General features: G+C 38.7%; 2 protein-coding genes across 3 annotated transcripts in view; one reads left to right on the top strand and one right to left on the bottom strand.

Annotated features, from left to right (window-relative positions):
• Positions 1 to 48,331: 48,331 nt before the first annotated feature.
• On the top strand, positions 48,332 to 263,395 carry fstl4 (follistatin-like 4). Of its 2 annotated transcripts, XM_086309271.1 has the most exons (16): positions 48,332 to 48,584; positions 62,259 to 62,418; positions 69,766 to 69,799; positions 139,446 to 139,688; positions 189,656 to 189,846; positions 192,367 to 192,487; positions 222,670 to 222,836; positions 227,447 to 227,567; positions 230,559 to 230,720; positions 235,767 to 235,901; positions 239,356 to 239,382; positions 240,876 to 240,994; positions 248,506 to 248,655; positions 254,677 to 254,784; positions 260,097 to 260,206; positions 260,402 to 263,395. In XM_086309271.1, exons 2-16 carry the CDS (start codon positions 62,269 to 62,271, stop codon positions 261,099 to 261,101), a joined length of 2,538 nt encoding a protein of 845 aa, XP_086165397.1. In that variant the 5' UTR covers positions 48,332 to 48,584; positions 62,259 to 62,268; the 3' UTR covers positions 261,102 to 263,395. The 2 variants fall into 2 exon arrangements, with proteins under 2 accessions (XP_086165397.1, XP_086165398.1); XM_086309272.1 differs by lacking the exons at positions 48,332 to 48,584; positions 62,259 to 62,418 and adding an exon at positions 69,553 to 69,678.
• A 19,661-nt stretch (positions 263,396 to 283,056) lies between these two features.
• The window catches only part of LOC147320983 (uncharacterized), a 3,405-nt gene continuing 1,706 nt past the window's right edge, over positions 283,057 to 284,755 (bottom strand). The window contains exons 2-4 of the mRNA XM_086307375.1: positions 284,440 to 284,755; positions 283,383 to 284,407; positions 283,057 to 283,304 (exon numbers count right to left, since the gene is read on the bottom strand). The exon at positions 284,440 to 284,755 is cut by the window's right edge and continues 1,348 nt beyond it. Coding sequence (XP_086163501.1) covers positions 283,536 to 284,407; positions 284,440 to 284,755 — 1,188 coding nt within the window. The 3' untranslated portion in view covers positions 283,057 to 283,304; positions 283,383 to 283,535. The remainder of the gene's footprint in view (positions 283,305 to 283,382; positions 284,408 to 284,439) is intronic.

The raw sequence follows: 284,755 nt of genomic DNA, 5'->3' as shown, positions 1-284,755 counted from the left end.
CTCATGAACAACTATTAGACACTCCAGCAAGACTCAATATAACAAAAATTAGCCTGTTGTGCAAAGTTTACTGGTGTGTTACTTGATTTCTGGGTTTCAAAGTCTGAAATATTCACAGATTCTTTTCCTCCAAAACAAGAAGAAACAGACGGCGGCATTAATCAGACACCTGCTGCAGATAAATGCTCCTCCGGTGCCAGCCTCTTTTCTCTGGAAATGTGATTAGACAGCAGAGCCTGGGGCTGAGAGAGGAGAAACAGGTCTGTTTACATGTTGACGTTCCGGTGCTCACACCACGCATTTCTTTATAGATATACCATGAGATATATTGTATCCAGACTGTAAAAAGGATTAGATTAGCACAGCAGGATCCACAGCAATGCTTTTAGACCATGGAAAGATGAAGAACTAGCATGGCATGAGGTGTTGGACAAGCCGATTTGTGTGTCTGTTTGTCTCTGTGTTTGACAGGCTGCCGCTGCTACTTTAACCCCCAGCTGTATAATGCTTAGAATGAGTCAGAAACAACAACCACATGCAGTTAAGAGCTGCATTATTTTACCCACTGACAACAATAGTTCTGTTGTTTTGAACTGATTTTAAGGGAATCACTTGAATTAACTGCTACTATATGTTATAAAAGCATACAGCACACACTAGAATTCAGGTGTGAACTTCCATAGTCACAAATTAAGCTCCCCCGCAGAATAATCACAGGTGGTACAGTTTCTGTCTTTAATACTGGGAGCTGTGTTGTCCATGATTTGGTTTGTTGTGCTTTGGATGAGTTTTCATTTGTGTTTTGAAAGGTTTTTTTTTTCAGTATCCCCACTGGGTTCCTGGTGTCTCCCTCTTTCTTGTGTTCACTTCTTGTGTTTGTGTCAATATTTGCTGGCTTTTGTTTAATTCCTGTTTTACTTTGCTTTTCTCAAATGTCTTGTTTTAATTGTGCTTCCTGTTTGTTTCCCTCCTGTGTGACTGGCTGCCCTAATTGTTTTCACCTGTGGTTGATTGTCTGCACCTGTACTTTGCTTTCAGCTTTCTCTTATTTGCAAGTTTGTTAGCTCCTCTCCATATATAGTGCTCCCTTTGCAAAATCATCCTGTTCTAATTCTTAGTGACATTCTCCTGTCAGATCCATCTTTTTGGCCGTTTCTTTTGATTTGTGTATTTTATTTATTTTTATACTTCGACAAGTACCCTGCCTCGAATAGTGAGATAAGGGGCCCATCTGAAACGAAGCCTCGAGCAGCTAGGTTGGTATGGCCATAAGTATGATAACCATCCAACATTGCAGACTGGTTCTCTTCAACTCCTCATATGAGCAAAGGAAAGGTTGTGAAAACAAGTGCCCTCAGAGGCTGGATATCTGTGGTGTTTTCCCCACAGAAGTCACAGGGGTTAAGGCTCTGACCATTGGGTATGCATAAGCACCTAACCATATCACATGCCTTGGTTGAAGATCCTTCCAGGATCTCACCGACTTCACAGATCACCTTGAAGATTTCAGTGGTCATGTTGGCAATGGCAGGAAGCAGGGTTGCCAACCGTCCCTTGAAAAACAGACTTGTTCTGTATTTAGAAACAAAAGTATTGAACTGAAAAGGGACGCACTTTGTCAAATGGTTAAAATGTCACACACAAAAACAAGAGCTAAAAATTCCCCACACTGGGAAGGGTGAAGACAATCGGGTCGCCCAGCCCTGGCCATGAGGTGTTCCTTATTTATTTTTTAGGGAGTTGGCAACCCTAGTAGGAAGGGAAATATTTAAAATCTTTAACATGTGAATAATTGTTTAGTGGATATTGATGTTCTGATTAAGGGCTACTTTAATTAAAATTTTCTTTTCTCTCCCTACATGAAATAGAACCTTTTTTTCCCCCATTAGTTAACTTTTTTTAATATGCTGTGGAATATTTAGGTCTTACAAACACTTTAATACAAGCACGCCAGGTGTAGGATAAACTCCCAAATCAAATACTAATTAAATTTGAAAATTACCATGTGACTAACTGTACTGCTGGTTCTAATAAAGACTGCTATGATGCTAATATCAGCTGTGGGCTCTGTCTTTTTGAACCTCATACTGATTCTTGCAGTCGTGTTCTCATCAACTTTATTCCCACTGTGAAGTCAAAGGTCGGTCATCAACTTCAAGTCAGAAACTATCTAGGGAACATGATGGAGCGTTTAGTGGCCACAGTACCAGATATTTTCTAAAGGAGGTTTCAGTAGAGAACAAAGCAGGTCTGAAAGTAGACTTGGACCGCAGGTTGCCAGAAAGAACTTCAAATTAAGTTTGATCCGTGGTGTTCTGTCTGCCTGTTGATTTAACAGGCAGTGGTTTGTGACTTTTGGGCTATATGTGAGTCAGCTTGATTTGAAGTTTCAAAGCTCTTGGCATATACAAAAAACCCCAACGTATTAGTAAATACATGGCTCATTCTGCCTCTTCGATTAGCATATTTTTTTCTAGACAGCTATGTAGTCACGTTTTTTTTTTGTTTTTTTTTTAAATTTGTTTCTTTGATTTAAACTTGTTTTTCATTTTTGTACTTGTCTGAACCGAAAGTCCCCCCTCTCTCTCTGTCACACACACACTCACACAATCTTTTGTTACAAAAAGGGTCTAATTACAAACATCAGCTCTTAATGCACTGCGTGGTGTGCCTGTGTGTGTGTGTGTGTGTGTGTTAGAGAGAGCTTGAGATTGAGGAAGCTTGAGCACTACAGCAAAATATTTTTTATTCTACAGTCTGCACAGAATTCACCGACTATAACTTTCAAGTGTGAAGTTTACCTATTCAAAAGAACCATCTCTGTCCACTGGATGGTTGGTTATCAAAGATCTGGCTCCAGACTGCACCTCATTAACACAAACTCTTTTCAATCCCTTTTACACCACTCCTCCTCCTCAGATGAATCACTGAATTTTGCTCTTCCTTTCTAATTACCTGTCCACCATTTATTGGTCCGCTCTGCTCTTTTCCTTTTGTATTTCCTCCTTCTTGCTCTTTTTTCCCCCCTGTCCTTTCCAGCTAAATTGCTTCCCATTCTTATCCTAGTCCTTCGTTAGCCTCCCTCAGAGTATCTCTTTCCTCATTTCAGATCTTTGTCACTTTCTTTCCCATCTTCTGCACCCTCCCCCACCCTGGTTTCCACACTCCTGCAATCTACCACAGCTCCACCTAGCTACAAATTCACCACTGGCATCACCGTGTCACATCTCAAACTATTTTCTCCATAGCCATATTTAGTCATCCAAGATCCTTGTATGTTTTTATCCCGTAATTTGTTTTCTCTACCTGCCATTAGTTTCCTGGTCTTTTATATACCAGTTTTGTGTCTTGTGCAACTATTATGATTATTATTTGCAGTCCAAAGGGGAAAGACTACAAATGCCTACAATACGACAAAAGGATTAAATATGACTTCTCACTTTGAGAGCGCCACTAGATCAGACCTAGTTTACCTTTCAACAGGTGAAAACAGTGTCTGCATATTAGCAACTCCAAATGCTGGTGAGATTTAAAGCAGATTTACCTGAAATCTTGTAATTATGTGAAATAGTGTCAGTGCTGCAAATTTGTGAGATGCCTATTGCATTTGTAAAATGATGAAAAAGTGTTTTGAGTCAAAATAAAATTATTCAAATACAGATCAAATGTTAAAGCTTCCAACTTACATATATACTTGCGTGTAAGTATTGCTACATGAAACGTAGAAAATGTCATCATCAGGCCTCTTTACAGCGCGCCTTCAGCAGTAAGCTCATCTGTGGTTAACTAGCACCATCAGGTTGCGTTATCTTTCATTGTTTGCTAATTGGATTTAGGTGTTGTTAATTGTGTTCAGTGTTCTTTCCGCCCACAGCGGTGCTGGGTGAGGCAAAGAGCTGTGATTACTCACATGCCGTTAATTGTGCTGACGAGCACTGGCGAGCTTTGGTAATGATGGTAAACACATTTGTCAATTAGTATGTCAGGTAAGTATGTGAAAATTAAAGGGGGTAAGCTGTGCATTTTTGTGTGTGCACAAGCTTGTACATGTAGAAAACCCCTCAAAAACAGCCATTCTTTATTTGTCTTCTCCAATATAATGGTACTCACCCCCCCATGCACTTATATAAAGATAACAGTTATCATTGCATTTTGATTTGTATAATTGTGGCCAGTAGCCCTCATTTGGCTATATGTGCATGGAAACATTTTTATCCAGTGGAAAAAAAACAAAACAAGTGAATACACAAAATTTAATCAGATTTATGAAAAATGCGCTCTGGCTTGTTTTCTTTTATACCATTGTGCATATGTTAGTATGTTGGCCACTTCAGAATCATTCTGAATTGTTGTGCAAATTATCTGCATCATATCATCTGCAAACTGCAAACAATCAACATCCTCAAACAGGACAAAAAGCACATGATCTGTGTAAATAATGACCAAAAGGAAGAAGCAACAAAAAAATAAATAAATAAATAATTCACAGCAGTAGTATCCACCTTGAAGATTTATTGATTCATTAATTCATTTCTTTTCTCACTGTTTTGTGCATGAAATAGTCATATACGATTTACACACTGCTAGTAAATGAGGGCCAAAGAGTCACATGGATTAGCCCTCAACTGATGAGTCAGAGTCTAAAAGTGGAGCATATCTTGAGCTACTTTTTCCTGCTTCAAAAATTAGTGGTATAGTTTCCTTAGGGATTATTAAAGTATTCTGATTGTGTTGCGACATGCAATGTTTTTGAATTGTTTCTTTACCACTTGCAAATGAAAATGTGAAGCTTTTTGTTCCAGTATTTGTACGACATTGGTTCTCCATCCTTTAACCTTTTTCCTGCAAGACACTCCCACTCTCAACTAGTCATCAGCTGCCAATTGATAAGAACCCTTTTTTTTTTTTATCACAGTTGAACACAAGAAGTACAGGTAAAGCATAACTTTGGTTAAAATATACAATTTCAGTGCATTAATACATGTTAATGCAACCACCAATCCTTACTGTCTTTTGTCAGGGAACAGCAAAAATGTGTCTTTTTCTTACAGTATCAAGGCTTGGATGACTGGGTGAATTTACTGCCTGTTAGTGATTACTAGTTTTCTGTTTTTTTTTTAGTGGTCTGTATCCTCATGAATTTAACTGGGTAGAGGATTAGGTGTAAAGAGAGCTGTGAGGAATTATGTAAAACAAAGCTCAAGTGTGGAATTCACCATTCCTATGCCTACATAAGCTAGCCACATGTTGCTGTATAGTTCTTCCCTAACACTACCACACAGTTCAGACTGTAAAGTTTACGTGAATCATTAAATGCATGAATGAATGTTGAACTGATGATCTTTACCAAACCCTGGTGTCTACTGTGTTCTACAGGGTTTTCATATCATATCAAGAAACACACGTCCCTGACAGTTTGACTACGAGGTCAATTTTACTTCCACTAACATTCATATCTGCACTTTCACAAAAAATGGATCTTGTGATTGTAATGCGTATCATAGCAAGCATGGCTGGGCAGTCTAGAAAATGTTTTGACAGCTTAATTTAGTCAGTCTGTTCTGAGAATGGCACACTGTTTGCATAATATGACATAAACAATTATGATCTTCTATGCTTTGAGCTATGTCAAGCAGCCTCGGTTCATAGAACAGTGTGTGTTATGAGGTTCAGTTTATGCTGACAGTCAGCTAATAATAGCCTCGTCACATATTCAGCATTTGTCAACTCTGAATACTAAAATGAGACGTGGCGTAAAAATAAAAGGTCATTGAATTTAGTGTCAGTGTCAAGAGGTGTGTGTGTGTGTGTGTGTGTGTGTGTGTGTGACATAAGTCAAGCTTCTCAAGTCTCTGACAAAGTTTTCTTCAGCAAATCACTCAAAGGCACAATAAATAATCAGTTTCCTTATATATATCCATAATTTATATATATATATATATATATATATATATATATATATATATATATATTTATTTATTAAAAGAAAATTAAGAATATTTATAATATTTTTCTTGTGATTTATGGCTTTTTATCGTGTTATGACAAACCTATTAGCTCACAGTTATGGAGCAAACTTAGCATTCATTTATATTTGTTTTTCTGGCCAGCAGATTAACGTAAGTACATTATCCCCCCTCCTTCTGGTTCTGTTCTTGGTCTCTATCAGCTCACAAGGGATATAACTTGCTCTTTTGCTGTAAAAGGATGCATTATAATTCACCTACTTTTCTGCCTGCTGTGGATGAAGCAGGAGCTAAGACCAAACCAAAACTGTGAAGCTACAGATCAGAAACCCCAAAAAGTGAGCCACAAACATCTGTACCAGCTGAGACACAAAAACAACTAAGAAAGAAAAGAATGACTGCAGGTATTAAATATGTCAAATATCCAGATTAAAAGTAAAATTGTTCACTTACTGCTTAAATAAGCAGTAAGTAAATGCAAACCACATCCTTCTTCCCCCCCCCAGCCGCTTTCTCGAGTAGACTTTAGAGCAAAACAAATAAAACAAAATGCTACATTACAGCTGTCTAATTACTCATTTTAAAAAACACAGCTTCTCAGAATTTACAGGCCACATACAAATAAAATGCAAGTCAAAAATTATTCAGCCAAAAAGGTCAACATCATAGCTATTTTTTAGCCCTATAAAGCCTTTGTGTGTGTGTGTGTGTGTGTGTGTGTGTGTGTGTGTGTGTGTGTGTGTGTGTGTGTGTGTGTGTGTGTGAGAGAGAGAGTAGTATAACTAATGCCTGCTGGCACAGGGTAAATCTATGTGGCGGTGATGTTGGTGGTGAGATTGGGGTGTGAGGGATGTAAAGCCACATTTACATCACTTGTAAATGTGGCTGTAAAAATGCACACATTACTTCAGCTCTCTCTTTCTACCACACACACATACACAGTTGAATTTCTATTTTTGTGAGGTCCCTGATCCAAGCCTAATTACTATAGTAAAGGGGAAAAACATTACCGCACATGGAAAAACTTTGAGGCAGTGGTTCTCCAGGGAACACTGTACACAAAATGTCGGTTGGGGAAATTTATTATGAGTGAGTCTGAAAAGCCTGAAATAAGTTAATAAATTAATAAATATGGAGTTGAAAAGAAGTGAGATTATCCAATCTTTCTATCGTGTTCCTCATCCCTGCTTGACTCTAGTGTCTCGAGAGCATAAACACTTCTCAAAGACACCTAAACACATGTTTCTTATTTACCCATTCATGCGTACATACTAGTGGCAGTGAAACTGGTGTGCAACCACTGGGAGGTTCATGGTCTTGCCCAAAGACGCTTCACCACATGCGCTAGCTGAGTATCAGACTGTGATTAGTGGACAACTTTTTGTAACGCTTGAGCTAAGAATTAGAAAGTCATTCGCTGAACTTTGTTGAATTGTACTTTAATCCTTGAAATGGCTGTTACAAAAACCAAAATGATAAGTGGCTAAAAAAATGACTCTTGATAAGATCTTATGGTTGTCATGAAAATGGAAGAGCATAAGCACTCACAGGAAAATGCATAAAGTACACACGCGCACACACAGACACACACACCGTACAGATGGCATTCACTACAAAGGAGTCACATGTGAATCACACACACACACACACACACACACACACACACACACACACACACACACACACACACACACACTGTAGTCTATCCTGTTACTCATTCTAATAGCTTTTCTCTGTTCATTATTCATTATGCTGTCTGCTCAACTGTCTTCAGGCTGCTACCTCTTTCCAAACTCGATGTCACGGCTCCCCTGAGCCTGTTTAAGGATGGACTTTTTATCTAGTGTGCCCAATCAATGCTACTTTCAAGTGATTTGAAATAGGTTATGTAAGGCATTCCAAACTGGCTGATGTTTTGGATGTGGGTGGAATTAAAGCAGAACTGTGAAGAAGAGGCCTCAGTCTTTTTACTGGATGACCCGTGCATGATTTGTCATAAAGATAATGAGCACTGACACATATTTTTACATAATCGCATACTGTAATAACAGTTGTTGTCCTAATTTGTAAATTGATTCATTATTTTTTTTATTGCAACTTCGGAGGATTTCATTTTAAAAAACTTTGCACATTTTTAAATTATTTTTTAGAAATAGAGGAAAAAGATACAGGGATAGAAATTGGTGAAAAAGTTTAATTCAAAATCCTATGTAAATACAAAAATTGGGCAAAGGAATAAACAGGAAGCAGCTGCCTGTTATTAGAAAAGTGAGGACTAAGAGACTGGGGCACATGACAGGAAAGGAAAGAAACTCATCTTTGCCACTGGGTGGCTGCAGCTCAGGTGGTAGAGCCGGTCACCTACTGATTGGAAGGTTAGTGGTTCGATTTCTGGCTCCTCCAGTCTGCAAGAGTGTGGGTGTGAATGTGTATGAATGTAGTTAGGAAGAACTCAGTCTAGAGAAAGTGTGTAAATGTTGTATAGAGTACTTTGTGTAATCCAAGAGAGTAGAAAAGTGCTATATAAGAATCAGTCCATTCACTGTGAACAGAGTTTCGTCATGTTACTTTTGCACTGTTTGTTCCGGCACATGATGTTATTACATGGCTTGATTAAGGTACACATTAGGCTGACATCTGGGCCAGCAGTGTGTCTGCAGCTGCCCCATGGCTGCACACACTTTACATATGGCCCACATACCGCTAGGGATGGGTATCGTTTAGGTTTTATCCGATACCAGTACCAAACCGGTACTTTTGAAACGGTGCCGGTGCTTAAATGGTACTCAAACCGGTGCTTAAAGAATGGAGAACACAAAATTGGTCCAAAAACCTCTCATGTTCAGCTGTTTTTTTGTAAAAAGATAACAATGTTAGCCTTTTCTGCAGCTATAGGGCATATATGGTATCACTCTTGGCTGGAAGCAGTGCTTAAACAATGGAAAAAACACAAAAACCTCTCATGTTTAACTGTTTTCCACTTTTTCTTTGGTTATTTTAGCCTTTTTGGCCAGGGTGAAGGGAGTATCTGCCATCAAACAAGAAGACAGCCGCATGTAACTACAACGGTGTTTGCTAGTTCACCTTACATGCGTTAATTTAATAACGTGGTTAGCCTACTCAACGTAAATTACACACGAACAACATTAAGCTACTCACGCAGAGAAGAACGGGTGCTGCTGCCATCATCATCCGTCATCATTTCTGCTACACTGTGTAACAGCAGTCTGGCGAGGAAGGAGCGGCTAGCAGGTCCAGCGTGCATGTGGTGTGGAGGTTAGCCGGATAACTCGAAGCCAGTCAGTTAAATTAAACAACAGACCTTTATTCATTGTCAGCAACATAAGACCATACAAGCCAGGTCTCCACGGCTCCACTCTGTCCGTACATACATGTGTGGGGATCGGTAGTCGCCGGCGCCAGGCCGTTACAATGGTGAGGTCTGTCCTGAGAACAGAACACGAGCAGCATGTAATGGCTGCCACGCTATACTCACACACCCCCTAGGAGACTCCCCCAACTACTACAATAGTAGGGCAACCCCCCCTAGTGGTACATAACACAATAAGTGTTGTTACAACTGGCAGGGCAACGGGCCAGGACTCTCCTCTTCGGGTTTTTGGGGGATGTTGCAAACTCCGGGTCCGATAACAGGCACCACACCCGCTTGTAGATGTGCACGGTGTGAGGGCTCGCAGCAAGCTATCAAATACGGCGCATTTCTCAGCTTTTAAAAAAAACGCTATGCGTCGCCAGGTGTTTCATCGGATTCGAGGTGTTACCTCCTTTGACAGTATCACAGTATCAGCTTAAAGCACTTGTTGCAGGCTGCTGAGTTTGCATCTTTTGCTGTGAAGTACAGCCAGACTTTTGACCGCTTTGCCTTGGGCATTTTTAATCTGTAGCTCTGCCCTAAAAGATTGTACGTACCTGGACCCGCCTACTATCCTCAGAAACGTAAAATGATCGGCTAGAATCTAAAGTGTGTCACAGCTCAGGAAAAAAAGCACTGAAATAAAGCACCGAAATGTGCGCTGCTTGTCGGTCTGGTTACTGCCATCATGGCACCGGATACCAGTACCCATCCCTACATACCGCAAAGAATAACAGCCCTTTAGTGGCCTAGATCAGGTTTGCCAGAGGTGGCCCACACAGGACCACCAGTGTGTCTGCCATTTGCCCATGTGTGGGCCACCTCTGGCAAACCTAATTTGGCCACCAAAGGGTCGTCATTCCTTGCGGTATGTGGCCCAGACTGGGGCCATACCAATTTTGCTATGTGGGTGTGTGTTAACTTCCCCTGTGTATTCCCAGTGCTCTTTAGTTTCTTGCTTTGTTACTCTTTGGACTTTTGGATTTTTTTGTTACTATTTATCAGCCACAACAGATTATTTCTGTTTTTTTTTCAGTGAAAACTGAATAAAAGCTTGAATCTCTTTAATACATTCACAGAATATTGGTAATTTTGGAGAGCACTTACACTGGGTAATACGGATAATGTTGGCCATTACAGTGTGGGGGTTTTTGGATCATAAATGGGAAAAAAGCATTGTGTTTGTACTTTCTTCTTATCTTTTGTTGTAATGTCTTTTTCTCTGCTCTTTTCCTCATAAATGTAGACATGTTCTTAGGTGGAATAAATTAATAAACTGAAAATGAACAAACTTCTGCCCTTGTTTGAAATATTCAAAATGAACTGAGCTCACGTTCTCTCTCTTCCTTAACTTTTTCCTGAATATCTTCTTCTCAAACCTTTGCAGTCTTCTAATTTTCTTCTATTATCATTAAGAAATTAGAACATGCAAAGGAGCGTGGTGGCAGCAGAGTAACGATGTGCCACAACTGCACACAGTAGGAATGTTATTCCTCACTGGCATGCTCTGGCTAATTAGCCTGATTTGATTGTTAATGCACTGCCAATTAGAGGTGGCAGGCGTCACTATATGGCTCCGCTTGACAGCCCTCATTTAGAGGTGAACGAACAGCTCGGGCGAAATGAGCTCTGGCTGAGAGCAGGCAGCCTGTTACATAGACTGTCTGAATCAGTTATCACCTAGAGGGTGCCTGTGTATATGTGTGTTTGTGTAGTTTGATTAAATCTCTGACTGTCTTTCCTTTTCTGAACATATATACACTTGTGTCCTGTAATGTGTGTGTGAGATATGGTTTATCCTGCCTATCTGTCACCGTGATTATATTTTGTGTGTGTGTGTGTGTGTGTGTGTGCGCGCGCAGGAGTTAAAGACATTAGATGCATGTCATTCTCGACTATAATGCACTTACTGTATATGAGACATTCCTCTCCCTCCTCAAGAAACTTTTAGATGCATTTTTGTTTTGCTTGTCCGTCTCGCCCTAAACCAGTGGTACCAAAACTTTTTTCGCTGGGCCCCCCTTTGTTTTACAAGAAAAATATCCCCCCCCCCCCCCCCCACCCCCCCCCCCCCCTCGCGCGCACGCACACACACACAAATACATCCTCCAACCACACACACCCATATTTTGCTCCATTGCGGTTTATTTCACACCTCAAACATTTAGTAAACAATTAAGCAAATACAAGTAATCTGCAATAAATTACAGGTAATAAGGGAATAAACTACTAACTCTTTTACGCTACGTCCACACCTACATGGGTGATTTTGAAAACGCAGCTGTTTCGTCCACACGTAAACGGCGTTTCGAATCACCGAAAACAGAGATTTTTTTAAAACTCCTTTTTTGAGTTTATGTGTGGACGAGGAATACAGAGTTCCTCACGCAACATTAAAGGCATGTGCCTTTTTCCACGTCACGCTATGCGCCACGTTATTGTTTACCTGAGATGAATTGCAGAATGGCAGATAGAGACAAAATACTGTTAATCTGACTATCTTCCGGTTTTACATGCTTACATATACACACAGTTACTGTCCCTCCATTTAGAAAGGCAGAGGCGTCACAGTGTAATTATTTTACGTGTAGTTGTTTTTTTTTCCTGTGTAATAATATTCAACATTGCTATCAATACATTTTTCAAAAAATGCCTCTCTGTGCAAAATGGAATCAAAAACATAAACAGCTGTGGGAACTTTACTGTATAAAGAGCTAACATCTTCAAAATGTCAGGAGTAGTTAGTCATTATGAGAAGTGTTTGTGAACTAAAAATCAAGAATGTGGGATACTGTTTGTCGGTAATTTAAACAGCCCAGCGCTGCTCCCGACGAAGGGAAAACTAATCCTGCAGGGGAGACCTACCTCGGCACTTGTGCAGGTGAAACCAAAGGGAAGATATGCTTCACCATATTTTCTAGATCTTTGGCTTAGAATGAAGTTGGTTTGGAAACATATTCAGCGATGCTTCATCTCCTGCTTTGCGTTTGTGTGGGAGCCCCGTGCTAGCAGTGTCCAAGCGTTGTTTTTTTTTTTTTTTTCCTTTTCCATGCCGGCCCCCCCCCCCTGCAATGGCTCTGCGCCCCCCCCTAGGGGGCGAGCCCCACACTTTGGTAAGGTCTGCCCTAAACTATCATCATCTTCCAGTTTTGATCTTTGAGTTCTACCTGCAAATATAAAAAAGCAACTTGTGTGTGTGTGTGTGTGTGTGTGTGTGTGTGTGTGTGTGTGTGTGTGGTTTCATGTAATATGCATCAGTGGTATACTTTTAGATTGTGACATTTTAGGGCAGCTTCTCTAAAATATGAGCGCAGATGTGTTAAAGTTCCTCCCTGTGGTTCAATATTATATCATCAGTCTGTGAAACATGACTTCTGGGATTTGTCTGGCTACTCCCTGAAATATTGCACCCCACTTTGCATTGCAGGCATCTTCTGATTTGCATTGTGATTTGCTATACAAGTGATTTTCAGCAACCGTGATTAAAGATGTAGATGTCAATAAACATGCCAGCACACAGCTGAAAACTGGTTTCTGGTGAGTTACCTGCCACTGTGATAATTTTAAACTCCACTGTAGATATACTTCATACCGTACATTTTAAAATACTTTTAATAGAGCCCAACCTAAAAACAAAATCTATCTGCAGAGTAATAGAAAATGATCAAAGACTGAAACTTTTTTTCATGCACAGAAAAACATGCATCATAACTTTAAGTATATTACAGGTTTGCCACCCAGGAGACTGCAGTGTTTTCACTTGCAAATTAATTTCATTTGCTCTCACTTTCACTTGGTGGTTACGCCTAGAAACCCCAAATTACTTGATTAGAGTGATGTAAAAAATTTGTTGTGTGGTTAAAATTATGATCTATTTACAACATTAGGTAACAACTGTTACCCAAGGGGGTGTTTTACAAGCGAAGAGCTCGGAGTGGGAGATCCTGTCACTACTGGTTTACCCACTGCATTACAGCACTGACACTAAAGGACACCTTGTGCATATCTGTGAGATGCTAGCAGCTTTGTCAGAATTGAAGTGTTTGAAGCTCTGCGAGTAAGAACCAGCTGATGTTTCTACTGTGAGTGCATTGTGCATGCTAATGAGAACTTATTAGTGTGATGTTGGAAAATGTTTATATTTCCATTTGTCAATGACAAATACCAGTATCTAGATTAGGACACACACCCTACCAGGCACCCATAGCGTAACAAAGCATTTTCATAGTGTGAGCTTGGTATGTGTAAAATGTAACAGGTCGCCTCAATGTGTTTGCATATATGCATATTGGTTTTTTTTAGCACCAGCTGTTTCATAGAGGAAACAAGGGAAAAGATACACACCATTTCAACCTGTGATTCATGGTGCACAGAAGGCACCACATTTGCATTCTCTTGAGATGGCAGGAAATGGCTTATGGAAGCTTTCAGTGTATATGTTATAATGCTGCCTACATGAATTTGAAAGCTTATGTTGCATGATCTCTTTACAGTGGCTAGATGCCATAATGTAAATATCTCCTGGGAAAGAAGGAAGTCTGAAAAACCTTCAGGAAAAAATACTAACCCTCTCACAAAAGGTGAAAGCCATTTAATGCACTCCTCTCTGGATGTGATGGTTTTCTAGTGTCTAGAGTGTGATAAAGCAAACAAAGAGGCATTTCAGAACTTCATTTTTCACAGACCTTGCAAATTTTAAATGTGAACAGTTTTGGTATTTACATTTGTGTAAAATAAACATTGCGTTTGCACTCCGTGGTCGTTACAAAGAGAGACTTTCTGCACTATTATTACCCTTTGTTCTTTGTGTTAAAGAAAAAAAAGAAAGAAATCCACCTCCTTTTTTATAATATAGTAGTCTCCTTTTCGAGGAATGCTGGCTATAAAAATATTTGGCACATGCAGACATTTCATTTCCTTCTGATGAATATCTGAAACTCTTTCTTTTCATCTTTTTTTCCAGATAACATCACCAAATGCACCCTAATCACAAAATCCACATCTTTTTTTGTCCCTGGAAATATGTTCTATTGTAAAAAGCCATGTAGTGATAAATGATGGAAGTTAGAGAATGCCTGAAGATGCGGTTATATGCACTGCAGAAACCTCCATCTTCGCTAAATCGAATATAACCACTTTAAATATACCATTTATTCACGTGAATTATGGCAAAGGCCTCCATGGCTCGTATAACATGGCGGCAAAGCCTCTGTGAATTACAGGTGTCTGCCAAGCTGTCTGTATCTGAACAAAACACAGCTAATCAGAACAAACCTGACTCTGCTTGAAGCCTCACCTTCAGGAGGACACTCACGGAGGTTATATGAGCATGTCAGTTGTGTTCTCGGTCCTTCTTTCTCCTCATTACATGTATCACAAGCCCCATGTTATGCAGTATGGATCACAGCCTGTATTTATTGATATTAACTTGGGTAGAGAACTTAACAAAGATACTGAAGTCTTTTTATAATCAAGGATGACTCAAAAAGTGTGGAGCGAGGGACAGATCTAGGAATTTTTGAAGAACCTGCATCTCTTCCTGAAAAAAATTGTAAAAGTAATGTTAAAAAATAAAGTGATTCAAACTATAATAGACGAGGGGCATTGTGTAATAGTATATGGCTCAAAAGCTTTGAAATATGATCATCTTAGGATTAATTTTAGTGTAACACAATTTGATAAAACATACTTTAATTTACTTGAAACAGAGAATATTGTAGGTGCCGTCAAAAGATGTATAACACTAAATTTTCCAGCCCATTCAGTGCAAACAGTGAGAATTGATGGAGGTATTACACAGCAATTATTTATTACGCTAAGTGTATAATGTGTGCCTCAGTTATATTAAAATGTTAGCATTTTGGCAGACATTATAGCTGACGGGTGACATTTTTCCTCTTATCCCTCATTACTATCTCACCTTTACAATCACCTTGGAAACAGACAGATTGATGACAATTTCTGAATGTTTTCTCATTTTTGCAGCTTTCATTTTTCAATTAGAAGTTTCAAAAAGTTCAAACACTCTGCAGCTACAGCTGCTGTTGCTCTGAATAAACTCTGCCGTTCACTGTGTTTGTATTTTAAGCTAAGGGCTACTGAAAACTGATTTTTTTCCCCCACTTGCAATATGGAAATAAAATTCCATCAAAAAAATTGAGCATTTACAAAACTGTGTACTTTTCAAAGATAGTAATCGTCTTTATCAACTCATTAATATGCACAGAGGTGCAGTGTTGCAGTGTTTATACTACCTTACCATTAACTCATTCACTGCCAGCCATTGGCAGTGAATGAGTTAAACCCATTGACTCATTCACTGCAATTGATGGCTATAGACGTCAATGGCAGTGAATGAGTTAACACTGGAAAGAAGTTCCTAAATATGATATATATCCACACTGTGGGAATCTGTATTTCCGCACTGGTTGGTGTGGGAATACACCAAGTGGTTGCTGGAGGTTGGTGGCTGGTGGTGAATGAGTGTTTGTTAACTACAGGCGACTGTGGCAAACTGTTAGTGATGACAGCAGTTTTAAAGAGGGTTTCATTTTCACTGCATACAACTTTGTGACAAAATTTATCTAACAGCTGCTAGCAACTACTACCCAACCAATGACCAGAGGTTGCCAGGGGCTCATTTACACTGGTGTTACTGAGGTAACTTACTTTTTAAATTCATATGCACAGTAATGTAAAGAACATGAACTTTGACACTGACATTAACTGTCTTTTTTTTCTAATCAGTTCATTCTGTACTTTATTCAGAACCCCAAGCTATAGTGCATACTGGTTTGGTTTCTGTACAGGAACCAAGCTCACTGTGATGCTTTAAAGCTTCTGTGAACAATCTTCTGATGTTTACCAAGAGTTGTGTTTACCTCCTTCTCAGTCCTGAAATGATAAATAGTTTCTCTACATCTCATTTTTCTACAAGTTTTAAATTTATTCCTTTTAAGTATTAGAAAGTGTAGACCACAAATTAGTCTAAGAGTAAAAAAGATGATGCCTCTAACAATATAGACAGAACCCCAGGAACTCTGCCAAAGACAGTGATGTAATATATATAGTAAACTGTCTTTGATAAACCCACAGTGGGGAATATGATTGTAAAGTATGAGAATCGTTTATCCTGCATACCAACTTTTCCTCTGTGTGTGTGTGTGTGTGTGTGTGTGCGTGCTACTGGGTGGCCGTGTAAGCATTAGTCAGACTTGTGTGCACACCTCTGACTAAATTTTGGGTTTGTTCTGCTTGGAGTGGAATCTTTGTTTAACACTGTGTTTGGAGAGGCACTCTAAGAAAGATGAGAAAGAAACTAACAGAGAGAGATAAAAAGAGGCTGGGAGAGAGATAGAATTTAAGAAATATACAAGAGGGGTAGTGAAGCTGGCATCTAATGAGAGTGAGTCAGGGAAGATTCAGTTTGCGACGCAGTGGGGGTGGGGGGCAGCCATGGAGAGACGGAGCATGTTGAACAACAGGGGGGCAGAAATAATTAGCTGACACTGGTGGTTGAATGAAACAGTCTCCTCTGTTCCTCTCACCAAGAGACAAGCACAAGGGAAGTTATCATAACACATGTTTACCACTGTGGCTAGAGGCCCTGCATAAGAAGACTACACAGACAGCATCAGGACAACACTAATTGTCATTTAGGCTAACATTTACCAACATGAGTTCAAATCCCTGGTCGGCATCTTTACCAACGCAACAGCAGGAGGATGGCAGTGACAGTAGCAGAGAGACCTGAGGGAGCCGGAAGAGAAGAGCCAGCCAGGGGTTTCCAGCTAAATTAATAATGATCAGATTTGGTTGTAATCACAGGAAGTGATAAAAAGGATTTGACCTCAAGCAAGTGAAGCTGTGCATGTCAATTACCCCACGTGGAGAGATCAATGTAGGCGGGCGAAAAGAGTGAAGATTTTTGAAGCATGTGTGCATATTTATTTTATAAAACTCTAAATCTTTCTTCTCGGCACACCCAGAAAAGCAACAACAACAAAAAAGAAAGTGGCATAAAAAACACACATGGAAAAAAAAAGAGCTTTCTGAAAGAAGAACCTGTTTTGAGAGATTTATTTTATTGGCATGTGTATGACTGATTTTATGGAGCCATGCATCAAAAAGATGTTCCTAGTTTTTTTCCCTTTCCACTTGAAATCTATAAATTCAAAATACTGTCAGCTAAATGTTTCTGCTCCTTTGTCAAGGTAGGCACAGAATCCCTTTGTGCAAAGCACTGCAAGACATGTAAGAGTTTTCTGTGCATAAAAAAAAGAAAACACCACAGAAAAACAAGTCATTCTAATCATTACCCAACATGTCAGAGAGGATAGTGTGTATCCTCTGATAACTGAGAAACTGAGAGAGTCTGGTGTTGTAGGAGGCTCTTAATGATTTACAATGAGACTGTTGAGCTCCGGTTACACAACATAAAATAAGTTATTTTATTTTTAAATGATTATGTTACCTTTGTGGACATATTCACAGCTGCAAGTGTGAAAAGGTTTAACTATTTGTGGTCTGGACAGGCAACAGTATAGTTGTGTATTATAGACAGTATAGCAGGTGGGGCTACTCTCTCTTTTTCCTCTAATGCTCAATAATAAGCTGAGTGCTGTTGGGTGTGTGGGCTACTTGGGCCATTATGCAGCACATCAGCAGAGGATGAAAAGAGTTGGCATGTGGCTATGATGGCAGTCGGATGCATCTCAAAGAACGGGAAAAGTAGCAGTGAGGCTGCCATATGTTTTGATGGTGGAGGCGTGACCACCTGCAAATATCAACTATGCATAGTTGACACAGTACATTGCTTCTACTGTGTTAAGAGTAGTATTAAAACTGTGAATGAGAGATGTCCTGAATGGATGACATGTGTACGGTGAGATAATTAAGGCGGGATTAAATCAAAAGTCAAATTGAATACAAACTCCCAAAGCTGATTTTTTTTTTTTTTTACAAAAATAAGCAGATTTTTGAATATGGAACAGAAAAAAATCAAGACTGAACAGAAAAATTTGCCTCTCACTTCAAAAGAAGGCACAATATGTGTAAATAAGCCTCAGTCTATAATATAAAAATCTGTAGCAAGGTGTGTGTTTATCACAGCTGGAACCAATTCCTGTCATTTCAGCCTTGCTGTTATCTACAGAGGAATTTGAATGTGCTCTGCCAGACGAAATAATGATCAGCCTGTGATATTTTAAACATCCTTATGTCCTTGTGGACGAGCACAAGGATGCTGCGAAGATTTACAAGTGAGAGAGCTTTAAACTGAGCGTAAATAGCACTTTTCCGAAATAAAGTCATCTCTGTCAAATGAATAAGTGAGGGGATTTTCGATTTCGGCATTAATAGCATCAAAATACACAGCCTGAAATGCCAAGAGGGCTAAAGAAGCAAGTTCACACCAGTGACTGATACTCACAGAAGTGCACACACTTGACAGATAATCAAGCACACATATACTGAGATGCTGGTAGTGCAGGTCTTTTTAAGTTAAATTTGTGAGTAACGAATGTCCCACAATGTGTCAAGTATTTACATCCTGCTTATTCTGATGACATGATCTGATGTGAACAAAATAGACACCTCGGAGAAACATGAGATGATATATGTTAAAAAACACTCTATAAACCAGAGATCCACTGAAATTCTTTCCTTAATTTCCATCAACTTAACTGAAGAAGCCATATGATAACTTGTGGTAGGATAGTGCTATTCACCTGGATTGGTACTTATGGTTGCTTCCTTTGTGTGTGTGTGTCTGACGATGAAACAAACAAGATATTACATGTTAAATTTATAAAATCTTTGGTTAAACCAGCCAATCTAATAACCTAGTGGCTGTAGCCTCATATTTAGCATTCATGCAAACTCCAAATTCTGATTATTTTCAGAGACATTATGGAGGCGATTTTAATCTCAGTGTAACTCTTTTGGAGAATCTGCAACTTTTTTGACAACCCAAAATGTAGTCAATATTTTTGAAAGATGTTCCATAATTTTGTTTTTCACTGCTGCTTTTTTACTGCACTTAAGACTACACTGGGAGTCTCCCATCCTGCATGCCACAGCAGGTAATCATACTGGCTTGACCTCCGTTCATATTGTCTGTTCTCTTAAATAGCAGTAAGATAAAATGGACTAAGAGCTGATATCCATCAGGGAATGGGACCCACAGTGACTTTACTAGACACTGTGGGATCATTAGGGCCTTTAGACTTGATGGGATATTGTGTTTTTATGAGCTCTGTGCAGTAATCCATTAATAGGTCTGACACACCATTAGGCTTTATTGATGTCCAATGCGTGGGCTCACATGAAAACACCATTATTTGTCATGATCAAAGTTTAACGCTGACACACAGTGATTTAATGGCGCTACAGGCTGCTGAGACCCCTGTCTTTAACCTTCAAGGGCATCCAGGTTGATAAGACATGCAAGTTGCACCAGTATACTCATATCTACCAGCTGCTGCCATGGATTATTTAACTTTATATACAACACTTTTTTGGTTTCCTCAAGTGTGGCACTGAAAGTAAATTAGTAATTGTATTTAACAACAGCGAAAATGCATCTGTTGTAGTGAGCAGAGTTACAATGTAGTTCCTCCAGCTGAAGCATTGTCTCTACATTACAGGAGAAATAATTCTCTTCAGGTTTCTCATTGCAGAGGGCCTCATTTATTAAAATGAGCGTACATCTCTTATTTGTTTAGGGGTTTTTTTTTGTAATGCTGAGTTTTAACATTTTTTACAACTGTGCAGTATTCTTGCAGAACAACTTGCGTGTGCAGACTTTCTTCACTGCCCTCTAGGGAAATCTAATATGTATTTGCATTCTCTTAGGATTTTGAAAGGGTGTTGTAACATTAATAATTTCTTAAAACATAAAAGAAGAACTGTGGCTGTTTTTGATGTATCATAAGTACTTCTGCCAGATAAGCATTTGAGTGAGTTTAGAAGTGGGTTTGCTGGAAGAGGTTGAAGAAAGGTAATGTATTTGTAGTGATGACATCGTGATGGGTAACCCAGCCAAGTAAGAAACACAAAGGACATCAACTCTACATAAATTTGATTACTATTGAAATAAAACTCATCTGTTGATGATGAGGTGTGATACATTTTGGAAAGCAATTTCAAAATATCACCTGTTCCTAAAAAGCTTAAGGTGATTTTTGAGTTGAGTTTGAGAAAACTCAAAAATGCATCTTTCAATATTATATCAGGCAATATTATATTTTTTCTTCTAAGACAACTTATAAACTTCAACATGACTATTGATAAATGTCACCTAAGTGGTTAGGGTCCTTAGGTTATGTATAAAAAAAAATGTGGAACACAAAAGGTGGAAATTAGTTATCCTGGAAGGATAGCCTGGGGGTCCGGTACAGTCTTTATATCTCAGTCCTGTGACTGGCTTATCTAACTACTCAACAGATTCTACTCAGTTTACAAAGGCAAAGGAGATTCATTCATTTGCTTTTTGTTTCTCAAAGCCTTTCGTGTGTAGTCTATGAACAAATTTATAACAATACAAATCATGTATTTGAAGCGGATGTGGATCAAGGGACGGATTTCTTATGAATGTTTTAAACAAGTCTTTAAATGGAACTAATTAACTGCTGCTAATGATTATTATTGTTCTTATTGGATACAGAATATTGATTGAAAAGATTTTTGCGCTTTGCTTACTTTTGATAAACCCCTAACTCGAATTCAACGGCCAAACAGCACAGAGGACATAAAACACTGCAGACACAGAAGATAGATCTTTTTTTAGGGCCACACTTGCTGGTTGTTATCACTGTTTCTTGTCAAAATTACGATTATGATTTCTTATTTTTTAAAAAGTGCAGTGAGCTCATTTTCTTGGGTTGACAGATCAGGTGACTCTTGTCCTCCACCTGCTACATTTTATTTTATTTTGGTCTTTGTTCAAATACTTTTCTTTTGTTAAGTTTCTGCAATAAATATATTGCAGTCTTGTGTTTTTTATTTTTATTTTTTTTTATTAAACTGTTGTTCCTACCCAAGACGCTCCTTGGACATTATTGTCTCATTTTCTTCACTCAGAAACACTCTGCACTCACGAATTTTACTTTGATGCCAGCATGCACTATTTAATGCTTGCACAATTCAACAGTATTAGTCAATGAACTGGTATCTATTTAGAACACAAACATGACTCACCAATTAATTTTATCTAACCCTGTGCAATTTTACTCTACTCTATTCATGTCCTCCCAGGATTTTGTGAGGCACGGTTGAATGAAAGATGAGCCTGAAACTTTCAAAAATCTGTTGTCCTCTGCATTTGCAGGTATCTTATAAAGTGAGATACCCACTAACCACCCCTAATCTGTAGAGGAGAGATGTAGTTAGCAGCTTTTCCACATCCCTGTAGCACCTGGCAGCAACCCGTCGGTCTGCTCTCTCTGAGCAGCAGCCCGTGGACAAGAATCGATCAGCTTTCCATCTCCATAGGCTCAACCTCGTTTCCTCATTGTTGCTGTTTCCAGTTTTTTTCTGGAAGCAGCTTAAAAACGTCCCCATGCAGTTGGAATAAGCACACCCTTACTTATGTGTCAGCCCATACTTAAATTACCAAATTACCATTATCAGATCAAAAAAGTGTGACAGCTTATACCAAGCACATGATCACACATATAATTACCTTATAATAATGCAGCAATACTGCTCTGGTGTTGAAGTGGGCTGTTTGTCTTCTGTTAAATCTTTCATGGGTGGGCTTTCTTCTTTCCAAATGGTCTGGGGGAAGGGAAACTGATGGCAGAATCTTCGCAGTGTCTTTGACGTGCACAGTTGTGTCAGGTCGTATTACTGATTAATGCTTTTTTCAAATCAGTCCTGTTTCTTTCTGGGTGCTGAAATAACTTGTGCTCGTCCACAAGGACAAATAAAGGACAGATAAACTAGTTTTATGTAATTTCTTATGAATGACAGGTCATATTTTGCATACATCACCTGCTCGGTTTAATCAGTCACTTAAATTCAGGCAATATGTCTTTCCTATATGATTTTTTTTTCTCGTTATACTGCCCCTGATCTAATCTATTTTGTCACATAAAAAATATAATCATAGAGAAGAAGCTTGATATCAATCACCTGTCTGCAGTCCTGCCAGGTAGTTAAGGGCATCCAAATGACACTGAAGCATGCTGGGACTTGTATGCTCTGTGTGGTTAAGCCCTGTTGCTCAGGGTTAACTTCCAGACACCCCAATGATGAATGACAGTTATCTATTTTTAACGGCTTGATATAGATCCATCAGCTTCCTCTGGAGAGTCCTCCTCAGCATCACTCTCACCTTTGGAGGAGATTTTCCAGGTCGCCAAGCCAAGGTGAAAAACAAAACAATGCACATGAGTGCTCAAATGTAACAGAGAAAACACACTACCGCAGACATGCATGCCTGTGGACGAATTGTGTCATACACAGCTCTACCTCTTTTCTAGTGGACATATGGAAATGTCAGCGCCTCCCACGAGATGTTTGCTAATGTCAGGACATGTGGCTGGCATGGACCTGGGCCACGCATACACTCTGTCCAGCTGTGTTGGGGACCCTGCATCCCCCCCTGTGTACCCCCCTCTGCCTGCACCCCCAGGAGGGAAACTAATTGTGAGTGTTATTGATTGCCACAGCAGATCTGTGCTGTCCAGCGGGTAAATAAGATGGATGGAGTTGTCAGGTTGTCATCAGGCAAGGTTTTTTGACAGCATGCCTCAGGGCGTGTACAACACAGCCCAGGTTAACTGAGGCATACACAGAGCAGTGAGGCGGTGCAGTGCTGCAGCTTTGACTTTGGATAGAAATATGGGGAATGAAAGCTGTCCTCTTTTATTACACAGTGCAGAAATATTTCACAAATTGTGATTCAAAAACTTGCAATTGAGGACCACTGTGACTGAAGGAACCAGCTCAGATCGCAAAAGGGACAAATGCGAAATTTGCTCTGGTGGCATTTGTGCAGGGATTTCATTTCAAAGATTGAGAGATTCAAAGATTTTTCATTGTCAGTTCTTTACATGTATGGGGCATATAGGAGAATCGTAATACTGGTTTTCACTTGTCTTACTGTAAAAAGTAATGAAGAAAAATAAGAGACACTGGGGAAATATGTAAACGTCACACCTTGTATTAGTGCAAGATATAAATAAAATAAATTAATTAATAAATAGAGCAGTTTGTTAGTGGTAATTGGACAGTAGTGGAATGACCAACAACAGCATTTACGACAGTGGTACATTTTTTATAATGTATATATTGTTTTTAAAGTTTTAATGCAGCTATCTCTGATAGTCTACTTTTTAAACAGATTACATTTTTTTAATGTAGAGGAAAAACATTAATAAATCATTGGGCTTCGCTTATTCTAAAAACATATCCTTGCAGGAATAATGGATCTGTTATTTCAGAGTTCATTTCACAACATTTAACATTTGTTAAGTGTTGTGAAATGAACTTAAAAAAAAAGAAAAAAAAAGAAATGTACTGTTATTTGCATATTTTGAATACATTTGTGGGTTCTATAATACCCTCACAGATGGTTAATATGTTTTAAATTTTGTCAATAACACAGAAAAGCTGTGTCAAAATCATTCTACTGAAACTCACCGTGAGGCTTCATAGACACTTTCATAGTCTATGAAACCTTTATCCTGCGAACTTTCCCTCTTTCTCTCTTTCTTGTTTGCTTTCTTGATACTTGTCTTTAGAGGGAAAATGAATTCATAAACATCTGCACCTTCAGTGATTTGCTTACAGGTAAACATTCTGGGATTGAGTAACCAAGAGTAGAACCAAAGGCACGGATTTGACATTACTCGGTCTGTAATCACAGATTTAATGATAAAAGTTGGGTTCATAAACAGGTAAGCAAACAAAGTGATGAAGGTCCAATATCCAAAAACAGTCAAAAACTCCAAAAACGCGCAACCAGATATTTCTACTGTATTGCTAATGATTGAATTATAAGTATGATGACTATGCCTCACCATTTAACACGTTTTTGTGCGTCATTGCAGCAAAATTTAATCGCCTTAATTCTACACTTCAGACTGTAAACCATCAACAAATGTTTTACAGAGCTGTTAACACCATGTATACTTTATTAGCTCATGCACGAATCACCACCACATTACTGATTATACTCCAACAGAATAATGTTACGCACTTTGCATGTGCATCGAGCTTTTAGTGGTATATTAGGATTCATAAGACCTCTCCAAAAGCAAAGAGAACTGAATAAGAATCAGGGCCGTCAGTATTCTTGTGCTGCCTCTCCGCTCACCAGACTTTCCAGATTGTGTGCAAAGTAAACACCGCTCTCGGCGAGGATTGCCTCTAAATGCTGTTGAGGATTTGAGTGATTATAAAGGAAATGAATATAGAGGAAGCAGCGATGCCTTAGTTGACCCTCTCATAATGCAAGCATCCCTTTACCACAAGGCAGTTTTTCTGCTGCATTTAAGCCATTCAGTGGATAATTTTCATTTTTGAGTGATGAAGTAAAGTGGGGGGAGTGACAGAGTGGTGTAGTGGCTAGGAAGAAGGCTCTAGGGTCGAATCTACCCAACGGCCGGGGTTGTCCTACGTGGAGCTTGCATGCTTCCCCCATTCCCACCTGTTCTCCCTCCAGGCAATCCAAAGTCGTGCTTGTTAGGTTAACTGGTGATTCTAAATTGCCTGTAGGTGTGAATGTGAGTGTGAATGGTATTCTGTCTTTTTGTGTTTTCCCTGTAATGGACCAGCAAACTGTCCAGGATGTACCCTTTCACTCACTCCATGACAGCTGGGATAAGCTCCAGCCTGACTGTGACTCTGAACTGGGTAAGCAGTTAAAAAAGTGGATGGCTACATGGAGGTTAGATGGATTAAAGGTGTAGCATGACTTGATCAAGAGGCACAGCAATTAGTGTGTGGGTTTGTGTTGAGAGGCACGTCCAGAAGTTTATATTTTATGGCTCAAATACCAGTGGGAGCAAAGAATGAATGATAATTTTTTTCAAACTTGTCAGTGTACACCTGCCATTTCTCTCTGCATCAAGCTGTCGTCACAACATTTGTTCTGTGTATCAGTCACCTCACTCTTCAACTGCCTGTATACATTGCTCCTAACTACAGTGGTGCCAAAGAACTTCCCTTGCAGTGCAACCTTATTTTTCTGTCATATCATGTATTAAGTGGATGAGCAGAAAAGGATGGATGGATGGATGGATGGATGGATGGATTAAGCATTAAGCCTCATACACATGCTGTTGTGTGCGCCTTGGGGTGAATGTATTTGTTTTCTGGGACTTACTGACAAGGTAAACTCTGTTTTATCCTCCTGACCCTGTCTGTTCAGTCTGTTTCTTGGGGTTTTCCTTGATCTTCATGATGGTCACATAGCCTGGAAAATACCTGACAAAACCACATGACTAGCGGAACTCTGTGAGCTTCCAGCTGAATCTAATTCAACACAGAAAGCACCTGTTTTAGATTATTTTTGACTGGTATTAACATGCTATAATGATACAATAAAATTTTCTCCATTAGCTCTTTCGTTACATATTTGTCTAAATACCCTGATATTAGTGTTGTTGGACTTGTTTATGGGTGGTGGCATGGTGGTTCACACCGTTGCCTAACAGAAGAGTTTCGCCATGCATGCTCTCTGCATTCTCTCTGAGTACTCCACCTTCTTCCCAGTCCAACCACATGCTTGTTAGGCTAATTGGCAATGCTGGATTTGGTTAAAATAAACCCAAATCAGACTTCCTTAAGTAGGAAGGATGGCAGGAGTCTGTTGCTCTTTCAAACAGGACTTTTAGCTCTGAGCATTCAAAAAATGCTCTTACTAGTACATCAAGGCCCTGGGGCCAAAGGACGCTTCTTGTATATCTCTTTAATCCCAGCAACTTCTGACAAAACAAAGGTATTTGGCAGCCAGGGACGAGAACGTGTTGTGATAACACAAAAGGATATATCAGTTTCTGATATAAACTGACGTGTCCTCCAATAACTGCATTTTGGGACCTTCTTCATGAACAGTATAATGGGCTTTCTTGTTGTTTGGTACCTTTTCCAAACATGAAATTTCCGATGGCATCACAGTAATGCATCATTAATTCACAGGTGTCTGTAAATTCTAGTAAAAAAAATATCGCTGGGCCTGGCTGACGGCATTGTGAGTCACAGTAGCTCAGTGATCAGTGTTAATGGAAAGACTGTGAGACAGCAGGCATTTATGTCACACCAAATGAGAAGCAGCTGTAGACACTTGGGTGAGTTCTTCATCTCGGAAATGTTACACAAGTAAAGGTATTTACATGTTCTCGTCCACCTTCTCTTTTTTGCCTTCTAGAGGGTCTCACATTTCTTTGCTCTGCACGACAGCGGCCCATTTACAGCAGAATGCTTCATTCTGCCTCAACTATCATTGGTGGTGTGACAAAAGAATTGAAAGTCAACAGATTATGTTTACTTCCAGAACAGAGCTTATCAAAGCGTCGTTAGGCTGCTGTGATGCTCCCTTTTTATATTTGCGACTAATGATCCGTGTAATATCTGTCCTCCAACCTCCCCCCCACCCACCCGGATGTGCTGTTTTCCATCAAGGCAAGGCTATTTGGAATACTGTGTGGAGTATAAGTGTGTGTGTGATCTATTTTTCAAACTATATGAATGACCCTTTGAAAGAACTGCACAATTTGGGACACAAGGACGATATCTTTTAAAGCTCAGAAAAGAGCAAAATCCTTACAATGTTGCAGCGTTAAACATTTAGACCCCATTTATACCTACTCTTAACATATGATCTGTACCTAGATTGTCTGATCTATGACATGATAATGAAAAACCTGAAAATATACAAGTATTTACTAATTAAATTGCCTTTAATTTTAAGTTAACCTCTGCAGGTCTGTAACTTTCGACTAATGCTGGATCTGGAAAAGGAACTCTTTTAATCAGATACTCCCATAGCTAAAACATTTCGATGGTGATTTGGTTAAAGTTAAAGAAAATAAAATCACTTAGACTTAGCGCAGCCTAGGCATGCTATAGTATATTATAGCCTTGTATGTTTCTGCTAATAAAAGGGGCTCATGCATATAATAGCCTACAGAAAAATACATCTGACGCGTCTTCCCACACAAATGACACAAAGAAAGATATAAAAAGAGGTGCCAGTCAGTCATCATGAAGATAAAAGTCACATTTTTCCATCTTATACTTTGGATCTTCAGGAAGGTTTGACCTCCTGTCTAAATTCTCCTTGACACACTTCCATGCTCTGCATCAACACAGGCTGCTCCTCTGACAGGAGCAGCTGGCCCATGTGAGATGCCGCGTGCTGCGCTCATGCATGTGTGGAGAGGTGGATTAACATGATGGCAGGCTGTACATATGGCAGAGATCAAACAATTAACCTGCTAGTGATTGGCCTTGCCATTAGGGTGCAGTAATTAGAGCTAAGTGGCCCTGAGACCAGACTGGAGTAACAGGAGAGCTTGCTGCAGGGAAGAGTTAGACTCTCAACGTCTGTGCAAGTCTGTGCGACCTCTGGCCTCATGCTTCTTGACACATTTCAGGTTCTGCAGCACTGTTGTTAGGTGCTGGGAATTTCATGTTTTACTCGTGTTTTTCAACACCACTGCACAACTTTTCTTTCTGGACTCATATAAATCCACTATGTAGATATGTTGAGTAAAAATATGTAGATATTGTTTTGCCTGTGATGTATGCTTTGGATCTTTGCACTTAATATCCGAATATACCCTCATACTCTGTTTGTATGTAAGTATTTATCTTACCTTGTAAGTTGTCACTGTGTTCCCGCTCTGATGTTACAGAGACAAATACAACCTGCTTCCCTGCACCGAATAAAGCGATTCTTCATCTGATTCAGGTATCGATTTTGCAGGGCGCTACAAGTGTAGCTATTTTGTTCGAAGTTCTGCATTAGAAAGTCAGTCAATGGGTTGTTTAATCTTATCTAACCCCTGGGACTATAATTGATGGAAGTGTGCTCTTAAACTTAACAGCTTAAAAAGATTTAAGCCCATCCTGTGAAAGGAGCAGGATGTACATAAGTGCAGTGTGTTGCACTGTTTTACTGAATAGATATCGCCTATTTAAAGTGAAACAAGCAGCAAAGTAAGCCTACATCTTCTCAACACACACGATAAGACACTTTGGCATACATGGTCTGGTCGTAGGCATATAACTATTTATGTAAACTCAGGGTATATGCTGTTATCTTTTATCCTCATTTCATTGTTATATCCACATATTTTGATTCGAGTATACTGACAGCTTAAATTCTGTACCAGAGAAAACATGATGTACATTGTTACTTATAATCTACTGACATAAGACAGTCCAAACCACTCATCTCGTTATAAGCAAGATAAATAAGCTATATTATTGCTCAAACATTTTGATGTGATTGCTTCAGAGATAAGAAGCTTTAACTGCATCTCAAGGTTTTTACTCAGTGAAAGGAGCAGGTCCAGCTGTCGTGCTTACATCACAAAACATCAAGTGGTCACATTTGGAGATGAATTGTAACCCCCGGTCTACAGAAAAGGTTTCTGGACTTGAATCTAAATGGCCTTCTTGATATTTCTCCAGAGGTCCGCTCACTCCTGGTGGATGACCTTTGAGCTGTTCTCTGTCAATGGTATGATGGGCTTTAGCCTGGCATTCTCTGATAGCTGATTTTGAATGCTTTTAGCCTTCATTCATTCTCATTCCCACTCGCGCTGTCTTTTTTACAAACACCGTTCTCATTAGAAATGCTGATATCATTTTATATCATGTTACAGAAATTACATGCACGGGTTTCATGACGACAGGGAACATCTTTACAAAACTTTATCTCAGTTTTCACATGAAAAGATTTAGCTCCATTTGTACATGTGAAGTTAGTGCACAGAGGTCCCAAAGGTCAAGAACAAATTATCGTGATCAAATTTAGAAGACATGTTTGGATTAGCTCACTTCGAATCAGCCCATCAGCATGTTAGCTGAAAGTTTCAAACTTCTGATCAAAGCGTCTTTGATGTCTTTTTCCAGCAGCAGCATTCAAAAAGACTTTTGTTATTATGTAAAGTTGGCACAGTTATATAGTCTTTGAAAATGACCCTAAAATACCCCCCCCCCAAAGAAAAATGAGGCTGCACTAAACAAATGCAATGTTTAATAAGGTAGAATGATCAAATTAATATTGACCATACTCCAAAATGCTCACTAATTATAAACATATTAGCAATTGAGGAAAACACATTATACCAAACATCTGATCCACCTACTTCATCTACTAGTAGCAATGAGATTTTTATTTTCTTTTGAGAAACATAATCATGGCATGAAAAGGCTCCATAATTTTCCACTTTTGGTAAGCAGATTTCATCCAGCGTGGGTACAACTTGATGAAATATGATGGATTAATCCGAGGCTTCCTCTTGTTGATATTCATATAATTCATTCATATAAAAAGTTTCCCCTTATTGTCAGTTTCATGTTAAAAAGAGAGAAAGCCTGAGGAAATGGAGATAAAATAAATATTACAGGATACATTTTGAAGTATAGCTGTGCAAAGAAGATAAAGAAATCTGAAGTGCTTTATTGCTTTTCTGGCAGATTTGATCCAGTAAGAGGCAACAGAGTTATAATGTACAGATTTGACAGGCTCGGTGAAACTGACACTTTAAAGCCTGCATTAAAAAATATCCAGAAATCTGAGTTTTCATTCACTCGACCGTCATGCACGTTACATCCACATAATATTTACATCCTTTAAAATTGATAGTAAACAGCTCGTCTCGCTCCCCCATCTGCCAGCACCTTGATAATCCAAGCTGCCTGCTGCCTGTTTGAGGTGTGAGATCCCTGTTTAATCCACAAAGAAAACTCTGTTTACGTTGCTCCTGCGTGTTGAAAGGACACACATTGCCTCTCTCTTTGTTGTTCAATTTTCCAACTGTGTCACTGACCAGCTCTGGAGATTGGATCTCTGTTCTGGTTGTAATTAATTTTTTTTGTGCTTTTGTATGATGTACATCATCTTTGCTAATGCAAATGACAGTGTAGAGGAATAACACATGCAATCAGTCCTCAAGCCTCAAAGTGGAGAAGTTTTGCAGGACAGGAATTGCCAATTAACAAATGCTAAAATTAATATAGTTTAATGGTAAACCCCAGCTAACAGTAGTGGTTTTAAAATTGCGGGGGAGGTGTTGCATTGAGAGCATTAATCGTGGGGTTTTTTTTTTGTTTGTTTTTACAATTTTAATATTATTTTTCATCATAATAATAGCATTCTAGCTTTTACTAATAAGCCCAAGCTGTGGCTCATGGTAAGTAAACTTGGCTATGATGTCTGTTGGTTTAAATCAAAGCAGTGGATCTGCTGCTAGCATGGCTAAAAAGGTTAAATTACGCCCACACTTCCTGTAAACCCAAAATATTCTCCCTTTAACAGGAAGAGTTCTAAAAAAGGATCGATACACATGCAATACAGAGGAAATTGATTTATTGTGTTTGGCCATATTGATGAGATTTAAGAGAAACATCAGCCTGCAGTATGAGAGTTTATTTTTTAAAACTTTTAAATTAGGGAGACAAAATCAAAGAGGAAATGCAAGACTGGGGAGGGAGTGAAATAAATTAAGCCTCTATTGTGGAAAAAATAGCAAACCATACTTTGTGTATATAGACACTGAAAAGCAAGGGGTGAGGTCAGGTGGAAGTATTTCTACGATTGTGATGATTTTCCAGCATCCAAACATATTACCACAGATGATTCCTTCAGCCACAAAATGATGGAATTATATCCTGAGATGGCCGCTGCTCGGCTCTGAAATCACGCCGCACCCCGACTCTCCATGCGACAGAGCATTTCAGATACTGGAAACTGTTTGTGGGAATCACTGTAGCATGGGATGACCTTGGGATGGAAGGTATCGCATCATTTCCTCTACAACAATGAGATGGGATGGTTGCTCACCTAAGCTCAGCTGGTGTCCTTCAGCACTCCCTCCTCTACTAGAAACTCCCCCAACCACTGGATGTTTGGCACTCGGAAGTGACCTTTCATCCTGTTTGCCAGCACAATACGGCTGCGGCCCCCAACACAATCAGTGGGCTGCAGCTGCTACACTACAAACTCCCACACCTAAATGTTAATGGTTTGGTAGTTGGAGCACTTCCTGATGGAAGGTCACAGGGCTCAACTAAATATGACCTGCATTAGTGTAGCTTTTTAAAACTATGTTTTAGCATAGCATGCTATTGTTGATATGTAAGGTTAGTGTTTGTTTTGGCTAGTGACAACACTGACAATTAAACCCCAGTGCAGGCCAAAAAAATATACTTTATATACCCCTGTAGTCTGCCGACTTTTAGAACCACCTTTAATCATCGACATGACTTTATCAGTTTCTCAAACTGGACCTTGACTGGCCATTGAAACGTTATGATTCTTTGCATTTCAGCAAATCTACATTCTTTTGTAGATTGGCTGCTGTGCTTGGGATTAAGTAAGTGTTACATAACCCTATTTAATCCAAGCTTTAGCTGTCTGACAGATGGTCGGCCGTTTGACTCTATGAGTCAGCGTACAACTGTGATGGCCCAACCCGGTATCACAGGTATAAACGTGTAATAGACACACCAGTCCACAACGTTCATTTTATGCTTTGTTTCTCCAAAAACGTGCAATGGACACGCATGCAGAAGTTTCATTACTGCATGCAGAAATTGCATTACCAGCAGAGGAAGATAATATATTTAAAGCTACAAAGTTGTTAGTGAGCAAAAAAACATTAAGTACATTCAATTAAGCTAGGGTTCCAATATATATGTATATATATATATACGTGTGTGTGTGTGTGTGTGTGTGTGTGTGTTAATAATGTCTGCTGAACACTTGTGTATCAGAAAAAATCTCCCTCTGCTGTTACTGCAACTGCAATTTCTGCATGCGTGTACGTTTTAATCTGCATGCGTGTACGTTTCCTTCTTTTCATTTCTGAGAATAATTTGAAAGCCATTGCATTCAAACAGCTGATTGTAAATACAGTCAAAGTTACTTGTCAACTAATGATAGTGCAGTTACAGTGATAAACATATTAATATTTTAACTGGTTTTCTTTTTGCCAAACTTGATTTTGTCATTAAAAAAATAATGTCAGTACTTACAAAGAGTAGCAAGATTGTGTGTAAGAGCTGGGAAGTCATAGATTTTTGCAACTGACCATCTTACATCTGTATTTCTGGGAGTCCCTTTCTTAAGGTGCAAAATATAGGAAGGAGAATACACTGAAAAAGAACACATCTCAGATTGAACTGAACTGAATTAAACTTAAATATTTGTATGATTGGTTATTTGGTTGCAGTACTGCCCTCTTTCATGTGAGTACAGATAGATTTGGAAAACTTAGATAATCATTGTTGTGACACCACTTAGCTATATTTGAGCTTTCTTGTTTAATGAAGCAAGAATTCTGAGTTTGCTTTGTAGAACGGGCTTCTGTTCTCACAAGCTCTGCCTCTGTAACACTCTTCTAAAATAGAAATAGAAAAAACAAAACAACTTTTCACTTTCTTTTTTCCTCCTCTCGCTCGTTTTAACCCGCACTTCCCCTCTCACGCTTTGTCTCCCTTCTTTGCACCCACCCCTCCTCTTTTTCCCTCCTTGAGGTCATGAACAGTGGTTTTGTTATCTTTTCTCCTCTCATCCCCTGTGAGTCAGTGTTTACTGGCAGCTAAAAAAAAACTCCACGAGGATCAGTCTCTCACTGGTAATGTTTCACCTGTTGGACTCGTCTCAGGTTCCTATTACCTCAAGGAGTGGCCACAGAGATTTATGTCGACTCTGCAGCTGACACAGGTTTAGAGCTGTGTCGAGAGCCAGCTGGCTGCTTTACTCTGCAAATAAACCCAACCACTGCGGGGAATCGGCACGAGAGGCAGGAGAGCTGGCACGTGAAAGCCTTCCTGAGAGTTCTACTGTCTTGTCATTTATCACAACTAAATGGCTTTAGTTTTAATGTTATTGCTTTCTGGAGATGAGAGTTTCCTCTTTCACTCAAGTTATCCATCAGCAAAGTGACATTGATTGCTGTCATAATTTTGTTTAAAGCAATCATGATTCATGGCTGTCTAAAAGAGAGATTGGTATGAGTGATCTTTTCCCCCCTCTTTTTATATCTTTCAACAAATAGTGTCTAAATAGCAATTACACCAGCTCAGGCTCTCCTTTGAAAGCCCTTTATGTCCATGTGGTTATCTGTTTAAAGTTTTTTTGTTTTTGTTTTTTCAAGTAAAAAGTTCAGATGAATCCACTGTACACTATCTGCCCAGTACCCAATAATCAGTAGATCAAAGTTAGTCACTAGCTTTTAAAGAGTGTTCAGCATGTAAAAGCTTAAGAGCCAGATAATTCTCTCATGTTTAGAAGACCCCGACAAAGCTAAAATGAGGCTTCAATTTCGGACTCATTTGTTAGGTGGTAGAAACACTGACTCCAAACGAAAGCTAATTAGCAGTTTGACTGTGTTAGGCAACTTCTAACTACCGTGTTACATAGCTTTGCAAGTAAATAAGATGAAATTTTGCTTTGTTATGTAGATCCTTTGTCAACAGATGGTTTGAAAATTGAAGCAGATAAGCTTCAGTTCAGATTTAGTTGTGTATCATTCAATTTGCATTGTGTGCTCAAAATGTTCTTTTTAAGAGAAATCAGCAACACACATCATGTATGGGAGCCCACGTGTTGGAGCATCGTCAAGGAAATATAGCTTTATATTTAATAGCTTTTTCTCAGCAAATCAGGAAAAAACAAGACAGAGTACATGTGGTACCCTGTCTCCATTGGTACCAACCAAGTACCTTGGTTGGTTGGAAATAAAGTTTCACTGGCACATTATTTCTACTTTTTTTTTTTTTTAAAGAATGGTTTGCACACATTTTCTTCCTTCTCTGTCAGCAGGGAGTAATAAATAACTTTATCACAGTCTCCAAAAATTGCTAAAATTTTAGTTGCACTCAAAAAAGACCACATTTCCCTGCATTTCTCTCTCTCTCTCCAGCCTGCAACTTTATGGATGACAGTGCACAGCATTCTGCAGCATATGGTATAAACCTATAATACAGCACTGCACCGAGGGCAGGACAGGTGGTAGAAAAACCTTTCACACAGGCCTTTGTAAAATCTCCAATAAAACCCAAATAACCTGTGTTAGATTTAAGAGCCGTCTCGCTTCTGCCGCCCTTTGCTCTTCTTTACTCCCCAAAGGAGAGAACTGAGACATGTAGCTGAAAAACAGGCATTGCTGATTCTGTCTTATAAAGCTACACCCCCAAACTTGTCCTGCCCCCTACCTCTTGATAGGATTGTATCGTGTCTTTGATGGAGGAGGACACAATGAAGTGGTTGCATTCTCATCTGTCTCTGTACTATAAATGCACTGCAGTCTGTTCCTTCATGGAGTGTCCCTATGTAATGATTGGTTTCTTTATGTGACCACACATTCTTGACTATATTTAAACCTCACTGTTTTAGAGACCAATTTTATTATATAGATAAATAAAGGCAAATGAAAAAGAATTATTTAAATTCCCAAAACGAACAACATGCTCTTGATAATTGTCCTTCTAATGGAATGTGAATAAATGAGGTCCGTGTCATTTTTAAATCGAATCTCAAGTGGATTTTAATAGGTTTTTTTAATAGAAATCAAATATTATAATGCATATGAAAAAACACAAACAAGGCCACTTTGTTAGGGACACTGGTTGGCTTGCTTGTTAACGCAAACAGTAAGCCAGTAACATGGCAGCGACTTAGTGTAGTTAGGTCGTAGACATAGTATAGATGACCTGTTGCACTTCAAACTGAGCATTAGAACGGAGATTAAAGGTGATTTAAGCGACTTAGTACATGACATTGTTCTTGGTGTCAGATAGGCTGGTCTGAGTATTTCAGAAACTGCTGACTAATTGTGATTTTCCCACACGGCCATCTCTAGGGTTTACAATGAGTGCTCAGAAAAAGAAAAAATATCCAGTGAAGGGCAGTTCTCATGTTGATGCTGGAAGTCAAAGTAGAATGGCTAGTCTTTTTCAAGCTGACTAGAAGGCAACAGTTAGTCAAATTACCACTGATTACAACCGAGGTATGGAGCAGAGCATCTCTGAACTCGCAACACATCGAACCTCGATACAATTGGGCTACAACAGCAGAAAATCACATTCGATGCCACTTTTGTTGACAAAGAACAGGAAACTAAAGCTACAATTCACATGGGCTCACCAAATTTGGACAATAAAATACTAGGAAAACATTTGCTTTTGCTAATGAGTTTCAATTTTTGTTGAAACAATTACATGGCGGGGATATAATTTGGAGCAAAAGACTTGAAAGCATGGATCCATCCTGCTTTATATCAACGATACAGGCTGGTCGCAGTGGTGTATTGTGGGGGATATTTTCTTGATGCACTGCTTAATACCAATGTAAATGATGCATGATACATAATACACAGCCTACCTGAGTATTCTTAGTGCCATGTCCATTTCTTTATGGGGACAGTGTACCTGTGTAAACACTGTAATGCAGATGTCCCACGCCTGTTGGCACACATAGTAGAATACTCAATATGTGATTTGTACTCAAGGGATCTCTGCAACTACAAAGTCTGAAATCCTTCCAGGAACAAAGCCAGGCCTTCCACATAATCCATATAAGGGAATCGGTGCACCTGGTAGCATCATACTGAGCGACTTTTGTGAGTAAGAGATGAAGGTGTCATCTGCTTTTCAGTCCTTCAAAGTGACAGAAGTCTGCCCACCCAGCCATAGAGAGAGGACGGGTCATTTTTCAGGGACAAGCAATCACTGGTATTGTATGAACTCCTTCATTTATAGTATAGTGGACTGACTGCACACCTGCTCCTTCCTTGTAATGGACTGCCATTATAATCTGAGTGACACTGCTAATCCTTTATTAAATTAACCTATTAAAAGTGATTCATTCATGGAGGGAGGAGGGAGGGAGTGAAAGGTGATTAAGGATGTTTGTTGGGCTGAGTTGACTATGAAATGGCCTTTTTATTTTTTGAAAGATGCAGATCTTGTTCATATTTGCACAAACGTCCCTGTTTTCTGTTTGAAACTGTGAAGCTCAAGGACCTTTTGACAGGACGCCTGCTGCTGAGGGATTGGAGCAGACTGATTACAGCAGGGCCTGGACATGTGATCAGAAAGTTAATAAAAGTGTATCTTAAACTGCTCATCAGTCCTTGGAAAGTATATCTAAAATACTGCATCAGGAGATTATTGCTTATCAAACAGTGGAGGGAAAGGTTATCGTTGTATTGTGGTTTTTCGGTAGTTATCAGCAATGTATCCCAGCATGCTGCAAACATGCAAAGGAGATGGGACAGACATTGTGACATTATACCTAAACATGATGGGTGAAAGCAGCGGAGGCCTTTTCAAGGGGTTTGCAAGTGAGATGGCAGAACTGTGACTAACACGTAACCTTGTTCCAAAATTCAAGGCGAGAAAAGAAACAAACAGGAACATGCAAAAGTGGGGACACAAAGGCGTGTTTTATATAAGCATACACTCTCCCTCTCCTTTTTTTTTCTAGTTTTATGTCACTCCCTATTCTACCTCTTTCAAGGAGGTTTGTCTTTGTTCCTGAAATAGCGATAGAGAACAGTGTGGTGCGAAATCTGAGAAACTGACTTTAGACTTGTTTACCTGCATAAAATATGCAGATAAAAACACTTTTCTGTTAAGATGATATTCAAAATGATCTGTTTTTATGCTTTTTCACGTCCTAATCGCAAACAGCACGACTACTTAAGAAGATTATCCATTATTCAGAGTATTAAAAAGACCCCTGCGTCACAAATAAATGCTTGTAGACTTCGACCCAAATTTTACTGGCATTGTTTTACTTTTAAACAAAAAAGCTGTAAGAAATGAAGTAACTTACCTCCTGAAAACCACAAAATAAAATTAGTACTTAAGAAAGATTTGTTCTTTCATGTTCTGTCTCTGTTTCTATTTAGATACGGGCTACAACTGACACATTTCTGTGGTGTCTTTATTACTTGGCAAATATTTCATGTTTTGAAAGTTGCGATATAATAGCTTGACTTTTGGGATTAATAAAGTATTTTTTTTATCTTATTGCTTTTGGTGTGTAGCCAACTGCCTTATTCTGATTTAGACGATGTTTTGATGATCCTTAGCGATCCTTACCTTCACGATGCAGACGCTCCCTGTTAGCATCAACAACAATTATGAATGCAACGCTTTTTGACACTGGCATTACAGACAAGAAATTATATTTAATTTGGCTCTTTTGACCGTATCTTATAAATGATATTTAACCTCCTAAGACCAAAACTCTTCCACGGCATGCATTTTTAATTTCTCTTTGATATTTGGGCTGATTGGGACCTGATGAACGTAAAAACAAAGAATTACCAGATTTTTGTTTTAACCTAATTATTGTTTCTAAGAAAAATCAGAGCCACATATGAGGATATTTGTTTAAAATTTCGATAGAACAGTAGCAGTATAATGTCCTCGTAAGTGGATATCAGACCCTTGTAGAGCAAAATTGAGTATTTTGGTCTAAATAACCCAAAATACGATGTCCACATAAGTGGACGCCAGGTCCTAGGAGGTTAAAAGATAAGTTAAATCATAATGGCTGCTTCTCATTTTAGAATATGTACGGAGGAAGTGACAACAACTAATGAGGCCTATTGGAGAAACCTATTTCTCTGTGCCAAGCTGGCTCTCATTCAACCATAATGACTAAGATCACATCTACAATATTGATCCAGATCGAGGCTTTAGCAGGACCACCAGTCGTTTATAATCCCTCCCAGACACTGCTGCTGAACTCGCCCTCCTTTCGGTTGAGTCATTTGCCACTCTTGGGATTATATATCCATCAGTAGTATTATGTTGTGATTCTGGTAAAAGGAGTTTTGCGTTCATGTCTATTAAAAATGGTACAAAAAGTAGTGGAACTTCCCAAGTGGATTAAAAATAAAAACATTTAATTGTGTGTAGAACAAAGCATTCACTTCCCTTTTGTTATTTTCTGAGTTTGTAGTATAATGTGCAAATCAAAGCAAAATTGCAATTGGGAAAACACAGTGTACAGCCTTAGTTTTTCCTGCCTAGACAGAGAAAAACGTGTTCTACTATTATTTATCCTAAAAACACAATATTGCCAGACAATAATAACTTTTGTCCTATGACCTTTTGGGGATAACAGTAATTGAATTTTCACATAGTATATTATTTGTTTGAAGCTCTGTATTTTTCTCAGTGATTTCTCTATTGTCTTTAAACAGGATTTATATAATGTATCATTTATTATTATTCAACACCTTCATTTCTGTGCAAAGCAGAGTTCAACCTAAATAAATATTTACTTTTTTAATTAAAGATACAATATTTTGGTTTCTCAAGAGGAAAGATGAAGTGCTGCAGTTTTCTATCCTTTAAAAATACTATTGCATATTAAGTTATTGAACACAAGTTTCTGATTTATTACATTTCTTGCACATATCCACTACTGATCTGTAATTTGTTTTGCCCATTATTAGGTGGTTACTAGGCAACATGATGATGCCGTTATATGGCAAGGTGCTTAAATACTCCAAATATGTTATTTTAGCTTTATTATGTCATAATATGTCAGGTATAATTCAGGTTTAGTGACTATAAAGATGCTGCTGTCATGAAATGAAAATGTATGAGGCTTTTCTAAGCTATCATAAATATAAAAGCTACAACTGGGTCATTTTAGCTTGTTAATGTGTGAAACTGGTCCAAATCATCAAGGACCCGACCTGCCTATGTGCCAGTTTTGGTTGGTCAAATCTTGATCGTACAGAAGTTTTCAGGTAAACAGAGATTTTGTATATCACAGTAAGATATGAAGGCGCACTTTAGTTAAATAAATAAATCACTTGACTGTCACCAAACACATGGCATTAAACAATATTTGGTAACAATGTTCTGATTTTGAATGGACCTGACATTTGTAGCACAACACTGAATAAAGTGACTGGACTTCTCCTCATCCCTTAGTGGACTCGTTGACTATTGCCCTTAATTTTAAACTCTATTATTCCCTTTATCCTTTGCTTTAGCTTGTGGCAGAGATTATCCAAATCTTTTAACGAACTGATCATAACTTTTTTCTAATGCTATTATACTTACACTAGTCCTTAATTTTAAGCTACTTCCCTGTGTGTAATCCACAATTTAGTCATGTCACCACTTAAAAACTCTCCAGTGGCCTCTCTCCTCCCCTTCATTACATGCTGCTGTTATGAATAAAAGCGGATTTGACAAGTGAAATAATTAGGAGATCAGAAGTCACAGTCAGTTACATGGAAAAATCAGGTATTGTGAGTATTTTGTTCCTTTCAACACTGTTTTGTGTTATGGTCAGAGCTCATTAGGGCCAAGTCTTTCATCTCTAGAGCCTTTGTAGCTCTACTGTAAGTTTAGATTTTATGTTAACTCAAAAAAGATATATCTAGAGGAAATACTATTGAAACATCTTTATCTGTGTGGATTACTGCCAAACTGTATTAAATAAATAGATTGAATGAACTGCAAACATTGGTTTTATGTGGTTTAAACCTTTTCTCTGAGCGCTTTTCAACAGTAGAGCAGAAAAGGCATCTAAATGTATATATAATACTTCATAATAACAAGTTATTACTCATATACCAAAGAAATGTGAATTAGTGTCGAGTATAAGCAAGTAATGTCCTATATCAACAATGGCTCTAGTTACATAATGTTATATAGGTATGTAATGTTATACTGAAATTTATGAAATTTATGGTAATAAGTGATCATAAACTGAAAACAAATTTGTTCCTGTAATATCATAATCTCAATAGCAATAAAATTGTAATATCCATGTATTTGTATTTTTATATATATATTTTTTAAAGTGGTAGTAACCTTTTAATAATAAAGGAATATTGGTTGATGCATAGTATTACTTGACTCTAATGCTTGAATTCATTCTACAGTATTGCCAAGTATTCTTACAATGTAAATATGATATTTAATGCTGTGCCTAATTATCTGGAAACAACTGTGCAATAACCAAGAATCATGTATAAACTGTAAAATGCAAAAATGCCTGTTTCTGTCTAATTTCATGTTAATAACCTATTACAAATATTGTCAAGTAATGTGACAACTGCCTGTAAACATTGGTTTGGTACTTTCTTTGCAAATAACCATGAATCAGGCCTGAGAAATGCAAAACTACATGTTTCCACTAAATGTTATTATCCCACAACTGAAAACCAATGACCAGAAAAACATTTCTATTGCTAAATGTAAATAAGAATAAATAATAAATAACAAGACCCATAAAGGGAAACAACAAAATAACCACACGTTAACCATGTGACCATGCGACAGTTCAGCTTACTTACATACAAAGGCCCTATCATGTCTTAAATGTCATACCAAATTATTATTACCAAATCATTTAAATTTAAAATTTACTCAGATATAGCACTATGAAAACAAGATTGCTTGGATATTTATAATTACATTGTAATCACATTGGCTCTCATGATTAAGGGATAACAAATTGTTGTTTTCATTCCACTACTGAAACATTATTACTGAGCTTTAACAGTAAGTGCTACCCACTGAGATTTCCTATGCTTTCCAACCATCATCCTCTGCTTTTTATGCCTATTATTTGTGTTTTCATCATCTGTCATGCTCTGCCCTTGTTGTCTGGGATTACAATCTAACTTTTTTTCTGTGTGTGTACCAAATCCCATCAGGCAGATCGTCCCTATAAGGGAATTATCTTGGCAAATGACCGGAACAACAGATGCCACTTGGACTATAATCATTATAGTGACCCTGATGTGGCAGCTGCCTATAAGGACTGAAAATGGATTTGAGTGGGAAATTCATATTATTAACTAGAGTGGAGTGGTAGCTCCGCAATAAATTTGACTTTGCCCAATAATAACTGATGTAATATATTACAGGTTGTATTTCAGGGATAATATTTAAGTAAAGAGGCCTAAAATATCAGGGAATGATTTATAATTGAAAAAAAAGATTTTGGATTTTGGATGGTTGTTGATCATGTCATTGAAACACACAAAGTTGAATTTCGCAATAAGGCATCAAAAATGCAAATATATTTCATCTACAAGGATTTTGTGGTTTATTATAGGAGTTATTAGGCTCACATTAATTTTTATTAGTTAAGTAGATGAAAGTGAAAACAATCTGCTAGAGTTTAATTATGTTAATGATTTTATAAATAATACAATGTTCTTTATAATTTACAATTATATAGAAAATCATAATATCAGCTGAATGAATGTCTGATAAGTGTCAAAGGGCTGTATGCACCAAAACAGCTAAAAAGGATTATACATGTGAAATGTGATGCTAAAAAAGTTAAATTTGGTATATTTATAAATACATACCCAAACACATACCCAAGAGGGCATAACCCGAAAACGTACAACCCTCAAATTCATGTTTTCAGACAGTGCTGAGGTGGCCAATTACAAGCTAGAAACACTGCAAGCTAGAAGAAAAATCCTTAAAAGAACAAAGTGACTAATGTTGACTCACAGTCACAAAACCTAGAGATAATAATGCATTTTTCATAAGTACTATGTTTATCATTTGTTACTGCAGACTTGTCCTTAAATGGAAGCTCCCATTACTTTAACAGCACAAGCAAGCAGCTTTCTTTAGAAGAGAAACTTATTGAGGAGATGGGGAGGGTGGGGGGGGGGGATGCTTATATTTCACTTTTTTAGAAATAAAAAAATGAGGTTCATCTATAAATAACTTCCCATGAATAACTAAAAGTGTTTATGTTGTTCCTGTCAAAAGCTTAATATATTAATAGACAAAAAAAAAGTTTCACAAAGACACCAAATGGCACAGTCAAAGGGCCAAAAAATGCATGCATATTCAAGAAAATGTGTCCCATTTACTGAAATTACAGCCACTCGGTTTTTTAAACCAAGAGCTACTAAATTAGCAGCTTTTGTCACTGCAGCTGACTAAGCGCTGTCGGCACAACACCACCCCTGTGCCTGCTGAGGTGCTCAAGCCCTGCTGTTTTTGTTGTTCCAAGCAAATATAAACTAAACTTATTTTGGACCATAACATCAGATATTGTATCACGGCCCTTTATCTTTTTGACGCCTTTCACCCTTGCACTTTGAACAGAGTCTGATTAATATCATTATCAGGTGACTGAATATAATCAGTGAAGCTGAAGGTCACTTGAATCGTTTTAAATAATATCCCTGTTACTTGTTTGCAACTTACTATATGCTAAAATCTGTATATGCAATTGCTCGCTTACTGCATGACCATGCGTCATTGCATGAACTAAAAGTACAGCAAGTACTCCAAAGGGTATTGTGGTCACATAGAATAAAATATTGTAAGGAAACGAATGAGGGTATTTGTAAAATAAATTGCTTTGCAAGTGAAAAACTTGTGCATATCTCGGTAAGGATATGTGCAAATGTGTGCTTTAAGCTTGTGTTCCTGCTGCCCTTATACTAACAAGTCTTCCAAGTAGCTCACTCCTGCAGGTGTCAGAAGGAGGCAGGGCAGCACAGCCATCAGTGAGAAATATGGGCTGTAAGCCGGAGCTCTAGCACCATTACCGCCAGCGTCTTACTGCTGCTTTCATCTGTTAGCTCTATCTCAATGGTCATCTGGGGAACCTGGCGGCCGCGCTGCCATCAAATTGGAGCAGGGCAGGAGGAGGAAACAAAGACCATTATACAAGGTGTGTGAATGTGTATGTGTGGGCACAGGCGTGGGACCAAGAGTGAGAAATGTAGTTCTGTGCAAGCGCCGGCGCGTGTTTCTGCGTATGTGGGAGCACAATGCATCTCTGAGCGTGTGCATTAGCACGCACAAGTGCGTGGCAGCATAACAAATCAAAAGCCGTGGTTTGTCCATGAGATGCCTCGTGGCTGGAGGCTACAAAGAGAAGCTAAGGCAGCACTTTGTCTGCTCTGCTTCTCTCTGTCTCTCTCCAGTGGCAAGTTGTTTCATTGAACAATGGTAGTACAGCTGATACACTACAGGTTTGTCTGACCGCTCTATTCAGTAGAATACAGGATGAAGTAAAGTTATTTATGTTTCCGTGTGTTTTTTTCTCCTTCGGGTACATTAATGTCATTGTTGGTGGAACATGTTGAGTACACAGAGAGCCTCTTCTTGGCTACAAAATGACAACTTAGAAAACAAAATGTTGGAATTTCCTCCCAGTTTCATTTTTCAGAAACTGCAGGGTTCACTTGTTCAGTGTAATTTTTTGTTTGAAGTTGCGACTTGAGACAAGGGCATCATTCACAGTGTTAAAGCGATCTGCTTTTGACATAGTGTTTACACTGCAACGATTTTCTGTCAATGTTTTACCAAAATGTCAACTGAACTGACCAAATAAGCTGATCATATGACGTGATTCAGGCCTTAGTAGGAAATGGTAATTGTGCAGTGACTCAGACATGACAGAATAATGGCAGCCACTGATTTTAAATGGAATGTCTACCTCTCACCCTATGACAGCAGCCCTTAAGTCCAGCACTGAAGCTGTAGTCACAATGCTACTGCTTGATTTTGTTTGGCATCCACATTATCCCAACATCAAATCAAGCCACCGCATCTTTTCGGATTTTCCAGTTGTTAAAAACTGATAATACATGTATTTAGATAAGCAGGGATTACAGTTTAATGAGCAGTTGAATCTGATAGGCTGGTTGGTGCTATTAGTTAATTTTTACATTTTGAGTGATCGTGTGCTGCATGTAGCCTTATGTTGCTCCCAGTGATGGCATGGAAATGTTTCTTCATTAATACAAAAATAATGACATTTGAAGGTGTGAAGCGTTCATAGTGCAGATGTAAATAAAGTTGCGGTACTTTACTATCTATCTAGCACTATGGAAAGCAGTGAGCATTAACAGATTCTTTTTTGTTTTTGTTTTTTGGTTGATTTTTTAAAAAAAGTTGGAGACCACTTCAAAAGCAACTTTTTAAATAGCTCAACAAATATAAGCAAAAAGAAACTGTATCTTCACACAGTGCCACAATATGTGTGTTCTAACTAAATATACAGTTGCTGCTGAGAGAGTGAGAAAAGAAAATGTTAATATAGGACACAAGAAAAAGGTCAGGGGAGGCAGATGAGAGATTGTTTTCAAAGGTAAGGACTGTTCAGTATGTGATATTTGGCGAAGAGTAATTTTAAATCTTACTGTCCTAATTCATTTCAGAATTCTAAAATCAGATATGGGATCTGTACATGACGTGCTGTTTCATCAAATGTCTTTCAAAACAAACTGAAGCGTACTAATTTTGTAGCACTTTTATATAGTTTAGTGCAGACATCAGTTTATATTTAAGGTGATGATTCAGTGAGCTCAGAGATGATCCTGGATGGCCTGCATTTCTCTCCCATGTTTCCTCACTTTTCCACCCTTTGGTAGAATGTCCGTTTCCCCGGCTTTTTCCTCCACCCATGTTTTACTGTATCTCATCAGCTCATGGTATTTAAGGTGTGTTGTACTAATCTCCGCCAAATCCTTGTCACCATCATGGTGGTAATTAGGTCTCTGTTCTTGTGTTTTCCATTCTGTAACCCTGATTTTCCATTTGCTATCCAGTTAATTGCCTGAAACCTGTCGGTTTCTGCAGTGCTCCTAGATTCCTGTTGTCTTGAGAAGCTTGACGGATACTTCCATTTACCCTTAACTTGGCCCTCCAGCCAGTTGCTGAATCAACAAATAAAAGGACTTACCTGAAACACACCTGCCTGCCTCTATATCTTTATATTTAAAATCTAAATTTAAATGTATAAGTAGGTAAGTCTGTGTATTTTTACATTTAGAAATTGGAGGTCTCATCTACTCTAAATGATCTTGACATGTGCTCAGTGTATGTGTACGAATTGCATCAGTACTGGCAGTGGTGAGCCGGAGGAAAAGCACATAAAGAAGAGATATGGCTCTGTCTCCTGCTGTTTCTGTGTCTGTGGGAACACCTGGGTGAGAGAGACCTTTTAGTGCTGACACATGCCTCAGTGCCTCTAAGGTTGAGGGGAGAAGATATTATGTTTCTGATGTATGACTACTAGTACAAACACTCCTGTCCTGAACAAACGATGACAGAGATAATGATGACTGCTGTAGCTGCTCAGTACCCACATGTGCATCTGAAAGTTTGTCCAGACATGGGTGTAGCTGTGGGTAAAATGCAAATGATGTTCCATTTGCGATGCCACACACGGGTTCTATATGAGCCCCTCCAGGGTTAATTCATATTTGTACCATTTAGGTGTGATTGATTTGCTGCTCAGGGTACGCTTACAGCAGCCTGAGATCGTCTCTGCAGTGCCCAGAGAGCTGTTGGTTTTATGAATAGATCTGGTGTGCATTTGTCAATAATATAGATCAAAACATTTCCACTTCAGTGGCCCAGAGATGGGTTAAGGAATGTGTGTATGTGTGTACTATATGTGTCTGTCTGTGTCCTCGTGTTTATCATAGAAATGAAGAAGAGGTCCTATATAAAAATGTGTAAACACGTTTTAAATACTTGGAAGTTTATTGTAGGGTCGTTCTTCAGCATTAGAAAGTAGGTGTTTGTGTTTGTCGTGCAGTATTTGAAAAGCAAAATACTCAGAATAGTCTGCTCTACTCTTCATCACAGTGAAGGCAGTATAGAGAGAGCAAGTTATATTTCAAAAATATTGAGGTTAGAGTCAGGCTGCTTTAGTGCTCTTGGGATCTCAGCTAAAGTTTACTAATTAGTTTAAAGAAAGGAAAATATGAAAACCAAAACTTTTACAGGCTGAATGCAGTCAGGTAGTGTCTTATGAGTTGAGGCTGTTCCAAAAGATAGAAACTACCCTAAAAACTGAGATATTCAGAAGCTGCAAAGCAACAAACAAGACATCAACATGAATAATTGTTAATCTTTCTCTTTTAAGTCTATGCAGTATGTACATGATTGCTTTCACTGGATGGTGTTGTGTTGTGGATTGCGTGGATTTGAATCTGTATCCAGTTTATTTACATATGTAAGTTTTAAAATTTGAATTCATGTGGCCTGAGTAGGCTCTTTGGTGTGGCCTGACCAATAAATGTATAAAACTTGTGAATAATTATAATAACTGCATTTAAATGACTACATTGAACACCCTCACAATCTGTTAACCAGCATCATCCATCCAATAAGCAACCAGTATAACAACCAAGAAATGGCACTCTTAGTAAACAACCACATACTTAAAGTATATAGCAATGTCTTGTAGGGCAAATAGCTTTACCTTCTAAACCCAGAGCAACATCCTCCCAAAATATAATACAATATTAAGGCCTTTGCATTTGATTATATTGCTTTTCTGAGAATTTTTGTCTTGCATTTAAAAAGTTACTTCAGTGCTCTTTTTATTGCTACACATGCTAAATACTGCTTCAACTAAGACTGCATCTCCATCTCTACTTGGCCCACATAACAGACTTCCCTCTATGTGCCTCCTTGCCAGTCTTTTTCCCAAATGCCATATGAACATTAAAACACCCCTGAATAACACATGAATCCTTTTGTTTTCCACACATTTGTAAAACGTAATTGATGAGATATGTTACCAAAGAGACACCAAAAAAGACAAAAAATAAACACTTTTCAAATTATTTTGATTCATGACCATGAAAAAAGGCAGAAGGTACTTTAGGGTCATGCTGCCAATTGCAACACTGCCATTTTCCATCTTATCAGACATCATCTGTTACTGCAAGTTGGGCTGCTTTATGGACAATATCTGATAGAGTGAATTACAATTTTTCTTTCTTTCTTTCCTTCTTTGTGCACAGCAACTTGATGACTAAAGCGCCTTTCTTCACTTTCCCCCTATTCCCGCTCTCCCCCTTTTCATTTCTTTCTCTTTGATTCTTATTTTTTTCCAGCCTTCTTTTTTTTCGTTGTCTTGATAAATGTTACATTGAGCATTAATGTTTTAGTGCCACATGCAATTTTGATGGTGGTGCCACCATTCTCGTGTCTTTTTAGAATACAGTATATAGACCTAATTGTGCCACGCGCACTTTAATATTCTTCCATTTTTTTCCATCTCAACAAGTCCTCCACTTACATGAAAATGTGTAAAGGGGACCATAGAGATGATGATTACTTTACTTACAAGTGTTTGTTATACTGTCAGCTATGGCGCCATAAGGCAGCTTTGCAAAAGATGACATTGACACTTAAGACAACATTTGATTTTTATCATGTTCTTCTATCAAGCACCAGCATTCCTATCATGTGTCACTGTATTAAAAAAAAAAAAAAGTGCAAAGAAGTAGAAGAATGTTGGTTGCTTGCATTTTTTTCTTTGTCATTTTCAACGCCTGAGTTTACACCATAAATTTTAAACAAGATATATTTTAGGTAGTATCTACTTAAGGGTCACCACGGATCAAAAAAGGTAACCGATTCAAGTCCTGTACTTTCATACAAATACAAAAAATCACGGGTATTATTGTACCTGTACACTATGTGAACTTCATAACGTTACCGACATCTTGCATCTAAGGTTGTTTCCAACCCCTGGTTAAAAAAACAGTACGAATAAAAACTGAAAACAGTCTTTGAATATTTCACACGACGTTCTTTCTCCCCTGCAAGGTATGTGGTCCTCGCGAGTGTCTTAGCACGCACGCAAACACGCACACGCATGCACACAGACACACACAGGTGTCGCTTTCCAATGCGATGGATCTGCAGATGTAGCCTCACCGCATTTGGCGTGCAGCGGCTGACGTCAGGAGGAGAGCGGAGTGAGAGGAGTTGAAATAGGGGCAGAGCTGGAGCGTAGCGCTGAGAGGAAACCAGCCAGAGGAGCCGGAGGATGGCAAGCCGCTGCTGAGAGTTGGGACGCTCTACCCGTCGCTACTAACACAGCTGCTGCTACTATTACACTAGCCCATAATTAATTTGAACCCTTTAAACCCTGTCGAGAGGTGGAGAGGAGAGGAGTGGAACTAAGGAGCGCAGACTGGACGAGTCTCTGCGAGGAAATCTGTGGCATATTTGCACGAATTTCCTTTCTTTTATAATCCGTTTGCCTCGGAATACCACAGGTAAGGTGAAAGGTTTATGTACTAAGGCGGGGTGTGGGGTATCAACTCACTAAAAGGCGCATTTATCTGCCGTTTCTTTCTTCTTTTTTACAAGTTTGGCTGTTTTGGGTGCGTGACACCGCTTTATCCGCACTATTTGCATTAGGGTGAGTGTGAATGAACGGAAACTGTAAAGAGGATGGCAGTGGCGTGCTTTAATGTTGAATTAGTTACAGCTGAGGAGAAATGCATCAATAATACAGAGCTCTAGAATTTACAGCCGGGGAGATGTGTGAGAGGTGCAGCTTTATAGCGCAGGGCGATGTCAGTGACAATCTGTGACAGTTTTTAACTGCCTGCTATGTCGCCTTTTGTCTGGCGCAAAACGGCTTGTGATTAATCATTTCACATGACCACATGCCACCTTTGGTAACCCCACATAACCGTGCAGAGGCCCTACCTGCACGAAAATAACAGGGCAATGTTTGATAAATGGGTCCAGGAGGACTCCTTTGCCCGGATGCGCCAGGTTTGCTCAAGCAGCAGAGGGACTGAAATGATAACACTGTGAGACGCGCACACACACCTCACATCGCTGGGCTCTATGGTACTGATTCTTGGTCCCTGAACCCCCTCAACACACACACACACACACACACACACACACACACACACACGCACACACACACACACACACACACACACTCCCCCTTCTTTCGTCGGCCAATTGCTTTCTTCAGGACGCTGGCAAGACTTTATCTATTAACAACCAGGGTCTTATGGAGCACGCAAAAACTCTTATATGAGTGTAAAGGGCACAGCATCTGAAACACGGCGAGTCTGATTGCGTTAAATGAGCTGCTTCGGCGCACTCTCATGGGAAAATCCTATCAGTGTCACCAGAGAGTTGGCACGGTGGAAGCAAAGCCTCCGTGACGGCCAGCGGAGTGGGAAATGAGGATTGGTCGGCGCACACGCTGCCGTAGTATAGCGTATATTGCACCGGAGCTCTCCACGGTGCTGAAAATTCTCCCGCCACTTGCTTCCCTTCTCAGTTCCTTCCACTCGTTTTTTTGTTTCTTTTCTTTTCCTTTTTTTTGCAGTCTCTTTTCGGATTTGTTGGATTCGCTCTCTACTTGGAACCAGATATGCAGCCGACATCAAACGGGTGAATTATGCTCATTCATCACTGTGCTATGTGTACAAATAGGTTTAAAGTCCCAGCCTTTCATTCTTATGCCGGCAAACAACCCATAAAACTATAAACTGAGGCAGGTAGTCTCATACAGAAAGGCATGCAAATATATTGCTCAGAGCGACCGTCAGTCCCAACCCCCTGCTCCTAAATGAGAACATTAATAGCAATACTTCTTGCTAGATCTGTTTGCTCTAGAGGCTCCGATCTGTAATTTACTGTTACACATATCGTTTAGGCACAAACCTGTTCATTCTTTGCAGGGATACAAGCAAGCATGTCCCAATGCATACATGCTGACTCCGTGCAGACCTGCTAAAGCTGTAACATATACCACCAAGAAGGCATGAGGACCAGGACGTAACCAGTACTTATCACGGTTATATTAGAACAGCAAGAGTTGGGGGATTAAGGGAGTTAGCTCCGAACTCTGTCAGCGCAATTCTGCAGCTCACCTTGAGGTCAAGTTGAGAAATAATGATGTAGCCAGAATAGTGGCGCAGTCGGGCACATTGTAGTTTGCAATCTGCTATGAAACTTATTAGCTGTCAAACAGAGAGCCATTACAGCGTGGTGTCCAGCAGATTATGGCTGCTTGTTGTTGTTGTTCAGAGACAGCTTTAATAGTCGGATGACTCACGCAGTTACAGTACTGACACTGATGATACACTAGTATACATATGCACATGCACACACAGAATCTGCACTATAACGATTATGTCCTGTGCTCTCCTGCTAACTGCCAGAACCAGCTTAAAGCAGAATGTGTGCATATATACACGTGCTATTATGCAGTGCATGGCAATAGAGGTCAACAATGGCAACAGAGCTCCTACTATGGTTGTGTACCAAGAGCTTTCACACACTTCTACTGGTGTTTTGTATTATATGGTATACAAGGTTTATCCATCCTCTAAGAGTGCATCACAAGCATACAAAATGTAAACTGTAGTCAGCGTCCCGACTCGAAGTTCACACGGCAGGGCTGGATTTGTAGTAATTTTTGTTTTTTTTGCAGTTTCCAGCTTCCGAGCTTGATCGCGGAAAGAAAGAGTTCCAGCAGAGGGAATCCTTGTTGGCAGCAAATACTTTTAAATTGTGAAAATGACCAAAACCTCAGCTTTGTTACTCCAAATGACAATTTTAAGCTGTGCTTAAAAATTACTTTTCCAAATAGAAATCCAGCATATAAATGAGAGATTTGAGTGGTGTGTGATAGTATGCTGATTGGGGACTGTTAAACGGGAAAAAGTCAGTTGGCTTCTCAACAGATTTTGATTATTTAGGTGTGTACAACTGTCTCATAGCAGGCAGCAGCAGACCAAGTTAAAAAAAACCAGTTTTACTTTTTGTTTGATAAGTAACTGTGTTTTAAAATTGGACAGCATTTTGTAGATTTCATTGTTTAATTTGCTTTTTTGATTGTTTGACTGATTAACTGATTCTCTGATTTATTTGCACCTTTTTTGCAGTGAGTAGTCATTTTAATTAACACAGTCACTGCAGGCTCTAAACAATCCACAGTTAAAGAGGCCTGGATGACATTTTTGTGTAACATTTAATTAGGGCAAATTAAATTTTCTTATCACTTATAATTTCCCAGTCGTGAACAGTGATGCTTGGCATCACATCACCTGAAACCCATGCAGAGTTCATCTAATCAGGAGCAGGATTTATTATCGCTACAAAGCAGTCCCCTCAGGTAAACCATACCCACTTGACTCCCTCCATTTCTTTACACTTTGAAACTTTGGTCTGCAAATTTCCCAGAGAAATGTAATGAGCCATGCTTCAAAACAAAGGTAAAAATGCATTATATATGGCGAGTTGTACTCTCCTGGGTTGCTCCATCTGCAAAAACACTCACATTTGGATGCTTCTGACAAGATTCAACTTTTTAAACTCTTTCTTGTGGGTCTAACCAGGGCGCTCGAAGTCTCACAGAGAGCTTTAACTGATTAAAATGAGGTCTATGACAGTAAGAATTAATATGAATGACATTGAAACTGAGGTAGGGTTGTAACTTGGTCCATTAGATTCTCTACATTTTTATTTCACATTACTGTGGCCATTGACTCACCTGATAAGTCCACTGTACTCCCCGTAGAGTGCAGGAAATGTGGGCAGCATGGTTCACTTGAAATTTCGATCACTAATGTTGAACTTCTAGAAATGACCTTTACTGCTGCATCCCATATGAACACAGCAGCTGAGCTGAGAGTATCAGCAGCGCAGCTCTGAGCAAATAGTGATTGCCGCCTCCTCTGCTTGAATTGAACTGACCAAAAGAGTCAGAGGAGAGGAAGGAATGCATGGAGGGGTTACAAAAAGGTCACCTAGCATATGTTTTCTGCAGTGAATTTATTCAGCCATCTGCCTGTCCCTTTTATGAAGCCTCCCCACCACCGCCACTATTTAAAACTGTCATATTGAATTTATTTATTTATTTATTTTTACTGAAACTTGATTTGCCATATCACATTTCAACAATGATATGATTCAAGCTGTCTAGGAATTTTACTTCGCTTACTGTAGTAGAGAACTCATTTACTGAATCATTCTGCGTGTCCAGTGGAGTCTGCAGTTTAGCATCATCAACGTCATTAACGATTAGTTATAAATAATAAAACTGCAAAGGGTTCAACATATTGAATGAAGATGACTAGTACTACAACATGAGTTCTAGTTATTCTTCAATCAGCGATAATTACATACAGAAACCAAAGTGCCTCTAAAGTGCCATTCCTGCCACGGGATGTGCTTTTTTTCTGCTTCCACTGTTTTCTGTCACCTGTTTTTCTCCCTCTTTGCTACTGCTGTATAATTAACAGATGCAGTCCTGTTAGCCCAGCAGACCACCCAGTTATGGCACTGCAGAGCCTCCTGATATCCTTTTTGCCCTTACAGCCATGTCATACATCCTGCAAGGATTTATGGATTCAACAAGTCTCCCTCTGTTTGTGTCTTTCAGACACACATGACAAGCAGGATGTGGGCTTTAACACCCAAGGGCTGTAGATCTGTTCACGGAAACTTGTCTAATAAAAAAGCCAAAAGTCAATATTAGAAAAGCAAAGTGGGACAGGAAGAGAATAGTGTATGGCGCCAAAGAAGGAGCCACTATTCATTCTCTTTCTCTCTCCAGTGTCAAGATGGTCTTATTACTACCTAACAGCCTGAAGCTCTGTCTCTTCTATAGAGAAAGAAAGTAGCAAAGAGAGAGTGTCAGACAATAATTAATTTGGAGGCAATGCAAGAGAAGCTGAGTTGATAAGGATATCTCGCGCTAAAGCACGACAACCTGCGCCGTACTCTCTCAGTGGTCCCTGTGCCTTTTCCGGTTGGCTGAAGCATTATTTTTCTGTCTGAGTGTGCATTTTAACACAATCTGAAAAGGGACATGTGGTGCTGTTTCTCTGCAAAATGAATATATTAACTTTTCTATCACCGCTGCCATATGTTTTTGTTACGTGTTTTAATTGCTTTAATGGCGTCCTTATTGTTGCTCGTATTATTCGCTCTGCTGTTGGCTGTTTCCACGCTTGTGTTTGTGTCATCTTGTTTGTGCTTGGTGTTAGAGTTTTATTCATCTTTGTTTGCCTTCAACAAATTGCTAAGTTTTTAACTTTTACCAGTTTTTAGATTTCACCTTTTATCACACATTCAATGGTTTATACAATCTCCCAAATCGAACAAGCAGCGCTACCTGCTACAGCCTGCAGCTGAAACATAATCAGGCACTCTTGTAAGAACATTGTTTAATAACACCTTGCAATAATAATTGTTGCAATAATAAGTTATTAACTAACTAAACTTTAATCATTTTTCACTGTGTCACACTCCTCCTTCTTTTTCTAAGGTAGTCCTGGAAAACTGGATAACAAAGTAGGGTTTCCAAGTGACGCAGCTCAAACTATAAAAGCTTGCCCAGATAAACTGCTCAGTCTTTCTTGTTCTTTCCACCTGGCAGCAATTGTTTTCTTGACATTATTATTATTTTTGTTGCATTATGTCGAATAATGTCAAATTTTATTCCACTTGCACCCTTTGTTGCATACCTTGAGCTAGTCAATTTGTCACAAATGGGGGGCTTGTCTGCGATATTCAACCCCGTTGGTTAAGGTAGAGAGATGTCATGGTTGGTCAGAGAGGCTGCAATCAAATGATACTTCATCAGTTTCAACTGATTCTTAGAAAGCTTGGTTTGGATTTAGCTGTACAGGGTGGGCCATTTATATGGATACACCGTAATAACATGGGAATGGTTGGTGATATTAATGTCCTGTTTGTGGCACATTAGTATATGTGAGGGGGCAAACTCCTCAAGATGGGTGGTGACTGTGGTGGCCATTTAGAAGTCAGCCATCTTGGATACAGCTTTTGTTTTTTCAATAGGAAGAGGGACATGTGACACATCAAACGTATTTGTAATGTCACAAGAAAAACAATGGTGTGCTTGGTTTCAACGTAACTTTATTCTTTCATGAGTTATTTACAAGTTTCTCTTTGTTCACAGCCATTGACATGTCGAAGAGGTTAACACGTGAGGAGCGGATCGAAATTGTGTTGATATCTGGTGAACGCAGTAACCGGGTCATTGCAGCAGATTTCAATGCAAGACACCCTAGGTTCTCCAGAGGCCTGGTAATGAACTAATCATTTGATTCAAGTGTATTGACAAAGGGTGATATCTAAAACCTGAAAAATAATCCCTATTAGTGCCACCTACTCCAATCAGAGACATTATCAGATGATGATAAAAATCTATAAAGAACAAGAGCTTAATGCTGCGGAAAATCATTAATCTTGGGATTTAGCACACTGTGGCAAAATAAGCATTTGAATTTGAGTTAATTATTTTAGCTCTCAGTGCACTCTTGGTGCCTGTTTTTTTTCTAGCGTGACAGCCACACAAACTTTAAAATGGATACAAAGAACATTAAATGTTACAGTCTAATAGTCTTAAAAAACATGGAAATCACTTTAGTTTGTCAGCAGATCAAAGTCAAATTCATTTTATTGATTCAATGGGTTTTCTTGGTCTGTATTTTGTGTTCTAGTAGCTGCAATTTCATCAGTGTGAAAGTGACTTAGCAGCAGATTAGAATCAAGTACAAAGACATTTATAGATTTTATGCATCACCGGCTGAATACATGTAAATTCCAGTGAAATCGCAATGCACAGTTTGCGCTATTGCAACTTAATTAATTGGTAACTGGTATTATTGGTAAGTTATGGGTCAATAGTTTGCACATAAACCATGTATTTGCCCTGCAGATAATCTGTATTGCACTTAAACCATGCTGCAAATACAGATAATTAGTAAAAAAAAAAAAGAAGAAAAAAAATATGGTGCTTTCAGTCAATTTCAGTCAAATCCCTGAACATAACCTGCTCTTGTCCAGGTAATGTGTTCAGCGTATGTTGTGATTTATTCAGGTAAAATGGAAAACTAATTATAAAACAACAACAAAAAATTGTTTAAGTAATAACACTCAAAAATAGTACATGAAATCAAACAGACTGTTACAAAACTATTGAAAATCAACACTTTCAACACAAACCCAAACAGAAACCCCAACGGAAGAATTTATCACTAACAATCTTACACTCAGATACAGAAAAACCTGGGAGTACAACCATTTGAGCCAATGTAAGTGTAAATAAAAAATATTAATGCATTTTAAAGAGTAGAAGAGTTCAAAGCTGGCAGCATATTTTATAAAGATTTAAATGAGATCAAATTGAGGCAGTTTGATGCAGCTGTAAATTTAGCAGTATGGGCTTGTGACAGAGCCAAAACCTATGGGCCAGCTGTAAGCAGGGAACACCATCATTGCTAAAATAAGCTGAATATTATCAAACAAATAAAAGATTTAATGTTCAAATGTTCCCTTTAGGCCTCCAACTGCTACACTATTAATTAGACCCTTTCTTTCTTAATTAGTTTCACCTTGACTACTGGAGAAGAATTCGTTTTAATTGTGAATCATATGAGCGGATACGACCTGTCAGCTTTTATCTGGTGTGCTGACAACCTCCCATCTTCCTTCCAAAGGGTAGTGTTTCTAACATATTTACATCACAGTCAGTGACTGACCTTACTTTGCATGGCTAGGCTTCTGTATGAATCCATTTTGGGAAACACCACTCAGAGCACCCTGACAGTTATCATATTTCTCATCATCATAAAAAAAGGTGGGGGTGGGGGAGGCTGAAAGTAAGTGTCCCCTGTTCATCTGGAGCGTCTGAAAGATAACTAAGGTTAGAGCGTGTGTGATCCTGATGCATGGCTGCCTGACAGATTGACACGTCTGGTCTCTTCAGAATCTTTTCCAACCGCACAGGAACAAGAATGAAATCTTGACGAGTGAGTCATGTAAACACTTTGGGCAAAGGCGAGTCTCTTGGTAGCTCTATTTCATGCTACATAGACATCTTTCTGAAGAATGGGTTGTTTGAAACCTGAGTGCAGGCAGACAGGCCGGCAGACGCAGGATGATAGCAGAGATTTTACAGAAGAGGAGCTTCAGAGTGAGGCAGCACTCAGAGCATCAGCCTGTGGAGAGGTTTGTTCCAAAATGGGGCATGCATCATGTGGGGGAAAAAATGATTTGTGCTTTCATAACATGATTGACAGGCGATCTTTTTTTTAACATTCTACTTTTGGAGGATAGGCTAGTAGGTTAACCAATATAACTCTTTTCATTAATAATTTCTAAAACTGTATAAATAGAATATCTCAAAATTAAAGCTGTTTAGTGACATGAAACACAAAGAAAGCCAATCCGTCATATGCAAAACATTTTACACGAGGGTGGTGAACTACAGTTTCAGCATGTGCTGTTCAGCATTCGCAGATGTTAATTTTTGTGCCCCTCCCACCCTTTCTTTGTAATCTTTTTTAAATACTCAGCAACTTGCAGGGAGGACTCACGCTGAGTGGGGAATGATTGTCGTTCTGGAACTGCATGTGTCATTTGTAACTGTGACAGCAGACCTACCTGGAGTGGTGCAGAGCTGGGACTGAGAGCAGGAAGGAGAGCTCAGTCTGATCACTTGAATTTGTCTCAGAGCTCAGCTAGGGGCCTTTCCCTGCTGCCATTACAAAGAGCACCAGAGAGACTGCAGGGCTGCATACAATGCTCATTTACATGCCAGTTCTGAATTTGGCTGTGTCTTGGTCTCCTGACAAACATGCCACTTATGTCATGCTAATTTAGTCAGATTCTAGGGGCATAATAAACCTTTAGCATTGTAAATTTAACTGTACTGAGTACAAAAAAGAGTTTTAAGTTATATCTTTGAATCAGTTTAAATGTCACGGTGAGTTGCTTCTTTTTTCCCGTCATAATAACTAAAGTGGGGTTTGTTATTGCAGCTCATGGAGCAGATCTTTCTGGGAGGATGGTGCTATTGTAGAATATTATAGATTCAAAATCACAAACTCATTGATTGTGCTCAGCAAGTCAGGAGTGTTTGAATGTTCAAATGTGATCAGTTACAGCTGCTGTAGATGACCGAACAATAAAGCCAGCGTTATGAAGATGGTTTCATGTTAGCTACTCTCATTTTTGTCAATACACATATTTTTTTATAGTTTACAATGTCAAATGGATACGAGTGAATTTGATTTTACTGGCTAAGTGGGTAGGAACATACAGCCAATGTGACTGGTTGCCAATATTCGTGCTCAAAATTATTAGTGGGAGTAAAATTAAACATAGTAAAGCACATTGAAATATGAACTGCTGTTAAACAACAATTTTCAAAAATCTAGTAAGAATGAACCACATCTTATTCTTATAAACATTTCTTTTTCTGTCAACACATAACTATGATGAGTTTAACTGACTGAATTATTACTTTTTTCTTTGTCTGGCCAAATTCCAAATACATAAATAGGTTATGATGCATTTAGTCAATAGATAATTTGATCCACCGAAAAAAGCTATAAATGACACAAAAGAAACAAGATGCATGATTCAGAACCAGTCTGATAGAACATTATGCTCTCAAAGATTTATACACGATATTGCTGAAAATATCACCATTAGGCCCAGCCTGACAGTTTAGTTGTGCTCCTAGGAGCAAATGTTTTTGTATTTTCTTACACAGAGACAGAGAGAGAAGTGCTTTTCTGTTATATTTTTAGAAGACTAAAAAACAGTCATTTTGCAACAAAATTTGGACCCAGCTCAATTTCAAAGTTATAATCTTTTGATGTCTGTTCTTGACAAGGGAACAGCTTTAAGATTACTTAAGTGTTTATATTCAAATAAATAGACATCATCTCTCAATATCACTGAAAGAAAAACTGCTGGATGGAGATCCTTCTTGTCCGATATAAGTAGAGTGAGTTCAAAAATCAAAAGTTTGATATTTTTTATGTATGTTTTTTTATCATTTACATGAGATTTTTTCCGTATTTAAGTTGTTAAACAAGTGAGTTCTGAGCTTGAAGTGTTGTATTTAGTCACTTGCAAAATTGTAGTAAAACCTACCGAACAAGACCAAAATATTATTTTTTTTAAATTTTATGGCACGGCATTTCATCAATGATTCACTGTCTTCATGACCCCGGAGTACTGAGCCTTTCATACTGTAAGCTTGTGTTTGGGCGTCCACACATACATTAAAAAAAATCTTTGCTGCCTCTCAAACATTTTAAAGCTTTGGGTGAAAATGAATATTTGGCCTTAAAATTTGAGTTCCTGACTTGTTGAACTGGCTACACCTTAAAGGCACATAAGCTGGTGCTTTTCTCCTTGTGTCTCATTTCAAACTGTGGTAGCTGGCAGCTGGACCTTTACTACACAAAAGTCATATACTTACAAGTAATATACTTTGCTTATGTTTAAATGTGCATTCATTTTAGCTTCATAAACGTTATTAAACTAAACGCATTATAGCAGCATCACGAAGAAGGCATTAACTACCTGACCACAGGTGTTGTTGATGAAGACTGGAACCAAGATGCAATCAAATAATTATGTTTTCATGATTTCAAGAATAGGTCTTACTTTCTAAAGCAAGTAGTAAAGTAAAAGAGCCACTTGTTTGTAGACTTGATCTTGACTGTGATGAAAAAGATTATTATTAAATGTCCAGAAAGTAAAGCAGTTTTAATTGTAGAAACCACAGCAACAGGTAGGTCTGCGAGACTCTTTGTGCTATAAACAATATCCCTCTGTCACATAAGTTTAGGAAATCCACAAAAGGAAACAGGAACAATGAGATGGGGAAACACTACAGCTGAGATGTGAATAGATGCATTTAACTTTCAGCACCTTAGGTCTGTTTTTGTTGCAAGTCCCTCAGTAAACCAGTCTGATCTGTGCAAAGCTGCCAAAGGCTGCAGCGACTCTAAAGAATGTGTTCCTCTAAGCTTTTTAATATTCTGGTCAAATAATAGCTTCCGCACAGAGTTTCTCCCTCCTGATGAATTTCAAAATGGACCATTCAGTCCATGAGACCGGGGCTCTGTTTGCATTTGTGTGTATGTGCCCGTGTGTGCTCATGTATGAATGTGTGTAGCTGTGTGTGGGCCAATGCCAGGGGGAAAGGCAGCACATTAAGACAGTGACTGGCAGATCTCATTTGGTGTTTAATTTCACAAGGGTGAGCTCTCATCCATGTGGGCCCATTAGCCCCCGGCTAGCTAGCTGAATAATGTTGATGGTCCCTTCATGAGTTGTTTACACTGACAGGACTTGTGTGATTTTGTGTCTATGAGGCAGTGAAAAGTAACAGAGTATCTTTACTCAACTGTCACATAAGAAACTGCGGCAAAGTAATCACAAAACCCCAACATTTGCAACATATTTCACAATGTATAAATTCTTCAAGCTCCAGCCATTGAAAGCGATAATGAAATAAACAACATATTGTTGTTATGCGGCAAATTAAATATATCATGATGTGCTGGTGGTTTTAGTGTTTTATTGAAGTTATGCAGGTTTTCTTCTTGCTGTTATATATTGGTAGTTACATGTCTTGTGTGTCTTAGCCGGTTTTACTACCTGTCTATGTCTTGTTTCAGTGATTGTTTCCACCTGTTTCCCATTACCTCCTCATGTGTCTCCCATGTCAGTTACTGTGTTGTCAATTGACTCTCCTTCTTTGAGCTTATTTGAGTTCTCCCAGTTGTTCTGAGAGTATTTGGTGTCTTCATAATCTTCTTTTACATTCTTTTTATTTTGCCTCATCACTGTTGGACTCTTGCTTTGGTTCCTGCTTTCCTTTTGCTGTGCATTCTGTAATTCCCAGTAAATTCTCATTTTTACATTTTCTTACTGCATGTCTACAGTCTGTTTTTTAAAAAAATGATATCTATCTTTGCAATACATCAGAGTAAGTTATTTTTGAATAAACTATGCTGTTACTTAAAGTGCACTTTGCAAGTATATTTCCTTAAAGCTCTATTAATCAATTTTTATATTATCAAGGGATCAAATGAATGTGAAAAGCATAACCCATAGCGACAATGTCAAGCCCTGGAAGATTAATTATCTGATGTTACAGGTCCTGTAATTCTGCAGACCCATTTTATCAGTGTGTTATTTTTTTCCTCATAACCTTCCTTTCATTAACTTATTTAAAGACACAAGTCACTCTTATTGGTGCAAAGAAAGACCCATCAGTCTCGACTTATAGCACACCCCTCTTATCAGTTTCATTATATAATACATTAACCGTTTTGTGTACACTTTGTTTTGCTGCTTGCAAATAGTAAAAAAAAGAAAAAAAGAAAAGAAAGCAAAAATTAAATGGCCATAAAATTATTACTTTAAAAAGTAAAAGTTAGCTTGGATAAACTTTCAGCCACCATCTCCAGGGCATAACAGGTCAAGGTGAATCACGACTCTCTTCTAAAATTCTGCATTCAAGTCAAGCATCACTGCAGACATTTGACACCATAAACTATTGTACTGCTTGAGATGCATCATGGGTTTTTGTGCCCTTGTTACAGTACAACTGCAAACTTTATGGCCCCCTAAGGGAAATTTGTTTTCACGCTGGTTCAGCAGTAAAACATACAATAAAGCCATATTCTAAAGCATAAGTCCACAATAAAAACAATAAACCTATTACCTAAAAGCACAATTACACACGTAACAAACTGCCATGTCGCACAGTGGAACTATAAAGACACACATCAGCTGATAAGATCCGATGAGAAGTCAATATTTCCCCTCAGGGCAAACGCTACAGGAGGCTGGCACAATACTAAAAACATCAGTGCAGTGCAAGATAAACTCAGTACAATATCTTTGCAATAAATACGCATTGATGAGATAAAAAAGCAGACAGAAAGTCTTTATAAAGCCTGCATTATATTCTATTGTGACTGTGTTGACGATTAGTGTTGTTTATTGAGTCTGGGGTTCACTTTAAGCCAATTGCTATAATATTTTCCCCTCATCTGTAGAATACTGAGTGATTTAATTTGACCTGAAATGCTCTTTAGTTCACTTACTTTTGCAATCAGGGCTAAAGAAGAGGCATAATTTCAAACATAGTTAAATGTTTAAATTATTCAATTCAAATTTTTGTCATTTTTAGATGATTAACAAAAGGAACTACTCATTATTTGAAAGACATTTGAGGCCGTTATGTTTGAATTTGTCAGTACGTATGTGAGTGTGCGCATGTCACAGCAGTGAAACCGATCTTCTGAATTTTTATTTTAAGCTCCCACACCACTCCACCATTTCTTACTTCAGAGGGTTTTCTCTTTGTTGACATCAAAAGATTTTTTATGTACTTTGTAATACACATAATTATTCCCATCAGTGTGGTCTTTGATGTGTACATAGCAGCATTATGCTGTGTGATGTGTGTGCGTGCATGGCGAGTATAATACTTGTTCCACTTGGTCTGTGAGCATACATTAACATAATTTCAGGTATTTGTCTCTGCATGTACTAAATCTATTATCAGACATCTGTAAACATTTTGGAAGCACTGCAATATCAGATAAACACTCAATAAAGACAGAGTTATTCAAATAAAAAGTAAGAATTAGGGCTCACATATTTTTTTTCTGTCTTTGTGCTTTTTGCACAGAGAGGAAAGCTGCATAATTGGTACCGTGAGTTCAACTCATGTGTCTTTATCTCCTCTGGGGCAAACAAACTGATATATTATCAAGTAAATAAAGTAATCAAAAATTATTTGCATACAAATTGGATTATGACAGATTAAAATCACAGGTAAGGTGTGAAGATTTGCAGTCAAAGCTACGTAATAAACAGCACAGTTTTGACATTGTTTATTTATTCACGCTGATTAAAGAACATGTTAAAGAGGTTATGTCTCATTTTCACAGTTTTCAACTGCATACTAGACATGTCAACTGTCACGTTCCTGATAAATACAGACACTTGTTAAGAGAACTATTAAACTGTGCTGCACTTATTTCTTGTAACTGCAGTTTGCAGAACAACAGAAAGAGTCTAAGAACTATGTGTGCATTGTACTTTTGCTTTTCACACAGAGAAACACTCATGGGCAGCATGGGTGTTTGGGCTGTGGCTGTGGCCGCTCTGCTGGGAACCTCGGGGTGCTGGCTCGCTGAAGGGCACAAGAGCAGCAGGCGAAGCAGCGGGGATACAGTCAGCGTGTCACGTACCTCCTCCCAGGAACCTCGCGCCATGGTAAATATCCCGTGCATTCTGCACGCACATACACATCAATGCACTAATGTACTGTACTGCGTCCCACTGAGGCCATTACCTTCACTGTCTCTCAAGCTAGAAAAACACTTGCAGTGATGAACAGTAAATCAATCGTATCAACCTTAAATCAAATCAAGGTTGTAAAGAAAAATGAAGCGAGCCACACAGTCGAATGATAAAAAAAAAAGCATGTTTGTTGTAAATCTGAACAGATTTTAAATCCTGTAAAACATTTATTTTATTGTCACTTTCTATCTCCTGCACTATGACTTGCTGATGCGGTTAACTCATTATATACATATCACTCTGCAGATAAGTATAAGAGCATAAAGGACTGATGCATGTGCATAGGATGACCATGGATGACCTTATTTTATATGTACTTATCTACACTGCTGCTATACATTTATATAATCTAGATTTCAGGTTTTTATTGATTAAAATGAATGAGTATACTCAAAGGTAGAGGAAGCTATTGACAATATGTAGGCCTGATAACAACCGATAAAAGCCATTAATGGAATGTTGACGTCCAAACTGTGAGAATCTGTTCTTTGTTGTACAGTTACTATAACAGTTAGTGGTACACTAACCACCATCCTACACCTGCCTGCCATTTTCTGTCTACACTTTATATTTAAACCTAGCAATTGTTCATCTAGCCATTTACAACAAATTGGAGATGATTGCTTTAACACCCATGGGCAAGCACTTGAATGAGGTCACTTGGTTGTATCTATCAGGGCTGGTTGCAAAAGAATCATGAGTTAAAAAGGGAAATAGACACCCTTCAGAAAACTGTCTCCTGCCAGGAAGAATGATCCCTTCGATTGATTTGTTTTTTAGATAATAAACATGAAGCCCAAATAGGTTGTCAAAAAGACCTATGCACAGGCAGACAGATGGCCACCACACAGCCCTGTAGACATCCTGGTTCTTTTCAAAATGAATGATGAACACCCCCTGGTCTGTAAGTCTCACTCACTTCGGGCTATGCCAAGTTGGCACTCTGTTGTGGAATGCCATTTTGCCGTGAGGTTCTGTCTCCCAACATCACTTGATGCAAAAAACAAATTCCCAGGCACAGAATCCATCTATCTGGCCAGAACTGGAACTTAAAACGCTGTCAACTGGTGCCAGAATTGAGAGTTGACCGTGAGGTGAATCATGGAAATCCATGATTTCACAATATGCAAGTCTGCATTCTCAAAGCCTCTGGGAAAGAATAAACAGTGTCAGATTTTCACCATAACTCAAATGCCCCCAAAATAATGTAACACTTGCAATAAAGAAGGAGAAGTATGTTTGCTTTGCACCTGATCAACAAAATAATATAAACTAAAAACTTCAGATTAAGCCTTTTGATTTTTGACTCATTGTCAACTTCCTGGATCCTTACATAATAACCAAAAGACTATGCTGACATGTCCATGCCAGGGTCATAGCAGCTTTGGGACATTTACAGTATATTAGCTGTCACAAATGTGTAAGCATATGGAACTTGAGGCTTCTGCAGGTTTCCTTGGGGAACTTTTCCCTGCCATCAAAACATGCTTGGTTAACTCTCCTGTCATTATGCCCAGATGTAATCCAGTGATAGGCACTGACTGGAGTTGGTCTCCAGGTACTGAACAACAGCTGCCCACTGCTTCTTATATTTGCAATGGTTTAAATGAGGAGAATGAATTTGTCTGTCAGGATCTGACAGACAAACACTACAATGGTTAAAAAAAAAAACAAAGAACATGTTAGTCTAACTTGTCCATATTCGGGCTCAGATGTGAGGTACTATAGAACAGTCTGACTTTGCAAGCACATTATGTACTGTATATGTTATTTATTATTATAAACAGACTTAAATGTGCTGTTTGTGGGTGAATGTTGCCTTTATTTTGCCGTGTGGCTGAGGCTACATCAGTCTTGGTTCTGGATTCTTGTGTTACTACATACTGAAAGACAACACTCGCCAACATGCAATTTTGTAAGCGCAACACTTAACAGGACGGTTATGATTTGGTTTGGGACTGGCCTCTGTATAAAGACCATAGCTGTTAAGTGATTTTACAGCTACCGCAGAAAAAGAGAACCGTGCTCACTGGATTAAGGTTTAGGAGTAAGAAGGTTAGGCTTTGTATGAACAGGAGAAAGGCTGCAGGAAAAAGCAAAAAAAAAAAGAGAATAAAAATACTCTTCTGCTCACAATGTCAGATTCTCTTTTTGTGTTTTAATTTCCAGTTTTCATTTACATTTTGATGATGAATTGAACCCGTAGAGCTTTACTTTTTATTTTGTTGCGGTCCCCAGAGGGTTAGCTCACATTCTGCTCAGGCTGGTTCCTCATAATTTGTACTCAAAGCTGAAGAAAACCTTTCAGGCAGGCACAACATATGCAATGCTTGCCTTTATATGAAGCAATAATAGTATTCTCTACTACAATTACAGTGGTAGGGGATACTGAATGAGCTCGTGAAGCTCAGCACAACCATCTGGTAAAGAACATCAGTCAGTTTGAATGTGTCTGCCTTCTTTAAGACAGATGTCTAACTTGGAAGTCCATCAAAAAGCATAATTCCAGCTTCAGCTTTTTGAGGTTGTTTCCAGTTTCTTCAATTGAAGTGTGCAGCTGCAAATAATTGGATAAAAAAAAAAGCAAATGCTTGCAACTATTAAAATATTTTAGGTCTAAAACTGTGCAATCTAGGTATTGATTGTGTTGGAGCCTACCTGGCCTGCCGTAGCATAGCATGAGAAAAAGTGATTACTTGTTACATATGTACAGTAAAAATTAGTTTCAATATATATCAGCCTACATATACTACAGTCAAATAGGATAAACCACAAGAAATTTATGTTTCAGTCTCTAAATCAGCAGCTACATTTAAAGATCACTTGTGTTAGTTACATGCACTCAGCACCAGTTGCGTTTTCAGCATTGATTTATCGGTTTTAGTTTGGAGGTTATTTGTGAAAGAAATTGTGGTATATGGCAGTGGAAAATCAATTACTGCACCTATTCTCGTGCACCTTCTATAAGGACTTGATTAGCAACCCTTGATTAGCATATTGATTAATGAGTCCTCCCCATAGGGTTTTTCTTGATATATAAAGAAAATCCAACTTCTAGGAAAGCAGTTGTTTATAATTGCTACTTGAAGCTTGGGGAAATTGTAATAAATGGAAGGGTTGAGAGAGTTGTTCTTGCCAGTGAGTATTGCTGGAACATAAAGCTGCTCCATCTCCATCTGATACTGAGACATGTTGGAATTTGTCAGGCTTTTTTTTCCATTTGAAAATAATCAAAGTTATACCTGTGAACGTATCACCGCTTCATAACGTGTATTGCCAGAGTCTGATTCTTTTTTTCCTTTTTCCTTTGGCTGCACTTCATTAAGCCCGTTAAGTGGCTTGTTGCTGCACTGATGAATTGCTGTTAGATAAGACAAGTCTCTTCTTTCCAAGCAACAAACATCAGGGATCATCTATTGAATGTGGATAGATGAACTCTTGTAGGAGAACAGACAGCGATTCAGCTCTCCTTTCCTGCTCCTCTCCTGGTTCTCTTTGTGTCCTCAGGCAGTATCATCGAAATGTCTTCTCATCAAACTATCTCTGTCTCTGTATATTGAAACCACGATGCTGAGCTGGTCTTCAATAATCACATTCCAGCAAAAAGTTTTGTTGTTGTTTAAAATTAGGAGTTTGAGAGAGATGTATAGAATGAAAGTGGGCGCATTCGTGAAAGATGCCTGGATAGCAACACATTTAAGAGATTGAGGAGAAAGCATATTCAAGTAGACTTCATAACGGGCACTGCTTGGCTTGAATTGCCCTGTTGTTCAAATTGCATTCCCACAAAATGTCAGTTTCTGTGGCGGCAGTGTCAGGTTCTTGTTTCGTGTGGGTGTTTAAATGGCATCCAAGGTGGAAGCATGTTGCATTCGGAGATGTGTTTGCACAGGCAAAATCCTTCTTATTCAGTTTGTACATTTAAACTTTGCAACAAAAAGTACTGAGAAATGCAAATATGAAGCCAACTGTGATACCAATACCATAATATTAGAAGCACAGTTTTTATTTTCAGTCTGCTCACAGTGTCGTGACTGCTCATTTAGTACGAAAAGCTATTGCACAGATAAAAATCCAGCCAGGTGATGCTTTATTTATTCATGTTTGTCAGCGACTCAACACGCCCCCTATTTACTGTAATGTAAATTGAATTCAATTTTATTTATTCACGTCCAAATCACAACATCGGTTTCCTCTTGGTGAATTATACTGTAAAGAGAATAATACAGAGAAAGCAGAGAAACACCAATAATCAGATGACCCTATGAGTAAGCACTTTGGCGACAATAGGAAGGGAAAAATGCCTTTTAACAAGAAGAATGTCCTCCAAGTTTAAATGAGCTTATTTCTGTGTAGCAGAGAGCTGCTGTTAAAAGCATATTAAACGTTCTTTTACATCGCTGGAAAGCAGTTTGTGGAGAAAAGACTGTGTAATTGTGAAAGTGACCGGTGTTATTATTCTTTTTCTAAGTAAACTAGTGCTAGTTTTGTTTTGTTTTCTTAATGAAGAAATCTGTCTCACAGTAAAAGTTTCTGGCCTTTGTGAACAAAGGAGTTGTGTAACATAAAGAAATAAACTTAATCAGTCTTTCTGCACACATACAGCATTTGTTGTTAGAATAATACCCCCTGCTTTTTATTCCTATGGTAGGTTACAATATAAGCTAAGAAGTACTTGAGCTTATATTTTCTCTCACATCAATGCAGCTTGCGTGCTCTCTTTTCCATGGATATGACTTGCTGCTTGGAGGTAGAGATATTAAATCCTCCTCCACCCTCTTCAGATTGTAACAGTGGTGTTTATCATACAGCCATCATTACTGTAACTCTTTTCTCCAGAAAAATGATACTTAGAAAATAGTTTGTGTGGCAGTTGCATACTCTGACTCTTTTCTTTCGGGCACTTGGAATTGGTTGAAATTATTTTCTCCAATGGCTAGCATTTATTTAACTAACTGTTTGAGTTCATCACCTGTGAAAACTGCTTTTCTTGGTTATTTGGCTGAGTTTCTTCCCTGGTTTTTCTGCAGTAAACATTTTAGAGGATGCTGCGAACGTGTTACAGAATCCTTTCCTTCATAACAGCACAATGCGTCACTTTTATGAACTTTATCAAGTTACATGGGACTAGCCTAATGAAACATTTTTAGGGGAATGTTGTCTCAAAAGTATCTATAAACTGACCTGGAAGCATATGACAGCAAAGAACTGCTAATGCAAGACTCTACGTGGAATACTCTTAATAATCCCATACTCTAATATTGTCTTATATATGAAAATATTATTTATAGTACATCTTATATAATGCCAGAGACATCTGCGCTATAAGCCATAGGGAATGCAAGTCAAGCAAACAGCCTCAGGCTCGAGATGCTGAAATGTGTTGAATCCTCTGTCTCCCCTATTGTGTGTGTCTTGTGGCATTTTCATAGTCTTATCACATAATCTGCAGGAGTTTCCAGTAAAAATACAGCCATCTAATCAGCCTCTATAACCAAAGGAAAAATGGCAGAGAAAAGCATCAGATCCTCCCTAATTGAAACCCAGTGGGTTTGCCCTATTTGCTCAAATGAAATTCTGGTGGTAGTTATTTACATTTCTCCACCCACTAAAAGCATGCAGTACTCACTATTTATGGCTTTTACTTGGTTTTTACTTTGCACGATCAAATCACAGTAAACGTCATTATCACTAAATTAATTTCCCCCGAAGCTGAATGTATAAAATATGGTGGCAAGCAAGAAGAACCCCGGTGAGCCACTGTAACAAGCGGACAGTATTTTTAGAAAGAAAGACGTAGCCTTTCTTTCACCTCTATGCTTGGTTTGATTCTCTAATCAATTGATCAAACAGCAGCACTCGAGATGATGGAAGGCGGTGCTGATGAGCACACTCAATTTTATCCTGCCATGATGAGGAAGCACGTCTGCAATTAAGATGGACAGATGGCAGAGGGAGGGAAGAGAGAGGGATAGAGATGTAGAGACAGAGGCAGAGGCAATGACAGGAGCTACTAAAACTGCTGCGTTTCTCGTGAGGCTCTCGGTCTCCTGGGAAGCCAAGAAGGCCTCGCAGTTGCACGCAAGTTTTATCACTGAGCCTCATTACCAGTGACATCCACACTGAGGGACGAGAATGCAGAATGTCACAACAATTCAATTGCTGCCTCGTATTGGCTTCTTCAGAAGGGGTTTTTGCATTGGAAGACGTGTTTCCGTTCTATTTTTAAAGCAGCGTGTCGATCTTTTTTTGTTTTACCCACGTACGTGAAATTGCATCTCGAGCCGAGGTACAATTCATGCACCTTGCGCTGTAAACACCAGCGATCGGTTATTAAAAAGCACGAAGCGCACACTATAATGCTGACAACTAAAAGCACGCCCATAGTTTGCACGTACGGGTCAGCTCGATTGCATCTAAAAGCAAAATTTGAAAAAAAGTACGATGTTTTTGAGCTCGACCATTTCACACGCCAAATGGTTTCCATTTATGCCATCATTAATTCATGGTTACCCGCTTTTCTTTTTACTTTTACATATTTCTGTTCTCATTTGTGTTGCATGGCACCTAATGCTTTCATTGCTTTTGACATCCGTTTAAATATTAGGCCGTAATATTGTCACAGATGTTCTTATCTACCACTGCCATTGCTCAGTTATGCTACAGGATAATTTTCCTCTCCTCCAACATGTTCAGCACCTGGTTTGCTTAACTTTGAAATTTGAATTTTATGTACCTCAAAGCTGAACATAATTGCTCCTAATTTCATCATCCAAACGCTAGTTTAGCATATTTGGAATGCCATGAATGAAGGTGATGAGACTAACTTAAAAGTGCATCTAAATATCAGATTCACTGATAGAACTGGGAAATAAATCACAGTTTATCCTGCTGGTATCGACTGTTCAACATCCGGATAAACATTCCACTACAATATGGTGACACCTGCCTTCTAACAGCCTGCTGGCAAGTCTGTTTCCAATTAGGGTGATTAAATTGACTCTGGTACCCAGTTTAGTGAAAGTCCTCTCGTCTTTCTGTTGTCATCTTTCAAGCATTTTCTCTCATTCCCACTCTGACTCTCCTTTCATTCTCTTTCCATCTGTTCACCTTTGTTTTCTGCCCTCATCTTTCACTTAGCCTAGAAAAGAAAAGAAGGCATGGTAACGAATGGTCTGCAAAAAGCTGCAGAAAGGGCTGTTTTTGTCTCACTCCTCCAAGCCTGTAATAACCAGTTTTGTGTGTGTTCTCTGTTTGCAGGAGAAGGGGAAAGCAGACGGGAACATCTATCAATGTGAGTACACTTACTGTGTTCAAACCAAACAGCATTTTTCAAAATATGCCATGTTGTGCTCCATTACAAAATCTTTTTTTTCTTCTTCTTCTGTTATTCTGACATACACTTTAGTTTTCTGATTACTAGGAAATGCTGCTGGAAAGTAATTCAAATCTAAATGCCTCCCATAAAATGAACCATGCAGTCAGTTTTGGGCAAAGCTATGATAATGATGTAACTGTGACATATATTGCTCCACTGTACTATACTGAAGTGTTTGAAAGCATGGCAGATTTGCATTTTTGAAAGCGTTTCAGTTGTTGTGTTTATCAAGAGATTATTTAGCAACTAGCTGAGGGCCTGACAAGCATTAGCTTACAGAATTTGGGGAAAGAAAAGCATAGTTCAAATAAAGGAAGACTTTTAATAATCATAATAATAAACTTGACTGCACTGTGTATTGCCTTCCTTCGTGAACTCTAACAAATAGAAAGTAGAAGCACCTGAAGTCACTCATTCAAAATGACACCCTGTCAGTAAGCTAAAAAATATAGTTGTCAGGTTAATAATTATGGCTGCCAACCCACTTTATTCTCCTGTCAGAAATGAGTAAGTAATGTTTTGTGACTTGTGTGCTGCTTTACAATGAAGTAATTGCTCAGTTAGCCATACAAAGATCATTTACATTTTTGACCTTCCCTGTAAGCTTGGCTGTTGAGTTTTAGTAGAAGTACGGTTGAGATTTTTTCATGGGCATCAGGTCTGGCTAATCTGTTAATCTGCCAAAACCATTATTTTGATCCTAAATCAATATTTGATAGTACTAGTTATCAGCCTGTATGTTTGTGATTAGTGAAGCTTGTCTTTAAGTAACCCTTCGCGTTTACCCGGCAGCAGTTTTTGTTTTTTAACCAGTGGACTAGTTCTGCACAGCTGTTCTATCAAACTAATTAAACACAATCAATACATTTTTATGTTTGCAATGCTACTGATGATTAAAGAGTGCCACGAGATAGTTTCATCCCTCGGTACAGGTAGTGAACAAGTTGTTGCAGAGACCTCAGATTTATTTTCTGGCAGTCTGCAGTGTTTATTTTACATTGCCTTTTTTCAGTGCTTTACTCTCTGTTTACTCAGTCCATTTGAGTTGCTGGCTGAGTTGTTGTGAAAGGTGTTGTTTGACACGTAGCTGCAATGCTCATGAAGATGAAGTCTTTTTGTGTGTGTGCGTGCGTGCGTGCGTGCATGCGTGTGTGTGTGTTACAAATGGCCCAAGCATTCACACATGATATTCTGTGCTATTGGAGTCATGGCAGTGAGATTGAGCAGTTTGTATGGAAGTTACTGTAAAGGCAATATTTCCTGGCTGACTGCTTCCTATCTGACAAGCGACTTCATCTGTAAGCATTAGGCCCATTATGATATGCAGTCTGGTTGCTGTCTCAGTTATCTGTGCCTGCTTCTATTCAACCTAAACGTGACCCAGAGGATTTTCTTCGTATTTATCTTCCACCAAAGATGTTTATTAGCTGATTTCTTTTTTTCCCCCTTGAACACTATATTATGTGGCTAAAAATGACAGGCGATTCCATATGCTGTACCTCTCATCACAGATGTTCATGTTGACATATAGAAAGCACATATTGAAAAGCAGAGGCCCACGCTGATGGCTCATTAAAAAACAAACAGTAAGGTGGTTCTAGACAAAGTTAAACATATTTCAAGCTTTAGAAGTTTAGCGTTAATTGAATGAATGTGCAGAATAGTGTATAAACCCATCCATACGTCCATCCATTTCCTTAACTGCTTATCCAGTTCAGGGTCCAAGGGGCGGTGGAGCCTATCCCAGCAGTCATAGGGTAAACAGTGGGGTGTACCCTGGACAGTTGGTTGCAGGGCACATATAAACCCATATTGGCAGAAAACGTATTTGGTATGCAGTGGCAGGAAATTGATGGGAGCACCGGAGGATGAAAGTAATTGATTGAAGATTGTGATAATTTGTTACCAGTGCCCAGTGGTTGACTGCGGTCTCTCTCTCTCCTGAATCAAATAAATTAAATATTTACTCCTCAACAAGGTCACTTTTTAATGCTTCTAAATGAAAAACATACAAATAATTAGGATTGCATTGCATGTATTTGCTCTTGTACATTTGTACATTCAGTTATATTCACTTTTATGTGACTTATCAAAATAAAAATGGAGTTGGAGGGATTAGGGGCCTGTTTTTGACATATGTGATTGAATTAAATAGTGCCGAGAGTCAATTGGAACATTTGTAGTAGAGTGTTAGTTGTGCTCATTGATCTGATGAAGACATTATGCAAATGTATGCATTTTCTTTTCTGGATTGGCCACATCCTAGAACTGCTACTAGGTTTTGAATTAGTATGAGTGCAAGAGGCAAGCTTAAAGACATTCAGTCAGTCAGTCATGATGTACGAAACATCGGTGCCAGTTTTCTGAATGAAAGGGATGAACAGATGTTTTTGCTACAGGCAATATTGCATATGTATTTGTAGGAGTGTCCCTAACACAGTGTCAAATTTTGGGAGGAAAGTATTTAAAAAAATCATACAAGCATGATTTACTAAGGCTTGCAGTAGGTAATTTACTTGCATCATTCATTCAAAGCTGAAAAAAAAGATGTTTTATTTTGCACCTGATGATAGTTGCTGCTGCAAGTGTAAATTTAGTTAGAATGCAGGGAAAGGTGTTGTCACTGTTGGGGATGGATTGCTCAAATCTATGAGCATGATGTGAAAATTTTAGCTCAGTCCAAGCCCTGGGTATATTTCTGGTCCTCTGGAATACTGGTATTTTGATGAAACAGAGCAGAACTCACTTTAACTGAGCGGAGTCGGAATTAGCAAGAGAAAGACGTGCCTTGCGCTGGGTATTACATCCAGCCAAGTTATGTTTTCCTACAACAAGCTGGTGGCTTTGCTGTGTTTTAGTCACATTTCTACACAGAGCTCATTAAACAATGGTAAAAGTCTGCATATCTTCCACAGTCTTGCATGCGGAAAGAATACCATTCATGTTCATTTTCACTTCTCAGAGGTATTGGATCTGTTACATACCATATTGAAATGTCAAAATACAGCAACTAATGGTACTCATAAGAAGTGGGTTAGATTTTTATCTGAATGTTGCAATGTGCAATAAACTTTAATGAATCCCTTCAACATCACATGGAATGCAGGAAAAAAAATCAAGAATACTGAGTAGATTTACACACGAGGCACAGTAACAGTAACTTCACTAATATTCATATGGGTCAGCCTTTGAAGGTGAATAATGTGTATTTTCTTCTTCTGCACAGTTCAGATGTCACATAAAGACTTAGTTTGTAATATTTTGTTACCTACCTATCATACCTTCTCTGGATCCATAATGAGGTGTTATATTTATGCAGACACTGACTCTCAGACCCCCACACAGTCCTCAGCCTCTTCTTAGTTTGCCTCTTTATAAAAATTTCTCCTTTGGCTGCCTCAGGTTGTTCTAAAAGCACAAACAGAGGGTAATGTTTATTTTTTTTATTTTTTTTTGTAGTGCTCTTGTTAGATTGCATTGGTCGTTACTGAAATCAACTGCTGGGTTTTGTTTATAAATTAGTGCACTGTTAGTAGATTACCGGAAAACTTTAAATGCATTAGCAGATTTCTGCATTTATGGCCTCGTGTTAGTTTGCCCATCTTTGTAAATTAGGCCTATGTTGCTTAATTGGAGTTTTTGTGGGCAGGAGATTAGATTTTAGCTCTTTTCTGGTTGGTCAGTTTTTACTTTTTGGCTCATTGTAGTAGGAATACTCCCTTGTAGGACAAAATTGTTGTCTTCTGATACATTCTAATTCTTCTTCAGTTTGTTTGCAAGATAACCAGTTATTTAGCTGAATACATTAACATCCAGACACTTAATTTGTTATACCAACTTTTCACAATGACACAGGTTGTCAACCCTCTGTGTATAAACCTACCTGATACTGTAAATACTGTAAACTTTTATTATATCTGTTTTAAGCTGTTGTGGTAACCTTAACAAAACATTACTGGCTTGTCACTACTGGTCTGACTAAAGTGACCCTATCCATGACTCACACTAGCTAGGTAGTTAGCTCACAGTAGCTACAGTAGTTAGCAAAACCCTTTGCTTGATGATAAAGAATTGGTAAATTAATGTCCGCCAGAGCAGATTATACTTAGTGACTAGGGGCAGTGTTTACTTTAAATTGATTTATTGTCGAGGCCCAACACAGTCAGCACTGGCCACCACCATCAGATTGATTGTTTATTTGTTTTCAATGTAGCTCAGTAATTCCTGGTCTTTCCTTTCTGTATCTCACTCTGTTTCTCTCCCCCCCTGCAAAGAAAAAAAAAACATGCCAAATTCTTAAGAATCGCTCTAAAGTTCACTAATTGTTAGTAGGGATAAATTGGTCTTTGTACCTAACACAATGTTGTCAAGGTTAGAGATTCTTCAAATAAGCTGACAATAGGAGTAGGGATGGGTATCGTTTAGGTTTTATCCGATACCGGTGCCAAAACGGTACTTTTGAAATGGTGCCGGTGCTTAAACGGTGCTCGAGCCGGTGCTTAAAGAATAAAAAACACAAACTTCGTGGAAAAACCTCTTGTGTTTTTATTTTTCCCAGTAATTTATTTTAAGCAAAATTATAACAAAGTTAGCCTTTTCTGTCAATAAAACATAACATCTTTGGTTGGAACCAGTGCTTAAACAATTGAAAACACAAACTTTGTCATGAAACCTGTGATGTTTAGCAGTTTGTTTTGCAAGAAGATAATCATATTAGCCTTTTATGGAGCTATACGGCATCGCGCTTGGCTGATGGCATGCCCAGCACAAGAGAAAACTCTTTCAGAAGGCGTTGATGAGGCTGGGACACAAGTATTTTTCTGATAGGGCAGATAAATTGGGGAGTGTATCCCTCTTACCCCACTACCAGGCCACAGGGTCTTGTCCAGAGGTAATTCCTGGCAGTCTTTTGTATATTTAAAACTCCTTCTGTACCTGCTCTGTGACTGAGGGGACTCTACCCGCTTGAGAAGCAGCCTGTTGAAGCTCTGTCTTCATCCTCAAACAGCTTTTCTAAGGGTGACTTCTGGACTTTACTTAGCTGAAAAACAACAAAAAAAGATGTGTGAGGTTTGCAAAATAAATAAAGATCACTTTTAGAATGTAGTGGTTGTGTTAGAAAAAAATCTGAAATTACATATTTTTCTGGTTTGTCCATGTCAGCATCATCCACCTCGCTGTGTGCTTTGGGGTCCTCAGTGGGAGGCTATGGACACACAGATAGTAAAAGAGCATTCCTTCAACATAGAAACTACATCATGATGCAGAAGGACAAGATTGTACACACACAATGAAAATACCTGCGCAACTGCTGCTGTGGCATTTGCAACTGCTGCCTTCTCCAACCTGTCCCAGATGTCAGTAGCTGCCTCACCACCTAGCCTGCCTTTAAAACGTGGGTCCATCATCGTGGCCTCCTTCAGAAATTTCTGAAGGTTTTCATCCTTTAAGTAAAACAAGATATAACATAGGAGCTGATAATGAAAAAAGGTAACCCTATTTTTCATGCGCATTGACGTTGTCTGCAAATACAGTATATGATATCTTTTCTGCAGACTACCCCAGAATTTCTTTTATCGAAGAGGTGAAAACACTGTCTTCATCACATCGTCTGAAATGTGCCTCCAGCTTGGCCAGGATGGGGATGATTTGGCTGCATGTGGGTGACTTGTCACTTGAGACACACATGGTTGACGTGTACAGGACTTGCATGCACTTAATAAACTCCTCTGCCTTGATTAAATCAGTGTGCGTGAACCTTTCTAGCCTGTTGAAAAATATTCACAATGTTAAAGGTAACTGACGTAATTTAGCTCTTGCAAGTGATGCTCATGTCATTCACTTACTTGTCCTTCTCAATAGGCTTCCTCAGCTGTTGATCCAGAGCAGCTGCCTGGATTGCATCAAACTGCTCCATAAATCTCTCCACCATTAGGAAAAGAGAATTCCACCGCGTCTTAACGTCAAGAATTACATTATGTTCTGGCAAATCTAAAGCACAGATAGACACAAACATATTTTAAATTACTATAACAAAGGTAATATGAATAACAATACTTCTTAATATGTAACTTCATGTGCTACTTACTCAGGATTCGCTGCTTTTCTCTGAGCACAGTTTTGCTCAAGAATGAACGTTTGAGCCACACCACAACTGAACGGATTTTGGCACACCAGGTGGAAACTGCAGGAATGTCATACACCTTTTGTGCGGCCAGGTTGAGGGCATGAGCAAAGCATCTCACTTTTAAAAAGTCCAATTTTTTTCAAAGCAACATCCATGTTGCAGGCATTGTCTACAGTGGCAGCAATTATTTTCCCTCCCAAGTGAAATTGCTCCACAACGCTTGATATTTCTTTAGCGACAACTGGACCAGTTTGTGACTCATAAACTGCTTCAGTGCTAAGCACATTCTGCTTCATTTTGCCTTTGTAGATGTAGTGAACAGTCACTGTGAGGAAATGGTCCTGAGCAATACTGCTCCATCCATCACAGGTGATAGCGACCTTGTTAACCTGTGCCAAATTCTGGATGAGGTTGCTTTTCTCCACGCAATACCAAGCAGGTATAAGTGTGTTGGATTGATCATTCCTGGATGGGGGCTGATACCTTGGATTAAGGGGAGAGGACATCTCCCTGAATTAAAAAAACAAAAACAAATTTATAAAAAGAAAGTGTTTTTGACTTGAAATTTAATTCTTTTTTTCAGATAAAATAAATAAAACATATAAACCAGCTCCCAGAATAAACAGAAAATGCATTTGAATTTTCGTTAATTTTTTTTCTTCCAGATAAAAAATAAAAACATATAGCTCACCTTTTTATTCAAATATAGTTTACTTATAATATTTAGAGAAGACTTACAAAGCTAAGCAGCTATGAACATATTAACCTTTACAGTATTATAAAGTCTATTTTTTATGTCAGAGTAATACATCATTTTTCACCTGAATGATGGTGACTCCACCGTTGAAAATGGATGGAGATCTTTGACTATAAATTTTGTCACTGCCCTATGAATTTTGTCCACTTTTTCTTTCTTCATTTTAGCCTTTTTGGCCAGGGTGAAGGGAGTATCTGCCATCAAACAAGAAGACAGCCACATGTAACTATGAGGCTAAGATACTCACCCAGAGAAGAACAGGCGCTGCTGCCATCATCAGTTATCATTTCTGCTACACTGGCAGGGCTAGGGGCCAGACTCTCCTCTTCGGGTTCTTGGATGTTACTAACTCAGAGAACAGGCACAAAACCCGCAGCAGATGTGCTCGGTGTGATGTCTTGCTGCAAGTTATCAAATTCGGGGCATTTCTCGGCTTTTAAAAAAACGCTATGCGACGCCATGTGTTTCATTAGATTTGAGATGTTACCTCCTTTGCACATTATTACCTTTAAGCACTTGTTGCAGGCTGCTGAGTTTATATCTTTTGCTGTGAAGTACAGCCACACTCTCGAGCACTTCGCCTTCGCCATTTTAGCTCTGCTCTAAAAAAAACCCGTACGTACCTGGGCCCGCCTACTATCCTTGGAAAGGAAGTGATTGGCTAGATTTTTCAGGGGAAAAAAGCACCGAAATGAAGCACCGAATTGTGCGCTGCTTTTCGGTCTGGTTACTACCGCTTATGTCAGAACCGGTTCCACAATGGCACCGGACACCGGTACCAATCCCTAAATAGGAGGCATTCAAGGAACCTGCGCAGTAAGGACAATGATAAGTTAATGCTATGATATTGCTGGGTTAACAAAGCTGCAAGTTAATATTGAGTGTTTGGGTGATCCTCATTCATTTTAATTGTCACTGAAAGTTTGTTCAGTTAGTCCAGATTAGTACTGGAATACACTAAATTACACAAGTTATTAAGACTATGGATGTATGGACAGCAGAATTTCAAGCAAGGAATAAAAAGCCAAACAAATAAACTACATTATCAGCTTAGTTTTGGGGAAAATGCAATGCAATTTAACATTTAGTAAAATTGCATTTTTCAGTTTAGTTGTGCGGGAACATAATTTTCGAGGTGTAAAAAGTCATAAAATAGTCACCTGAGGAAGCAGTAAAAAACTCAAAGAAGTCAGCAGACATATTGTGGCTTTTTTCTGCACAGGGTGTGCTGATTTTCCTCTTGAGACTAATTATCTTCTGCACTTCTGTTTGCTAAACTAGATCAGCTGTCGAAATCAGGCAATTACATTTAATTTTCTTTTTTTGCTCTCCTTTTCTTTGGATGATGATCAACAGAGCTCCTTAGGATTGCCTTCTTTTCACTATTGACAGGTTGTTTCTTTCATTTTTGATTTTTCATTATATAAGTTTACCCCCACCCCCAACACTACTACCTGCCCCCCCTTGTCTACTTCACATCATTTGATGTAATCTTCGGCCCTCTTTTTCCATCCATATACCCCTACACTTGCAAACCTGTTTGTTTGGAGTCTACATACCTCATGTTCAGACAGTGGCATTAATCAAATTGGCCCAGTTGTACAGCTGAAACACAGATGTTACTAGCTTTTGTGCAAAGCTTTTGTATGTGAAGAATTTCACAAAGTTTAGACACAAATTCTCAGTAAATTCCATTTTTACTGGTTGGTGATGCAGAAACCATCCCTGGTCAAAATGTCACTGCCTGGGAAATATGTTATTCTGTGTTCTTTTCACCGAATGTTGTTTTTGCCAGTGGGATCCATATGGGGGAAAAATTGAATATTGCCCATTTATCTTCCCAGGGAATGGTGATTAATTTGGTCTTGAGTGCTTAATTTATGAACCTTTCCAAAGGCCTAATCAGAGTTTGTTACCGTCACAAATTAAACAATGGGAAGAGGCAAAGTAAGTTAAGCAGTCCTGTGGTTCATTTAGATTGTAATTGGGTGAGAATTAGATGGGACAAGGTTGACAGAGAGACTCCCTAATAAGCAGCAAATGACTGGGGAGGAAGTTGGGAGGAGAAAAAGTGAAAAGGGAGTGGAGGAAGCCCAGAGAAGGAGAAATGTGGGAGGGGTGGTAAAGCAAAATATGTGTTCAAAGTCATCTTCTACGTTAACAGAGTCAAGTAATCTGTAGCTTTTGGTTTAATACAACAAAACGACATGAGAGGATTTTAGCTTTGTGTTATAATTAAAACAACAGATGTGCCATTAATTCTTTGAATACCTTGAAACAATAAGATGATCAGATTTTGAGTCTGTGTTGGTGAGAGGAAAAAAAGAGTGGTTTAAAAAAAAAAGGCCTAGGAGATTTTTTTTTTTCTTACTGTTAAAAAAATTGTTGGAATGTCTGATTTAAAATTTAAGCAAATTCTTTCATCATTGTGGTCTCAAAAAGCTGTAATAGAAGTTTTTTTTTTCGTATACGTCATACACACATTGCTTGAGACTTGTTCACCAATCACCAGTCGTAGGGGAAAAATGTGTATTTCCTTATTCCCTGGCTGGTTGGTGCGGTTCCTAGAGGTTTCTGGCTGTCTCTTGTTAAAATGGGTTGCAAAGAAGGTGCTGTACCCAAAACCTCTTTATTATTGCTTTAGTTGCTAGCAGAGCAGTAGTAAGACATAAAAGACATAAAGGTGCCAGATATTCACCTTCAAAGTAAACACTGTACTTCAGCACTGCAGCCAACACTTTTCAAAAGGTGTAACTTTCATTTTGAACCCAAAGCGTCTCCATTTCAGGGCTGTTTTCACAGTCTTAATATACCGCTAAAAGAGTAGCTGCTTGCTTGCGGATAAGTCTGGTTGCTAATTAAATGCTCTTTAGTAGAGGTTCCCTAGTGCATTACTAAAGATGTATTTATGAGGACATGAGCTTAAGCACTTGTTAACAGACATGTTTGATATTTAATATATAGAGTCAGCAATCAATTAGTGCCTATGTCTTGTGAAGAAGGTAAATCTAACTGATGTAATTAAAGACTGCTGTTGATGAGGTTAGATATGACTGTTGTCCAGTTATTAACAGAATATCTAGTATATTTAAAAGCAGAATGGACGATATAAGCCTTATTGTCATGTGTTTTGCACTGTTGAACTAATTAATAGAAGTTACAGGTGGCAATACCCGGCAAAGTGAGTAGGAGTAGTGATAGAATTTGGTTAGCCATGAAGTATAATGCATGAGGAGGGCAGAATAAATGACAACGTTATATTCAAAGTTGACAAGAAAACCATTAAATCGCTGGAAAAACAAACCCTGCCCTCGCAGAGTCTATGTAAAACTCAGAGCATTATTTTCACACAAACCTTCACATGATAACTAATATGAAACAAATAGTAATTTAACCTGTGATTGTACTGGGAAATTGTATGTGTGATGAGTTGGGTATGCAGGTGGTCAGTGCTAACAAAGATAGGACACGCAAACCAATACCAGCATGTATACAGAAACCAGTTTGGTTTAAGCTTTAAAAAAAAAAAATTATATGTCTAATATTTAAAAGTTTTAAAAAATGTTGTGTCACACCAAAAATGGTTTTATATTTTTCAGGCCTTGTTGGACATTAAGAAAGTATTTACTTCTTTAATATTGTCTTTTCTATGAATTAACCCTAAGAAAAATATTGCCCTACCATATGTTGTTTGACACAAGAAATCATTTAAAATGCATTGAAATGCTATCCTCAGGTAGACTACACTCAGTGAGCGTTCCTACCTAATGAGAATATCCAAAAAGAATAATTTAATGTTGTAAGTTCACTGAGTTACATCGTAAATCTCTGTGAAATATGATTTCATTAAGCTGTAGAAGCAATAAAGATTACCGTGCGAAGAGTTCACTTTGTCATTGAAGGCTTAATCAAATCAATCAAACGAAACAGGCTTTGCTAAAATCACACCCACCTTTATAGACTTCGATACAAATTTAGAATATCTTCAAGTAACGTTATGAGTCATAAATCTCACAATTTTTGAATGGTCATGAGTTTAAATTTGATTGGTTAGGAATCTACTTTCCGATACGATTAGCAGCTGACCAAAGTTTCACACTGTGATAATTTTTACCAAAAAGATTTAAAGCCAAAGACAAAAGGTGGATTGTAGTGCCATGTTGAGCGCCTGCAGATACTGCTGAAGGGCTTATGGAGGGCACACAGCCTCTCCAGAGGCTAAGACGGACTGACAGTGGCACTCTGAATAACACTTACTATGACTAGGGCATGCAGGCTGCTTGGATACATGCATGCACACATACACAAGCCAGATTGCAGACAGAGCCTAAAAACTGTCATGTGGAAAAAGATGTACCAGGAGAATTGGCAGGCATAGGTTTTTGTTTAGGGGCTTTTCTCTGACTTCCTTTAATCTTAAATGAGCTTGAGTTGTATTATTGTAATGTTTTCCTATTTAGTAAAATACACATCCAGCTTGATACCTTTTTGCTTGCTCTAACGTTAGAATAAACAGCTATTTATTTATTATTTCAGCAGAAATTTGGTTTTACTCATTCAATTTTTGTGTAACACTAAAGTGTCCCAGCATAGTTACTGTTTTTTTTTTCTCCAGTTGCTTGTTTTATCCTATGCATTAATTATTAGTTGATCAATCACTAATTGTTTGTGGGCAACACATTTCACTTGCAAAAGTATCTGTTAAACAAATAGTTTATTTCTTCTGGTTAAGAGTTATCCTCACTGGGTCCACAATTAGTGCATTTAATATTATGTGTAATCGAATACTGTCTTTCTCATACTGTTTGTGCTCTACATTTTTCTCAGTGGAGGTCTACTCCTGGATGATACTTGCTGCTGCTGTGTGATTGTAAGCATCACTGCAAAAACTTCACATCTATTCTTTACCTTCATCCGTCTGATTTTTACTGCCTTACACATCAACCACGGACAGCTTTATGAGCTGAGAACAAAAATGATTGCTTTTGAATTCAGATTATATGCCTCTGTGAGTAGCTCTCTTTTCCTGTCTTTCTCCTTCTGTCTTCCTTACCTCCAAAGCACGCACACACACACACATTTGTGTTATAATACTGTTTTTTTTTTTTTATATTTTTAATGTAAAAACTATACACACATCTGCATATATTCTCTTAACTTGGATCTCAATGAGCAAGCTATTCAGAAAGACTTTGGTGAGGACAAGGTGTATTTGCATACCCCTAGGGAAGTAGAAATATTAATAAGACTCTGTCAGGTCACATTTCTCTGACTGAGTAAACACATTAATGCTTAAATAGTTTCATATCCCAACATCATTCCCAGATGTACACTGTGTGTCAATTAGAGATTATTCATTTGTGAGAGATACTATTGATTTGTTAGAATCTACCTTATGAAGTTGTTTCAGACTGGTAATTTTAGGGATAATTAGTCAAGTCAGTCTTATTTATATAGCAAATTTAAAGCAACAACCAAAAGTAGCTGAAATAAATACAGTAGAGACGAAAAGCAAAGCAAAAATTACAGTAATGATTAAAAAATGTGATAAATGAATAAAATAGTGTAAAACCCTGGGATAAAATTACAAAGAGAATCAAATAAAGTAAGTACATAAATAAAATGTAGCAATAGAAACAACACTCAAAATAAAAGAGTGGTAAGAAAATCTGTCCTTGACAAAACCACGAGGCATCACAGACTTCACTAAAAGTCAATGAAAAATATGCAGGTCTTTAAAATTGATTTGAAATTGTCAGTTGTTGGGCAGGTTTTTATGTGGCATGGCAGACTATTCCAGAGTCGAACATGGTAACAGCAAAGGCCCAGTCACCTTTCGTTTGTAGGTGAGAAGTTGGCTTTGAGAGAAGTTGTTGGGAGGATTAACTCGGTGACCTGGAGGCAAAAAATTGAGTTACATTTTGGAGTTTATTCACAGAGGGCTTTGAAAACAAATAATACATTTTTAAACTCAGTTCTGTATTGCACAGGTGGACTGTGCGCTTGATCTAAAACAGGAATGATGTGTTGCTTTTTCTTCTTTGTTAGACGTCTTGCTTCTGGGTTTTGAACCATCTGCAATCGAAAATCAAAGAAGTATAATTGGATTTAATGTCATTATTTTCTAGCACGAGTCCAATTCTCACTGCACCAAAACTGTAGAATCAAATCTCTACTAAGGTATCATAAAGACTTTAAGGAAATCTTTTCAAAACAATACTATGATTACTGCAGGACAATGTTATTACTGCCAGTAACCTTGGCATTTCAAAAGATACAAAGTTGTTCAAGTTGGACTTACATCTGGTGACAAAGAGGGTATTTACTCATTTTGTGTGTGGTTGTTTCTGACACAACAGAGTTTGCACGAATCCCTCAGTGGAAAAAGTAACACTGAGTTCATTACCCCACTGCTGCATTACTGTCAGATTGGTGAATATGAGTCAGGATGATAAATGAGTGCTATGATAGCTCCAGCAAAGACTGCATGTCATTGTGGTGACCATGTTGTTGACAGTAAAATGTGCAGTCAATGAGTCATGAGGACAGTTGCTACTAGGGAGAAAGTATCATTTGTTCAATCAACAGGCTCAGGGGAAGGCCAACACCACCTCGAAAACCTTCTGCTCTCTGTGAAGTCATAGATTTCAATAAGTTTTCTGTAAATAATCTGCAGATGCTTTTTTTTAATAAGTATTTGGTTCTGCAACTTGCTTGCATAAAGGCACTTTCCATGGTGAAGGGGGATGGAGTTGGGGAGGGTGCCACAAAAAACAAAATTAGGTGCCAGGTATCAACACCACTGGGATACAATAGTTTTCTAATGATGATGAGCATCTGATATGCACTATAGCGTTGTTACTACAACATAGCATAAGAAAGACAGTACACATTTTCAAAGCGCTGGTGAAATCCTTAGAAAAGTCTATGATCTGAGACTTTTGGCATTTTGGGTTGTCTATAGAAAGTCTCCACACAATTCAGGCCATTTGCTGCACCGATCGTTGTCGCCACTATTTGTCACGGCGGGGTGCGCCGATGTGTATGGAAACAGGACCCAAAAGCAGATGATGATGAGGAGTAGTAAGTTTAAACAGAAAAGTGATCCTTTATTGAGATGACGGCAGGGAAAACCAAGAAACCAAAGCAAACTGTCAAAACACTACGAAACAAAACACTAAGAGGTACTAAGACCAAAAACTATAACTATAACTGTGGAGAACATAAACAGGCAAAGACGAAAACTAAGGCTAAGGTCAAAATAACAGACGACCCGACAATAGCATGCAGAAAACAAAGGGCTTAAATACATACAAGAGGTGATCAGGGGAAGTGGAGACACATGGGGGAACAGCTGACTGACATAAACCTAAATGACAGGACCAGGAGAGGAAAGCTAAATACAATGAACAAAGAACACATGACACTGTCAGAATAAAACAGGAAACACTAAAACTAAACATGACAACACAAACTTAACAGACCTAATACGTGATGAATAATACAAAACCCCAAAACATCGAAAACCCAGGAACAATAACCAATAACTGCCCAAACTAAAGGCAAATAGGAAATAACACAAAACCTAATCACATATCAAAAATGAGAAAAATACAAAAAGAACTCAGAGCGCTGGGTCGGAGACCCAGCCTGTGACACTATTTCACATCTGAGAGATCATTATTTGAGAACTCTTATATATCCTTAAACGAACAACATATCTATTTTTTTCCCTCTGCTGTCTCGATTAATATACCTTCAAACTCACTGACTGTCTGGAAAACTGGCATAAGGCATGTGGTATGATTCACTTCACTGTGTTCATGCTTATGCAGTTAACTGCTCTCAAGTGTGCCAGCAGAGGACAACCTCATCTGATGAGTAAGGCCACAAGATGTGACTGAAAACTTTCAAACTGCTAAGTGGATCTTGTGACTATGTCAAACTGCTATTTCAAGGTCTAGAATGAATCTTCAAGCTCAGAGAAAATGACAGCGTGAAATGGCGACATTTTCTGGCCACCTTTCAAGCCTACGCTAAAGGACAGAAATGCCACTCCAACACTGGATGGTGTGTTACTACCCTCCTGGCAGATTTGTCTCTACAAGACTGCTTTAACACATATAGGCATATGTTGTACAGAGGCTACAGGAGCAGCCAAAAGAGCTAAATGTACCTGAAAAACCTGGGCTTGGCAGATTTATCTAATAACTTATTGTCGTACAGTATCATAGCACCCTTTATGCCTCATTTGCAAGCTTGAATCCCATCTGTGAGATGTATTTTCACACTCAGTTTTCAGAAGTCTCCTACCTTTGGTTTCATTGTTGTTGTTAAAAGATGATTTGTCACTTTGGAAGAAAGCTCTTCAAATTACAGAAAAACAAATTTCAGGCAAAGGTTGGAAAGCTCGGGGCACAGATGAAATAAATGAGACAACATTAAAATACTGAGTCTATAAGGAATCAAGGTGGCAATCACATCAGTGCACTTTGCCAGGGTACAATGAGATGAAAACGAATCAAATTGGCTTGAATCGAATTTAGAAAACGTTTTAATAAGGCATTTGTATTTCCTACATAATTTTCTAGATATGACAAGCAATTACCATTGTCCGGGTTTTGGCAGCGTGAGCGAGTGGGCTCTGCCAGGATTCTGCCTTTGAGGGTGTGCTTTTAGAATTCAATATGCAATTTGAGATTTCTCTGAAGCTCTTTGTCCACATCCACTCCTTTTTTGTTAGCGACAAGAAAGCACATAAAAGCGCTGCAGCTGCTGTGACAGACATTGTGATCTCAACAAACTGCTATATAGCCATGTCCCAGTGAGAAAAGTCTCCAGAAATAACCTCATAGACTCACCAAATCATTGTCATAGTGACTGTATATATACAGAAATCTATTTTTAAAACTTGTTGTGATCTCAGGAGCCTTTGGAAATGCATGAAGATTAATACGAATCCTGTCATCGATGTGATTTTAAAAAAACAAGTCAGTGAGGGGAATGGCACCCATGGCTCGGCAGGTGGGTTGTTCTCAGGAATATTTGCTCCTTACTTTGAAGTTAAGTCAGTGAATAATTTATTATTCAACAAATTTAAATGTAAAACGGTTTGGCAAGCCAGTTATCAAGAGAGAGCAGTACAACAGCTGCAATAATGGTAAACCTAACAATCGGTTTCCTTTTTTTCTATTTATAAGACCTGAAGGTTAAGGTGGGGTCAAAGGGGGACTAGAATCATGCATATGTAATGCAATAAGGTCATGGGTTCTGATAGAATGGCAGAGAGAGGTCATTTTTTGGTATATTGTTAGCATTGATTAATTACTTGAGATACTATCAAGGTTTCCTTCATAATTACAACTCTCGGCCTATCAGGTGGGTAGACTCGAATCATTAGTCTTCCAGGGAATCCTCATTTCAACTTTTATACCAAAGTTCAGATTTATCATTCACAGTCATGTTTTGAAGGCTGGACATTAATAACAGTCCGTGTACAGCTGCTTCTTCCTCCATCTCACATGCCCCATTAAAGTTATATAAATTTACATTTTCTGCCATCACAATAATTTCCTGCAGATTTTCCCTGTAGCTGCTGTGCAAGACAGCCAGTTTCTTTGTTGGTGAGTGCAGTCCAGGTATTGCGTGTAATTAACACATTTAGGTTTTGCTTCCCTTGCTCTGTATCCATAATCCTATAGCTGCAGATGCTGTACTCTTATCTATTTTTTCTGCCACCATTGTGACAGGGGCTTGCTGTAATACCTTGCAATACCATGAGTGATTGTTAATCTGGCTGAATTTCTTTTATGTTTTGTGTTGCAGTGCACTTTTTGATAGATTGAGGAGCCCCATCTTTTGCATATTATGTATTTTCCCCTACAAGTTTCAGTGCTATAACAACACCCTGGAAATATAAGCATGTCTACTGCGGCTCCAAAAGTAAGCTCAAAACATACTCAAAAATATAGGAATTTAATAGCTTTAATAAAAGGAAAAAAGGGGTTTATATTCTGAGGAAATGCAAACAAAATCAAACTTGGAAACAGTATATTTAAAAAAAAAAAAAAAAAACACATGAAGAAAGACTGTTTGGACACCCAGCAGTGGCTTCACTAAATATCACATTCACATGTTTATTATTTAGCTTGCTGAACTGGGAAATGTCTGGGCGTGAAATCAATCAGTTACTGTAATAGCTGTGGTGAAGGTTCCCTCCATGTTTCAGCCAGCAAAGCTTTTAATTCATCCACAGAACAGTCTGACATTTTTCTTTTTCCCCTCCATGGCATCCCATATGTGCACTTTGGGATTTAGGTCAGAGCTCTGGGACGACACTTTTGATTTTCTATGATAAAAATATTCTTTCAGTGGGCATCTGGCAATCTTTTTTTTTTTTTTTCGTTGATTACTTTAATTTCCTATGTCCACTTGACATTAACAAATTTTACCATTTTACCAAGTTTACCATCATTACTGTAAGAAAAATTCCAAACATTCCTATGTAGTGTAGGTCGTCCTGCTGTCTGGTTGAAATTCTCTCCCTTTTCTTTTTTTCTTTGACTTTCACAAACTTTCTATCATCAGAGTCATGTAGGTTTATTTTGGCCTCATCTGAAAAAAAGCTCTTCTCCTGTGCATGTTCTTTTGCAAATTTAATCGCATCTGCCTCTTTGAGCTTGTAAATGTTTTCTGCTGTATCATTCCCCCTCCCTGCCCATACGAGCTGTTCCTATTTCAAATGGTTTGAACTCATTTGTATATTTTAGTCTTTGCTGAACTTAGGAGGGAACTCTGCAGCTGTGTTTTGTTTTTTCCAGGAGTTTACTTATGGACTTCACTTTGATGGATGATCTTCCTGGTCTGTGTGCTGTTTCCATGTTTGAACGGCAGACATGTTTTTGAAAGTATGCTCAGCTGCAGTAGATGAAGAATTTATTTTCTAGTGAGAAAAAAGCTGATATATTGCATAGTTGCTTTGTGTCATTATCAGAGTTATATGGATGTCGCTTGAGATTAATATTGTCACATTGATGATCCAGCTAATATTATTGACTGACTAGTGGTACACAAATGTGCAAAGTGTTCATTAGTAAGAATAATGTCATTAGTGCTTGTATCCTGGGATTGAGCATTGACTGAGGCATTTTGTTTTTGTATGTACATACTATATTTCTGTGTGTGTGTGGGGGGGCAGACAAAGGTTTTAGTCTCATTGCCACAGTGTATAAAATCAAGCTGCTATGCAGTCTCTCCTGCTGTCATTTCAAACTTCATACTTTCCCACTGCTGTAGGACAGGTTTGTCAGCCCCTAGCATTCCCCCGCTGGCCTGGGGCCCCACTTGGCCTTTCTTGCCTGGTGGCAGGGGGCGCCTCTGGTTACTGATGCTATGCTATTTCTGATCTACTGTAAATACACATTATATTGTTAATATAACAAAAATCACATAACGACTGTAACTGGTGTTACAGTAAGTGCATGACCTGGGTTCCACATATAAAAGGCACGGAGTTTCACTTAACTCATTCATCGTTGCGAATTGATAACAAGCTAAGATCACATAATCGGTACATTTGTCTTCTAATCTGTAAACCTAAAATTACCCTGTCCCATATTTTAGCAATTCAGAGAACGTTTTTGTCTAATTTGGAATAAGGAAACATTATAAATAAATGTGAAAAGTTAAAATTAATGATCGTTTTCATCTGCTTTCTCAAGATTATAGACAAGAGCCATTTCTATTCAAGACAAAAAAATATAAAGAGGACTGATTCATCTGTTTTGTTTTCAAAAGGAGTTTAGGATTATTCCAGTAGCCAGTCACATATTGGTGTGCTGTTGCTCATGCATGGCATTTAGGGATTTTTTTTTTTTTTTTTTTTTTTTTTAAACTTGAGTAAGAACAAGGGAATTCAACTGAGAAATAACAATCTGGCACCACCGTGTGTGTGTGTGTGTGTGTGTGTGTGTGTGTGTGTGTGTGTGTGTGTGTGTGTGTATATGACCTGTAAAATTCTTACAATTTTCTTTACAGCTATCAACAAGAGGGAGAGAAAGAAGCAATCTCACTTAAGAATAAGATATCTCTCACATCTCAGATGTTCTCTCAGGGAATAGGTATGGTCTCCACTCATATTCAGGAAAGGCATTTCATATTCAAACACAAATGGAGCAATTTGTGCAAATAGCATGCGTAATACTGGGGCAGACTCCAAGGTATGTGAGCGATGGCTCGGCCCTGGAGAAGAGGCTCTTCACCCTAAATGCATCAGTGACGAAACCCCGGGCCCATGGAAATAGGGCAGAGAATGAATTAGGGTGTCATTGGTTAAGGACATCAGTGAGAAGAAAGAGATAAAGACAGAGCGAGAGCTTCGTAATGAAATTGCTACTTGCCATACTAAGTAGGAGCACCAAGTATACTGTGAAATCAGATCGAGCCGGCTGCGGCTAACATGGTTGTTTTGACGTGTTGGAATGAGCTGTCTCTCAGTGAGCGAAGTGATAATTCAGCTGTCATTCTGAGGGGGAAGCAATGATAAATTTCTCAGATGGTTGAAAGAGGGCAGGGATCAGAGTAATCGACTAACTATGCTTTCTTCTTACGCTAATTAAAGAGGAATTAATGACAGACTCACACCTTCCAGCCATCTACCCGCAGTTTATGTTAACTTTTTTTCTTTTTTAAAGGAGCAGTGGCTTATTAAAAATCTTTTGTTGGCTTGAAAGGTTTTGTTTAAAATAAAGATTTTTTTTTAAATTAATTAATTCAGTAAATGTTCAAACTGTGTCCAGGAAATTTCTTTAAAGTTACACTGTAAACTAGTGCAAATCGCACACTTACATTTTCCAAGTCTCTGAAGATATACCCAGTCAGATATTTCAGCCGCACTGTTTTCTGATTATTAATGGACAAAAGATTCTTCATTCGCATAATGTTTGAATAATTGACTTTCGCATGCATTTATGGTATTCAAATTAATGGTAATCAAAGTGGGGATTTTCTTCTGGCACTTAATGTTGTGAGAACCTCCGATTTATCAGATTCTAGCAGAACATTTTTAACGATGTTCCTTGATGATTGTGTAGTTCAGCTCTTGTGTGTTGCATCAGTAATGTAATGAAAACCGGCAAGGGTACAGAGGCATAGTGTAATTTGCACCTACAAGAAATGGACAGTGTAATGACGACTGTGGAAATCAAACTCATACAAGGTTTTGCCCACGCAAGAAAATCCTGATTATATAAACTTTCATTATTCAGAGTAGGTTTTGCAGAACTCTGACCTTAATCAAAGTTTATCATCATTTTCAATTACCTTCAATGATAAGATATGCATTCATGGTAGTGTCAGCAAATGTAGAAAATCAACTTCTCGCGTTGCTATTGCAGCCTTTTTTTTTTTCTACTTTCAGCTCTTTCCCTATGATTTGCCTTTCTCTCTCCATCTTTTGAACTGTCAGGGTTTTTAAAATGATTTTTTTAGGGACTTATTGTGAAGATCTGTGCTGATATCACTTCCAGATTGTCTGGTTGCTGATATTTCTTTTGTTGATTGTGCTGGTTTTATTTTGTGCCACTGGAAACAAAGAGGTCTTTTTTTATGAAACAAAATTAAAAATAGCAGTTTTAGCTTTCAGCTCTGTAGCAAACAGGACAGAAATTATGTGGCACAACAGAAAAACACTGGCTACTTCCATTAATTAGATTTTATTGGCTGGATATGCACTCACCAAACACTTTATTAGCTACACTTTGCTCATATCGGGTTGGACCTTCAGAACTGCTTTCGTTATTTGTAACACTGATTTAATGAGGTGCCAAAAACCTATCTCAGTGATTTTGGTCCATATTGACATGATGGTGTCACAAAGTTGCTGCAGATTTCCTCACTGCATATCTGTGACGTGAGTCTCCCATTCCATCACCCTCCAAAGGCGCTCTTTTGGACCGAGATTTGGTGACTATGGAGGCCATTTGAGTCATGTTCAAGGCAATTATCTGATGTTGTTTGATATGATTTGAGGTTTGTGACATGATAAATTATCCTGCAGCCATCAGAGGATTGTTACACTTTGGTTATAAAAGGATGGCTATGACAGCACCAATACTCAGATAAGCTATGGCTTTGAAATTATACTTACTCAGTACTAAGAGGTCCAAAGTGTCCCAAGAAAATATCCCTCACATCATTAAACCACAATCACTATTGTGAAACAGTGCTACAAGGTCAGAAATAGCCATGCTTTCATGTTGTTTACCCAAAATCAGGTTTTTTCCAATCCTCTGTTGGCCAATTTTGGTGAATCCTTGTAAATAGTAGCCTCAGTTTCCTGTTCTTTGCTGACAGGAGTGGAAAACTGTGATGCTGCTATTGTAACCCATCTACTACTTGTTTTAATGTGTTATGTGTTCAGAGATGTTCTTCTGCAGACCTTGACTTTTAATGAATTCTTATTTGAATTACTGTCACCTTTCTATAAGCTCGAAGCAGTTTGGCCATTCTTGACTGACCTCTGGCATCAACAAGGCATTTTCAGAGACCTGCTGCTCACTGGATTTTTCCCACCCCATTCTTTACAAACCGTAGAAATGGAAAATCCCGGTAGCAGCCCCACAGTCGCACATTCAGAGTCACTTGAATTACCTTTCCTCCTCCTTCCTTGACTTTTTGTTTCTTTTTCAGATGCTCAGTTTGACCTTTAACATTTCACCTTGACCATGTTTACATGCCTAAACATTAGGTTCCTGTTATCTGACTGGATGACTTGCGTTAACAAGTGATGAACAGCTGTACATAATAAAGTGACCATATCGAGGTATCCTGAGTGTGTACATACATTACAACTAGATGATCATTCTGAAGGTATTTAATTCAAAATGACTACCCCTGTTTTTTTCCTAACATCAACAGTAACAGCTCAGCTTTACACATAGTTTAGCATGAAATCCTTTATGTACTCAGCATGTGTCGGCCTTGTTATTTCACTCTTTATTTTATGGTATTTGATAATTGCGAATGCCCCCATTGAGAAATTGAAGTGATCTTTGGGGAAGCGCTGATGACACTTTTTGTCAATCAAAAGTACAAATTTTTAAATTTGGGTACCTGTCGATAATACTGATTAGTGAAGAAAATACATTCCCAGAAAACTCTGAAAATGTCATCTCATTTTTTGTCAAATGTAGTTCACTTGGGGACAGTGACAAAATAACAGTATAACAATATTTGTTGCTGCTCCTGATCTGTTATGCAGCTTAGGTGGATGAGGTTTCATTAGTTTTGGTGGCGTGGCTCTGGTATGCTGAGGAGATGCAGGCAAAAGCTTCCCTGCTTCTGTAATTTTACAATCCATGTTTTGTCTCTGGACATTTACTCTTGTTTCTTCAATGCTGGCTGCAAACTTGATCCATTATATTTCTTGTTGCCAGCATTAGTGAACTTCTTTTAAAAGTTTAGCAGACCATAGTTTTTATTATTAATTCTCTAATAAGAGAAGTATACTGCAGACATTGCTTGTTATTCACCTATCAGCTGAAACAGTAGGAGGTAGGCTTAAGGCAAATACTGGTGTTGGTAGTCATGCATCCCTAATAACCCTTTTTTTTTTAACATCTGGAATTGACACTTCCACAAATAAAATATAAAAATAAAACTATAATGGTGATGAAAACAACATGAAACATTAAAAATTGTTACCTAAAATCTATTGTCGAATACCTCCCACTCAAAGTCTGACACATTTGATGCAGTTGTTTGTTCCCCCTCAGTCATTTTCAAGCTTACAAAGGTTCATCTCAAAAGACTACTGTAACTGACTGTTTGCAATGATTTTTAAAATACGCTGATATGAAACACCGAGACTACAAATCCATGCTTTAAATGTGAGTATAACAGATATTCAAAACACTCAGCATTTATTCACAGATATCAAAGAATGAGAGAGAGGGTTTGCAGGGTCAGGTCACACACCTGGCATGCTTCCTCATCCTGATAACGTTCAGCCTTTTTAATCCTGATTAGCGCTCCCTTTGAGGATCACAATGGCTGTTTGGCTTCTATACGTGTCATGTCTCTGCCTTTAGGTGCTTGAAACACCTTTTATTTTTTTTATTTTTTTTACTTATCAAAATTTGAACAACAGCAGGAAAAAGACACACCAGGACTTTGTTACAGCTCTTATTAGATAAAAGCAAAAGATTATAAAATGTCCTGTATGCCTGAACTTTGCTTAGATGCTTTAGATGAAGACTTTCTCACACTCAAAAAACACTTTGTCTTAAACTGTTTACCCTCTTTTTGTCTCAGACTTTGACTAATGTTTTGTTTCATTATTTAGCCTGTTTTTAGAAATGTTAACCTGTATAAAGCTACGATGTTTAGCCTCATGACAATAAATTACTTTTAGGAAATATGAAATATTTAAACTCCTGACTGATTAGACTTTGGGTTGCAGTCTTTTTGCTCTTTGTAAAAGGTTTAAGGATCCTGGAAAATTTGATTTCTTTTTACCATCCGCATGTGTACGCGAGTGTGCATGCTTGTGTACGTGTCTGTGTGTGTCCTTTGCCCAGCTGTTTGAAAAATGATGTCAACAGACATTACTGATGAATGGAAAACCATGCTGGAGAACTGCAATGTGTCTCTTACTTAGTTTTATAGACTACTGGTTTCTGTTTTATTTGTCTTTAACAGGCTTGTGCAGTCATCACTAGTAGTCAAAGTAGAAACAAATATAATTTATCCTCTGCTGTACTGCAGTTAAGGAGGTAACCACACTCACTTAAGCCATAGATCATTGCTCTAATTTCTGATCCATGTGCACTATGGCGTCTTTCTTCAGGAAATGAAGATTTTATTGGCAGCCTTTCACTAAGTGTGGCAGCTAAGTGAAAAGCACATCAAATACAACAATTTATAAAAGATCTTAAATGCAAAAAGGCAAAAACAAAAAACTGGAATTATTTCAACCCTAGAATCTAAGTAATTTGTCAATGTGCTTTGGTCGCAGCAGATGGCCATGGTAGCCCATAGTTTGCATATAACTGCGGACTTGTCTAAAAACCCTCACTTACTCTATATCTTACTTACTCTGAATCAAATGATTAGTTCATTTCCAGGCCTCTGGAGAGCTTCAAGACAAGGTGAGGAGGTAATTTAGCCATTTAAATCAGCTGTGTTTAAGGATGCATCTAAAACCTTCAGGAAACTGGTCGTTGAGGCCTGGAGTTCCCCCACACCTGATTTACATCATCCGCACAAACTGGTGACACCGACCAAAGCAATCACAAAGAGTTTTATTGCAAAGAGTTTTTTTTTTCTTTTTCTTTTTTTTTTTTCTTCTTAGCTACTTCAGCAACCTCAAGCAACCAGTGGTCCACTGCAATTGTCCCTCATGATCAGTGGTTGCCAGACATATGCTGATAAATCTCCAAGCCTGTGTAACTTGGGCCTAATTATTTGGAATTTTGATATATTTTTTTTAACTCATGTAGATCTTATCAGGGCTGGTGATGAGATCAGATCATGAAAGCAGTCAGCAGTTTCAGCATCTTATGTTGGGACTCGGGGCACAAATGCACTGATTGTATATTGATAGACTATTTACACGTTCCTTTCAGAGCAAGTGTGCCTTTCTGGTTATTGTCCAGCCTTTGTAGAACAATCTCCACAACTTAACAGGATTAGTTTGTTTTTTGACATTCATTGATGATGGCTTTCTGTCACCACAGACTCACAAAAACCCTTCAGTTCAAAAGAAATACTGGTTTCTACAGGCTATGTTCCATCCAACGTGTGAGAGAGTCAAATTACTTAATAATCCCTCCTTTTTCCTGCACTGGGAAAACACATTAAATTTTGTCCTATTAAATCAGACAGCCAAAATGCATTTGAAGTAATTCATTTGGATCAATCTGAACTCGTATCAACTTGAAGCAATAACATTGCCGCTCTGCAAAATAGAAGCTCTTTTGCTCATGGATGAGACTAATTAATGCCTGCTGTGTTCTCATCATTCTCCTTCCCCATTCATTTGGCATATTAGGCAAAATGCTCTGAGAAATGTAATTACATTCATGTATCATTAATAGCGTATCTCAGTGTTATTTCGGAGAACAGAGAATTATGGAGTTGTGCCCCGCTGCATGTTTCACAAAAAGGATTGCAGAAAAGTAACATTATCTTTCAATAAAGTTATAAATACTTCAAATATTTGCCTATAGAAATACGATAGTAGTGTACTAAGCCCTGGAAGATTATGGAATAAAATTTGTCATCTTCTATTATTTGCATTTAGTAAAAAGAAAACCTTTTTTATTATAGGAAAGCCATTCTTATCAAGGATTACCGGATATGTCTACATTCAGATCTGTGCTGTCGTCATACTTGGTATTCATGAGGCTTTTTAGCCTCACTATACAAACAGTAACCTGTGGTCGCTAGTATGGAATTGCATGTCTTCCATCTGAGTCGTGGCAATTCATTATTTTTGAAAGGAATACCAATGTAGAAACACATTTGAATACAGTTCTTTCTTTCTCTTTGCAACAGCACACTTTTTAAGTGTGAGGTTTTCTCAAGGTGGATCTTGAAATTAAATAATTACCAAGTTTTGAATAAAGAACAGCATATCTAACCCTGAAAAATAAATAAATAAAGGATTATAAGGCTGCCAGAGAAAACTATATCAAGTTGACTTTTCTAACAGCTACTTAAATCACATAAGTCGCAAACTACAGCAAACAAATTCAACTTATTGTTTGAGTGCCTTCAAACAGCTTGGTTCTCCTTCTAGCATAAGTTAAGGGAGTTCCAGTGAAATGCTGATGCGTGATGTTATGTGATCTGTCCGGTGGATACATCAGAAATGTCAATACAAAACTTCAATATGTAAATATTGTGCCAGCTGAAAATCTCCAGTTTCACACACAATTGTAAAAATGCTATTGAAACAGAAGAACAGAGCAGTAATGGGGACATATAGTGATGCACGTTCCAAGTTATTCCAAAGGTGTTACACTGATGTTTAGAAATCAATGTGGTTTGCCTTCTTCTTTTGAAATGCATTAAACTAATCTATTTATATAAAGATCTGGGATTCCACTGTTAAACTCTCTTACTAAAGTTAAAGGCCTGCACTTGCTGTTGTTCAAAGGTGAACGTACACTCAAAATCTCCCTCAAGAACAATTAAGGCTATCAACACTTGGTTAAAAAAATCTGTTAATGACTCTTTTAATTTAGTTAAATTATGTAATTAAAAAACACAGAGGGTCAGCACATTTGAATCCATGACATGACTCCATTAGCTTAAGTGCACTTTTAAAAACCCGTTGCTTGGTTTAGTGTTGATTGTGGCGGCCTGGCTGCAGATGAGAAAAAAGAATAGCTCACTGCTTGCTTCAGCTCTATCGCTAAGCTGTATTGATCTCTATTGGATTTGGTCCATAACATACTCTCACCTAACTCTGAGGTTAACCCCCAAAGGCGCCTTAAAGACTCTCTGAAGTTTATAGTGACTCTTCCAGGCGAGGAGAATGAATGAAGTATAGTTCCTTCAGCGCCCAAAGGTAACTTCAGCCTAGCTCGATCACAGTGCACTACTTCCAAAGCACTGACTCCCATTTTTTTTCATTACTCTTCATAAGGCTTATGTGGGGGGTTTAGAGGTAATCAAACTGATAGAGGAGAGATAGGGGATAAGTGTAATTTTTAAAATTTTAATATATTTTTTTCCCCCCGTCAGCCGTACACACACTCACTGTCGCCATACACACTCTATACCCCCTGGCCCAGACAACAATAACCCCAGATGGGCAATCAGCCCCCAGACCCAACTAAATGAAGTTGTGGAGAGAAAATGGTAACAAACGGCCTAAAATCTTGGAAGAAAGTTTTGTGTGTGTGTGTGTGTGTGTGTGACTAATTCTGAATGAAGCTACGTCAGACTAGGAACAGGTCCTTGCATCACTCTACGATCTCTTTGGGGAACTGCTGCATGATTTTCTACTATGGGGCGACCGTGGCTCAGGGGGTTGGGAAGCGTATCTGTAACCGGAAGGTGGCCGGTTTGATCCCCGGGCTCTCTGTCCTGGTCGTTGTGTCCTTGGGCAAGACACTTTACCCTACCGCCTACTGGCATTGGCCAGAGGGGCCGATGGCGCGATATGGCAGCCTCGCTTCTGTCAGTCTGCCCCAGGGCAGCTGTGGCTACAACCGTAGCTTGCCTCCACCAGTGTGTGAATGCGAGAGTGAATGAATAGTGGCATTGTAAAGCGCTTTGGGTGCCTTGAAAAGCGCTATATAAATCCAATCCATTATTATTATTATTACTATATTTGAGCATTGAACGCATTTTCTTACTATAGGTCTTATTCTGTAGTGCCGTGTAGCCCTTGTGTGACAAGATTCACACAAGGGCTTTTTCTGTCACTAACATTCATGCACACTCAGTCAGAAAGGTGTCAGGGGCGATGTTGGTTTCAGCATCTTGCCCAAGGATACTTTGACATGCAGACCAGGAGAGCCAGGGATTAAACCTTCAAGCTTTGGATTCATAGACAATCCGATTAATACTACTAAAACCCACTCTATCTCCAACTTCAACAACTCCCTACCATAGTAGTGGAAGAAAGGTGGCACTCCTTGCGGTACTTACAGAAGTCTGTTTATTCAAACATATATACAAATGGGAGCCAGTCCAGACCAAGGCAAAAATCTGTTACAATGCCCTTTTATGAGGTTTGTGAACCATTACAGCTCCCAGACAGATATACCTGACACCCCACTGCTCTTAATTCATTCCTTCATCCCTTAAGAATTTAGTGTGTAGAGAATACAAGCATAATTTCCATTCCTTCAATTCCCTCCCAGTGTTTGTTTTTCCCTCTTCATGATCAGAATGGTAGTTCCTGATTAAGCCATAAAAACTGGCAACCACTTTGATAACCAGGTGGAAGTGGGGTCCTTGCTAAATTTCTGGTATCTATGCACCTTACTTGTGCTTCTTTATAGAAATGTTACTGTGGCTTTCACATGAACTTTGGTAGGTGACCTAAATTAAATTTATATGCATTCATACAAAGACAATCTCGTTTTTTGCCCATTTCCTTACTGGGATCAGTGCCCTGAGAGCTCAGTCATCACAGGGACCACTGTTGCTGTCACCCTCAACATCTTCACTCACCCTTCTCTTGAGCTTGTGTTCCTTCTTCCTGATGTTGCTATCACTCTATATAGTTAGATGTATCTATGCAGCCATTTTGCTCTGGTCGATCACCACTACTATAACCAGTTGATTGGCCAACACCAGTTTGTTTGTCTGTATCTGGATGTTGCACATATATGCCCATATAAAGACAGAGAGAAAGAGACAGCTACAAAAGGTCAACCATGGGCACCGATGATTTAGAGGCTGAAGCCAGACTTGCAGCTGGATTTCTCGCTGGATTCTTGCACAAGTATGCTTACCTTTGAGGCCCTGCAGTGTTGCTAAGTCCTGCTGTGCCATGCTGAGCTATGATGGGTAGAGCAGGGAGATACCTGTGCAGTCAGACTACTCACGCCTGGAGAGGAGCCAGAGACCAGTCACTGCTCTGCAGCTACAGTTAATGGAGTGGCACGCAGCACAGAAAGAGACGTATGCCGCAAAGTGTTTGTTTGCACGCTCATGCTGCCTCCATGTGCCTGTTGTAACACACATACCTATGCACACACACGCTATGCCTCAGGCTCTCACCACTGGCATTGATCAGCGCAGCAAGAGTTCTGTTAGACTGCGGAGTCATCAATGTTAATTTAACTTTTGAGTGTGTTAAAATCAAGAGCCTGCTAGTGTTTATATAATTCCACATCTGTCAGAGATATGCAAATGCTCCAATAAAGGTTCCAATAAAAATAACAGCTTCAGAACCAAATGAGCTTCATGAACAAAAAGACAAACTTCCACTGAATCTGCAACAATTATGAGTGATTGCGACAATAGAATCAGCACTGAATAATGTGCAAAATACAATGTTTTATATTATCACAGATGGTGGATGGAGGAGGACACATGACAACAAGCGCAGCTATCGTCTCCCTTTCCTCCTCTGTATATGCATGGCTGGAATCCAACTGTGAATGAACACTGAACTCAGCTAGAGTTGATAGATGCCATTTTTCTTGGCAAGCAATCGTACCTGTGCCAGTATTTCTTGTCCCTTTTATTCTTGCTCTCTCTCACTACCTCTCGAGAGAAATCAGTTAGCTTGATAAGTGATATATATTTAGCCTTGATAGCAGCTGGAGAGCGCATGCACAGCATAGAAATGCAGGTAAGTATCAGGAGAGTGGACAATTTAAGCGCATCAGGGAATTCAGGCATTGTTTTCATTAATTGCTTTTGTTGTCACTGTCACTGTCCCTCGCCCACTCTTTCAGAGTTACTCTTATTCTGTCTGCCACTAACTCACTCTCATCCAAGTTCCTCTCCTCAGTTCTGGCATGAAGGACATATATGAGGCTGACTGCTGTTACCACTTCTCTGAAACATCCCCTGTGTGGAAAATATGAGTGGAAACGTGTTTTCACTCCCAGTATGTTTCCCCCCCCCCCCATTCCTGCGTTAAGAGGGAGAATATGTTTGAGGTCAAGGAAGGCATCTCGGCTACCTTGATTTCTGAGTGGAGCTGATTGGCTAGCTTCACCTCTAATCAGCGGCAATCATAAGGTTTGATTAAAGATGTTGGATTGCCTGTAATGACGGTAAAATCTTGATGACAGAGGGTCTGATAATAATAATAATAACCAGGGTACTGGTGATGATGCACAACTGGTGGCTCACCTCTGATCATCTGAAATGCTTGGTGGTACCAAACTGTTGCAGAAGGTTTTTATTTGCTTCAGTGCAGCCAATTGAACTTGAAGCCACAGTGAATCACCATTTTCCAAAGACAGCGGTACTTTACAATAGCATCAAGTCCCTGAATCAAAAGTAAAAGAATGAGAGAAATTGAAGGGGTTTGTGTGAACTACTTGCAGTGTAATGCACTGGATTCACATTGAATGATTCAAATTCAATCTGTTGTCATATCATGTATTGATGTTTTCACAAAAATATGCATAAGAATGTTCTCACTTTGCAAAGAAAATAAGTTTGCAAGAAAAATTACTGTCAGATTTATGAAATGTGCAATTTGGGCAATTTTGCTCTTGCCATGTAGCTGGCAGTAAATCACACATTCTAAATTGATAGGTGTATACCAAGTATTTGCAATCAGCATATTGTAGCTCTCTTGCTTCCACTTGTACAGAATAATGTTTTCCTTCAGGAGTATCAAGAAAAAACACTGAAGTTGTCATAAGAGAAAGAGAGAGGGAGAAAAATGCTGAACATTAACAATAAAATGTCCAGTAAACTCTCAGAAAGTAAAAAGTAAAAAAGCAGCCAAACAATATCCTTTCCCTTGTTTGTATCAGTAAGGCCTAACAATTTTCAGTTTGATCAACAGTACAAGGACTGATATGTTGCATGCAGAACTGCCTATCAACACTGCTTATATATATATATATATATATATATATATATCTATCTCTGCTGGAGCGAGTGGCTCCAGCAGGTCCAGCGAGTGGCTCCAGCAGATCCCGGGAACAACATCTGAGATCTCTGTCCAGAAGAGCGCAGTCCTGGGAACAGCTAAGATACTGCGCAGGACCCTCAAGCTCCCAGGCCTCTGGTAGAGGACCCGAGCTTGAAGGATAAACCGCCCGCAGGGGCGTGCTGGGTGTTTTTTATTTATTTATTTATATATGTTCGTTGTCTCATCCTGGACTGTGGTGCATCCTGGACTCATCCTGGACTGTGGTGCTGACACTCACCAGTCCCCGGCCCCCTTCCTTCCGCTTAGCGTACAGCCTCAGGGTGCTGGACTTGGGGTGAAACCCTCCATGCATGGTAAGGAGCTTTCTTGTCTTTATGTCAGTGGCTTCTATCTCCTCCTTTGGCCAGCCTATTACCCCAGCAGGGTACCTGATCACGGGCAGGGCCCGGATCTTGTTCTTACCATTCAGCTGACTCCTCAGGACTTGCCTGACCCTCTGCAGGTACTTGGTGGTTGCAGCCTTTCTAGCGGCCTCTTCATGGTTCCCATTTGCCTGCAATGTTGCCTTCTGGTAGTTCAATCCCCTCAGTTCTGACTACCTTCCCTGTCTTTGTTACCATCCGGCTACACTTCTCCAGTCCGAACGACATTCCAATGTCATTGCTGTATAGCCTGGTAGTGTGGATCAGTGAATCGATGTCTCGTTCACTCTTGGCATACAGCTTGATGTCATCCATGTACAGGAGGTGGCTGACAACTGCTCCGTTCCGTAGTCGGTATCCGTAGCCAGTCTTGTTAATGATCTCACTGAGGGGGTTCAGGCCTATGCAGAACAGCAGTGGGGACAGAGCATCTCCTTGGTAGATCCCGCACTTGATGTTGACTTGTGCTATGGGCTTGGAGTTGGCCTCTAGTGTTGTACGCCACATCCCCATTGAGTTCCTGATGAAGGCTCTTAGGGTCCCATTGATCTTGTACAATTCTAGGCATTCCAGTATCCAGCTGTGGGGCATTGAGTCATAGGCCTTCTTGTAATCAATCCAGGCAGTGCACAGGTTGGTCAGTCTGGTCTTGCAGTCTCGGCTGATTGTTCTGTCTACCAGTAGCTGGTGTTTTGCGCCTCTGGTATTCTTGCCAATTCCTTTCTGTGTCCCACTCATGTATTGACCCATGTGCCTGTTCATCTTAGCCGATATGATGCCTGACAGGAGCTTCCATGTAGTACTGAGGCAGGTTATTGGTCGGTAGTTGGAGGGGACTGGTCCCTTCTTGGGGTCCTTGGGGATCAGGACCGTCCGACCTTCGGTTAGCTGTGTGCTTCCTGAAGTCCACAATAATCTCCACTGTCTTCTGGGCATTCAGCACCAGGTTGTTGTGGCTGCACCACACGCTTCTTGCGACCCTGTTGACTATTTTGAATGAAACGCTTGATTGTTCAATGATCACGCTTCAGAAGCTTTGCAATTTTGAGACTGCTGCATCCCTCTGTAAGATATCTCACTATTTTTGACTTTTCTGAGCCAGTCAAGTCCTTCTTTTGACCCATTTTGCCAAAGGAAAGGACGTTGCCTAATAATTCTGCACACCTGATATAGGGTGTTGATGTCATTAGACCACACCCCTTCTCATTACAGAGATGCACATCACCTAATATGCTTAATTGGTAGTAGGCTTTCGAGCCTATACAGCTTGGAGTAAGACAACATGCATGAAGAGGATGATGTGGACAAAATACTCATTTGCCTAATAATTCTGCACTCCGTGTGTGTGTGTGTGTGTGTGTGTGTGTGTGTGTGTGTGTGTGTGTGTGTGTGTGTGTGTGTGTGTGTGTGTGTGTGTGTACAGTGGGGCAAAAAAGTATTTAGTCAGCCACCGATTGTGCAAGTTCCCCCACCTAAAATGATGACAGAGGTCAGTAATTTGCACCAGAGGTACACTTCAATTGTGAGAGACAGAATGTGAAAAAAAAAATCCATGAATCCACATGGTAGGATTTGTAAAGAATTTATTCGTAAATCAGGGTGGAAAATAAGTATTTGGTCAATAACAAAAATACAACTCAATACTTTGTAACATAACCTTTGTTGGCAATAACAAAGGTCAAACGTTTACTATAGGTCTTTACCAGGTTTGCACACACAGTAGCTGGTATTTTGGCCCATTCCTCCATGCAGATCTTCTCGAGAGCAGTGATGTTTTGGGGCTGTCGCCGAGCAACACGGACTTTCAACTCCCGCCACAGATTTTCTATGGGGTTGAGGTCTGGAGACTGGCTAGGCCACTCCAGGACTTTCAAATGCTTCTTACGGAGCCACTCTTTTGTTGCCCGGGCGGTGTGTTTTGGATCATTGTCATGTTGGAAGACCCAGCCTCGTTTCATCTTCAAAGTTCTCACTGATGGAAGGAGGTTTTGGCTCAAAATCTCACGATACATGGCCCCATTCATTCTGTCCTTAACACGGATCAGTCGTCCTGTCCCCTTGGCAGAAAAACAGCCCCATAGCATGATGTTTCCACCCCCATGCTTCACAGTAGGTATGGTGTTCTTGGGATGCAACTCAGTATTCTTCTTCCTCCAAACACGACGAGTTGAGTTTATACCAAAAAGTTCTACTTTGGCTTCATCTGACCACATGACATTCTCCCAATCCTCTGCTGTATCATCCATGTGCTCTCTGGCAAACTTCAGACGGGCCTGGACATGCACTGGCTTCAGCAGCGGAACACGTCTGGCACTGCGGGATTTGATTCCCTGCCGTTGTAGTGTGTTACTGATGGTGACCTTTGTTACTTTGGTCCCAGCTCTCTGCAGGTCATTCACCAGGTCCCCCCGTGTGGTTCTGGGATCTTTGCTCACCGTTCTCATGATCATTTTGACCCCACGGGATGAGATCTTGCGTGGAGCCCCAGATCGAGGGAGATTATCAGTGGTCCTGTATGTCTTCCATTTTCTGATGATTGCTCCCACAGTTGATTTTTTCACACCAAGCTGCTTGCCTATTGTAGATTCACTCTTCCCAGTCTGATGCAGGTCTACAATACTTTTCCTGGTGTCCTTCGAAAGCTCTTTGGTCTTGGCCATGGCGGAGTTTGGAGTCTGACTGTTTGAGGCTGTGGACAGGTGTCTTTTATACAGATGATGAGTTCAAACAAGTGCCAATCATACAGGTAACGAGTGGGGGACAGAAAAGCTTCTTACAGAAGACGTTACAGGTCTGTGAGAGCCAGAGATTTTCCTTGTTTGAGGTGACCAAATACTTATTTTCCACCCTAATTTACGAATAAATTCTTTACAAATCCTACCATGTGAATTCATGGATTTTTTTTTCACATTCTGTCTCTCACAGTTGAAGTGTACCTCTGGTGCAAATTACTGACCTCTGTCATCATTTTAGGTGGGGGAACTTGCACAATCGGTGGCTGACTAAATACTTTTTTGCCCCACTGTATATATATATGTATGTGTGTGTGTGTGTGTGTGTGTGTGTGTGTGTGGTGTCACGGTTCGATATTTTTTCGATACAAAAAAAATGTTAATGCATTTTTAATTTGTCATTTATTAAAATTATAAATATATATTTTAACTCAAAAGTACAGTTTTTTAATTTAACCCTAACCCTTGTGCGTGTTTTTTATTTTGACAGCGAATAGGCACCTGCGGACCACTTATGTGCAGCCCTGGTTATTTAGCTCGTCATATTGCAGCCACAGAAATTCTTTTGTCCATGAAACCATAAAGCTGCACTTTCTTTTTGCCTTATAGTCTGATTTGTCATAACTTCTCCGTTTTGTGGTAAGCTTTTCTTTGGCTGTCACTTCTTCACCCTGACCTGTCTTATTTGGCTCAGCAGAACTAAAATATATATCTGTCTGTGAAGGTTCTCAGTCATCCAGGTCATCGTAGTCAAATATATATCCTGCTGCTTTTACACACGCACTCACATAAGCTCAGCGATTCTCTGCGCGATCAACCTCTCACATGTTTAAGCTGCGGGAGATTTCACTTGTCATGTTTGCATAGTAAGCTAACGATTAATAAGACGATGTCAGAGGAATTGGTGCACAAATTATCATCACTCACAGATCAGTGCTGTCGCTCTCTATACACAGTTCACACGATTGCAAAGTGAAAGCAAAAAAACAAGCGCAAATTCAAATGCGATTTCAATATGTCACATATTGACAGTGGCTCACCGATGCCAATGACATAATTACCCAGCTACATTTCTGAAAGAATGCAAAAGCATTGACATATATTTTTCCTACAATAGCCCGACGGGCAGGGAAGAGATAGATTTTGGTAGCCCGACTGAAAAAAATCGCTAGCCCCGGGACGTCGGGCTAGCGATATTGCGAGCCCTGTATCTTATTGAGGAATCACTCATCTTTGGAAAAGAGAGTTTATTACAGAGAAATGTCTCTTTCCAAAATAAAAGCTATACTATCCGCTTCTTCTGGGCTATATTCTCAGCAGCATAAGGAGAATCATGTGCTAACAGCTGTCTAAATGACTCGGCTAAAGTTAGTAGCATGCTTGTTGTTTTTGTCTTTGCACTAGGATGATGTCGGCGTAAATGTGCAGTCATATTCGTTGTGTTCCCACTAGTGCTTTCAGGTTAATCTCGTTGAAATGACCTTAACGCCACAACACGGCAAATCTCCGTTAACGAGCTACCGCCGATCGCCCCGTGCATGGGGCTAGACGGCCAACACGTTAACGAGCTAACTGCGCTAACACACTAGCTCCCACCCATGTAATTGAGCATTGCATGGCACATCCAACATACTGTTTTACTTTAGTCCATGACTCGCTTACCTTCAGGGTCATACGTCACATGAAAACCAAAATAATTCCAAACGCCAGATCTGAATGAGGGTGGGGGAGGGTGGGGGAGGTGCCCTGCGCTCTTCCTTCTGACGATGCTGTCTGTGTTGAGCGCTCAGTGGATCTGCGCTCGACTGCACTGTCGAGCGCAGATCCACTGAGCGCTCAACACAGACAGCATCGTCAGAAGGAAAGTTGATAAAATAAATTACAAATGTTGTATTGTTCGATACATATGCGTACCGAACCGAAAGCACTGTATCGAACGGTTCAATATCGATACGAATATCGTTGCACCCCTAATAAATAAATATATATATATATATATATATATATATATATATATATATATATATATATATATAAAATGAAAAGTTTACTGTAAGTCAATCAGTGTTTTCTTTGCCTCGGCTGCAGTATTTCTTGTGCTTTACACTACTAAACTTCTTTTTACACAGCCCCAGTGTGGTTCAGTCAGTAATTTAAATTGATAATGTTGACAATGTTTGGCTTCACTGGTGCTTCAGACTGGCCTGTTTCTTTGTCTATAATCAATTATACTGCTGATCATACTTGTATTTCCAGCTCTTCTGTATGTGTTTGCACAGCATTTTTTTACTATTGGGTTTCATATCAGGTGTGCAGCTAGCCATGGCGTGTAATGAAAAAAGAATTTGCTAAAACAAGCACTCGAAATGAACACTCCGAATACTGACTATACCCGACCATATAATGTATCAGTTGTTGAATAAAATGTCATTCCATATTGGTACATTAAAATATCAAGGAAAAGGGAGATGCGCTGTATTCATTTCCCTTGTATTGTGTTACAGTCGGCTACCTCATACCTAGTTATCAGTTGGATGCTCTTTCATATTTCACACAGTTTAGGAATGCCAAACATCCCATTTTTCAGAGATGTGGTTGTAATAACAGAGCACACTTCATTGTTTTAATATGTTGCTCACTATTAAATGCACTATATGTTAGGAGTAAAAGGGTTAAAACAGCTGAGCTCAAAGAGTCGAGGAAGCAAACATACTCCCTACTGTGTTGTGCTGTGCAGTTTAATTGGCTACATCAATAGATATGGAAAGATGTGCTTTCACTCTATGGGGCCAAACCTGGCCTTGGTTTTTGAAGTCAGTGCACAAGAGACATTGGCTGTAATGCCACCTCATAGGATAACACAAAGTGAATTTGTTTGTTTTCTAACAACAGTGAATTGCAAAGATCTAATGTACATATGACTGTATATTCAAGTACATATTGCAAGTACATATTGCAATATTTATGGATTGCAATTGTTTTATAAACACAAGAGGGTCTCATCTTTACATCCCTGCCACTCCTGGAACTAGCTTGCTAACAGAGGTGTCAATAGGAGATTTTAGAGAACAGACATGCAGCAAATGTAAACACGAGTACACAAGGGCGATTATATGAAGGAGACACATCATGAGAGCCGTGAAATCGAAGGATTGCATCATCACTTTATCTGAAAGCAGCGACACCACTGGTATGTGAGCCACAGTTACAAGTTCTGTGGTGAAATACAGTTTGACTCTGTAGGCATTGTGCAAACAGAGGCAGAGAGGGCATGAACAGAAACTAAGAATAACCTTTACTGGGAAAACTAGCAAAACAGACCTGAGACCTGAAGACAGGAAGGGAGAAACACAGGGCTTATATACACAGTGGAGTAATCGAATAGGAGACGGGAGGGAAACACAGCTGGGAGAAATCAGGGCTAACGAGACTAGGGAAGCAAAACTAGACACATTCACATAAGACATGGACCTTCAAAGTAAAACTGGAAATACACGACAGAGACTCGGACTAGACACTGAACTTAACAGACAGACACTATGACATCATGGACAGACAGAGGGAACACAGAGAAGTGAGACCAGGGCAGGCAGAGAACAGAAACCTAACAAATGGCAGATCTTAACGAAAGACATAACCAGAATAAACCAGAACATAGAATATTACAGGGAAATACAAAACACTGAGTCATCAGACTCAGGACCATGACAGTTTCAGTTGATAAGTTTATATTTAAAATGGGAACAAAAAAAAAAATACCCAGCAACAAAATATCATAATCAAATATAATCAAACTGTCTATAGTAGTTTGTCTTTAATCTGCCTCTAACTCTTTCTTGCAGGATGTGAAAATGGCTATTCAAAGCATGTCATCACTCACAGGTGTCCTTGAGCAACACATTGCAGTCTGCCGGCCTCAGGGTTACTGCTCCCAGATGCCCTTGCTATCTTTTACTCCTGCAGTAAGAAATGTGAATTTAACCTTCCCACAGGGGTAAAAATCACATATCCCTCTGAAAATCTGATTACATAGAGTTTAATATGGTAATTTATGTGCAACGCCAATACTCCAGCACCGACCTTATTCGTTAGTGTTTATCTCACATATGGCACCAAATGGACCACTCGTCTACAAAGTATAAGACTGATTTAAAAGAGAAATTGGACTTAAAGCAATCCAAGTGTAGTATGTTAAATAGGTGTGCGGTGATCAGACTGATTAGACACATCAAGACACACTCACTGATCTTTCCCCCTGGTGGTTTTAAAGAATAATCACAGCTAATCAGTACAAGTGATTATTCCTCCTAATTAAAAAGTAATCTCGATGTTCTTCTTAGGCTATTTGATCAAATTTTGTAAAGGGACTCTTTTACTGGGCCTATGAGCCATGTACACCATTTTTCATTACTACACAGTCACACCGAACGAACCATTTCCACAGTTTCAACTTTACTCCTTAAAAACTGTTTGCTGGTACTAGTAAATAAAATAGGTATACTTACCTAGAATTACAAAGCAGAATTGATATATAGAAGCAAACAATACTTAAATAGAATATACAAAAACTTAAAAATAACATTTGTAAATTCCAGAAAATATAGAAGGCAAAATATAATATGGAGCTATGGCTCTACTGTCTTGTTGTTATTCATAAGCCAGTCCTCACAATATTACAGGCAAGTGCAAATATTGCTTCAGGAAAGTGCAACTCTGTTTTTCAGATTCATGTGAATGCATGTTCATGCAAGACATGGTTACCTTTTTTGCACTTCACTGATAAATTCATTTGTCCATTAGTGTTTATGAAATCTTAATTACTAGATAAGCAAGCAATGCATTTCAAGACACTAAATTACCTGAACATTGCTATCATGTAAAATCCTGTGTTTACAGCATCAATGTATCTGAGCTGTGTTTTGAGGATTTAAAAGGTGTAAAAACCCAAATCAATGTGATGTATGTGTGTCAGTTTCTTCAGTGTGTGGTTCAACGGACTGCTTTACCTGGCATTTAGAAATTGACAAACACCCTTTGACATTTTGCCCCTGTCATCATCATCAAGACAAAGTTTATGGGTAGAGGGTTGTTTTTGTTTTTTACAGAGTATATGAGGTGCAAAAGCATATTGAGGTGGTCTTAGATGTGAAAAGGCAGCAGCACTGCAAAGCTTCACCCAGGGGAAAAAGCCCTGAGGGTGATAACATCGACTTTTATCACTAGTTGTATGGTTGACTGCATCCTATATTGTTCAGGGACAAGCAGACCCATCCATCTCCATTGGCTTTCATACAGTAGGCAGCTCTATGGATCAGGGAAAGAGTATCAGCGTGAAATGTCAGGGTGATTTGGTTGGCCATTTACCTTTTTTGAGAACTGCTGTTGTTATTGTAGGCTCTCTCTTGCTGCCCCCTTTCTCTATAATTATATTGTTAAAATACCTCGGGCGAGAATGTTGTATTCTACAGACAGAAAAACACATGGTGGAGAGGAAGAAAAACTGCATTGAAAAGATCATTTATGAGCTTCTTTGGTTGATATTTTTGGGTAATACTGTTCTTAAGGTGTACACTTATAAGCAACTTAAAGATTTCTGTGTTCCTCACCTTTGCTATTTTTCAGAAGTTTTTGAAGGTCCACTGTTAGTTTTGATAAGATGTAGTGTCAATCACTAATATTAGGTGTTAATGTTAATAATATTAATCAGTAATATTAATTAGTAATACTTCTGTCTTACTAATGTATAGATAAATATGCAAATTAATAAGTGGTAAATAAAACTTTCTTTAAGGAAGCACTGCCATTTCACTGCTGTCCTTATATATTTCCTACACATACCATCATTTTTAAATTAGTTCAACTTGACTTGGAGTCACACACTAGACAACACAAAACTGGTTATTTCCCTGGAACAAGACACTGTATAAATTAAATTTGTTTAGGCGATGCTCAACGCTAAATTGGCAGTGGGAAACGAGAGCACAAATATCTGTTATTTTTATGCTACTTAACATACCTCTTTTATTCAAATCAGCATTTGGCAGCTCCACATAATTCTCACAGAACAATGAAGTCTTAATAATCATAGCATGTGCTATAATGAGTAATGGAACAGTCATGTTTGTCACATAGCTACAACTGCAGAGAATAACAGTGTGATATTTGAAAGGCTTCCTATTCCTGCCAGTTACTTTGATACACTACACACAACACGAAAAAATCTTTGGCACATATTTCAGAAACATTTTAAATGTATTGTCAAAAAGTGGAACGGAATAGGTCGGTGAAGAAATTTAGTGATGGAAACGTGTAGCACAGAGGGCACAATTTAAACATTTTTAGGGGCGATTAATGTTTCCAAAAGGTAGCATGTTCAGCCAGCTGTAGGAACCTGCCCCCACCGTGGCAAAGAAAAGTTGTTTTTACCTTATTGCAACTGAAAGTCAATTTTGATGTTTCGTAATTAGCCGGTGACTTCAGCATTAAAGCAATTTCATCCGCGAGTAAGATCCTTGACTGGTGGAAATCGCACATGCATTAGTTAACAGCGAGCCTGCTTGGACACATGCATGCATGGAGGCCCTATTGCATCAATCACATTCTAGCCAAAGTTTTTAATAGGAAGCAGAATGGCTTAATAAATAACACAAGTCAAGCGTATACTGTTACTAATGATCTTTAGATTAGCCATTATGAGGTGCAGAAGTGCTGGCAGTCACATAATTATTCTCTGTGGATGTCTGCACCATTGTACCACAAAGAAGCAAGTCAGTCAGCAAAAGAAATGATACTGTTGGAGAGAGGAGTTATCAGCGTGTGTGTGTGTGTGTGTGTGTGTGTGTGTGTGTGTGTGTGTGTGTGTACACTCCATGTTCAGTAATCAAACATGTTCAGTTATATGTTCCTGCATGTGCATGGCGTTGTAGGTTAATATAAAGCTGCAGAGAAAGATTTATGTGTAGGTGTTTTGATGCAATTAGGTAATAGAATTTTGTGTATCTGCAAGGGGCTCCTTTAAATAAAACAGGCATAATTATGCATGTGTAGTTTATGAATTTTCTGCAGTGTTACAATAACATTGTGTAGCTTTGCTGAGGAGAATGACACAGGAGCAAACAGTAGCTATGGATCTGTTTATGGTCTGTTTCTTTTGTGTATAGCAAACTGCTCCCTGTGTGGTCCCACAGCACAGGCTTACAGCGGAGTGGGTGATATTTATTGAATTCATTAATTTAACAACATGAAATATGCTTAAATTACAAGTCAATACTTGCGCTTCCTTTATCGCTTTATGTCTAAAACAACACAAGCACTATCAGTATGAAACACTTCTTTCTGATGATGATGAAATAAGAGAGATAAAAGGTAGTCTGCAGTGATATGGAAATAGTTTGGGTTTTACAAAGTCTTGGATTAAAGAGACTGCTGGGCTGTGTATAATTCATGAAAAATTTGTTCCAACTAAAAACCAGAGACGCATGTGTTTAGTGCAGGGAGCTCAGATGCTACCTCCAAGCTCACTGAGCAAAGTCACAATAAATAAGCAGCTGTGTTATTTATTAGTGGTGTCACTGTTCATGTCCTTTTCAATAAGACAAGGTATTTTTAAGTAAGCCTACAAGCTCATACAGGTGAGCTTGAAGAAAATACTATAAATGTCTGTGAAGGTTCTCAGTCATTCAGGTCATCGTAGTCAAAGGAGCTTGCAAAGAAAAGCGTCTGGACTTCTTTAAGTTACTTGAAGACGTTTCACCTCTCATCCGAGAAGCTTCTTCAGTTCTAAGGTCAAATGGTGGAGAGTCCCAGATATAAACCTAGTGGGAGTATCCCACTAGGTTAAGAAGTGGGATACTAGCTGAAGAAGCTTCTCGGATGAGAGGTGAAACGTCTTCAAGTAACTTAAAGAAGTCCAGACGCTTTTCTTTGCAAGCTCCTTTAAAATACTATAAAGACATTTGCTTAAGTCTTCATTTTGGTCACTAATATGACTTCAGAAGATGCCATTTTTAACATTTGAATTGCCATTACTGTGCACTTAGCTTTACAAATGTAGAACAGTGAAAATGGTCCTGCACCTCTACCACAGATCCTGCTACCTTTAGAACTCCCAGGAAAAAATTCTCTAATACATAGTTTCCCAACCTTTTGGCGCCACAGCACATATTTCACATTAGAAAAATCAGCACACCACCAAACAAAAACGTTACAAAAAGCATATAGATAATTTTTTCCCTGCACATCAGGTATAGTGGAATTGGCTCAGTTTGTCCCCATTGTACCATTTTTGCTTTCTTCTGACCACTACTCATGCTAGGGCCTTCATCTGGGTCAGAATTTTCTCCAGGACCCAGGTGACATTGACTACTTTTTCTTTTTAAATATTTATCTATTGCTATTATGCATTGCGTTCTCGCAATGCACTGTGATGACTGTGTAATGACTCTGTGTTTTCTTCTTTGTCTTTTTCTGTTTTACTTGGAGTTGGCAACCGATTTAAATGGAGCAAGAAGTTGTACTTCCCTCTAGTGGAAGAGAATGTAAATATTCTGCCCGTTACTCACGCCGGTCGCTTAGAGTACTAATCAGGTTGAACCAAATAATCTTCCATGGCACACCTGATCATTTCTCATAGCACATACAGTGATTGGGAAACACTGCTCTAATATACCTAAAGTATATTTATGGCAAACACTGAAATGTTAAAAACAGGTACCGCTTTGGAGGTTTGAAACTGTAAATGAATTTTCATGTGAACTGTGCACACCATTAGCAGTTTCATTCTGATTAAACTGATCGGACAGAAGAATGACCGCTTCTAGTAGCAGCTAGCACAACATATTTGTTGATTGATTGAAAAATACATAGACTAAAGGGACATATCACAAAAATAATGATATAATTGGAAGTTGAACATGATTTCTGCTGCCATTGTGGGTAATCCCCCAAAAATCTATGCTCAGTTTAGCTCCACAGTAAGATGGATGATACTGAACAAACTGTTTTTATGTTTACATAGTTCAACACATTTTTCTTCTTCTTCTTCTTCTTCTTCCATCATAGAGGATATAATAACATTAACAATATTGCTCACCTTTCTGAAGTTCTTGTGGTCTGATAAGTTAAAACAAAATTACAGTAACTATTTTTCCTTTTAGTCTTGCTGCAGTAGATTGTTTTAATTGTCAGCTCCACCCGCTTTAAAATGAAAACTGTAACAATCAATTAACAGCTATAATTCTTTTAACTCTGCATTTCAATTGATTATCTTGTCGCTGATTTTATTTAAAGCACTGAGTCATTTCTCATCTCCAGGAGTGATCTCTCTATCATGCTGCTAGTGTTGTCAAGTGATGATGAAGAGAGAGAAAATAATTAAAGTCTTTTTGCATGCACATGTGCATTTCAGTGCATTTTTGTTGGAGTAGAGAAAGGTGGAAAATGAATGGGGGAAAACAGTGACAATTGTTTGTTTGTTTGTTGACAAGAAAGGAGACGTTGTGTAAAGATGCAGAAATAATAGCAAAGGGTCATATGAATTGCGAATGAGACTCTAGACAGTAAAGGGGAGGAATAGAGAAAAAGGACATTATTAAACATGAGATTGTTTTGTTTATTCCAGTTTTCCATTTTCTTTAACCCGTCTACTCTCCTCTGAGAGTCCTGTCCCAGAGACTCGTGCTATCTTTCTGTGTGTTTCTGCATTCCTTTTGTTTATCAGTACCTGTGTATCTGGCTACATCTATGTTTTTGGGCAGATTGTATACTGTCAGCAGGCTGCTAACAAAAACCGACGGTTACATATTACACTTATCCTTGTATCACTTCACTAGCTTCCAGTGAATTTTAGCATCCACTTTAAAATTCTGTTAACATATAAACCTGTACATAAACAGACCCCTACTTATACAGTAGAGCTTCCAAGGCCTTATCAATGGAGCCAGCTTCCCTGATCGGCCAACCAGGGTTTCCTAACACTCCCTCGCTCTGATTTTAAAACCATAGGTCATCGTGCTTTTGAAGTTTTTGCACCCAAACTGAGGAGCAGCATTCCTCTGTGAATTAATTGTTAATAATTTTTATATGTTAGGGTTTCCTTAATCTTTTCTTCTTCATTTTTGGCCATACAGTGGGGCAAAAAAGTATTTAGTCAGCCACCGATTGTGCAAGTTCCCCCACCTAAAATGATGACAGAGGTCAGTAATTTGCACCAGAGGTACACTTCAACTGTGAGAGACAGAATGTGAAAAAAAAATCCATGAATCCACATGGTAGGATTTGTAAAGAATTTATTCGTAAATCAGGGTGGAAAATAAGTATTTGGTCAATAACAAAAATACAACTCAATACTTTGTAACATAACCTTTGTTGGCAATAACAGAGGTCAAACGTTTACTATAGGTCTTTACCAGGTTTGCACACACAGTAGCTGGTATTTTGGCCCATTCCTCCATGCAGATCTTCTTGAGAGCAGTGATGTTTTGGGGCTGTCGCCGAGCAACACGGACTTTCAACTCCCGCCACAGATTTTCTATGGGGTTGAAGTCTGGAGACTGGCTAGGCCACTCCAGGACTTTCAAATGCTTCTTACGGAGCCACTCTTTTGTTGCCCGGGCGGTGTGTTTTGGATCATTGTCATGTTGGAAGACCCAGCCTCGTTTCATCTTCAAAGTTCTCACTGATGGAAGGAGGTTTTGGCTCAAAATCTCACGATACATGGCCCCATTCATTCTGTCCTTAACACGGATCAGTCGTCCTGTCCCCTTGGCAGAAAAACAGCCCCATAGCATGATGTTTCCACCCCCATGCTTCACAGTAGGTATGGTGTTCTTGGGATGCAACTCAGTATTCTTCTTCCTCCAAACACGACGAGTTGAGTTTATACCAAAAAGTTCTACTTTGGTTTCATCTGACCACATGACATTCTCCCAATCCTCTGCTGTATCATCCATGTGCTCTCTGGCAAACTTCAGACGGGCCTGGACATGCACTGGCTTCAGCAGCGGAACACGTCTGGCACTGCGGGATTTGATTCCCTGCCGTTGTAGTGTGTTACTGATGGTGACCTTTGTTACTTTGGTCCCAGCTCTCTGCAGGTCATTCACCAGGTCCCCCCGTGTGGTTCTGGGATCTTTGCTCACCGTTCTCATGATCATTTTGACCCCACGGGATGAGATCTTGCGTGGAGCCCCAGATGGAGGGAGATTATCAGTGGTCTTGTATGTCTTCCATTTTCTAATGATTGCTCCCACAGTTGATTTTTTCACACCAAGCTGCTTGCCTATTGTAGATTCACTCTTCCCAGTCTGGTGCAGGTCTACAATACTTTTCCTGGTGTCCTTCGAAAGCTCTTTGGTCTTGGCCATGGCGGAGTTTGGAGTCTGACTGTTTGAGGCTGTGGACAGGTGTCTTTTATACAGATGATGAGTTCAAACAGGTGCCATTCATACAGGTAACGAGTGGGGGACAGAAAAGCTTCTTACAGAAGACGTTACAGGTCTGTGAGAGCCAGAGATTTTCCTTGTTTGAGGTGACCAAATACTTATTTTCCACCCTAATTTACGAATAAATTCTTTACAAATCCTACCATGTGGATTCATGGATTTTTTTTTTCACATTCTGTCTCTCACAGTTGAAGTGTACCTCTGGTGCAAATTACTGACCTCTGTCATCATTTTAAGTGGGGGAACTTGCACAATCGGTGGCTGACTAAATACTTTTTTGCCCCACTGTAGTTTGTAACCATTTGCATGTACATGTGTATGTTGCAATGAATGTCTGAATGTATTAACATGTACTCTTAACTCTGTGTTTGAAAGAAGTGCTATACAAATAAAGTTAGTATTTGTAGCAGTATTACTATCATTATTATTATTATTTCTTTATATTTGATTTGTAAGAGAATTCCAAAATTCATATCATCTGACTTTCAGTTAAACTTCGTTTCCCAGATATCCTTTGATCACCAAAAAGAAGACCTCTTAAGCTGAAAGCATTGAAAGAAACACAAGTAGGGAAATTCATCTACTGCTTTCAGTTGTAAATGGTTTCTAAAAGTTCCATCAGTGTTGAGTTTTTGCAACATTATTTAATATGACTAAATAGTTAAAGTTAAGCTAATAGAATATTTTTTTGTTTGTTTATAATGTTGTTTTTAGAGCCACTTTCTAACATTGGACTGCATTTCGCTCATGATTTGAGATTGCATTATGATGCTAAGAAATACTGATAACCTTGAATACTGGAAACCCAATTGTATCCCGCTGAGAAACCAACTGCACATGAATCAGACTAGATTGCAGTGTTCTGAACAGAAAGTGGACTTTTCATTAATATAACTGATTGGGTAAATTAGATTTATTTTTTTCGTGTTCAGCATTCCCCTCCACTCCAGTTCCCACCATCATGTTCCATAATTCAATTAAAAACCTGTCTGGGATAACACAATAAAACCATTGAGATCATTCCCATTGTGGTCCTTGTGGTCCATAATTAACATCCCTATCTCCTGCCTGGTCTGTTCAAAGGGAGTTAAGGGCAAAAGAAGGCCACGGGAACTCCATAAAAATGCAAATCTCAGTCACCTGCTTAATGCAAATCACTACATGGGGAACTTAAATCTGCTTTGATTTAAACGTCCTCATGCAAAATCATATTCTTTATTACAAGTGATATAGTTTGGCTTATTAAGAGAAAAAAAAATGCCCTTTTTTGTTACAGAGATGACACGTCTTCTGTTATTGAAGGTGTATTTCATTTCCAGTACTGATGCTTTCTTTTTAATGCAGACAAGACCAAAGAAGGCTGGCTGTAATGAACAGATAAGCACTGTACCAAATACCATCACCACAACAAGAAGATTTGTTAGTTTTGTTTATTCAAATGATACCAGAAATAATGGAAACAATCTCAGTTTCCCTTAAAAGTTTGGATTTGGATTCAAGGATTGCATTTAACCCTTGTGTGGTGTTCATGTTCTTGTGATTCTGTCATTGTTTAATTTTAAATGTTTCAAGCGTTAAAAATTCATGCAAAAGGACTTAATATTTGTTTGCTTTCCTGATTCAAAACAATTCAGCCCACATGCATTGGTGGTATTTGGTATTTACCTTCATGTGTGTGTGTGTGTGTTTCTCATTGAATTGATGTTAAACTTCGCTAAACTTCATTAGAAACTGAACAGATTCATGTATTGTTCAGCCCTGTTGAAAAAATGCAGGGCAGCACAGCAAGAAGGTCCTAGGTTATTTGCATTAAATTTAATGGTATTTCTAAACTGACTTTAGGTCTGAATGACTGTCTGTATCGGTGTAGCACCCCTTGCACAAATATAGGCGGGTCTATATTTGTCCCCACACGTGAAGGGAGAGTTTTACTGTATGTGCTGCGTATACGTGTATACTGTATACTGTAACTTTGTGCCTGAATTTGAATCCGTCCCAGACTTTTTCCCGTGTCATTTCCCTGTACTCTCTTCCCACCTTCCCGTCTGCACTGTCCGATCAAATAAAGAAAGAAAGACTCATATTCTGAAAATTCTTCCTTTTCATCATCTTCCAAATCTTCTCTCTCATCTAAAGTCAGTATGTTTCTCTGAGCAGTGAATATTCTTGCCATCTTAATCGATAAGCAGCCACAAAGGCAAAGCTATTTATTTGCTGTGTCCCACCCTGTAATTGCAGCTGGGACAGAATGTGTGTAAAGTCGTTGAAAAGATATGTTATGTGTTCTTCACAAAAAATGAGACAAACTAAAAGAGTGAGGTTGCTGGGTTTTTTTTTTCTTTGTTTAAACTCATTTGGAAAACATGATTTAGCATTTCAATATTTGTCTGGTGACAGTTTTGTAGAGTCGAAGATGTCTTGGGTGTAAATAAAGTCCTTGTAGTGGATTGTGTTGGTCTGCGAACTCAAAGCACATACATATAGAGGATTTCCTTCTTTTTATTCTGCACCATAGTCTTTATCGGCCTCGTACACTTCTTACACACTTATTACTCTCAGACTCATCTGCCAAGTTTGGCTCTATACTATGATGGCTGACTGTATTCCCAGTAGGCTAGTCACCCAGCTGGGCTGCCAATATACACTATGGCAGCATCCAGCTGTCCAGCTTTTCTCCATGCCAGTTGGGTCTCAGTTGAGACCTAGAATGGTTGATGACTCACCACCACTTTCTTTCCGATTTTCCACCCGTCAATCCTTTTTTTCAGCGTAATGGAGCTAATGTCCAACCTCCCAGACAGCCAGCGGAGAGACTCGGGCCTTATGCAAACTTTATGATTGCGGAGACTGTTGTCTCCTCTGCACGTTGTAGAAATGATGCGTCGTTTGGCGCTGCACTTATTCTAACCCTGATTTCTACTGAATTATTGATAACCAACAAGGTCAGGGTTGGCTTTTAGTGCTCCCCTGTGGGGCAGCGTTGGGCTTAACACTGCATCTGCCCTCATAATATCATCACCAACCCAGACGGTCTGGAGCACACTCTCAAAAGCAGTTAGACCTCCACGTTACATAGTACTAGGATTCCAAATAAATTATTTCAGTAATTTTAACAAAAATTTAGTTCTTGAGATCTTTCGGTAGTGATGAGAAAGTCTTCAGCTCATGTGTTTCAGAAAATATAGAAAAAGGACACAATCGAGAGGATAAATAGAGGGACAGATTAGAACCCAACCAAATGCAAAGATGCAAGCATGAAGTCGAACTGATCAGATGATTCCCAACTGCATGAAACTTTTGTTTAAGCCATAAGACATCCTTACAAGCGCATCTTTGTTTTTCCTGTGCGATTGCTTATATTATTGCCACTTTAGCTGATACAAAGCATTAATTTAAATAGACTTTTTTTTTTAAACTGAATTTGACTTATAGCATCTTTACCACTTTGGATTTTACCTTGATGCTTCATTTGAGGTTTCCAGTAGGTGCGGTTTTTTTTTTTTTTTTACTTCACAGTTTAGAATCACTGTTTTGTCAAGTATGAAGGAATGATTTGTTGACTTGAGAGATTAACGAGAGTATTTGTGTGGGCGTACATTTGTGAATTCATCTATTTGCGCTAACATTCTGTTAAGTTCCAGCTTTATTGCAAAAATATTTTCTTTTTCTTGCCTTGTACTTTTTAATACTGAAGTATGAGCCGAGTAACATTTGTTATATGTGCATTTTTTAAGTGGAAATTCACATTCAGAAGCATACACAGGTCTTTTACAGCCCAATTTGTGTTATGCATGCACTCAGACAACAGCACAAACAAGAAAGCATTCGCACAAAAGATCCATTAAGATTGTGCATGAATTTTAAATAAACACACTCTATTACACTTTTTGCATGACTGTACAGGATGTCTTTGTGGTTCTTCTGTCTGAACTTGCGTTTTTCTGAGTGTGTGTGTGTGTGTGTGTGTGTGTGTGTGTGTTCCTGCATACGAGTCATTTTCTCCATTGCTCTCCTCATAAGATATTTACATGGCCATCTATTATGGATTGTGATCTGATTGAAGCTGAGTGTTCCCATCTTGGCCTCTCTGTGAACTCACCAGCAAGCGCCGGGTTTTATTTATTTTATTTTTTTAAACTGTGTTCATTCTAATTTTGGTCTCCAAAGAATAACAAAGCACGAGTTAAGGACATTTGGTTTTATAATTATTTCAGATGTAAACTTTCAGGGCTACTTTGTTCATCTTGTGGTGAACTTGACACACACTGTGCAGTGCTCTGGTGAGAAGACCTTGGGTCTTGGCAATCATGTAAGTGCTACTTCAGTACTAACCAATTTGAGGGCGGTTGAGGGATATCAAGCGCAGGACAATCACCCAGCTCCTTAATACTTCAGATCCCAATCCAGCTGAGCGACAAGCCACAACACGTCTGGTTCATGGAAGCTCCTTCCAGCAACCACCGGGACCCAAAGGATCTACTGCTAGTGTCCCACAACCAGTGCTCATGTTCATGTACCAACAAGTTAGATTTGCTTTGGCAGACAGAAGGGGACCTACATAATATTAGGCAACTGGTTTTAATTTTCTTGTCTGCACAATTTGGCACAAGCACAACTGAAAACAACTGCTATATTTTTAATTTTATAGTGCACAATGCATGAACTCAGTTCCACTCTTGAGAGCAGATGTTTAAATCGGCACAAACAATGCCTACAGCATTCTTACTAAGAACAAGTGACAGGGAGCGTTCTTCTTGTTTTAACGGTGTTCTCTGTTTCAAATTTAACATCTAAATCTAAATGCAACTTGGAACCGAATATCCACATCTCCAGGCTAGAGACACATTTGTGGCCTCGTGTAAACACGCTGGCAGCTCCAACAAGCACTAAATCACTAATCCTGTCCACACTGGCCTAGATCCACCTCTCTTCCTTTTCAAAATTTCTGTCTCTCTTACTCTTAATTCTGCTGTCCCCACTCGCTGTTTCTTTTTGTCACCGCATTGTGCCTCATAAATCTCACACAGAAACACACGCTGACCGCTCAGTGGTGGTCCCTCAGATGCTTGGACTCCATTCATTTTACCAGCTGCCCTCCAGCCACCCCTCCCCTATGCCGCTTTCTCCTTGTCCGATTTCCTCAGCTCTCGCTATGCTTTCTCCGTATTTACTTCGCCCTCTCCTCTGTTCCTCCCACCTTCACACCTCGCCTGCTCATGTCTGTCACCCTCTTGCATTATCTTTCGTTCCTCCTGCTCTCAACTTTTGGGTCTATTTAATGATTTGTAATTCACCTCAGCCTCACTCTTCTCCGGTTTTCTTCCACTTTTCATTATCTTTTATCTGCGCTGCAGATTGTTCCAAAAATATGTCTTCTCTCTCTGTCCTCATCATTTTGCTCCACCCAATTTACTTCTTCTCAGTTATATGTATATGCAGAATGCTGTTGTGTTTTTAATACATCAAATAAAGTTTACAGTAAAGTATCTGGAACGAGAGACCATTGTGATACTGCTGAACCAATTGTTCCTTATAAATATATATTAGTGCTGTCAGCGTTAATCTCGTTAAAATGACGTTAACGCCATAACCGCATTAACACGGCGCATCTCAGTTAGCGAGATCTGCCCATGTGTGGGGCTAATGCATTAACGAGCTACGCACGGTGCGATCCGCGCTAACTCGTAATGGAGATTTGCCGCACCATAATATTTTTTTTCTAGGGCTCATAATCCATGTAGGTACAGTTGTGCCAAAGATGTGTAGTTAAGAAGTAAAATTAATACATAATAATAACTTAAGCAATGAGCTGTCGAGCAGTTTGTGAAAGGTGAGTAAAAAATATTCTTCTTCTTTTAAATTCCAGTCCAGTAATGATGAGAAAATTAAGATTGCATGTAAAATACCATATCAGACAATGTTCTGATCTGATCTGCACCTCCAAAAGTAAATTTGATTAAATTCTGTCAAGTTTTGAGATAACCAAGTGAACTCATAATGGAACAAAGTATTAATTCCTAAATTAGGAACAGTAATAACCAAAGCATACATCACATATTTTAATTTAGAAAGAAGTAAAAAGGTCTGCTGAGAATATGAAGCTAACTTGATTCAAGTTGCAGGTAACTGGTCCAAATCAATGAGTCAAGGAGTCACTTTACATCTCTCGGTAATCAACCGTTTTCCCTTTTTTTTCCGTTCCATTTCTCAGCGTACTCTTTCTCTGGCCCTTGCTCTCCTCCCACCTCCCGGCTCACCTTCTTTGTTCATTGCTCCTTTTTTTTTTGTTCTCCTGTCCTGCTGTCTCCCTTCCATTTTGGAGTGATGACAGCCAGCTGTCACTACCACACCAGCTCTTCTGACCACAGAGCAAACCCGACAGCAGCACTGATGACATTGCCCACTGAACGTCTCTCTCTGGGCAGTGCTTGGACCTATTTTAGATGCCAATTTCTTTTTGTTTTCTTTTATTTATTCATTAGATTCCTGTTCTTGCTTTTTTTTTTTCTGTTTATTCATCTCAGTGCCAGACTTGTCCTTTGCTTCTTTTTTTTCTTACATATATTTTTTATTCCCTCTTGATTCAATCCCAAATATCAGACTGTTTTCTCCATGATGCCTCTTGGGTACCTTGAGGCAAACCATCATTTAAACATTAGACCTGTCAGTTGTATAAGAAGGAATAAGTGTTGATGTATTATTCAATACTTCTAATTCTGGTCTGTTCCGTTTGTGGTTCTGTTTTTACCTGCATGGCTCAGCAGTTATTTCAGCAGGTGTGTACTGAGGTTACTGGTGGTCATGAATGCGAATGCACTCCTCAAAAACATCACCTGTGAATATCACTGTAATCGCGCATTTTAATGTTTAGACTCTAATGGCATAATAGTTCTCAAAATTCTCTGAAAAAAATCAATTACATTATTTTTTTAACAAATGGAAAACATCCAAAAATGTCCAACTGGCTCTAATTACTGTATATTTATATAATATAAAACATTCACATGATACATTTATGCTTTGAAATCCACTTCATTGTTTATATATTCCAATGTTAAAAAATGTTCTAGTCTATCCTTACATGCTGAAGAAGAAGAAAAGAAGAAGAGTCCACACAAGCACAGAAAACATTACACATGGCACAAAGGAAGAAGATCGCAGCTCGTGTAGCTGTTGCGATAGCTCAGCCCCGATAAGAAAGGCAGTACATGTCAGGTGATAACCGATTCACAAAAGGCTGTACACAAAAGATGCTATCGTGCTTTTCAAACCACGGGAGGAAATGCTTCCAATTTAGCAAAGCACCTAAAAGACTGGCCTGATATCCACTTACGAGGACATTATACTGCTACTCTTCTATCGAAATTTTAAACAAATATCCTCATATGTGGCTCTCATTTTTCTTAAAAAAAAATCAGGTAAAAAAAAAAAATCAGGTGATTCTTTGTTTTTACATTCGTCGGGTCCCAATATGCCCAAATATCAAAGAGAAATTAAAAATGCATGTCGTGGAAGAGTGTTCGGAGGTTAAGACAGCTGGCCATCTTCATTTAGCTGCTCCTTATAGGGGTCACCACAGCCAATCACCCGCTTCCATCTCCCTATCCCCATTACTGTACGTCCTGCTTCACTACTATGAATCTACCCTGAGGTCTTCCTCTTTGTCTCCTGCCTGGCATTTCCATATTCAGCATCCTTTGTCCAGCATAAACACTGTCTATCCTGCATATGTCCAACTCTTTCAGCCTTGCCTCTCTAACTTTGGTTTCAAACCACTCAACCTGAGCTGTCTCTCTGATGTAGTCATTTCAGATGCTGTCCATCCTGGTCACCCCGATGAAAACGTATTTTCATTTCCGCCACCGCCGGCTTCACTGCCTGTCTTTTTGCTAGTGTCACCATCTCCACGCTATACATCAAAGCAGGTCTCGCTACCATCTTGTAAACCCTCCCTTTCACTCTTGCTGCTATACTTCAGTCACACATCACGCCTGACACTCCACCCACTCCAATCTGCCTGCACTCTCTTTTTCACGCACTTTCAGTTGCTTTGGATGTATTTGAGGTATTTCAACTTATCTACCTTCACTATCTCTACTCCTTGCATCTTTGTTTGAGGCAGTAGGTACCTTCACACCCACCTTCAATTTATAAAAGAATACAGATACATTTCTTTGTAGTTCTCTGTGTTCTTCACTTTCCACAATGCTCACATTATTATTGGACTTTTTTTTTTTTGTTACTTCGCAAATGCTGTTTCATAGTTTTACTTTAAGTGAATGGCTTTTTGACATACTCGGCTTTTTTTCTTCTGTTTTTTAGCTTTTGGTGGTAATTTACCTTGCCCAGCAAGAGCTGCTTTTATAAAGTGAGTTTTTTCCATAACAAACACCATGACTCAGTTGGCAGAAGCAAGTGCCCTCGCATGGCCCTTACTGTCGAAAGGCTTTGAGAGCTCTGCTTTTAAAACTTTAGCTTTCCACTCTGACGTTGCAGTGCACTTTTTAAACCATATTTTATGTTTCATAGTGAGACTTTAAAGCCTGTATACCGTTACAGATCCCCCGAGCATTTGGAAAGGCTTTTATCTTTATGTTGATTCCTCGATTTTAGTCTTGTAGGTTTGTCTTTAGCATCTTCCAACTTCTGTATCTCTCCCTCTCTTCTCGTTCTCATTCTTCTCCATTTGTGTATCAACTTCATTGTTGGAACTAGAAAAACACATCTCTGTGATTTTTGTTTTATTCACATTTGAAGAAACCTTCTCTGTGAGCTCTTTTATAATCTAACAACATTAAATTATATATATATATATATATATATATATATATATATATATATGACTAGTTGAATAAATTCTTGAAAAGCAAATGGATCGCTCTCTCTCTCTGACAGTTAAACATTCATACATACGTATCATATTAGTGTATACACAATGCAATCACAACACATTCTTGAAGAGTGTTTAAGAGTGTAAAGCTGCAGGTAATTGAATGTTCATTGTGTCAATTCAGTAAACATATTTTCAACGAATTACAATTGCAAGGTAACTGCAAACAAGCAAGCCCTGCTTGTTCATATGCTGTCAGGTATATTGTAACTACAGCCCAATACCATTAACATCAGATTAATGCTGCCTCTGTAAATGTGTGGGAAAGCCTGCCACGCTTCCCAGCCACTAGTTTCCTCTTGTCATTTTTATTATGTTGCCTTTACTCGTCAGTGCACTCTAGCTGCATCTGCACTATGGTAACTTTGATGTAAACTGCAATTTCTTCATTGCATTACAATCTTGTTGTCAGAAGTACAACTGTATCTCCAGCCTCAGTGATAAACACTTCAACTTTTTTGTGCGTTTGAGTGAGAAACACATTTGGAAATAAATGAAAAAGAAACACCGGAGCCAGTTGGTAGTGTTAGCTGAAAATAATTTTTTTATTCTATTTATGTAAATAAAAAGGCTTGAGAAAGTCAATAGAGAACATATTGGATCTGTACCTGCACATATGTTTTACACTGATTCTACATGCGTATATCCTGCACTCCATCTGTAGCCATATTTAAGTGCAGAGCTTGAGATAACGTGAAGAGAAAGCTCCTGTCAAGCAGGACTTTCATTACCTGGGGGACGCTCGGTGATTTGTAATAATATTGTAGCCCTTTTGAGTCTTTCTTGTATGCCAAGCCAAAAGTCCCCTTGATAAGATTAATTTTATTCAAATGCTGGTTGTGCATTGCACAGTTTCTGTAGCGTAGTGGTTATCGCATTTGAATCACATGTGAAAGGTCCCTGGTTTGAAACACATGGCTTTTGTCTGGGGAAAAAACACATGGTTTTATCTATATCCTTTGTATTCTTTTGTACATATTATATTTTGTATCATTTCTTAAGATGCTTTTTTAAAATATATACACAAATAAACAGCGTAATTTCCCAGCCCAATGTTCATGTGAAAAATATTTTAGTTGGCACTTCTAAAGTTGAGTTGCATTTGAAATGCTTCGAGCTTGTTAAGCGTCACATAAGTAAAGCTGCTGCGTACTACTTCAAATTCAAAGAATTTTGCATTATTAGTATTTCACTTATTTATGACTCAAATAACTTGAAATCTAGAAATGCTTTTGAATGCTGATACATTTCTACTGCTGTGCAGTAATGCTTGCAGGAATATCACTGACTTTTATTAAAAAAGTATAATTATTAATGACTTCGCTACAATTTCAACATAAGCAAAGCCACCCAGGGGCCAGACTGGAGCCTTTGGCGAAACAGTTCTGTCCCGTATGCTTAAAAACAATAATAGTTTTAATCTCCAAGCATCATCTATGTACCCACAATGTCACTCATTTTATTCCTCTGTGCTTTGAATTGTTTTCAGAAATTTTCTGTTAAAAATAGATCTGTCGCCCTGGCTCTTTTCTTCAGTATAATCAACACAAATATATTACTTTTATATTACTTCCATCCCACATAGACTGTAAATGCACAATAGGGCACAGGATTTGTATTATAAACTACAGGCTCTATATAAATGCTTTGGCAAATACTTTCTTTAAAGAGATATACAGTATGTGACTGTAAACATCAGATATTATTGTTGGTACATTGTTGGTTAGATTTGGAGTTTTTGTTTGATGTGGTCTTAAATGAAAGCCATGTTTAACATCCATCCATCCATCCATCCATCCTTCCTTCCTTCCTTCCTTCCTTCCTTCCTTCCTTCCTCTGTCACTTATTCAGGTCTGGGTCACAGGGATAGTAGTCTAAGCAGCAAGCTGAGACTCAGTCACACCCCCCCTAGCTACCTCTTTCAAGGGACACTGAGCCATATCCAGTGTGTCCTAGGGCTGCCCTGGGGTCTCCCTGCAGGACATACCTGAAACCCTTCACTAGGTTGAACAAAGTCGGCATCCTAGTAAGATGCCCTAACCACCTCACCTGGTTCTTTTTTCCCTTTTACACTTTAAAGAATTTTGCAATAAATTACTTCTTTGCAATGTGGTTTTATGCCTTTTTACCTGTGGAAAGCCAGGGTGAAATACCAAATTTAAAGACGGTAATTACAAACCTCATTAGTACATCTTTAATGCTCAACTGAATTATCTACTGAACTATGCTGCAGTGCTTTATAACACCGAATAAAAAGAATGAATTCTTTATAAGCCCAGCCCGCTGATATTTCATTGTTCTTCGTTAAGAATCTTGCTCTGGCCAGAAATGTTCTACCTTCAACACAGCGGATTTAATGACAACAGTGTAACTGTATAAAAAGAGCATTAAGCAGGGAAAGCCCAATACACAGTGCACCTTTGTGCCTCAATTTTGCAGCCTCTTGCCCCGCAGGGGTTATTAGTCATCTTGGCTATAGTAGCAAAGCCGTCGTGGGTGCTGGGTCTCTGTGCTCCCGGAGCCCTGCAGTGAGGGAGGTGCAGGTGTGGTGTCAGCAGAAAATACAGTATTTATTGTAGATAGATGTATAAATAGAGAGATAAATGCTGAGAGGTGAGAGTGAGATGAGGCTGAAGATGGATCAAAGGGATTAAGATGCTGATGATGATAAAAGGATGGAGTGTACATGGGAAAGCTATACAGCTATAACTAACTGTATTTTTAATAATGGACATATATTTAAATACAATGTGAGGGCACAGCAAATTTCACACATACGTGTACATGTACTGGCACACAAACTCTGCCTTTTTTTTACTAGAAGACTGAGATTATTCTCCCCACACTTACATGCCTGCTCAGACCAACTGCAGAAAAAAAACCTGCATTTGAGAGCTTATTTCATCCTTGGCCATGTTGGCATTAATGTGGAAATATAAGTGTGGCAGCTGAAGAGGACTGATGCGCAAGACCTATATTGCTGTAGTTGTAGGTGCAGCAGTGGGAGTGCTGCTGTAAATAATATAGCAGACTGTGTGAATCTGCTTCACTGAGTCTCAGATCAATCAATGAGAACTCTTTGGACCTTTTGGTGTACTTTTTTTTTTTAACAACAGACACATGCAGACATGTAAAACACTCACATATCCTTATATCAGCCCTCGGGATGTTGGAACAGATGGTGTGCAGGTAGTAGTTGTTGTCAGTTGTTTTCATGAACAAAGCGTGACACTCGGCTAGTTTGTATTCAATGTAGATTGCTGCTGTGTGAATTTTTAAAACTATATGAATATGGATGCAAAACCAGATTTTTACATACAACCTAACACATAATTTAATGAGGTTCTGAATTCAGTTAAGGCATTTCATTACAACAGGGCAATATTTGTCAGTAGAATTGGAAAAAGATATAGTCGCTCTCATTGTAAGTGTAATTAACGTTTATAACCCAGTATGTAGAATTGTAGTGATGCTGAATATATGAATTAAAATAAATTGATATCCCAAACAATCATTCTAATTGGTATTTTCTAGATATCTTTAGAATTAATTATTAAGGGATGGCCACTGGGTGCATCAGAAACTTATCCCTTCACAAAAAAGCCTTTCCTCACTCATAAAAGTTTTTTTTATATCCCATGGGAAGGCAGCCCACAGGGTGGGAAAGAGATACCTGCCATACCATAACGAATGTGACAATGAGATTGACGGCTACCTAGCGTGAATTCCTGCTCACTCTGGTCTCACAGTAGTTTTCCTGTGCTGTAAGACATTCTCTCACATGGCTCACTAGCTATTTATGTCCTTATGCATTTGTCAGTTACTTTGTGTTTATTTTTCTGCATTCATTTTCATGCACTGTGGGTAGTCACTATCCATTTCTCCCAGACAAAACATGTGCCGGCCTTAGTTGAAAACTGGCTATTTTATCATATATGCGCTGTTTGATGAATTTGTTTAAGAGTATGTGTGGAAACTGTGGCTTCAGCCCCCACTGTGATGCTGAAAATGGCTCAATGAATACAAAAAAACCCCCATGAATTATCCAGGAGTAAAAGAAAAAAAAGTTTCAGACAGAAGAGCAGAAAAGCTAATCAAGTTTTAACATCAGCTGCATAAGAATGCAAGCAAATTGTCACTCAAATGGGTAATTTTTTCACCTGCCCCCCAAACTACCCACAATTATCTAAAAAAGAAGAATATTTCTCAACTACCTGATATGTTGAGGATCATGTACGACCAAATGTACAAGCAGCAGCAGGCGCCTGGCTCTTGAAGGTGTCTCTTTCAAGAGATCTGAGGTCCTTAATGGAGCAGGTGCACGTACAAGGGAATTACAAGATCAATAAAGACCTATCAGCTGAACTAGCCACACAAGTCTTGTGACATTTCCTCCCAGGATCATATTGAATATACTTGTCTGTGGAGGGCAAGTCAGCCTGCTCCCTGTGCTGTTATTGTCTGTCATAAAAACATATCACTCAATTATAATATCACTTTGCTTTATTTCCCTGAAACATACCTATGCAGTCTACTAATATGAGAGACAGACAATTATTGGAGCTTATTTCCATCACTGAAAAAAAATGTTGTTGTTGTTTTTGTTTTGTTTTTTTTAAATTCAATTAATATCAACAGTTGCCTCAAAGTGCTCTCTATTGCAGCGGTCCCCAACCTTTTTTGTGCCACGGACTGGTTTATTCCCGACAATATTTTCACGGACCGGCCTTTAAGGTGTCGCGGATAAATATAACAAAATAAAACTATTACCGGTACCGAGAAAAATAAAATTTATTCATAACACACATGAAAAGACCAAGGAAAACAGAGTTAACGATAAAAACGATAACAAAATAACGCTGAAAACCGATAAAAACCCTGAAAACCATACATTTCACACCTGAGCCTCAACTCTCGCGGCCCGGTACCAAACGACTCACGGGCCGGTACCGGTCCGAGGCCCGGGGGTTGGGGACCGCTGCTCTATTGTAAAGTAAAGACCCTAAAATAATATAGAGAGTGGGAAGGAAAAACTCCCTTTTAACAGGAAGAAAATCTCCAAATTCCGAGAAAATAACTTGAAATTTAAAGTTAGCACTGCCAATCATTAAACTCTGTGAAGGTATGTAATTTCTGGTAGCATCAGCATCAGCTGCTGGTTTTAGAAATGATGAAATCCTTGTGTCACTAGCTGAAAATAACTCAAAATTGTGACATAATAACTTTTTTCTCCCAGTGGTATAAATAAGCTCAAATACAAGAAATGTAGTCCTGTACTGCTGAAGTAATAGCCCACTAGCAGTTTCTCATCTATGTTGTCACTGTAGAAATGTCTTCTATATGCTTAGCCACCTTATACATGTAGTATATTTCAATTTTCCAAAAAGAAATGTCATTCGGCAGAGGAGGATGTCCACACTCTCCACAAGATAGCAACTTGTCAATCACACGGTAGCCACGTCCTAAAGTATACCATGCATTATTCAGTGTTACTCTAATTAGGACCATCATTTTTTTTAACTGTAATAACTGGCTAATTAGAAAAGTGATTAATTAGGTATTAAATTAAGTGAGAGTCAGTCCCATTTTCTGCAGTCAATGGAACTGCCCCCTGCTGGAAAACAAAACAAAACACAGGTTTAAGACATATCTAGGCTCGTTTCAGTTTTCTACCCCTCCGGTTATGGTCATCTTTTATATACTGTCTATGACTAAAGAAGCTACTTACATGTCTCCCAGCATATCATAAGCGACCTCAGAAGAATTGACCAGAACATCTTTTTGCGTAATTAGTTTTAAATCTTGCAGCAATCTCTAAAAATAAACTAAAAATAGGGGACGAACAAGAGAAACACTGAGTCGGGGTGTGATAAGTAAGCACCCTTAATCACGGCGTCCTTTAGTTTCATCATCAGCCATGCCTCTTCAGAAATCACAGGAAGTTTCTCCTCCATTAGTTTTTTGGGATGCCACAGATGTATTCAGGGTTCATTTTTTAATCTTGGATGACCTTGTCTAAGGAGCTTGGAAAGAAAAGCGTCTGGACTTCTTTGAGTTGCTTGAAGACGTTTCACCTCTCATCCAAGAAGCTTCTTCAGTTCTAAGGTCAAAAGGTGGAGAGTCTTTTGAGAGTTTTAGACTACGATGACGTGGATGACTGAGAACCTTCACAGACATCTTGGATGACCTTGTAAAAAAATATGCTATCAAAGTTTCCTGATACAAGTTTATGAACACGGAAAAGCCTATAACTCTTAGCCTCTACTTTTATGTAACTGCAGTTTAAAGCAGGCTGCTGTGCGCTGCATCATGGATAGCAGATTTGATTTATGCTGAGGGTTGTTAACTCCTCTTAAAAGTTTGTTGGAAAAGGTCTTTATGCTTACGTTTGTTGGAACCGGTCTTTAAAGAAGCCTTTTAATGAACGTCCACTTCTAGCTTCATAGATTTAGATTTATAGTTTTAGCACTCAAATAGCAACCACATGATATTGTTTAACTGGCACATTAGTCATAATTGTAGCCTCTAGTTTTCTTTGTGTTCATATGGTGATGCTGTCTTTGCGTTTGGGAGGTGGCTACATGCATTTAAGCCTCATTTTGTTGCTGTGTAACATTTAAGTTCAAGTGCCATACCTCTCTTTCAAATGTGGAGATCGCCAAGGTAATGACTAACCTGCCATTTAGAAAGAGGTCATGGAGGTAATGGAAGATTTGTACCATTTAATAGAGAACAATGGCTTTGACAGTGAGTGTAAATTAACTGTAATTATTATCGAAAGTTACTTCGATTAGAGGTTTTTACTGCAGTTGTTTCATTGTCAGTCTCAGACACGAGGGTTTTTCAGTCTGTGTCAGTCTTTGGTCCTTTCTGAATTATCTCAACAGCTATTAGAAGGATTACCATGAAAATGATCCATGTTTGCCTAACATGAAATGGAATTACAACATTAATAACAACATAGATTTAAACGATTCCCATCACTAGGGCAAATTTGTCCTTTGTCTATTCTTCTTCTCTGTGAGAAAGATAGAGAAGCAAAAGCTGATATTCAGCCTAGACAGGAAGGCTTGATCCTTTAATTAGCTTGTCGCATGTGAATTGAAACTGGGTTATTTGAACTTTTAGTTATATGAAACGAGACAATATGAAATAAAATGTCAAAAGATTAATCAATACTGAAGTCAGTCGCTTGTTGCAACCATGTAATGTCATTCTTGTAGTAAAACAAACCAAAAAAAAAAAGCTTTTATCTAAAAATATGTCTCAAGATTTAGACATTTGCAGTTAGATAAAAAATATCTGCCATATTGTTTACAAACTACAGCAATAATTATTGGTAATAATCTGTCTTTGAATTTACATAGTTGTTACTGTTTAATGTCAGCATTTGTTAGAGTTTTATCGAGATTTAGTCCTGATTGTCTGAAGAGATGATTAACATGTTATATCATTACCTGAGAGCAAGTCTGCCAATTTCTGTGCTATTAAAGGCTGTTTCCTCAAAACATGTTTGGGAAAATGGGGCTTAGTCTAATTTTGGATGCTCTCTTGCTGCTGAGTTTTGGGGGCAATATTTAAATCCAGCCTGAATATTGAGGCATCAAAGTGCTGTTGCTGACATTTGGTGTCATGAACAGTTTTGTTCCTGGATGACTTTATGCTTATTATAAATAAATAAGACATAATAATACAATATGGATTACTTAAAGCAGACAGTGGTCATTTAGATTAATTATTCTTTTTAGACATTTGTCCTTGTTATTCTGTTTATTTATTTGATTTTCAGTGTATTTATTTATATATATTTTTTCTTGACCTCATTGTTTGTTGATGTCTCCTTTTGATATGAAACAGTTTTTGTTCTGATAAAAACACCACGAGGTTTAAATGAAACTGTCGATCAACCTCATCTACACTGTGTTGCTGCCACAGGCTAAAGACGGACGAGTCGCTAACATATCTAAGGGGACAAATTTCCCTGGCTGATCGACCAGATCTCAACCCCAGGCTTGTGTGGCTGTGCAGAGTGGAGGCGAAATTTATTTTCAGTTAATGCGCAAGAACCTGTTCAAAAACTACACTTTTCAGACACAGTTCTGGGAGATGCTTCACCTGAGATTCTCAGTCTGTGTCTGTGGTTGGTTTTTCATGTGCTGTGTCTAATATTTAAAATTATCAATACTGAAGGTGGGACAGTAAAGACAACACCCAATCGCAGGAAACACTTCATATCTTAAAAATAGGTTGTTTTTAACCTTTTGACAGTCTATTTTTTTTTTTATTTCATTTCTGTTTTACCATAAGATTTGTGATCTTGTAGAATTTTATGGAGTCTGATGTGGAAGCTGGATGAATCAGTCCTCTTGTCAAGTGTAGTATTACCCCTAGGCCAAAGGACAAATTTAGAGCTTAATGGGGGAGGAAGGCAACAAAAGATGCGCCTTGAATATCCATGTAATCTAAACAAAATTTCCCTCTGCTTGTTTGCATTCTACTTTCTGTACTAAAACAAGAAACATCATTTTTGGTACAGTGCAGTTAAACTGACAGGTTTGTGCTTATCTGTGAGTATCTCACCTAATACCGAGGGCCGCTGCTGTCCATTGATATTCCAGCTTGGTGTGCATGTCAGAATAGCTTTGTCCAACTGTGCAGAACAGGGGAGACAGTGTTTGACGGCGCGTCTCAATATTTAATTATCTACAGCTGCTTCAGAGCAAACAGATTGATCTGTAGGATCAGCAGATGTGACTGTACATTTCCTGGACGGCACAACTCAAATAAACAAGTGCTCCATCCACATGCCCTTTACATGCACATGTATGCTACACTCATGTAACACTTGAATTAAAAAGACGGCGGCACTTTAGTGGCTTGATCACAAAACGGAAGCTGTCTGCTGGCAGGGAAAAAAGAGAAAACTCTTTGTGTCTGTATGGGTTTGTGACTGCAGCATATTTCCATGGATCAAGGTGGTTTATGACATTGTAGTGCTGCAGGCAGTGAGTCCCACATCAGCAGGGCAAATATTCTTCTAGTCTAATTACTAAGAAGCTCTTACAGTGTCCCTCTGTCTCTCCAAGGAGAAAGTATCAAAAAACAACAAACTAGCCTCTGTGGAGCTGGATTAAATACAAAATAAAGTTTATTGTGATTGCCTTTAAATGTTAAAGGAATTTAAAGAGCTTGAGAGTCTAGCCTCAGGTATAAATAAATTGAGGCATATTTAGTTGCTAAATAGAGCGAGGGCTTAGACAGAAGTACTTTGCTTCCAGAGTGAAGTGACATATTCTGACTTTCTGTGTGTGTGTGTGTGTGTGTGTGTGTGTGTGTGTGTGTGTGTGTGTGTGTGTGCGCGCACTCGCTGTGTTCTTTATGCTAGTGCGCTCTGCACACACATTATATACCTCACTGTGGATTCAAATTACCAATAGCTTTTTCAAAATGATTCAGTAAGGGCTGAGACTGACAAGATTGTAGCTTTTCCCGACAAATGAAAAGGCAGTCAGTCATGCTGTGCTTCCAGTTATGCTCTCATCCACTTAGGCTTGCATAAAAGGGGAATAAAGGAGGAAACTTATGTTGGATTATCATAAAATGTCAGGGAGATAAGCCAAAATAGTCTTACCACCGCATCCCAGTCGCTTATGTTCCTATGTAATTATCAGCAGTGCTTCTCGTAAAACATGCACAGGAAATCTGTAATTATAGTGGACAATGTCTGGTTTCAGTTTCTCTGAGGCCCAGTTTAGAAAGATATTGACAAAGAGAAAGTGAGGAAACAAAGACAGACACATACACATGCAGTGAAATAGAGGGGGGGAGGGAAAGGAGGATGAAGAATAATCAACAAAAAACTGCAGTGACAGGATAGAAAGGCTTGAAGCAGTATGGTCAGCATGGTATTGTCTTGGCACCATAAAAAAGCTTCGTCTTGTAAGAGCCATTTATATGTACTGTGCCAGCGGCTTAAACAGGAAGGATTATCAAATGACATTTTTAGCCTCTTAAGCAAGCCACAATTGCAACCAGCGTGGTCCAAAAGAGAGTGAGACAAAAGAACTTATGGTGAGGATGAATGCGAGTGCTACGAATTAGCTAAATGTCAGACAGCTTGCGTATTGTAAATGTAACTTTTGGGCACTATTGTTTCTGTTGTTTGAACGGCAGCTGTTCATGTACTCTGTTCTCTGAACAAAATGGGAAAAGAAGAAAGAGGACGGAAGGGGAGAGAGCTAGGGGAAGATGAAGAAGGAAGAACCAGCGCCAGTGGATAACAGCCACTGGATGTTTGTTGCTAAGCATTTAATCTCTCATGCTTGGAGAATACAAACGATCTTGTAATCGTCCCCGACCTTGACATGAACAGCAAGGTCGCAGGGGAGCTGGGATATTTTGCATTTCCCACAGATGCTTTGCCGAGACACGCAGAACAATTAGTAAACTGGATATTGAGTCTCTCTTCACTCTCTCCATCCCCCTCACACTCCCATCGGGGTAGTTACCTGGCACGCCCCCAAGCCGCGACTTAGTTTGATTCCCAATACTTAATTATGATAAAGAAGTAGTCAAAGTAATGTCAGGTCAGGCTGGACCTACCTGTGGGCTGTGCTTAACTGCCAATATCGAATATGCTTATTACTGATTACTCCACCAGTTATTTTCTATTAATTGATTCCAGGTTTAGACAAGAATATGTCAAATGGACAGAAAAAGGTGGTCACACATTTCAAAATCCTAAACTGCTACTATCACAGTAGTTACTGTGATTTATTTGTTCTGTTAATCATTATTTTTGTTCACATAAGGTTTAGTAATTTCAGCAGCATTTGTGTGTGTTCGTATTTGACCATGTTCCAGTGTTTGCAAGCACAGAAGCTGGATATTAGACAGTGACTATAGAGTGTATGTTTGTTTACATACTAACACCTAAAAGTGAGTAGGAGGGTGCCGGTGTGTTAATGTATGTGTTTGTGTGTGTGTGTGAGCTTGTGTTCCTCTGTGCATTGGCCCCCAAATCTCCTTAATGCAATTAAGGGACTTTTGTCCTCCGACGACAGCGTATTACCTCTATTATTGAATATGCTGAGAGTTGAGATATGATTATACTGGAGGCAAATTCAATTTCTCTTTTCAGCAGTTTGAATATAAGAGCGTGGACTGGGTTCTTTTAAGTTAAGCCAGTATGGTTTTTAGCCTTATTCAAGAGAGGGATAATAAAGTTGACCCCTTCTCAGCATCCCTGACTCAACCTCAAAACTGCATGAACACATGTCGTTTATTGTTTGCCCTGGTTTCCATGGCAAATAAGAGAGCTTGTTGACTTCAAAGGTAAACAAGAGGCACAAAATGCTTGCAATTTTAATAGGAGAAACAGCAGGATCAATTAGGGCTTTTAAAGCTTTGCTTTAACGCCAAAACTTCATTTTTGTGAGCGCTTAGAACAGTGATTTAACTGATAAAAACGCCCGCCGTAGGCCTGTAATGGCTGCGGGACTCCTAATCTCCTACCACTTCTTGACATTTTTATATTTTAACAGAAACCAAAAGGATGGTTCAGAAGTTCTTATCTTATGCTGATCTCCATAAACTGTGCTTTTGGATATGCAAAATCTGTTAGTACCAGTAGACAAAATGGAATTTCAGATTCATCTGCATTCACAGGCACTGACTAGCTGTCAGAACAAGTTTTGGCTTGAATGTCTCCTGCCTACACTGGAAGTCCTATAATGTTCTTAGAGGCTAATTCTGCCATGTAGTTTCCCTCTGTGGTTTTCCAAATTGTTCTAATGGTGAATGAAGCGGTCTCCATATACTGAGAACCTTCACAAATAATAACTCAACAGCTGGGGCAAATTAGACCTGACGAGACAAGGAAACGTAAACTGAACACACTAAGATAACAACAGACCTTCAAAGTAAAACAGGAAACACATGACAGTCACGCAAAAACAAAACACTGACAACACCGAAACGTAACATTTCCCCCCACCCAAAAATCAAACATGTAACCCCAAGTGAAATGTTTGATCAAAAGCGGATGAAGGCTGGTGGAGGCTGGAGCGGTCCCACGGACCCTCCAGCAGACGACGAAGGCTGGAGCGGTCCCCCGGACCCTCCAGCGAAGACGGATGAAGTCTGGAGCGGTCCCACGGACCCTCCAGCGAAGGCAGACGAAGGCTGGAGCGGTGCCTCGGACCCTCCAGCGAAGACAAACGAAGACTGAAGCGGTGCCTCGGACCCTCCAGCGAAGGCGGACGAAGGCTGAAGCGGTCCCTCCAACGGACCCTCCAGCGAAGACGGACGAAGGCTGATGAAGGCTGGAGCGGTCCCACTGACCCTCCAGCAGACGACGAAGGCTGGAGCGGTCCCTCGGACCCTCCAGCGAAGGCGGATGAAGGCTGGAGCGGTCCCACGGGTCCTCCAGCGAAGACAGACGAGCAGCTCACTAGCTGCAAAAACAGACACGCAGCCCACCAGCTGCAAACACGGACACGCAGCCCACCAGCTGCAAACACGGACACGCAGCCCACCAGCTGCAAACACGGACACGCAGCCCACCAGCTGCAGAAGGCAGCATCGCCTCAGAGTCGCCCGTCAGTGGAACACAGGTTTCAGATTCAGACTCCGGCCCACCACCAGCACAGAGAAAAGAATCAGATAAATCCACGTCACCGTACTTGCGCCTATGCGCACGAGTTACTGCGCAAGCAGGAAAAACAGAGGAGGAACGCTCCTCAGCGACAGGGTTAGATAATGATGAATCCCGGACGAGCCCCCATATGTTACACCCCAGCCTAGGCAACCGGCGTGCAACGTATGAAAATAAAAATAAGAAAAAAAAACACACGAGAAAAAAAACTACAGCTCTCCACCAAAATCCCAAAACTAAAGTATCGACAAATCTATTTACAACACGGGGGAGATCGCAACCATGACCAACTGACACACAGGGCTTAAATACATAGAAGGAGCAATCAGGGAATGGACCACAGGAGGGAAACACAGCTGGGGCAAATTAGACCTGACGAGACAAGGAAACGTAAACTGAACACACTAAGATAACAACAGACCTTCAAAGTAAAACAGGAAACACATGACAGTCACGCAAAAACAAAACACTGACAACACCGAAACGTAACATCAACTCATATGGTAGGGATATTTGGATCTGTCCTAAAGTGGTTCACCTAATTTCTGGTTGATAGAACACTTTTAGTTTCAGTGGGAAACGTCTGGTCAGATGTAGTAAAAAATTTCATGCGGAGTCCCACAAGGATTGGTTTTAAGCCCCTTGTTATTTTCATTATATATCCTTCCTTTAGGCCGTATCATTAGCGGTTTCATAATTATTTCCTAACATCTGTATGCAGATGTACATCTCCTTTAAACCTTGGGAATTCGACAAATTATCCACTCTAATGGACTGTCTTAAGGAAATTGAACAATTTTTTGCAGCTGAACGCAGACAAGGCTGAGTGTTTAATTCTTGCTCCAGAGAGTATCAAGCCCCAAATTTGTCAATTGGTCCTTTCTCAGCCTCGACAAAAGCTACTGCTCAGAATCTTGGAATAATTTTTGATCAATCTCTGTCTTTTGATGCTCATATCAAGTCTCTGACCCGCTCCTGCTTTTTTCATTTAAGAAATATTGCTAAACTTAGGACTATTGTCACCAAAGGTGAAATGGAGATGCTTGTCCATACCTTCATCTCCTCCTAGTTATTGTAACACACTCTTTTCCTGTCTGTCTAAGGCTTCCTTAAATTGCTTTCAAGCGGTCCAAGTAATAAATTCTCCCATATCACTCCCATGTTAAAATCCTTGCAGTGGCTTCCGGTTGGGTACAGATATCAGTTTAAAATCCTCACTTTTACATTTATGTCTTTACGAGGAGAGGCCCCCACCTATATCACTGAGCTTCTTCAGCCCTACTCTCCAAACCGAATCCTTAGATCCACTGATAGTGGTCTTCTGACTATTCCACGGACCCATTTGAAAATGAAAGGGGATCACGCTTTTCAAACCCTAGCTCCAATACGGTGGAACAGTTTACTTCCCCCGCTACACACCATTGACTCTGTGGCTTCTTTTAAAACATGGCTTAAAACACATCTGTTTAGAAAGGCATTTGGGTAATGTTCATGTGTAATATGTTGTTTTGTTTGTTTTATATTCCCATGTGAAGCACTTTTTAATAGCTTCTTGTTTTAAAAAGTGGTTTATAAATAAATTTTATTTATTTACTTAATTACTCAAAAAATCAAGTCTCATCTATATCAAATGTTTTACTCATTTTTGTTGTAAAATGCTTTTATTTTCAAATAAAACTACAGAATGAATTTTTATCATCTTGCAGATAAACCCTAAAGTTAAGCCTCTGCCAATGAATTCAACACTGTGGGTGCTTGCGTAGGAGAGTTTCATGTTTGCCTATAATTAATTGGGCGCTCTCACGACCGCATGAAAAAACATGTAAACTCTAGGAGGGATCTGGCATTTTTATGTTTAATATATTCCCCTGGCATTTGCCAGATGAGGTTGTGAGGCAGCAAATTCCTTGCTTGTACCTTTTAGAGAATCTCGTTTTCACTGTAATAACCCCACGGAGCATGGGCCAGAGGTCAGGCTCACAGAGTCAGGAAACATCAATCCAAGGTGGAGCATCTGGCTGAATCAGCAGCTTTTTGACTTCCTTTAAGTGCAGATAGATTAAATCAGTGAGAAGAAGAAGAAGCAAGGTGCCCTAGGCAGTGAGTGGTTACAGTGGTGATGGCTGTGTGCATTTGTCCCTGCACATGTGTGTAGGTCAGGAGATGACACAAGGAGTTGTTATAATGAAGAGGGTGAGTAGTGAGTGCATTTGTGTTAATAGGCAACAAAATAGCTAAGGCAGAATGTGGAAACTCTACTTACATTTTCAGTGCCCTTATATGCTCAAACACACCTTGGTATGTTTGTATGCACATGTGCTCGTGTATGTGCAAATGATTACTGAGAGGTGTTAATAAGGGCAGCCTGCAGTTTGAGCTGTAGAGAGTTAGACTGGGTTTAAAAAAAGGTTTATCCTCGTTAGCACCGTGTGATAATTGCCATCACGTTTGGAGGTGTTTGTCATTGGTTTACGGTTTTTCTAATTTTGGTGCCTACTGTATGATCCATGCAAATGTGTTTTCCTTAATACATATTTGATTAGTTTTATTCTGCACCACATATGTAATAATTTTTTTTAAATGAGAATTAATGTCTTTTTTTTTTATTTTGTTTTGATTCATTTATTTGAAAACATATTTGATTATCTAAGTTCCTCAGAATCTCACACTACATGAGAACTGTCCTTGAATTTTGGCCATGTTATTTTTAAGCAGCAAAAATCTATGAGAAAGCAATACTCATGTCTTTGTCTGTCTGTGCTGGAGAGACAAATCTATTTCATTTTTGCTTTTTGTAAATTCAGCTGATCTCTATCTCTGCCCTTGTAACTCTTTCCGATTTATATACGCAAGTAAAAATTGCCTAAGTTTCCCCCTCTCATACGATTTTATGAAGGCATACACTCTGGCTTTCTTTCTTGATATAAAAGCCCTTTTCTCTCTTGCTCTTCCAGCCCTATCTGATCCGGATGGAGACCCCTGTCGGAGGACCTACTGTGGACGGGGTCGACAATGTGTGCTAATGGCAGAAACTGGCCGCGCAGAGTGCGTTTGCCAGGAAAAATGCCGGCCCTCCTTTGTGCCGGTGTGCGGCTCAGACGGCAGATTCTATGAGAACCACTGTGAGGTTTACCGCACTGCCTGCCTGGAAAGAAGACGGATCTACGTGGTACACAGCAAGGACTGTTTCTTTAAAGGTACAGATTTAGTGCTACACTGCTACACTGACACTGCAGAGGGCTGCCACACACTGTTAAAAAAAATGACTGAAGTTATATATTTGAAGTTATATTTATAAAAAAAAAAAGTCTATTTAACTTGGATATTCTATTATAATTAATCAAAATAAATTACAAAGGCATTTAGGATGAAGAAGATATAGAGGACATATGTGTGCCCATGCTGTGATACTGCAGCTGTTTGTCAAAATTATTTTCCCCCCAAAGTTTGATAACAAACAAACTAACAGCTTGCTGCATGTATTTGTTTTTCAGGGATATTTCAATTTTACGTCAGTCTTTTTCACATATTTCACCATCTGTTGTTGCTTAAAAAGTCTTAAAGTATTAGGTTTTGTGTGTACCTTTGGAACAGTGGGTTCTTTGTTTTTTGCAATAATTTGCCTTATCCAAAGTAACAAATAAGAAGGTCACAAAAAGTGTATTTGATATAAAAATTAATGTGGGTGTTTAATGAGTCAAAATGTTATGTGATACTCTGTAACACCTTGTGTTAAATACACTTTGATTAAGTAGTTACAAAAACATTTCTATATAAAGTCATTCATAGTTTTCATATTAATTGAAGATGTGTGATGCGTGTGAGTTTGGAAACTTAACAGTCCCATGTTATAGAATGTGTGAACAAGTTAATGAGCCTCCCATGTCGCAGCGCTGTGCCTTCCAGGTTTCAGCTCAAAGAACCGCACATCTTTGTTTCCAACTCGCCTCAGCACAAAGCTAGTTTTTTAGCTTTGGTAACTCTCTGAAGCTTTCAATCCAGCTGTGCTGCTACTTCCTACAACTCTCTCAGCCTGCGCTCACTCAGTTAAAGGAAGTGCAGCTGATCAGGCATCTCTCTCTTCACACTGAGTGATCATTTCTCATGTCAATATAGCCGAAACGCCCACCTGCTGTTTTTAACTTATGTCAGGATTTTAGCAGTGCATAGATAAAAGAAAAAAAATAGTTTAAATTAACAGGTTACTATGTATTATTGCATATGAAAATATTGTGAAAAACTTTTTTTTATTTCAAGTTCATTGCACATTAAGTGAAATATGTTGTCGCTTTTTTTATTTTATTTTAGTTTTAAAGATCATTATTAGAACACATCAAAAACAAAAATCTGGTATCTCAAATTATTAGAATATTTTATTTTCAGTTTCAGTAAATGAGTTAAATGTAATCTATAGGGTTAAATACCATGGTATTGTCGACTTGTTCAGTACACGCAACAACAATGACAACTGATTTGGGTCCAGATGACGATACCCTCCACAAGCCACAGAAGGTCACTGCTGAAAAGGCTGGCTCTTTGCAGAGCGCTGGATCGAAGCATATTAAATGAAAGTTGAGAGCAAGGATAAATTGTGATAGGAAAAGGTGCCCAAGCAGCAGAGATGGCTTTCCAAGAAGATTCAAATTAAGAACATGTGGCGCTTCACAAGGACTGGACCGAGGTGCACTAACATCATCAGGAAAGTGGCCTCAACTGTCCCTAATATTACGACACTAATCCATAGAGAAGGAGGAAAAGGGAGGAAAAGAACTTTTGATCAATGGTCCAAAGTCCTCTTATCACATGAAAGTAAATTCTGTCTTTCTAGGTCCTAGAGTCAGCAGAGGCACAGAATCGAAGTCCAGGCTGAATTTCCCACAGTCTGTGGTGATTTGGTTTGCCATGTCATCAGCTAGTGTTGGTCCGCTGTGTTTTATCAAGTCCAAAGTCAACGCGGAAATCTACCAGGATATTTTAGACTACTTCATGCTTCCATCTGCTGCAGATTTCCCTTTTCCAGGATGACTTAAGGCCTGCTCACAGTGCTGAAACTGCTACCAAGTTATCTGACCAGAGCCTCTTTTGATTAATTTTAGGAAATACCCTAATGATGAGAGATACTAGATTTCTGATTTTCATTAGCTGCCATAAACATCAAAATTAAATATTACACCTTACGCAATGAATAGAGAATATAAGTTGTTGGTTTTTTTTTTAATTTTAATTAACTCTCTCCAGGCACACCCACTTCCCCATATTCAGTGGTTATTTTGCTCAAAGTCCTTTCTGTGGTCTCTGGTTGCCACAACACTTCCAGTGTGAAAACTCTGGTCTACGTTATCATCATCAACAAAGTCTCACAATAATACAGACTCAGAGACTTGGACTGGAATATACATTTATAACTGAAAGCCTCTGTTTTAGATATATATATATAGAGAGAGAGATATACATGTATGAATAATACATTTTCCTGCTGACCCCATCCTCACCAGTGCATTGCTTAGCTTTCACGGCAATTCATTAAATGACGGTCGGCACTTCAGCTGCCATTTATTGAAGGTAATACGCCGATAAGGAATAAGTACTTTGGACGACCCCACTTTAAAAGCTGAATTAACCCTTAAAGACGCTTGTGTTCATTATTGCTGCCAACAACTGAACATTTGTCGTACTTTGCTTTCTTGTCCCTTCACACTTAAATTGGAAGAAGCAAGCAATTATGATGATTTTAGCTCCACTGCTGTTGGCTTTTAAAGTCTGTTGAGATTAAGTGAAATCAAGTGAAATTATTACATGGGCATATTATTTTTTTCTTTTCATCTCTTCTGTCTGGTCGACTTGGTTAATCATGCTCCTTTCACTACAAGTCAGCTTACTTATTAGGCAGTTGGCCCTAATCACAAAGACTGGCCTCTAAATCATTTATAATTGCACCCTAAAAACTAATTTGATGATCAATCTAATTGTGGAACTTTACCTGAGTTTTGAGTCAGAAGGAAACCAGTGTTGAGCAGTGCAAACATATCATTAACAGGTTTATTTTGCAGCAAATCCTTTCATAATTCTAAATTTTATATGCATTCAATTAGATTATGAAAATGGCCATCCAAACATTTTTCCATAGACGTTTATGCATTATGTGCACATGCACTGACTCAGTCTGTTCCTTCTTTCTCCTCACTACATATCCATGCACTCACAAATCACCACAAGGTTACCTGGGATCACTGGTTCCCTATTGTAAATCGTTTAAATCTTCACTCTTGACTATCTCTCATTAGCAAAATCGCACTCTCAGCATGAACAGTCTGTATTATTATCCAAAGGCAGCCCACTCACTTTATTATGACTTCGATTTAAAGGTAACGGGGCTGCAAACCTGGTGGCATAGCCTCTTTTTTCCCAGTTTTCCAGGTCAGACTAGTATTAAGCATGTTTTATACTCCCTCGGGGCGCTAATGTTAAAATAGAAAGCAAAGCTATAGTTATTTTTGAGCGCATGATTTCATGTCAACGCAGCACAGAAACACAGACGCACAATAACTCACACAAACATGGCAGCACTTTCAGGAATATCACATTAGGGAGGCAAGGATTCCTTCCAGACATTACCATGCATAGCTAATCCACATTAGGGGTGTTCAGTTGGCACATTAAGCTTAAACTTGATGTCTGAATGCAATGTGTGTCTGTACATGTGAAGTCAATATTGCACATGACATACAAAGAAAACATTAGAAGGCACGTCTCTCAGTGGTGTGCTACAGCCATTATTCATAATCACTATTTGTACAGAGCACTGGAAAGAAGCATCCCTGGCGTTGATCAATAACGCTTGAAAACAGCAACACATCCTGTTCTGGTTTGAAGCTCTGCGTCGCATCTCCAGCTGCAGAATGAGACACAATTGACCATTTTCCTCCATTTCTGTCAGGATTTCACTCGGCAACTACCCCAGTCCTCAACGGTTAATGACAATAGGATAAGACAACAATATTATACAGAAGTACGATAATAGTAATATGTGTCTTTCAAATAAAAATGAATAGAGAAAAAAAAAAGATGAAGCTGCAAATGTGCTCATACGCCCCCCCCCCCCTACTCAGAGAGTGAGTAAGACACAAATGGATCTCTGGGGACCCCAGAGCAATGTTTTAAGCCACTGACTTTTTTTTTTTCACAGAATAGGGTGGGGGTATGGGGGGTGGGGGGGGGGGGGGTGAATTTGCTTTCAAATATGATAAACCTAAAAGCTCAGCTGTGAAAGCCTATTTCTTTCAGCCCAGGGCTAGGGTCAAAGTCACAGTGTCAAATATAGCAAGTAGTTATGCCAGCTTTCGTCTCGTCATATTTGCATGACTGTGATTTTCTCCGCAGAGCCGGTCCAAAGCTCTTCACTTTGGAAAGGGAAAAAATAACTCTGACCTTTCCTTACTGCCTTCCACTTACAGAGCTCATTTTGTTTATGCATTAAGCTTTTAATAGGTCTGCATGCATAACCAATGGCATCCGCTGCTACAATTACACATGTTACTTTAAGCTAAAGTGGAGAAAAACACACGCAAACACACACTGACACACACACACACACACACACACAAAAGAAACCAAATAATTAAACAGATTTTTTTTTTTTCATTTTATTTATGAGACTTTTACTAGAGTTTCCCAGTTCATCTGCAGTTGCCTGTTTCAGTCACTTACCTGAAATTTGTCATGACTTTAATGAGATTTTACCTTTGTACTCTTTAAAAGGTTTTGTTGTTTTATGTTTGGGGGTACAATTGTATCTTGTAACATCAGAAGTTTCTATGAGCTTCAGAGAAAAAGTTGACTTTTTTCAAGGAGAGAGGTCAACTCTCAACTCTCCTTTGGTTTTATGTTTTTAATTAAATTTTTATCTTGTTTTTTCCTCGGGCAGTGGGGAAAATCAAGGGAGAATGTTTAATGGCTCAAACTACTGTATACCTGTTGTGGCAAACAGAGTTGCACAGGTGAAGGAGTTTACCACTCGGCTATCTGAGGGTACCCAGATATTCTCTTTGATGCAGCTTGAAGGAGGCTGCAGCTTGCTTCTGGCTTGATACTCAAAAGTGTGTGGTAAAGGATTTGACTTTTTTGACAGACGGCAAAGGTGATTTCAGGGCAGGAAAAAAAAGGATAATAAATGTCTGGATGGGGTTTTTTGTTCTCCCCACTTCTTTCTTTCTTCTCAGCTGATGATTTAATACATATTGGCTAAAAAAAATGTGTATTTGTATAATAACATTAGAATAACAATGGGATTATAAAATGCCACACTCTGAAGTGAATTGATAACTGTTACATACCAGTAAAAGGGACACAACAATGTTTAAACCAAAACCCTATAAAGAGATTTTCATTCTTTCACCTTTTTTATGATAACTTTAATTCTGTTTTCACTTCAGCTATCCATTTCACAAAGACCCCGCTATAAAATTACCACGGAAACCACAAATGTCTAACGTACACAAGGGAAAGTCAGTTTGTCTGCTCAAGTACGGCAAATAGATAATCGGCTTCAAAGTCAAAACTTGCTTGACGCCAAATGGCTTTAGAAAGGGCAAACTGTCAATTAAAAAGATTGATGTACCTGAAGCACTCAAACTTAATAACCTATTTAGATTCAAATTACTAAAAGTACCAGAAGTCATAAAACAGGTTTTCAGTCTGTCATCTGTTTTTTTTTACTTTTTTTTTTAACTTTTTCTTTTTATAACCATGTGATAAATTACACTCTTGTCAAGTGATTGATCTAATAAAAATGATAACACCTTTTAATAGAGTGGCAGTGCCACTCTTTCGCTGATTTTATTTTCAGAATGAACTACATATAGTAGTGCATCAGAGACAGCTCACCTTAGTTTTCCCTGTGTTTTAGATATCTGTTTATTTATTTTTGGCTAATTTGGAAAAAGGAGATTACTTTGAGACAGAAATGTTGAAATCTGGAAGTGATTATTAAAATAAAATTACACTTGGCATTCACTTAATTCTTTTATTAAGTGCATGATGTATAAATTCAATTACATTTAAAGATTTTTAAAATCTCATTAGCTTTAGAAATCCCTGAATTTCTGAAACAGGCACCAGAAGCACAACATGTTTTCTCTTTCTTCTCCTGTGATGAGTGCTGGACAGAGAGTCGGCTCTTTTCTGACCTTGCCTTTGATTATGGCCCTTTCCCTCTGAAACGATCCGAAAAAGAACTAACACACTTGATTCATCGCTTTCATCTTCCTGATGAGTAGGAAGCTTCTAGAAAAGGCAGTCCAAAGAGACATCTGTTTTCACCAGGTTGTGTATGCCACTCCACAGGGAGGTCTTTAATGTACCTGGTTTGACCACTCTATTATGGACAAGTGTCATTCTGGTGATTCTAAGTTGTGATCCCGCTGACTCTTAGATCAGACGAGCAATGTGGTAGCTTTCAGACTGAAATTAGTGTTGAGTCTCCACTGGGTCTTAGTCTCCACTGGGTCCACTAAGCCAGGCGGTTCATAACATTAGTTGCCAGCCCTCACTTGAAATTCCTTGTGGGGAGCCCTGACCCCCCCCCACCCCCACCCCATCCTCTCCAGACTGGACACCAGCCAGGTTAAAGTTGATTGCAGAGCTGCAATGATTAATTGATTGGCTGACTGGTCAAAAATTAATTTGCAGCCATTGTGATAATAAACTGCTAGTTTGAGTCACTTATCAAGCAGAGGGGAAAAAAAGGCAGACATCCTCATTTCACCTTTTGAAGACATCAGTACTGAAAATAGTTCTTCAGTTGCTTTAACTAGCCACTTAAATAAAGATTCTCATAAGGGTGCTGATTGATTGATATTTTAGCAATCATCAGTCTTCTTGAGATTCACAAGCTGTTGCCAAATTTCACAAAAAAATGACAGCTACAGTGTTCTTGATATAATGAATTGCTTTGTCTTTTCCTCTCTCCAACCTCCCTTTTAGCCATCTATCAACTACCCGTGTTTGCGGTGTCTCTAACTTTTAGAGCTGCCTCAACCACTCTGATTACTCTTCATCATTCGGGCTCATTCAGTGGCAGCTGTGGTTATTGCATTAGCCATCAAAAGCTTCCCCCGTTTGTCTTTGTACTCCCTCTCTCTCCCTGCAGCCCATGGCAGCACCCTGCCTCCACCGTCCATCTTATTGCTTGCTAACCCTCTACCCCTTCCTGTGACTGCTGCTATCAACTTAGTCACGCAAACACACAGTAGTTTGATCATTCTCACAAGAAGGATCAACTTAACTTGAGCTCCAGGGCTGCGTCTTTAGTTTTATACATTAATCAAGATTATATAGGGTTAAAATTTAATGCCATTAAAGATGAAAAACCAAGTGTAATTGCGGGATGTTCATGACATCTTGTTTTTGTCTTGCTTTCTTTCTGCAAACTCTTTGTTGGATTTAAATTAATATAATTTTCTTTGGTTTATTAAAAAATGGCCAAACAATTGCTGTATAGTAATATCCCATAATGAAATGTACTTATGAGCAATTTATTGCTATGTCACTAAAGCAGGCTGGAATCTAGAAATTATGTATTGCTGATTCTGATACTAACTCTCCAAGGTTTGTTTTTCTTTGTACATCCATACACTTTGTTTAAACTGCTTATCCAATTCAGTCCCTGTGTGGGTGTGGAGCTGGCCTTCCTTATCGTCACAGGTAGAGCGCACTCCACGCAGAACACCAGCAGGTTCGAGCAATGAACCTTTGTGCTGGGAGGCAACAGTACTGACCACTGTCCCACTTTTCCTCCAACAGTATGTTTGTACTGTCATTAATGACTGACCTACTTGGGTGGTGTGAGCTAATCAGTTCATTGAATACATTTTATATTCATTCCACTGAACCCTATCAACCTACATCGATCAATTCTACATTACAAGGGCACATTTTAGAAACCCAAACTCTTTAACTGAACTGCTCCAGCAGGGATGTAAAATTGTCCATGTCACATAACAAAAGCTAGTCTGGGCTATGTGTAAAACATCCATTCACATACACAAAAACACAAACTATCACCAGCAGGGGTTGCTTTGGCAGGACTTTATTTTAGTTATGGTTTGCTTTTACATGTATATCAGCCAAATTATATCAGCCTTATGTCATCTTGTGCAAACACTTTTTCGTCATTTTGTCTTTTCGCTGCTGCATTCATTCACCTCATTTAGTTGGTCAACAGTCTCCCCTGCGAACAAAGGAGGTGTCTTTTGACCACTGGTTTACCCCAATGTACTGGTGTAGGGGTAATACCATCGACACTCAACCAATGCTGTCTGATATTCCATAAAACCTTCATGGTGAATCAGGCTACACCTGCTGTGGTTAATTGGGTATCTTCCTGTAATTCAAGAGATTTCTGTCTGTCTGTGCTTTTGTTGCTTTGTCCGCCAACACCTGTGACATGATCAAGAGTTTAGCAACCAAATTTGGCACACAGATCTTAGGCACCTGAAGGTTCTTATCTATATCAGGATATCAACAGGTTGCCAAGCAACCACCTGTTAAGCATCTTTTTTTGTTAAGCAACTTTTAAGCATCTGTGACATCATATCCTGCATCCTGTCTTTTTCATTTCACAGCTCCAACATCCGCTTTATAGCCACAAAAGTGTAATTTTGAGTGATATTACATATAGGGGATATTATATTGTCTTCACGATGTCTAGCAACAGACTAAAAAACATGAATGGTACCATTTTCATTTCATGGCTATTAGCTCCAATAGGCCAAATAATACTGTAGTGTAGGTATGTATTAGTACTAGTAAATAATTGTAGTAAATAATGGCTTTTCATATTATATATGCCAATTTAAAAACTAAACCCAAAACTATCATTGTTTTGTTTCATTAGTTAACAAACATAATGACAAACTCAAAGAAAATTCTTTATCTGATATTCCAATAATTTTCTGTTGCAAGTTACAATTATTTTTGCCTAAACAGTCGTTTGGATGAATATATGTCTTGTTTTTGTTCCTGTATTTTGTGTTAATTTTGCATTTGTTTTAATGGCAAAATCAGCTAAATTAGTACTAAATGTTCATTATAACATTATAACATTCTTTCATTAGTTTTAATCATTATTGATTTTTTTTATTATTTTTGCTTTATTACAAGCTTCATCTTTAATGTTTAGTAGATGCTCAGGTTTTTTTTGTTTGTTTGTTTGCTTGGTGGATTGTTTTTTGGTTTTGGCTTTTTATTTTTCACCTCTCTTATGTAGATGCCTACTCATCCTTTTACGTGGACTCTCTCTCTCTCTGAAACACACACACACACACACACACACACACACACACACACACGAAAATGACGGTACACGCTTCTGTCATGACAAAAAAAAAAAGCAAAAAGCAAAATAATCTCTTATGAAAGAGAATGTTTATTCATGCCTAAGAGATTTTGACATGCTTGTCACAACACTGCCATTGCCTCTCACTTTGCCTTTTCTGTGGTGCGCTATACTCCACAGCACCACAATGGACCTCTTAAATCACTTGCCTGGCTTTAGCTGCAGACGTGTGCTGCTCAGCCTGGCACATGCAGTATGGATATATTGATAATTTAAATCCGAGTTGGGAGTAAACAAATTGTGATGGGCATCACAATTTGAAATTCTTTTTTTTTTTTCTTTTTTACTGCTTCTCACCATAGATGTATAACACACACACACACACACACGCACACAGCTTTTCCCTCATTTTGCCTTGTTGAAGTAATTAAAAAATCCCTAATGTGGGTTTTGTTCAGGGAAAGCCATTTTGGCATTCTGTCTACATCTTGTAGCATTAACAGGTGGCACTGCATCATTTTTGGAGCTCATCATCGACATGGTCTGTTTTTATTACTGTTCCTAACACAACTTTTTAAGAGCTGTTGGCAAATGGCTCTGAACAACTGAGAAATTAGAAAGTGACAAATGAATTCATTTGGCCCATCCCCTTCAATTCAGCAATCCTTTCATCAGTTTAATGGCTGTATAAATGGAAAACACATATGGCTGCCAGTGTTTCTAGCCCCAAACTTTGAAACTTGTCTGATCTGTTTTTGATGAAGTCTCGTTTCATTTATTAACAAGTGAGATGAATATCTTTTGCTCCAGTTTAGACATCATTTTAATGTCTGTATGATAATTAAATATCAGTTTAATTCAAATAACTCTTCCTAGCAATATAGTGCCATTCATAGTACACACACACTGCTCTCTTTCTGTGTCCATGCAGATCTATTTCATTCCCCCTTAAACAGCCTGCCCTCCCCACTCTTCCTCATAGACCACTTTCCTCTTCTCTATCGTTCACCCTCGTTTTTTTTTTCTTGTCATGCCCCCAATATAGTGCAGATGGGGATTTGAGTGACTCTGTCAAGCTTTTAACTGCGTTCCCGGTCTGTGTTAAATTGGTTCAGAGCTTAAGTAGAGTGTGAGCCTGGAAAATAAAAAAATAAAAATACAAGAATCACCTCGAGGCAAAGTGACCCTGGGAAGAAAAAAAAATCATATACACTCTTCATTCTTGACAAACACAAACACTCGCACACACAAACACAAACACATACAGAGACATAAACTAGGAGTGTAAAATGGATGTGTGGCTTGGTTCACTCCTAATCCATTGCAGTGAGTGCAAAGATCTTTACCTTCACGTGGAAGTATTTGTAGCTGCTTCACACAATAGGACAAGGTCGTCGGCGTGCCATAAAATTAATCTGGTGGGCGCAATGCTATCACGTGATGGATAATCTGATTAGACTTAAAGTATTTGATCACTTCTGTGGACAAGTTAGCTCAGATAACTGTCTGGGGACTGAACTATAATGGTTCTTAACTCGATTAAGATATATTGTTACATGAATTTATATAAATTTCAGTATTATTGGTGGTTAACACATTCACTTTACACGCACAAGAGCTCTAATTTGAAACCATGAGGACACAAACATAAACACAGAGAGTCACAAGTGTACTTCGATTGCCGGTCCCAAGCCCAGATAAACGTGAGGATTGCATGAGGAAGAGCATTCAGTGTCAAATCAAACATGCGGCTCTATCGCTGTGGTGATCCACTGGGAAATAAGGGCGCAGACAAAAGTGCGCCAATTATCACCAGACTACTTACGTTTGTGCACAAGAAAATTGCAAGCTTTTGTTTTTTTACAGAACCACTTCAGGCAAAGAGACCCTAGAAAATTTATAATGTTAAAAATAAGAGTATCATGTAATGAGAGCAGCAGTTTCATAATCAATGCAATCCCAAAGATAAAACTTCATCCAGTCTCACAATTTTTTTATGCACTTTGTAATCATTTCCTGATTTGGACTGTAATAATGACAACTTACAATCAGCATTTTTAGTGCAGCGTGTGACTCATTTTCCTACTTGCTCCTGTGCTCAGATGTAGGTTATCACATATTTACGGTTACGTTTTCTCAAGTTCACATCAGTTCTTTCTACTTGAATGATGCACACAAATGCACAAAAAGTGTTAATGAATTATTTTTTGTTTACTACTTTCTAAATCTAAAAGAATACAGGTGCACATTTCATCCTTTTTTGGAGGATGCACTCGCTTTTAACAGAGTTTTTACAGGAGGTCCTGTTACAGATTTTTAAGCATCTGGACAGCGATCTTGCTGGAAAGAGATGACTGAACAGTGCCTCCACTGCCTTGTAACACGAGTTGTCAGATTATATACTTCCACCCTGCCAGTTGAACAGTTTGACCAGAGGGCAAAGAACGAGCTCAGATTGACAACTAGCGCAGCTCAGTGTGCTGCACCAACTGATTTGCCAGCTCTCGAGATGACTGAATGATCAACTGAATGACTGCCCAGCTTCTAGCACAGCCCTCTATTTCACCAAGACACTCAAGCTACTTGCCCTTTGAGTACTATTCTCAATGCAAAGACTGAAAATGTGCTCCCTTAAAAAAAGGAAGAAGTTATATCTCAGAATCGTTCCTTTAAAAACAAAAAAAGAGTTCTGCAACGCATGTAATCCCAAAATATTTGAATAGTTAAGATTTCATTGATTTGTTCATTTAGTTTGAAATAAAAGTAAATGAAATATTTCAAGTGGACTTAACCTGGTACATGTAATATATAATATTACTGGTATTTTCAGTGTTTGAGCCAGTTGTTAATTTAAATATAATGTGTAATATAGGTGACGCTTAATAGTAAACAACTGCATTTAATTTGTAGTGATCCATCTACATGCAAGCCTTCCACCGAAACAACCTAAGAGATTATATTTAACAAAAGCCTCTTTTTTTGGATTTTGCTGCATTGAATAAACATCTGTTCTGTTTTGCTGACACCCAAATTTGTGATAAAAATAAATAAATAAACATACTGTTTTGAAAGCAAGGTGGCCTCGCATGCCGTTCTCCTTTGGGAGCAGCAAGCTTTCCACCCGTACATTTTTCATGGTCATTTCATCCGATCAACAAAAGTAGCTTGTGTTACCCTGATTTATTGAGTGACACTGTGCCCTTGGTGCTCATTATTAGCATCTCAGTACCACGGGGCCTATTTGCATCATTGACTCACCATTCTACCATAAGTCGCTGACTATGGAGAGTGCTCTAATTCTAAGATCCAAAGGGAGTAACAACCCCAGCAGCTGCCTCGGGAAAGTTATCAGTCCGTGTTATTGTTTTCAAGCTCATCCCACAAGATTTCCTCAGAGAACCGGAGCAGTATGGATGGATGCTGCTGACCTTTTTGTTTTAGTGCCTATGTTACAGGTGTCACTGCTGCTGGCAGGGAATAATAGTATTCTTTTGAGGTGATACTCCATCTGGTTACAGTCCCACTGCTGTGTCAATACCTGATGGGATGATGAATAGCCCTTCTGCTGATAAAGAGGTTGTTAATTCATATCCGATGTAGGCTTGGTTAGCACGGGGGGTCTAGCCTAGGGACCCTTACTGGATACAGAAGCTCTGATCAGCCGTCGAACCCCCAACCTGAAGTTCCAAAGGTGTGTGATTGCATCCCATTTTAAATCATCTTTCACATCTCTTTAATTCCTTTTAGATATATAATTTGTTTTGTGAATCGCCCAGCATGTCTTGCAGCAGATATACTGGGTAATTGTGTTTCCCTTTAAGTTATAAATCTGACTTTTATCAATCAAGAATGTTGCAAAAATTTTAAATTTGTTTGTTTTTTAGTGTGTTAATTGAGATAAAAGACAAAACATGCAGGTCTGGCAGCGAGGGCCGGAATATTTCAGTTGCATATTACTTGAGCACAATGCTGGTGGCTTTGTGGATGCAGCATTTGTGAAAAATGTCTGTGCAGAGTGAAAGAAAACTCTGATGAGCTTCAAGATGCTTCTACTATTTGCTGCAAGCTCTTGAATCCTGATGCGCAGCAGATTATATACCAGATAATGAATGTAAGAACAAAAATACATAATTGGAGTATAAATACTGTATATTTTGTAGTTATTTGTAAGTTCAGTGTTTCTTTCTTGGTTTAGCAAGCTTTTAAACCTTAACTTGGAACGAATAAATACATAAACAAATAAATAAATACATAGTTTTGCTTTTATAAAAATCCTAAAAGGATAAAATTCAAGCTCCTAGAACTAATGATTATACTGACCTTTATGTTCAAATGTCTTTGCGCGTTTCCAGTATGTTGTCCAGGTGCAACCTAATTTGGAAGAAAAAAAACTGCAAACCTCATCTCCTACTCAGGTTTTCCATTTTGTTTAGTAGGAACACATCATGCCTAAAACCTGTGCTGTGGTTTAAATAGAGAGTATTCCACTGGTATAAATAAAATACACAACCCCTGAAATTCTCGATGCACTCCCAAATCCACAGATTTCCTCACAGCTTTCTCTTATTATTTCAAGTCAGCACAGTTCACAGTTGATTATCTATTTTGCTGAGTGTCAACAACAGCAGCACTTCATTTAAAGTCTAAGGGATAGAGAGAATTTATCTTCCAAATCAAATCAATTATGCAAACTGAAAGAATACATTCTTGAATAAAATAGTGTTACTACAAAAAGTGGGGGAGGATTAAAAACATGTATTTTTGCTGAGAAGGCCTGCTTCAGACATGACTCTGCTGCTTCTTCATTCACCGTGAAGAATCTAGATCTTTCATATTCTTTATATGACATTAGATATTTAGTCTGTGGGTGATTGAATTGTCAGAGCCTCATTCATTATCATGCAAAACAGTTGCATTATTCAATTGTACTGCGTGGTAATGTGAGATCTTCTCAGTGATGGCTATCAGTTCATATCAATTAGTCACTGCACTTCAATGGAATTACTTACAGCTGGGTGGAAGAGGAGGACTGCTTATTACTCATGACACTAATTCTGCAGTTTGTTTGTTTCCCTCCTTTCACCGCTCACTCACTCGCAGTCATTTTCTACATTTTAAACATTTGTCTGAGCTCCTGATTAGAAGGTCCATGTCACGCTAAAGGCCACTTCATAAAACATTTGTCTGCTCAAGTGGTCCACACGTGACGCTAGTGTGACAAATGACTGTCTAATCACTGAACTCCTATTCCACATAGTTCACTGCTAAATAATTTGTTTGCGCAGACCCTTGTTTAGGATTTAACACAGCTCCACTTGCTTATCCCTTCAGAGTGTGCGTGTATGTGTGGAATTAATAGCTAAATTAACATTATTTCCCTTCCTCGAAGACAGGGCCTACTTCTAGTGCTGCAAGCTAGTTGCGATCCTCAGTTTTAATGAAGAACACCTCTAGTGTTCCATTTCAATTCAATTCAAAACAAGGAGGTCCTGTTACAGATTAAACAGAAATGCAATGTATTGACTAGAACATAATATAGAGTTAAGTTCATGAGTTATGAATGTATGAGTTACAAATATTTGCAGTGCTTCCCCTTATGCCATATTTTGTTTCCCATCATGCTGTTTAATTTTTTCCATTGTTTGTTGTTACCTCATGCAATGATGGCAGTTCCCCTGGCAGACGATAACAGCGACTCTACGGGAACACTTCAGATGTTTTAATGGTCCTGTTATCTTGTTAGATGTAGTTATTTGGATTGTGGCCGAACCTGGCGCCTGCTACCTTATCTGTGCAAAAACGCAGGGTGTTATTGTTCTGTGTGTAAGCTTAGGTTCACAGGCAGAGAGGCTGATAATTGAAATCCTGAGTGGCAGGTCACTTTCATGGTAAACAAACACTTCATACTTGAGCTTCAGTAATTGCTTTTGAAGAGTGGCTCCCGTGTTATGCTGGAGAAAAATATATATATTCACGACTTGCAAAATTACACACACGCTGAACACACATAGAAAACAAATCCACACGCAGCTCTTTCCTGCAGGATCATTTGCCATGGAACAATGCACTAGTGGTTGGCCTGGGAGCTTCAATGACAGGGCAAATACACTCTTCCTTCCCTAACTAACATGCACACTGGATTCTGGGCCCCAGAGCTCAAAAAGTGACTTCCATCTCTGCCCTCTTTTCTAGCGCAACCTGCGCAATGGAGCAACCACCCCTGCAGCTACACCCGTGTCTCTCTCAGCTTCTTCATTCACGTGTCCCCAGAGCTGCAACCTAGCTCTCCAAGCCCTCCACTCATTCCTCTTCTTTTCCCCCTGCTCTTCTCCTTTATACTCCTCTCTTTCCACTCTTTCCTCCTTCTGTCCTCACCAGTTATTCGCTCATCCACTTCACTCTCCATCCCCAAGGCTCCATTCTGCTCATCCATGTCCTTCTCTTTGCTTTTCTATAAATTTGCTCAACTCTTCTTCTCTCTTTTATACCCATCCATCCAATCTCCCTGTTTTCTCTCTGTGCTTTTGGTTTTATTTTAATAGACCAAACCTCAGTGGATAGTGTTCTGAATCACATTTTCAGCCTGTCTTCAACCTGTGCCTTTTTAATCAGGCCTTGATCTAACATTACTGATTCTGAGCTTTTCCTTCAAGAAATGTTTGTATTACTAAAATTTAATTCTGCCTCAAGTGATGTCTATTCCTCTGACTTTTCCTCTTGTGTAGGTCTCTAGTCTACTGATGATATTCTTTTATACTTTTTATATGATTTCTGCTCTGTACTTTCATGCACAGTCCTTCTCCTTTCCTCATCCTTCCTATTTCCTTTCTTCATTTTGTATTCTTAAACCTCTTAAACCTTAAATTCTTAAACATCCTGTTTGGTATTTTTAAGCTAAACAGTGATACATAATGTGTTCTATGATATAAGTTACATGTTACATTGGACATCTTTTATTTGTGACTTAAAGTGAGCAGAATGAGAGCAAAATCTAGTATTGTACTTTCTCAGTGTTTTTCACAAATCCATCCCTAAAATATCGCTCTTTCTATCACTGCTTTCACAAGAACCTGTGTGTGTGTGTGTGTGTGTGTGTGTGTGTGTGTGTGTGTATTTAATTCAACATTCAAATAAAGAAACACATTATTTATCCCCAAGGGGGCAATTAAAAGGACGGAGAGCATCAAACATGCACAAAAATAAAAATAAAGTCAATATACTGTAAATATATGCTGTAAATGTAAACCAATTTAACCATTTTATATTGACATATCAAAATATATTGATATAAACAGGAAACTATTCAATTCAGCTTTTAAAAAAGGCTGATTTACTACCCAGCACTAACCTCAGCTTGCATTTACTTATGTATTTATTTTTTGTTACTGACACCTTGAAGGGAAGCCCACTTAATGGCTGTCCTCTGTTAAATCCCAATCCGTCCTCCAACCAGCCTGCAATAATCTGTCTAACACAAAGAGACACTCCATCCTTTGGGGTAGTGTTTCAGGCCACTGCGCTGCTTCTCCAAATAGTCACAGCTGCAGAGAAGTATAGTATTGACATTAACCTGAAATATCATTGTTTGAGTAGTGAATTGAGTTAATATACTGTGAATGAGTACGGCTAAGATGTCTTATTGAACATGAGCAGATTTGGACTAGCGCGCACTGACTAGAACTAAGCATTTGCTGCAGGGCCTCGAGAGACTACATAATGCATGGATAATAATATACGTTACAAAACCATTTTTATGGGTTTAAACGGAATCATTTTTTATATGGATTAAAGTGCACTAGGTTTTAAAAAGTACATAAACCACCATATCTGCAGAAGTGAACATATGCTGTGATGCAGTAGATAACATTTCAGCCACTCCTCAAAAAGTATAATTTTACTGAGCTGCTGCCAGATAGTGGATAGGGTATCATTAGCCCTAGTTATGGATTCAGTGTCACACATTTGAACCTGCCAATGTCAACAATGCCAAATGGGTGCAAGATGACCTAAATAAGATAGCTATATCGTTAATTAGCTGTTTTTACCCAGCGTGGTTTCTTTTTTCCTCTTTCTTTTTTGCGTACACACTACTTATTTAATCTTACTGGACTTATTTTAAGGTGTAGTAATTAAACCTTTAAGACCTACCATAGAACCAAGTCCGCCAGAGCTTATATTTTTACATGCTGTAGTGCCATTTTTGGGAGCATTTCAACTTGCTATACATCAATACAACCATTATAGCCGAAATTTTAATAATATGTATGCATTAAGTGCATAGTAATTACATTAATTGCAAAAAGAGTGCAATAAACTACAAGAAAATTTAAAATCGTTTTTGTTTTTTTAACATATATTTCTTGTCAGAGAAATTAAAGAGGCTTATCCCTCAAAACTGTAAATACAAAAAAGTTGCACAAAATAGTTTCCCACCACAGGAAATTTATTTTGAATGTCTTCATAGTTTTATTTTTGAAATACATCAATTTTTATATACTGCAGGAAAAACAAAAATAAATATTATAGTGCAAATTTGCAAATAAACAGCATGCGCATCAAAATAAACTATTTCCAGCAGTGCAATTTGACTTCTAAGCATCCCAGAAACGACACAGAAAGTCATAAAGTCAAACATAACTTTTAAAAACATTAGTATAGGCTTACAAAGCCCTGATGGTAAAAAAAACTACATTTCCGCGAATATGACGTCACTTCCGGTTTCAGGCAGGCAATGGCGGATGTGCGATAATTGATCTATTCCAGCATAGGAAGTGTTACGAACAGCTGATCGGATCGGCAAAGCATGTTTCTGGAATATTATGTTTTTGTTGCTGCAAGTGCTTTTTATGCAATTTTTGCAAAGCTATATGTGGAAGGAAACCGTGACCGAGGACAAGCTGATGGCATCAGATGTAAGTACAACTCCTCCGGTTTCATATGCAAAAGAAATTATTGCGCTAGCTTATGTGGTTGCAGTGCTACCGGGATTTAAAAATAGTTATGCAAAACAGAGCATGCCGGCTCTGACCGGCTTTAAAGGGTTAATACCCCTAAATAAGTTCAGTAATTATTACACCCCAAGTAGCATAATGTGTTTTTTTTTTTTTTTTAAAGTTTCTTTGACAGTGCTGGGGCTTCATACTCTCAGTATGATCTTTTAAGGCAATAATCCGGCCTGCACGCCCCACAGTAGTTCTTTGAAGCAGTCAGCAGGGAAGATGTGCCCCTGACTGAATGCACAAGGTGCTTAATTACTCAAACAGGTGCTTGCTACTCAGGCAGGATTGATGCTTCAGGAGCACTCAATTAATTGAAGCCCATTATCAATAACAGGTTGTGAATCATCCCTTAGATCTTCTGATTTAATTTTTGCAACACACTGGGATCAACAGTGTTAATTAGAGATTTACAGGAAAGTAGGGACATCAGAAATAAATGTGAGCATCTGGTGTGATTAATTTATCACATATTCTCAAAACAACGACTCGGTGCACTTTTCCTTGTCCCTGGTTGAAGCTTAAATGAGCAATTCATATCATATTAAGAGGTACTAAACTCCATGGCTCTCTTGAGATGGTATACACATGACAGACAATAGCAGATATTAGCAGGTATGAAAAAAATGAGGTGATAATGTCCTTTGTTTTAAAGCTAATTACGTGTTTACACTGACCTTCTGTGGGATAGGTTAATATAAAATGATGTGCACACTGTCATGATTCGAGTTTTGAGGAGAAGACAAACGACTGCATGGTCTCAGTAGATGTCAGAATAGTGATCTTTATTACACACTTCTAAGACAGAAGCATGGGAAGACAAGCGTACAGCCACAGATCTCCGCCGGGCGGCGGCTCTCCATATCTTTTATATTATTCATGATGACGTCACACAGACCTTACTGGAAATGATATCAAGTCCCCACAATCCCAAAAGTTCCTTATATAGACATCAGATGATACCTTTAGAGAAAACAAGTGTGTGATCTGTTGTGCATTTTGTGAAACTGTGAGTCCAACTAGAGGAGATGTACACTTCTGTGTCTTCCACGCAGCACAATAGGCAGAAAAACACCGATTACTCACAGTCTATTGAATTTATACTTAACATCACAACAAAAGAAAAACCTGCTCTTTTCACAACTCTCACAGCTAAAGTCACCAACTCCAAAACCACAGAATTAAATCAATATAGTCAAAACTCTTACCCAGAGCCTCTGAAATAATAAAAAAATCACCAAACACTCGGTTACTCTTTTCACTCGCTCCTTCTCACTCCCTTCTTCCTCATTCTCCTCTATACAGCATACACGCTCGCTCCCGCGGACCCACTCGGTCAATCCAACAGATCTAATGATTTTCACACTCTTCTAAGTCAGAGGTCTAATGCAAACTAAAACTACATACCATATTATAATGCAACTACTTTGATCTCATATATAAGGTAACATATGATAACAAATTAATCTCCACAACACACAGGAACTTGGAGCCAGCATAGACAGCCTTGTATTTGCATTCACAAATTTGCACAAAAACACACAACTACACACATTTTTCTAATGCGATTACCTCAGCAGACGTTTATAGACTCAGTTAATCTAACAGCAGGAGCGGTTCACCTTTCCATATATTTGTGTTTAATTCCAATTAAACCTGGGCTGTGGACAAACTAATTTTCTAAACCAATTACTCTGGAAGAAGATAAAATACATGCGCAACCTTTGGACATTTTCACCGAGAAATTCTTTAACAAAAATAAAACCCAGATATAAAAATCTCCTGGTAAACCAAACCTCCTGGTAACATGTCTGCAATAAACAACTGCTGACAGTTGTCAGATTTATATGTGTAGGAGGTGCAGCTCTGCCTGACAGCCTGCAAGTCAGTCTTTCTTAGGCTAAACAGATAACAGAGGTAAAACGAAATGCCCTCCGGGCCCCATATCAGTAACTATTCAATATGGCTTAGTAGATACAGCTGTTGCAGGAGAGCCTTTGCAGCTGTTCTAACAGGTTCTGTTGGGTTCCTCCAGTTTGAATCTGGTGAAATCTACACAAGAGTGCTTCTAGACATAGTGTGTATAGTTGTGTGAAAAAGTCTTGAGTCAGCCCTCATTTCTTTCTATTTTGCTTGTAAAATGGGGAAATAGGTGCAGCATTTTATTGAAAAGTGCAAACATACATGGAAATACAGCATAGTGTGGAGGATGTCATAAGGCCTTGAGGCAATCAGATGTAAAACACAATATTTATGAGTGTTTTAATTTGTAAATTGGTCATATTTGACCCGAACACGACAGAAAGGTTAAGACAAAAAATGAGCTTTTACAAAGTGAATATTCCATATGTCCATCTGTATTCTGCATCACAGACTGGACTTTCTTAGACACGCGTTCTTGCAGTTTTTCTATCCAGGTGTGCTTTTACTGCAATGGGAGTGTGTTTGTTGTCAGTATTGTAATACTGAAACATGCCATTCGGACACTTTCCAGATGGTAACACTTTATGGGTCAGTATCTCGTGCTACTTTTCCGAGTTCATAATTCCATCAGATTGGAAATGATCCCCAACATCACTGACTAAAATACAGCCCCGGCCCACGACCTCTCCCCTACATACAGTATAGGTGACAATTTGAATGAAAGAAATCAAATTTGGATTCGTCACTCATGAGACAAGTTGCCACTGATTTGCAGACCAGTTTTAATGTATTTTTGGCATACTGTACCTCAGCCTTTTTCCCCCTTTCCTTTCCTTAAGAATGGCTTCTCGACACCACGCTTCCACTAAGAAGATTTCTGATGAGATTTCAGCGAACAGTAGATGGATCCATTGAAGCGTCAGATACATCTCTCAGGTCTTGTGTCAGGATGAATTCATACTGTAGATTCAGTGACAAGTAGATTAACAAGCTAAACAAAATTTCTCTTAAAAAATACAAGGACTGAATTGGAAATTAGTGGAAAAGTAGCCAATGGCCAAAGAAAAAACTTTGAAATGCCTTCAGAAATCGGTGAGGTGACTCAAGACGTTTGCACTTTACTGCATTTAAATTTAAATTTCTTTTGATTTACATAGATTTCTCACTATTTTGTCATATAATCAACTTAAAATACGGACAAAAGCTTTAATATAAAGATGGTTTTGTATATAAGATTCTCACTTTGCTTTACTTTTGGAATGCATTCAGTGTTAAGATTTAGTTCTGCAGTCACTTCAGTCAACAATGTTTAATCCTCTACACACAACCACTCTGAAACATGGCTAACATGAGAAAATATTGTAGCATAAATGACTTTTAATGCCATTCTAAAACCTGGCAGTATCACATGAAAACAATTTTACCTCATATGCTGATTGTACCGGAGCCCTGGATCAACTCACATTTGTTATCAAGACTTGTTTAAAATTTCAATGAATTCACTGAACATACTATTTGTACACAATTCAGTATTTTGGGGTCTTTACAGTTTTATTAACCAATTTATTTGGGGAAAGGCTATGACTTTTTTCAGATTTCAAGACACTGATTTTTTTTTTTTAAGTGATTAAGACACACCTTCAGAATCCTAACTCCTAACCTATCACCACCCCTGGAGAGGACCCGCAGAGCCCCTTTAGCTACAATCCTTTGATCTACAAAGCCAAGAGCATCCTGAAGCAGTGCCTTTCCCTGCCATTGGACTCCTTCTGGAGAAGCCTAACCTCATGGTGCAGCTCCCCTGCTGGTGTGAACCATAGATCTGCTGGATGGTAGATCCAGGGCTTTCACCTCAAGGGATAAAGGCGGATATTAATGTGGACACAAGTCCTCACATGTGGGTTTTTATGTTTTTCAGTGTTCTAATATTTTGTGTTAAGGAAAGGACTATTGCAAAATGTATGTGGCCTTTTTGAAAAAAAAAATGCTGTATTTAACCTTTAAGCGAAGTGCAGTTTAACAGAAATGTGTGCCAGAGAGTAAGCTCGCTCACAGTGTCTGACAAATTTATAACAATAGATCCTTCAAATAAACACAGACTCTATCAAGCTCATATCCTAGCTGAGTCAAAATAATAACTCTCTGTAATTACTACATCTGGTTTTGTAGATACCTTTTAATAGAAGCAATAAAATTGACCTCTCCTTGTGAATATATAACAAAGTGGTAATGTTCTTTTTTTACTATGTTTTTTTTTTTTTTTTTTTTTTTGCTGTGGGAACAGCTGTAAATGAGAAGAAAGAAACACTTTCTGGAGTGCATAAGAGAAAAAACTATCTGGTGTAGAGTTGAAAGAATGACAGCAAACCCCATTTATCCTATAAACACATAAAAATATGTATTCCTATATCTGTGTTGTGAGATATATTTATTTGTCTTTTCTAATGGAGCCATTGCTATGTTCAGAGACTGGTGCACTGCAGTCACAAAAAACCTTTGTGTTTACATGGTTGCTTACAGTATCAGGGGCAATGACTCTTCCATGACTATCCATTTAAAAACAACAACAAAAGAAACAAACAAATAAACAAAAACTACATGAAGAATAAAGGTTTTGTCCTTTTCCACCTTCAGGCTACAAGACTGGTATTGGGTGTCTGAGTCTTGAAGTACGGAAAGATCGACATGAGAATTTAATCCCTTCAACAGAGAAAATTTCACGGCCTTTGCTGGTGCAGTGCTATGTTTCTTCCATGTAGATCAATACAATTATAAATAATCTCTGACAGGAATGTGAAATATGAAATAATGTTCAAGATAGGCCAAATGTTCCTGAATTATTGTATTCTGGCTTTTACTTTTGAAACGAAACCATCTGCCTGAAGTTGTATTTATATTATTAATCTAAAAGAATACATTATTGTCCATTCATGTGTGCTTAAAGTCACACTAGCCAGTAGATAACAGAATCCTAGCAGGCACTACACTTATTTTGTAGTCATGTGAAAAAGTTTTAACATATTTGTATTCAGTCGTGTAAAAAGCAGTAAATACATTCTTACTGCTTCAACAGAATTATCATTCTGTTATGTCACTGTCACAGCTAAACAAATGCACTTGATTAAATGATCGTCAGCAGGAGCAGAAGTTTTGCCCATTTGCTAGTCTGGAGCATTTAGTGCCAAAATCGTCCCAGGAGTGGACGTCCACCTTATAGCATTCAGCTGAAAAAGAAAAGAATCAGGTGTTGAAATGGCCCAGTCATAGCCCAGACCTCTACCTGATTGAAATGCTGTGGTAGGGCCTTAAGGGAGCTATGCATAAATGAAATCCTGCAATTCTCAGATATGTTAATATCATTTTATGTGAAGTTAATAACCTTACAAAAATATGGTCACAAAACAACAAACAAGTTGTAATGACAATATATATATATTTTTTTTTACAATTCATAAAAAAAAAACAAGCACGAATGCTCTTATGTCAGTGGGGACGTCCTCGCATTTCTTTACTCCATTACCCTCCCCAAAGCCTCAATTACCGCAAAAGGTCAAACTTGTCATTATGTAAAGAATGTTAATTTCCCCTCTGAAATGGCAAATTATTGTATGAAACAACGTCTTTAAAATACCAGTTTACTAAGGTCACAAGAGGAAGGGAAAGAAAGATAACATAGCAAGAGAGTAACTGTGCAGAGCATTTATGACACGTCAGAGAAATCTACCCCATTTCTGCAGTATAGATCAAATAGACTATATTCAGACTCTGGAACTTAAAGAATTTTGTGGTACGCCAAATACAAAATGGAAAAGAAAAAATGGGTGATGGGTGAAAGAAAAATAAAGAACGGGTCACATTACATCGACAACGGTGCACTTTGCAGCGCTCTGTTTTCCCACGACTTTGTGGTTCTCAAATTAGGGCAACACTTTTTCGTATGTGGAATCAGCAATCCTATCTCTCCAGGAGTCCAGTGATTTGAGTTTTATCTGTCAGTCAGCCACTTTGTAGCCTGTCATTAAAAACTGCTTTGGAGGATTTGTGAGTGATCAGTGAGTGTTAAATATAGAAAAGAAAAAAAGGTAACCATTTGCAAGTCTTTGTCATGTAGTGTCTTTGGATCACTTTAAAATATTTGGTACATTTTTTAAAATTAAGTTCAAACGCTCATGAATAACCACTCATCAGCCATTCTTTACTACTGTATCTGTCTGTTCTTCACTCTGGAAAGGGCACTGTGAACCCACATTGCAATGGTCCACTTCATAAATACTCTCAGGGCCACCAATGAAATGCTTCTTGTCACACAAAACCTGTGAGAGAATAGTAAGCTCACCACAGAGGTAGCCTTACAATAATGTTGAGACCAAATAATGTGTAGTCTCTGGGTGTCTCTTATCTTCTTGGATATATGTTTTATTATCTTAACCTAAGTTAACCTTTAACCCAGGCCTCTGTTTTAATGACAGCTCTACCAACCAATCAGATGGCATTTTATTTCAGCTAGTTTCATTCAGGCATTGGGAGAAACCAGCTCTGCTAGACCGTCACCACATGAACACACCATGTTTGTGGCTCTAGCCATGTCCTGCATGAAATTGTACCCTTAACTACCTACACCCATGTGGTTGTGTGTGTGTGTGTGTGTGTGTGTGTGTGTGCATGTGCATGCATGTATGTGTGCATGCAACAATTTACATGTACAGCCTCATTATAGCAGTTGATGAATAGATTTCCGCTTGGTCGGAGGAGGAGGCTGTGGAGGTTCCCGCCTGAGGATTTTAGACACAGTCTCTCAGAGCTCCAGATACTTCCTAAGGTATCTGGTGATGGTCTCTGACTATGCAAACACTGTTCATCATGATATGCCTGCTGGCAAGCTGATAGAGCACTGGGGTAATATTTGGAAAGAGGTATTCTGGACAGTCTTTGCTTTGTATAAGTGTGTGTGTGTGTGTGTGCGTGCGTGCGTGCGTGCGTGCGTGTGTCCTAGAGGGCTGCTGTATTGGTTGCATTGCTGTGTTGTTTAGCCAATACTTACCCTCAAGATGCATCATATATAAACTCATACTTACAGTGTAACAAAGTACCTTGAAGCAACTGTCGGTGTAATTTTGTGCTTTATAGGTAAAACTGAATTCAATTATTTTAGTATGTTGATTAGCACCAATGCAATCGTTGTAATTTAAATTATAAAAGTTTCCTTCCTCTATATTTATGACAAGAAACCAAACAGTAAGCTGTCAGGTAAACATGAGTGACATCAAATTACAAATCGCAATGTGGATCCTGCAAGTAATAATGAAGGTTTATATAGCAAAGTCATTATGGAATAAGAATGCAGCTTAATTAATAAATTGTAACAAAGACATAATGAGGTATAATAAAAATCTCAACATTTTTTATTTTAATTTTAGGCTTTAGAAACAAACACCCATCTGAGTTGGCTATCCTGTTTTTCATGCTAATTCTCCACATTCACAATCTGAATTTTAAATATTTGAAACTGGGGCTCACAGAATAACCAATTCTCCACATAATGTTATTTCTTCAGGTCATAGTTCTGATATTCAGGACAACTAAATTATTTAGTTTCTTATAAATTAATGCTGAAAATCTGCCAAACATGTTAATTTTTTTCACAGTTTTTAAGGCCTATTATTATTTGAATTTTAAGGATATTCTTATTCAGACACTGAGACCATTGAAACAAAGATGTTAGAGGGTTTTTTCCTCTTTTTTTTCTCCAGAGGAGGGCTCTCAACCTCTCAATTCTCTCTGGACATTGCATCAAAAACACCTTGTTCAGGTGGATACTTTTTGAAGGTTGCTGTATCTTAATATTCCCCCCATTATTCCCCTATCTAAAGTCTGTGCTTTCAATGAACAGCACAACAGTGGTTGTGTTATAGGATAGCAGCTGGCTCTCCACATGATGAAAACACTGAGACATGGCTTTGATGTGCTAAACCTCTGTTTCTTTGTGTTTCAGGTGGGTCGTGAGTTGGTGTGTGTTTGTGTGTTCACTAGCTACTGAAATCCCAGTGCTCCATTTTGTTGGTATTGTTATGTCTGGGATTGAATCATATTATTTCTTATTAATGCAAATGACTTTCTTTTGTATGAGAGACATGTCTCTTCCTTCCAGTCTCACTTTCTGCAGTTTTGATTTCCACATTATAGCCAATGTGATATTTAAAAGACTTATAATTAGTGCCTGAGGAAAATTCATTATGTAGTTACAGGGTACAGTAATCAGTTTGCTTTTAGAGTCATATTTCTTCTCGTGAGTGATGTTTTGAAATATAACATACTTTTATACATCAAATAATAATTTTAAGGAATGTCAGCTCTGAATAATCCAGTTGTCCTCCTTAAACTACATGTATTTGTCCTGACTGTAAGAAGTTAGTCATAAGCAAAAATGTTTCTGCTGTAATAGTTAAACTCTAGAATTCTCTATATGTTAATATTGTCCTCAGTTTTTGGTGTTTTGCAAGCCTTGTCAGCTAGTTGTGCTCGAGATTTATTGCCTGTATTTGGTTTAGATTGAAACAAGAAAAAAGCCTGCAGTTCACAGTGATTCACTACCATCATTGGGTGTCAACCCAATTTCAAATGGCAATGACTTTACCTCTCTAAACTTACCAAAATAAAGAAAATCACCCAATTAAATATGCTCTTAAGTTAGTCTGAAAAGCAAATAATGCTGCTTGTTGATGGTTATGGTTATTGTGTTGAACCAATTCCAGGACTCGGGAGAAAAAAGTTGAACAAAAGACAAGCATTTTTTAGTGCTAAGTTCAAAGAAAACAATGTTCCAAGATCCAGGAATAAGCAGAGAACAAAGCCAGGGAATGAAACAATCTAGGAAACACTTACAAAGAACTTGGAAACATGCAATTCAGAAAGTACAGGGAAGCCAGAGCTAGGGAACACACAGCTATGTAAACCTGACATGCAAAATAAAGAGGAAGAGGAAACCGATGAGAACCAAAATACAGCTAAAGACAATCAGGAAATTAGTGAGAGCAAGGGCAGGAAGAAAAGCTGCACCATGATATAAAGGGAATCTAAACCTATTAAAAGAAAGAAAGTGGACAGAGAAGAAGGTAGACGAAGATGAGAGATGTGGAGACAAAAATGAGGAAATACTAAAAAGACACGCGGAGATGACACAGAAGGAGGAAGCAAAAGTCATCATTAACTAAAGCTGAAGGCATAAATAACAAGGATAATGAATTAACTTAAAGAACCTTTTCAAAGCATCAAAGAATAAACAAGACTTGTTAGAACTTGTTGAAGAATTAACCAGAAACTGAATCCAAAGTTTATCTGAAATTCAAAAGTAGAAAGAGTCCTGAACACAAAACCTCAAAACCAAAAAGTCCTGGCTGTCACATCACTCACGTCTGAAAAGATCTTTAAACTCCATTAAAAGTGTAGACTCATGTTCACCTTCTCCACTGCACACTCAAAAAGCAGCTCACCTCTCCATCACATCCTTGAGCTACATTGTATCTTTTGGTCCCTTTGAACTCAAGTCATTCTTTTACATTACCATTTTTTTTCTTTTATTAGTTGATCATTATGTGGTCAGATAAATTAAGTCAGGTTAAGTTTTTCAGTTAAAGGTTGTCTGCACTTTCAGTGAACTAAATAAAAAAGCTTGATGTACTGAATGCTTCACTCGGTATAAAGTCTGTAGGTAAATGCGAATAGCAGAGAGACATAGCAAACTCCAATCTAAAAGAAGACTGACACAGAACTCACAAAGTAATGTGTAATTAAACGAAAATAATGAAATGAAAAACCTACTTTCAGCTGCTTCTTTGTCTCAAGGGGTCACCACTGCGGGTGGGGTTGCATGTTTGATTTATCAGAGTTTTATGCTCAATGTCCTTCCTGAACAAGCCCAAAGGGAATTTGTGCAAAACAAAACTGTAATAATATAATATGTAAAGTGGTACTTTTTAATCTTTCACTCAATATGGTTCATAGTCTATTGGTTTAATAGAGGTTACTTTCCCAGAATCACTTATGAACGGACAGTTACTGTGTTCTGCAGATGCCAATTGCACAATAGTGTTAACTGTCAAAAAGGTGTCTATTTGTCTCCTTTATTCGTAGAATTATTGCTACCTGAAAGTTTTTCCTTGGCTAACAGATTCCCTTTTTTTTCTTTAATAGCTGACAGTCTTGAATTTGAAATGTGAAAGGAAAATAAGCTTGAAAGCACTATCTTAGATCTGTGATTCCTAGACAGATCAATCTGCATATATTCATTGCAATTATATGGTAATTTCAGAGGGAAGCCTTGCATTCATAAATACCGCTCATCAATCATACAGAGACATTTAAATTTTAGATACTAGCACTGTTGAAGAACATGCGGCTTAGTTATAAAGTGCATTTCTTTCTACACATGCATGGATTAAACTGAGAAGTCACAAGCAGTAGGCTATAGAGACTTTTGTTGAAAAAACATATTTACTAGTCTAGATTGTTTTATCTGACACATTCAATTTTCAGTCCAAAGACTGACCCAAGAAAAAAGCTATTTCCCTGTACTTTGTTTAGACTGATACAATCGCTACAGTCATTTGGTGTCACCAACTTCAAATGGCATGCTTTTACTTTCCTTAAAGTTACCAAAATGAATGAAATTTGAATTGTCCAAGAAAGTGTGCTCTTTAGGTCAGTCTGAAAAGCAAATCATTTTATTTTAGTTGTTAATGATTTATGGTTGTTGTGTTGGCACCATCTAATTTTAGTTCTGGCAATGCTAGCATCAGTACAAAGGCCTGCTGTCACACCACCCAGTCCCCAGTTGTGAAATGAACTTGAAACTCAGGCAAAACTGCAGAGTCACACTCAATCCTCCAATATAAGCAAAAAAAAACTTTTGCAAATTCTATTTCAGAAGAAGTATCTGCACCTAAACACACAATTATTAATTTCCTGTCAGTGACTTTCCTTCTCATTATTTTCTTAACTCTTTTCATTGGCTAGGTGAGGGGAAAGGGTTCTTAAATAACGAAACATTAACTGAAGAAATAGAAACGGTGGTCAATAGAGGTTCAAGGAAGATATTTTTTCTTAGCATGAGGTTAAGTACCAGTTTTTCCTGAAGTTGACTTTATTTTTGAAGTTGTGTTGGTTGACCTTTTTATCACTCAGCATAATTTACTTTAAAATATTTGGGTATTTAATTAGGTATAGATATGTTCTCAGAACCAGAAGTACAAGCAATGCCTGAATAGAGTCATCAATCAATCAGAAAGAAACAAAGTGAAATCACTTTCAGAACAACACTCTGTTGTTTAATAACATGACAAAGACTTTGAAAGACAGCTTTGAAAAACCAGGCAAGTTCAACAAGTGCAGCTTCCCTCAGACATTTTCAGATTAGGATATATGAGAAATTAGCAGGCTGTGCTAAGCTAAAAGAATAATTGGATCACTTTTTTTATATATATGAATTTATATGTGGATATTGGCAGTGAATACACAACATTACTTATAATGATACCGCAAATAAATTTGTTAATACCACAAAGTTTTATTTTTCGTAGTGGGCTTTTATTAGCTAAATTAGCTAAGCTAAGCTCAACAAACACTTTGCCGATATCTCTCTAGAGTTTTTTGTTTGTTTGTTTTTTATTAATGAAGTCTGAGTATTGTATTTTAGTGGTTTGTACTTCAACTGTGGTTCTTAAGCTCAAGACACAATAAGCCTCTAAACATGTAGCTGGACTTCTTGAGGAAAGAGCAAACAATTAACCCAAGATTGATGTCAGTTTCCCTAACAAAGTGGCATTGAAACTGTTTACCTGGGCTGCAAATTAAATCTTGTGCATGCAAACTTGAAGCATTTAGAATGGATCACCAGGTGCCCAGACATCTGTGAGATTCCCTTAAGGGTTAGAGTTAGTGTGCATGAGACTCCATTTGTGTGTTGGTTTATTTGCATGAAAGCTGAACACACATATAAATTTGAATGTGTGACTCTGTGTAGAGTGATTTGTGTGTGAGTGAGTAACTTGCATTATTTACAAGGAGCCGCAGAGAACGGTTCTGTCATCAGCCTCCCAGCACTAAAGCACACGTGGAATGTCGACAAAGAGCAACAGGATGAAGAAATAGGGCTGGAGGCAGGGAGGTGTTGTTTGAGATGCAGGAAGTAAGTGAGGACTGAACAGAAAAAAGACATATTCAGAGTGTCTCTCCTCCTGATTAAATCATGAAGTGGCAGCTCAGCAGTTGCAGGCAAATGCCCAATCACAGACAAGCACTGCAGCACTCGAAGGAGAAAGAAATCACATGCGCTTTAGCAGGGGAAATTACAAGTGGGTGGGAGACAGATAAATAGAAAGATGCTGTGAAAGGAATGTGTGTGTTTTTATTGGTCTGATTTCCAACAGTCTCTCATCTAGTAAAGTGCCACTCTATCAAAAGCAAACAAACAAAAGCTAATTTATTTTCTCTCGTCTCGCACACATCCCAAAAACTGTAAACACTGTCGTACATTTGCATTTTGACTACACATTTATTAAAAGTCAATTTATTCTGGTTTTTATTGTCTTGCACTGAAGTCATTGGAGGCGATCTTTACTTTTTCTTGTGATAATTAAACTGTGGCGAAGTGGGGAAAAAAAGATTGTGTATCTATTTTATTATTGGGAGACATCCAAAATAATGTTTATCAAGCACACATGAACCAAACAAGTTTATCCTCCCTTTGTAACTTTTGTTTGGAGCTAAAAAATTACAGCAGGTGCTTATAGGTTCAGTGCTTGATCCCCCTAAAAGCAAACTGCCCTTGTTGATGCCTTCAAGGACACTATAGAATCAGAGAGTTGTATTTCTGCTGCAGAACAGCAAACTGTGTTGCAGTTTGTCATTGTATTTGATTCTTCAGCTTTTAGTTTGTCAAGTGTCCTTGAACGTTTCAACAGTGATTTCAAAAAGATGAAGCTGAAAAAAAGAGTAAAGGCAATATGCTGTCATTAGAGTTGTCTGTATGAATGTGCTGTTTACACCAGTCTGCACTGCAATGAACTAAAATGGAGTGGTTGTGTGGAAGATAAGGCACTAAAAACTTTATTGAAACTAAGATTTTTGATGGGAGCTACATAAAAAACACATGAATTGTAGCCTGTTGTGTTTTTACAGATGTTTTCATAAGGCCACATTGTATCACACATCAGAGTCATTTAGGCTGTTTCAGATTGTTGCCTCGGGCCTTGGTCTGGAAACTCATTAAGTGTCGTCACAGACTAGCCAATCGCTGGCATTCAGTCTGGTGTTGCATTTTCGATACCTCAGATTGCTTGGAACCCTGGCCAAGTAGGCACTAAAAAAGTACCTGGTACCAGCTGCTACCACCTACAGCACTGCTCGACTGCTAAAAATCTAGTCGAGCCATGCCAAGTCGACCCAAGTAGACACTAGTCGAAAAGGGCTATAAAATTCTCCACTCCTCATGGTGTCCGCAGCTAAGATGAGATAAAGACCGTACCCTAGTATAGGCTAATAAGAATCCACCAGTCTTCTAAGAGGAGTTTGTACATCAGTCAGCACAGTTTCCTCAGTCCTGTTTCCAACTCTCTCAGCTTTACATGTTCCACCGTGTTCACTTTTGTTCATATTTATTGAATGTTGGTGTGGAGGATACAGCACTATTTAACCCTGAACTGGCAGAATATTGCTTAAAATTCTGGACATGCTATGTTTCAACAATGTTTTGTTTTTTTCTTTCTTCTGTTCATAAAGCTTGTCCCTCTTAATCATAATCTTTTTAGCCATGATAGCTGTCTCTACTTGTACTGTCCACCAGTCTATCATGGATTCTTCCAAATAAAATGTAGTCTAATAAGCCACTTGTGGTAGTTCTCATGCAAGTATTCAGAAATGAGAGATTATCACCTGAATCAGAGAGAAAATGCCATTTATTGATCTGAAAATGTTAAAGAGTAAGGCCTTGTTTTTACACAAGTCCTGTGTATTTATGCATCAGTAAACCTATTATAAGATAGTGCTAACCCTGATTGTTCTACATGCTACACGACTTAACTGAAGCAGCGCAGACTCTAATAAGTTTGTGATAGTGGGTGTTTTTACAGTGCTTTCCTTTATGTACAACTGTTAACACGTGCACTTATCAGAGAGGCTTCTCAGCAGGAACCAAAATTGATATGCAACAAAATTACACATCTGACTTCCCATCTCCAGTGAAACGTGGTTCACAAGGCAGAGTACTGCCAATTAAGTTTTAACTGGTGTCAGCAAGATTTCCAGTGATCTTGGGCAATAAGATTTTCTTACTTTGTTGAACTCAGAAACTTTTTTTTCCACTTTCATTGCCACATATTACAAGTTCTTACTCTTATTTCTTTAAGTATTAAGTCCTTCCAACTGTGAACTCCACTGCTTTGATTTATCTAGCATACTAAAATATCTTTCCTCTTTCTAAAGCACCTTAAATCTGTTTGAAGAGGCAGGAATAATTTCCTAAATCTGACACAACATTAATATCATTAACCAAAGATTAGATACACAGCAGAAAAAAATATCCTGTGTTATCGTGCCATTTGGTTCAACCTAATTAAGTGAAGGAATGAACATTTATTTTTGAGCAAATGCCAAGATAATTTGATTAGAGCTGCAGAGAACACTGTGAGTACTGAGTGTAAGATAATCTATAAATGTCTGTCTGTGCAGGATATGAAATTAGATCAAATTGGCAGCATTATTTTTAGGTATCTAATTAAAGCGTATCAAGATAGCTGTTGATTAATTATAAGGGAAACAAAATGCACCGACATTTTTCTTTCTAATAACTTTAGATAACAATGCCATGAGAGGTAGAAGTGTATTCACATGATAAAATGTGAGAAAAATGCCTTTATGTAAGAGTTGTGCGCAAAAGATCCAAGTATACATCCTACACAGATATAATATATTAGTCAAAAAACAAATACAAATAAGGCACAAAGCGTTTCATGCCTTAAAATGCAGCTAATATGTGACTCGTTAAAGCTTTTGGTTAGATAATTATTAATATGCACTTCTGTCTCCCACCCCTAAAGACAATGGCAGTTAATCCATTGTTTGGTCTTGTAATTGCTTGGATTTTCTTGCTTCATTATTCTTTAATTGTTCCCTGTCAGTTGATTATTCTACATGATGAGAAAGCTCCAGATACCAAAGAGTTTGCCGTAACCGCCCATCATGCCTTGGTACACTGGCACCAAAGCAACTCCTTAGAGCAATGCAATGGCAGATCTAGAAAATTTTTACATGAGGGTAGGGCTGTTCGATATCGGATGACGATATAAAAACGTCTATCGTTTCATTTTATGCTATCGTTTGTTTCGTGGTGTCGCAAAATAAACTGTTTACGGCAATATTTTTTTATCCTTTTGATGGTCACTATATTAATTTCTTCTTTCTCTCTTTCTCTTATATTTTATATAACCACACTACCCCTGTTTTATGCGTTGTTGTTAGCAACAACGATGGTAACACCATCGCGTGTCCGCTTGTTTATGTTCCACATAAACCTTTCACAATAAAGCTCAAGATCCTGTTGAGACTTTTCAAAATAAACTTAATCACGTGAAAGAGCAGGTTATTTACAGATGAGAAGTAAAAAAGAGCTGCCCGAGATTCACATAATTTCCAGAAAATGTGACATTTTCATCGGGATGATAGAATTCTTATATCGGGATATGAGATTTTGTTCATATCGCACAGCCCTACATGAGGGGGCAAAGGAGGGGGACGAAGTCTAGGCAGGGTGAAACATAACTCCTCAGTATGTGAAAATCCCCTATATGTAAATGGAGTCAACGAAATATCCACCATAACACTGTAACCTGGGTTGCATTCAGCGGTTGAGAGGAGGCGGCAGAAACACTCAGCAGGACAGTCAAAAACTCACGACCACACTTGTACTGGGAATTCCACAGTGCTTGTCCTTTAATAAACACGCTCTTCACCAACCTTACAAGGCTCGATTGAACGGCTGCTGTCTTATCATACATGAAGCGAGCAGTGTTCATACAATCTGCAACATTACTTTGAGTTAGGGAGGTAAAGATATGAGGTCCATCGCAGTCCATCTGTCCATGTGCAAGCACGTTTCTCTCACACTCAGAGAACAGTGGCACATACATTAACTTAGGTTGTCTTAAAGAGACACCACATAACCGTGACTTTTACAACACTTTAAAACTAACGATTATATCATTATCTCTTCTAAGAAAACAAAGGCAAGGTGATTTTTTACAAGCTTTCAAGTAAAAATCTTTGCTCACACATTTAAAGTACAATATACCTGAAATTAACATGAACTTAAGGCAACTAATGTATATCACATTAATAAATCAGAAATAAATCACACTGTGCACTTATTATTTATAATTAAATTATAACAAATTTTAGTTGTAGTATTAAATCAATGTAGCTGATTCATGTGCAATGATTATTTTTATAATCATTTTCAGTTAAACTAGCAATCTAAATTAATTGAATCTCCGTGGATTAATTGCTTCATCAGCATTACACGTTTTAAAAAAACTGTGAACCTGAGTTCAAGGATACATCCTTGGTTAATTCCGCTTTAGTAACATACCATCCACCTATCCTTTCTCGTCCGCCTATCCTTATCAGGGTCATGGGGAGACTGGAGCCTATCCCAGCTACCACCAAGTGAGAGGCAGGGTGCACCCTGGACAGGTCGCTAGTCTGACACAGGGCTATATTATCTTAAAACTCATACTCATATTCTAATTAATTATGTGAGTTATTTATTACTTAAGTATCACGGTACATGAATCTCAATAAAATAGATTTTTGACATTTTGCATTTTTTGTATGGATTAAACAAACAAGTTGTAACAAGGGAATTGGTAAGTTTTAGTGGCACTGGCAAACAAATGTTGAGACACAAGCTGATTCCTTATTTTTCAGGTCTCTGTGTAAAGTTAGTCAGTTGCTGCTAGAAGCTACACATCCTGTATACAGATATTATCTATTTATTATTTTATTATCAGTTTTCTCATCCGTTGATGGCCAGACAATGTAAATATTTATGTACTTAAGACATAGCTTAACAAATCAAGAAAATTTGAACATTTGGAACATGTACTCATCTAATGTCAGAATATAAAAATTATTTACACCTTTTAAATCGCAGCAGTCTTGATATGACTGAATTTAATTACTTTCTTTTTGCTGGTGTTTTTTAAAGAGACTGAGCTTAACCACCATAAATCATTGTGCACTGGGGCTTTGGTGATTAAAGAAAGCACAGTGATGAACTGTGTTTCTCTTATGCTCTCAAATTCGTCATTGCTACACATGGGAGTAGTCCAGGGTACACTGAGACACAGAGTACTGTACTATGCAGTACTGTACATGTGACCAACTGGCCTAAATGTGCTTCATATTCATATATGAATAGGTTCTCCCAGTTAATACTCCCATGCTTTTTTGTGTGTTTCTTGTCAGTAGCTCAAAATGACTCAAGTCTCTTTTATACAAGAAACACATTCTTAACATAATTCCTTCACATATACATTTATTAATTCAGTCACTCCCACACTGAAAGTTTAGGTGGCTCTTATACTGTTTGGAGCTCGTTTCTAACTTTCACTTGCTGGTTTACTTACTTACTTGTCTTCCTCAAACCCATTTGCCTTTTTTATATTCAGTGTGAAAGCAAACTATTGAGTTTTTATGGTTACTTTATTTAAATAGTCAGTCTTATCCCACTAAACATTGAATGTCGAATAGACACAAAGGTCATGTATATATTGGGTCTGTCGGTCCATGGCCAATGGACAAAGTAGGTCCACAATTTGGACGTCCAACTATGACCCAGCCTGGACGTCAATATGACGTGACTTTACACAGTGGGATATGACTAATAACTTCCAGTATGACTGCCTACAAAGGCCAATTTCGTAAACAGATCTTAACCACGTAGCTCTTTGCCTCTCATTCACTCCTTAAATATATTATAATGTATTCTGTGAAGGGGAGGAAAAAAAATCACATGACTTGAGTAGAGCAGAAATGTATTTGAGAGCTGCAAGACGTGACATAAAGTAAATCAACACATGGGAGCTCAGAGGCAGCTCATTCTGTTGTGGATATGGCGCCTTGGCCCAGCATCTAGAGGGCCAAAAAGCCAATGGGTATTTAAATAGCTGTGGATCACAGGCTTTGAAACACATCATTCCAGCTGACAATCTGCCGGCTGAAAGACCAGCTGCCCACCGTTTTCATGTCATGTCACAAAGCCGTTCATCTCCGTTCATCTCTTTTATACTCCATGGATCCATGAGGAGCACAGTTAAGAAATTTAAGAAAACTAAAAGTCACCATTTTAGCTGCTATTCTCTAAGGAGACAGAGTTGAAACAGGCTACATGTTTCTAACTGCCCTGTCCAGTAATAAATTTACTCTTTGGTCATTTCCATAAATAGTTTGGTGTCCAAAAGGTCTGAATAACTCTCAGTCCATCCAGGTCACCTCATTGTTATTGGTTAACTACATAAAACATGTTTCTTTTTTCCCCTGTTTGGTTTTGAAAGCTTCTCCCCAATGGTAGCAGATGAGTGTAACCCAGATATCCTTACATAATGAACCAAGGAGGCAGTGTGCAAACAGGAAACCCAAATCAACAGACCCATAGAGGGAAATACAGTATATGTGTTATTTGTTTGTGTTTTGTTAATTTCCTCCTTCATTAGTTCTGTTTTGTGCTTAATGGCCTACTGTGCCACTATTTCAACCTGCTAGCAGAGAAGAGAACACCAGTTGTAAACCTCTAATGAGTCCGTATCGGTCCACTTCCACTGCCAGTGTACCTTGGGGCAAACAGCTTTGTCAAATGCATCGACCTCTTGTTCTGTTTGATGTATTTCATCGCCTTCTAAAACATAGAATATTACGGTCAAAACAATATGTCATTACCCAGAAATTTCCCAGAATATGATTAAAATGATTTGAAGAAACTCAATTTCCTAATGTTCCAGTAGGCATGGTTACTAAATTCATAAATACAAGGCATCTTAACAAGCAAAACCTTACCCAAATGATAGGCAGTATGCTCTGTTGCTAAACATTTCCTAGTGTTCAGCTCTTTGTACTGTTTTTGTACAAATGTACAATCCAAACCGTTTCTACTCTTGGTGCTTCAGATTAAAAACTTAAATATACCTACAAGTTCCTCTATTGTAACGGACTTGTAGGTAATCCAATACACTACTCACGTCTTTGTTAGCGATTCTGTTTTTCAATAAAACAAATCAATTTAACAGGATTTGGGAATTTTTGGTTAAATATGACATGCAAGGACTGTCCCACAGTGAGCTGAAAGAACTGAAGGTGACAAACTCTCGACTGTGTATAGTAACACCTCCAAATAGCATATCTGTGAAGTGCAGCATGGCTCAGCAACTTGCAGCCTTTTGTCCCATGATCATCACTTTTATATGTTCAAGTGCATAGTGTGAAGGATGTCATAAGGCCTTGATGCAATCAGATGTAAAACACAATATTTATGAGTATTTTAAGTTCTGAATCAGTCAGATTTGACCCGACAAGACAGGAAGGTTGTTGCCAGTTCTTAATTGTTGCCATTTATTTTGAGTTCTTAAAACATCATCAAACATTAATTTCCAAAAGTGGATATTTTAGGGAGAAAGATGAAATGTGAAATGATGAACATTTTGTTGGTATAAACTATAAATCATGATTTTATTAAATGATTGGACAGGATTGGAGTCAGGATTGGATTCAGGGCAAATATCACACCGAATTGTTTTATTATAGTACTTATTAGTACTATGGCAAGGTAAAGGTATATTTGCTGGGATTAGCCAAAAAAACAAAAGTCTTCTGAAGTTAAAAAAAAAGTGGCTACAGTCTTTTTTTCTGTGACTTTTATTGTGGAAGCCAGTCACTGAAATGCTGAACAATATCTAACCTACAGCATTTGTTTTTCAGTGGAGTATGCAATCAGCTGTGCCCAATGACCCAGCAACGAACTTAAAGACTGAAAAGAGGGGACAAAATATCTTTATGTACCAAATTACTGTATAGTAATTATTTAGAGGAAAATAAATGCCCATGTTATGAACTGATTGCACTGTCTCTCATTAGCTCAGGGGAAAACATACTCATTATAATTGAGGGCTGTCATAAAAGTTGAAATGAGCTCTCCATGTTTGCTTCATTTGATGGTAATGAAAATGCTATAGCTATTGCATGACTGTAGAGGCTCAAATATTGCTAACCAATTCATCTAGCCTCTTGGGAAAACAATGCTTATACAATGACTTTTTATTAAAATTAAAGGCACATATTTCCTTTTTTTGTTCGAAATGTCTAAAGCAATTAATTCAAAATAATAACCTTAAATAGTCCGTATTTTAAACAAAGAGCTAGGTTTAAAAAGAAAAAGTCTGATAAAGTACAACTATACACTGTTTTATAGTTCGTTGTCATGATTGCACTTTTAGCAGCAGTTGATGTCTAGCGCTGAAGCTGCTACGTTTACACGGAAAAAGAAAAGACAGAATCTCCTGTCAAGAGACTCCCACACGAAATACTTCAGCCTTTACCACTGCAGGAAAGTTATGACCTAAAGAGGAAAAAAAGAAGAACGAAAGATGAAGTCTTCTCAAGGCATATACATGCACAGACAGAAATTAGATGAAAGGAAAACTTAGATAAAAGGGATGAACCTTTTTTCTCGTTCACTGAAGCAAAAGAATAAAAGAAGTGTTCTCACTGTACATCCGTGTCTCACTCTTGTTCTTTCCTGTTGTTTTTTAAATGTCAGTATAATCCGGCATTGATCTACACATGCATGTGGAAAATTACTCACACCTGCCAACTACATAGTTGATGAAACTTAGAAGGCACGATACATCCTCATTGCCATTAGACATTTGAAGTCTTTTTTCATACTCAGTGCTACTTCTGAGTGTTGAGTTGGCCTTGAAAGTTGTAAGTTTCCTATAGTTTTATCTGCATGCACCACTCACTTTGCTTTATGTAGTGCGTTTCTTTCTTACCTGCTAACTAAGTATTCTTAACTGTGCAAGAAATGCTTTGCAATCTTTAATTTTAATGACTTGGTAAAGACATCCAGTGATGTTATGGTGCTTGGTAGCATTAATAAAATCAGACCTGCTTGCTTTGTCTGTAAAGATCGAAAAAGACGGCCCAGTGTTATTACTGCCACAAAACTTAGGCCATGTCCACACTAATACGTTTTTGTTTTGTAACTTTGTAATTTTGCGTTATTCGCAGCAACAACTCCACCTCATTGTTAGTCCATCCACTCAGTGCTTTTCCTCAACCTTTCGCCGCGATATTTCAACGAGCCGGAAAGTTAGAAAACAGCTGACAGAAATGAGGCAGGTCAAATCGTCTTGCCTTTCACGCATGCACAGTACTGGATCGTAAGCGTTTTCGGTTGTGGACGCACAACTCTGTGAAAACGACTGAAAGCGATAGTGTGGACGTGGAGCGTTTTCAGACGAAAACGCAGTTTTCAAATTTGTGTGGACGTAGCCTTAGAGAGCCTTAAGATTAAAAATCAAGATTCTAATCATTAGCATGTATAGAGGACATACACACAGGAACTACTTTCACTTTCTTCTCTACAACTTAAATGTAGTCATAAAACAGTAATGGAGATCTTGAGAACCAAGAGTTTGTTTACTTAGCAGCTTTCAACTTTCTACCTCCCACTTTTTCTTTCATTCAGTCTCATAAAAACTCTCGCCTCAAGGTCACTGCAGTATTTGGGGAGGGTAATGTTAGTTCAGGGTTGTCTGTTGTCAGTGGGGTTCACTTCGGCCACATATACCCACAGGCAGCCATTTCCTCCGGTCCCCCCCTCATTCAGGCAATTTAAAATCTGTATACTCATGGGATCATCAGGCAGCAGCTTGCAGGCCTCAGCAAGGGCTATGAAAGGGCTTGAGATTACTGTAACTTACACTGCAGGTGTGGGTGATAGAGGAGGATGGATGGTAAAAATGTAATCAACGCCTAAGCTTGTTCCTAGTCGCAGTCTATTAGCATGAGCAAGGGCTTAGTAATTATTTTCGTGGACTAAATCCGCCCCGCTAGGACTGAGGGTGTAAGTGCAACTGTATTTATAGTCTCTTTGTGCCATTGAGGATGTGAATATTCTTTGTGCTGTTGCTGTTCTCTATGTGTTACATGATAATTATGTATAGAAATATTCTTGTCAGATAAGTTATAGGCAGCTTATAGCCAATCTCCAAAGCAGGAAAACATACAGTAAAGTACTTATTGAGCACGCCAACATGTCTAATTGTTACCTGTTATTAATTCTGAAAAGTTACCATTACAAATGCAATTTTGCAAATCCAAAGGTATCCAGCTGCCTCACACCTATCTGAGTGTTTCCGTAGAGAAACCTGTGACTATAATGACTTGTTTTTATTAGTAGATTACAGACTTGCTCATTAAATCTCTTTACTTGTGATCAGATAATTAACACTGCTCTTGATAAATTGTGGTCATCATTATTGACTGGCTTCACCTGTAGTTACTGTATATTGTTAGTAGAGTGCCAAAATAAATCTTCCACTCACTTTGCTGCCTTTTTGCAAAAGAGGCATTTGCATTTTCAACATTGTCCCTGCTTAGTAAATCTGACCCCAAATTGGGTCTAAGTTGATCAGGAAATCACAGTGGAAACTGTGATGACAGTTTTGGTGTTTATCCAACTATTTGCTCAGGTGGCACCTAAAAAACAAAACACATATCGTTACAGCGACATTATCTCACACACACACACACACACACACAAATAATAAAAGGAAAACTGTTAACTGAGTCTGCTTGGGATGGAAAATCATCACTAACGTTGTTGCTTATTCAAATACATCCATGTCAAGCAACTTCCTGCAAGGAGTGACTCATTTAAAAGAAAATGAAATCCTACCACTTGTAGACTATGAAGACACTAAATGATCTCTGAGTTTCCAGTCTTACCCAAGGCACAGAATGGATGAAAGTCATGAAAGAAGAGTCAGAGTTATCATAATAAGAGTTGTTCTATTATTTCACTCATGATGATTCAGCTGTTAGCTCTCTGCTGCTTTAAAACGAACTCTCCCAGCAGCTGCTGCCATTGTGAACAATATGCAGCATTCAGTATGAAGCCTTATGAATTCCACACTATCTAACAAAACAACCAAAGTCATTAGTAAAGAATTTGTGTATCCACATTAATATTTCCATCGACACAATAACTGAAAAATCATCAAAACAAACAACCTGCATATCTGAATAAAAAAAGCACCTCTATGCATTTCACTTTGTTAATTGACTAATTAGTACAGATCAAGAATTGTCTCACAACCTTGATTTCAGAAAGAAAATAACAATAAAGCCGTACCTGCTGCTGCACTTTAACGGGGACTCAGCGGGCTTTTTCTAAACACTAATTATTAAAATAAAAGCAGCAAGAAAAGCAATAATGAGAACAATTACTTTCCTACGCTTTTACGTGTTTCGCAACAAAAACAAAGCCAACGGGGAGACGGTTGTTGGACCCGTATACTGAACTTTGCATGTGCCTGTTAGTCATACCGTGGTGGAGGGGGCTGGGTGGTGTTTGGTAAGTGATATAGAGCTGGTGTGCATAATGCTGATGTGCAGTTTGAGAAGCCAGTTCCTGATGACAGGCTTGCAGACAGGCAGGCAGGGACTGAATGCTACTGTACTATTTCTCCTTTACCGCTTCGCCAATAACTTTGGTGTTGCAATGGGTTTCTCATTTAGTAGGTGCCAAGCTGCACAGGCTCTGATAAGACTTCCTGAGCACACACTGATCCACTCTGCTAAATGTATGGTGAGGCAAACTGACAGCTTCCCCGTACTCAGGAAATCTAGAAGCATCATTTTAAATCACTGCAAGTTATGTATTAGCTAAGAAATGTAGGAAGGACTTTAAATGTTAAATCATCGCTTTTTACTGATTTGATACTGGATTATTGCTCACGCTGTCAATAACTTCTCAAGAACAGTCCCATATGGGTTATTAATTCTCAAATCAACAAGATCCGTGGTATGTGATTCATGGTGAGCTGTGACAGCCTACAGCTGATGCTATCAGCTCACTCCTCCAGTCCCTAATCGTATTCAAACAGACAGTGAGGTCTTCATAACTTGACAGCTCACACTCTTACTCTGCTGATCATTCATGCTGCTGTGTTGCTATTGACCCAGGTTGCTGCAAATTCCCTGCACCTCCTGTAACTCCTCCTGCTGCTGTGTCTAGATAGATGCAGAGGGAGCTGCTGCCGAATAATTACTGGTGTTGTGCCATGATTTCATACTGAAGGAGTTTTATTTTAAAATGGGATCCATGGGAGGGTTTCAGGGTGACCAAAAAGAACACAAAGGCTTGTCTCAGATTTGCCAAAAAAACATCTTGATGATTCCCAAACTTTTGGGAAAATAATTTGTGGACTAAAGAGATAAACCTTTTTAGAACGTTTGAGTCCCATTGCATCTTGGATGACACTAACAAAGCATTTCATAAAAAGAGCATCATACAAGTTAAATATGGTGTTGGTAGTGATGGCCTGTGTCCGCCATCAGTTCATATCCTGAAGCTCAAGCACCTCTGAATGTGTCAAAAAAATACACATATGAATAAATAATCCAGACATAAATCGAAATGAGATGCTTTGACATGACCTTAAATAGGCTGTTCGTTCTCGAAAACCCTCCAATTTGGCTTAATTAAAACAGTTCTGCAAAAAAGACTGGGCCAAAATTCCTCCACAGTGATGTGAAAGCCAGTTTTCACAAATGCCTGATTGAAATTCTTGCTGCCAAGAGTGTCACAACGAGTTATTAGGTTTTGGAGTACTTTTTTGAATATGGCCAAGTAGGTTTTGTACTTACACAAGTTATCTTCATCTAATATTGAGTTTGTTTTAATGATCTGAATCAGCGGTCCCCAACCCCTGGGTCATGGACTGATACCGGTCCTTGAGCTGTTTGGTACCAGGCTGCAAGAGTTGAGGCTCGAGTGACATTTATGGTTTTCAGGGTTTTTAGCGTTATTTTTTAAATCGTTTTTAGCGTTAACTCTGGTTTTACTGGGTCTTTTTCCGTGTGTTATGAATAAATCTTCTTTTTTGGCACCGGTACTGGTTTTATTTTGGTATATTTATCCACGACACCGTAAAGTCCAGTCCATGAAAATGTTGTCAGACATAAAACAGTCTGTAGGTTGGGGACCACTGATCTGAAGCATCTAAGTATGATAGATATGGAAAAAAAAAAAAAAAAAAAAAACTAAGAAAGCAAGAAGGAAGAAAATATTTTTTCACAGTATTGGTGACCACAGTGTTGGTCATAAAAAAGAGGAAAAATAGAGTACGTTTAAATTAAAAAATAAATAAATATTAAAAATACTGTTTGATGCTCATTAAAATGGAGAATGTTAAAGGTTTAAGAGTTTAAGTGTAGAACTGCCACAGAAGAAATTCTAGACAGACTACCGGAGCTCACACTAAGCCGATTTAAACAGCTGCCAACAGCGATTATGCAATATGAGACTCTCCTATGACTTGTGTCACCCCCTCTGAGATTGGCTCTGCTCTTGTAGACCTTTCTGCCCTCAGGAGCAAAGAGTGTCCATCATACCCGTAATTATCTGGGAGGGAGGTCCATCACTATTGCATATTAGCAGCACACAGACGGCATGGCAGTAAATAATCCCATCATTTCACCCAGAGGAGGTCAGGCAGACATAAATTTAACACAGAGCAGTTTTACAGGAGTAATTTTTTGGTTTCTTTGATTAATGTACATCTGAATTGCACTCAGTTTTAGGACTGCTTTGGACCATTTTAATTTCTCAACTGGAATTCTACACAAAATGTTTTGTCAAGCAACTCTTGACAGCAGACCAGCAATGACTCAGTTCTTATGCCTGAGATGCTCAGCACTTAAGAATTGTATAAGCTTTCATGACATTTATGGGCTCAATTTGTATTTCAAGAGTTTTCTTCTTTTTATAAAATGAAGACAGCAAGAAAGCTTGATTCTTCTAATTGTAATTCCTTCAAACGTGATATACTGTTGTATTGTGTTTGTGTAATTACAAGCAAAGTGCTTCTACAAAGCTTTTGAAATACTTAAGTAATTGAAAATTAAGAGAAAAATGCAGAAGACCAACAAATGCAGTTGCAAAATATATAGTGACTTTTCTGAGAAAGTCATTGAGTTTCCTTAGGAAACCTATACAATGAAAAGCATTGTACTGAAACGTTGTACTGAAATGCAGTACTGTACAAAAGTCTTGAAATGAGCCACACCTTATTTCTTTATTTTGCATTTAAGGTGCCAGATTGGGTTTTGTTTGTTTGTTTTAAGTGCTTTTGAGCAATAGTTCTCCAGGCTCTCTCAAGTTTTTCTTTGGACTCTGGCTGCCTTTTCACAAATTTTCAGTCCAGTCCTTGTACATGATCATTTTCAGAACAATGTTTAGTTTATTTTAGTTTCCTTGTTCTTAGCAAAGGACCAGTTTTAAACTGTATCTTTAGTCACTTTGTTACTAGCAGCTTCTCTTAAAAAACTGAACAAAAAAAACCCCAACATTTTTATCCTAATTTCTTTAATTGAATCGATGAAAAATGCCAACGTTTGACAGGGATAAAATAGTTGAAAAACACATTTTTCCACCACTGTCCACAAGGTGTATAGAGTGTCATTTAAAAAATGAGGAAGCTGGAAGTGGGCAACGAAACAGGAAGAGATGCAGCTGGCCATATGACTTGGTCTGTCTGGTGGAACCTCATCAGAAATGGTCTAAGTTGAAGCGTGACTGCCACCAAGCCATTTTTAAGAAAGGAAAACAACAATACAACAACTGGACCGGAAATCAGTGACAACAAGTTTTATGGAGGGATTAATCCAAATTTGAGGTTTTTTGGTTCAAATATTCAATATGTACGGCGGAGGTCAGAAAAGAGGTACAACAGTATCTACAGTATCATCATATCAGTATCTACTGTAAAACACAGTGGAGGCCATGTCATGGATTGGTGCTGAATTTCAGCCTTTGGCGTTGGGATCTTGTCAAAACTAATGGAAATATAAATCCTGAAAACTATTCAGATTTTGATCCATCTACAACACTGGAAAATATATGATTGGGAACAGCTTCATATTTCACTATGTCGAGGATTTCAAACACACTGCCAGAGCAGTAATAGCATGCTTGGATAGAAAGAGACACTGTGGGACACTGTCATTCATGGATTGGCCTCCCCAGAGCCCAGACCTGAACGTTCATCTTACGAATCATCTTAAGAGAGCAGAACTAAAGGCAGCTAACATCCAACAAGGAGCTCTGAATGTCCTTCATGAAGTCTGAAGAACTATTCCTGAAGACTATTTAATGAAACTAAAGGACAGCTTGCCTATGAGAATTTAGGCTGTGTTAAAGAATAAAGGTGATGATGGCTGTGGTCATATTGACGTTCCAGTTTCTTCTTACTGTATTTCCATGTTTCCATATTTCAGTAAATCATTGAACCTATTTCCAATTTTCCTTACAAAAGGAAATAAGTGGTGACTCAAGATTTCTTTTAACAATACTGTATTTTGTTACACTCTCTTGCTGCCCCCTTTCATCACATTTTTTTTGTGCCTTTTAGAGTTATCACATCTTTAAATATCCATGACATTTTGTCCTCTAATGCAGCGCTTTCAAATTCCCTTTTGAAAGAGAATTTCTTCCTTGGCTCTTTGTCTCTCTGTTTGTTTTCCCCTGCTTGACATTTATAAAGTAAGCGCTTGGAGGATGCTGTGAACAGTAGAGAGTAGCTCCGTCTCCGGGACATTGAGCGTCCATGGTGCGAGCAGCTTCGGATCACTCACTTAAGCAGCTAACATTTCAAATGGACAATAAAGAGAGTCCTGGTCCCTCTAGAACAATAAAACAGTGTTAGAGTCAGGGGTGGATGCACTGTAATACAGACAGATATTTCTCTGCCACAGCTGCAGCTGCTGTGCTCAGCAGAAGGGGAAAGGCTGAATCAAAGGACGCTCACTACACCAAAGAAAGGGAGCACGATTCACTCCAGCATTCAAGTTTACTTCAGGTGTAACATTAATTTTCTCTCCATGTATCAAAGGTGTATTTATACAGGGAGTGCAGAATTATTAGGCAAATGAGTATTTTGTCCACATCATCCTCTTCATGCATGTTGTCTTACTCCAAGCTGTATAGGCTCGAAAGCCTACTACCAATTAAGCATATTAGGTGATGTGCATCTCTGTAATGAGAAGGGGTGTGGTCTAATGACATCAACACCCTATATCAGGTGTGCAGAATTATTAGGCAACGTCCTTTCCTTTGGCAAAATGGGTCAAAAGAAGGACTTGACAGGCTCAGAAAAGTCAAAAATAGTGAGATATCTTGCAGAGGGATGCAGCAGTCTCAAAATTGCAAAGCTTCTGAAGCGTGATCATCGAACAATCAAGCGTTTCATTCAAAATAGTCAACAGGGTCGCAAGAAGCGTGTGGAAAAACCAAGGCACAAAATAACTGCCCATGAACTGAGAAAAGTCAAGTGTGCAGCTGCCAAGATGCCACTTGCCACCAGTTTGGCCATATTTCAGAGCTGCAACATCACTGGAGTGCCCAAAAGCACAAGGTGTGCAATACTCAGAGACATGGCCAAGGTAAGAAAGGCTGAAAGACGACCACCACTGAACAAGACACACAAGCTGAAACGTCAAGACTGGGCCAAGAAATATCTCAAGACTGGTTTTTCTAAGGTTTTATGGACTGATGAAATGAGAGTGAGTCTTGATGGGCCAGATGGATGGGCCCGTGGCTGGATTGGTAAAGGGCAGAGAGCTCCAGTCCGACTCAGACGCCAGCAAGGTGGAGGTGGAGTACTGGTTTGGGCTGGTATCATCAAAGATGAGCTTGTGGGGTCTTTTCGGGTTGAGGATGGAGTCAAGCTCAACTCCCAGTCCTACTGCCAGTTTCTGGAAGACACCTTCTTCAAGCAGTGGTACAGGAAGAAGTCCGCATCCTTCAAGAAAAACATGATTTTCATGCAGGACAATGCTCCATCACACGCGTCCAAGTACTCCACAGCGTGGCTGGCAAGAAAGGGTATAAAAGAAGAAAAACTAATGACATGGCCTCCTTGTTCACCTGATCTGAACCCCATTGAGAACCTGTGGTCCATCATCAAATGTGAGATTTACAAGGAGGGAAAACAGTACACCTCTCTGAACAGTGTCTGGGAGGCTGTGGTTGCTGCTGCACGCAATGTTGATGGTGAACAGATCAAAACACTGACAGAATCCATGGATGGCAGGCTTTTGAGTGTCCTTGCAAAGAAAGGTGGCTATATTGGTCGCTGATTTGTTTTTGTTTTGTTTTTGAATGTCAGAAATGTATATTTGTGAATGTGGAGATGTTATATTGGTTTCACTGGTAAAAATAAATAATTGAAATGGGTATATATTTGTTTTTTGTTAAGTTGCCTAATAATTGTGCACAGTAATAGTCACCTGCACATACAGATATCCCCCTAAAATAGCTAAAACTAAAAACAAACAAAAAACTACTTCCAAAAACATTCAGCTTTGATATTAATGAGTTTTTTGAGTTCATTGAGAACATGGTTGTTGTTCAATAATAAAATTATTCCTCAAAAATACAACTTGCCTAATAATTCTGCACTCCCTGTAGTGGGAAAGAGCTCATTAGTTCTTTAAAATAATCAGAATTTAATTATCATCTTTCAGTTAAGAAGCACTGGCACAAAATCTAATATAACACTCAATCTTTTTAACATGTGCAGCAGCAGAAATAACATTGTTTAATACTTTTGTTTCTCCCTGTATATGTACTCAGGGGACCACAGTAAGTCTGAGCAAAGATAGGATTGTTCTTACTGTATATGACAAGATGTAAATCAGCTTGGTGGGGGATGTGTGTGTTAATTTATTTCTGTCCTTCCAGCACAGGGATAAGAATGACAGTTAGGTGATGATCCCTCATGTCTGAGCCATCTCACGCCTCATTCCCCTTGAAGGAATAACATTGAACAGGGATTTACCCAAGACCTTGACTTGACTGCCTGCATGCAGAGAAGAGTGTGCATTGTCTTTCTTTTTTTGTACAGCTGTGCGAGTCTTTGGTTTGTAATAAGTAGGAGGGTCACCAGCCTTAAGGGTGTGCGTGTGTTTCTCTGGCTTCATCTTTGCCAGTTTTATGTGCGACGCATGACGCGGTCCTTCCAGAAATAAACAGGAGATAACTGAGATTTATTGGTTTGATTATTTTCTATAACTTACTGTTTTTCAAACTGACCTCTTCCACCAAGCGTGACTGCTTGATAGATGTGCTTGATTAACAGAATTGAGTACTACAAATTAGAGGCCACAGTAACCTCAAGTTCCAGTTTCATAACGTCATATGTTATCACTAGCTCCGGTACGCAATTCATCAAAGCAGGAATGACCCCCAAACTGTTGTTCCAACAAGCTCCAAATTATCTTTTAAATTTTTTTTTTATGATGCACTGGACATCAAGAGCCACAAGAGCAAACATTCCCAAATGTATACTCAAGCTTGACTGAGGTTTATTTACTACCATGTTTAGTCATGTGTTGCGGTCATTCATCCTTAATCAGTTTTCAGGTTCAGGTATTATATTATGTTATGTTAAGCTTTTTTCTGTTTTTCTTCACTAAACAAAAAAGAAAGCCTTTCTCTTTCTCTTGCGGAAGAGACTTCATTGACAACAGAAACCTTCATTTTGTATTCATACAAATAGAAATATGCTCTTCTTTAATATGCACCTTAACACTGCAGAACACTGTGCTTTTCCTGCAGCCCAGTCGAACCTGTGTTAACTTTGCTGCAGTGACTGCTGGGCTAACAAATGTAGACATGCTTTGGCAGTGCTATGCCCTGCTGTGGGTTTGACATCAAAAGGAGACGCTGGGAATAAACTTCTGAGTCTATTAAGCCCATCATGTCCCTTAATTTTGCATTTGTTAGCATTCGTGGCTGTTGAGTTGTCGGAGGACATTAGGCGGTGAGATCCATCTCTATATACTCTTAGAGGGGGATCTCCTGCTCTGCAATAACTGGGGATGGATGTCATATTCAGATTTAGTTATATAAAAATTTTAAAACATTTTTTACTGTGCTTCTGACTTGCAAGTAGCCCTTACTTGACCTTACCTTCTCATAGCATACTGCCAACAGATAAAGTCACGTGATACACAACCAAAGGAGGGTCACAAAAATAGCAAAATAACAACATGATCTTATTTTTTGTCTGTTCTTTACTCCAAACGTTTCTCACAGCAGACGAATAAACACAGGTTGCATGATTTCTTTGTGGTTTCTAAGTTTTTGTTGCACATCATCATTAAACAGAACCTTGCTGAGAATTAAAAAAGGCCTGGTTTAAAGCATGAGCTTTAATCCCTTAGAAAAGCAGTACAAGAAGCTTGAGAGGGTCTAAATGGGAATGTGTACCTATTGTTTTCACTTGGATTCAAGGATTACTTGTAATTAGTTGGACCCCTGCACAGAAAAGCTGTCAGACAAATTATGCAAACAAAAAACGAATATTTTTTTAAATGAGTGAACACTCAAGGACACATGTACGGATGTACGAACAGACACATTATCTGTCCCATTTGCCTTCCTTTCCTCTCCTCCCACTCGGAAACACGCAAACACATTAAATCCAATTTGAAGCTACAATCCAAAGGCTTCGGCTTGTGCAATTGAGGTTAATCAAATGTCTTTTTTTCCCCCCCATATTTGTGTTCGTTCTTCTAGGCAATGCATGCACCATGTCAGAGTACAACAAGCTGAAGAGCATGCTGCTGGATATGCAACCAAAAGCGCTTAAGGCTGGGGAGCAAAATCAGAAGAGAGACATGGAGGAGAAGAGAGCGCTGGTGGACACCATGTTTAAATACCTGGATGCGAACCAGGATGGCCGACTGATCAGTGATGAACTGGAAAAGGTGAGTGTCAAATGAATCAACACAGCTGTGTGAAAGAAGAGATAAATGGCTGGGAGTGTTTTGTTTGCCATAAGTGTTTGTAACAGTTTTTGTTTGTGGACTTGTCTCCAACAAGTATTTCCAGTTTAAATGTATCACTGTGCAAATTTACAAAAAGAAAAAGAAAATGCTGGCAGATTTTTTTAAATAACGTTTGTTTTTTTTAAAAATTCTATTAAATTATATATAATGTGATCCTTTAAATAGAAGCCTGTATTGCTTACAGTGGGTAATTAGTCAACCACATTTTTATCTTCATCTACACCAATGATCAAGACAGTGTGATCAAGTTATAAGTGAGAGTGGCTGGAACATTTAGTCATCTTGCTTAACAATAAGAAAAGCTGTCTTCCCACCCGGGGCTGATGGGAAAAATTTGGCATTGATATTTGACTCAATTAAATTACCGTGAGTGTCATCTGGTATCTTGAATTGGGCATCAGAGATGTGTGTTAATTAGACTCCACCTAGCCAGTTCTATGATATCAGTGACTGCCATTGTGCCAATATGCAGTAAACCATGTTAGCCATAGTTGACATCAGACTGGAGCAGGAACAGATGTTTATATGTGCATTTTAAATTTGCTGTTGCTCTTTATTATTATGTGGGCATCCAAAGACAAAGGTTGCATGATGCCAAAGGAATATAAACTCAGTACGGGTTAAAATGAATTCTCAAAAGTGCTTCAGCTCTTTCCAAGCTCTTTAGACTTCAGTAATTATTCTCATGTTATCTCACTGTGGCTTTATATTGCAACCAGAGTGTTGTCCAAGTTTAGAATTTCAGTGACTTCTGCCTTTTGTGACAGATCTGTATTGAGGGAATTATTAATGCTGATATATGTCCACATGAAATCTTTAGATTGGACACTCACATCCTGAGGAATTCATAAATTCAGTTTCGCAGAGATAATGCTTTTAAGAATCAAAGATGAATCCCAGTCATCCCTCCAGACTGTCTCCAGTTTTGGATCTGTCTATTGTCACAGATGGTCTTGGAGGGTAAAATCCTGTCCTTAGGTTTGAAATATTTAATTCAAATGCCTAAGGACAGATTTATCTGTCACAGGAAAAACATGGCTGCAGTCAGCTGCAGGCTGGCTCATGAAAAAAAAAAAGTTTGGTATATCCATTATTATGCCATGTGACATGTCCAGAACCATATAAAATCAGCTGGAGATAAATGCTAAGCTGGAATAGCTTGGAATGGCAGTTTACTTTTTTCCATTAGATCTTGACCTAAAAACATATTTTACAGGAAATTTATTATTATTATTATTATTATTATTATTATTATTATTGTTGTTGTATCGAACTGTACCTTGATATATTAAAGCAAATATTGACTTGCTCTTCTCTTACAAGGGTCTCAGCTCACAGATTTTAGAAAAATAAAGCCAAAATAACTAAATAAATAAATAGAATAACCACATAAGGATTCAATTTCCAGAATTTACTGTCCAGGCATTTTTGTTGTTGCTGTTATAATAAATTCTAAGCACATAAATATTGGCACTAACTAAAAATATTAGGTGAGGTGTCCTACATAAATGCTACATAAGCAGTCTAGCTTTCTAGCATGGGCCAGCATCTGATAAATATAGAGTTACACTGAGAAGCATTTTTATTCTCTTATTTCTAGAGAAGAAACAACTTTTACAGAATAAGCGAGGCTGAGTTTTTTGTTTAACTTCCTAAAAACTGCTAAACATCACCCACTCAAAGATGGTTCCCCTGAGAGTGAAGTACTGCTACTACTGCAAAAGAGGACTCATAAATGACAGCGAATGGATGTGAGAGTGGTGAGTCTTCCCAGGGGAACATCTTTGAATTAACTCAGGTGCAGCATGCAAGAGTAGCAGGACCAGATACTCTTAAAAAGGAAAGGCAATCAGTATAGCACTAACATGACGGATTACATATTTAATCCACTACCTTTAATGAGAATGGAAGTACACTCAGGAGTTGTGAGTCTGATTCTCTTGTATATAGTACATTTGGTATTTAATTATGATGAGAGACAGCTGAACAGTGCTGTTTTGTTTTGTTTTTTAATATGGAAAAAGTGGCAATTTCTCTCCTCATAGCACAGCAAAGTCAAAATAAAATCTTCATTAAAAAAGGCTCTATTAGAGGTTTAATCACTAATATATCACTTTTATAAAAGTAATAACCAGTGAATGTAAAAAGTATTGTTTTAATTAAATAGAGGATTCTGTGATTTTCCCCTTCAGTATTTGAAACTAGGCTATTAAAGTGATACAGAAAAGTTCAATTTGTACAGTATCTTTCCTTCTGAGTATGAATAATGTGGTTCTTTCTTACTACACATAGCTTAGGATCATAAAAAGATGGAGGCAAGAGAGAAACAATAAATAAAGCCTATAATAAGATATAGGACTATGGCACCTGTGTATAGATGTTTCCTTTTGATGACTGAATGGATGTATTCTGTGTTGTGTGTGTGTGTATATGTGTTAGATCTCCATGAAAGAGCACCTGGAGGACAGCCTGCTGGAGTGCACCATGCAAGACCTGATACGCTATGACGACTACAACAACGATGGCCATCTCAGCCTCCACGAGTTCTACACAGCTTTCCGTAAATATTTTTCTATCCTTTTTTTTCCCCTTACAAAAAATGCACAGTTAATCTGTTAAAATATGTACGTATAATACTAACATATAGCGACATAAGCCATTTATTTGTTAAAAAAGATGGCACAAAAAATATGTGTAAGGTACGGGTGACGTACTTACTGTTAGTACATTTTAGAATTTCACAACATCACAATTCAATCAGCCTCTCCACAGCAGTTCTGAGGATAAAAGATTTCCTGGAACAGATAAATTGATAATTGCATCTGGAATCATCTGGAAGAGCTATAATAGCCTTTGGGGTTTAGGCTGAGTGGCAGCTGAGAGCATGCAGGTTCCACTTTATTAGGACCAAAAATCACAACTCCGTCACTAATGTTGCTATAGCACCGGCATGAAAATTGCTAGACACAGAGGCAACCTACTGCAAATCTTGTTCTCAAACTCGCTATCTAATTTGATCATTGTCTTATCTTGCGTGTAAGTTCAAACTGTATTGAACTATGCTGCAAAATGGTAATAAAGTTGATGAATCCAGCAGCTAGTTATGGCAGGTGGCCATTTCCAAAGCTTTACCTTTGGCTTGTGCGGGTCCATTAAGCTCCACCATTAATTTAGCCCCTTAATGACTGGTTTAAGTGGAAGTCATCCTGCTATTATTTGGTTACAGTCCTTTCACCTTCCAGATGGGCAGTGAAAAGCCATTGCATGGTATTTATCTACCTACAGGTTTGCCTGCAGCATTTTAGGCCAGGTTAGTCAATGCATTTTATGTTTGACAAGCGGCTGAAGAAGTGGGCAGGGACCAATAACACAAGCTATTGATCAGATGACACTCAAGGTTAAGTGTTGGGCTGCAGAAAGGCAACACCGAGGGGGAGCAATTATGTTTGAGTGGCACATCTGGTGTTCTGGATAATGTTGATGGTGTTAAATTGTGTGTGTTTGCATGTTTGTGTATGCGTGTGTTTCTGCGATGCAGTCCGAGGTCTCATTAGTGTGGGTAGTGTGGGAAACCAAAAAGCCAGGAATCACAGGTGTGTTTAACAGGGTGGGCATTTACAATATGGACGCAAGTTTGGAAAAATGAAAAATTAACCTAAATGATGTGAGAAGGATTTTTTCCCCGCATTGATTTTCATCCATGCAGCCAAATGCTTGATCTCAGGGTGAACATTTTAAATACAAGCCTTAGTCATGTTTTGGGGATCATATACCTCAAAGCACTAGGTTAGAAGGCATATTCAGGAGTCTTTCTTTGGTTTTCATGGTTCTCTCTGTTGGTGCTTTTCTTCTATTCTGTAGCTTTGATGTAAAAATCACAACCCTTTGGCCATTTTCCAAGAAGCCAACTCGAGCTTCACTATTATTCCTACAGTCTCTGAACTTGTTCTGTTATGAAACACAGTGTGTTTTTCTATTATTTTTATTATTTTGCCCCTCCATGTTGCCTTTGCCTTATTTAATGTATAAACCAAGCAAGTAAACCACCATTCAAAGCTCTGTCCTGCTGTCAGATATTTTTTTTTTCCACCACAAATTGAATAGAGGGCAATATGTGCTTTGCTAATACTCCTTAGATGATTACATTCTTATTGATTTTACCCTTGTACTCGACCTTTTTACAATCCCAGCAAGGTTCTTTGTGACCTATTTTTTACTTTTCTTAACTGTCATTGCGTCCTGTGTTAAGTGGCTCCCACTTAAACACCTATTTTTGTCTCCAAGGGCATAGATTTAGAATTAAAATCAAAGAATAACACTGATTAGATTTACTGATGCGTTGTCAGAAATGAGAAGCAGCAATCACATCTATATTTGTATCATAGATAGTGCTCTTATCCAAACAGCACAAACATGGTGCAAAACCTACTGAGGTGCATCATATGAAAAGGCAGCAAAAGATACAAACTAAGAACTCAGGTAGGCAGAAAACGCAATTAGGGACAACCGCACTTTCCAGTATTTCCAGTATTTCCAGTGGTTGTCACCTGCACAGATTTAACATAGGTCATTTAACAGTTTTGAATACAAAAATGATGAATAGCTTATATTTTGCCCCAAATAAGCAGTCAGCCTGCGACATTTGTGGATTTTTGGTCTTTGGTCTGTTGAGATAGACACTGCGACTGATCAGCAGTTTCTTGTAAACCAGGTGTTTAATCATTCACGAACATACTACAGTTGACTATTTATTAATTTTACATTAATGCTGAACCACAATAACTCAGTTTGATTCGTAAAGTTAACAAAGATAGATAAACGAAAAATGTTTTTTGTATCTGCAAGTTGTGAAATTTTAAGAGCAAGCAGTGAAATCCAAAACTAGATATATATTAAAACATACCGAAGTGAAAGTGGTCTGTCTCATAAGCACTTCATCTTTGAATCTATCCTGTAATTTACTGCATTGTGTGGAAGCTAGCTTTACTCTGTGTCACTAGAATCTGCAGTTTTTGTCTTCTTGATTATTGTGTCCATGTCCTGTTAATTTCAGTTGCCTGTGCATGGACATTTGACAGAACAATGACCAGCGCTGGTCAAGATACCCATTGCTTTTCTCTGAAATCACTTACAATTTGCATATTATTACTCATGGTACCTTCAAACACATTTTGAAGGTACCAAAAAAAAAAGTTAAGTAACCAAATAGCTAGAGGTATATCGTTATAGAAGGAACCTCTAATGTGTTTAATAAAAAGAAATGCTTTAAAAAATATAAGATTGATGTTTTTGCCATTTTATGGTAAAAAGCTACTCAAGTTGGTATTTCAGTGCAAAGTTGTTGTTGTTTTTTTCTCTTTTATTGCTTATTTTGCAGTTCACACCATTAATTCAGAGGTTTTGCTCAGAAGAGCCAGAAAAAGAATGACCTCTTGTTCTGCTTTACTGAATAATCAACATTCTCTTTCCCATAGAGCATATTGCGGGACAGAGATAACAGCATAATGGCTTTAAATTAGCTCTGTAGCCTCCTAATGGTTTAGGGTTTCAACAGGGTTCTGTTTCCCAACATTTATTACAGTGTCAACATTCTGTAGGAGTCGGTTGCTTGTACACGTGACCTTTGTGTCCAAATTAAAACCACTGTAATTACACAATAATAAATGTGCAGGAACGTGCCTCGTGGACTGTGTCAGTGATGCGCGTGCCAAGGTGATTCACATTACCTAAATGTTCGGTAAAAGACAACACAGTGCATTAGAATTGAAACTGCTAAGTGAGCAGGCTTATTGAGAGATATCTGTAGCCTGCAGATGTAATATATGTGGACGCACAAGGTCAGAGCTCCTGTGAGGATACATGTGTAGTATATAGAGCTGCCCTGGGGTGAGACGTGGACTGCATGCGCATTATGGCGAGTAACCTTTTGCAAATGTGGAGACTGGGATATCTATGCTGCAATTTTAATTGTGCCATTTCAAGCTATTGTGGTTTTCAGTATAGGTTATGTCGTACATGGAGTCAGTAAACTGCATGCTTTTTAACTGAAAGGTAGAACACACTAGTGTGATATGATAACGTGTGGATTCTCTACGTTCCTATTCATTTTAGAAATTTACAATATAGTGCAACCTTTGTGAATTGCGTAATAATAATTATTAATAATAAATATATCTAGTATTTTTTCATCAAAGGCTGTGTTATTTAAAGCTGAAACTCTCAGAATATCATGACAATCCTCCAATTTGAATTTGCGTTAATAGATGAAAACTTAAAAAGCAGGAATTTTGGAGGTCCTTCAGTCTGTGCACAGAAGAGCATTCAAACAGCAGAGAAAGATAAACAGTAATGGACAGGAACATGCCTCTGCTCCTTTTTCAGCTGTTTGTTTATTTTAAGTCTTCATGACTGACTCTCAGTCATCAAAACAACAGGAGTGGACCAGAGGACTGATAGGAAAGTGATGCAATGTGTGAAGGAAACAGCAATGCAGCAGCTGAAAGACAGCAAGATGTTTTAAAAGAAAAGATGAGAAGTGCTGACACTGATATCTCAGAGGTTTGTGACTATATTGTACCTGATCAGAGGAGTAGCCTAAACTTCATCTTGCTTTTTCTGTTTGTTTGGTTGGGGGGTTTTTTTTGGTTTTCTTTACAATAGAAAATGCTGGAGGCATGTTGGTATGTAGTGCATGCCAAGGTTGCCGAAGCTGAAGGTCATGTAACTGTATATTTACAGAGCCATTAGTCATTGAGGGACAGTGCAACGAACCACTGGTTCCTTTTTTTTTTCTTTTTTTTTTTTTTTGCGAAAGTACACAGCTGGAAAGCTTCTAATTAGGTCCAGGTTGGTTTTCTGTGGTTCATATTGCTTCACCATGTTTCTCCCACATGCAGTTCTTTCCCTTTAAGCATTTACTCAACTGTGAGTATTTGTTTTCCGTGACGCCAACTAAGAGTGGAATTATGCTGTGATGCTGGGCTGCACTGGCAGGGCCACTCAGCGGCTCTGACTAATTAATCAAAGGAGAGAAGTTGAGACAGAGAGGTAAAAAGAGAGTGAGAAAGAGGAGGATGGCATAAAAAAGAAGGGAGGGGAGAGAGCATCATATGGGGAATTGGCTATTCTGAGAAGGCTAGTGGAGGAACGATAGTGGAAAGTGGTACTGGTGAAAAAAGAGAGACAAAGGGGGAGAAAGCTCCTCTTTGTCGCCGCTGGGACAAATAAGAGAAAGTGAAAACAGAGGTAAGAAAATGATTTGGTTGCAATTGAATATGTAAGAGACTTAGAACAGCCTTGCTAAATAAATGCAGGTTAATAGGTTGAAGAAGGAACTTTGTACAACCTTAGCAGGTGTATTTTGGTGAATTGCACATATGAAATATGTGTGACCCCATTAAGGGTGATGTATGAATTTATCTGTATTCATTTATAAAATGGCAAAGCCCTGAAAAATGACCCATGGAATTGTGTTTGTATCCCACTTTGTGTGAAGCTTGCATTAGATAGATAACGAAAAAAAATGATTTAATGTTAGCGCAGCAAATGTGAAAGGGAGGTTAACCCCAAGAGTTTAATTAAACCTAACACATCTCAACGCGGCTGAATAAGAACAGAGTTTCATGTATCTCAAGGTTATCAGATTCTTTATTTAATCTGTTCATTTTCAGCTGAATCAATACATTTTGCAGTCAGTAAAATGTTATAATAATGACATATGATAATTATCAAGGAGCAAAGGTGGTCATCGAGACAGTGGCCAAAGCACCAAGGAAAACCAGACTGTAAACACATGATTTTCATTCACACATATGTAGGTATTCAAAGACCAAAATTAACATAGACTATAATTTGCATTTCATCATCCCTGAGTAGGGAGTTTGTTTCTATATCATGTGTATTATCCACGCCTCTGGGTAGATGCTTTCAAATGTTTCCTGCTGAGCTTGGGTTCCATGCTATCACGCTTACAGATTACATGGACAAAAAAGCTTTAAGGGATGTCCGTGTTGCAAGATAAAATCTTTGTGTAGCTCCTGTCAAGGTTTGATCTTTTGTGCTACTCGAGTTTGCTCTTAATCTGCACAAATGATCTCGCTGAGATCGGATGTCAGTTTTACACGTTGAGCCTGTTGTTCTCTGACAGCCGTGTGAGTGACTTTGAAGTGAAGGTCTTGGAATAGTCTTCAGCACCCACACACTCAAAATTACATCAGTCTTTCCTCTGCTTTTTATTGTGTTTTTGGCCATTTTGTTTGCACCATGTCCTTCTCCACTTCAGTTCTACTTACAAATTCCTCTTACCTAGTTCACATTGCAGCCTTGTAGCAGTTAGTGAAATAATCGTGAAATGTAATCTATTGATTCGTGTTCCTGGACATGATTTTCCCCTTTTTTGTGCACAACATCTGTCATGGAGTCTGAGGGAAGTTCGATTCGTGTCCATGGACACAAGGTTAAGTGTTTCCAATTTTAAAAAGCTAAAACATTCACATTAGGACTTTAGGGGCCTGGTGGAGGCGTAAGTCAGTCACCACTTGCACAAGAGACTGCAGATCAAATCCCACACAGGATTTTTTTTTTTACACTTTCTTTTGGTGCATTTACACTTTAACTGCATTTTCCATCCCCGTTTTCTGTTCACTTATTTTTTGGATAGATTTTGGCAACAGACGTGTGCAGTTAGGCTTAGTGAAAGATCAAGGTTCAAATGCAATGTTAAGTTTTACTTTTTTACTTGCCTGGGTTACACATTCTCTCAAAGGGGTCTTAAAGGATACCTACACTTTTGTTATTTCCTTTCCTTTCATTTCCTTTCATTTCTCCTGGCCAGTGTCTGATACCTCGTTACTGCTCAGTGAACCTTTAAAGCTAATTGCCAGTGTGTATAAGGGCCTTTTTGGTGACTTCCAAGTGCCGTTTCTATTTCTGGGTAATTACCCAGTGTCAGGTAGCTGCAGTAACAGGTAAGAGACAGTTGAGATCTTGGTTCTACTTTTTATGTGTTGCACTGAGAGAGATCTGTTTTGAAGATTGCTGTGGCTTAACTTTGCATCAGTAGCAGCTTGCATCTTAATTAGATCCAAGATAGTCCAAAAGTGAAATGCTAAAAGACACACAAAGTATGACTAGACGGGGTGGAGGTGTGTGCATGTGTTTGGGTGTGGGTGGCTGGCTGAGTGGGTGTTTGTGGGGGATAGCATCTTGTGGGCCTTAGTTGTAGCATGTTACTTGGATCTTTCAAATCACTGTTGCTGCACATGTTAAAATACATTTATCCTAGTTATATTTAATAGTATATTTATATAAAACTATATTACTATAATAACACTATATTTAATACTGCTAACCCATAACCATAGGCATTCACATAACCACATGTAAATATGCATTTCATATACACCGAAAGACCCACAGTCTTTACAGCCAGTGGTCATCCAGCAGTGTTCCGAATACAATAGCGAGAGATGCCCAGTTAGTTGCCATGGCAACTGTGGTTGTCTGTTTAATCTCCAAGTCATTTATTTAGTGCAACACTTACCCACTGCAGCTAATTCCCAGGAGGAGAGGAGGAGAGAGGAGGGGAAACATAAAGTCAAAGAGGAAACAAGCAGAGAGAAACATAAAGCCAGAGGAAGGTAGAGTAAAGTAAGCAATTTGAACCCTGCGCACGATCAACAATTAAGGATTAAACGTGTGCGGTGTGAGATACAGGACTGCATTATCCCCAGGTGCAAACGCTGCACACAGGTGGACATCTTAAGCACATACCAGAGACGAATAGATGAGCCGAGGAAAAGGCAACAGTGAAACATAAAAGAATATTCTGATGGAGTCTGTTGAGGCTCCTTTATACAAAAACAGCACACTGTGTGCATCTAAACACAAAAATAATAATACGTGAGTGATGTCCCCCATGGATAACTAGAGGCAGTGGGCCATCAGTTTATTTTATGGTATTATAAATACACTTAATGTGCACAGCATCTGAGGCACTGTGAAGCACTCTTCAGTGAAATTCTCAACTGAGACATTCATGCTTTGTAAACATCTGCCAGACTTGACATAAATACTGTCTGTGCAGTGCTTTGATAGAAACACTGATTGTTGTACCTGTAAGTAAAATGTAACTTTGACTTTGATGGAGTGGTTTTAGAGTTACTGGAGGGTTGTTTACCTGCAGCTGATGAAGTGTGATGGACTTGTCTTTTACTCCTGGTGATATTCACGTTCTCTTGTTTTCCTATCCCAATCGCCAAATAATGAAATAAATTAGCAAGCAAGCGGTATATTACACATCATCCAGGTAGGATCTGTTATTTGCCATCATCTCTCTACTCTTTAAATACAGCTTTATTGGAGAAGGTCAATACTATTGTTGTGTCACAGTGTTCAATATGGAGTTGGAGCCACGAGTTTACCATAAGGAATAGCAGCACTAAAATGGATTATCTGGATCATTTTAGTTTACAAAATATATAGAAAAGCTATGCAGGAATTATTGTCATTATTGACTGAGAACCTTCACAGACATGCAGGAATTATATAAAACAAGTACATAAAGCAACAGGAATACTGAAAAAATAAGTAAATAAAACTTCACAGCACTCACACTTTTTAAATTAACTTTTATTGCTGCACTACTAACTAGCTGACTGGAATGATTAGGCTTGAGTTGAATAACAAGAATGAAGGAAATCCAGTACTCTGCAGGGGCTTGGAATGGAAATGTTTCATACACTGATATTTACATTTGTACAATTTGGCTGATCTTATTTTAATATGCTTGGTTATTTTGTAGGTTGATTTTTAAATCTTGATCAGCAAATGGGAGCTGTGACCAAAGGCTGCTGACCTTTAGCCCCATCCCATGTCAAGTCAGGAGTGGCACCAGGATTACACTTGTCAATTCTTTCTAGATTCATGAGGTTGTACACCAAAGCTTTGTCCCCTAAAGTGTGGGGTAGAGTTCTGCTGAAAGAAACTGATAGTATTTGTCATCATTCTTGACGTATGTACCAAAACAACATTTACTCGCTGTTTGCTCCATTCACCAGATTTGCTTCATCCATTTTCACAAAACAAAATCCATGTTGAAGGATCATCTTTGTGGTGCACTGGAGATCCAGCACACATCACAGAACTGCAAGGAAACAGAATGAGATATAACATTCTATATAAAACCTGTTGTGCATGAAGAGATGATCCTGAAAGGGCAGAACAGATACATTTAAATAAGGTGTGTTTTTATAGCAACTGTTATTATTATAATTATTTTCTTTCTTATTGACCAGATTCCAGAATCTTATGAATCGAGATGTGGCAGCATCTCCAACCAAATTTAATTAGTTGGTTTCAGCCAATTAAAAGTGAATATAAGAAGTGTTTATAGCTTAATAGTTGCTAAACTGGAATAACCTGCAGTAGCGCTCTTACATCTACATTGCATTTGTCTGTTCCACATAGATTATAAAAACTGGATGTTCTCTGAGAGATATTGACATTTACAGATATGTAGCGAATTAATAACTTAAAAAGATGAAGCAAGTTGAAAGAAAGTCAGTGTGCCCAACAGTGATTGCAGTAAAAATTAAGTTACCATGACACATGGATGATGTATAAATTTGTAATATTAGCAGATACGTTTTCCCATTTTAAAAACACTAACCGAAAATCAAAAGCTGAGGTTAGTGCCTCGTCTACTCATTAAGATGACGCAAAAATTCATCCACAAGCAGCTGAATTTTAATCTTCATATGAACTATTATATGCTATAACTGTATAGTTCAGGTATATGTTTTTTTTACTAATTGTACATGTCAATTTTAATCCAAGCTACTAAACTTACCAAACAGGATGTCTTTGATGAGAGAGCGAAACCAAATGTTTGCTTTGAGTCTGTTAAACATGCTGCAGTTGTCACGGTGAAGAACAAATTGCACGTCTACTTGTCAATCGCTTGTTTCTTTGACTCTGAGTAGTTGAGTAATCTGGGTCTTCTAAGTGTAGCTAATGTTTTTACTCAAGGCTAAATTTGCAAGCAAAAATCCCACAGTACATGTAGAACATCATATAAGAATTATTAAGATGTGACTTCCTATTGGTGACACACTCGCTGTTCTACCAGACATCTAATATCTCTCATAATTACACATGCTGAATAATCCCATCCGACACTGCCTATGTCCCTGCTTCTCAATTTCCCTCATCCGTCTATCCTTCTTTCATTTCCACCACTTTAATTTCATCGTTATGACTCTAATTAGCCATAGAGATGTAAATCCACGCTTCGCAGGGCCTTGAGGGGTTTCGGTTTGACCTATTACCCTTCCCGACATTTCTTTTCTGCCCCATCCCCATTTCTTATTCCTATTTTTTTCTCCTTTCTCTTTCTTTTTGCAACCAATGGGTCCCGAGGGCAGCAAGTGTGTTTCAGCGCACCGTAATTCACAGGCAGCCGCCCCCTAGGCTGTTAGTGGCACAGCATGTGGTCTGCTTTTATCTCTCTCCTCTAACTCCCACTCGGGCGAGGAAATAATTCATTATCATGCCTCCATTGATTTGGTATTTCTCTAGTTTCTTTAGTGGAACAATCCCCCTTTTCTTCCTCTTCTTTTTTTCTTATTTTAACACCCTTCTTCAATTTCAAACAAGTGTGCATCTTCACCAGTGTTTGTTTAACTCTCTGTAAGTGTGGGTCTGCATGGAAGTGATGATTTTTCTGTTTTTTCTCATCTCTTCAACAATATCCCCTCAAGCATCCACCTTCATCAGCTTTGAAAATCTTCTCTCAGAACAAAGGAGGTAAACACGGCAGAAAAGGGCAAAAACTAGGGGGAATTTTTTTTTTTTGCATAAAAAAAGAATATGGTAGCAGAAAACAAGACAACCCAACAAGGTAAGAATAGGACCATATAATCCGTCGTGGTTGGATAACTTTAGCTTATGGCTACACTGCTTCTGTGTAAGAAAGCAAGGAATATTTCCCGTAGAGAGAGCATTCTTCTCTTTGGGTTAACATCTGCTCCGTGTAAATCATCAGCAAGTTGGTCCAGATGGTGTGGTCATAATGTTAAGGTTATGTTTTGATAAAAGAGTTTTCTCCTCTTTATGTATATGATGGGGATGAACACAGGCCAGCGCTGAGTGACGTCACTAAGCTGAACCCAACAAACAAGACAACAAACACATGATCTTATAAGGGGATGAAAGAAAGTGGAACGGAATAAAGTGGGAAAAGAATTAAAGTACAAGTGACTAGATGTGGTTGCCTCAAGCTGAAAGCTTATTTCCAAACAACTGAATCACATTCACACACACATCCGAAGCCCAAACAAACACCTAAGGGGTTATTGGTTATAGTACCCCCATATTCAGAAGGATGAAATTGTGTTTGGATCAACCTAAGGACTACAGCTTTAGATAAGTTACAAAAACAAGATGCAAATGTTAACCTGGTGATTCTGCCTGCCTACATGTGTTTACCTGGGAGGAAGGAGAAAATAGGATTTGGGAAGAGGCCAGGAGTGTCAAGAAAAGAGAAGGACAGCTAAGATTGGGAGGATTTAGAAGAGCAGGTGATGTATAATTGCATGTTTGCACATGTTTATCAAGGCTTAGAGGAGCACAGAGGTGGGCTGAGAGAGGTGCATCGTGAGGAGCAATCAGGGAGTTGAATGGGGGTGCAGACAAAACAAGTAGGTAATACATAATTTTGTGTTTATAAGAGTTTGGGCCAGACTGGAGGAAAGATTAGGAGGGTATAAGAGTTTCGAGATTGAAATATAAAGTAAAAGAGCAGCAGAAGTGAAAGGCTAAAGCAGAAGCACAACGGACTACCTGGGTGTAAATCTATGTTAACTTTTGAGACCATGTGCTCTTTATACACATTCCTACTATATCACTGACATTTGAGAGACACCCGCCAGAGAGGACAGATGCTTCTCAGTGCTGGAAGCTGAACTATGACAAGCACACAAGTACAGTAAATACACTTACAGGGACAACAACCGTCAAAAAATTTTTAAAAGCTTCCGTTATACACATCATCTTTCTTATCAAGACAAATGAGTTGCAAAGTGCTGTGTGTACAATTCTGTGCTTGTATAGAAGGCGATTTGATAGAAACACCAACTAAACCTGGCAGATCAGTTTCTTGTTTTACAGAGAAGTTTCGATTAGTTTTCTTGCAGTTTTCATAAAGCCACACTGAGGTTTCCTGAGCCGTTAAAAAGAATTACAGTTCTCCTGCATGGCACTCAAGCCAGCAGCCAATATCATTTAGTAGCCTTCAAAGTATTTCTAAAGCCAGAGTTTTCATTCAGTAGCTTTGGCAGCTTCAGAAAGGTTATATAGTCAAACTTTTTAAAGTGCAAGAGCGAGGTTGATAATAGGGGAGCAGGTATTCCCAAATCTCCAGAGTCTTTATTCTCAAGAGTGCGGTCTGATTCTCCGGTTTAGTTCAATGCTGCACACTCCCAGCTGAGTGTTAGTACACAGTATCTCCTGTGGCAACAAGCTCCTGTTCAACCCAGTCTTCTAAAACAACATGCGCTGAGCTACCTTGAGGGTTAAAGCTCGGAGGCTTTTTCATACCGAGATGATGCAGTGGTTTTTTTTCTCTTTTTTTTGGTGTGCCAGGCTTAATCCAAGTTACAAGCAACACGCAGATGGAACACCTTGAAGTGTAGATAAACTACACATCAGGCATCCAGAAAGAAATTCTGAAGCTTTTGAGTTTGATGCCTTGATGTCATGGAACGGAGCCGTGACATTCAGGATTGCAGGAGGCTGCAGAAAAGTATCTGAGGATTTGGAAGGCCCACACCAGCTGGGAGGTAGAAACATAAAGAGATCAGAATGTAATCTATAATTCACAAAACATTGGGCAAATTAGACCCCACTTCAGCCATGACATAATTGTTTGTTTACACGAATTCTCTCCAGTCGAAAGCTTTTATCTTAAGACGGGTATGTACGAGAAAGTTATCTAATGATAGTGGACTGCCTGAGATAATGATCTCAATTGTTTATCTCTTTTACATGAGAGCTTTTTGAGGTTTGACACCTTTTGTGGCTCATTTTTGTACCCTGCATCGGAACCTTTTAAAAAATATGCTGACTGCATTGTTTATTGCCAGATGAAGGTCTGGGACAGATTTGCCTCATTGTCTGCAACTCATAATGGACTGCAAATGCAAAATTGCCATTGTGACAAAGATCTGAGTCTGCTGGCAAAGCCTTTGTGCTGACACCCATTCTGTATGATGTGCATTTGGTTACCTGTATTCTTAATGTGACAAGCAGTGGAAACATTAATATACTATCTCTTGAAGCAGAAAGGTCAGCTGATATCACATTTTTACAGGAGATGGATGGAAATGGTACCCATGTCACTTTAATCAGGCAATTCCAACCCCCAGCCTTTGTGCTGCCCACATACAATCTAACCATTAAAGATGCAAAAATTTAGCCTGAAACTTTCGTAGTGATTTCCAAAGCTCCTGTCATGCTTGGAGGATCCATAATAATTTTGAAGTTCAGCATACGCATGCTGTAGACAAAATTTATTCGCCCATAATTCATTACACGGTAGAAGGAGAGAGAAAGACGGAGGGGGAGTTCTCCAGGGGAAAATATGGAGCAATTAATCAACTTCATCAGCTCATCAGCAGCTTTTTAAAAACACCGTTAGTGGTTATAATGGAGCCATGTTGCGCTACCTATTTAGTTCAATTTTCTGCTAATTAATCAGCCTATATTACTAAGGTATAAAGGAGGAAAATATAGTCAGGTACAAACCACCTGCAATCTCCTTCTTGGTTCATATATCAAAGGATCAGCACATGAATGAAGACATTTCCATAAAGTAAGTGTGTGTGTGTGTGTGTGTGTGTGTGTGTGTGTGTGTGTGTGTGTGTGTGTGTGTGTGTGTGGTTAATTTGCAAAAATGCATTAAATTCTAGTGAATCCCTTTTTCTTTTTTCTTTTTTTTTTTACAATCAGCTGGTCTGTTGAGTGGTCCCCAAGTTGCAAAGACAAGGGACCATTAAGTTTTAATGAATGTTTATGTAATGAGAGCATTATTTTTATTGAATCATCAACACTAGTTCAGAGACTTATAATAAATGTACTGATATATGTATATACAGCCTTTAGCATAGGCTGTAATCATTTAGCCCAAACAAATCTAATCGTGTTATGTTACTACCATAAAATAAAATGAGCGTGGTTTCCTGGAACTGGAAGAAATGTGAAAGGAGTGTCCTGACGGTAAATGTGATACTTAAGCCAATGCTGAGCTACATTAATCTACAAATATGGAGTCATAATTCTGAAAAGTCATGCTCTTGTCTGTAGATAATAAAGAAACCTTAAACCAAAGCCAAAACTGTTTCCATTAGTATTCATAACAGAGGCAACTCTGAAGGCTATTGCTAATGTGTAGTTTTATTCTTCAGAGGCTCTTGATTCTGTGTATGGAGTTGCTAAATTGGAGGAGAACTATGATAAAATATTTAAAGTGACAAGACTTGTACCCTGCTTCTATGGAAGGAATGGGATAGGCTCCAGCCCTTTCATGACCCTGATATGGATATTTGGAAGAGGATGCATGGATGGATGGATGGATGGATGTTTTACTGAAGATGCAAATGAGATTGTATTGGGAAATTCAATACTGGTGTATTACCCTTAAATGCCACATATAACGAAATTACAGTATGCAGTATGGGAGTGATATTTCAGACTCTACAGGCCTCAGTTTGCATGTAAAATGTTAAAGTTGATGACAGTGCAATTAGAAAAAGACTGGACAAGTATGGCTTGTTTGGAAGGGTTGCCAGGAGAAAGCCTTTCCTTTCTTAAAAGAACATGGGCAGCACACTTTCAGTTTGCAAACTTACAAACCACAAAATCTCTGGAACAAGTCCTTTGGACAGATAAAACCAAAGTGGACATGTCAGGCCATAAAGCACAGTACCAGTGGGTGAAAACCAAACACAGCATATCAGCACAAACACCTCATACCAGCTGTAAAGCATTTCTCTGTAAACAAAAGGTTTGTAGAGACATGTGTAAGGTAATCTGTCCAACAGCTAAAGCCTGGCCTAAATTGGGTCATTCAACAGGATAATGATTCGAAGCACAGCAGCAAATCTACAACAGAATGGCTGAAAAAGAAACGAATCAAAGTGTTACAAAGTACTGAGTTCTGACTGCAACCTGAGTCAAATTGTGGATGTTGTTTTTGAGAACACCTAACTTACACCAATCATTCTTGTGATAGTTTTACTCACGAAGTGTTACCGTTAATCACAAAGACCACTATGTGACTTGAATATGTGATGAAGTAATATAAAGTATGGATTTTGTATGTGAAGTGAGTGTTGCTGCAATTCTAAGTAAATTTGTGGAAGCAATTATGCTTTTTTGTGATGTGAGAAATGATACAAAGGTTGGTTGATGTCCTAAAGTGGATATTTTACCATGATGCAGGATGCACCCATATTTTAGACTAATTGGTAACCTCAGGGGTGTCAGTTAAGCAATTCAGCTACAATTAAAACAGTACGCCATTTCAAATCATTATACCGTATCGGTTTTTAAAATGCATTCAACTATATGAATAATTCCAATACTATAATACTATTTGAATATTTCCAAGTAAAAATAGAATTACTGGAATTCACAGAAATGCATATAGACTTCATGTACATAGCCGACTTTCTGTATTTGATATGCTCAGTGATTTATATTAAAAAATGTAGTAAGTGCAGCAGCATAATGCCAGATAAGTGTTTCCAATTTGTCACACCATTAATTTAAAATGAACAATGAGGAGAATATAAATGAGCTCTACCTCTTCATTTGACAAAGGGTAGTGACAAATAAAAGAGATACAGTGTTTTTTCCTGATTATTTTCTTTGTCTTGTTAGATGCAAATTCTGTTTTTTTGTTTCACTTTTTTTAAAAGAACAAAAAGACTACATATAAGAAAAAAAATGCATCTTTTTTTTAGAATGTAAAAAAAAAATTAAAATATAGTGTTCAGTATGCTCTCTTTACTTCAGTCTTAATCAAAGAGTCCATTGACCTATGTGGAGTGGTTTGTATGAAAAGATGCCTTCATGGGAGCTTTATGAAAACTGATGATTGGGCTTTCTTTCCTCCAGCCTGCAGCTCTAATCACAAATAATACTGGTTAATGTTTGCATTTGTATAAAATGCATAGACTCTGTAATTCCGTGCATGCACATTTAAAAACATACTTTTCAGTGTTCTTGTGTATACCCAGATTCACACAGTGTATCTCATTCTGCATTCTGTAACTGTTGAGGTGGACCTCCAGGTCAGGTCAAGCTGTGGCTCCTGCAGTGCAGAGTTCTGCTGCAGGCCACTAATCTCGCTCACCCTCCTCCTTCACAAGGCTGAAAAGGCTTTAAAACGAGAAAGACCACTTAGCCAGCTCTGTCAGAAAACTGCCAGTGGTTTACAGTAAGAGGCATAGCTGGGGAGGGGAGAGAGAGTGGGTTGAGAGGACTTTCCTTCTTCCATAAAGATGAAAGATTATCCAGATTGTCAGAGATTGTATGCCACTATCAGATGAGGGTATAGCTTTAATGAATGGGGTCTCATCCGACCAAATGAAGTATGGGAGATTAGCTCAAGACTGTCAGCTTGTTTCCATTAAGCCTTTCCGAGCAGGATGGATTTTTTTGGACTTTGAAAGTTAAAATGCCCTCGGTTTTATTAAACGAACGTAAAATTTCTTTCCGAGTTGTGTCTTAAGACTTTTAATTCTTCGTACATTTTCTTCTTGAAGTAATGCAAGCCACTTCATGCTGTTTGCCTAAAAGCAAAAATAACAGATGTAAATATGTAATAAAAATGTGATGGATAAATAAAACCTGCACATACAACAGTTGTATTAGTATTAGTTTGGCTTATAGAAAGCTTTGACTCCTCAAGCTCATAGTTATAGTTGAAATTCAATTACAACATACAATACAGTATTTTTGAAATATGAACTTTTTTCTCTCTGTTTAGACTGGAAAGCAATGTCCTCAGTTTTATTAAATTTTATTATGCAAATGTTTTTCAACACAATTTAGTGATGTCAAAAAGTGATGATATCCTCGACCTTCAGGGGTGATATCATAGAAAATATCTGATTCACTGTGGCGACGACCTTTACCTGCCCTAACAAGGACAACCTTGTGTGGATGTGGTTCTGGTAGTGGAATGAGCTTTCCAGATATTACGTGATTGGTTATTTAAATCCCAGCCCGTCCATGAGCTCAAGTGCCCACAAACCAGACACTGAAACCTAAGTTTCTTTCACTGGCAGGCGAGCACGTTGCATGGTGTGCCAGTGTGAAAATGCAAAGTGTTTCACAGAATGTCTCTTGGGTTAAAAGCTGCTACGTCATGGCAGATCATAAGCACTTACATTACCTCACTGGTGTAACCTTAGCATCCCGAATGAAGAATCCCCCCACAAGCAACAGAATGTATAGTATATATTAAAAAGTAGGGATTTGTGGTGTGGGCAGGCCAAGCCTTAGTAAAAAAAAAATGTCCATGAAGCCTCCAGACAGGCAATTAATCTGTTTATATTCCTGACAGGTTACTCCTGTCCTTAGGGGTTGAACAACACAGTAAAGAGAGTTCTGTCCTTCATTAGCAAACTGATGGCAGTTCATTATTGAGTTTTGTCCTTTGAATATCACCACCACCTTGCAATGCACACAGGTCCTCTATAGCTATGCTCACCTTATGTATGGACTCTGTAGTTGGCAGCCTGTTCCTGCAAAGCTGTCCATTAAAGAATGTGGGGGAGACAATGGTTTCCCTTTAAATGGTCTTGGAAACATGCTGTTCCAGAAGGATTTTGGAATTTCTCTTATATAACACTAAAAAATTTGACTTTTTTGTTAATATAAGTATGCAGACACATTTCTAAAGTATTCTAAAAGTATTTCATTATGCACTCCACACTGTATATAAATGCCACTTGTTTTGCACATGTCCAACTACTAACCTCTGTGTATTTTATATATTTTATTTTATTATTTATTTAATTTGTAAAATAGGTATATATATACACACACACACACACACATGTAGAAAAACATATTTAGTATACACATCCAGTAATGCATACACTCTTATATTGTACATATATTTATTACTCTCATATTTAGCCATTCTTATATTTTGCTTGTTTTATGTTATTGTATTTTTGCACACCTCTGTTGCTTGTGAAGCTCGCACACAAGAATTTCACTCGCATGTACTGTACTAGTGTACCTGCACATGTGATGTGACAATAAAAGTGATTTGATTTGATTTGATTTTTGTTCAACCCACCGTTCCTTTTTATTTATTTTTAAAGAGATTTGACTGACCCGTTTCTGTTCTTGAAACCTCAGAGGTTTTTTTTTTCTTCAATAAACTTAGAGGTAGTAATTTTGACAAACAGCACAGCTTCCAAGCAGCACATACCTCCCATTACTAAGAGTCCTGCTGCTGTGAAGTATCCTCAGCTCTATTTTTTAAATGGTTATGCAGATGCAGAAGGAAAATTGGCACAGCCAGATCTCCTACCCAACTAGCTCTAAACATATTGTTTTTAAATGTTAATTCCAACTTAGATTTCTACTATGCTTTTTTTGTTCTGTTTTTTCTTTCTTTCTTTGATCCTAACAAGGCTAGTTTTTTGCATAGTTAATGGGTCCTGTTGGAAAAGAAGCACTACTGTTGCTTTGCTAGTAAGTTGAGAGACAAGGAAGCACTTTAACTGGAAAGACAGGGAAGACAAAAAGACAAATTAAAACCTCTGAGAAGAGGAAGAAGTGATACGGAAAGGAAGAATGACAGGCAGCCGTAGAGTCACAAAGACATCAGGTAGGTGAGGCGCTCTGAAAAAGACAAAGACGGATAGAAATAGCCAAAGATACAAAGACAGCATCACAGAGAAAATGAGGCGGTGGGTGGAAGAGAGAGAGCGAGAGAGATGGGAGAATTTAGAGAAGCAATGAGGAGTGGCTGCGGAGGATTCCTCTATACCTGTGGAGGAGATTAAGGGTCTACATCCAGCGTGATTAATGAGCTGGCCACTGATTGCTCATCCCCAGTCTCCCTCCCATGAATAATCACCACGCCAGCACTCCCAAAGAGAAAGCATGAATTTCTGCATGTGTATATGAGAGAGAGGAAGACAAAGTGCTTGTGTGTACATTAGATATGCAGCACATCAAGAGTATGCATATATGAGAGACATTAAATGAGCAGTATGCATGTACAATATGTGGAAGAGATGTGATATACACAGAATTAACTGAGCGTGCATAGTTATGTCTATATATACACAACATAACTCAGTGTGTCATTGTGCTTTATATGATGTATTTACTAATAGCTGCAGCCCACCTGCAGAGAGCAGCCCTCATATTGAATGCACAGTAAAGCACCAAGATCATTTGTACGCACCGTGGGCTCCCAGTGGGAGATCTGGCTCCCTACTTGCACTGTATAAACCCACTGGTGTCATTACGTTTGGAAGACATTATTACAGTTGATATTGAGGTAGCTCCCCTTATTATTTGTGGTGTATTGTGTGGGGGATGCTGCAAATGAGTGAGGACTGATTAATTGTAATATATATATATATATATATATATGTGTGTGTGTGTGTGTGTGTGTGTGTGTGTGTGTGTGTGTGTGTGTGTGTGTGTGTGTGTGTGTGTGTGTGTGAGTGAATTTAATTTACAATAATGCGCATTTAACTGCTATTCTTGTCACTGAACCTTATTACCTACCTGTGTTTTATAAGTGGAGCTTAAAAGTTTTCATTGTTATAAAGATTTACTTAACAGCTCTACTTACCTGTATTTGTCTTAGTTTGTGTAGTTTAATTATACAGTGTATTTTTAATGCTTACATTTAAAATAGATAAATAATTTTTTCCCATATTTGGGAAATTATTTTGTTATAGTGGTATATGATACTACTAGCACTACTAACAATAATAATTATTTCAGAGTCAACTAAGCAAAATAGAATTTAAGTTGATCATTTTCTGCTAGACTGATATTGTATTACAGAGTTATTGCAAAAAGTATGAATTTATTTATTGCTAAAGGTGTCAAGGCCTTTTTCTCAATCATGCTGCAGAAGATAACAGGTGGCAGCATGTGTCACTCTGATTGGAAGTGCACTTTGCGGGAGGAAACCTGTGTTTATAAACAGTTTGACACACAAAAAAACGATTGTGCTTTCTTGCCCGATGGTCTAAGATTGCCTGTTGTCATGATTTATGATTGTTGCCTGGCAACAATCACTAAGAAAATCCATGTTGTTGTCTCTAAAAAAAAAAGAAAGAAAGAAAAAAATAATAACCTTAGTGCTTAGTTGCTTTGAATCCTTCAAGTTTCTGTGCCTAGTTTGGCAACTTTGCAAGAACATGTAGGAAGTGTGAAGGCTGGCAAATCAAGCCCACTTACTGTAGCAGCTGCTTTTCACTAAGCGATGAGCCTAATGATTAATGCCTGAATCTTAATTTACCAAATGAGTTCGAATGAGGATATTTTTTTTCAAGAGGGTCAAATATGAATAATCAAGTGTGTCGTGCATGTATTTGCATATATAACTCACGACAAGAGCACGATATAGTTGTCATGAGTGACACGTTACCCTGCTCCAAGGCAAGTAAACAATGACTGACACAGAGAGAGAGAGAGAGAGAGAGAGAGAGAGAGCACTTTGCTTTTTAAGGTATGAAGAGGCTCTGTGAGTGAAAATAAATACATTTATGTTTCTACGATGTGAACAATGCAAAACTGTTTGATTAACACACATTCTTAAAATAAAGTGAGTGTAAAAAAACATATATCATCACATTTGTTGCTAAGTTGGTTGTGGTAGTGTGATGGTCTGGGACGGCTTTACTGCTTCAGGATCTAGGGAACTTGCTTTAATTCTTGGAGCCATCAGTTCTTCTCTGTACCACAAAATAATGAATGAGAATGTCCGGTCATCAGTTCATGCAATGAAAGTCAAGCACACTTCCACTGCAGGACGGTGATCCAAAACACCACCAACACCAGCAAGTCCACCTTTGAACGGCTGAAAACAAGAATAATTAAATAAAACAACAAAGGTTATGGAGTTTCCTAGTCAAAGTCCAGACTTGAATCCAGTTGAAATACTTTAACATGAGCTTAAACAGGCCGCTCATGCCCTAAAACCCTCCAGTCTGGCTGACAAATGCAAAAAACGAAGGAATCAAGAAGGGGGTAGATAATTTTTTACGGTATTCTCTGCACTCATCGGTGGCCACTTCAGTCGTTTGCCTTCAAGTGGAGAAAAATTTAACTTGTGGGACCCTTGTGTTTAGTGTCATCAGCTGTTCTTATGGCCGTTGAAGTTGCCAGATGTAATGGACTTTATGTGGCCTTTGGTCGTTATGTCAGTTTGAACTGCTTCCTTTGTGGACTGATATTGTAAATTCCTCTCCTCTTCTTTTGGTGCAGCCTTTTAGATGTTGAGCTATTTTTAATTCCAAGCTCTTTTGGTGCAGCAGTGTGCTGTGGCCATTTATGTACCAAATGTTCTGCTGATTTTCAAGGGATTTGTTTAGAAAATAGATGCTACCAGTTCACATAGATAAATAAATAAATAAATGGACAGACACGAACGCTTACTCAAGGAATACACCTGGTGCAAATCGATCAGGTCACTCCTGTGATGTCTTTTGCACAGCACCATGTATTATATATGGACTCTTTTATTTCAAAAGCTCACACTACTGGATACTCACTGCTGCTCTGGTTTCTGACTTCGTACCCTCTTTACATGTTCCGTGCAACTTAACATGGCTTCCATAAAAATATCAAATGCTATTTTAAGCAATGCAATGTTTCAGAAAAGCACTGTGGTGCATCTGGTATACACTGAGTTGAGCTAGTTGTGGAATTGGATCCAGTGTCCGGATCAGAGTTGGAAGATGACGTAACCACAAAGATTATAAAGTTAATTTCATAGAGATTTTTTATGAAACTGTTTGCCTTCCTTCCCATCCATCCATCCGTCCGTCTATCCATCCATCCAATTTCTGTTTTCCTCCAGTGAGCCGCTCTGTGCACTTCTTTTCAACAGTAGCCTTTCGATCACCAGCCCACAATAATTTCTACCTCCCACTTCTGTAGATATCATCGTTCTCAAGCTTGTGAAATACTGACTCTTTTGCCTTCTGTCATTTGATGAGGTATTGTTGAAGTCTGTATTAAAATTTCACTCGGATTGTGCTTTGGGCAAAGTCTAAAACTGGGTGCACTCTTTTTAAAGTCAGTGAAGAGACTAAATTTTAGAATGGTGCATCAAATTAAGGAGATTCAGTTAAGATAATCGCATTACAGAATATTCTGTTTTCTAATAAAACACTGTTGAGAATTTCATGTCACAATAATTCAAAACGTTTCATCATTTGATTCTACTCTAATTTTAATAGTGCTCCCTTTTACTTGTGTGAATGGTGTCTAGGTCAAAACAATGAGGAAATAAAACTGAAATGTAAAAGGACTTTCTGATGTTTGGTGGGCTATCTTGTTAGCAAGTCATTTCAAACTAGAATGCGTCATAACATGATTACAGTTTGTGGGACACTGAAATTTTGAGGCTGTTCAAACAGTGGTTTGGTACAGACGGGTGGTGGAAAAAAAATCAAACCCTTGACCTCTAAAGTGATGGCGTTATGCTCTCTGTGTACCATTGGCCCACTCACTCGCAGAGACTCATGGAATCATGGCACACAGACACGTGGTATGTCATGGTTCAGCGTCTCATTTCACACTTTAAATTAGCTGGAGGAATGTGGAATATTTTCTCTTCTTACCTACACTTAGCTATGTAGACATTGTTTGAAACACAAATTAAGTAATCTAAACAAAACTTTGCATAATGTGTGTCTGTCAGCTTATTTTGTGTTTCCTGGCCTACTCGCATGGCTTCTCATGTCCCACTCCTTCCCCTATAACCCTGATTCGATATGTCTTTATCTTCTTGCTGTGCACCTCACCACCTCCACTGTTCCATCTTCGGACTTATCCTCTAAGAAAGACATTCGACTTCTCTGCTTTGTGGCCTGATATCTTAGTGGTCTCATAGAAGTAGGAAGGGACAACTCTCTGAGTTGCATTGTTGAGCTTGCCCTAGGAGCTCTTCTACGTGCTCAGCATCAAATTGTTCTCACACACACGCACAATGTACAGTTTTACATCTTTAAATTCATTGCCGTCTTTCATCGTAGTTTCATCAAGTTCCCTTGTTTCTTTTCACATTTGTTTTATTTTCTGGTTTAAACCCTTGTTTCTGTATTTGTTTCTTGCAGTATTTGGCCTCACTCCTTCTCTGTTCTCTCACTCCTTTTATTTTTTTTATTCATGTATATCCCTCCTGAGCTTGATACAGGAAACTTCCCTGTCAGCTGATCCATAGCTCGGTTAGCAGGGATGATCGATCAGAGGAGCTCCTGAATTCCCCAGAGTGTCAATTACTAACTTACATATACGTTAGGAGCTATTTTGGTAAAAAGGAAGGGAGTGTAGGAATCATTAACTAGCTAATGTCATGACAACCTTTCCCAGTCAGCCGGGGCAGGGTGGGCACTGCCTGTGGATATGCAATTTGTCTGGGTCATTTGAGAACAGGACAGAGCATGGGAGGCGTTTTTTAAAACTGATTTTTATAGGGTCCCACAAAAGGCAGAAATAATGTTCATAGTTAAAATAAACATGTGTGTAATTCATTATCCTGGGACTGGATGTTTTTAAAGTGCACTTTGAAGTGGCAACTGAGGCTTAATCGTTGGCTAGATTTTTAGCTCTTTTTACTTCAAGCACAAATAAATAGTTATATATTTTCCTCCCCAAGGTCAAAATTGACATTGTTCTGAAATTACAAAATAAATGAAAAAACAAAGAAAAAAAAGCTTATACATTGTCAAACTCACCAAAATTTAAACTATAAAAATAGTAGAAACACAAAGTTTTCTCGCTTTGTTCCACATTTTTCCATTAAATTCAGGGATTGATTGCCTGTTTGAGTTTTATGCAGGTAAAGATGAACATGTGATGACATAGTTAAGGTTTTTAAACGAAATATAGATGTTGCATTAAGCAACAGTAAGCAACCAACAGCAAACTGTGCTAATATGTATTTTTTCTAAGGCACAGCCCATATTATTTCTGTATTTTTGTTGGAAAAGTTTAAAAACTATTTACAATCTCAGTGCATGCAAGCAAAATGATTCACTTCTGGCTACCTTACCCAGAATAAGGGCATGTCCCAGATATCTGCGCTGGAGTAAAACTATTAGTTTTATACATGTATACTGATGATAGTACAGAGATGTACTGGGCCATATTTCACAAAGCAGGTGTAATGTAAACTCTGAGTTTGTTAACCTTGAAATTAGGGAACCTCTGGGTTTCTGGATTAATCAGTCGCCAGTGTAAGAACAGAGACTGTGATTACATCACAGATTTATTATCAGCTCAGAATCAAATCAATAGGCTGCATCTTTCTAACTCTGTAACTCTGTGGACAGAGCAGCTAAGTTGTAAGCCAATTCCCTAGCACTGAAACATGTAGTGTCAATCACTGTTTAAATAAAGCTTATATATATGAAGCTTTAGACATATAACATACTAATCAACTACCAACCACTCGTCATGTTGGAATGATTGACACTGATGGAAAAATGTCTGTCACAGTTGGCGATTGGAGATTATGTGAACATTTGAGGGAATATTTGTCTGAAATGACTAAAACTGGACTAAATGTAGTTTAAAGTGGTTTTTAAAAGCAGGCTGCAGACAGTTTGATTGTATTCTGACTGGATTTCATGTTGAAATATGCTGGCATGTTGTAATACACTTATTAAATCAAGCAACATTTTAAAAGGTCCGATGTCTGAAAATTCAAAGTGAAAACCTCAGCATATTTTCCACTGAAAATCCCCGAAATGAGTCTTGCTGGGTTTAAATAATATGGCAGGGCCAACAGAAAACACATCTTTTCTGTTCGATCGATATTTCTCTTTGGTTTCTATTGATACACATTCATGTTCATTAGTCAACTGTATTAAAATGGAGGCTCTTCTCTCTTTTGTTGTCATGGTGAGTCGTGTTATCGGAGCTCCATTAATAATGGCTTTCTTTCTCTACTCACGGATGAGTTTAAGTCAGGGTCAACATACTTAGAATTGATTGAAACAACTCTGTTGAGTCTTTCTGTTTATAGCTAGGCTCTGAGTTTGTTCAGAGTGTGTTCTGTAATAGGTCCATGGTCTGATTCAACTCCATAAACAGGCTTAGGTCTTGGAACAATACACCTCACCTAATATGATCTAAGATGTATTCTACATGCAGGTCAAAAAAGAAAACAGAAATCATAAAACACAAAATGTAAAACACTGACCCTTTCAGCTATCAGAACTTAGTGACTCTGATATTCAGATTTATCTTTCTTAATCCTTTCTTAATTTAGCAACTGGTGAAAGAAAAAATGTTTTCTTTTTTTAAATTTATATGCATGCATGTTTGCAGTACCTATCCATCCTAAATTATGAATTTTGTCACGGAAACTCAACACAAACTCCATTTGCCTTACTCACACGTGCACATTGGATGCCTGTGTTGAATGTAGTGCGTTGTCCTCCTGTAGACTAGTCCACAAATTTAAGAAGGCTCACTAAGGGTATTGTCTTCACTTCACTTCACTTCATTTTAAGCATATGTTGTATTGGAGAAAATGATGTTTAAATATACTGCTTTATCCGTATCATTACCTGCTCAGTCTTAGGGAGTTTGGGGGCCTTGATACATGAATTTGGGTCCAGTTTAAATCAGATTTTCCAGCAGATGTTGTGCCTGAGTATCACATTTCAGTTCTAATGTTGCTTTAGTTTTTACCTCTCAGGAAGAAAAGGCTGATGGGATATTGTCGTCACCCCAGCATGCAGGCTTGGCATAGACACCCAAGTTTGTTCAGGCCATAACTTGAGAAAGAAGCACCCTAGGATTTTCAAACTGATATCATGGGTGCAAGTTCAGGTGTTAATGGCCTCCAACTCAAGGTCAGAGGTCAGGTTTTCTAAAAATCTTGTGAATGCAATAAATCAAGAACAAGGTGACGTAGGGTTTTGAAATTGATACCTTAGGTGCATCTAGTATTTTATTATTATTATTATTATGTTTTGGTACTTCATTACCTTTTTTTATGTACAGTGGTCCATCGCTATAACGTGGTTCTCTCGGCCCCGCTGTTTCGCAGATCTATTGCAATCTATGCAATTTTGCTCTTCCTCTTACAGCGCACATTGTGTTGTGCGTCCTGATTGGCTGTAGACCACTGTCAATCAATCTCATGCCGTGTCTCCTGCACGAATGCATTCAGCTTGTCAAATTTACATAAATCTTCTATCGCTAGCAGTGTGACTCTGAAGTGCTGTACGGTATGTTTGTAAGTTTTTTCCCCAACAAACACAATAATGTCGACGAAACAGGTGCCTTTGGTTTCTATAATACTGGACTTATTTTTCTACAAAGGTTTGAACTTTGAGAGTGTTTAAACAAGAGAACAGTGTGAAAATGTTCTAGCCTGTCTGAGAAAAGTGTATGAAGTGTGTAGCGAGGGGTTTTACAGCCTTAAAGCATCTATAATAATTGTAAAAATTAAAGCTGGCTACTTCGCAGATTTCACCTATCGCGGGTTATTTTTAGAACGTAACTACCGCAATAAACAATAGAACAATGTATAGACTTATTTTGTGTGCATCACTGTATGTATCGTTTGTACTGAGTGATCTTGGGCAAAAGAGATTTAAAGTCTCTAGAGTGCTGTGTGGGTTTTTTTCTGGTTAAATTACAGTCAAATTAAAAAACAAAAGTAATTCTGGGGTCTTATAATGTGAAACCGTGGCTCTGATCCTGATCTGATAAATTAATTCAGCTCTGCCTTTTAACAAGTCCCTGTTAGTCGATGTGCAAAAGTGACCATAGTAACACCTCATGCCAAATGGTCTGTCAACACAGGGGGGACCTGTCTGATCAAGCAGCTTCACAAGTTGCTGAAGGTGTTGTGAATGAGGAACAGCATTGCTTTTCAAAGCAAGAGTGCTGAAAAGTGGGGTCTGCCTGTGAACATAAAACCAAAGTTGCAATGTGTGACTGTCATCTAAAGCTCATTAAAGGTGTCTATTTCCTTTAACTCTTCAGAAGCCAACTTTCAAGTATCTAAAGACTTTAATTACAGCTTAAAACATTTTTAAAAAATTCATTAATGACTCATTTCCATTGGAAAATGACATTAAAGCAATCATTATGATTTGTAATTATTATTATACACCAATTTTTCCCCTTGCACACAAAGGCAGAGGTTTTTCTGTCTCTTCTTGGTCTCTTGACTGTAATCTCAGCAGGTTGAGTAAGGATGGGCTCAGAATTAATTTCACGGTGTCACGATTAATTTCACAACTAGTCCGTCTTTCATAGGTCTTTTTTTTTACCATGGTGTTTCTGACAGACATTAAAAGTGATGACTAATATATCAGCCGCAATGTTAAAAGTTTAGATTGACCTCATATGATGATGTTTGGCAGAAACATCTAAACACAGCCGCCGATGGATTGACGGTGCATTTTCTATTTGATTTGGTTTGCAAACAGCAAGGTAACTGCCTTGCTTTAGGGCTTCGAAGGTTATCTTTTCACCGCTGCCATATTGCTTTCTGACAGGATGGATTGAAGGTATTCATTCCAAAACGAGATAAAAACAGTGCTATCTAAAATTCACCAACCTATACCTGATGTAGTCCTCAAACAGAGATTTAAGTACACAAACACAGCATACTAGTGCAACCAGTTTTTTTATTTTCCCCTTTTCCTCAGTACGCAGTTAGTTCTTATAGCAAGAATTTGTCTGTGGAATTAAACTGATTACAAACTTGGAGTTAACAGCCTCAATATGCAGTTATGCTGAAAAGAAAGAACATCCTAATCCATTTTCTGGTTTTATCTATTAGGACATATCACGTCATCTGGTCTTTATTAAATTTCAAATTATTTAAAACCAAACTCTAGTGGACAACAACTCGTGACAAATAACAAAAACTGCCAAAATGAAGAAATAGAGTCTGAAAAACTAATACACACCGTGATTTAGGAGCTTGTGGAGACGCCTTTGGCAGCAACAAGTTGCAGCAATTGTTTTTCGTATGATTTTATCAGTATCTCGCATTGATTTGGAGGAAAATTTGCACACTTTTGTTGTGCACAGCTCTCTTAAGGCTACAGGACGTCAGCCAGGTTAAGGTTTGGACTTTGGCTCGGCACTTGCATCACCTTGATCATTTTTTGTTTTTAGCTGCTCTATTTTAGATTTGCTGCTGTGTTTGAGGACCAGATCTTTGATATTATATCTTGATAAGGAAATCTACGAGTGTGTGTTAAGTCAGTTACTACAGACTACAGTTTATTGCTTGTATAAACTGTAGCTGTTCTGCACATAATTCATATTAATTACATTTCATAAATGAACATGGAGACTTTTTAACTCTACCCTTAAATAATGTATTGATGGTTGCGTCTGTCTTAAGAGTGAGCATTCATTGCATAAACACACAGCAAGCTACACAGGTCTTGCTTCCAATGCACTGTATTAAATTCAGTGTGAGCAGTGGTCTACTTGAAATTCACTGTACCACCTGAAATCACCCCTCCAAGCCATGTCAGATCAATGCATTTCATCCCTCATCTGTCCACATGGCACTCAAAGCCTGTTCTGCCACCCAAATTACTGATCTGCTGAATTATAACTTTGTTGGACCTGGCAGTGTACTGTACCCAAGGCATTCTGAAATATCACTGACAGACCGAGCTGTCAGCATGGATATATCTATCATCTGGAGAGCTATGTGAAACAGACAGCTAATATCCCGGGGTCTTTTACAACAGGGTTTGTCACAGTCGGATTCCAGACAAGCAAGTTCCCCAAGAAACATTTCAAAGTCTCTTAGCCATCTCGTTGAAGTCTGTTTGGACAATGAAATATTGTTCCTGGTGGATGTCAAAATGGCGATTTGTTGTGATGCTGGCCTCACCACTGTTATTCAGTCAGGAATTTAGGAGTGTTCTAGTCTTTTTCTTCATGTAGGTCTATGTGTTATGATGCTGCATGTTATGATAGATTGAATACATGGAGAGGAAGCTGAAGTTAGGAAACTTTAATCATTTTTTTTCTCTACAAGCATTCGGATAGCTGTGATAGCAAAATGTCAGGTGTGTAAAAATATGTCATCACACTAAGTTTAGTTTATTCTTAATCAGTTCCTCAACATTTTTTTGGATCTAAAAGAAGCTCCATGGCAGGCAGATACTTTCAAGTTTGTAATGCTTCACTAATTTTAGCAGCTGCAATAAATAAATGACACTACTGTCAAAGTCGGGCAGTAACGCGCTGAATAACAATTACACTAGAAACCACTGTTAGATGCCACAGAACATGAAAGAGAATATCCATAAATCTATTGTTCACTAATATTGGTAGAAAAAGTAAATGAATTGCAATGGTGTCTAAATAAATGTTGCTTTTACATAGGTCAGGAAGTCTAATGGACTCAAATTATTCCTTATATTTAACTATATTAACTACCTTATATTTAGCAATGTTTAACAATTAAAATATGCTAATTAGTCTGTAATATTATGTGATTGCATTTGGTCTTTAGCGTCATCAGGGATTCCAGTAATAGTATTTTTTGTGTGTTTTCGCATCAGTGTATCCTCAGTGTGATACCCTTTCTATAACTATTTCAGTGCTGCAAAGTCATGTAACAGGATCAGTTGATAAAATCGTGTGTGTGTATGTTACACATGAGGTGATTAGCTGATTGTTGCTCTCAGTTGGCTCCACTGAGATTTTTGTCAGGTATCTGTGTTACTTACATTTATTGAATTGTTTCCTGAGCCAGTATTGACGTGGGATCACGTATCATGTCAGTTGTGACTCAAATGAATTGCAGATACACATAATATCTTTTGGCAGCAGGCATACATGCATCAACTTTAAACCGATACAAAAACTGGAAAGCAAATGATGAGGTGGTGTGGTGCAATACAGGCCACACAATATATTTAATAGTTTAAAATACATGTTTCGTGTTATAACATATCCCATGACCCAGACTACATTTAAGACAGTACAAAGTATATGATGAAGCTTTTGGATTCAAAGTCTTACTGGGACCATGTAGATTTGGTGCCTGGCCACACATCTTGGCGACAGATACTATTTATAGCGCCAGCGGGAACAGAGAAGAATAATTCTTAATTTGCCGTAAAGGTGAATTGAATTGGACGGCCATTTCAATGAACATAAATTTCCCTTAATGAGAAGAATGATATTTGGCTGGCTGCGTGTCCTCTGATATGTGGCCTTTCTTCATACTGCATATCCTTCACAGCCGGACAGCTGTTTATCCTCCTCGGTCCACTTGTAATGAGATGAATGCTTAGAAATGTGTTCAGCTTGGCTATAGTTCCAATTCATCAGCACTCATTCAGATTTGTGATTTTTCTCGTTATTTCTCCATCTTCCCCTTTTTCTCAATCCTTTCTTCTTACTGTTGTCTCTTTCTCTGCCAACCGCAAATTATTTTCCTTCATGCTCTCATTTGAACAGAGGTTGTCCAGCTGAGCCTGGCCGAGGACCAGCGAATCAGCGTCTCCACAGTAACAGTGGGCCTAAGTGCAGTCCTCACCTGCGCCATCCAGGGGACGCTGCGCCCACCAGTCATCTGGAAGAGGAATGGCATCATCTTAAACTTCTTGGACCTGGAGGACATCAATGTGAGTTCATGTCTTTTTCCTTGGCTGATGTAATTATTTGTGGTTGTTGGTGCGCAACTGCAAACTACACAACTACAAAGTCAAGTTGCTGGTTCTTTATGGCTATAAGCAGTTAAAAACTGAGGTTGTTTGATTTTTATTGGCGGATAAGGTTTTGTACATAAACTGCTTGTGTAAGTCAGGTATTATATATGGAAGCCGTTTCCACCACTAAAAAAAAAAGAATCCATAAGTCAAAATTTTGAGTTGTTTTCTTGAAATTTTGATTTATTAACTCGAAATTTCGAGTTAGCGCTGCCAATCAGTAATCTATGTGAATGACGTCATTTCCTTGTTACCCGGAAGCTGCAGCCCTCAGCTACAAATGCTACAGCTAAGCTACCAGTATTATAGCCAATCATGAATGCACAGATTGCTGAGTATTTTCAGCGTTGCTTCACAAATGATGAAATCCTTGTGTCATTAGCTGAATCACATGGAGTTGCTATCAGCAAACGTACTCTCAAAAGTGCCAATTTGTTACAATCTGGTTTTGAGTGCGCATTCCTTTGTGCCATATCCTTCCGGGTAACAAGAAAATGACGTTATTCACGTAGATTACTGATTGGCAGAGCTAACTCAAAATTTTGAGAAAATAACTCAAAATTTTGAGAAAATAACTTGAAATTTTGAGTTATGGATACTTTTTTGTTTCTTTTTTAGTGGTGGAAACGGGCTTCCATAATTATAAGCTGTTGTAGTAGAAGCAAGCAAAAATTTACCACCTACTTTTCATCTGCTTTGTTTCTTCTGACCATAGATACAAATATTTGATTCTTCAACTGCCAGTTAATTAAATGTCTTTACCATCTATAGTTGCCAACTTTCTGTTTGCTGTGTATCTACTGTTGAAAATGAGGTTGAGAGTTCTATGAGCGATCTTTGTAAATATAAAAACATATTAGTAAAACTGTGCTGGTTAAAATTCCCAGGCACTCATGAGGAAACTCTCTACAATTACATAAGTCCTGTAGTTACTTTATAAAACATATTTATCAGTCTTGACATCGACTTAAATAGAATGCACACGCACAACCTTAAAGCATGTGAGCGTGTTTGTCTGCCAAAGGTTCTTCTGAGTGGACCGCCTAATTAATATTTGGTAAACTTCAGCAGCATGGGGGCACAGTCGGGGGGCTCTTCACATGGATTGAAACCAGAAAGTCTATTAACACTTTTTAAAATTAGAAAATCACATCGCTGCTGTAAAAGCGTTAAGAGTTCTGGGAGTTTTTCAGTTAGTCTCTAATCACTAGCATATTGTTTTCTTTTTGTATTCACACACTGCTTGTGATACTTATAAAATGCTCATCGGGGATCTGAAATGATGGAAGGTGTGCAGAGAATCCCGTGCTCTTCATTTAACGGAACCTCTTATCACGTGACCCCACCTAATAATCCACCAGCATCTGAGAAACCAAAACAGGGCAGGACGGGGACAAAAATCAAGGAGAGGAATTAAATAAAGAAAACAACGATTCCCTCGCACCCTCCATGAAATGGTGCAATTATACCTCGCTCAGTGCTTAATGAACTATGTCGCCATGCTCCTGTTTAGACACATCTGCACAGGTGACAGCGTAGTGCCGGCCTTGCTTTATCCACAACCGGATCACAATTCACTAATTGCATGTTAATGAGCAGCCTTGTTGGTCCGCTGTGATGATGAGCGGATAAACAATGTCAAGTGTTGAGGTGGAGACTGGAGGAGAGGTGATGGCAACAGAGGTCCCTTGGGGTTTTTGACCGGGCATAATGAATTTTCACAGAGCACAGTGATCTAAATGGTGGGAGAGGAAGCTTGAGTTTGTTTGGCTTCCTTTTTAGTCACTCAAATCAAACTTGAAGCTTAAAAACTAAATCCCAGAATTAATGAAAGGGATAACCTCTGCGTGTGGAGCTTCTTAATATTTTGTGTTATTCTGCACACACTGGATGTCGGTGCCAGAAAGAACAAGAGAAATTGCATACTTAATGCAACGTGCCAAGTTTTTGTGGCCAACTGGTCAATTAAGCTAGTTTGGACAGCCATCTCTGGAGATTAAGTGACTTCCTGGCTAAACGAAAGATAAAGAAGCCATTAAGTAATGAAAATGTAGGCATCCAAATAAATTAGTTCATAAAGGGCTAAAGGTAAATATTCAAGTTTATGCTAGGATTTTGTATCTCATTGATGCAGGGTATATTTCATCTCAACATGTGCACATGTTCTTGCAATTTATACAGGACTATAATAGAAATCTATGCATTTAATATCCATATGCAGGGCAGCTTTGAATAGATTTTCCAAGGCAAACTTCCCTTTAAACCTCATATGTAAGAACAGTTAAATTGCATCAAAAAAGGGCAGGGTGTTAGAAACAAACACAGATCTATTGTCTTTTTGAGACTTTTTATTTTTATTGTGTAGCATTTTGTACAAGTTGATTTGGACCACAGTGGTTCTGTGAGGTGACCAGTGACAGGAGGGACGGGACATTACTCTCCTGTCGAAGTCCTTTCAGCACACCTTTCTCTCCTGTTGAGCTGCGCAGAATGGATTGTTTTCAGAAGTTTTATTTGATAGTTTTTGAAGTAGTCCTGCTCTCTGGCATATATAACCTCATTGAAACCAGAAAGCTGAGCCTCTATCACAGTCAGTCTATTCTTCTTCTCTTTTTTTTAGCTTTGCCCATATTTTTCTCTTTCCGTTGAGCTTCTTTCTCAGTGCTTTCACCAGCGATCACAAAAAAGGCATTTCACATTTTGTGCCCCCAAAAAGTAACGCACTGTGTATATGGGTGGATTCAGTTTTCAGTTCATATGAAGTGCTGCGATAGGAAACTGATTATTGGGAAATGAAATTAGCTATATTTCATCAAAAAAAAGTTAATAGAGAGCTTCCATATGCATATGCATTGCTAACATGTATTAAACAGATATAGAAGCAGATACTTACTTCTACTACTACTATAGTACTACTCGGCTCTATTCTGTATATCAAGGTAAATTAATGATGATTATCATTAGAGAACAAACCAAAGGAGACTCTGATTTAGTTTTGCATGTGAAAGGAATAATTTCCGCGAGTGATTTAAGATCTATTAATTTGAATGTGGCCACTGACCATCTTTCTGTGTAACTCTGGGACTGCTCTTATTATTCAAGTGTGTAATTTTCCTTGAATAGTAATAAAACCCTGTAATTTTTCTCCAACACCTTTTTTTAATTCTGTGTCCATGTGTCATCAGCACATTTCACAAACTCAAAGATTAACGGCTAATACAATTACGTTATGATGAGGTTTGCAGGCCAGGTCTCTCCCATTTATTCTTAGGCAGTAATAGCACCAGCTACCCAGAGACAATGCAGGCTTGGTCATCACCATGTAAATGTATTAGTCAAAGATGAAAAACGGGGTTTTAATTTATTTTACCTTGGACTTGAATTGTTTCCTCTAAAAGAAAATCTTATATTTAACCATTACGATGTCTGCCCAGTTGCACTACAATCAAGTGGACCTGCAGAGCATTGCATCAACACATGTTAAGCCTTATGGTTTACATTTTAGTGCCTAAGATCACTCATCTGTGATATGACCCGTATCACAGATAAATGTGACTTACTTTGAAGTTTACAGCCAACCAAAACATAATTTCAGCTGACAAACTGAAGATAAAATCCAAGGTACCTCAACTGAGTCAGTTTTAGGAGACCGCCATCCTCAGTCCCTTGTTTTTTTTTTACTGTACTACAGTCCTACTTTGCAGTCCGAGTGGCCCATTCAGTTTTAATTGTCCTTGCCAGTGTAGCGCTGTCTCTTCTCTTAATTGTAAATCCTGAACTTGAAAGGCTGCCTAAGTTCCTCCATCTATCTTACGGGAAAATCATTTCACATTTTTCCTGTCACAACGCCGCCCCCTTGTCAGGTCACATTAATTTCTAGAGCCCTCAAAAAAGGAAAAGAGAAAAGGAAGAGCTGCCATTTGTGGTTTCCATGTCATGACAGAGCTGCATCAGGACATCTGCTCTGCCACTTGGTGGGACAGCAAACTATTTAATGCCTTAATCCACCCTAAGCTGTGGCTGGAAACCCCCTGGTGACTGTCGCATGCTGCACCAACAACAACCCGCTCCATTCATCAACCTAATGGGCTTTATATTTTTAACCCTTGCCATTTATCAGGCTGAGGCAGTGTGATGAGGGAGAGAGGAGGATCAAATTCCCTGTTGCCTGCTTCAGCTCAACAGGGAAACCGTTGATTCATGGTCTCTCGTCCTTTTCGCATCACTCTTTTTCTCTGCTGTCTTTTCCCATCACTCCCTGCTGTTGTGTGCCTGCTTTCTCTGTTCCCTTCAAGCATCCCTATTTATTCTATCAAGATACCTTCATTTTTCCACCTCACTCCCCGTGGATGTTTTCTGCACCCCATTCTTCACCGGTATTCCCTCTCCAACACCTCCCACTCTTCTTTTTCCATCTTTAATTTTCCTCCCGCTTCTTCCTTACTTTTCACGCCCTCTCACCGCATTTGCCTTTTTGCCTCTTTTCTCACTTAATTTTACTCATCCATCTCTTCCCTCTATCTCAGGACTTTGGGGACGATGGCTCCCTGTACATCACTAAGGTGACAACCATCCACATGGGAAACTACAGTTGCCATGCCTACGGCTATGAAGACCTCTATCAGACACATGTGCTCCAGGTGAATGGTCAGTAGTAGTTCATTTCTTACTTACAGTGGTGATGTGGACAAAATTCTGGGAAAAAAATTGATGGCATTTAGTGTTTGGATATCATCAGGAAGTTGTCTTGCTGGTCTCACATCAATTTAGTAGCATAACAATGATTCCAAAAGTACAGCAAAGGTTGTAATGAACTGAAAAAACTTTGTGTGTTGCATCATTTTTTGTCTGTCTTGTTAGTCTGTTTATCTGGAGCTAGGGCTCACCATCGAATAATGTTCCCAATAACTAATCATTCTGTTCAGGAAGCTATTTAATGAAAGATTTATCTATTCCAGTGTTTGTCTAGCAAACGTCAAACAAATAAAAGTGTTTGCCTGACGAAGAACAAAAAGCAAAAGATATCAAATTTAATTTCATATATGACAAAAAAAGGCAAAACGCAAAGATGAAGTGTCTTTTAAGTAGCATGGTTCATACAAGAGCTTCGGGAGACAAGGGCACACGGAGCATTGCATCAAAGTAACTCTTGCCAAAGAGCAAAACATAATTTCATATTAGGCTGCAAATGAAATGTGAGTGCATGCAGCCTATTCAGCTGATTCTGTGCAGTGGATAAAAGCTACTTACGTTGGTATTCATTTAGAAACCAGCAGAAACACAGAACACCAGTGAAGTTATCAAAGCGCTGCCTCACTCATTATAATTACCGAAATTAGAGTATTCGTCTCTGCTACTGTTATACTTTACTCAACATCTCTCGAAAGAAAAACCTGCGAGAAAGTTTAAAGCTCCACACCTGTAGCACAACAAAGGTGACCCCCTTAAACTGTGCTTTTGTTTTTGAATCTGAATGTATTCAGCCTCAAACGCGGAATACAAATGATTAAACTAAGCCTCTTCCGATGGAGGGATCACAATGGGTCCTTTTTTTGTCTTGTTTTTGTTTTGGTATTTTTTGTGGAATCGTCGGAAAAAAGGAGGGAGGGGGAGTGATGTGAAGGGAGTCATGGAGACAGACAGGGGGACTGAAGGGCAAGTGATCAGGAAAGAGCAATTACCAAATGTTTGTGTTAGGGATTCAAGGTATTTCAAATAAGATATGACAAGGTGAGATAAGGTGCATTGGAAATGAGCCAAGTGCCACATTATACTAAGTGGGCGGTTTGTATCCTGTTGTGCTTTCTTTTCTTTGGTGAGAGGAATGATGATATTGCAGCTTTAGTATTGGTGAAGTAGCCGTGGCCGTACCCTGTAGTATGACAGTATAAGAGAAGTATATATGAAATCTTTGACATTAATAATGTCAAAAAGTTAAAAACATTAGTAATGTTGAAAGAAGAGAAAGGGTTGGTTTAGTTAAGTGCTGTTTTGGTAATGAAACAGAACAGTTAACGTCACATACAGACTATATTATAGATACTTTTGGCAAGAAGGAGTTCATCATATGTTTGTTTTGTAGGATGATAAGGCAGGTCATTACAATGTTGGATTTGAGGTAGACAAACAATACTGTGCAAAAGTCTCAAGAAACTCTTTTTAACCTTTATACTTTGTGAGGAAAACAACACAGAGATTCGGTGATTTATTCAAACGTCTGCAAACATACATGGAAACACAGTATATAAGGCAAAAAACAGAGTTTGGACAATTGTAAAGAGCGTGGAAGTCAATACCAAAACTTGGAGGTCTTTAGGAATTGTTCTCCAGGCTTCTTAAAAGACATTCAAAGCTCCTCTTTGGAAATTGGTTCTTTTGTGTCAATCTATGACTTGTATTGTTCCACTGTGTGTTTCCCTATCCAGGTATGCTTTTACTGCATTGCCAGTGTGTTTGGAATCACTGTCATGCTTAAAAACAGAAGCTATTGCTAATCAGATGCTTTCCAGATGCCATTGTATGGTGGATCAAAATCTGATGCAGATTTTCTATATTCGTAACTCCATTAACCTTGACAAGGTCACCAACACCACTGCCTGAAACACAGCACTGAGACCATTTCTAGGTTCTAGAGGCATGGGCGACCAGTAAAGAGATCAAGTGAAGGGCCAGATGCATCTGTCGGGTCCTTTGTGAGGTCTTTGCTAAAAAATTTTCATGTTTCTTAAGAACATGACTTTCAGATACTGATCATCTACTGAAGATGATTCTTCAATGCGTTGTGAGGACACACTACACGCCATGCCAAAATATGCCAAATATTTAGATATTTGAATTACCTTATTGGCCAAAAACACTATTTTTTTCCTGTCAGACTGCTTTGTCATTTTTCATAGATTCAACAAAAGAAATTATGTTCTTTTACAACAGGCTGCAAAATAACAAGAGTGCCTAAAGATATCATTTAAAACTGGTTCTTGGCTACATTTTCTGGATGCGTAGACACAACACTGATTCATCCCTCGAGTTACTTGCCTTTTTTGAAAGATTACAAGAACGTCTGGCTCTTTGAAAATGAAAAGAACCAAAGGGTGGCTCAAGACTTTTGCACAGCACTTTAAACACAGGAACAGGAGAGAAAAAGAGCTATAAGGGGTAACATTTAAAAAATGAGGAAAGCTGAATGGGAGAGGTGAGTAAGCTCCTGGAGGAAGGGTCTGTCAGAATTTGACAGCTGGCCCACGGTGCAAAATGTGCAAAGCACAATAATCCGAAAACAGCATCTTACCTGTTCATGTAAACTGTTACTTCATATTTCATTTTTCCTCCTCAATTTCTCCACATCTATTTACGGCTCTTTCTCCAAAGGAGGTGGTAAGTGACACATACGTCCGACATCTATTTCTTGCAGGATTCAAGCTGTAATAAAGCAGCCCCAGAGCTCTTGGATTCTTGTTATTTGTGAATATATTCCATGCTGTGGTGAGACAAATTCCTCTCTGCCCACTGTGTGTGTGGGTGTTTGTGTTATATTCCCCCAGGAGTTACGGTCTACCAATGAAACAGTGTGTAATTATGTTTTCACTTGCCGCTTTACTATTTCCATTTGTATTTTTGGTTTTGTGTATATGCGTCCAGTCCCTCCAGTGATCCTGGTCTATCCAGAGACACAGGCTCAGGAGCCCGGCGTATCTGCCAGCCTCCACTGCCACGCCGACGGCATCCCAAATCCCAAACTCCTTTGGCTGAAGAATGGCATGGATCTGCAGCCGAGATCCTCCAAACAGCTCTCTCTCATAGGTGAGTTTTGCAGTGTTTTGCTATCAGCATATTTTTTGCTTTAGCGGACTCTGTGTGTCACAGCTCGGTGGTAAAGTGATTTCTTCCAAGTGCACAATACGCAGCAACAACAGTGTACAATGGAAAAAGCATAAATCTTTATAAACCACCACAATGTATAAGACTAATGAAAACAAATCTTGAAACTCAAGCTGCTATTTTATTTAAGCAACTTTTTTTTATTGAAAAGCCAGTGGTTCCACTTGTCCACAGTAATAATTTCTCATACACTTTCAGTTTATTTGCATTCTGTACCACTGTGATGAAACCATGATTGAAAAGAAATTCAGCTGCCCTCTTTCACTACATCCTTTTGCTCCTCTGACAATGTAAACATACTTATTATTAGATGGTGAATGAGATGGGAGATTGAAGATAAAAAGAAATACACTGTGTGACAGAAGACGGCAACAACTTATTTGGGCAAGAAGGCTTTTTTGTTTTATGATACACTCTCAATATCAGAGAGAGGAAGCACAACTTCCCTTTTTACGGCCTAGTTCTCATTAAAGGAAAGTTTATTGGCTGTGTGTGGGTCATTACCTATGGTAATAGCCTGTTATCAACCCTTAGACACTCAAACAAGGAGGTTCTGCAAGGTTCACCACCGTATAAACACTGCAGTAGCTGCTGTTTCAGATTTACCAACTAATATGTGATCATTTGTACTTATTCAATAAACAACATCTAGGTAAGTGAAAAGAATAGCATGGAAAAGCAAATTATGTAGCGCAGAGTTCCTTTTTTTTAATCTGGCCGTGGTTGGGGAGAAAGTGATCAAAGCACAGGAAGAGTAATTCACCATTTTATTTCCACAACGCACTTGTATTGATGGGAGTTTAATAAAGATAATATAAAGTGTTGCCCCTATCCTCATTTTTTTCATAGGTTTCTGTAAAATTTGAACAACGCACTGACAGCTGATAGTAAGAAGTATTGATTGCGAGCCACAGTTGAACTGTAAAGGAAGTACTGCAGTGCTGAAAACACTGTTAGAACACTGCCTCATATTTTCTGTCATTTAGTTTGTTGTCAAACAGGAAACGCAGGGAAATCTCAACATGTGAGATTACAGATAATTCCTCTGACCCAGAAGAGTCAGTGGATTGTTTTTTCTCTTTTTTTGGAGTGTGTGTGTGTGTGCGTGTGTGTGTGTTGGGGGGGGGCAATATATTTCTGTACCACCTACCTTGTTGGTCAAGGGTAGCTTACTTAAGCTGCATTAATTGAAGAATATATCTGAATTGTTTAGCAGCATTTATAAGGCTACAGAGCATCACGATGGAAGCCGATAACACATTAAGTGAGACCACTGATGAATTACTATCACTGTGTGTGTGTGTGTCTGTGCAGCCTCTCTCGTGTCATGTAACCTTTTTTAACCCTTTAAAGTCGGTCGGAGCGGGCACGCTCTGTTTTGCGTAACTATTTTTAAATCCCGGTAGCTCTGCAACCATGTAAGCTAGCGCAATAAATTTTTTGCATATGAAACCGGAGGAGTTGTACTTACATCTTATGCCATCAGCTTGTCCTAAGTCACGGTTTCCTTCCACATATACTTTTGCAAAAACTGCATAAAAAGCACTTGCAGCAACAAAAATATAATATTCCAGAAACACGCTTTGCCGATCCGATCAGCTGTTCATAACACTTCCTACGTTGGAATAGACGTCAGCGCGAACTTTTGCATGTCCGCCATTACCTGCCCGAAACCGGAAGTGACGTCATTTTCGCGGAAATGTAGTTTGTTTGTTTTTTTACCATCAGGGCCTCATGAGCTTTTACTGGTGTTTTTAAAAGTTATCTTTGACTTTATGACTTTCTGTGTCGTTTCTGGGATGCTTAGGACTCATATTGCACTGCTGGAAATAGTTTATTTTGATGCAAATGCTGCTTTTTTGCAAATTTGCACTATAATATTTATTTTAGTTTTTCCTGCAGTATATAAAAATTGGTGTATTTCAAAAATATAACTATGAAGACACTCAAAATAAATTTCCTGTGGTGGGAAACTATTTTGTGCAACTTTTTTGTATTTACAGTTTTGAGGGATAAGCCTCTTAAATTTCTCTAACTAGAAATATATGTTAAAAAAGCAAAAAACGATTTTCAATTTTTTTGTAGTTTATTGCACTTTTTTGCAATTTATGTAATTACTATGCACTTAATGCCGACATATTATTAAAATTTAGGCTGTAATGGTTGTATTGATGTATAGCAACTTGAAATGCTCCCAAAAATGGCTCTACAGCATGTAAAAATATAATATAAGCTCTGGCGGACTTGGTTCTATGGTAGGTCTTAAAGGGTTAATTTACTCTTTCTTACTTGAGGTCAAGCAGTTCACTTGTGGTGTGCAAAAATGTAATACAACAGTGAGTTAAAAGGTGCTTTAAAGCCCAATAAAGCTAACAGGAGCTGCTGAATCAGGTGACATGTCCTGTTCACCTATGCAGTAATCCTGCGGGGAGCAGTTTAAGAAAATGAGATCGCTTCAGCTTAAGACAAAACCAGTCACATCATCACAGGCGCTGCAAACATGCAGAGGATATAAACACTCATTTAAGTGCTTGATTCAGTGGTTTTTAATAAGAATTGATCAGAACATCAGTATGAATTAGAAGTAATTAAAGTGCTGTCTCATTCCATGAGACGTTAGAAGTGCTTTAAGGCACTGTCACTTCAAAGCATTGCACGCATTTCCTCCGATAAAAGAGAATTATTATCAGAATCCAAAAGACATTTCACTAATGTGAAAAGCTTTGCATCAATGTCTGTGTTGTTTTTTTTCCCTAACCCACTGGCCATGAATTAGAAGGTTAAGATGAAGAACAGTTGTTGTTTTTTTCTCTTTTTTTTAACAAGCTGTGTGCGGCATTGTTGTTTATGGATTCTATAGAAAGACCTCCATTAAAAATGCTTTAAGTTTTAGCAGGTGGAACACATGGTATCCTGTATATGTGAGGGAAAAGGATGGTACCTATGTTTGATGTTATCTAAATGTTATGTCAGGTGATGTATAGAAAGGGGTGAAAATGAAAGCTTGCTTTAATGTTTTTATACATCCTGGATTGTAAGAGCTCCACTGTGACAAATCCCCCTTGTGTGATCAACGAAGTACTACAGGAAGGATCAGAGTGCAGCTCTAGATCACAAAGCTACAGCATGCCGCAGGAAACATCAGAGAGCTCACCTCTGATGTTGACTTTTGTCTCTAAACGTCACCAGCATCACCTGTTGCTATCGATTCAGAATATGATTCTGAAACTTGAGAGCAACAGTGTTGTGCTGCACGTATGTACGGGAAAAAACTGTAACTCATGTATGTGCAGCAGCATACAACCAGTAAAACTATTATAGTAAATAAGTAATTAGGTATCTTAATTAAAATAAATAGCAATGTGCTTTACTTTTTTAAAACTTTTTTTAAACAATAAATTTGAAAATTTAACAATAATTATATATTAGCAATATAAAATATAGTGCATACTGGTTAATTTACCACTACAGAAATGTAAAAAAAATTTTTTTGGTTGTTACTAGTACTAGAGCTGGGCCATATCATACCGTTCACGGTAATACCGGTATAATGTTGGGCAACGATTAGAAAATGAAATATTGCGATAGAATATGGGTAAAACCCGCATGCGCAGTGCCTTTGTTTTCATACGCACATGGCGGAAAAAGCATGGCGGCGACGGAGAATGAGAAGAGCGAAAGCAGATCGTTGAATGAAACGGATGAACCAGAACTGGTTTGTAAAAATGCTGCAACTTCAGTGGTGTGGAACTGGTTTGGCTTTCATCCGTCAGATACACAACAAAGCACTATTTTTGGTAGAGCATGCTAGCGGGCCGTCGTTATTACCGTGTTTTTTTGAAAATATGGCACACTTAAAATCAATCCTTTGATTTTTCTGAAAATCGACAGATTATAATCCCGTGTGTATGTATGAATTCTGGCTGTGTTTACTGACCTCAAAACGATTTTATGTGGTACATGGCGCTCGAAAATCTGTCAAATGTTTTAGTACGACTTTGCTAAGCTACGAACCCGCAGCACTTTGATGGATTGTCGGAGCATTACGGCTATCGTAGGCAGGAGCCTCGCGGAGTGATACGTACTGCGCTTCAACATAATATTACTGTATTGTGTGTGTATAACCTCTTTTTAAGTTTTGTGGATATTAAACATGGTTATGCTGAGGATATGCCGGCCAGTTTCCACTGGAAATGCCTTTTGGTTAAACTGTCAGCAAGGAATTTGCATTTGCACTGTTAAACTTTTATATAACTTTAATGCACATAAAAAACAGCTGCTTGGTTAAGTAAAATACATTGATGTTTGTTTGTTTTTTGCACTAATAAAGTTGAGGAGTTGTAAAGTATTTTGTCTAGTGTCAATTATATCGTCAGTTATATCGTTATCGCAAATTTTCAAATGTATATCGTGATAAATATTTTTGGTCATATCATATTTTTGGTCAAATTAACCAGTACTGTTAATTTAGGACACCTGTTGTTGGATAGTGGGATAATAAATGTATATTATTTTGATTGAATACTATTAAATGTATTCATCAACCACAGCGACCAGATATAGACCAGAAGAGAGTCTGACCAAGTTGTACATGCTGCTACAATGTAGCTACAATGTCTCTGATTTCATTGAGATAAAAAATGCCTGTGGACACAAGAATATTGATCAAACTCTGTGGGGGGGGTTTATAGCTCCCAGGTGTCTTTAGTCTCTTTTCCCCTGCACCTTTGATGACACATTACTTGCATTATTATTGTATTTGGTTCATTGTGCTTCTGTTAGATGCACGACCACACATATATTCATGATTCGATCACAGAATTTTAACACAGTGAAGATGTCGAATTTGTTGAATAAATTTAAAAGTTTGTTTTTAAAAAATAAACACTCTGAATATGGTTGTAGTGTATAGTAGCTTTGCATCAGTAATGTGTATACCTGTTTGATTTTGTTTCCTCTCCTCTTTAGCGAACGGTAGTGAACTCTTTATTGGCAGCGTCCGCTACGAGGACACAGGAGCTTACACGTGCATTGCCAAGAATGAAGTGGGAGTGGATGAGGACATCTCGTCTCTGTTTGTTGAAGATTCGGCTAAGAAGACTCGTAAGTCCTACAGAGTCACAGTTCACTGTTTATGTAAGAAGTCAATATTTGAATTGATAAGAGTTACTCTAAAAGAAAAGCTTAGAAAATAATATTTTGGAAAAAATCACTCCCGACATGAAAGTATTGTGAAGGGTGAACTGAGGTACTGATGACACTGAGATCAGAAACAACACTGGTCAATTTGCCTGTTCGCCTCCCACTGCTGCTCATGTGGATCCACTACCTGCAAGGTTACTGTAAAAGAAAAGGACTCTGCTGTTTAAGCCAGCAGCCAAGTATATTTTGATTTTAAGCTTTTCTACTTGTTTAAGCCTTGGACAGGTGGTGTGATAAGAACTCTTATTGTCTTTGTGCTCACAAAGCGTTTTGATTGTGCTTACAGTTACAAGCCTGCCTTCACCTGGATGCACTGTCTATACTGCTGCCTCTTTGAATGTTCAATAGAAAGGAAAGGCAGGAGCTTGATTTTGACGAGAGCAAAATGCTAATTTTGAACAGTTTTGGTTTTTTTTTTTGATGGTGCACTTACTAATTGTTGAGAAATCTAAGCAAAGTTAGCACAGCGATACCTATTTATACAGACTAGGCTAGAACAAGACTAACATCATCCACAATAAACGATTGTCAGATCATCATGTATAATGAAATAAAATTCAGACATGTAATAAAGACATAGCACAAACAAATTACAGTCATTTACCAACATGTGGACAGCTCTATTATTTTAAAAAAAAATAAGCTTGCTCAAATTTGTCCTGTGCAGACAAGCGTCAGCAAATGCTCCATGCATCTCCTAAATTTTTAATGCAGTAAGTGGTGAACCTAATAAGCACCAAAACTGCTTTATGTCAGCTGACAGTGAGCCAATTCCCTATGCCTTCAGATGGTAGAAAAATAAAGAAGGAATCACCATAATCATATTAGACCAACAGTGAAGCAGCATTTCAGCAGCTGCACTTTAAAGCCACATTTCTTTTGCAGTAGTATTAAGATCAAACCACAACACTATATAGCTATCGTATCGTATCCACACCAAAGCCACACATGGCTGAAACCCCAACATCACCTCCATGGTCAAAACTGATTGTGAACAACAGTAAAAACTGAATCATAGACAAACAGGTGTTGACTTTGTTTCCACATAGAGAAGAGGTTGCATCAGAGCATCATTAAAGTGAGAAGTACAGTAAAGACTAGATTACTGCAAACCATATGTAATTATTCAGTGACATATGGATTGTCGATGGCCCTGAACAGATGTCCACAGAACACCTGTCCAAATACAAGAGACAGACTAGTATTACTAAGCCCTGTTTTTAATAAACACCACTTTTAAGCTTAAGTTTATGGTTTTGTGCATCTAATTTTAATTGGTGGCATCATATCCTTACAATTATCCCTTCCCTGTCCATGATTTCAATATCATAGACTTATGAATGCTCTTGTTTTTTTAACAAGAAGTTGATTACCTCAGTGGGGTAACTAGACGAATGAAACTCAAAAGGCTGTGGTTTTGAGTCATATTCAAGGTGAGATGTTTCATCTCTTCTAACTGTTCATATAACGTGATTTTGTTTTCTCATTTTATTCTAATCAATAAAAAAGATAAGAAGGTAGAAAATAATAAGTAAACTCAAACCTTCTCTAACTCGAAAAGCTAACAACAATGTCTAAGCTTAAAATTGAAGACATAACTCAAACTGACGTTGTGGTAACGTTTTTGCAAACTTTTATTTTGAAACTATTTTTCAGCAATGACTAGACACTGTGAAAACATCGCCAACGATGTTTGCTGAGACAGGGTGGCACGGATAAAAGATGAATGTCAGGCACAATAATCTTCTATTTGACCCCATTCTTTTTTATAGTAGGAAACAACAGATTTTATGGGCGACATCAAAAACTCCACGCCAGAAGAATACAGTAGCATGTAGGTTTGTGTCTGTCTGTAATGTGTTTTCCTGAGGTTGATTCACTGAAGTAAAGAGCTGCTCGTGGGGAATAGTTCAGTCAGCCTATCCGGGAACAGGAACAATATACCAGAAGTATTAGCAAAATAATCATGTCTGCAGTTAAGAGATCCCCCTCTGTGAACACACACAGCAAAGCAGTCACTGTGAGATTTTCAGACCACTTTTGCTTTTCAAGCACTTTAAAGAGTTTTATTTTTGTTCCTAATAAACAAAATTGCTGTTTTCTCCTATTAATCTGTACTTGAAATACCATCATGACAAACTGAGAACATTTTGCAAATGTATTAAAAATTAAAAACTAAATTCTACAGAATAAAGTATTCAGACTCTTAAATATAAGAGTTGTGGGAGGCTGCTTCAGTAGCCGTTACCGCTTTGTGCCTTCTTGGCTAAGTCTATGGACGTTTGCAGTTCGCTTAGTCCTTCCTTCCTTATCACAACCTCTCAATCTCTATCAAGTTAGATGGGTGGCGTCTGTGAACTGCCACCTTTAGGTCTTCCCTCAAATATCTTATGGTGTCTTTGAGTTTTGACCAGGGCACTTAAGGAATGTCAGGTGTTTCACTCAGACTGGTAAAAAAAACTCAGACTCTATCAATCTCTATCAATCTTGCCTTTACAGCAGAGCTGCAACATGAAGTGCTTGTGAGACTGCCATCCCTTAGGCAAGATCATTTATCTCTGTGAACACTTCTGAAACACTTAAGACTGACCTTTTTGTTAGTCCATAAAATTGAGTTTAAATCAATTTAAACATTTCAGTTGGTACTGTCAAGGGAAATAGTGAGGTCAGTGACAAATGAAAGGCAGCAGATTAACTGTTAGGGTCCAAATATACTTTATCTAGGACAATTAACTTGTCCAAAATTAGCTCTTTGTAATATGAACTCAGTGGGGGTTTTATGGCTTTGAATGGGTCTTGAGAGACTGACAATATCATAAGTCCTTTGACAGAAATCTGTGCATTTTCTTGTTATTTATGACAATTTCATGCATAAATATGCAAGCTGATCATATTTCTTTGCCTAAAATCTCTTTGGGGTCATCTAAAATGTTTCAATAAAGGGAAAAGCAGGTTTTATGAGGTACTACATTTTTTTATGAAGTAATCTCAGTTTTAAGCAGGTTTAACCTATCAAATTAAATACTTTAGCTCTCTGTAAAATTTTAGTCTTTCATTATGTTGCATCATTTGACATGTTAGCAATACCTAAAAAGAGCTCCTGGGTCAGAGAAAATTAAACAGAATAATTGATACCACGTCTTCTCTGAAGACAAGAGTTATGTCTTGATCTAAGAGGAAGCATGACCTGTCAACAGTAGTGAGGAACATTTTGTATCTGTCAAACATAGTATTTTGGATCGACATGGCATGACAGAACTTATCTCCTGTTTCTGAAGGCATTTTGCTGGGTTGGAATAATATTTTTCTCTCCTTTTTTTCTCCATTTCCTTTTGCTCAATGGCTGATTGTGCAGTTGCAAACATTCTGTGGAGAGAAGAAGGTAATACATAACACTTCTCAAAACACTTTTGCATTCTTGTGAATAGGAAAATGTGATGTGCATGTTTGTAGCTCTGCAGGGCCTGCAGCTGGCTAGCTATGACTTACCAAGATGTTTGCCCTCCTGTCCAGAAGATTCAGAGTTGTTTTGTTTCCAGCAAAACTTTTCTTTAAGTTTTCCTCCCTTGCATGCTCAAAGTGTTTCATCCTTTTCTTAGTGTGCTTTCTAACATTTTTTTTCAGGACACCTAAGGGGAACATTTGCACAGAAGCAGGGATTTTATGTATTTTACAAATAATACCACAGACCCAGCATGGTCGCTGCAAGAAAAACAGCCTTGTGATTTTCAGCAGTATATAAATCCATCCTGTATTTATGGAATAAATATTATTACCACATCAGCATTACTACAAGTACGTGCATTCTAGTAGCAGCGCATTGAAAAACTTACTGTGGTTTAGAATAGAATACGAATCAAATCTGGGTTTTTTGTATACATTGCTACAAAGTATGTTCACCACAGGACTTAAAGAGTCAGAGTGGTTTAGAATACAGTGTAAGCTCTTGAACTGAAGTATTTGTATCTTGTTAACAGTGGGGGTTGTAAGTGAGCAGATATTTTTTTCCGCTTTAATGACTCATGTTGCATGTTTATGCTTCATTTTTTAAATTGCTTGGCAATAAAAATGGTGTGATACCTCACAGTACTTTTGTGCAAAAAGCAATATCCTAATAGTCTAACAAATCAATATCAACCACTAGTTTTTGTCTTTGCATACAGCTTGCATTTATATATGAATGCAATGTGTTTAACACATTTATTAGACCACCACCCACTGAAACGTTTATGCCACAGTTTCTTTCTTTATCTTTAAGTTTATGTAATGGTTAAAAAAGTGATCAAATTGACAGATTTATTGCTAAACTATAATTATTTTGGGGCTCTATAATTTTTCATAATTGCTGTTTTTACAAAAAGCAGACAGAATAGTAAAGCACATTATTTTTTGATTAAGATGCGACTTTAATATTTTAGTGATTTCTTTATGCTTGATTAATTTCTTCTAATTTATTAGGTGGTCTAATAAATTTGTTAAGCACTGTATATATGTGTGAATAATGATATGTGAAGGACTAATAATTTGTTAGGGTTAGGGAACATAGGATTGCTGAGTCCTTGCTATGTTTTTAGCTGCTGTTTAGACTTAGCAGAATACATGTGAAAAATTGTGTTTTTAATTTATGTCTCTTGCTGTATTAGACTGTGAACAAATTGCCTTTGTAAGCGCTGTCAAACAGCTGGCAGTCACATACTGCCCATCCATGCTAACATGCTAACTGGCGTCTTGCTGTGTCTCCTCTGGCAGGAAAATTTAAATGCCAATCACAAATGACAGAAAAGATGGGAGCTGGATTTTTTAAATTTGTATTTCTTCCCTTTTTTTTATAAAAATTGACAATATGTTTTCCTGTCCGCTTGTTTTGACTTTTAGGGCTAAGTGTGGGAAACATGTTCTACGTGTTTTCTGATGAGGGCATCACTCTTCTTCAGCCTAGTGAATGTGAAATACGGAGACATTTGAAGTGGACAGAGAGGATTGTCGCTACCTATGTAAGTGCATGTGAATTTAATAATGAAATAAATTAAATAAGAAGAAAATACACAAAAAGTGCCCATTAGCTAATGAGTGACCTATAGGTGAGTTTCAGGCTTCCTCTATATTTTACTAAATAGATTTCAGGATGGTGGTGTTTGTCACTGCTGAGCAGATGTGTTTTAAAATCAAATTACGTGTGAGGTAGAAGAATGCCACTCAGTGTATTCTCCATCACTTTTTTATAGTAGGTGTGGCATGCATTCATCATGCCATGGTAGAACATAAAAGTATCTCGCAGTCAGTAAAAAGGTATTAGTTTCTTACACCATAATACAAAGAATGACTATGAGGTACCAGGTGTTTATATAAGGGAAACATGCAATTATCTTTTAAAATCTCGGGCATTTTGTCCTTTAACTTCAAGATCTTTGAGTATAGGGAGTAAATCAGGACACCCTTTCATTGTTCTGAAACCAGAAAAAACATCAAACAGAACAAACAAACTAAACATCTCTGTAACTGCCGTCAAAATAAAAACATAATGCAGCAGTGACTTTTTTTTTTTTTTTTTACTTGACCACTGAAGAGAGAGGACCCCACACACTGTAAAAGGGTCCCGCCGTCTCCACATGTCTAACCCTTTGCAAATTTGGTGAGAAAGAACATTAATTCTGTGGATTTGTTAGCTTAAAGGCCAGTATGCAGGTCTTAGTAACCCATCTGTACTCGATAGCACTCCACTAGAAACTCAGGGCAGGGTTAGGTTTGGATTAACAGCCTTGCCTTTTTTTTATTACAGACTTTCATGTGTGATACTTCAATAAGATATTTAATATTATATTTTTCTAAAAATGTGTTGGATTTACATGTAGCTAATAAGCATTTACTTATTTACTTACACAACAGCATTGTGCAGTTGCTGCAGATGTATCCTCTAGAGGTGGGTTTTGATTATCGATTTATCGCTTGGATAATGTGATATTGATTCATTAAAATCCTGAATCAATTTTTAAATATAAATGTATTTTGCCCGAAACGCCAGAATGTCAGGTTAAACCTCCCAAAATTTCAACAACTGTGTTTACGTCTTTTTTTTGCGCTGGATTCTGAAGCTGCAGGTTTTATCTCTCTCCAAACGATATTGACTGAACCAGCAGCAAAAGAAGATCCAAACTATGCTTCACATTTCACTTCACATAAGCATCGTCATGAATTCCGTCTTACTTTTGCTGTTTTATTCCACAATAAAATCACACTTCCTGCAGAGCTCTCCGTCTCTCTCTCTCAGGAATAGTTTCCCATCTAAAAATCTCTGTTTTCTGCATTATTCACTTGCTTATTATTACACACCAGTCTACCGTTGTGTGCAGCGCTGTCGGCCACTGTTTTTCTTTTTTTTAACTTTTTAAAATTACGCAAAATTGCAAAATGCTTAGCTGTGTCTTTAATAAAACCTCTGTAACTTTGCTCTGCTTCACTTCAGCAGCATCAGGTAATGTTCAGATGTTGATTAATGCTTTTCTTTCGTTTTTGTTCTACTGCAGAATATTTTTAAGGCAGTTATCAAATCTCCTTCATGTTTTTCTGTGTTTTATTCTCTGTTACTTTGACACAAAGACATCTGCTGTAATGCGTACACATCTGATGAAGTCTCACAAGTGTCAGCTTTCTTTTTATAGATATAAAAATATGGATATGTACTGATAAGTGATCAGAATTACAATATTTCTGACTGTCTGAGGCAAAATTTCCCCGAATCGATTAGATTCTAGAAATCAGTGACGATACCCAGCCTTAGTATCCTCCTGCTTGTCTGGCACAAGCAATCATGTCACATTCAGAATCTGTTAAATCCTCTTTCATTCCCATTCTAATGCTCAGTTTAAACTTCAGCATGTCATCTTGGCAATAACGACATACCGGTACCTACCTACACTGACTTACTGTCATGTGATTGGCTGATTCAGTATTTGTATTATTGAGTAGTTGAACAAGTGTAACTAACAAAGTGGCCAGCCAGTCTACATCCTATTCCCAAACAGCTCACCAGAAATCTCATCATCATCATCATCATCAACTTTATTTATAAAGCACTTTAAAACAACCACAGCTGACACAAAGTGCTGTACATTGGAACTGTAAAATAAAATTACATGAGATATAAATAAAAAACAAATAAAAGAAGAGTGAAATCATTAATTAAATAACTACTGCATTAAAAAAGAAACTAAGTCTCACTGAGGTTAAAAGCCAAGGAATAAAAGTGGGTTTTAAGACGTGATTTAAAAGTGGACAGTGAAGGGGCCTCTCTAACATGCATGGGCAAATTATTCCATAATTTTGGAGCCACAATAGAGAAGGCCCTGTCCCCTCTGAGCTTCCTCCTGGATCTCGGTACCTCCAGGAGCAGCTGGTCAGCTGACCTGAGAGACCGACAGGGTATGTGGGGATGAAGAAGCTCAGAGAGGTAAGGCGGGGCAAGACTGTGTAGGCATTTAAAAACAAACATAAGAATTTTAAAATTAACTCTAAAAGACACAGGCAGCCAGTGCAGAGAGGCCAGCACAGGGGTTATATGCTCTCTTTTTCGAGTTCCTGTTAGGAGTCGTGCAGCCGCATTTTGAACCAGCTGCAGACGTGAGAGCAATGACTGACTGACCCCCACATAAAGTGAGTTACAGTAGTCCAGGCGGGAAGAAATAAAAGCATGGATCACTGTTTCAAGGTGCTGCCTCGAAAGAAAAGATTTTAGTCTTGCCAGTCGCCTTAAATGATAAAAACTGGACTTCACCACTGCTCTGATTTGGTTGTCCAATTTAAAATCACTGTCCAACTTAAAACCAAGGTCAGTAACAACAGATTTAAAATAGACTTCCAGGGATCCTAAAACAACAGAGGAGGACTCACAGGGACCACTGGGTCCAAACACCAACACTTCTGTTTTCTTTTTATTAAAATTTAAAAAGTTTCGAGCCAACCAAGCTTTAATGTCATCTAGACATGTCAAGAGAGGTTTTATGGAGATGGCATCCTTGCGTTTTAGTGTCAAATAAATTTGGCAGTCATCGGCATAACAGTGAAATGAGATCCCATGCCTTCTAAGGATAGAACCCAGAGGCAGTAGATACAGAGAAAAGAGCAGTGGCCCTAAAATTGAGCCCTGTGGGACACCACATGACAGAGGAGCAGAAGACGATTCGTAACCGAGAAGGCTGACAGAGAAAGTTCTATCTGACAAATAAGACCTAAACCAATTGAGTGCAGTGCCACCAATACCCACTACATCATGTAATCGAGAAATTAAAATATTGTGGTCTACTGTGTCAAAGGCAGCAGTTAGGTCAAGCAAGACAAGAACAACATGGTTACCAGAATCACATGCCAGAAGGATGTCATTAAAAACCCTTAGTAATGCAGATTCTGTGCTGTGAAGGGTTTTAAAACCTGACTGAAAAACCTCAAAGATTCCATTTTCATCTAGAAAATCTTTCAGTTGACTAAAAACAATTTTCTCTAAAACCTTGGAGACTAAAGGCAGCTTGGAAATAGGCCTATAGTTCGCTAAAACTGTGTGATCAAGGCCAGGTTTCTTAAGCAGTGGCTGTACTACTGCATGTTTGAAATTTGCAGGAACCACACCAGAAGACAGACTGCTGTTAATAATGTCAAGGACATACTGTTGTATACTAGGAAAATTTTCTTTAAAGAATTGTGGAGGGACAGGATCCCGTGGGGAACCTGTGGGCTTAATATGGCGAACCACATCCTCTAAAGAGGAGAGCGTCACAAGCTCAAACTGAGTGAAAACAGCAGCGCAAGGGACAGAGACAGAGGGGTCAGAGTCAGGAGCTGTGATAAGAGCCCTGATGGTGACAACCTTTTCAATAAAAAAGTTCAGAAAATCATTGCAAATCTCAGGAGAAACTTCCAAACAGACATTCAAAGGAGTATTAAGAACAGTGTCAATGGTCCTAAATAACACACGTGGGTTATGACAGTTGGAAGAAATAATATTTGCAAAATATTCCCTTTTTGCCTCTTTAACAGTGTTCTGGTAGCGATGCCAGCAGTCTTTGAGAATTTGAAATGATACATGCAGTTTATCCTTTTTCCACCTCCGTTCTGCTCGACGACATTCCCTCTTAACAGCACGACTGCTCTCATTAAACCAAGGCTCAGGTTTAGCCTTAAGCTGCCTGGTTTTTAAAGGAGCCACAGAGTCCATGATTTTTTGACAGCAAGAATTAAACCAGGAATGTAGGTCTTCTGTGTCAGAGGAAACAAAGTCAGAAGGCCCGCCGAGCTGATTAAAAGCAGCAGAAAACTGCGCAGCAGTGGCGGGGTTAATAACCCGACAGCACCGAGTAGCAGCGCCAGGTTTAACTGCGGTATATGTCAAACCAACGTTGAATAACACAGGCATATGATCTGAGAGTGCACAGTCACAAATCTCCAAGTCAGTGACAGGCAGACCATATGACAGAACAAGGTCCAGTGTGTGTCCGTGCTCATGTGTAGGGCCACGTACTGACTGTACCAGGCTAAAAGAGTCAATAAGGCTTAAAAAGTCCTTTACCAGTGGCTTATCAGGACAGCATACATGTATATTAAAATCTCCAACAATAAGAACACTATCATAGTTGGGCATAATCCCAGCTAAAAAATCAGAAAAGTCGTTTATGAAGTTCTTATTGTATTTCGGGGGGCGATAGATGACAGCGCAGAAAATCGGGTTTGTACGACTCACCTCAAATGAGGTAAGTTCAAAGCTGGAGAACGAAGGCTGTAGAAAACACTGCTTACATTTAAAATCCTTTTTGTAAACAGTCACTGTGCCTCCACCTCTGCCTGACGTCCGTGGCGAGTTAAAATAGCAACAATCCACAGGTAAAAGTTCAGATAGAACACTGGACTCACCAACACTCAGCCACGTCTCAGTCACACACAGAAAATCCAGATCACGGGAACTGAAGAAGTCCCGAAGAATAAAAGTTTTGTTTAAAAGTGATCTGGCGTTCACCAGGCCAATCCTAGCGGGAGCTGGAGTTGGCGCTCGGGGTTCAGGGGGTCCAGAAACCCGCCGCAGCGATCTCAGATTCCGATAATGTTGACAGCGGAGGTTTAGCCTGGGAGGGCATGGGCAGCGAGGCCGAGGAGCATGATCATCAAAGCCGACCACAGGCACCAAACAGGCATCAACAGGATCCAGAAAACGCCGAGACGCAAACAGCCTTGGCAAGAATCCATGCACTGGTCGGAAAACAGCAGAATAATTCTTTAGGTAAACCTTTAGCTTTACCAAGCGACCGCTTCGTTTACCCTGGCGACGAGGACGCTTTCGCCGGGAAGGTAGCGTGGGAACCCGGTACAGGTAACCCGGGGTTTCCGATGCAAATGGGGGCAGGGGTTGCTGCCCACCAGCTCCAAAGGACACAATATTTTGGACCACAGGTTTGAGGTCCAATAGTGTCTGGCGATCATACCTCAGCAGAGACTTTGTTTCATGGATGACACAAATTAAAAATAACATAAACAGGAACAAACTTGGCAGTGACAGACGAGCAGCCACACACACTGGCGCCATCTTGCCACGTGTGAACACAAAGTTCAAATGTTGGATAAAACCTTGAATTGCATAATTTAAAATGACAAGCAGTGGATTAACACTAATCATCGATTCTAAATTCAAAATGCCATTTAGCTTTTCATGCTGTTTAATATAGATGCTCATCTTTTAGTAAACAATGTCAGTAAGTATATAGTCAAGCCAAATTATAAAAAGTAAGTTATATTTAATATATATTGTAATTATTTAATTAATTTATTCCATTTTTTTAAGTCCATTCTATAGTTCTTCATTTCAGTCCAGTATGAAATTGCCACCTAGATCGAGGCCATCCTTCCTCCTCCTCCCTCTCTGATGTCATTGGATGACTCCTCAACTGACTAAACGTAATAGGATTACTCATGTCCATTAGTCAACAGCTCACAACTACAGAGCATATAGACTATATACCTGGGGTTTTTAATCCACTAGAGAACATCCTTTTCCTCGAGCAGGGCGCTTTAGATGGTAAAAGTTCTTGTTCTTTTGAGGGATTTGGGTTTTACAGTAGCCTGTAATTGTATTAGAGATCAATACAAACTCAATAGGCCATGTGTTAGCCAGTTCCTGCTATAAACAGCAGTTTCTCCACTTTGGTGAGGTGGAGAGGAGGTGGCAACTCTGGGAACACAACCTCTGTGTGTGCATTAATGATTACATCAGTATAATGTAAGTGAGGGAGTGTGTGCATAGTTGTCGCGTCAGCAAAGACGGTGGACTACAGGGCCTGCAGGGGACATATGTTGTAGTGATGGGTCGTTCGCGAACGAAATGGCTCTTAGAGCCGGCTCTTTGACGTGAACGACGCGAGCCGGCTCCTTATCGCGAGCCGTCACGTGGGTTTTTTTTTTTTTTCTTTCTCTCAGCCTCTCTCTCGCACTTTTTTTCCGCTTCACTCTGCACGCGAGCCTTGTGCTTTACGCTTAAATTATTTGAATATATATATGAGTGCCTGTGTATAAATACACAAACAATACACACATGCTTTCAATTGTGTAATTTAAGTGATCTAGTAGCTCTGCTTTGGAAGTTCAGTTCATGCTAGAAATGTGTTTTGGAGTTTGTACGTGTTTTGTCTCTAGGGGCCACCGCATATATTTATATATAAACATATATAAATAAAACCACTTGTTTTTATGTTAGTAATTCCTTTTGTGCATAATTTTATATTATTGTTAATAATAAATTAATTAAAGCAACAAAACAACCTGAAGAGCCGGTTCGGAGCCGAAAGAGCCGGCTCTTTTTAGTGAGCCGAACCGAAAGAGCCGGATCTCTAAAAAGAGCCGGAAATCCCATCACTAATATGTTGAGTCAGTCGATATTTGAGTGAAATTACTGCAAAGTCTGCCCTCTAAATGTTAAGGATGCAAACACTAGTTTTCTAAGAGAAACATCCAGAATGACTAATAGTTATTACAGATGCCATTTAGACAATCATTAAAAGTATAACTGAAATAAAGCAAGCAGTAGTAAAGATATGCACCTTAATATGCTAAATAATGTGCTTTGTATTTTTTAATTTAAATAATATTGTTGTTATTGGTATAGTCAAGACTTAATTGTCAGTTGTCAGAGTAAATAAAAGCAAAAAAATGCAGTTGCCAGCTCCTTATAGGTGTAGATTTTCAGATCTTTCTTATGTTTTTGGACTTTTCATTTAGAATTGTCAGCTGTATTTCAGAAGGTTTGGCTTCTGAAAATTAGATTCTTTTTTAACCATTTTCTATTATTTCATAAAAGGGACATGGTGACATTAAAGGGGAAAAAGAAAGTTTTTTTTTTAACCTAGCGGTAACCATGGATGAATAGTACAATAAAAAGCATCACAGTGCCGATCTTAAACACACCAGTAAATCCTCCCAACCTTTTCCCTCCTCTCTTGCTCTTCTCCTCCTCTCCTCTGTTGGCTCTTCCCAGGAGGAGATGTGCCCTAAAGGTGAGGGGGTGTCACCTCAACACTGTGTGTGGTCCTCAGCAGTCAACATCAGAGATAAGTACATCTATGTGACCCAGCCCCTCCAGAGCCGAGTGCTGGTGGTCGATATTCAAGCACAGAAGGTGGTGCAGGTGGGTGGAGCAGGTTATAAGACAGGCCTGTCACAACACACCAAAGACAAATATCCAACATGCTAAAGGGTCATTTTAATTTGCTCCATGCTGCTAACTGCTACAGATACTAGTGCTGATGTAAGCTTGGTAATGTAAGGAAAATAAGGCCTGCACAGTTTCTCTAAGCCTGGGCTCTGGTATGTTTGATTACAGTCCAATCCCCTTAGTTAGCTCAGCATAACTGATCCGATCATTAAAATCACCAAAAACTGTTTATGTACTATTTAAATGGAATTAAAACAAAATGTAAGTCTAATATTTTTTTCCTGTAATACAGAGTCCTACATGAGAAGGTCTAACTTCACTGCTATACAACAACATGTCACTTTTATTTTCGTTTTTTACATTGTGTTCTGCGTGGCTGTAGACCATTGTCAGTCAATCTCGTGCCGTGTCTCCTGTACAGTACAGAATGCGTTCAGCTTGTCAAATTTTTCTACAAAGATTTGAACTTTGAGAGTGTTTAAAAAAGAGAGAAAAGTGTGAAAATGTTCATGCCTGTCTGAGAAAAGTGCATAAAGTTTGTATTGGGGGGTTTTACAGCCTTAAAACATCTATGATAATTGTAAAAAAATAAAGTTGCGTACTTCACGGATTTCACCTATCGCGGGTTATTTTTGGATCGTAACTCCCGTGATAAACGTGGGACCACTGTACAAGTATTTGCACACAAGTCATCAGTAACAGTTATCGTGGATTATCTACTTACTGTACATATAGAGCTGGCAAATCATAATGTGATGGGCATTTATTCAGTCAACACAGTTGACATTCACTTGTTAAAAATGTGTCAAAACCTTTTGTCTGCCTGTCTTGAAGTATACTATATTTCAAGGAAAAATAAGAAAAAAATTAACACCTTTAAAATTAGCAGGGATACATTCAAGCAGAGTTACACTATATGTCAAACATCAAACTGTGAGACAAACCGAGTTCAGACTTGACACACTACTGAACTGCAACCAATGTAAGAAGCTACATGCAAGGTAAAATAAATCAAATGCACTTCAAGGAACAATATGGTGCCCAGGTGGGTGCTAGCTGCCTTACCATTTATCTTGCCTGTAACGGCTGTTTAGAGATTAAATCCCTCAGGGGTCCTTCCCAGGGTCAGCATCATTTATACTGAGGTGCAGGATGAGAGGAAATAGGCCTAACTCAAGAGGAAAGAGGTGAAAGAAGAAAGGGAAATGAACTAAAGTCTGGGATAAGAAAATGAGGGAACCAAAGATCCAAAACTGTTATCTGTCTTATCTGTTCTCAGTAGTCACTTGATTGAGTCTGGATATGTTTTTATTTCGTATTAAGATGTTATTTTAAACCAGATCAAATATAAAAGCATATTACTGTTTTGAGCATTCTGACACACATCTACAGTAAGTGGTTCTTGAAGCTGTGATCAGCTGCCTGCTTTCCTTGTCTTTTTTTTTTTTTTTTTAACTTCATCCAATACTGTAAAACTGCTTTTTTGTCCTTTGCTCCCAATACCCTGCCTCTTCCACTCCCCCCTCTCTTTCTTGAAGATCCTCTTTGGCCTCTGGGTGCAGGCGGTTAATGCATCCTCCTTTTCTTTTTTTCTTTTTGCTTTGTTATCTCAAGACATCCTTTGTCACAAGACACATTTGTCATTTCTTTTAAGACAGGAGAGATGGTGGCAGGCTGCAAAGCACAGGCAGAGGGATACGGATGAACGATATGTGTGTGTGTGTGTGTGTGTGTGTGTGTGTGTGTGTGTGTGTGTGTGTGTGTGTGTGTGTGTGTGTTAATCAAATAGGAAATTTAGAATGATCGATTCATTCTAATCTTAGAAAGGTGTCCTAACAATGTCTCACCTTTCAGAAACATCCCAAAAAGCATAAGTGAAGGAAGTCTTCTGTGCTCTGCAACAAAATCCTCAAACCTGTCTCTAGGATCTGATAAACAGATCCTAGAGACAGGTATATTGTCTGTAGCCGACAGTCAGACAGCTGAGCTGTAGGCAAAAGATTGGAAAGGACTTTATCTAAAAGAAGGAGTGAAGAAAATAAATATCTGAAGTATAAACATGCTCTCAGTGGAAGAATAACTGTATGAAATGGGTGATAATATGACCTGTTTTCTTTGATACCAAGTAACCGCTGCCAATGATTTGATCTGAGTCTCCTCAAGATTTACATGAGATGGTATGTATATGTCTAAATGGCATGGTATTTAAATGGTATTTATAAAGCTTATAGGTAAGAAACAATAGAGGTGTTCTAAATATTAGGTGTGATCAAAAGGTTTTGCACACAATTCAGGAAGGCCATGTAAATGCTGCAGCAGTAATTTTTGTAATTCAGGATTGTGTGTTTACACCCACACAGCCTAACTAAAATAAGAGACCAGATCATTAAAACAAATGTGTATGCTTTCCTTTAAAAGTCCCCGTGCAAACACAGACTGGCGTTGTTAGTTCAGGGACTTCACACACACATAAACGCACACTACTCTTTTCCCCTCAATATTTCCTTTTGTGCACGCTGTCGGCTGCTTGCCTCCTCATTTCAGCTTGCCAGATTCATCACAGCATGCTGTGGTCAAACTTGTCATGTCCTGTCTGTAAGGTCTTTAGACATGCTCTTGTGACCACTTCAAGGTGCACATTTGTGATTTGCACCATGGAGTAGAAGCAGTACCTTATAAAAGAATCTCCATCAGCACAGACTGGGTGATATGCTGTGGTCATACTCGTAATGCGTCAAAAGGAAAACATTCAGCACAAATTACAAAGACATCTGGGTGCATTACAATGTGCCTGCTTACAGGCATTTAAAATATTTGTTTTTAACAAAAAAGTCTTTGCCTGATACCTAAATTTCAATTATTACCCCATGAAATGATAAACCATTTCAACAGCTTCACTTCTGAGTCAGTGGAGATGCACTAGATCCTTCAAATGTGGTAACTTTTAAAGAAACTTTAATGGGAATCACAGTGAAATTTCAATCAACTATGGGTCTTGCTTTTTTTAAAGATGATATCTGTCTGAAGTTTTCAATGGTATAGCCTCAGAGCATTACCATCCACAGGAAAAAAAAGAAAAAGAAAAATATTTCAAAGCAGAAATAAAGGAAATGCCCAAACTGCTGATTTTATTTTTGGGTGCTTTATCATTTGCTTATTATAGTGAAAAGTTGTGCACTTTTTAGAAAGCCTTCATATGTTTCTGAACCCTCCCATCCAAAAATTCCCAAAAGACACCAGGATGAAGGTTGTAAACATGTGGAGAAGCTACAACGACAGAGGCTAGCGTGGTTTTCATGCTGTTCCAAGCAAGAAAATGGCACATTTGTTATCTTTCCCAACAAAGGGATCTAACCTTGACTATGATGTGTCAGACCTGTGCCAGCTAAGCCTCCCATTGGGTCCAAAGACAAACAGCACATCCGCTAATTAAAAAGAACGCCAGATGGCAAAAACCTCTGTGTAGTTACTTAAATAGTAAGTTTAAATTCATTTTGAGGCTGCAGTAAATCAGTTGCACAGAGTTGTCGTTTAAGATTTTTGATTTTCTAAACCCGATCGATCATCTTTGCTCAAGGAGCTGAACAATATTCTAGTTTCCTGAATGATAGAAGTGGTCCTCTATGGCATCCATATGCTTTTGTACTTCTGTTTTAGTGATGGATGCTGTCAAGTGACCTACAGGAGATCATCTACAGCACAGATTCTATCTAGAATTAAAAATTTACTTTGTTTCAAGTTTTTTGCTGCTACAGCTCTTTGACATCTAGCCAGCTTAGATTGTTATCACTGTGTTTGGGGTTTTCTTGGAAAGACATGCAGAAAAACTGTAAAATGTGTCAACCTTTACTATATCTTTTTCTTTTGTCATCTGCCAGTGGAGCCACTGAAAGGCAGCCCTATGAAGTGTTTTGGAATCAGTTCAGATTGCAGTCCACATCTCTAACCATGCAACTCTACTAATAGGTCAAAAATTGGACACATATATTCTGAACAATAACTACTGAACAATATGCCTGATTTTTTTTTTTAATTGATTTCATGGAATTTTTAATTGTGATTCATGGAATTTAACCGCTGCCACACACATTTTGAATAATAATATTTAGTGTGCTTGCCTGAAACAAATACTTACTGTGTTTGTTGGTCTTATGATATATCTACTTGTAATGTTCACTTAATCATCTATTTTTATTTTATTTCTTTAGACCAAAGTTCTCTTAACCAAAATTGGGGCAGACCAAACCACAGACAAATTACAAAATCAGCATGTATTATTGATATTTCATTTCCTGTGGAGTAAAGTTCTATCTAATCTAAAAAAAAAAAAAAAAAAAAAAAAAAATCGAATTTCCCAGAGGAACCCACCCGAGGGATTAATAAAGTTCTATCTAATCTAATCTAATCTAATCTAAAGTTCAAAACACCTAAAAAATCAAACATCAAAATCCCATTTTGATTGAGAAAAAGAATGTCAAAATAAAAAACAAAATGCTAAGAAAACAAAAATAGGACGCTTAAATGTATATCTGAGATTTACCATCGTAACCTTTTCGTCTTATCTTTTGTTGGAATCAGAGCACAGCAGCGTTGGATGGTTTTGGCTCTCAAAATCAATCCCTTTTCTTTAAGTCAAAACAAGCATACCCCAAGTTCTTTATCCTTAAGAAAATAGTGTGATCACTTCATAAACAAAGAAGTTTTTTTATATATATATCTTGTTGTAAAAACAATCATTTAAACAAGTCAGACCTTAAGACCACCGTTAAATAACACTTAAGTATGTTGGGCTTTTAAATGACTGCCTTCCAGGTTGCTGCATTTAGGCCTTACCCCATCTTTACCTCTGCTTCTATTATGTAGAAACCAACACACACATACATCTGCTCATACTATACATAGGCACATGCTGAGTTGACACTTGGCTGACCAGTGCAGAACAGAGGGCTGGACCTCCCATTACTGAACAAAAAGCTTGTGGTCTCGCTCCACTGGTGAGGGTGTCAGCAGCTCCCTGTCCACCCAGCCAGAAGCAGGGTAATGGATTGTGTTACTCCTCATTGTTGACATTGCAACAGATCTGAGGTTTAGTATATTCCCATCCTCTCCCTTCTCTCTCGTTTCAATTCTTCTTTTACTGCTTCCCCTTTCTGCTTTCGTCACCTGATGTGTGTCAGATACCTTAACCAAAATCTCTTCAGCAGTGACATTATACAGGTTTTGTTTACATCTGTATATCCTATCTCCTTTGCACTCCGTCAGTGGCCTGACGTGATAAGAGTTTTCTGTTGACTCTATGTGTTACAGAGTGGATTTTCTGGTCAGCAAGTATACTGCTCTGTCACAAATCCACGCATCATGTGTACTGTATAGCTGTTACGTGGATTCAGTTAGTTTTGATCAGATTATACTGCTTCTAAAAAATCTGACCTGTTTTATCTCCATTGTATTCAAGCAAAAAGTTTAGCATGTTGCTAAAAGCTTCTTAAAGGTTTGGCAGTTAGCAGGATTTAAGTGTTAAACAAGTTTTTCTTCTTTTTAGTATATTTGCAAAGCCAATTTTTAAGGGTTTTTTAAATCCTACTTTGTTCACATCTGTGTTTGCCATCATAGTATGTCTATTATCCACACCCCTTTTTGCTGGAACAGCACTCTATTATTATAATCTCAGTGAAACATTGTAAAGCCATTTGAAACACATTACATCCATAATATGATAAAACATTTTGGTTGTGAAAACAGCGATCAAAAAAGTGCGCAGGATACCTTTTATCACAGAGACTGCCTTGTAAAACATTTGCTGGGAATGAAATGAAAGAATCAGGATGTTCTCTAAATTGTCTTTAATCTGATAATTAATAGTTTGTTTGTTTTTGTTATATTTGTTTTGCCCCTTCTGCATTTTCTACCACCATGAGCTATTCTCCTTTCCAGTAAAGAGGACTAATTTCCCACAATTATTTCTTTGTCCCACATTCTCTTTATGTCCTGCAGGCTGTTGCAACAGACCCTTTTCCAGTAAAGATGCTTTATGACAAATCACATGACCAGGTGTGGGTCCTAACCTGGGGGGACATGGACAAAACCCACCCAACACTTCAGGTAAGTGTGAAGTACTTTGCAGCAGTTACTTTTGATAGACAAGCTAAATGGTTCAACTTAAATTACAGCTCTGGGAATGAGAGGGAACTGGATATTAACTATTAAAGGGACACTTAAGCATTTTGTGCTTTGTTTTGTCTCCTGTCTGCAAAAAAAGACAGGCTATTATTTTGGATATCTTTCTTTAATAAGGAACAGGGAGCTCATCGGTGTCGCAGGCTCGCTTGTTAATCAGTGAACTGTAATCATCGAACATAAAACAAAGCTTAGAGCAGCTATAAAATTACAAAACAGACCTGCTTTTTATCATCCGTCTACACTTGCTTTTTGGTGGTGTGTATTTCTCAACTCTTGATTCGTTCCCTGGGAGAGTATAATCTGCGTTAGCTGTAAAAAGTTTACCAAGCGAGGAAAAACCTGGTTTATAACTAATTGAGCACACTTGTGTGCCAGCGTCCTTTGTTTATGTGATAAGTATTTGTGTGACAAAAACTAATCTATGTATGTTTTAGAGCATTTACCAAGCCAGCAAAACAGCAATTCACAGCTGTGGTGTTGTCGGCTTGTGCCGAGCGTCCCTTTGGGCTGCTGGTGCTGGAGGCTTCACAATTGAGAAATGATCACAGGTGTGGTTGTATTTAATCCACCTCAGGGGATGGGTTGTGACAAGGGAATAGGGAGGAAGATGCAGAGAGGGTCGAGAAGGTGGAGGGAAGAGGGAAGAGACCAGAACTGGCACCGATGGAGGATGATGCTGTTTTTAAAGGGCTGGTATTTTTAGGTCTGCCTGTTTTGCATGTGCATCGGTGGAAGATAGTGTCATGAGTAAAGCTACCAAGGGATCGCACTGTAATCTCTGTAAATGACAATAACATGTTTATTGTTCTGCTTTGTCTCTTTGGGTGAAGGGACCGCATTGTAATTAAGTGCGGCCCTGTTTTCTGTCTTTATGATTTGGAGACGTTTATAAGGATTGTGCAATAATGATACAGTCAAACTTACGTGTGTTTCACTTATTTTCAGTATAGATTTTTTCCCCTACTCCAGTTATTTCTTAAGCTCTCAATTTTTTGTGAAATGGTTCTATGAATAACACTTCTCCAGGATACTGTAATGGGTCCATTTTACATCATTATTTTTAGTTTTAATGTTAGATTCTTTCGGATCACAAGGTGCCACTACGCTTTGGCATCAAAAAGTAGTGAAAAGGATAACTGCCTGTACGTGGGTTTTAACAGTTTTCCACTGATTTATAATCTACATGGCCAGACTCCATATGTGTGCATAGATTTCCAATTTCTTCAGGCTTGCACTTCTTCACAGAGTGTAGGTGCATAAGCTGGAGATGTGTTTTTGTGTAGTTATTCCGTTTTAAGGGGAGCACTCAGTGGTTTTGAACTTCTATCAGAGTTGTAATCTTAAAAACAGCAGAAAATTCTATCAAACAATGTTTTTCATCACAGAAGAAAACATGGTTCTCCCTATTTTAATTTTGAAACAAATACAAAGAGCAGCTTTGCATAACAGCTGTGCAGAAAATGCATTTTTGTTATTTTCATTTTGTTCATTTCCCCCTCTTCCTGCCATGGTTCAGAAGTAATGAATAATTAGTGAACAGGGTAGGAATCAATCAAAAAAATGCAATTGCAGACAAACTGCATAATGGATTGGAGGCCACATGGATCACACCACAAATAAATGGTCTGATAATGTCATTATCATTTGGACTGAATGTAATTGACCTGTTCAGCAGCAGCCTGTCGCTACCAGAGGCACCGCTTCGCTTCGGCAGATCATACATGTGTATGAGTGCGTGTCTCTGCTCGTGCATGTTAATTTGAGCACTCGAGATGTGCGGCTGCACGCAGGTGTGCATTCATCTCAGTGTGTGCGGCATTTTTAAGAAGCCAAGTTTGAGGATGGCTCAGTAATTCTGCAGAAGCACTGAAGAGAACGTGATTGTCAATTCATTAGGGAAGACAAATGGAGGAATCTCTGCCGGGCATAGACAGTCATAGCCTTCCAGACTGTCAGTTCATTCTGTGTTAATGTGCTAAGAAGATATTTAAAACACAAATAGATTTTGTTTTGTTATTTTTGGTTTTGTTGCTTTTTGTTTGTGTTTTCACACACAGCAAAATAGCAACTTTTTAGCCTGGGCTGGCCAAATCAAATGAGTTTTTTTATGCTCTTAATAAAAGGTATTTTAATCCCCCATCCACCAAACTTTACACTTTGCACAATGCAGTCAGTTCTCCTGGCAATTGCCAGACTCATCCATTGGATTGCCAGATGAAGAAGCTTGATTTGTCACTCCATTAAACATGTTGTTTTTAATTTTCCAACCTTAACCAAGCTGCTATTTTAAAGTTTCTCACATATAGGTTGCTTGCTGTCGACCCAGACCATGACTTTCCCCAAAACTTTACATACACCCACTACCTCTGAAATAGATCCGCCACCCTTGCCACTAACCATAATGAAGCTATTTTGAGTCTGACTGGAGGCTTGAGCTTCTTTGCCCTCTCCATACTTGCTTCCTGTCATCTCTTTAGAAGTACTGTCAATTAAAGTAATAAAAGAGGATTTTAATTATTGCAGCAGTGATTCATTACTGTCGCGCCCATAGGGGCATCAGTTCAGAACATTCTGACATATCTTTCTGGAAGGCAAGTCTAAACATATTTTGCTCTTTAATTTGATGGTTCTTTTATTAAAATGTATATGTTTTTTAATTTTCTCAATGCTCATTTTCGCTAAATTTGTATCATGTTTGTAAGAGAATCTCAAGCAACTGTTTCATATTAAAAGAAGTTGACATAAACAATTGTTTGTGTCTTACAAATGTATGATATAAAACACAGAGTCAAAAAATGCAAATCATTAACTTTAGCTGTTCTTGCATGAAGCATTAATCATGATCTTCTTAGTTTCATTGGACCCGGGGTGTGCTTTATTGCTCTCCAGGAACAACTAGTAACTCTAAAAGAGTGTATTAGCAAAGCACAATGAATGCAGTTGCATGGGGTAATATTAAAATGCCTCATAAAATTTATTTAATTAGCGGAAAAATAATGGAGTATTTGAAGAATGCCATCTAATTTAGACATCACGTAGCTGGAAAAAGAATGAAAAAGAAAAAAACTACACATGGCATCTGCAGAGTGAATGTTGTAGAGAGTCAGAAGCTAACCAAGAAGCTACTTGGTTAGTAGCTTCAAAAATCCCCCTTAGGTGTCAGATAAGCCAGCAAGGCAGTGGCCGAGAAAAACTCAACTGGGCCTTAGTCTTGGTCTTGAGTACATGAATATGAAATCGAGGGATGAAGAATAACAAAAGGAAAGCCACTGGCATTAAGTTGTAAACACCTGCAGCCCACAAACCACCAGAGTTGCCTAATAATACATGAGTAATAGTACACTGAACCTCATTAACTCCCATCATTGTATTCTGCAACTGTTGTAATGACTTTTTGTTAATGAGGACTTGTTTCATGTCTCGCAAGCAATGAGAAACAGGCTGATCTGTTTTGTTAAAAATGGATGAGATATTCAGCAGAGTGGGGGAAAAGAGATCACTTCTGAGGGGTATTTCTGTAGTGTAGCAAAAGAAACTTAAACTGCTATTTTTATTTCCTTAGATTTTATAGCTCTGACGAAGAAATGCAGTCTTCCCCCCCACCGGGCATCAGGTAGAGGTTTAGCTTCGGAGTTGAAGGCGTAGACATTTCGATTTAACACTTAGCTCTTTCTAGTTTAAAAAATATTCTGTATGCTCTCCAGCAACATTTTCCTAGGTGTCTAAAGAGGAGTTTGCAAACTGAGAAGGAAAACAAGCAGATTTGACCTGATCATGGCAGCATACATGATGAAGCATGTCTCATGGATAAGGTGGTTTATCAGGACTGTATCAAAAGTGGAGGCGCTCTCCGAGCACCTTAGAAGCATGCTGATTCAGTGCCAGCTGTATGACATGAGAGATGGGGCTTTTATTGTGGTGTGTGCTTCTTAGACAACCATCACTAATCAAGATGCTTTACGGAGAACTGAGATAGGGCCGTGCTTCACCAGCTCAAGTCTTATAATGTAGATGTTTATCTGTTTCACAATATATGAGGCTGTCACCCGAACAAGCTCTGATTCTTAAGACCTGACATATGAGCCTTACAGTAATTCCTCTTACAGAAGATAGAAGCAGTGCATTCTGACAAAGCTTCACAGTTTGGCTAAAAGCTGCAAACTAAAGTAAGCATCTGTGTTCAGACATACGGACACGTAACCAGAAACATACATACAACCCTACAGTCAGACATTCATTCTAAGGTGCACACTTCCATACATACAAATCGTTGCCCACTATGGCCCAAAATAAAGGGGAAACGATTAAGGGAAAGCTAACTTATACAATGTGATTGTATAAGTTAGTCGTGCAAAACAAATCAGAGACTGAGCTAACCTGATAGGCTGAGGAAGACTGTGGTTGTGATGATTACCTTTGGTTTTAAAATTAGAGTGTGCTACAGTGAGGAGACCCTGGTTACAGGGTAAGAGAGGCTGGCTGCAGTGATAAGGACTAAGATGCTCTGCTATGTAAGCAGGGACCTGTCCATGCTGAGCTTTATATGTTAATAACAGGATTTTAAAGTGGATTCTGAATTTTATTGCCAGAGAAGATTAGCAAGAATAGGTGTGAAGCAAGTATACGGTTACTTTAACAGTTGTTATGGTACAATAATCACACATCGGAATCCTAAACAACTCGTTAGAATGTTGTTTCTCTTGGTTACAATAATCTGGTTTAAGATCATGTCAGCCTACATAATTCCCATTACGTTTAGTGAGGCATATCTTGTTATAGTGCAGTGCTCTTTTGGGAAACCATGACTTCTGGAATCCATGTGGATATTGCTCTGAAATTACAACCCAACCTATTTCCAATTGTATGCTCAACAGCAGCAGCAAAGACAGTGAAATGTAACACACCATTCTAAACTCTAATTAGATTTGTATGGTTGCATGGAAAACAGTTTTCTAGCAAGTGTTGTTTTAAACTGTGAATTGTATAGCTAAAAGGTGAATAGTGTATATTTCCAAAATCTTAGAAATGTTTAATATCAGTGAGTGAATAAAATTTAAAAAAATCTCAAATAGTCCTTAATTAGGAAAATTCCGATTGAAGACCGTGTGAAGTTCGGCTTTTGAAGGATTACGCTGAAAACATTCAAGGGTTTAAACCACAAAAATAATGTATTTGCATTGGTGTTAGATAGTAAATACTGTATTCATTTTACATTTTTCTGGAACTGTCTACAGGTTATTCCTCAAGCCAGTGTGGGTGAAGTACATCATGCCATACGTACAACTTTTCAGAGGGTGAACGACTTCTTCATTCCTCCAACTAACCTCATCATCACTCACGTGAGGTAAATCCGTACCCATTTAGCAGCCTTTCACCTTAAAACAGGTGACCTTATTGCTCTCGCTCATCGTAGCTGTCCCACTAAAGCAAAGGAGAAAAGAGCAAATGAGAATTATAATGAGAACCTCGATGTGTATTAATCACTGCACAAAAATTCTAGAAAGGCTATTAACCTCTTCTGTGAACTTTGCCAATTTAGGTTTGCCTTTGTCTTTCTCAAAAATGAGCCCGCGGTTCACAAGATTGATCTGGAGACCCTTCACCGTGTCAAGACCATCAGCCTAAAGAACAACAGCTGCATCCCAGTGAGCATGGCCTACACACACCTGAGTGGCTTCTACTTCATCCAGTGCCAGACCAAGAGCCTTCTCGCCCCACAACAGCTTCTGATCGACAGTGTGACAGACGCCGTGATTGGGCCAAACCTCAATGTCACAGGCCAGGCTTTTGTGTCACCAGACGGGCGCTACATTGTGACACCTGACCCACAGAGCTCAAAGCTGATAGTACAGACAGTGTCATTCCAAGGGGAGCTGAGTCTGAACCAGGAAATAGACGAGCCTGTGGCGGTCTCTGATCTTGTTTTTCAACCTTCTTTCACGGAGTCCAACCAGCATGTGGCCGTTGCCACCTCGGGCTCAGGAACGGACCTGCTCTTTGCCGATCTGTCCTCAGGCCACATCGAGGTTCTCCGGAGCCTCAAGCAGCCCCTGGCCCCCCAAGCCTGGCCCTGGGGAGGCCCTAACAGAGTGGTTGTCTCCAGTGGGTTGTTTGGACAATATCTGGTGACACCATCAGCTGAGTCCCTCTTTGTTCTTAATGGCAAACAGAGAACGCCGCACTGCGAGGTGTCAGACATCAAGAGAGGCAACACAGTTGTCTGGGTTGGAGAGGTATGAGTGACAAGGAAAAACAAAAGTGAACAAGATTTAGAATTAGGGGGAAAACGGAAAGATCAGGCCAAATTACCTATTATTAAGATTTATGTGAACATAAGTTGTGGACTCAACCCTGGGACTGAGCAAGAGAGAAACCTGCCTGGGTTTGTTGTAACAAAAGTACACGTAAAAATAGAGTAATTGAGAAAATATTCCGAAAATCTGTTGTGATATTTATATTGGGAGAAAGTGTCAATGCCGTTCAGTGCAACAGTGATCTATGTGCACTTAACTATACAGAATTGTACATTATTGCACTTCCTTCCATGTTATCACAGCAAATAGATACCTGAAGAGGGGTTATAACAAACTATGAACTATGCACAATGCTCACTTTTTTTAGACTAAAAAGCTTTCCAGTTTTTGTTTATCTCAACAATGTTTGTCGTTTTCACCAGTGCCGCATATAATCACCACAAACTGTCTGTCCCGTCTGCCTTTAGTGTCCTGAGTGCGTGTCCTGAGTCCTTTTAAAAGCTACCACCACCATCTGTTTACTCGCCTTTGTCATGGTATTGTACTGTATTCTCCCTCTGAAAGCTTTCATTCTCCTAATGCTGGCAGAGGTTGGCTTTATACACGTGTAATACCCTTATTTACACTGTCTGTCCAAAGAGCTCAATTGGTCCGTTAGCCGTCGACAATGGATGTTGCAGTGGAAGCCTAGCCTGAAATGAAAAGTAGATCTTTTGGTCTCTTGCAATGTTATAATCTGTCCCCTGCTGTTTCACATTTATTCTGAACCTGCAGTACAGCTCTGAGCTGTGAAGCCTGAAAATGCCACTTATACCACTTAGCAGATTCCCTCAGGGTAATGACTCCAGTTTACACTGACCCATATGCTGAGGCCAAGCGACAGGCTGTGAGCATTTGTAGATCTCCTAAGAGAGCCGTGCATCAAGATCAAACAAGTCAGGTAGACTAGACACTTCTCACTTGGTAATTAGTGAGAGAAAAAACTTTCTGGAAAGAAGTCACGCATGTACACAAAAATAAATTCTATATTTCAAAGTCTTGCAACCTGTTTCAAAAGTAGGGATACATTTTGACAGCAATATGTACTGTATTAAACAGTTTTCCTTTTTTTCAGGAATATTAATTGTCAAATTGCAAAAAGTACTAAGTGTGTTTATTACTTAAACACTGTATTCCTACTTTTGAACTAAAAAGGCTAGAGTGTCTGTCTGAGAGCAGCAAGTGAATAAACACCAGCAAATCTCCATCTGTCAAAATAGCAGATATTTCCTATCTGTGGTTGAACTGCATCATCTTCTGTGTAACTACATTTTCCACTTGCACTAATCATCATAATGATGATCCATTAGCAGCAATATAGCGCTGCGGCTTCTCTGCAGATGTAATAATGCCATCAAAAATTACTGGAACCATAAAGTCTCTTATCATTCCTGGCTTTTCATATTAGTGCCAGTCTATATATGAATGCAGAGCTTGGACAGCACTTTTGATGGTTTTTACATAGTAGATGAAAATTGGCTACAGTTTGGGGGTAATTACTTTTTTTTTTTTTTGCCTTTTTGTCTTTGTGAGACTTTTAGTAAGCTACTTTAGGAAAAGCACTTATGTGATGTTATGTGGAATATACAGAACATAAAGTTTAAAAAAAAAATTAAATCAAAAGTTTTTCAGATCTGCCAATTATGTAAGGACAGTCTGACTTGCCACAGAAGAAAAAAATAAAAATCATTTATTTGACCTAGTCGCACAATGCTTCTACATTTGATACTGAATGTAACTAAAATAAGTATCAAACATGAGCTTGGTGTGAAACAGTTGTTCATTCATCGAGTCACCATGACAAGCAGTTCTATTACATTTCAGGCATATTTTCATACAGTGAGTTTCAAGTGGTACAAGTTCAGTTTTGTCTCACGTCAACAGCTGCCTCAGGGTCTTTGTGCCAGTTTTTATAATCAGTTATAAAAACACCTGAAATTGTAACGTTCTCCCACAGTTGGCCTGCTTGTCTCACATATTTAACAGGTGTTTAACATGACCCTCTTCTTTTTTAGAGACCTTTTTTGGCAACTATTCAATTAATTTGCTCTGCATTTCTCTCACAGTATGCTGTTCTTAACATTTGATTAATTCAGACGCTGCTAATACAAAATCAGGACTTGAAGCTGTGTTCTGAAGATCTTTGTGACAGCGTAGATTTTACATTTGTGTAGGTAAAAGCATTATTCTTTGCACGAAGCCCAGCGTGGAGTTGCTGGTAATTAAATCACAAACAAAAACCAGTACTTTACAAAACAGTAGGATCAATGCTTAATCACGTGGCAAGAGGAATATTTTTGTTAATTTTTTGTGAATTTAAATCTTGTACATGTTGTCATCACAGCACAAATGCTCACAGCCTTTGAGATCCAACAGTTCCTGACCTTTTAATGGCAGGCCGTGAATATTAAAGACATAATTAAACGTCATTTACCAAGATGTCAAAGACCAGCTTGAGTGTGAAAAAACTACTGTAAATCCAAATGGAGTCTTGTGGTGTATCTGCAACCTAAATGAAATAATAATCATTTTTCCTAATACGTAGTTGTGCCTGTTACTCCAGTCCCCAATGCGATGCAATGTGTAGGGTAGAACACAGGAGCGAAGCAGATTCGTCCTTCTTGTTTGTGACTTCGGTATTTGCTGCTAATCTGCCATGAAAACCGTTCCGGCATGAAAGTATGACTGAATTAACTTTCTGAAGGCAAAGATTCAATGATGTTTCCTAGACCACTGTTGCACTGAGGAGAGAAAAATATACGTATATATATATAAATATATATCTGACATACATTTATGCTATCATGCTTTTAATGGAAATTTCTTAAATTTTTAATCCAGTTTTCTGTCTCAAAAAAAAAGAATAAATCTGGCTCTGATGCTTCCTAAAGTCACTATCCCATCCAAAGTCACTTCCCAATGGCTCTAATCAAGTAATAAACAGTATTTGACAACTCTTAACACATGCATGTAATGAAAATAGGCCTCCAGTATGATCACGGACCTCTTGGTGATCTCTCACAGTCACATACAGTTCACAGTTGCTTGTATAAAAGTCACTTTTATGTCTTCTCATTGTCACGTCTTTCAGCTTTTCTCTTAAGGTCGATTGAGCAGTAAAACATTGCTACTAGAGTCAAGGAGAGCAAGAACAAAGAGACTGCACCTGCGCTTGCTGATATAACTACATAACTGGCTCACTTATGTTGTTTGTTTGGATCTACCTTCAGTGTCACATGACTATTTCTGTACCTCTCCTTTAACCCTAAAGTAAGGGGCTGAAGAGCTGAACCGCTTGGTGTGATAGACATTGATAGGAACCACTGTTGTAGATATCATTGTTCATGTTTAGAACACGTTCAGACATGACAAAACTGACTGTACAGTTTTCTTTATGCATTTTGTGTGTTCTGGTTTATGAGGGAATTGTTTTGTAAGAAAAAAATCGAAATAAATATATTGTAAAAATCATTCAAGTGTGTTTTCACTTCATTACTGTTAGAAACTGGGATAAGCTAGCTAATTAATTTGTCTATTGCACTAATTTGATTATTTATAGCGCTTCACAATTCCCCCTTTTTTAAATCTTTGTCAATATCAATTTGGGGTTTTTTTTTTAGTTTTTTTTTTTTTTGCATCTAACCTGGTTTGCATGTGAACATGGCCACAAATTTGCTGGTAATTAGAACTATATTCTATATTATTCTGTCCAAGTGCCAAGTATAAAAAATGAATTACATTACAAATAGACTCAAGCATTCTGAAATCCCATTTGATACCCATTTTGGGTGTTTTCTGGTCATTCGATGGTTATCAAATCAGATTATTTGTAATCACACATTGCCAGCAGCTGCTAGTAGGCTCAGTACGTTGCTGTCATCTCATTCAACAGTGGTCACTTCATATTGCTTAACAAATGTGATCACTGAGTGTTTTCACTTTAAAGTCTGTATAAGGCGGCAGTGGTTGCATGAACTATGAGACATAAGTTCAAGATCCCCTTTTTTCCTGCTTTTTGACCTTCTGTTTCCATGATTGCTGAAGATTTTAAGTGTGCTGCTTAACACGTGCTGAGGCTGGTAGTAGTCACGGAAATATTCATACCAATTCACACATCCAAATCAGCTGATTCAGTCACATATATTAGTTCACACATATGAATGTCGTATATTATGGTTCTAGTTAGCTGGTTGAACATAAACAAGACAGTGAATCCATTGTAATCTGTGGATTTTGCAGGTATCACATTAGCAGTGCTAATGATATAAGTGTTCATGCACTCAAAACAATACACAGTGAGATAACAAATCTGAACAGTATGAACAATGCACTTGTTCTTCCTTGTTTTCATGTCCAATGTGTTGAACTTCAAATGTTATAATCATTGAGGCCTTTGATCATCTCAAAGCTGGTCATAGGTAGTGTTACAATCTTACGTACAGTACAGGTTCATGGGTAAACGCCATGTTATTCAGTCTTCAAATAAGACCACCAAAACACACACCTATTGTTTATCTGTCTACCTTGAAAACTTTGTAGCTAACAAGGTTAGACAGACTTTAGCACTGCCTGTGACATTCACCCCGTCCCTGCCCATTTCACAGCCTTTTTATGGCTCTGCCTGTTGATGAGGTGGCATCGAGCTGGCCTTCACTCTTGCATAAGATCATGAAATCTATTGTCTTTCTGTGCTCAACCCGCTCCAACAATCTATGGCCATTACTTGCTACACGGTTTTACAGAGAGACGTTGTCAATATGCTTTTCATCAGTGTCAAGAGTGACAGAAAGGGAGGAAAGACAGAATAAAAGACTTCCTGGAGCCAAACAACAGTGAGTTAAGTGAATCTGATCACACAGACAATTACCATCCTGTTCACACCTGCTTCAATTTCCTATGAATCAGAAAAGAAAGGAAGACACCATCGTTTATCCGACTAAGACCACAAGAGGATTATAGCTCGCAAACACATCTGCAAATAATGAGGATATGAGGGAATTTTCTTGATATTTATAATCTGATTCCAATATTGTCTGATTTCTAAAATGCATTTTTAAAAATATTTTAGCTGCATTTAAATATCAGCAAAAGTATAAGACCACACAAATCTAATTAGTAGCTGCTTTTGATTTCACTGAAACAGCAACAATAAACTCTCAGTTGCCATTTCAAGTGACTTGTATCTGAAAAAAGTCCAGATAAGACTTTGTCTTTGGACAAACATACGTGTGTCTCTGTTGTCTTCCAAGCTGATTACAATCTGTTTGCAAAAGACATGAATATCAAAACAAATGACCCTCCTGCAGTCCAGAGGTTGAGGTTAATGCACCTGGATCTGAATCTGACGTGTGCAAAAAAAAGAAAGAAAAGAAACCAGGAGAGTAGGTTACAGTGCTAATCAATTTTGTTACAGGAATAACAGTTATACAAACAAAAAGCCACTACTTCATTATCCAGTATATTAAAATTTAAAAGTATAAATTGGTTTAGGTACATTGAAACTTCAAGACCTTTTGCTCTATAGCAGGTTTCAATGCTTGTTCTGTATCATTTCAGATGCCTCATCACATGGACCCATGTTTACAGCGGTATTAACAACAAAGAAAATAGACTGACAGAGCTTACACGTTTACAATGAATTTCAAGGCCCAGAGGGACACTTGGAGCTCAGTTGAGTCAATACATACACTATTACTAAATGCACAACGTCATGATAAAATTTGTTAAATAAGCAGAAGACTGAAAAGATGACATAGCAGACTGGTGCAAAAAAGTAAACTGTGTGTAAACTGGAATGACACTTCAGTGTGGATTGATCTATATTTGATCAAATGGAAAAATCTGTTCAGTGAGCTGGATGACTGACAGAGGAAAAATTGTGGGTTGCCCTTTAGGTTGAGTAAAGGTTCTAAAAACGTCTTGGAAAGATGGATGCATTTTACACCTTTCAACATCTGGTTAGGTTCTGGTCAAGCCACCTCCGTTGGTGGTAGGAGATACAGTCTCACTGAGGAAAGATATCTCAGTCTGTCCTAAATGCTTTTTGAGGCAATTCAAATAAACTAAGTGAAAATTATAGAAGTTACAAATACTTCTACTTAAAATAATCTGTTTTTAAGCAGGATTGAGTTTATAAGAAAAATTAACTGGCGTCATAGATGTGCACTGCATATTTTGCACATTTTTTGCACTTAAATGTTTCAAATCAAACAAATTTTTAATATTAGACAATGACAACCCAAGTAAATAAAAAATGCAGTTTTCACATGATGATTCCATCTAATATGCGAAAAGGGTATCCAAACTTACTTGGCCCTATGTAAAAAAGTCATTCCCCCTAATCACAAACTAAGTGGGATTAACCAAATTTTTGGAAGGCTGAGTTCAATTTTACCAGCCACACCCAGGTCTGATTACTGACAGACCTGTTAAATCAAGAAATCACTTCAGCAGAGCCTGTCTGAAAAAGTGAAGGAGGGTAAAAAGATGTCAAAAAGCAATGAAACGGGCTACAGTCTAAAGAAAAACATGAAAAACAAAGTCATTGACATTACTCTGGAAAGGGTTAAAAAAAAAAAAAAGCAATTTCTAAGGCTTTGGGATGCAAACAACTCACAGTTAGAGCCAATTGCCACAAACTGAGAAAACCTAGAGCAGTGAGGAACGCTCCCAGGAGCCAGCCTACCAAAATTGCATCAACCACTCATCCAGGAGGTCACAAAAGAAACCAGAACAACATCTAAAGAACTGCAGGCCTCACTTTTCTTGGTTAAGGTCAGTGTTCATGGTTCAACAATTGGAGAGAGACTGAGCAAAAATGGCATTCAGTGGAAGAGTTACAAGGCAAAAAACACTGCAAAAGAACACAAAGACTCATCTTCCATTTGCCAAAAAACATCTTGATGAAGACTTGAGGGAAAATATTATGTGGACTGATGAGACAAAGGTTTCTGAAACTTTTTTACTCTGGTTAACTTTTTCTAACATTTAAATTTGTTTGGTGATCTGAAACATAACGTGTGACAAATATGCTAAAAAAATAAAAACTCTGAAAGGCGTCATGCTTTTTCACTGCACTACACACAAAACTTGCCACTCTGGTGTGTCAGTAATATAACAGATTTGACATATACCTACCATTACCTCTGGCAGTAACTTAAAACTCAGTTCAAGTAAGTTGTGGTACCATAACTTAATCTGTCTTGTATAACTAAACCCAACTATTATCCCAATTTTAGGATCAAATTTAAAATTTGGCCTTATGGTGGTGCTGGATGAACTGTTAGGAGATGACAACAGCTATGAAAATTTTTCCAAGAGCAGACATAAAGCAGCCCTACTGGGATTTGCAGGTCAGTTCAAGTTCCCAAAACATTGGCATGTAATGGAAACTTCTTTGAGTCCAGATGTGGTGCTTACATCAGTCTTCTCCAAGCAGGTCCTCATCTTAGAGCTGATGGTCCTCTCTGGGAGGACCAGAGGAGGCGAATGAAAGAAAACATTTTAAAAACATGCAGTGGAGTTCTGTAAGAGGAGAGATTGGAAGGCAAGCTGTAAGTTCACAAATATTTGGGTACAGAGGTTTCAGTGTGGAACATCTTGATGGTACTCGACATGACAGGGACTGCAAAAAAGAAAGCATTCAAGTCCACCATGCAGGCACAAAAGGACAAAGGATCTCTAGATGGCTTTAGATCAGGATAAATGGTCCATGTGCCAAAGCTGTTGGTGAACAAGTCAAGGCCTGATCAACCAAAGGTTCCTGAGTGTATGGTGTATGATGTATGTATGTATGACGTTGCAAGTCCCTAAATATCTAAAGACCTTAAGTACATCAGTCAAGATGTGTCTGGTCACAGCCTAGGATTTATCTTTGTCTTGACTACGTTCAAAACTTTCTGGCAGCAAACAAACCCTGGAGATATGCCCCCACTGTCACATGCACAGGACTCAAGAGATCAGAGTTCACAGCAAGTATTATACAGTAAAGTAATACATATATACAACAATCACAAGGTAACAAGGGAAATTGTGCTCCAGGGAGGAAGGAAATCTACACATGCGATCCATGGAATCCAGGATTCTGTGCTCAGGAAACAGATGGTAAAAATCTATAGATGCAGAAGCAGAGAAAAAACACACAAAGAAGCAGGAGCCGGGGTTTTAACTAACTGAGTAGCTCAACGAAGACTGATCCTCAGCCAATACCTTAAGTAGTGACTTCTTGGCAAGGTCATCAGAAAGCACAGGTGTGTTCGGCCTGAGGCGGGATTCGGTGAAGAGTCCCGCCCTCAAACACAGACACAAACAAACGAGTACAGAGAGACAAGAACGGAGAAAGACAGAAAGAAAGAAAGAAAAACAAAACCTGGAGCTGACAGCCAAGGACAACTGAGGGACTACGACACCTACATGTACACTGAAACAATGAAACAATGTATGATAAAAATCTAGTTGAATGAATATGGTTAATTTGATATAAATTAACTGGGCTCATATTTCAGACATTTGGGATTTTTGCAATATAAACATTGCCTGAGAGTCTTTCTAATCACCCTAAGGAATAGGGAAAAGATGACTTAAATAGTCTGGGAAACTGTCCATCTTGCTAGAGTATGGGAAAGATCCTGATCACATCACAAAGTCTACATCTGTTACAGTGTTACACTGTTTCACATGAGCCTCGGGAAAAAAGTAATAAAATCATTTTACTCCTGTTTATGTGCCATGCACAAGGCTAAACTAAAATCAGCATTTAAACTGTGCATGCCTCCTCAGGATTAACCGGGGCTTGATATGGAAACAGTTTAAGTATATAGTTAATATTTGCAAACAAAGAAAAGCAAATCAAAAATTTAGTTGCCAAAGCTACAAATCACTATAACATGGTGAAATAACTGTAGTGCAGATATTTACAATCATGATTTTCGATAAAGATATTTAACTTCTTTATTCTTCGTTTTAGTTGTTTTATATTAAAGTCTTGGATGTCTCTTCCTATGTGGCAAAGTCATAATCATCAATGTGCCTTCATGAGCTCATGAGGGCCAGCAAACCTTAAATTGCCTCAGCAGACTCATCTGGATGAATTTCATTCACACTAACAAGATTGCAAACACCCCACAGCAATCCCACAGGAAAACAGGCCTGGGTCAAATATCACTCAAATATCACCCCACTGCATGGGATCAGACATATTTGTTTGCCAGTGAATGGTGGAATGTGGTAGATGTGAGTTAGAACAATCAGATTTTTAATTACATAGTAATGCAACTCATGTTCATTTTACGTGCAGTGAAGTTTGTCAGTAATGTCTCCATGATCCTGCCCCCATGCTCCACAAGGATCCAGTACTCATCATCTCTTCCTCCACTTGGTCCATACAACAAGATACCAATGAAAGTTCTGTCTTCCTCAAACAACAAGTGTAACTTGAATAAATAGATCTAGTGATTATTACAGCTTTCGAGAGAGTCCACAGTCTGAGGTTTATTTAAGCTTTTTATTTTATTTTTTTATTTTTAATTTTTTCTCCCCTGTCCCATTTGGTTCTTTAGCCATCAGAATTGTTGTCTGAAGACCAACAAGGATACCCAATGGATTTACTTTGCCAAATGGATCATCGTGGCATTGCCGTATTGGTCCATTTGGTCGATCTTTGTTTTTATTATTTATTATATTTTATTTTCAGATGTTACAGACAGGACAGACATGAGTGAGGGATAGGAAAGGGAGAAAGAAAGAGGAAGGAAAGGAAAAACAGAAGGGGAGAGGGACAGTGAGAAAGGGGGGGAGAAAAAAAAATAAAAATCTCCTGGATCACCTGTTGAGAGAAGAATAGAAAACAAGCAAAAAAAAGACAAAAAAAAAACAAAGCAACATACTAAACACAACACCATCGCATTAATCTAGCTAAGTGTAAACAGCAGTAAATACTAAATATTCAATGTTGTTGTGCAGCACGCAGGACAGATGTGCTTCGAAGTAGCAGCCAAGAAAGGTGTAATTTGGGTCTACGAGCAGTGAACACCCGTGTGCATACCTGTGTGGATCAGCGCGCTTGTATTCCAAAGGTTTCTCCATGTAACGATCTGCTAGGGAGTGTGGGGGGGCCACAGCCCCGTCCTCCGGGGTGTGAAGCGGGTATGGAGGAGATCAAAACTCCAGACATCCAGAGGCCCCCAGAACACAAGAGACCAAGGAAGACCAACAGAGGGGCAGCCGCGCCACTGTTCCAGTAAGAGCTGAGGAGAGTCCCAGATGAGGGTTCACTCAGCAGCCGTGGAGCAGAAGCCAGGGGGAGTTGCAGTGACGCGTCCATGAGCTCCGCCGGCCGCCAGCTGTGCCTGAGTGACCGAGCCCCAGGCCGAGAGGCCGGGGGCACCCCACCCCCGAAGGGGCCCGAGCGAGCGCCAGGCTCCAGGCCCCGATAAGCGGCCGCCAAGGAGTGAGCCGGTGTGTACCTGGACGCCCATCCCCAGACACAAAGAACCACCAACGCACCGACACCTGAGGGAGTCCGCCACCGGCAGGGGAAGTGGTGGTAGGTGGAGATAGGCCTCCAAACCTTGGAGGGCCTGAGGTGACCCCAGAGAGGTGGCGTCTGATACCCAACCTGACATATAGACACAGACATACAGGCACACACAGACACAAACATCCATTCCCACCCTCATGCTCTCATATGCACTCACTCCACACTCAACCAACGTGGAGACAGACATAAAGAGACGCTGTACACACGATCACACTCCCCAAGCGTACTCTACAAACCGGGTCTAGGTACCCTTGCCCCTGGAGGGGGGAACCGCACCCAGACCCAGGTGGTGTTACCCTTTTCCCTGCGGTGGGGCGAGGCAGACCACTCCGACTCCGTAGCAGCAGGGAGGCCCCACACTCCAGACCGCAGTCGGACGGCCAACTCCACCTAGCCCTCCCGCTCCAGCAGGCCGCAGAGAATGGGGGTGGGAGAAGACTCCAAACCTCCCTCCACCCGCTCATTGTAGTGTTGATGCATGTATGTTCTAAGGTGCAATTAAAACCCAGGAGGGCATGGAGCTACCTGCCAAGGAGCAGCAGGTAAGCGCATGGTCCCTCCTGCTGGCCCTCAATGTCTAAGTGTATTTAAAATTGAGAGGTGGGCAACGACGCCAGGGTTGAGGTGTACACCCTGATGGTAATTTGGACTCCGTGATTGTGCCCACCCCCAAGATCCTATATGTATGTGTGATGAGAGTGTGAATAATGTGAATGTCTAAGTTGTGGGATAAAATTGAGGCAGAGGCAGCCAGAAGGGGACAGAGGGGGGGTAGCCTCCTCTGCACCCTGGTGACATACCCCTACTCCAAGGCCCTGCATGTGTGGGTGGTTGTGGTGGAGCGGGAAGAGGGAGGCAGCTGGAGATGGGGAGGTTTATTTAAGCTAACGTGACAAACTCACAGCATCATCCTTAACTAGGGTACCACAAACCCAAAACAGATTAAGCCTTGATAAAGTAATAGACAATCACAATGTAGAGCAATTATTGTTAAAGCAATCAACTTATATAGCAATTTTCTTCTCAATTTGTGCTCAAAGTGCTTTCTTTACCCAAGCACCATTGTGTATACCTTATTTTTCTGACTCTATGGCGCACCACATTATAAGGCGCAATATCAATGAATTGGTCTGTTTTCATACATAAGGCTTAGCAGATTATAAGGCGCATTAAGCGAAACAAAACAGTCAGATAAGTCAAACTTTATTAAACTCATTCACAATAACTCTCAACATTGCAGGTCATCTTCTTGCTTCCTCCACTTCTGTACCATTGATTCATTAATGTTGAATTCTCCTGCGGCTGCTCTATTGCTATGTTCTCCTGCGTGACTGATAGCCTCGAGTTTGAAATCCGCTTTGTAAGCATGTCTCGGGTGCCATTTTGGGGTCCTTATACACACACCATAATATTATGTTGAAGTACAGTACGTATTACTCCGCGAGGCTCCTGACTACGGTAGCTGTAATGCTCCGACAATCCATCGAGCGGTGCGGCTTTGTAGCTTACCAAGGTTTTACTAGAACATTTTGACAGATTTTTGAGCGCCATGTCCCACATAAAATCGGTTTGAGGTTAGTAAGCACAACCAGAATTAATACATAAGGCACACCAAATTATGAGCGTGCTGTTGATTTTTGAGAAAATTAAAGGATTTTAAGTGCACCTTATATTCTGAAAAATACGGTACCTAAGTATCTTGTGCCAAATATTTACACACACATCTGAGGGGCATCAGAGGCAACTTAGGGATCAGTGTCTTGCCTAAGAATACTTTAGCATCCAGACTAGGAGAGCCAGGGATTGAACCACGAACCTTCCCAATCCACTCTACCTCCTGAGCCACAGCCCCTCGCAGTCACAGCAAGAAGAAATCAGCAGTTTCACATGTATTTTCCACAAATGACAGTGCAAGTTCAGGAAGTAAGAGTAATATATTTTCCAGCATGTCTATTACCATTGAAGCTTTTCAGAAAAGGCAAAACATTTTGAGCAAATAAATAAATAAATAAAGTAAATATTTATGGATAAAACTGAATTAATTGTTTTTTAAAAAGTATAATAATAAACATAGTTAGGCTCATATTGCCTTAATACAGTAACAAGCTAAATGTTTGCTTGATTAGATCTTAACTGGTTCATTGTGCAATCAGCTAATTGTTGCAGCTCATACTAGAAGTACTTGATTCTTCATCTTGGTTGTTATTCCCACACTGAACATAATCTATAAAAGATCTATAAGAGATCTATAAGAGATCATAAACCCAGTTTAAGCAGAGACTCGCCTGTGATGTGAATGAATCATTAACCATAGGAAAACATGATGAAATTGAAGGATGCTCTCTCATAAACACCTGCAACAACGTGGGCAACATTTTCCCAAACAGTGTAATTTAACTGTCAAATAAAACTTTTTTGAGTTTGAGAAAGTTTGAACATAGCATTCTCCAAAGGGCCTATAAAGTATTAATGAATCATCTTTTTTTAGGCGTATGATATGGTACCAGGGCACAGTAAGGGAATAAAAGGCTTTGGGGCAATCTCAAAACTCCAGTGGAGGGATGGGATAGTGGAAACAAAAAAATACAGTTTTGATTGCACTTTTCCTCTTCAGAAAACAAAGTAATGTATATGTTTGTGGCTGGATCAAATACCTAATGTTTGAATTCAGGGGACAGACACCTTGTCTCTAAAAGCAGATGTTTTGGCAATTAGCACATCTGGAGCTTCCAGGTGTGCATTAACACAACGCAACAATGCTTCTAAGAATGGATGTTCTAGCAAATTCTGACCAAAATCAGATGCTGCTCAGATTAATTTTTAAAGCTACGTCTCAGACTCTACCGCATGGAAGCTAAGAAAATTTTTGAGTTAAGTCAACAGAATTCTGGCCAACAGCCTCGGTTAGCACAACATAGATTCTGACCTGTGGTTACATAATAAAGTTCTTCTTTATACCACAACTGTTGCTGGAGCGTTAACCACTTTAGACACTGAAAGAAAAAGCCTTTTCTCAATGTTTCCAAACATGGCCGCACAGCTTAGGTTTGCAAAGCTGCACCTAAACAAACAAGAAGAAAACCAATATCCTTTGGACAGACAAGGACAAAGTGGAGATGTTTAACCATAGCGCACAACATCAAAGCTGGCAAAAACTTACACAGCATATCAGCACAAACACCTGATACAAGCGTCAAGCAACGTGGTGAACATGGCAACCTAGACACTTCACCCCCGTTGCCTACTGGTGGCATCAGAGGGCCCGGTGGCGCCAGTGTCCGGCAGCCTCGCCTCTGTCAGTGCGCCTCAGGGTGGCTGTGGCTACAATGTAGCTTGCCATCACCAGTGTGTGGATGTGTGTGTGAATGGTTGGATGACTGGATGTGTAAAGCACTTTGGGGTCCTTAAGGACTAGAAAAGCGCTATACAAATACAGGCCATTTACCTTGTAGTCACTGAGACAACCAGGAACTCCTCTGTGTACCAAAGTACACTAGAGGAAAATGCAAGGCCATCTGTCCAACAGCTGAGTCATGCAATAGGACAGTTATCCCAAGCATGGCAGCAAATTTACAACAGAATGGTTGAAAAGGCTAATGCAATGGGCCAGTCAAAGCCCAGAACTCAACCCAAATGAAATGCTGTGGTAACACATTAAGAGAGCTATACACAAATGAATGCCCTCAAACCTCAATAAACTGAAGAAATGTTATAAAGAAGAGTGTGCCGAAATTCCTCCAAAACAATATGAAAGACTGATAAAGTCATATTGAAAATGATTACTTCAAGTTATTGCTGCCATAGGCAGTTCTACAAGCTCCAAGTCCTGCGAAAACTTTCTTTTTCACGACTGTCTCTGTGTAACATACCAAAACATGACTTTTTTTCATTCACTTTATTCCTTCAACTTTCTCATGGTTTTGACAGTCCTTGAAATGTGCTCTTGGATACTAGCAGTAAAAAGGTTGTTATAAATAAGTACAGAGTACTTCATTGTACTTCACTGGTGTCACCTACCACCTCTGACTGCAAGTAAACAGAGCCTCTGTCCCTCTTGTCTATTTATGTTATACTTTCATTTAAAAAATGCAAGCAGTAAAAGAATGTCACCGCAGGTCATGTTTTGGTTCAGGAAGTAAATATAATTCATTGTTTGAGCAAGCAACAGAGAGCGAGAACTCTTTTTTTTTTTACAAGGGAGGACAGTCATTATCTCCACAGACAAAACAGCTCACTTGTCAGGCAACTGCAAACATTAACTGTTTGAACAAACAACAGGCACTGTTGTTCTGCTGAAGACGGTCCAAAGCAAGTGCTAAATGCCAACCAATAACTTCCACACTGAAAATCTAAGAATTGGCACTTTTTTATGCAGATCAGGGAATGTCTGATCAAAGAAATACATGAGATCAAGTGTTCCCTGACAGCTTTTGAAATCCAACCGATTGCAGTCAATACGCTAAAACATTAAATTACATATATTATACGACAAAGGTGTTTTTTTAGTTGCGGCTGGCAAATTGTGACCAGAACTGAGAAGGACAGATTTTACCTACAGTCAAGGCAGCAGCTGGAGTTCAGATTCACACTCCTTGATTCTGTGCTCAATAAATATTTTATTGTAGCTGAAAAAATAACTTCATATCAGTACAGTGCAGTGAGTTTCTGTGGGCTGCTGATGCAACATGTGGCCAGATCACTAATGAGAGACACCACTGTGATACTTTCGTCACATGTTTTGGTGCTTACGCAGCAGATAAAAGGAATCCATGTATATTATTTCAGCTTTGTATCAGCCATTAGAGTTGAAAGTAAAAAAAAGTAACAGCTATAAATGTAAATGTCACACGTCTACATTTTTTTTTGCAGTTTCTGTTAGTGGCTAAAGTGAAGTGCAAGCAAATTACTATCATTGCAGCAGAGGTGTAAGTAATAATGACAGGTGTTAGGGCTCATTTTGTTGTTGGTTATAATGAAGAGAGTGTCAGAAGGTATGCTCAGCAACTTATGTGCAAGAACCTAAATTATTCATCGGAAAGGAATAAAATCACTTCATAACACTGACAACAACAAAGAATAAGAAGTGTCAAGTTTTAGCCCTGTAACCAGATAGAAATGGGTATGACGTTTAAATTCTGGATGCCTTTATCATGTAAAATAATCCAGCTATTGTTCTTAGTGCTTTGTGTGTTTAGTTTATTAGGCTTGTATATGTAAATATCAGCAAAAGTACAGATTTTCTTTGCTTAAGTACAAGTAAAGATATCTGTGTTAAAAAAAATACTTGAGTAAAGAAGTTTCTTCAGTACTTTACTGAAGTAATAGTGAAGAAGTAGGAGCCCTGAAATGTGCTCAAAGCAAGGAAGTATACAGTAGCTCCTTGAAGGACAGTTCTAGGTAATTGAACCAAATGTTTCACAGCTATCATGGCTGATTTCCATCCTCACACTGACAGTACACTGTCTTTAGACTAGACTGTATACAGTTAGTTTAAACTTGGAAGTGAATGAATCTAAGCAGCAGCATCTTAAATGCAACTCCTCTACTACACTTAATGTAAACCTAAATCTGATCCTGAGCACCACAGCTCTGTGCACCAGTCGCACAAACTGCTCTAATGCAAGCTAACCTGTTTATCCTGCACAAAACTAACCAGAATTGTCATGCAAAATTTGAATAACATAAGGCTAGTATACTCAGTTTGGTTAGCAGGATGTCTCAAAAAATGAAAATACGTAATATATTAAAACACATCATATTTAGATCCAATATGTGATTAAAACTATGACATTACATTTGCAGTTTATCAAGTGTGACTCAGCTGTCCTTACCTTTAAATAAAATCTCTCTCCTTCCTCTCCTGTTCTGCGTTACTACATGGTTCTTCGAGTGAAGTTGGCTCTTGTTTGTTAATGTTTGTTAATCTGACAGAAAGTTTGAATATGAAATTACCTGCCACTTAAAAAAAACCTCAAGACACGCAACACTACAGTTCAACTAGAAATCATTCAGCAGCAGCAGCAGGCGGGAAAGAGACGACCTTCTCACGCTGCGCTCTCGAGCTGAGTGAAGGGAATAAGAATCAAATTTGCACCAATGAACCTGTGCGACCACTGAGACTGCAATCCCTCTTCCCTACATGATAACAAGAGTTTTTGTGGACCAGCAAAACGGCGTGTTATGTTTATCTTTTAGCTTGTCTTCAGAGGCATGGGTAAGTAATAACTGTTAAACCACAAGAAAGCAGCACGTTTGGCTTTGCCTTTTAGCAGTAGAGGCAGCAGGGGTGTTTGTCAAAGCCACGCTCCTGATGGTGTTTCACAAAGGCACAGATGATTAAACTGCATATTTCTGTACTTAGAGCAGATATGGAGATAGGATGAAAACACTGTTTACTTTTGAGGCATATACCTAATGATGCTGTCAAGAGCAATTTACAACAATTGCCAACTAAATTGCATCCATTATCCCTTATAGCATTTTCATAAGTATTTTCCAATATGTCCCTTGTTTAAACGTATCTAAGGGATATAATTAAATTTTAGTGTCTCTTTTAGTGTATGCGAGTCTCTTGTGCCCATTTATACTTTCCACATGTGAGTCATTGCTAAGTAATCCATAGATATTAGCACTCAATATAGCATCCTACAACCTGTAAATATTCATATCTGTTTAACTGGCAGATTATAGAAGTAGAGTGGTGGATTTTTTCATATTAACTTAAAAAAACGTTTTGACATTAACTTCTTTATTAAGAAGCTCCATTACTACATTCAGGCACAGCTCAGAAACAGTCATTTCAATTTTTTCACTTGCAGATTCTAATACATTTTTTCCCCCTAGTGGTGCTGACTTCTCTCTTTTCTGCTTTTCCCACTTCACCTTAAGCTAAAATTGTTTGCTTTTATGGAGAAATGGGGGCATGGCAGCATTCAGATTACAGGTAGAATATGTTTAGAAGTTAGAAAGGTAACATACAGATGGTTCACAAAGGCCAACTAAATTGGCCAGTGCAGACGTTTCATAAACGTGATGGTAATTTTGCCTGTGCACTGCAAGGTAATTATTTCTCCACACATATGGTATCAAACCATGCCTAATGTGCCGATGCCCTAAATCATCTTCCTAAACCCCTTTGCCCCATGTGGAGATATTCCAAGCGCCGTTTTTATTAGTTGTCTTGTTGTTGTGCTACTCCTATCCCAAATTCTCAGCCTCAGCAAAAGGTCATCCAAAATTTCTGGCAACTACCCTTGACCTGTCCAGCTTTGGTGTATTTATCAGGAGTTTATGCTCCTGCTGGCATAACTGTCTGGGTCACAGTGCTGAAGCTCACAGGTCACCACAACATAATTAAAAAGGACCAAATGCTCCCACATAGCATAAAATAAAAGAAGTTAAAGGAAGATGTGATTTTAGGGTCATGGTCATGCTTGGTCAGATTTTCTGCTACACTGTATGGGCCCATGATGCAAAAACTAAATACAATGGAATATTAAATAAAAACATAAAAAAAAAAAAAACAGCTCAGACCATAGACTATAATAAATAAACTCTGTATTCGTTGGAAATACAGTCAGAACATTAAAATCAAACTATTAGACATGAACAAAATACTTTAGAATTACAATTGTATATAAATAATATACAATTTCAACCATTTCAGCTGCAAACCAGGCAGTGTTAAATAATCTCAGAGAATATACTCTAAAAACATAATATAAATGCACATTAGGTGTGCAGTATAATTTACCATGATATCATACCACAGGAAAAAGTGAACCTACTGTAAATTAGTGAATTAGGTTATAAATTAGATTAAAATAAAAAAGAGAGACGCGTTTATAAGGTTATAGCTGTATAAACACTACAGGTAGATCATTTTAGTCCTTTGGCGAGTGGCTGTTATGCAACATATTGAAACCATAGTATGTGATGTAGATAAGAACCATCAGGAGTCTAATATGTGTGGCAAGTTTTGGTGCTAAGCTCCTCATCATGTGGAAGAAGTTTACAGACAGACAAACAGACATAGAAAAATATGTTGCATACTCCACGTCATCCCTGTGTCCTTTTCGGGAATTTTTGTTCCGTGTCATGTAAGGGTAACAGCGCACTATTGCAGAACAAACATCAGGTCAGTCTGGATAAACTGTTATATTGTTATGCATTGAAAAGATTGCACATACACACACATACATGCAGACAGACTGTGTCCACTGTTTCAGAGCAGGAGTTATTATCATTTTCACAGTAGCAGTACCTCAGTGGCTTTTTAAGTTCAGCGAAATGTCACTACACTTTGTCTCACTGCTCAATTGTGATGCCCCTCCAACAGTCTTGGAGGCAGTCCAGCCCTATGTTAGAGGGACACTGCCTGACATGAGAGGGTTGTCAGCACTCTGGCTCTGTGATTCTCTCTCTTCCATCCACCTGGCATTAACCTTCCTTTGTGTCTGCACCTTCAATGGCCACACAGAGCATATGACACACATCGATCATCTGCTTGCATTGCGAATATTGTTGACCTTCACACTTAATCTATTTAGTTTAGTTCAGTTTCACTAAATTCCATTTTATTTTTGTAAATCTCTTGTGTGCAACTCCACTTCTAACTGTTCTTGTGCCAGTTTATGACAGTAGACAGTGGAGAGATTCACAGTCAGTGATAATCCTGATTTTATTAAGTCAGTTCAAGTTAAACACCAAGTTTACGTGTTTTTTTTCTATTTGCATCTTTAGGCTACAAATATTTTTAATGCATTTTGCTATTACTGTTGCATATTTTAAAATGAAAAATGGAAATAAAATTTTAAACAGGGTATTTTAAAAATTATTATGATCATATCTTAAACTGTAAGTGAATTGAGTTGTAAAGGAGCATTACGTGTTTATAATGTCTTACCAAGGCAAATCTATCCACTTTATGCATTTCAACCGCTGTGTCTTTGATTTTACTCTTCCTGAGAAAAATATATTTCCAAGTTTTTCTGCAGATGATGTAAAACAGTCTGTGTGTATCTTGCAGTTTAAGGCAAAACTCAAAAATAACAGTAACAATGCTCTGCAAACGGCATCCTGCAGACACAGAAATGTGCTTTGCAGTGGCACTGGCCCAAACCGATTTGGAACTACTGAGGCTTTTGGTTTATCCCACTTCAGTAGGCAGCCATCCAGAAAGAGAGTGCCTTTAAACACAGCAGTCTACTGTGAGGTTCGTAGGCGGGAAGGAGCAGACACATTGGGTTTAATACATACACACAGAGATGCTTGAAAAACCAGTAGACCCACATAAAGCATCCTAAAACCCAAAATAGGAAAAATAAAATAAAATAATTCAAAGTTACATTATTCGTCAGTCTATTCTGGACTTCACAGGTTTTAGAAAGCAGTGTTTGAAAGCAGAAAAGCTTTACAATCCTCTGTAATGCTTCTTTAGAATCAAAGCAACCAACTGCAATAAGAACTGTTGATTGTAAGTACTCCAAAAGTGAGTGAGTGCTAAATCCTTCTCTAATCTCTTTTACGAGTTACATTTACTACATTTATTTTTATTTCATTTTTAGTCAGAAATCAAAGCTGACTTTGATTATCATTGAGAAGACACAAAATGCCAGATGTTTCGGCCTTTTTGGTGATAGTTTTATTTTCCCACCATGGCAATGCTGTTTTAATCAAAAACTCTTTCAGAATTAGTGAATTGGTTGCTGTTTGTTTTCTATGCATTTTCTAAATCAGTACCTGGCATTCAGTCCTCAGACAAAGTTTGATTATGATCCATTACCTGAAAACCTGTCATCTGTGCTTTGTATTGGTTATTCATCAATGTTAGCACTATAACATGATAACATGGTAAATGATGTTCCTGCTAGGCATCTGCATTACATATTGTCACTCTGAACATTAAAACATCTGAGCTCAGTCACGGAGCTGCAAGCAAGTGCGAACTTCAAATCACTGACATTTTCTCTGTCTGTTCTATGAGCTATTTTAAGAGCATACATGTGCAGACCACCTACTGACATGTTTATCAGCGTGCAGCCCACGTACCAAACATACCCGTGCATAATTCAACTTTTGTCACCCAAGCAAAATGCCAGATATTTTTATGAACTCAATTACTTGTTAATGTGATATAGAAACCAAATAAATCTGGTACATATAAATGGTCTGCACTAAAAAAAAAAAAAAATCACTGTTATCGCATCAGTCAATTTTCTGATTGCTTTTTGGCAATTAATGATAGAAAGCTTGTATCATATTAATCAATCAAAATTTCTGTAAAGTTAAAGTAATGTGAGTACCACAGTGGCCCTTCCTATGAATGCACCCCAAAGGTAATTGCATTTTATGATCTCCTCCACCCATATCCTGTGGATAAGAGAGGTATGAAGAAAGTGCACCTCCTATTTTTTCATTCTATGTCCTTGTTTACTTTAGCTAATTGACTTTGAGCTTGTTTTCTTTCATATCCTAATAAATAATATGTTAATCCAGCTGGGACAGCAGGGTGGAAATGAGCACTGAAAGAAATTAGCAAATGACATTTTAACAAGGATGTCTGTGGTGATATAATGGGGCCTAATGAAAGTAATGTTTTCATTGATGTGCTGACAGCATGGCATTCTCCCAGCTGTACCCCTGCCTTTGCCTTGTGGGATGTGTATAACAGAAAATAGAAGGGGACAGACTACGAAAACATAGACCTGTTTGTCAATATAAATTCGTGTGTGTATATGCACAAACGTGCCCTTCAACTAATGGCAAGAGATGATACAGTTTAGGCAAATTATACTACATGAATAAAGATACATATGTCAAAGCTGATTGCTAGAATTATAAGTCACACGTCAGATGCTTTCTGAGACCAAGTATTTAATGCAGCCTACTTCTTAAAACATTTTGGAGAAGTCTGTTGGAAAACAAATCCCCGTGAAGTACGTGGTCCTGATAGCTTGTTGATGCAGTGAATATTTGTGGGTGGTGAAGTGGCCACATTTGGTTGCGGCAAATTGTATTTGCAGTGAAGTGGGAAAAGCTCTATTGGCTTTACTCATTTGGCAGCTTATGTAAAACTAAACATTCTGCACTGCCAGTTTGACATCCAAACTTGCAACATTTTTTAATCTCAGTGTTCATGAAAAAATGCCTTTTGGTGTTGCTGTTCCATCTTTTTAAGAATTTTTCAGATTGTTGATTTGGCCAGTGCCATAGTTTTTACTGTCTTGCTGATATTTTGGTTTTTCAGCCTATGATGGCGTCCTCCGCCTGCATCGATAGCACTTCGGACCTCATATTAAAAGTTCAAGTGAACAGCTACCAAATGCAAATTCAACACTTCAAATCAACTCGAGTGTCACGGGCTGCGATGGCAGACCGTGGAGTGACAGTGAAAGCAGGGCCCAAACGCGAGACTCTAAGTGAAGGACAGTGGATTTATTTACAGGAGGTGAAAAACACACAACTATATACAAAATCCCAGCACTGTGGTCCCGTGGTGATTCTCCCTGAATCCCACACAGTGCAGATGTCCGTGAGAAGTGAAAGGTGGCGACTCCAAAAAACTCCAATTCCCACACCGTGACTTTAGAGGCGTACTCCGCTCCCGATTCCTGGTAACACAAAAGGCAGAGGGTTAGCAGGGGATCTGTTTCCGCGGAGGTTACGTAAAAGCTCACGGCAGTACTGACGAGTTCTGACTCAAGGATCCAGCGTCGGCCTCAGCTCAGCTGCAGTCCTAAATGCCGTTCCTAGACGAGCGTAATCTGCTGCAGCTGGCAGAGGACGACGAGCGGCAGGTGCGGCCGTCTCTCGAGTAGACCACTTCCGGGTTCGCAGTCTCCTCAGCGAACCCACACCTCCGGAAGCTCACACAGAGACACATGGAGAGATGGAGAGCAAACCAATACAACACACGGAAAACATAAACATAAACATACACTGAAAATGCCTGAGCCCTGGGTCCCTAGACCCAGGCCATGACAGTACCCCCCCTCTAAGGGTCGGCTCCCGACGACCCAAAAACACAAACCAAAAACAACAGTACAACCAACCCAGGGCGGGCGGCGGGAGGTCCAGGACGGAGGGCCCCAAAACCACTCCGCTAAACAGCCACTACAAAGCAACAACAGAAAAACACAGTTCAACAGTCCAATCCCCCGGTCCAGCGGCAGCAAACACAGTTCCGGCAGCAAACACAGTTCCGGCGGCCGACCCGCAGGATGGCAAAACAAGCGGGACCCGCCGCGGGTTAGACAGTGGCGGCAAAACAGTTCAGGTGGCCTACCTCTAACCCCTTGATGGAAACGCAGCAGCTCCGGCGAGCGGCCACGGGTCCGGCAGCCGCGGCGGAACGGTTCCGGTGGCCTGCCACGGGTCCGGTGGCGGCGGCGCTGCTCCTCCGGCGGCCTGCCACGGGTCCGGTGGCGGCGGAACGGTTCTGGTGGCTTGCCACGGGTCCGGTGGCGGCGGCGCTGCTCCTCCGGCGGCCTGCCACAGGTCCGGTGGCAGCGGAACGGTTCTGGTGGCCTGCCACGGGTCCGATGGCAACGTCGCTGCTCCAGTGAGCAACAGCGAGGCGTGGCACATGGTCTATGACGCGCCGGTCGCTGACGTGGACGCACTGGACGTGGATGGCGTGGAGGTCCCTCCGGTTCGCTGACCTCCGGCTGAGCGGGTCCCTCCTCGGCTGGCAGCGAGAGCCCCTCCTCGGCTGGCAGCGCCGGTTGTTCGTTCCGCTCGCCGAGCTGAGCTGCTCCGGCTCGCTGAGCTGCTCCGGCTCGCTGAGCTCCACAGCTGGCGACGCGGGCTCCTCCCGCTCGCTGAGCTCCTGCTCGGGCATGCTGAGCTCCTCAGCTGGCCGTGCGGGCACCTCCGGCTGCGCTCCAGTCACAGATGGATGATCCGGAGGCGAAGATGGTGATGCGGTGTACGCAGGCGGGGAAGGTGAAGGCAGAGCCGGTGAAGAAGATGGCAGAGGGGTGACTACATGCGGATGAGATGACGACGGCGCTACATCCACAGATGGTGAAGCCGCCAGCGGCATGGAGACTGCTGAATGAGG

This window comes from Aulonocara sp. 'chitande type north' Nkhata Bay, linkage group LG10 (assembly GCF_057382095.1).
Source record: "Aulonocara sp. 'chitande type north' Nkhata Bay isolate Kocher_YH1m ecotype deep benthic linkage group LG10, A_spYH_male_GT1.1, whole genome shotgun sequence".
Classification (NCBI taxonomy): Eukaryota; Metazoa; Chordata; class Actinopteri; order Cichliformes; family Cichlidae; genus Aulonocara; species Aulonocara sp. 'chitande type north' Nkhata Bay.
Note: the sequence above shows the minus strand (reverse complement) of the source record. Positions and strands in the feature narration are given on the sequence as shown.

Excerpts from the sequence above, each read along its gene's own strand:
- fstl4 (XM_086309271.1), top strand. The coding sequence starts at position 62,269 with ATGGGCAGCATGGGTGTTTGGGCTGTGGCTGTGGCCGCTCTGCTGGGA. Across the intron at positions 139,689-189,655 it reads CAAGGACTGTTTCTTTAAAG|GCAATGCATGCACCATGTCA; the intron begins GTACAGATTTAG and ends TCGTTCTTCTAG. Across the intron at positions 189,847-192,366 it reads TCAGTGATGAACTGGAAAAG|ATCTCCATGAAAGAGCACCT; the intron begins GTGAGTGTCAAA and ends TATATGTGTTAG.